Source organism: Urocampus carinirostris, chromosome 7 (assembly GCF_059441175.1).
Source record: "Urocampus carinirostris isolate Australia breed hairy pipefish chromosome 7, RoL_Ucar_1.0, whole genome shotgun sequence".
NCBI lineage: Eukaryota > Metazoa > Chordata > Actinopteri > Syngnathiformes > Syngnathidae > Urocampus > Urocampus carinirostris.
Genome location: NC_142355.1, coordinates 25973421 through 26257612, shown reverse-complemented (window position 1 = coordinate 26257612; position 284192 = coordinate 25973421). Strand labels below are relative to the sequence as shown.

At 39.2% G+C, this 284192-nt stretch overlaps 2 protein-coding genes, 1 long non-coding RNA gene and 1 pseudogene across 3 annotated transcripts; 3 read left to right on the top strand and 1 right to left on the bottom strand.

Moving 5' to 3' along the window:
• The first annotated feature begins 85384 nt into the window (after nt 1-85384).
• On the top strand, nt 85385-87783 carry LOC148362808 (uncharacterized). The gene has a single exon (XM_088339330.1). It carries the CDS (start codon nt 85455-85457, stop codon nt 86457-86459), a length of 1005 nt encoding a protein of 334 aa, XP_088195456.1. The 5' UTR covers nt 85385-85454; the 3' UTR covers nt 86460-87783.
• Nucleotides 87784-99126: 11343 nt separating this feature from the next.
• LOC148362807 (uncharacterized) lies at nt 99127-104284 on the top strand (annotated as a pseudogene).
• Nucleotides 104285-109608: 5324 nt separating this feature from the next.
• On the bottom strand, nt 109609-274249 carry LOC148362805 (A disintegrin and metalloproteinase with thrombospondin motifs 20). Its single transcript, XM_088340373.1, has 39 exons — nt 274144-274249; nt 272134-272504; nt 258421-258583; nt 234053-234294; nt 230819-230902; nt 229548-229672; nt 229432-229472; nt 229135-229240; nt 220932-221078; nt 213328-213469; nt 211568-211672; nt 192108-192253; nt 190593-190774; nt 188226-188362; nt 188035-188152; nt 185650-185745; nt 181460-181626; nt 179351-179480; nt 177406-177532; nt 176448-176658; nt 176207-176371; nt 174218-174388; nt 172359-172478; nt 172022-172129; nt 168529-168693; nt 165119-165388; nt 164039-164200; nt 161759-161935; nt 141696-141863; nt 137224-137397; nt 132993-133163; nt 132711-132914; nt 131183-131312; nt 114656-114750; nt 114491-114585; nt 112968-113101; nt 112260-112351; nt 111419-111523; nt 109609-110048 (listed from the first exon to the last, which is right to left on the bottom strand). Exons 1-39 carry the CDS (start codon nt 274232-274234, stop codon nt 109959-109961), a joined length of 5727 nt encoding a protein of 1908 aa, XP_088196499.1. The 5' UTR covers nt 274235-274249; the 3' UTR covers nt 109609-109958.
• LOC148362806 (uncharacterized) lies at nt 149916-156368 on the top strand. The gene is made up of 3 exons (XR_015850900.1): nt 149916-150238; nt 152526-152657; nt 153304-156368. It is a non-coding gene; the product is annotated as an uncharacterized LOC148362806 (long non-coding RNA).
• Nucleotides 274250-284192: the final 9943 nt, after the last annotated feature.

Genomic DNA, 284192 nt, shown 5'->3' with positions numbered 1-284192 from the left:
ATGGTGCAGACGACTACAAAATTATATCCACAGTAATAATGCCACACAAATACCCCCCCAAAAAATCTTCTTTGGAATACTTCAAACAACAGTAATACTTTAATACAGAAATACTACAACAGAAATACTACAGTGATACAACAAAAATAATTCAGAAGTATTACACAAATACTGCATAATCCTACAGACTACTGCAATGTAACTATTAAAATAACATTACAGAAATACTACAAAAATTCTGCATAAAACTACAAAATTATATCTACAGTAATAATTCCACAAAATACTCTCCGAAAAATCTTTTATTGAATTACTGCAAAATTACTTCTACAGTAATACTTTAGTACGGAACTACTACGACAGAAATGGTGCAGAAAACTACAAAATTGCATCTACAGTAATAATGCCACAGAAATACCTAAAAAAAATCTACTTTTGAAATACTACAAAAGTACTACTACAGTAATACTTTAATACAGAAATAACACTACAGAAATACTACAAAATGGGGCAGAAAACTACAAAATTACATCTATAGTAATAATGCCACATAAATATCCCAAGAAAATATTCTATTGAAATTTTAAAAAATACTACTACACTAATACTTTAATACAGAAATACAACCACAGAAATACTTCAGAAATACAGCAAAAATACTACAACAGAAATACTACAAAATACTACTATAGAAAGTAGAAATTAGACCGGGGATATGCAAACTACAACTTGAGGGCCACAAGCGGCCTGTAAATAAGCAAAAAGAAAGACACAAATTTGTAATATCACCCCAAAAAATTACAAGAGAAAAGGTCCACAAAAAAAGAAAAATAGATATACAGAAACAAAAGTATACAGAAAAAACAGTTTTGTTTCTTAACACTTTTTAAAAAATTAAAAAAAAATCTTTATACAGCATTCCTTTTCATTTTTAATATTACTTTTTTTCCTTCACTAAAATTGTTCAAAATATGCTGATATGTATTTAAAAGATTGAAGAAAAGTGTGCGCTAAAACATGTCGGTGGACGTCATTTAAATGTTGATCTTCTATTGGTTTGCATCACAGCATTATCAAAAATGCAGATATGCCTCTAGGCTGAACTATATCCCACAATGCCTTTCTTTTTATTTAGTTCAGAATCTTGTGTGTTGCGTTGTGTGCTGTGTGTTGTGTTTGCGAGTTTGCAATACGATACTGCATGTTTTTGTGCTGAATTTATTTGCTGTAAGTCGTGGTTTACGAAAGGGAGAAGCAAAAACATGCTAACCATGGAAACAAAGCTTGCGATGATCAAGAAATAGGAGAAAAAGCGGAATAATTGTCCTGAGTTGCATGGCTGTAACCAATCGATGATGGGGACTATTATTGAGAAGCTACAAAGTTCAATAAACATATGAAATTTGCCCAACAACATTGTCACTCCATGCTGAAGTACTTAAAACCTTTCAGCTTCTAAAAACTAGCAAATGGCGCCGGGCCTTCCCCCCCACATGACTGATGGTTGCCCCTTAAAAGGAGAATGTTGAACCGGCAGGACCTGAACGTTCCGAAATGTCATATTTATGATTCCGAGCATCCATTACACAATCTCGGCCCGTAAATATAAAAGCACGTCCAGGCTGCGTAATTTACTTCCCTACTTCAATCTGGTGATTTACGGCCGAATGCATTTCAGCAGATTAAGATCTTAAAAATCACAGTCACAGAATCTTCGGGACAGCTGCTTCTTAGCGCTCGATCAGGCAAGCGCGGTTAGAGAGACGGAGGGAATATTTGCCCGAGTGTTTGTCATGAAACGTAACGTTTGGCCGTGTGATATTTGCTCGGCTCTAGCGCGTGTTTGCGTTGGCCCCGCTCAATCTGCCCGACTCTCGGAGGCAACATAGCGGGATTTCACTTTTTAATAGGCTATGATTGGTTAGAGCAGTTGATTAGTTTTTTGTATTAAATAGCTTATCAGTACTTCCTGTTTTTTGAGACAGTATGTATATTTTGACCATCAGAGTTTGCTGTATAGTGTAAGGCAGTGTTCCTGAACTGGTGGTTTGGGACCGGAATGTGGGTTGGCGATTCATTTTCAGTGGGTCCTGGGCCATTCCTTTGAGAAAATAATGATTAGAAGAAGAAAACAACAGAGTGTGGTAGACCTTTTAAATAAACAAGCACATCTTGGATGTTTAAACTGAATGACTTGATTTTGGAGGGGTTGTCTCATCTCATCTCATCATCCGTACCGCTTATCCTCATTAGGGTCGCGGGGGGGCTGGAGCCCATCACAGCTATCTTCAGTGGGCAGGGGACACCCTGAACTCGTTGCCAGTCAGTCGCAGGGCACACAGAGACAGACAACTCACTCGCTCATTCACACCTAGGGACAATTTGGACCGGCCAATCCACCTGAAATGCATGTTTTTGGAATGTGGGAGGAAACCGGAGTGCCCGGAGGAAACCCACGCAAGCACGGGAGAACATACAAACTCCGCACAGGAAGTCTGGAGCTGGATTTGAACCCACGACAGGTTCCCATGACATGAACTATGCCGCACAAGCGCTAACCACTGCGCCGCCGTGCTGCCCTGGAGGGGTTGTGTTAAACAAAATGACCCCAAATTAGGTGGGATCCTTTTAAGGAAATACCCGAATTTTCTTGGAATTATTTTATCCATCCATCCATCCATCCATCCATCCATCCATTCATTGTGACGCCTATCCTCACTGGGGTCACGTGTGGAGTTATTTTTAAACAATTATTATTTCAACATGAACAACATGAACCCAATTGCTGGGGTTCTGTTTGTGCAAAACAACCCAAAAAGTTGGATCGAATTAACAAAACTACCTGATTGTTCAAATGGGTTATTTTGGACAAAACTGCTCTTGGAGTGTTTGCTGTTGCAAACCAAGTTTTCCTTTCTGAAGAGATCAGGTTTCTTTGAGTTTACGCGGGAAGTCTTCAGCGCAAACAAAGGCAGGAAAACAAACAAACAAAGTGAGGTTAATAGCTGGAGGCAAAGGCGGGGCCGAGGGGGCAAGGGGCTCGGCAGCTGGCCCTCTTGACCGGTCGCCCGGCTGCCATCCTACCCAAACACTGCTAACCAATTAGGCGCTTGAAGTGGCCCCACATCCCCCAAATAACCAAATGTTGCTCTAGACTCGATATGCTGGGCACAATTAGACAACTGAGATCATGTTACTCATCTAAGACAGGACATTCGAAGTCAGGGAAGTATATCATATGCCGGGCCACACCTACTTATAAACGAACACGCCCACTTATAAGAAAGACCTAATAATTGAAGCCACAGCATTCAGAGTTAGAACTGTCAATTTGAAAAAAAAATTCTGTTTTATAATCTAATATCAATTTTCAAAGCACTCTAAGTGGATTATTTTAATTTCTTTTCTTTTTAAAATGTATAACCCTAACCCTATGAACACTAATTCTAACCCTTACCCTACTCTAACTATAAAATCATCTGAAAAAGTACTTTTCTTCATAATTCAATATTGATAATAAAAAACTTTAAATTGATATTTTGATCTCCGTAAATTACAAAAAGCTAGAATTATCTATCTGTCTGTATGTCTGTCTGTCCGTCCGTCCGTGTATCTATCTGTGTCTCTGTCTATCTCTCGGTCTCTGTCTATCTCTCTGTCTATCTAACCATCAACGGAACGACCTACCTTGTTGGTTCGTTAGCTATTTTTGCAGTAAACTTAGCTATTCTCTTTAGTGGTGAGCAATCAAACATCACCTTCCAGAAATGTTCCCGTTTTTTATGACAGTCACATGTTTTCAAACCACAATTGCACTTTAGACCTGCATCAAAATATAACACCGATATCCACATTTTTTAGAGATGGTCCAATCCACTTTCGATCATGGTTAAACTATGCAGGGCGATGGCCATGTGGGCCGCAATAGCACAAAGCCATCAATGCCTGCCGTTAACTTGGCTTGAGTGTCAGGCATTGTGAGAATACCAGCCTGGTTCTATCGTTTTCTTGCTGCAGTGCTCCCAAAATAACTACAATCGGACGCTGAAATAAGAGCTGGCTTTATAGTGATTGCTACCGACTGTTCGTCGTGCTTATTAGCACGTTTTTCTTGTCTTTGTTTTGAGCTTACGGGTATACTCGTCAGTTGCTAATGGATCAATGGCTGCTTACAGCCTTACTTGAGTCTATGAGTAACTGAAATTCGATGAAAAGTTACATAAATAGTTACAATTAACAAACAACAACAGTTGGTATATAACATTATTCCATTCTGAGATAGGAATTGCAAGGTGCAACTGTCACATCGTGAGGGATAGAAACTTATGGCAATAAGCTATTTGCGTTCCAGACCCCTGTACAACAGGTAAAAACGTTAAAACTGTATAAAATATTAAATACAAGTAACGATAATAGTATATAGTAAGTATCATTTGCTAAGCATTTGTATGATTAAATAATAATATAAACAAATATACGCTACAGTTCAAAGGTTTGGGGTCACCCAGACAATATAGTGTTTTCTATGAAAATTCACCCTTTTTTATTAATCAAATAAGTTATAGAATGTTAGACATTGAGATTGTTAAAAATAATTATCTTTATTTGAAAAAAAAAAATCCATCAAACTTTGCTCTTGTCAATAAATAGAATTTTCCAAGCAACCCCAAACTTTTGAATGGATGTGTACATGTAAATGAAAAATAAAATTGTATTTACCTTTCGGGTGGTACAGTGGGGTTAGTGAGTGGATGCATATGGGTGTGGAGACACCAGATTAAAACATGTTATATCTGGGTGACCAAGAGCTAATAAGTCAAGTCAGTTCAAGTCACATTTATTTGTATAGCCCTTAATAACAAAACGTCTCAAAGGATTGCACAGGTTACAATGACAGCATCCCCTGATCTTATACCAACATGCGGGCAAGTAAAAACTCAAAACTTGAGCACGAGGAAAATAAGAAACCTTGAGAAGGGGCCTCACAAGTGACCAGGGTGCAACCGATTTATCATTGGGTAACAGTACGTGAAACATAGTGAACTTCAAGAAAATAAAACAATAGGTAATATGTTGAAAGCAACGACGCCTAAAGCCTGTAAAATAGTCCAAAAAGTATGAGGCATATAGTTTGGAACAGTCATATGTACAAACACCACAAAAAAAATGTGTTATTGAGTTTCAAGAGTTAGGCGACTTCCTCCTCCGTGGTAGAAAGTGGCCGAAAAAAATGGATCCAAACATTTTCTCAACCACATCAAGCTTTCATATTCCACTTTTATTCCAAATAAAATGACCCGTCTCTTATTTACACTTTACACCAAACATATTGAATGGATGCACGAGATTTTAAACAATAAAAATATCAAAGTTCTTAGCGCGCTGGAGATACAGTATAGAATGTTTACACACGAACTAGGAAAAGGAAGCAGATTTCTTTTTCGGGTGGATGCTGGGTAAGCTCTCGCAGCGCCACACGGCAGTAGCGGCGGAAAGAAGCACTACAGTACCGTCCTGTACTCGGAAAAAGGTGCACAATACAAAAATGAACAATTTTCAAGTATTTTTCGACATCCCGAAAAAAATGTTCGTACGTACGTTTTTTCGTAAGTCAAAAGGTCGTAAGTAGTGGAGCATCTGTAACATAAATACATTGTAACATAAAAACATCGTAACGTTGGAACGCCGTAACCTGGGAGGTCAAGTGTATAATTAGAATTATCTTTATTGTCATCGCTAACTCTGCTACCGGTACCAAAAATATAAACTTTTTGACTTAGCATGATTCATTTCTCCAAAATAAGTATATTATGGATTACTCTTAACATAAATAGACTGACTATTTATTAAAGCCACTCACCCATTGATACAAATAGCTATAACACACACAAGCATTTCCTTCAGAGGTCCTCTTATTCCAAATAAATGTCATTTCCAGCTCCAGCTGAAATAATAGCCTGCTACTTTCCCCCCAAATGACTTTTATCCGGAGAAAATACTCCCAGCCTTGGATTTTGGTGTTTACATATCGCCCTCCTCTGAGGTTTGATCCGGTTCTGTGCACATGCTGCTAAATATCGCTATTGTTACTCTTATTTAGCCAATGAGATTCCTCACTTAAAAAAGTCAAAACTGTATTTGGCGGCTGTGTTGATTTTGGTCCGATGTACAAACGGTAGCGGTCGCAGACGTCAGGCCCGAAGAGAACCAAGGAATTTCTGACAAATTCCTCTCCCGTGAACAGTTTTACTAGAAAATAGCAAATTTGGTTGAGGGGATCTAAAAAAAAAAGAAAAATAACAAAAAGGACCTAAACCTCAAATTTGTGGTGTGTATCAAGAAAAATAATGATTTTTTTTTAAAATACTTGATTAATATGGAAATTATATTTATGAAAAAAACAAACCCTCACCCCAAACCTCTAACCCTATCCCTAACTATTCTTGTCACCATTCTCATTGGAGATACTATTCCTTTTTGTCCATATTTTAATCATTTTCACTTATTTTTCCTGTAAAATATTAAAAACATACTTCAAATAAGCAAAATTGATTCATAGGATAGAAAGCATGTAAACGAGTACATGTAGAAAAACAAGAAATATATATACTTAAAACTTTCTGCCATGGGTAAAAAAGGTTTGCACTGTACAAAACAATTAGGATTAATCAAAAATAGTTATTAATTTGCGATGAACTGTCGATAATCATTGCCGCGTTTTTAATTTAAAAAAAAATTGAAAATTTAATATTCTGTCAGAACCCAAACAGACGGTAGACCCAGACGCGTGACGTTTTCACACGAGCTTTATTTTACGGGAACGGGGCAGTCATGCGCGGGAACACAAATGCCAGCGATTCGGCAATCGCTGGGCAGAAGAAAACGAAACCGGACAGGACAGATCGGATCAATACCAGATAAGTGAGCAGATACCGGACAGGGTGGGACAGACAGAATTGATACCGGATACTGGAGTAAGATACTGGACAGGACAGGTGGGATCGATACCGGAGACAGGAGCAAGATACCGGACAGGATGAGACGACGGGATCGATACCGGATGCTGGATACTGGAGCAAGATACCGGACAGGATGAGAGAGACGGGATCCATATCGGATACTGGAGACTGGAGCAAGAGACCGGACAGGACGATACAGGCGGGATCGATACCGGATACTTAAGACTGGAGCAAGATACTGGACAGGATGAGACAGACGGGATCGATACCGGATACTGGAGACTGGAGCAAGATACCGGACAGGACGAGACAGGCGGGATCGATACCGGACACTGGACAGGATACCGAAAAGAGTCAAAATGCAAGTCTTGCAAGTGCAGAGGTTTGTTGACGGACTGACAAGGATTGAATGAGAGCACTTAGTTCAAATAGGAGGGAAGCCAATCAGGCAACGGGCAGCAGCTGGCGCCAAACGGGCAGGCCCAAGTGAGGGCGATGGGCAACCGTGACATATTTACTTGATGTCAAGTTAGGATTAATTTTAAAAAAAGTGATGAATGTGTGACTAACCATCTAATGGTTGATTCATTACACCTAAATGAGAGGTCTTCTGTTTGTTACTATTGGACGAGTGCAAACGAGATCTCATGGGATTCCAGTTCCTTATTTGGACTCAGTGTTGTTTGTTTTGACTATTGCATCATTATTATGTATCTATTCTTTGATAACCACACCCTTTAGGGCTGATTTGTTTTTGTAACCTTGAGGATTTAACAAAAAACGGGAAGTCTCAGGGGAACGCTTTAGGAAGGGATGGAATTTTCTTATTTTATACTTCTTTCCCCCGGGCTTCCATTGAAGTTCAAAATCGATTAATGTCTTCTCACCTTATTTTAAGTGTCTACTAAAGTTTGAACTTTATACTTTTCCTCATGCCAAAAAACAATAAATAATATTAGTGATCAATTTTTTGATAATTAGTCGATCAATTTTTGTCCCACTTATTCATGCCCGACATCAACATTAAATCAATTTTCCTGATGGTAAATTAGGATTCATCAAAATTACTGTTAAAACATTTTAAAACGTGTAAAAACGTCTTAAAATTGATCCTGAAATGAACTGGGAGCCAATGGAGCAATTTTAAAACTGGTATAATGTACTTCCCTACCCCCGGGCTCCTGAAAGCACACAATTCTGCAGTAGCCGCAAGCTGGCAATTGTATTTTGGGGAAAACCAGCGAGCATGGCATTACAATAGTGCAAACAGAACATGCTGCTCTGATTTTTCTCATTGTATTTTACGACAATTGAATTTAAAATGTTTTCTTGGTGCAAAAAGGAAGAAATGTAAACTGTAATTCATTTAAATGCATTCATCGATTAATAGTTGACCTTCTAATTAGATTTTTACTTCAAGTAGATTTGATCTGTTTTTCTGGTGCAAATTGCGAGATGATTTCAGTTTTAGGTACATCGAAATTCCACAAGGCTAAAACTTTCGAAGCGTGAAAAGCTCAGTCCCATCCTAATTTAGACCCTTTCCAGCTATTTACGTAGTGCCGTTTTAAACCAGACAAAGGCAGGCCTGCTCCCGTAAGACAAGACTTTAAAGTTCACGCCAATTTACTGGTCTTGGCTTGAACTAATTTCATTAGGAAATGTCTAAATGCGAGCGGGAAAGCGTGAGGGCTCCACGGCGTACAATGCTCTCACAGTTCTGAGCTGCAGAGGGTTTGTCGGCTTCCTGGCAGGGGAACCAGGGGCGCCGAGGGAAAGACAAACATGGGGCCGTGCCACCGAGGGCCCCGGAGCCCGACCGGACAATCTAACCCTTCTCTCCGTCTTCAAACACCCGTGTGACCTAAATTCGACTGGCGGTAGCAAAACCAAATCGAGTAAATCGTCAAATCTCCGCATTTTTACGGTCTGCTGCTACTTAGGAACTTTATTTTGACGGATTTCTGGTTTCTGTCGGCTGTCGATCGAATAACTTTCGTGTTCAAAATGTTACTCTCACAGCCAACGACGAGGCACTCTAATGTTGCCATGCCAGGAAAAAAAATGATGCGTTTTATTGCCAACTCTTAGTTTGATAACACTATCGTGATGATTGAGACTGTTACGGTTAATTTGATCTTTTCATTGGATAACGTAAAAAGCAAACAAACAAAAAAACCTTGTGAAGGAAAAAAACAGTAACTCTTCTCAATTTGAACATTTTCACTTAGGGTTGTACTCACTTTTGTTATTAAATCATTACCTGTTAATTATATTTGAAGTAGTTATGCTGTAATTATTAGAAAAATCGTAATTAATTTGAAAATTAAAATAGAATTGTTATAATTGTTATATGTTATCAGTATTTATTATTATTACTATTACTTTTTAATACTATTATATAAATCCTTTTTATAAGATAATTAGAAAAACTATGAATTAATGAAACATTAAGGATGATTATCAATTTAAATTTAAGTATTTGCAGAATGTAACAACACAAATTTTATCGTGTATTATTATTTAAATTATAAAAATAAAAACATACTATTGTATTAATTATAACCATTTTCATCTGATATTAGATATCATATAAAGTATAGAATCTATACTTCTATACTATAGATGATTTAAAATCGTTATAATGACTTAACCTGGGCAGCACGGCGGCGCAGTGGTTAGCACGTGTGCGGCACAGTTCTGAGGTCATGGGTTCAAATCGAGCTACCAACCTTCCTGTGCAGAGTTTGCATGTTCTCCCCGTGTTTGCGTGGGTTTCCCACATTCCAAAAACATGCATGTCAGGTGAATTGGCCGGTCCACATTGTCCCTAGGTGTGAATGAGTGAGTGAATTGTCTGTCCCTGTGTGCCCTGCGACTGGCTAGCAAGCAGTTCAGGGTGTCCCCTGCCCACTGCCCGGGGATAGCGGGGATGGGCTCCAGCACCCCTGCAAACCTACTGAGGATAAGCGGTGCATATAATGGATGGATGGATGACTTAACTTTGTTGCATTTCCCATGTTGTATTATCCTTTATCAATAGTACTTTTTGTTATCACGATTACAATTATTTTAATAGTTATCATAAGATAATCATCCAAATTATACACAATTGAATCGTTTTAAATATATATATAATATGTTATCAAATCAAATGTAATCATCTGTGGAATGTTAGGACACCCATTGTATTATTTATAATTGTATAAATTATAAATAATTTCAAAATTATGATAAAAGTACGTTAAGATTTTAAGATTTTTTTTAGATATTATTTAAATGATAAATTATTTAAAATTATTAGAATGAGTTGACTTTATTGTAATTTTCATATTGTATTAATTATTATTATTTTATCAGAATTAATGATAATTTGTATGAATACTTTTCTCAAAATAATTTAAAAATACAAACGTTATTCAAATCTACATAAATACATTCAATTAAAGATTATTATCATATTTAAGAAAAGATTCCGTGACTCTGTATAGAGTGGGGGAAAAGCAACTATGCCATTTTAGCCATTCCTCTCCTTCCAAATTCAGGTTAAATAAAATTGTGTATTTGTAAATCTCCTCAATTGGTGACAAGATTATAGATTCATTAGTCTGTGTAAAGAAAGTAAAAACGTTTTTCCTTTTTTTTAAACGTCCCAAAATTGACATTTTTTTTTTTTATTTGATATGTGAACAATTATACATTCAATGTTGTTTTATTCATAAAATTATTATTACAGTTGTTATTATATCATTGGTATATTTGGTATGGAAGATGAAGGGGTATGCAATATAAGCATTTGCTTCTTACTACCCCTTTTCGAACATATTAAGTAACGTTATTTTGTCGTTGAGTTATTGTTTTTGTTTTGTTGTTGAGTTATTGTTTTTGTTTGTTTTTATTTTGATGTTCGAATAAAGTTTTCATTCATTTATTATTACTCTTAAATGACACTTTGATTGTCAGAATCTGGCTTGCCACCTTCCCCAGAGGCTACAATCTAGAGGGGAGTGGCAGAACTGCGCGCACCTGTGTCCAATCCCCTTCACCAGACTTTGATCGTCCCTCGCCTTTATAATACCTGTACCCGACAGCTATTGGTTTCCGTTCATATTGTCGTCGAGTCAGCTTTGGCTTTTCCATGGATGTTTTGCTAGTTGTTTTCTGACTACTTGTTAGTTTGTTACTTTATACCCTGTTTTGTCATTAAATGTCTTCTTTTTTAGCATGCTGACCTAATTTCCTGCTCTTCTGCATACAGATCCACACCAAATCATAACATTAATAAACCATCGAGGGACAACTTAAAAACTCAATATCAAGAATGAATTTTGGAAAACAATTTACCACCAACAGCATCAAATAAATTGAATCATTGGGCAGTACACGAAGGAAGTCAGTAGGAAACACGGCAGGGATTGCGAGATGTTGCAAGATCCTCGCCTGCAATATGGATAATCCTTTTTTTGTATTGCATGCTGCTTGGGAAGCACTTCCACCAAATGGATGGAATCCCCGATGGGGGAAGCGGTGCATTTCCTGCTGCTTTCAAAGCTAGCGAGCTGCAACGAAAGGCTATCAAAAGCCAAATTAATTCAAAACGAGGTCAGCCGCACTCCTGGGCCAGAATTGCATTTTAAAGACCCGTTAAAAGCTTAAAATATCCCCCATCAACACTTTTCCAAACTTTCTTTGGGGTCTCGGAAGTAGACGCCAGAATGGCGTGATTTTGGAATGCGTCCGAAGGTATTATGGATTATGTTTTACTTAGGATGTTTTGGCGAAGTCTCTCAGGTCTCATTCTGTAAATTCCAGCTTCTAAGGGTCCTTAGAAAAATGGAGGCTTTCATGCTTACTATGAATTCTGTTGCATTTGATGGAAATAGGAAAGTGGAGTCCTATGACTTATTACCAGGTTGTGATCATGATAATTTCATAATTTCACAATGCATGATTTTTTAAACAATTTATTGTGATACAGCCGCAAAGAAGTATTTGAACACCTGAAAAATGAATGTTAATATTTGTTACAGTAGCCTTTGTTTCCTATTACAGGGGCCAAACGTTTCCTGTATTCTTTCACCAAATTTGCACACACTGCAGAAGGGATCCTGCCTCACTCCTCCACACAGATCTTCTCTAGATCAGTCAGGTTTTTGGACTGTCGTTGAGAAAAGAAGCTAGAAGCTAGAAAGATTTTCAATTGGATTCTGGTCTGGGGACTGTCTGGGCGATGCTAGAACCTTGATACGCTTCGTACGGAGCGACTCCTTCGTTTTCCTGGCTGTGTTCTTTGGGTTGTTATCGTGTTGAAAGACCCAGCGTCGAACCACCTTCAATGCTCTGACTGAGGGAAGGAGGTTGTTCTCCAAAATCTCACAATACACAGGCCGAGTCATCCTCTCATTAATGCAGTGCACTCGTCCTGTCCCATGTGCAGAAAAAAACCCTCAAAGCATGATACTACCATCCCCATGGTTCACAATAGGGATGGTGTTCTTCGGATTGTACTCGTCATTCTTCTTTGTCAAAACACCCTTAGAGGAATTATGGCCAAATTTTGGTCTCATCTGACCACAAAATGTTCTCCCATGACTCCTCTGTATCATACAAATGGTCAGATATAAACTTTAGACGGCCTTGATATGGGCTGGTTTAAGCTGGGGAAACTTTCATGCCACGCATGATTTCAAATCATGACGTCGGTGGTCCCATCTCTTTACAGGTCAACTCCTGTCGTGTAGTTCTGGGCTGATTCCTCACCTTTCTTAGAATAATTGAGACCCCACGAGGTGATATCTTGCATGGGGCTCCACTCCGATTGAGATTGACCATTACATTTTGCTTCCTCCATTTTCTAATGATTGCTCCAACAGAGGACCTGTTTTCACTAAGCGGCTTGGCAATTGCTTTGTAGCCTTTTCCAGGCTTGTGGAGTTGTACAATTTTTTTTCTGGACAGCTCTTTGGTCAATGCCATTTTACAAGTTAAAATCGTACTGATTGTTTGTGTGGACAGGTGTCTTTATGCAGCTAACGACCTCAAACAGGTGCATCTGATTCAGGATGATACATGGGGTGCAAGTGGACTTCTAATGGGCCGACTAACAGGTCTTTCATGGTCAGAATTCTAGATGATACATAGGTGTTCAAATACTTATTTGCAGCTGTATCAAGTAAATCGATAAAAAGTCATTCATTGGGATTTCTGGATTTTTCTTTTTAGTTTATCCCTCTCACAGTGGACATGCACCTGCGATGAAAATTTTAGACCCTTCCATGATTTCTAAGTGGGAGAAATAGCAAAATAGCAGGGTGTTCAAATACTTATTTTCTTCACTGTACCTTCAATTTGACTCTTCCTAAAAATGACCCATAGATCCACTGACTTCCGGACTATAAATTGCTCGGGAGTATAAGTTGCACCAGCTTTAAAATGTATCATGAAAAAGGAATTATTATTTGTTTTAAGAATTCGCATTTATGGGGAAAATTAATGTTAAAAAATAACTCTCGCTACATGGGAGAGTGTGCTTATAGCATCCAACCTTCTTAGTTATTTTAACCGTCAATGTGAAACCATGAACACGAACCTAGAGCGCTCTCTTGCTGTTTAGTGTGAAAATAACATGGGAAATGATATACCAATAATAATATGTTAGTAATTTAACATTTAAGTTGCTCCAGAGTTTAAGGCGCACACACAGCCAGGCTGTGAAAAAAATGTGACCCATAATCTATAAAAAAAAAAAAAACGTTACAGTACTTTGATTTTGTTATTCAACATGTATTTTTTAAACAATATTGTTCTTATTTTTTTAATGAATCATTCTTTGGCTCTAGTAAGCGCTAAATAATTTACACTGGCTCTTTTGAACCAGAACAGGATCAGGACCCAATCGCATGACATTCTCACACAAGCCTTTATTTTACGGGAAATGGGGAGTCATGCACGTTAGGCAACCGGTCTGGCGTGTAAAGACAGGAAGCCAGTGACCAACGAGATCGATTCCAATTGCTTGAGTTGATACTAGACAGATGGGGTCGATACAGGACAGGACAGGATGGGACAGACAAGATGGTTAACGGATCAGGAAATTGAAAATAAACAGGAGAAACTAGACAGGAACAAAAACTGGAGAATATAACAAACAGGACAAACACAGACGGAAACAAAAGTGGAACCCGAATTTAAACAAGACAAAAAAAACTGGAACAATACGGGACAGGAAATATCAACAGGAGAACAGGACCGAGTCAGAACCCACGTCTTGTGGGTCACAGGTTCGTTTGACGGGCTGACAAAAGAAGCAAGAGAGCGCTGAGCTTAATATAGACAGAAAGCCAATCTCTCGAAGAGCCGCAGCTGGCGCCACACGGGTGGGGTCAATTGGGCACCATGGCAACAGTGACACAAACGGGCGTGGCCAATAGGGCGCCATGGCAACCATGACATCTTTAAGTGTAGCCCTAGTAGATTATGGATTAGTTACTAATTGATTGGTTTATTTTTATATTAATCCTTAACGCTTTATATTTTATTCAAAAGTCTTATTTATGTTGGGATTTTAAAAAACAATGTCACAGAAAAGTTTAATGTTTTTGTCAGAACTGTGTAAAAGCCTATATGGCCCCTTAGTAATCTGAGTTTGAGAACCCTGTTTTGGAGCAACACCAGCGCTGTCCTTTCTTGCATTGACAGCTAGTATTAGTGTCTTTCAAGCTCAAAACGAGTCATCTTCTTCTATGCAAAAACTATTCTCGTTTTTTTTTCCTCCTGCTTTCCTATCAGAGCTGTTCCTCTCGATCAAAAACATTTTTTTTTTGTATTCGGGGACGCAGTATAGCATACCTTTTCTCCCGAACCCCCGTGTCCTGTGGAAACGCTGCCACTGCCAGATGGTTATCAGCACGGCCAATACTCGCTGTTTGCTTTTGTTTTATTTCACCGACTAAGCCGGGATGAGGGCCTCGCATGTGCGACCCGCCTGTCGGGCCCTAATGCGAAACCGGTGTCATTTGCGGTCCATTTTCCACGCTTTGACTTCACAAACAAGAATCTGTGCCCAGAGCGGCAACGATGTCACAACAAGTCATTGTAAAAGTGAGATTTTAAACGTGAACGTTACAGACTGAAGAAGACAAGCGTGACAAAAGACGCAGTTAAACATGACGACTGGAAAGTATGTTTAATAAGGATATTAACCAGACATTTGGATCGGAGGAAAATGTTTTTTTCAGCTATTATGTCTCGCGACATTTATTAAAAACGACAACGCTAGCTTTCCAACACTTGTTTTTGGCAAAGACTAAGTAGAGAAGATGAGGCTGGAGTTTGACACTGAAAATGATGCTGGTTTTCCAAGCAAAAGAAGACAAGGTTGGTTTTTGGTGTTCCAGAACACATTGAGTGTTGTTTATGGAGAGGGGCGCATATCTAGGGCAAGACTAGTTTTGGGGGCACAAGAAGACAAAGCGAGTTTTCAGTGTAGAATCAGAACATAATGCTAGTTTTCCACACTAAAAATTACAACACGCCAATTTTCACGGAAAACGACCATACCTTTTTCTGCTCAGAAGAGGACAAGCTAGTTTTCACTACAGTATTTTTGGGTCCGCAGAAGAAGAATGCGCTAGATTTTAGCATGTAATAGGCTGAGTGTTTGATACAAAAGGAGATGAGACTAGAATTCCAATTATTATTAATTATTATTAATTTGATTCATTCGAACAAAACAAGGCTAGTTTTTTGTGAAGACAACACTTGTTTTTGAGGCACAAGAAGACAAAGATAATTTTCATCGTTTAAAAAGACTGCTAGTTCTCCACATGGAAAAAGACAATATGCTAGTTTTCAAGGAAGGATGACGATAGCTTTTTGCTCAGAAGAAGACAAGCTGGTTTTTGGCGCAGAAGAATGATAGTAAGTGATACCAAAGGAGATGACAATAGAAGTCCAAGCAGAAGAAGACAAAACCATATACTACTGTCAAAAAAGACAACGCTAGCTTTATTTTGGAGAAGAAGAACATGCTTCTATTTCTCAAGCAACAAAACAATGCTAGTTTTTCAGGACAATAAAGAAAATGCTTGTTTCTAGGGCAGAAGAAGACGGCGATAGTTTTCTCTTCAGAAGATCTAATTTTTGGGAATAGAAGAACAAAGGTAGTTTTCGGGACACAAGAAGACTACGCTAGTTTTCAGAGTAGAAAAAAATGAGTGTTTGATACAAAAATTAGTTTTACATTAAATGCATATATAGAAAGGTTTTTTTATTTTTTTTTACTGTGCCTTATGTGCAGTGGATATCAATTTAGCCTGACACACACACAGACTACGACGTTGCTTCAGTTACTCAGTATTTGAGTACTTTTTTCACCAAGTACTTTTTTTACTTTTATTCAAGTAAGTATTTGGATGACTACTTTTACTTGTACTTGAGTAATATAATTCTTAAGTAACTGTACTTTTACTTGAGTAGAACCTTTGGTTACTCGACCCACCTCTGCTTTCGGCACCGATTGTCATGAACCGTAACAGAATCAGGACCCAAATGCGTGATGTTCTCACACAAGCCTTTTATTTTACGGGAAATCGGGAGTCATGCACGTTAGGCAGCGGTCTGGCGTGGAAAGACAGGAAGCCAGAGATCGACGAGATCAATTCCAATTGCCCGAGCAGATATCGTACAGATGGGGTCGATACCGGACAGGACGGGACAGACAGTATTAATAATGAAACAGGATATTGAAATTAAACAGGACAAACTAGACGGAAACGAAAACTAAACAGAATAATAAACAGGACAAAAATAGACGGGAACAATACTGGACAGGAAATACCACAAAAAAAAACAGGACCAGGTCAGAACCCACGTCTTGCAAGGCAGAAGTTCGTTGATGGACTGACAAAAGAAATATGAGAGCACTGATCTTAAAAAGACGGAAAGCCAATCCGTCAATAAGTCGCAGCTGGCGCCACACAGGCGGGGCCAATTGGGCGCCATGGCAACCGTGACACAGAAGACCTTGCGCTAGTTTTTAGCACTAAAGGTAACATTGCTGATTTGCAAGCACAGAAGAATACGCTAGTTAATCTATGTCAGATTATCACGTATTTATTTCTGAAGTTTCCTGTAGGCTCTAAGAGTGCTAATGTTTTCATCAAGAAACGATGGGGGCTCCAAGTAGCTCTTTATGATTATTTTTCTTTGCTTTCTGTCATTAACTGCTGCCCAGACGAGCCACCACAAGAATGCAGCGTCCTACTTTTGCCAAGCTGTCATTTCTAGCTAAGTGCTAAAAGAGCAGACAAGGCCGCTACGTGAAAACCAATTGGCAAGATAAGAAGCTTTTTGCCTGTCAATCATCATCTTCTCTATGGAGACTCTTTCAAGGTGTGAATGTCATTTGGCTGCGTTTATGAATATTTAGTATTTATATGCCCACATAGAAAATACGCCGCCGCAAGCAGGGACTATGCTGAATGTTATTCCCTAGAAACTGTGTTGTTATAACTGTTAAAAGTGCTACAAGAACAAAGTAGCCTGCGCTGTAATATATATATACTGGTATATATATCTATATATATATATATATATATATATATATATATATATATATATATATATATATATATATATATATATATATATATATATATATATATATATTTTATTTAATTTTTTTTTTTTACCGTAAAGCAGGCATGTCCAATGTCCAGCCTAGGGGGCAGCTACGGCCCATGATCGAATTTGTCATATCGTCATAAAATGAATAATATGTGGCTCGCCAATAAAAGATAAAGTTGGACCCGGAAAACAAAAACATTTTACCAGACGGCAGTAGCCCCTTTGTCACGGTTGCCATGGCGCTCAATTGGCCCCACTTGTGTGGAGCCAGCTGTGGCTCGTTCACCGATTGGCTTCCGTTCTATTTAAGCTCAGTGCTCTTACTCTCCCTTTGTCAGTCCGTCAACAAACCTCTGCCCCGCAAGACGTGGGTTTTGACTCTGTCCGGTTTCCTGCCTGCCTTTCCTGTCTGGTATCGTTCCCGTCTATTTTTGTTCAGTTTATTATTCTCTCCAGTTTTCGTTCCTGTTTAGTTTGTCCTGTCTAATTTCGATTTCCTGTTTCGATATCAACTCTGTCTTTCCACCTCAGACTGCTGCCTAACGTGCATGACTCCCCATTTCCCGTATAATAAAAGGCTTGTGCGAGAAACGTCACGCATTTGGGTTCTCGTCCGGTTCCAGTTCATGACACCCTTAGCCATTTTGCCCTTGGCTGTCTGTGAGAATTTTAGCCCCAAAAATTTCGAGAAATTCTTGCTTCGCTGTTCGGTCAAAAAATCGGAGTTCGAACACCGGTAATGCGTGAGTGCGTACGTTAGGATGCGATGCTGAGCAGCGTACGGGTGTAGATTGCTCTTTTCTTGACCAACTGTTATCGCATGCGGATGTGCTTCGTTTTACTTTCGCTTTTAATATAGGTGTACGAAGTATTTTAGCCCCTAATTATGCCTCCGAAGAAAGTCAGTGCAAGCAGCAAAGTTGCTACAGGTGAAAAAAAGAAAAGTAGTGCGTACAACTATTGCATTTAAGAAAGAAATAATAGCAAAATATGAAGTGTCTGATCTTGCCTGCGCCTTCTGCTGACCACAAAGGTAAGAAATCCTATTCATAATTCTTTTCTTTATTCTTTTTTTTTATTTTTACACGTTCATGTTAGCGTAATCTTTCATACGGAGGATTACGATAACGCGAACGTACGATTAGCCTGGGTTAGCTTTAGGTTTACGTTAAACATTCAAGGTAAACATTCAGGGTGTTGGAACGGAGCCCAACATTGAGGGTGTTGGAACAGAGCCCCCTTTCCAATGAACCGCTCACCACCTGTTGTCGAGACCCGGGTGCTAAATGACTTGTAAACGACCTGATTTTTTTTATTTTTACACATTCACGTTAGCATAATCTTTCGTACGGAAGATTACGATAACGCGAACGTACGATTAGCCTGAGTTAGCTTCATTTTTACGTTAAACATTCAAGGTAAACATTTGGGTGTAGGAACGGATTAAAACGATTTACATTATTTTTAATGGGAAAAATGATTTCGGTGATTGAACAAATCGGTTTTCGAACAGGTTTCTGGAACGGATTATGGTCGAGAACCGAGGTTCAACTGTACTTGTAGGTCAGGATATTTGTATTTACTTTACATAACATGATGCTCGCCTATATAAGGTGGCATGTCCGCGGCAAAGTTCTGAAGTCATGGGTTCAAATCCAGCTACCGGCTGCATGTGCGGAGTTTGCATGTCTCCCTGTGTGTGTGTGTGTGTGTGTGTGTGAGTTTTTTCCGTGCTCCTTGGTTTCCTCCAACATTCCAAAAATATGCATTTCAGGTTAATTGGCCGGTCCAAATTGTCCCTGGGTGTGAATGAGCGGGCGAATTGTCTGTCCCTGTGTGCACTGCGACTGGCTGGCAACCAGTTCAGGGTGTCCCCTGCCCACTGCCCGAGGATAGCTGGGATGGGCTCCAGCATTCCCACGACCCTACTGAGGATAAGCGGTGCACATAATGGATGAATGGATAGGCTCACCTAAAGGGAGCTAACATAACCGCTATCTGTCTTCTATGAGAACCCCCCAAAACCAAAAACCTTATAAAAGGTTGGGCTCACCACTAGTGCACCGTGCTGCTCAGGCTCAGATATTGTGACACTGGGATCTAAAGAAACCTTGAAGTTGTCCTTGTGTCAATGCTCCGATAACACACACCTTCACACATTCTAACCTTGACCCCAAAATCCCTCGACTTTTGACCCCACTCCAAGGTCAAAAATGCCATTTAAGCCCAGAATGATATGATGCTATGCACACTCCAAGCTGTCAAGGGTCAAAGATGACAAACTATTACAATATTAATGAATCGTTTTCATATAAACACATAAAAAAGACCCGATGATTATTTACTATTTACTTTTGTAGACGGCTAAAGACTTTGAAGAGGAATTTTGACTTGGCTGGCAGAAAATAAGTTTATGACTTCATTTAACTTTAAATTATATCAGTACATTTACAAATAATAGTTTGGGGGCTTGCAGAGAAGGCTTTGATTACTATAATTATTAAAAAAAATATATTTTTATTTTTTATTTTCTTTACTGTAAGTCAGATAAATTAGAGAAGGAAATTCATTTAAAAGAGAAGAAAAACTGATTAGAAACTGGACAAAAACAAATAATAACCTTATATCATACATATTTTGTTCATTTTAAGTACAAAAATTCTTATTTCATGATATCTTTATGTTTTTTTCTAATGAAATAGGTAAAGTTGACAATAAATTGCAAAACTACTTCATACAGTGGATGGTAAACTGCAAAAAATAAATTCTTACAACTTTGCCGGAAAATGTTGCTTATTCTAAGTGTTTTATGTTTTTTTTCAGAATACATCAGGTTAGCTGATAAATTAAAGACAATACATTTTAAAATGAGTTTAATTATTCTAACAAATGAGTTATTCTTCTTGTTTTAAGTTATATTTTCTCCCAAAATTACGAGCTAAACGATTAATCATCTGGTAGATGACATCTTTTTTTGCGTTATTGTATTTCACAACCAAATTAAAATATCTTAAACTGGGAAAAAATAGATTTAAAACAAAACATTGCTAGTTTTTCATGAAGACATCGCTTGTTTTTTGGGCACAGATATACAAAGCATTTTGCCTCTGCTGCTATGGTAATATTCAAACAGTAGATAATAGGGTTCATTATAGAGATGTTAAAAGTGCCCTGACGCTATAGTCTAGATAAATAGGGCTTACACGACATTTTACTCGACTCAATCATCTTCAGCACAGTAGTAAAAGGAATACCAGTATGTGCTCTTCGTACACTAGCACATTGGTTATTGTTGGTTCACGTTGTGGTAAAAATAAATCACTTAAAAAAAGATCTAGAACTTCTATTTGTTCTCTCTCTCTCTCTCTTTCTCTCTCTCTCTCTCTCTCTCTCTTTCTCAGTGTCTCTCGCTCTCTCTTTTTCTCTCTCAGTCGCTTTAATGAAGGTGTTTCCCCTCAAACAAGCATCCAAAAATTCAAAATACTGTTTACTTTTAACTCAAAATGTTTTTTATTTGTTCTCTCTCTTTTTCTCTTGCTCTCTGTCATTTCTCTCTCTTTCTCAAACCTCTCTCATTTCTCTCACTCTCTCTCTCTCTCTCTCTCTCTCTCTCTCTCTCTCTCTCTCTCTCTCTCTCTCTCTCTCTCTCTTTCTCTCTCTCTCACTCTTTCACTCTTTCTTGCTCTCTATCGCTCTGTCTCTTTCTTTCTCTTTCCCTCTCCCTTTTTCTCTTTCTATCTGTAGGCAAGTCTGCTTTAATGAAGGCGCGCCCCCCCAAAACATCGACTAACTTAAAATACTGTTTACCTTTAAACTCAAACTGTTTTCTATTCGTTCTCCCTCTCTTTTTCTCTTTCTCTCTTTTATTCTCTCTCTCTCACTCACTCCCTCTCTTCTTCACTCTTTCATTCTTTCTTTCTCTTTCACTCTCTCTTTCTCTTACACTCTCTCTGTCGCTCTGTCTCTCTCTCTCTCTCTCTCTCTCTCTCTCTCTTTCTCACTCTCTTTGTCTCTTTGTTTCCCTCTGTCTCTCTCTCTCGCTCTCTTTTTCTCAGTTGGTCAGTCGGCATGTCTGCTCAAATGAAGGTCCCGAAAAAGTGTGACACTTCTTCATGGATTTTCGCGGGTGGATCTGGTCCCCCATTAACCACGAAAACCAAAGAACCTCTGTAGCCGCAATCTGACTCTGTGGTAGACGCCATTTTGACGCTATGATCCGATACCACGGATGGCGTCGATCGTCAAATTCCTCACGCAAATGGCGTCACTCGTGCGCGGAGCTTTAGCCGTCAACACGGCATCCTCGACATGGCACGGCAGCCCTGCAGATTTTGAGTCACGCAAATGAGGCCGAGGTCAATGGCAGAAGGCACTTAAGCAAAAGTCTTAAGGAGCTGACAGGGCAACAAAACGGTGCTGTCGAAGGCTTGTTCATCAGTCTGAAGCAACACTACTTCACTGTCTTCTGCACAATCAGTGCAGTGTGGAGTGATCCGGCCAACAGCCGCCAACAACCTTCCACTAAAACCCCCTTCCCCTCCACCCGGACTGCATTTTTGTGAGGGGTGGGCGATAGTGGGAATTTAAGTATCGAGCTGATCCAAGGAAATACAGATCCCAATCAATTGATACTGCTAAGATAGTTTTTGCTTGGAAATTTCATGAGCATTGTACAATTATACCCCTTTACACTTGACCTAGTTTATAATTACGGTAAAAACAGACTATACTTTTTTTGTTAAATGACTACAGCATAAGAAAATATCCAGATATTTTGATTACAACTGTTTCAGAATAAAACTCTAAAGAGTCAAATTAAAATAAAGCAGCTATGTAAAGAAAATACAAACATGACAGAAATTATGTCAGATATAACACCTTAAATTGCACAATATTTTGAAAAATAAATCAAAGTGCAAATAATGTAAACAACATGATATAAAACTCTTTAACAGTTTAAAAACTAAAGTACTTCAAAAACAACAACCCTTTCAGAACAAAATCAACAAAACAACTAAAATACATTTTTCCAGATTACCAGTGTTGGGCACGTTACTTTTAAAAATTAATTGAGTTAGTAACGTAGTTACTCTATCGTGAAAGTAACTAGTTACCAGAGAAAGTAACTATTTAAAAATAAGTTGAATGTCAGAGATCTTGAAAACAAGATTCAGGTCTATTGAATAAAGAAGAACAGACAGGTTGTTGTGTTATAGAACCTTGTAATATTTATTGCACCTCACCAGCAACAGATTTATCCTATACTTGAAGTGCAACAAAAATAAACAGTAAACAATCATCAGTAAACAATATAATGTGAGTTTTAAGAAATCAAATCTAACTCGAATGGTCCGTTGTTAGGCTCGGAATTCCGACTCTTTTTAGAAAACCGGCTTTTTTGGCTTGGCTCACTAAATAGAGCCCTGCTCTTTCGGCTCCTAGAGGTCTCTTCGTGTTGTTTATGTTTTTTTATTATTATAAAAGACTTAAAAGGGGGAAAATAAAGAAAATTAACACGTATTCATTAACACTAAAAAACCTGCTATAAAATGAAATATTCAGTTTTTTATTTTTATTTTTCATATTTCTAAATACACGCAGCGCAGTGGTTAGTACGTGTGCGGCACAGTTCATGTCTTGGGAACCTCCTGCGTGGGTTCAAATCCAGCTCCAGACTTCCTGTGCGGAGTTTGTATGTTCTCCCCGTGCTTGCATGGGATTCCTCCGGGCACTCCGGTTTCCTCCCACATTCCAAAAACATGCATTTCAGGTGAATTGGTCGGTCCAAATTGTCCCTAGGTGTAAATGAGCGAGTGAGTTGTCTGTCTCCGTGTGCCCTGTGATTGGCTGGCAACCAGTCCAGGGTGTCCCCTGCCCACTGCCCGATGATTGCTGGGATGGGCTCCAGCACCCCCGCAACCCTACTGAGGATAAGCGGTGTAGCTAATGAGATGAGATGAGATGTTTCTAAATACTCGTTTATACTGTTGATATCCTTAGATGTTGTTCATTATTCATTGTCTACTGCTGTAACAAAAGACATTTCTCCATTGTGGACAAATAAAAGATCTTATCTTATCTTAGCATAGAACGCATATATTTGAACATTCATAAATCTACAATGAAAACAATCATATACAAAACAATGTTTTCCTTATTTATACTCAACAAATTCAAAGTCAACAGCACAGAATACCTAAAAAAATGTATTTTGACCAATTACAAGAGAAAATAGCATCTCGAAGGAAACCGGCTCTCGATTAATGGGTAGCCGTCTCCCACTTCCAAGAGACGGCTCATAAAGCCGTTTCGTTCGCAAATAACATGAGTCACTTGCCGCACCAGCCGTCATTCACCTTTTCTTTCGGCCAATTAGTAAATACTATATATATACAATATATGTAATCGCTATCTTACGATATGGTAGTCACAATTTTAAATGGTGACATGATCCTAAAAGGCTGCAGGCGGCGCAGTGGTTAGCGCATTAGCAGCACAGTTCTTGTGTGGAGTTTGCATGTTCTCCCAGTGGTTGCGTCGGTTCCCTCCGGGCATTACGGCTTCCTCCCACATTCCAAAAACGTGAATGTCAGGTTAATTGGCCGGTCCAAATTGTCCCTAGGTGTGAATGAGCGAGGGAGTTGTCTGTCTCTCTGTGCACTGCAACTGGCTGGCAACCAGTTGAGGGTGACTCTGTCCAAAGCCCGAAAATGGCTGGGATGGGCTCAAGCACCCCCGCAACCCTACTGAGGATAAGCAGTGCAGATAAGGGATGGATGATCTCAAAAGACGTGACACAATGAACTTTGAGGAGGGCCGAAAACAGCTTTATTCAAAGTAACGAACCACTTTTGACCGTCAGTAACAATAGTAGTGTAGTAACGGCGGAAAAAGTAATAAGTTAGAATACCGTGTTACTAAAAAAATAACGTTGTTACGTTACGTGGCGTTATTTGTAACAGTGTTATTCCCAACACTGCCAGGAACACCCAAAACCCCTACATTTGATTGGAAACTATTATTTTTTATAAAGCCTGTAAATACATTGAGCAAAGCAAAATGATAACGGTTGGGCTAACCACTAGTGCACCGTGCTGCCCAGGCTCAGATATTGTGACACTGGGATCTAAAGAAACCTTGAAGTTGTCCATGTGTCAAAGCCTGAGCAGCACGGTGCACTAGTGCTTAGCCCGACCTTTTATAAGGCTTTTGGTTTTGGTGGGGTACTCATAGAAGACAGATAGCGGTTATGTTAGCTCCCTTTAGGTGAGCCTATTCATTCATCCATTATGTGCACCGCTTATCCTCAGTAGGGTCGTGGGATTGCTGGAGCCCATCCCAGCTTCTACATACGGTAACCGTTTATGAATGAATTAATTCATTTTAACTGTGAAACCAGATTTCCCAATATTTACGTTCCATGAAATTCGTTTTTGTTTTCTGTTTTAATCTCATGCGCTTTATAGTCAGGTGCCCTTTATAAGGGGGCATATTTGAAGGCGCATCTTATAACTAGATGCTCCTCATTGTCTGCCCTGAAAATAAGGTACCCTTCATTCGGAAAAAAAATCAGTAGTGCAAAAAAAGGGCAACTACAATGGGATCAAATTTGAAAATCACAATGTAAGTATATTCCCATGATGACGGCTCACAGCTCTTTAGCTAATTTTCACTACTGTTCTCTTGTCTATTTTGTTTTTTCTTCTGGACCTACTTTAATTATTTTATATTTTATTTTTAATTTAGTTAATGCAACATCCATTGCGGCCTGGTCCTCCTGGAAGGGGGGATTACCTCATGTGCAGTCCCTTCTCAAGGTTTCTTCATTTTCCCCATGCTGAGTCTTTTGACTGTTTCCTTGCCATCATGTAGGTTTTAGGTCAGGGGATAGTGTAAACAATGTCTGTACCCTGCAATAGTCTGTGCAGCCCTTTGAGAGTCTTTGTGATTAAGGACTATAGGGATAAACATGACTTGTCATGACACGCTAACAAACATTTTTTTGATAATTAAATGGGGAATACAGTATCAATCTTAATTCAATAGTTCCATCTGATTCAAATACTCTCTCAGTATCAATAATATCAATATTTGGATCGAGCCACACAGCCTTTATTTTCAAGGATTTTGGAGCCACTCAGAAGCAGATGATGCACACAAGGTAACAAGTGGAATGCAGAGGGCGGCTCTGTCATTGCGGATATGAGCTGTCACCAGCGTAAGATTCAAAAAGAAGCTCTCAGTGATTATGTTTAAGTGCTCTCAGTTTGCGCAGTCACGCTTGGTTTAAGACGAAGCCATGCCACTCGAGAATGAAACCGGAGGCGAAAACCAAAGATGAAATGAGTAAAAGGGGTCAGACAATTGTTGACCTTTTTGATGGAGAGACGCAACAAAAGACGTTTTCAAATTTCTGGGAAAATTACAATGACCGTGAGATGCTAACTCATACCATACCTGTCAACCTCCACGGCTCCGTATTTTCCCTTACAAAATACAAAATAATCTTACACCATATATTTTTCTTAAACATGTTTATTTATGTAGTTTAACATGTTATATTGTACATGTGTTTAGTTATATCATAAATATTGTTAATTAACATTTTGTTGTGAGATCGACATGAATGAGGTTTATTATAAAAAAAGTTCAAAAATGAAGTAGCTTGGACGTTCACTGTAGAAGAAAAAAAATACACGCAAATATAATTAAGTAGAATAGTACATTTTCTTATTCAAATTATAAATTCATTTTCTGCATTAAATTATTGTTGGTAATAGATAGATAGATAGATAGATAGATAGATAGATAGATACTTTATTCATCCCCGAAGGGAAATTCACTTTTCCAGCAGCATCCCTAAGCTGAGAACAATCGAAAATAACTGAGAACAATCGAAAATAACACGGGAGCTGCTGGAGTGGCTGCCATTCGTGACGGCGCCGGAGAAACGATTCAATTTGAATCATGTACAAACAAACAAACAATTGAATCATGTACAAGAAACGATTCAATCTGAATCATGTACAAACAAACAAACAATTGAATCATGTACAACAAACAAACAAAATATTTATGTTTCAATAAGTGGAGTGTTAATATACTGATTAAAGGGATAACCACAAACCTGTCTTTTTTCATTTTCTAATTTTATACTTCCTTGTTTTCTTAACTTCTTTATACAACAATAATGATTCGTAATATAATGCATCAAAGCAAGTGAGCCGTTTGAGAGCCGGCTCTCTTTGATAAGTTTAGCCGAAAAAGCCGGTTTTCTAAAAAGAGACGGACTTCCTTTCACTACATCAAACTGCTCGCTTCGTTTGCAACAAAAAAAATAAAACGATACCGAGATAGAGGCTTCCGCGGCGAACTCGTTTCACTTGATTGACTTGCCGTTTCGTGATATTCGGTGTATACCGGATGGTACCCATAATTGACAAATTTACGTCTTTCCGTACAGATTTTCTCGTACGTCGTACACGTCTTAAAATGCATAATAAACGTACTTTGTGCGGCAAAACCGTACAGGTTGACAGGTGTGCTAACTGTTCTGCTGGCTACTGTAGCATATTGGCGACCCCTGCTTTTGGGAATACATCCCTGCTGCAATAAAAAAAGTAAACAGAAAGATTATTCTACAGTATATTATTGTGGTTATTACAAATAATGAACACAGTGAACCCTCACTATAACGCGGTTCACTTTTCACATTCTCATTACTTCATTAATGGATTGTGCATTGTATTCTGCATTTTGATTGGATAAATAGTCTATCTGCTTTCAGTTCAGTGAAAAACATTTAAACAGTACTTTTATTCTTTTACTGTCTAAAATAGTTTGAGCCTGTATAAGGGTTTGTTCTTTGGCTTCAGTGTACAATAAATAGTATTTATTCTTGATAATTGTAAAAAGATGATGGCTTCTATTTCATGGATTTGTTATACTTTATTATTAGAACTCCACCCTCAGAATATGAATTGAGCATTAACTGTACTCATACACACATATGTGTACACATGGTTCATGGATCCCTTAAGTGCTCGTTGGTACACCAGTTCCTGTGTAGTGTCTTGGGCAAGTACAGCCTAGCGGCGCCCATCCCTCTCTAGGCCATTTTTGGGGTAGGTTTTTCCTCCCCCCACATGAATCAGATAGTGCTGTTTCTATGGTTACCAGTAGCAGGATAATCCTCCTGATCTAAATCAGATACAGCACCTTCTTCATCTGGTTGCTGTTGATTTGCAGTGTAAGGCGCCATTCCACACTCCAGAAACGAGCCGGACGTCAGCATTGACGGGCAGCAGTGTGTGACAATACTGATACTGAGGAAAAACCTTTTTACTCCAAAATAATGAGTATCATATTGTAAAATACGCATTGTTGAAAAACAAACTGCGTGGCATTGACGTTAGGTCCTTTGTGATACATTAAAGGATTTTTCTCCTATAAAGGACATTGCATTTCGTACATTTTTCTCTATCTTCAAATTATTCGTGCATTTAAACATTTGAATATCTAAATAGATAAAAATGAATTGGTTCCTTGAAAAATAGGTGAATGTTTTGAAATAAATTACATAAATACATAAATGAATGATTCAATAAAGTGGTTTCATTAGAAATACATAAAAAATAAACAATACATCTATAAATACCTCAATAAACAGATGTGAAATGTACTCATCGAGGCATTGTTATGATGCTATATTTTCTTTATTGCACTTTTATCATTACAATTTTATATATATATATATATATATATATATATATATATATATATATATATATATATATATATATATATATATATAACAACTCTGTTTTTCAATGTATCTAATTATTAATTTATTACAAAGCAAAATATGGTTAAATGTACTCATTTATTAATAATTTATTTATTACAATGGTTATATCAGATTAGGAAAAAAATGCCTAACCTGATTTGGAAGACAATTAATTTCATATTTTATTGAAAGAATATGTCTGACATTGTGTCGGATCAGACAGACGAGGGCCACAATTGCGTCACGTTAAGAAAGTTTATTTGGGGATGGGGGAAACGGGAGAGAGGGTCTTGGAGTGAAGAGAAATCTTGAAGTGGAGATTTGGGACTACCTTTAAGGAAGATGGCTTGAAAGATGGAACGAAGAGGAAACCGAGCCACAAGGTTGGTGTGGCAGGTCTTGGAGTAGGTAAAACACGAGTCTGAAAAACCGGGGCAGAAGAGAAGGCAGAAGGGTCGAACAGGTCCAGGTTCAGAGTCAGAAGTGAAGACAAACATATTCCGGGTGTAAGCTTTGCAGACAATCTGACAAAAGTAAGCTGTAGGGCAGGGCTTTAGATACAGAGTTTGATTGGCACGGGATTCAAAACAGCTGGTGTTAAACGAGAACAGACAGGTGGAACCGATCAGGGTGCAGCGACAGAGCAGGGAGATGATTGGTGCTGGTTACCGATATAGAGAGTATGCATGACAGAAATAACTTAAAATTAGCAAAAACATATCAAATAATATTTTTACTTCATTTTTTAAATGTAAACCTTTAAGCAAGATAAAATGTCACGACCAGAACGGAATCAGGACCAAGATGCGTAACGTTAATCACAAGTTTATTGAGGGAATGAGGAAGGGCAGCGCCCGCGATCCAGTGCTCACTGGACGCGGGAAGCAAGCCTCTCACAGAATCGGATCGTGTTCCGAATGCGGAAATGGATCTTCCGGAGCAGGTGATGGAGAGCAAAAATGTGGTCGGGATCAAAAACGTGTCGTAAGCCGGGATGGGAGAGCAAAAGTTGTCAGGATCAAAAAACAGGTCGTAGCCAGAGACAAACGGGGAAATCAGGAATGGATTGGTGGAAAAACAGGTGCAAAAGCTGGACAGATAGGAGTCAGAGTCAAAGTGCTTGCCTTGTAGAAACAGAGGTTTGCTGACGGACTGACAACAGACGAGTGAAAGGACTGAGCTTAAAAAGGACGGGAACCAATCAGGTAGCCCACAGCGGCTGGTGCCAAACGAGCGGGCACAGGTGATACTGATCAATCATCATGACATGAAATGAATATAATTCAAAATTAGCCAAATTACCTGATATGATAAAATGCAAATTATTCTTACCAGATAATGTGACAATCACCAAACAACACAGAAACAAATCTTCCATCACACCCCCTAATGAACACAATATTACTCGAATTCCTTTTTACAACATTTTACTATTTTTCCAATGGACTTTTTTTCAGTCCAAGAGCATTGTTCACTCCCAGCCTTTTTTGTATTTTATTTTTCCGTTTAAAGCTACTGTAAGCCAGAGTTCATTACAAAAAAAAACCCTTATTTTGGAATGAATCCAAATGTAAACAATTTTCTTATTTTTACCCTGACTTATCCCTTCAAAGAGTCTCAGATATCCCAAGGCTTTGTTCTGCTGGCTTTTTTTGCGCATCTGAAATCATCAACAGAGACATCTGGTGCCAAGGAACATAGCGTGGGTGCTAGCGACAAACCCAAACACAATCCACAGCTCATCTTGCCTCTTATTTTTCGCAGACCTCAAATCGTTTTGTTTTGCCTTTTTGGTTCTCGGCTATAGAAAAGGGACAACATTTTTAGGCTTCAAGGTGCAATATAATCTACCACAGAGCTATTTTTCGAAAAACTTTTGCCAGCTGGTGGTTTCCAAAAGCCTGCCAAACAGGATGACTTTTGGCCGAGTGATTTCGATTGTGAACACGATGATATTGTGCAATTTTGTCGAAGACATTAACACTTTTACATTGCAGTAAACTAATGCTAAGGTCTTCATCAATAATACTCTAGAATTGTAACTAAAGAACGAAAATGACGGGGAATAATTGCAGACACTTTCACTTTTCTTCCACTATACGACAGTAACTTTATCATGAACTTGTATAAAAACAAAACAGAGACAAGTGTTTCTTAACCTTTGTCAAATTTACCAATCAGAGTCTGAAGGGGCTCTCTCCAAATTCAACAAAGGGAGTGGCGAAGGTGGGCCAAACATGAGGCTGGAGAGACATTTTTGGTTCGGAGGGAGTCTAGGAGGAAGAGGAGAGGCAAGGGGTTAGCAGGAGAGTCGGGCAAAAATCAGGAGATGAAATCAAATACTAAAATTTGACAGGTCAAAACGTGGATCGACTTTGACTAACCAAAAATGGTTGTTGGCAGCTGCAGTTGGGCTGATTGAGATCTTCCCTACCTGTGTTGGTCAAGGATTGAGGACGTGGGACAGGGATCTTGGCATGAGCGTGGCTAAACAAATTGAGCTTTTCAACCAACCAACCAACCAACCAACCAACCAACCAACCAACCAACCAACCAACCAACCAACCAACCAACCAACCAACCAAACAAGCAAGCAAACAAAACAAAAAAACAACCAAACTCGACCCATCCATCCATCCGAACCAACCAACCAATCAACCATCAAACTGATAAATCGTCACTACTATTTCAAAAAGACTTATCTCCCACTTTAACGATTTTATTTTTTGTATGTTTTCACTTTTTATCAATAACAAGTATTATAATAACAGAGGTGACACACTTCTTGAAATTTGCAGATTTTGTAGTTAAATGTTGTAAGCTACCATTGAAAACGCCTTAAATCTTTGGATAGTTTCAGTTTTTTCCATACTATTCATATCATATTTCAAGTAACTTCTTGTTGAATAGATTATATATTTATATATTCAGTCAAGAAAAAAACGATTTGAGTGCAGATGTTTGCCAAATTCAAAAAACCCTACCCTGTTTTTCTTTTTCTAATGCTACCATTTTTTAAGTAATGCTTAGTTGGGGTGTTTGTGTTTTTTACCTAACCTAACAGTTTGAACCAGCAGTGGTGCGATAAGAAACAGCACTTTGTCTTCAGCCTTTACAACGGCGAAACCACAAGACAAGGACGAACGCGTTGACATTGCAGTTGAACGAGACAAGTGATGATGCGCGAGATAAAGTGTTGTCATGAGAGAAGTGAGTCACTTCCCCCGTCTGTCACATTCGCTGGCATCTGACCGGGTGGGAAAGGCAAGACATTTTGCCCCTGGCGTGGGAGGGGAAATAGGATTTACACCGGTGAAACCGCAGCTGTAACCCCGGAATACTCAGAAACCTCAAACAGTCGGTGCAATTTAGAAGTGAGTGCTTTGTATTGGACATCGCTCCAGTCAGTTAGGCATAAATCATAACAATTGTAATGTTCTTGAATTGAATGAAGGCTGGCGTGTTTGGTTTTATGTAGGAGGGATGGGAGTATGGGGCTTACTTCGGCTGGACGGGTCATGCTTGATCCATCAGTTCAGCAGCTGTGTCCACATCTTCCACCTTCACTTCGCTAGAGTAACTTCTGTGAAAGAACCACATAACTTTGACTAACTTCATCCAACACTCATCTCAAATTGTTCTAAGAGGTGTTACTTAAGATAATTAAAATTCTTAAGGCAACATCTGTGTATCTTTTGCTATGGTTCCTTATTTATTTTGTCTTTTTTTCTAGTTGGTTTTCTGTATCACCTATGAGTAGTTCATCTGTTCATCTTTGTATCGCCATCTAGCTACAAATTGATTAATGATTGAAGTACACACCAAATGTTTTATAAATAGAAGAACAACAAATGAGCAAAACATTAGCCTAACTAAATTACTGTAAATTCCTGCCCTTGGTTCAGCTATGCGCTTAACAAGCTTGCTGTCTGACTAGCTAGAAGGCTTTATATCTTTCTAACCAACTATCTTGCTACTGATAATTTTAGCCTGTCAGGTTTGTTTACGGACCCTGTGACCCAAGATTGATGCGCTCTCAAAATGATTTATGAATAGACTAACAATATATCAGCAAATGTTTCGTATTATTATCAATTAGCCTCACTAGATTGACTTCCTGCCTTGGTTCGGCTAAGAGCTTTATGAGTTGGCTCTGTGGCTAGCTCACATCCTTGCTTGCTAGCCAACTTGCTATCTTACTAATGCTTGTTTTTTTACTAAGCAATGAAGGAACCAAGCAGCCAACCAAGATACCAACCAGGAGACAAATAATCATTTGCCATGCAAAACGGTTCATGAATAGACTAAAAACATGTTAACAAAACATTTTCTGCAATTATTATTTAGCCAAAACTTGATTAATAATAATAATTATGATAATATTGATCATAATAATGATAATACTAATAATAATAATAATAACAATAATACATTGTTTTTCAAAGCGCCTTCCGGGACACTCAAGGTCGCTGTACATATAATTAGGACACAACAATAAACGAAGAGTAAAACAAGAGTAAAACAAGCAAGTACTAAATAGCCAACAAAACACATTATAGCAAAAAGGGGCGGTGTGTGAGGCATATGTTCAAGAATAGGCACGTCTGAAGAGGTGAGTTGACATTATTGTCATTGGTATCAACGTTGTCAAACGAGATTAGACATGGCCTTCTAGGGTAAACATGTAATAAAGACTTTACAGAGGAAACATAAGATAAGACTGTCAGTATAAAAATTAGAAAATATTGCCTATAGAGACTGTCTTGAGATCACAATTGTGCTCCTATCATGGATTCACCTAAAAACTTAACAAGCTTTCTATTTGACCAACTAGCAGGCGCTCTATTTTAACTTCCAGCCAACTAGCTATCTTGCTAATGTAACCTTATACAGTTAGGTTGGTTTTAAGAGTCAAGGGATGAAGGATTTATGCCTGTGCTAATTTATATGATATGCTAACATTAGCAAAACCTTGTGAATTATTTTTATGAATTGCCATAAGTAGATTAAATTCCTGCTCTGGCTGTAACCACAAACTTAACACGTTAACCTGCTACCTAGTAGGTCTTCCATTAGTCTAGCTAGCTATCCAGCGATTTTGTTCCATTATTTCGTCAGGGTCATTCACCAGCCAAGTGACCAATGATTAATGTACAAGCAAAAAGGTTTATGAGTCGATAAACTAGATATTAGCAAAATTTTGATTCCTATCATCACTATTTTTAAATTAAGTTCTTGTCATGGTTTTAGCATAAAATCTTGGTACAAATAGGCCTGCCATTTTGCTGCCAAACCAATTTTTTTTAATCAGATTTGGCTTTCCATGAAAATCATCAGTTCATTTTATTTATTTTTTTACTAGCGCATGGCATATGTTAGTTTTCCCTTCGATTCTAACATCAGATCACTGCCCCACATAGAATGTGTGTTGTATTACATCAAGAATTATAGTCCTCCAAGGCATTTCCCAGCATGTGCATGCCATTTCGCGTTGAACAAGATGCGTATTGTTATTGTGGTCGTAGTTGTTTAGAATGGCGCAGCATCCTGGTGGGGAGCGTAATATTAGAAACAGCTCTCAGTGTGACGCCGTTCGTCTTTGCACCGGGGCCAATTGAATGATAACACATTTGGACAGTTGAGAACATTATGTCCACATCTGAGGGGGCGTCGTGGTTTCAGCTGACAAAACAAGAAGGAACCTTCATCGAATTGGATGCTACAAATTGAGACAAATGTACTGTAAAGGATGGAATTTTCTGTTATTAGTTTTTTCAAAAGTTATGTGCCGCAAGTAGAAGTTAAACCTCATAAATTTGACAATAAGAGGAATGTATTCTAGTAGCACAAGGCAAAAAGTGAAATTAACATATTACAATGATTAACTAAACTTTTGTGATAATTTGAATAGCCTATTTAAAACCTGACAACCCTCCCTTGGATGAAGAAGTCCTATCGCTGTCAGGACCAGAACGGAAACAGGACCCAATTGCGTAGCGTTTACCACAAGTTTTTTTGAACGAAAGAGGAAGGGCTGCGCCCACGATCCGGTGTTCGCTGGACGTGGGATGCAAGTCGCTCTCGTACTTGGATTGTGATCCAAACACGGAAGTGGATCTTCCGTACGAGCGATGGCGGTGTCAGGGACGGAAAAACTCGTCGGTACCCGGGACTGGGAGAGCAAGGCGTGGTCGGGGTCGGAAACGAGTCGTAAGCCAGAACGGGAGAGTAGAGGTAGTCGGGAACAAAAGGGGGTTGTAAGCCGGGACGGGAGAACAGACGTGGTCAGGATCAAAACAGGTCGTAGCCGGAGACAGACGAGAGCAAAAATGGGACAGGTGAGAGTCAGGGTCAAAAAAGGCTTGCCTAATATACACTGAGGTTCGCAGATGGACTGACAACAGGGGACTGACGGGACTGGGTTCAAATTGTGACAGCGAGCCATTCAGAACCCGCGGCGGTTGGCGCCAAATGAGCAGGCACAGGTGAGTCACATCAGTAATCATGACAAAATCATTTTGACTATTTGTATCAATAATGTTTATATTTTAAACTACACAAAAACTGTGTGAACTCTGATTTTAAACATTACAGTGAAAACTGGAATTTGCACCAAAAATCAAAATTCTGTACTCGTACTAACTTACCCACCAAATACTCAGTTTAATGAGTTACTTCAAGCACTATTGCCCAAAGTATGTTTGAAACCAATAAGATAAATATCCATCCATCCATCCATTATCTGCACCGCTTATCTTCAGTAGGGTCACGGGGGTACGGGACCCCATCCCAGCTGTCCTCGGGCAGTGGGCAGGGGACACCCTGAACTGGGCAGGAAAATTAATATTCACTTTTAAATAGCGTGCACTAAAAAAGTAGTTTTTCTTGATTCTATACTGTATTTGCGACACTATATTAATAAAGAAGGTTCATTTGCACAACAAACTACCCACATAAAGATTTTCATGAATAGCCGACTGGTACCATTAATCTTGCGTCCTATACAAGTGAAGAACTAAAAACATTTACGTTTGGACTAATTTGAAAACAATTTTTGTTTAAATTAGTTTCGACATTGTAAATGCTAAGCTAAACTATATCTGGTGTAATGTCCTAGAACCATAGTTTTTTGCTAGCACTGCTATAGTTACTCAAAGCACCACTCCGGAAAACATGTTAAAATCCAGGAAAAGGAATTATCCACTTTTAAACAGAGAAACTTTAAAGCGATTATTTTAATTATAGATTATATTTGTGACACTATATTGACACTGCTTTTTGGTTAGCATTACATGTTACTCACATGAAAAAAGATTAACCATTTTCATTAACTACCAACTAGTAACATCCAGGATTTTGTGTTATATGCTACAAGGGACAACTGTTGCCCTAGTTTGTCTCAGGCCTAATGTCCTTGGTTGACCTTTTGTTTTTGTTGTTTGCTATCCCACTGATAGTTCGCTAAAAGCTGAGACGTTAGTTGTCAAAATAACTACTTCTGTCATCCCGTCGATTGTAGTGTGTACAAAGCTTTTATATGTCTTTCGCTAGCAAAAGTTTCTACACATGTCAACCAAGCAAATGCTGAACTAGTCTGTCTCAGGTCTAATGACATAAATTGAACTTTTGTTGCTAGTCCAGCGATTGCTCACCAAGGGCTCAGACAGTAGCAGTCCAAATAACTACTTTCAGTTGAATGTAGTGCGTACAAAGCTTTTACCCAATCAATTTCCTTTCCTTAATTGGGCACCTGACTTAGATTCAGTCTGCTTGTTGGTCAACAGTTAAAAACTGTGCAGTTATCACACCTTAGATGGCTCCTGGACTAAGTGGATTGGCAAGAATCATGGCTCCAACAACAGAGATTTCTCTTAAGACCAAAGACTGGATCACCAAACTTCTCAAACAACTAAGGGCCATGTGTCTTGAAACCCGGAAAATGCACAACAAGACAAATAGTGAAATGGTTAGAGTCAATGTATGTGATATAAATTTGCAAAATCGCCTGAAGGAAATGGGATTTTCATATAGGAAAGCTAAAAGGCAACAATCCTTGAAGCTTAAACACAAAATAACAAGACTGCAATGGGTTGAGGAGAGGCAATGATGGACTGTGGATGACTGGATGAAGGTTATCATCAATTATGATTCTAGAACTTTTTTTGGTGCTGTTCCGGTGAGAATTACAAAGCACACTGCCTAAAGAAAACAAAAAAATCCCCACAGTCCTCAATGATATGGGTCTGCATGTCAGGCAAAGGCCCTGGGGTGATGGCTGTGGTCAAATCTGCAATAAATGCACAAGTTCACATTGACATTCAGGACAGCTTTCCTTCAATTGAAAAATTGTTTGGGGATGATGAACTCATTTTCTAAGATGACAATGCATCGTGCCACAGAGCAAAAACTGTGAATCCATTCCTTGGAGAAAGACGCATCTAGTCAATGCCATGGGCTGCAAATAGCCCAGATCCCAACCCAATTTTAAATCTATGGTGGAAGTTGAAAAAAAATTGGCCACAGCAAGGGTCCAACCTGCGAAGATGATCTGGCAACTGCAATCAAAGAGAGTTGGCACCAGATTGATGAAGAATAGTCTTTGTCACTCATCAAATCCATGGCTCAGGACTGCAAAGTGTTATAATAGCCAAAGGTGGTGCAACTAAATACTAGTGATATGTTTTGAGAGTTATTTCTTTGTCTGTTTTTCATGATTCCATATTTTTTTTCTCGGAATGGATTGATTCATATATATTTACCTGCACTTGCTCTATAAAAGTAACATTTACTGACCATTGCAATGTTCTTTCTTAATTTATTTGAGTGTTTCTGAATGCTAAGGAGTTGCACTCTGAAATGACCTTACGAATGTTTCATATTTGTGATCTGAGTTTTTTTCTCGAGAATAAAATGTCAGAGTGAGTACTTGTCCAAGATTGGTGATTCTACACTTTTCGCTAAGGGTTGTATAAGGAGTTTAACTGAACAAGAATTGAATTTAAAATATTTACTATATCTCAGATGTTCATGGAACAGTGGCTCTAGCCCTCGCCATATTTGACATCAAAACTTCAACGTTTTAGTCTTGTATGTAAACAAAGTCTGTTTTTGAATGCTGCCTGAATCTTATCTGTCCTCGGGTCACTGATTTGAAAGGGGTTCACCTAACGATGAAGAAATCTGGCCCAAAGTGTGAAAAACACAAATAAACGTTGGGCTGTGCGCCGCTGTCACATTTCCTTCGGAGAGGCCAAGCAAACAGGGCCGGAGAAAAGCTTGGCCTCATATGGTTTCACTTTGAGGAATAGTCTTTCTCAGGTCCACTCTTGAAGAGCTCATGTTTCCGTCCGTGTAGGTGTGGTCTCCTATTTGGGTCACAACGAACAAGTCAGAAGACCGGAATTCCCAAAGTGAAAGGGAAGTTTTTTTCTTTTTTAATGAAGTGCTCCGTGATGAAAATGGGACAGTGTTATTTTTATACCAAAGGAAATACGCCGTCGATTTATTGTGGACAGCTGAAGTGCGTCCCCCTCAAGAATCTTAACGCTGAGAGTGAGACACACCCGTCGGGTAGGGACGATCCAATTATCGATACTTCATTCCACCACCAATTTTATTTGGATAGAGCAGCCCTTTTTTTCTCTCAGCTGGTGCCCTCTGCCACTTTCCATGTTTATGGCATAGCTGGTGACTGAAAGGCACACTTTAGCACCTCTCACCTGGCCTTGCGCTGCATCCTGCTTGCCAGGCAGAAAAGATGGCCTATTCTATGCGCCTACGCCAAAAGAGGCAAACAAGAAGCGCATCGAGGTGTGGACTTTTTTAATTTTCAACATAGGAAAAGGACAATGCCGATGTAATTTGTGTGGTAAAGTGGACCGCTACTGTGGCACATTTACAGAAATACATGAACAAAAAGTTCACCCTACAAAGGGCAATGAGATGCGACCAAAAATGTAAACATACTACTGTTCCTGAACAAAAACCTGGAAAATCTGTTGTCACTATTGTAGCAGAGCCAAAAGGGCTTCTTTGTAACAATATTTCTTTTGTTTCTTTCATTTTCTTGAATTTAGTTCTGAAACATTTGTTTCAGTAAAAGTATTTTTTTTTAGATTGTATTGTTTACACTATTTGTATTTCTCACTTTATTTTCAGTTTTGATGTGTTTTTTTATAACGACTAAGTTTTCCTTGTAGCTATTTAATAAAAAAAAAATGAAACACTAGATAGATAGATAGATAGATAGATACTTTATTCATCCCCGAAGGGAAATTCACATTTCCAGCAGCATACCTGAGCTGAGAACAGTACAATAATAAAGCCAAAAGAATACAATATACAAATAACCAGTGTGACGTGCAAATGCCCACTGTAGCGTGTTATATAGCGTAACTAAATAGTGCTACACAGAATACATATTGCAGTAAGATTCGGTAATATCCAATGTAGGTGGTGTGGTTTAATGTGGGCCTTTACTCTGCCGGGTGGAGTTAAAGAGCCTCATGGCTTAAGTGCCTTAAACATTTGTGCTGTGTTTATCGGAAATATAAACAAATCCAGGGGGTGTTCAATTATTCAATGATCATGACATTTTCAAGCAAAAAGTATCAGATCGGTATCGATCGTTACTACTATGCATTTACTACTAGAATTCCCAGTATCGCCCACCCCTACCATCGGGTTTATCAAACTAAATAGTGGATTCCAACGTGCTAGAGGACAGAGGTGAAGCGCTCAGATTTCTGCCAACTGAAATGACCCTCAAAAACGCGAGAGTAACCAAAAATCGGAAGCCCACAGGACGAAATACTATGATAAAGTACTGAAAAGCATGAAAAAGTTCTAGAAAAAAATGTAGAAGTACTGTTAAATAGCAAAGTAGATGTTACTCAAAAGTGTGCAAATGAAGAAAGCATGACTGAAAAACGACCAAAAACAAACGAAAAAGAAAAATACCAAAAAACGATAGAAAAATAATTAAAAAAAACGATTGACCAACGACCCCAAAAATTACCAAAATGATCCAAAAATGACTTAAGTACTGTAAAGTATGGAAAAAACACCAAAGCTAGGTAAAAGTCTGAAAGACTACTGAAACAGAACTGAATATTGTTAATAGTGAATTTGAACGTGCTAGAGGACAGAGGTGAAGCGCTCAGATTAATTTGTGACTTGAACCGACGGTTTTCAAGGGCCTTGATCCAGTCACAGAGAACTGAGCTTTATCCTAGTGGGTGCGAGTTCTTCAAATTTTCACAAAACTCTTTGTCTCCATTAGCTTAAGCCGTATCAAAAAAGAGCCCTGCAGCTATTTATTGCCGTTACCAGTTGAAGTTTACTGTCAAAAGTAAACATAAAACGAGACAATTACAGTAAATAGTCCCTCCATCACAGGGTTTACATTCCTGAGCCAAGTAAAATCTGCAATATAGAAGGCTGGATAGACCGCATTTAAAAACTCCTTGGGCAAGTTTTTAACAGTTATTGAACTTTTTTTTTTTTCGTAAAAGATGTCCAAACAAACAGTTAAAGCAATGTACGTAATCATTTGCTGACTTAGAGAAAGAAAGCAAAAAGGCCTACCTTCCTACCCATCAGAAACAGGTCGCTAAGATGCTAAAAATAGAATTTAACAACACTAATGTTACATCCAAAATTTGTATTTGGCTGAAAAGTGAGGCATGAAAAGAACAAGTACTTTTTAAAAACGTTAAAAACACAACTTTTGGAGGGCTGATTTTTAACAAGTGAACATGTCATACCTAATTGGTAAAATGGCGGCGCCCTCTGTTGGCTGCGGCTGCATCGGCTCGCTACAACGGGTCAGGTGTATCGACATTTCGTTCTGTGTACATTGTTACAAAGAATGACAATACAAAGGAAATTATTATTATTATTATTATGACAGCAGCTATTTCTGACAACATTATTTTGCTAATTGGATGGGCTGAACAGAATTACATTTTAGATATCCATTTTCAGACTTGATCTAAAACGTAGTGGACCAGATTTTTCTCAAAATCAAAAGTCCAAAAGACACTTATTTAAAATAATTAGGAGACTATAGCAAATATATCTAAATATATCAAAATATATCTAATATATCTAATATATCAAAATATATCTAATATATCAAATATATCTTATATCGTTATCCCAATATATCTACACTTTTTGCATGTGGGAGTTTCCAAATCTAATCTGAACCTATTTATCTAAATCTAAACTAGTTCATAAATCCCGATTTGTGTTCGTGTGTTTGTATGTGACTTATAGGCTCCGAAACAGCTGAACCGATTTTCGAGAAAATTTACACAGTTGCACTTTAGGAGTTCGCGAGTGTCAGTAGCTATGTTTTGTGTCAAGGCACCCGCAATAAATACCAACTAAATCTCCAAACATCTACTTTCGTAATGACTGCTTGGAAGCCAAATTAGGTACTGCAGCTTCCTACCATTGTACACTCCAAGCAGCCATATCTATTCTTTTATTGGCTCAGCACTGCCAGGCAATGAAGGTTTGTTAGTTTTAATTTCAAACGCCGTCTTCTCCCCCCTTTGCATCCACCCACTAACTCCACTCAACCAATTTAGGTCACATTACACCAAAGTTAAATAAAATTACCTTTTTTCTTGCTTATGTTTAATATACATATACAAATGTAAAGTTTTTTGCTAGCACACTAAAGGTTTGAAATACATAAGCGAATTACTATAGATTTCTATGCCCCATCATACGACAATTTAACCCTGTGATCTCCCACCTTAGAACAGATTAAAGCCATAATCCTAGGGTCTACTCCATATTATGAATAATATAAAACACATTCACTCTCAAAACCATATAGTTTACTGCCTCCTTACACCAGTGCAGGTTAAGTCTGGTCGCCGGTACACTGGACATGCCAGTGCATTCATTCTACAGTGTTTTCATTCTGCCCCACCTAAAAAAAGTTTTCTCAAGTGTCAGCATACCAGAAAAAAAAAAGTGAGCATTTGCCTATTCCACACACCTGGATTGTGGCTGCTAAGCATCAGCTGTTCTCTGGACAAGCAAACAGAGAGCATGTTAGGTGAAGTTTTGTTTATTTATTTATTTTCCTTCCACAGAGTCCTTATTACTCCGTTAGCACTGTAAAGCTCGGCGGGATAATATAAGAGTGTGTAATTACAGCCCGATGCAGAAGGTGAGGAAGTGACTGAAGATACCTGATCAGGCCTTCACGGTTCATCACTTCTCCGCGATGATAACGAAAAAAAAACTCCACACTTTGGGGCAGGGGTCTCAAACTCAATTTGCCTGAAGGCCTCTGGCAACCGGGTCTGGGTAACGCTCCGCCGCATCAGGTTTTTCGCAATAAAAGCTCCGATAAAGACATTTCGATGTTTCCTAATATCCTATTTTTTCCAACATGAAATCACTTGGATAAATCAATCGGGAATAAATAAATAAAATGATAATGATATGGGAAGTATAAACTACAGAAGAAACCACATGTAGTTGCTGACTAGATAAAAATGAATAATTTTATTCAGTTCAATTACCTTTATTAACAGTTCTTTAACTTTATAATCATGATGGAAACAATCACCATAAAATCTTCCAAATATCTTTCTCTTACCTACTCCTTGCTGCTAGAAAAACATCAAACTCCCCCCCCCAAATATACAACAATTAATAATTAATTAATAATAATAAAAATTGAACCTTAAAATGAAAATCAATCCAAATATATATATATATATATATATATATATATATATATATATATATTTTTTTTTTTTTTTTTTTTTTAGATTCTTTTTTTGGGAAGGGAGCCGCTGACTATCGTCCCGCGGGCCTCGTGTTTGAGAGCCCTGCTTTGGGGCATTCCGGGCAACCGCCAGCTTTCAAGCCCGGCACATCCCTGGCGTGCAGGTGGCGGGGCCCACTTACTGGAACGGCAACCCGACTCAACACCTGTCCACTATTACGCTTGTCAGTGCGCTGGCATCCTCCATACGTTTTCGAAAACTGCGTTGGGTTGTTTTTGGCAGGTTTATACGTGACACTTGTTAAGATGTCAGAATTGATAACCAGGCTAAATCGGGTCACACTGTATATATAATTATCAGCATGAATGACTACACAGTACCATGGTTGTTTATGGCAGGGGGGACCAGTGTGGTGTTTGCGGGCACCAAGTAGTCCTATCTAAGTTCTGTTTCATAAAGTAGATCATTGTGATTTTCCTGAAAATTTTGTTTTTAACTTGCATAATGTTGAGTGTTTTACATACACCTGGTAATAACACAATAATAACATAGTAACAGCATAGGGTACTTGGTAGTCCTCTAAGAAGAGTAGCTTGTGGACCAGTTCTGAAAATAGCGAGGGTGAGGGTGAAAACATAATAAAAACATTCACAACATAGTAATAACACGTTATCTTGTTATTTTAGAAATGTGTATCAAACAAGTAACACATATCGCTAATCTGTATCACAAAAAGGTTAATGACCTATGAATTGGTCACTGTAGCACAAACGTGGATCATTTATTACATCATTTTTAAACGTGATAATTTATTTTTCATAACAAATGTAATAAATGTTCATTATTTTTAATGTATCACATCATCTGATTGAACTGATTTTATTTTAAGCATATTCTATTATCAGCCTTCCTTGCCATCTTGTTTTCAACAAGATGGAATCTGTAAATTATTGAGAAGGAGTGTATGTTTTATGCTGAGCGCTCGATGTGCACTAACAGAGCCCCATTTTTGTGCAAATCATGTGGAATTTAAAAGGGGGTCATTGTGAGAAGGGACAAAGCTCACCAAATCCCGGTTTAGTACAAAAAGAACACCATTTGGGTCATGATTTGAGTCAACTTCCAGAGTCCTAAGAAACAAAAATCCTTTGCTACAATGTCGTTAAATTAAATTATTTCATTTTATTTAAAATAGTGCAAGAGGTAATTGGGTAAATCAGAATTAATTAACTCCCTTGCACTATCGATTTCTTTAATTTTAAATACTCAAAAACAAAATGTGGGTTACATACTTTAAATGACCCAAATATGTTCTTCTTTATAACAATATCAAAAACTGTGTTGAGCAGTTTTAGACCAGCCTGTTTTCAGATGGCAGCACGGCGGCTGGGCTGGAAGTTCAAGTTTCAAGTCCAGCTACAGCAGCCTCCCCGTGTGGAGTTTGCATGTCCTCCTCTTGTCTGCGTAGGTTTCCTCCGGGCACTCTGGTTTCCTCCCACATTCCAAAAAAACATTTATGTCAGGTTAATTGGCCAGTCCAAATTGTCCCTAGGTGTGAATGAGCGAGTGAGTTGTCCGGCTCTGCGTGCCCTGCGACTGGCTGGCAACCAGTTTCAGGGTGTCCCCTGCCCACTGCCCGAAGATGGCTTGGATGGGTTCTAGCCCCCCACAACCCTTCTGAGGAGAAGTGGTGCAGATAATAGATGGATATATGGATGGTTTCAGATGTCTATTTTAACTCCAAAGATTTTCATTCTCTTTCCAACGTATGAACAAAGCACAAAATTCAAGTGGACAGAGTTATTTCCTGACTCCTCTAATTAGCCTTGATGTAATCGACCAGCTATTTACGCCTCTTACCCGCCGACCACTTTCCGTTTGCTTGCTTTCGACTGGGTAAATCCCTGAAAAAGGACCCCAAAATACTTTTGCATAATGTCACCATTTATTTTGTTCTGCTTGTCAGCGGCGTCCTATGGACATCATGGCAGCTCCACATCGATTCGTAAAGGGTCGTCCTTTAGTTACATATTTTTAGCGAGAAAGTGCAAGCTTGAATTGTTTGGAGAAGAAAATTATAATATTGGCAAGGTGGAGGAATAACGTTTTTCACCTCAAGGAAAAACGCTGTCTCAGTCGGATGCGGAGATTACAATTCACGCGTTTGCTACCTCCCGTCTCGATTACTGTAATGCACTACTCTACGGTCTCCCAAAGTCCAAAATCAAGAGCCTTCAGCTGGTACAAAATGCTGCAGCGAGGTTTTTAACTAAGACAGGAAAGTTTGATTACATTACCCTGATTTTAGCTAACCTGCATTGGCTCCCTGTTAGCTTAAGATGTGATTTTAAGGTTCTGTTGGTAGTATACAGAATCATGCATGGACTTGCTCCCTCATATCTTTAAGGTTTAATTTCCCCCTATGTTCCGGTCCGGAGCCTTCGCTCTGAAAATGCTATCCTACTAGTGATCCCAAGAGCCAAGAAGAGACCCGCTGGTTAGAGAGCGTTCTCCATTCGGGCCCCGGTGCTGTGGAATACACTTCCCCCTGAAATTCGAGCTGCAACCTCAGTGGAACTGTTTAAATCTAGACTTAAAACACACTTCTATGTTCTAGCATATGAATAACCTATATTTTATGTTGACAATATCTGTGTATTATTTGCCCACATGTAAGTTTTAGATCAGGGGATGGTGACATAATAGTCTGTGGTTTGCAATAATCTGTGGTCTGTGCAGCCCTTTGAGACTCTTTGTGATTAAGGGCTATACAAATAAACATGACTTGACTTGACAAATATTCTGTTTTTTTGCCCAAAATTGCTTTCTTGTGCCCTCCAATACATATTTAAAAACAGGACTGTCTCGAAAGTACAAGAAAGATACATTTTAGACACTGTGGGAACATTAATTACTCTTGGGAGTACATGTAGAACAGCATTCACCAACCTTATTGAAGCTGAGATCTATTTGTTTTAATTACTGATTAGCTTAAAGGTCTACCAGTTTAATATACATTTCTTAAATATAACAAGTTTATTCAGTTCTTTATACTGTATACCTTCAAAGGAAATTGCATAAGATGCCAGTTTGTTATTTTGATTAATTTTGGGCTACTCGGGTGTTCTAAGAGGGCTATCTAGTCACAACGTTGTAACGGTAGAAGATGAAAACACGTAAAATGACTTTGTACAGATGTGCAAGCAGAACCTCACGGTTGATTGTAAGCTTCCCTCTTCACATATTGTTTTTGAAAGAGAGCTCTCGTCCAATGTTTGGAAGATTTTTTTCCCTCTGAGGGGATTTTTGAGATTACATCATTGGATTAAAAAAAGGGAAAACACTCCACATATCTCACTGGCAGGAGCATGCAAGCATGGTTGGAGTGGCTTCGATGGTGGGGGTTGCCCCTATGGCACCTCGGATAGCCCTGATGACCTCCTACCTCAGGCATACATGGTTCGAATTCCGGCACGGCACGGCCATGTTGTCATTGGCCGAGACGAGCCACTGACAGCATGTTACCGGATGCTTCCGCCTGAGAATGATTTACCTTTGTATCCGATCCAGTGTCTGTTTCTTGTTTGAAAAATAGTCTCTACTCCACTGACCATTGAAGAGCTTCAAACAGAGATGTAAAATGTGATTTGGATACTATTCACAAGTGCTGAAATGCCAAATCCAGGTTGTCCCGGGATGATGTCCTGCAAGATTTAGCTGTTCGATATCGCCAGATTGTCAGTGAGATCTGATGGAGTTGGGTAAACATCTCAATCGTTTGGATTGGGTGTGATGGGCTTATGGAGAATCCTAAACGCTGCAGGGCTCAGGAACTCCAGGATTCAGTCATCCTTATTTTAGAACATTGTTTTTGGCAGGGCCTAACTGTTTGGCCCCTGATATCTTAAGTTTAACTTGAATTTTTATTGCTTCAATCCATTGCGATGTGAAATAAAAACTGCTTCTTTTTTCAAATGTTTATGTTAAAATCATTTAAAATTTGTTATCATTTGCCGTAATTATTTCAGGACAATGTAAGTATTGTGCAATGAATGATTGTATGTATATATATATATATATATATATATATATATATATATATATATTATATTGGATGATTTTGCTCATTTAATGTTTTGTAAAAAAAAAATTAAAATATTTTTTTCAATTAAAATAGAAAATTAATATTTTACTTTTCTATTTTACTTTTTTCTTTATTTTATTTCACCAAAATGTAGAAAATATTCTATAAGGCGAGGAAAATTATTAGAGAAATAATTAAGATGTTAACAATTATTTATATATATATATATATATATATATATATATATATATATATATATATATATATATATATATATATATATATTATACCTATATTTCACTTTAATATGGAAAACAACATTTGCACTTAATGCTTATTTTTTATATAATGTTAATATTTACAAGAAAATAATTTTAAAAGATACATTTAAAAATACTGCCTAAATAAGAAAATGATACTTGAAAATATAGTAAGTAAACAAGAGAAAGTTCAAAGTCTTGTAAATTATTTAGAAAATAATTTTAAAAATGAGCAAAGTTATCTTAAATGTAGTTAAAAAATAAATTTATAAAATCTTCCCAAAATAAAAAACTAAACTTGACTTAACTTAACTGACCAAAACAGTAGGAAGAGTTTCAAATCTATTTAATTAATAAAAAACTCATTCTTCAAATGAGCAGAACTACATGTAAAGTAAAAATAAAAATTAATGTAGTCATCCAAAAACAAGAAACAATACACACAAGACTCACAAAGAATATTACATTTATTTAAAGAAATCCTAAAATGAGCAAAATGACCCATACAGTAATTGAAAGTTACGTTTATAAAGTCTTCTGAAAATAAGAAAAAAAATACATTTTAAATACACTGAACAAAACATTAGAAAAGTGATCAAAAATAATATTTTAAAAGAGCAAAATCCCTTATTCAAAAAGTCCTGAGGTTTTGTGACCATCAATTCCAAAAAGACGTCCACTATTTTTGGACAATTTCTCAGCTAATTACTCAAGCCTCGAAGGTTCTTGGTCATCATGGCTCGAATCTTACGTACCCCAGACATGGAGCTATACAGATAATGAGTGAGTGGAGCCGAACAGGGGACAATCAGGCTTCTGTGTGTGACTAAGAGTGTGCATTGTGTGTGTGGTGTCATATTTGGATGATTTATTCAGAAAAAGCCTAAAAATCTATTTTCTCATCTTAAAGAATCTCACTTTTTTAAGAAAGTGCTTTTACAAGCCCTTCATTAGTTTCATTTAACAGTGAAAAATCTTTCTGAAAATGCCTGTGTTATTTTTTTAGTTGTGTGCGCAAACTGTGTCTTTTTGCTAGTTTGAAAAAAATCTGCCGACAAGCCAGTTGGCTAGCCAAGCAGGGAGTGAGTCAGGCCCCGGGGCAGTCTGGGTAATTACTGAAGAGTCATGAAGGCCAAATGGAATGTTTACAGTCGCCCGGGGGGGTCAGCAAGCCCAATGAGAACGTTCTTCAAAAAGACCTCTGCAAGATTTGCAACGTGCCACTTTGCTGTTGCCCTAATTAGAAGAAAAAAAAAACAAACAGTCCCAAGATACGGATCCCGAGATCATCATAAAAAGTAAAACTTACTCAACCTCAAATATTGTGCATTTTTTATCACAATAGGCCGTAAAATATGTTTTTCCCAGAGGCGAGACGTAGTAGGAAAACACTGGGTCCGTAACCAGTTTTGTTTGACAATTCTGATGATGCCGCGTGTAAACCTCACAAATCAATTATCATTGAAATGTTGGCTGCCCTGGGCTAGAAACCTTTAATCCTGTCAGCGACACACTGAAGAGTGGTGATCCTTGTAGTCGGGACCAGAATAGAAAAGAAAGACTTTAGTTTATTCTGTTTTAGGCTATAAGAGGTCAAAATGTCTTTTCCTTGCAAGAGAGAATAACATTACCTACTTACCTATCTATCTACCTGCATACCTACCTGCATACATACCTGCATACCTGCATACCTGCATGCCTACCTACCTACCTACCTACCATTCTGTCTGTCTGTCTGTCCGTCTGTCCACCTGTCCGTCTGTCCGTCTCTCCGTCTCTCCGTCTCTCCGTCTGTCCGTCCATCCACCCATCCTTCCGTCCGTTTGTCCGTCCGTCCGTCCGTCCGTTTGTCCGTCCGTCTATCTGTCTATTCATATATGCATCCATGGTAACCCATGGTTCATCGGCGTGTTTCACCTTGGGTTAATGTGTTTTTTTTTTAAACTTCTCCAATGATAAGTCCAATTGCTTCTCCACTACACTAGGGGAGCAGTGGTGCTCTCATTGATCTGTGTTGTGTTTTGTTTAGATTCTGTCTATATGTAGTGCATAGTGCAGACACGAAGTGGAACAGACCTTTTAAAAAAATCTGCACTAATTATATAATACATTTTTGTTTTTCAGTTTTTTTTTATATTATGCTCCTGGTTTAATTTGGGTGATCAGTTTGAATGCATTTTTTTTGTGATTTTATGTTATTTTATTTTTCAGTATACTATGGTTTGACAAGGGGAGGCACAATGGTCATGACCACCGATGTGAATCACCTGTGCCCGCTCATTTGGCGCCAACTGCTGTGGGCTCTGACTGGCTTCCTGTCCCTACTTGAACCCATTCCTGTCAACCCCCTGTTGTCAGTCTGTCTGCAAACCTTTTGTGTATACAAGCAAGCCTTTTTCGACACTGACTCCCACCTATCCTGTTTTTGCTCCCGTTTGTCTCTGACTACGACCTGTTTTGATCCTGACCACGTCTGTTCTCCCGTCCCGGCTTACGACCCCTTTTTGTTCCCAACTACGTCTACTCTCCCGTTCTGGCTTACGACTTGTTTCCAACCCCAACCACGACTTGCTCTCCCATTCCCAGCTACCGACCACTTTTCCCGTCCCTGACACCACCATCACTCGCTCAAAAGATCCACTTCCGTGTTTGGATCACAATCCAAGTACGAGAGCGACTTGCTTCCCGCTTTCAGCGAACACCGGATCGTGGGCGCAGCCTTTCCTCTTTCCTTCAATAAAACTTGTGGTAAACGTTACGCAATTGAGGCCTGTTTCCATTCTGGTCCTGACAGCGATAGGACTTCTTCATCCAAGGGGGGGTTGTGGCATGACAAAAAGTAAGAATTAAGAAAATATATTATATAAAATATGATATCGAATATATTTTAAAATAGGAATCACCCGGTCAACCCAAATATGGGGTTGGTGCATTTTCAATATCAATAATGCAATTGACACCTTCAAAAAACCCATATGGACAAAAAGTATATAAAAAATAAAATAAACATGTAATGACAAAAAACGTGAAGAAAAAATCTCCTAGCATCCAAACCACACGGATTTTCTTTAACGCTTCACAGTAAAGCCAAGTTGCAGCCCTGAAAGCGAGTAAATGAAGGTGTTGTTGGCTTGATGGATGGAGGTTTCTTGAGCAGCAGCACTCCTGTTAACATTAAACCATAAATCAAAGATAATTAAGCTGCGGTTGGATGTTGAAAAGTCCAATTTGTGTTTAAGGGGCCGTTAACCTAAATTATATTAGTGATTTACTAATGAAATGTATGTTTGTAGATTATTCAATCAAATTCTACTCACATCCTCAATTATAGCAAAATCAATTAAACAATGCATGTACTTCTTTACTTTTTCACCAATATATATATGTTTTGTGGCAACCAATGACTTCTTTCCCAAGTTTTATCTTTAAAAAAAAAATAATGGATTACTCAAGCACTTCTTATATTGCTGAAGTGTATAAAAGGGACTGCACAAATGAACTGGTGTGGCAAGGGGGGAAGGCAGTGCTGTGAATGCAGTCAGTGTTCACACAAAAACCTCTCTGAATACGTGTTTATGCAGGAAGGCAAATGTTTTAATGTAGGTTGAAGAAAAAGTGCGATCACTGTCTTCTAGACAGATTAACACCCATATTTGGGTTAACAGCCATTATCCAGAATTCTGTCAGAAAGAGCCCATTCGGATAGGTTGAAATCAGTTTATGCAAGAACTAGTCCTTGAATAATAAGATAAAATTATTTGTTTTGTTCAGTGAGCTTTGTGATATTATTTGTAACTCATAATGGTTAGAGACTGCATTTTGCTCATTTTAAGTATTATTATATTATACTATAGTTTAAAATTAATTTCTCGAATTTTTGTCAAGTATTGTTTTCCTTGCAGTTGCTATTTTTAATTTTTTTTTATTTGGGCATAAAAATATACTCGAAATAAGGAAAAAAATATCAGTTATCTCATTTTGAGTATTATATTTAAATCATTTTTGTAACATTTTCTCATTTAGTTAATTAGCTAGAATTGTATTAAGTTGGAATAAAGTAGTTTTGGATTTATCTTGTTTTTTTTTGTCATTCAATGTTAGGTATTGTTTTCCTTTGTTGGAAAAATGTATTTATTTTGTTTATTTGAAAAAAAAAAACCTTGAAATAAGAAAAACAATATCAGTTTTTTCATTTTGAGAATTAGCCTATAATCATTTTTTGTAACATTTTCTCATTTATTTCATTAGGTATAATTTTATTATATTGGAATAAAGTCGTTTTGTATTTCTTTTATTTTAATTTTTTTCTAACATAAAAAACAATTATTTCAATGACATTTTTGTATTATCTATTATATTTGAAAGCTTGCTCATTTTGAGTAATATTTTTCCAATTTTTATATGTTTTAAACTTTCTGATTTGTATTTAATTCCACATATTTTTTCAAATTTTTCATTATTTTTTTTTAAAGATGATCAAATTATCAAAATGGCATACCAGATATATTGTATCATTGAGTATCATTTTACTATCCTTTAAACGTCTTGTTATGTTCATTTTTTCAACCATTTTATTTATTGTAGTAGTTCTTAGACTTTATAATGATTTTTCTTAACTAAGGAAAATAAATATCTGTCTTCTCTCATATCAAATAAATTTAATTTATGTTAAATTTATGATTGTTGTATTTTTTCTTTTATCGCTTAAATAATTGTATTTCTTATCGCAGTACTTTCTATTCTTGAAAATATTTTTTTTCCTATTCAATATAAAAAACAGAAAGAAATCGCTGCTGTATCAAAAATCTTTCTCATTATGAGTATTATTACTAATATTATTTTACAATATGTTCAATAAATTTTATTGTATTTCATTTATTTTATTTCTTGTAAGTGTACTCACATTTTTTTAATTATTTTTCTTAGTTGAGAGAAAATATATCTGCCATCTGCCTCATCAAACCATTTTGTTAATTTATGAATTATTGTTTTCCTATAAATACAGTGGTACCCCAGTCCTCAACTGCCTCAATGCTCAACCAAATCGGTACAACCATAAAATGTGCGCAAAAAATGTTTCGATGCTTGACACGGAACTCGGTGCTCAACTGAAAATAGCCGAGTCAAAATAGCCGAAAATAGTCAAATCGAGTCGAATAGTCGAATGAGTTATGCTAATACTAGTGCTAACCTAGAATTTATTAGACAGGATACCATGTTAAGTGCCACCAGTATAGGACATTATACTGACTTAATGGGTAACATTTTATATCTTACATTATTACAATTAGATGTACTAGTATTTTCCGTATTGTGAAGTAGAACTTTCAAACTTTTCTCAAGGTTTTGGCTCTTTCTCCTGAGGCCTTATAATGAATCTGCCTGATCAACCAAGTGGGACATATGATCCGCTGAGACAAATGGAGAGCACTTAGACTGGAATCAGCGGGCAGGCTAGCGGTCTGGTCCAGGGGGAGGGTTCTGGGTGGTTGTGAGGTTTTAGCTATCATGGTTAACCGTCCAGCAGATATCACTCACACGTCTCCGGGCTCTTTTCCAGTGAGTTAAATGTGTGGAAGCGTTCAAGACGGCTTTTTGTCACGCAGTGCCAATATTCGATGAAACTGAATCCCTGCTTATAGTGTGAGAATCCAGCACACATTCCTCCAAAGCTGGGAATAGTCTGGAATCTGACGTTTCGCATGGAAAACCAGCAGGTGTTACCCCTCTTTGCCGCAACACGTCACATCACAAAGTTAAATGCCACAAATATGCTCATTCCCCCAAAAGCTGTTGACAGAAGAAGTGACAACCCAGGTCAGAAAAACAGCTGGCCTTGGACTCTCCTTCGTCTGTCAGTCAAGGAACTGAGTCAACACCAAGGCTGTCCAGCATCAGTGGGGGGTAAGTATCCAAATAGTAGCTCCACTTAAACACTTTGCAAAGGGGCTTCAGAGAATTGACAGCAGGGATGTTTTGAACATGTTCCAAACGTTGATCAGGGAACCGTTGTCAATGACTACGTTTACATTTAAGGAATAATCCATCATGTATATGCTTAGAGACAAATAAATAACCCCGTATATGTGTTGTTTGAGAGTATTCCAAATACAAGGGGACGCGAAAGCAACGTCATTACACGAATAGATTTAATTTCCGCATTTAACTTTTGACATCAAATAATCATCAGACAAAGGATTCTTTCATTTGTGTAGCTCACCAAATTCAACTAACTTCCGTGTTTGTTTCCTTTGATCAAAAATGCAGAAAACCTGCAAACTGAAAGTTCAAAATGTTAGAGTCATCTCAACCAAAAAGACAGATCCATTCTAAATCGAGAGATAAGCAAGTAGTTCCTACTCTCCAAAGGAGAGGGAGAGAAGGTTTGTCATGCAGGCCATTCTACTGGAACTTTTGAAAGAACATTTTATCCACATTACAACTATGACTGAAAATCACACACAAAAAAAGAGTTAAAGGCAAAGTATCCACTACACATGGAAGAATTGTCCATTATATATCAACTGTATTGTTTTCACCTTGAGTGCAAAAAACAAAATGGAAATGTCCCTGAAAAATCAACCAATACACATGATGCTTTTTCAGCAGGTAAGTCACAGTTTGTGTGCATCATTCTTCCCTGTACCACAGACCTGGGCACTCCGGTCCTGGAGGGCCATACGTCCTGCCAGATTTTGAAGTTTGCTCTTCTTTACCTCAGGTGGTACAAATTATAACCTCGTTAGCAAGCTAGCAAGTGCTCGTTAACGATACTGGTGATTGGAATCATCTGTATTGGATCAGAGAAACCTCAAAAATCATGCAGAACATATGGCCCTCCAGGACCGGAGTGCCCAGGTCTGCTGTGCCAGAAGTCCATAGTGCTTTGCGGCCAGAAACATATACCAGATAGAGGAACTTCCCGATCGAATCACTCAGATGTGCATACATGTGAGACGAATTGGAAAATGAACTGACTAAACCAACTTTTGCAATCGTAATATTCACAGTTACACTAGGGTGTGAATCTGATAATTCAGTGGGCTTTAAACAAACGGAATACTAGCAATAGTCTGTTTCCAATCGAGTTATCGCCTCAATGTACAAATACCCAATGTCCAATGAGCACTCTTGTTACTCTTGGCGACCAAGAACAATTCTGATGAACTTACTGAGCATCATTGCAGACAGTCGACTTTCCACATCGAAGAGTTCTTTGAAGGGCATCATGTAATCATAAAGTATTTCTCCACCTCCTCTCCATGCTATTTTCTTGGCCCGCTGTTGAACCGGAGAGCTGCTTGCTCATGCCAAGTGTGGGAGTGGAGGTGAAGACGATTAAGGTTTCTAGCTCATCAGAGTGACCTCACGCTCTTATCAGCCAGCAGCTTTTGATCTCTCGCTTGGAAGCCCGCCACGGGTTTCGCATCACCTGAGCCTTAATCGCAAAGAAGAGAACGCGTTGGTGAGTGATTGATAGGGTTGTGCTGCAGCTGTTTGACTAGTGGGCAGGTTTACCAACCCTCACACTTGAGAGGCCACAATGAGCTTACTTTTTCATGATTGCAGGTTTAGAATGTAAATTTTCAGGCTAGTGTGAGGGGGTGACACAAATAACTAATATCGAAATTTGAGCAGAGATTCCTGCTTCTCACCACCAAGCTTTGTTCCGTTACTTTCTTTCCATTTCTTTTAACTAGCCAAGACAAACAATTGCCCCTCCAACTATGGAATCTGTACATGGCACTTGCCCAGAGAGAAAGTTTTTCTTTGCCTCTCGCTATTGTTTGGTGTGTGGTTGTTGAATGGTTCAATGGTTGTCTTAAAATCAGAGAGCCAATTTTCAGGCGTCAAAGGTTCGAATCCTAGTTTAGATACTTCTACCTATATATTATTTTACTTTTTCGATCTGGATTTCACATACTATTGGAATATTACGATCATGAACTGAATAGTTCTCCATTTTCTGAGTGTTCAGGAGAACACACCTAGAACAGAAGCGGCTGGTGTACTTTTACAGGGCCAGAGTGGAGAGCATATTGTCATAGGCATCACGGTGTGGCATAATGGGAGTACAGTAGCAGACACGAGAACCATACTCTAGGTCAAAAACACAGCCTAGAAAATTAGCGGGTGCTCGTGCAACCGGAGCAAAGCTCACTATATCGTTCTGCACTACTCTTAGCCCAGCTAACACCTCTTTAACTTGTTGCCTTTTGGCAGACACTGCACGGTTCATGGATCTCTTATTTTCCATGGTTGTAGGGGCACAACTTCCTGTGACTGTCTTGGGCAAGTACAGTGTGGCGGCGCCCATACCTCACCATCCTGTTTTTTTTGGGTTGGGGTTTGGGACATACTCAATATACTCTGTGACAGTTTCTTCCCAAGATCCATCACCACAACAAACAAGGACATATGTCCGTGACTGTGAGGACAGAAACGTATTGACTATTTAGAGATAATTGTATACTCTTATTTCTTTACTCTTATTTTCGCACAATGTTGCTGCTACAGGTCGTTGGTTTATTTTCATTGTGCCATTTTCTGACGACCAGCAATATCTTATGAATATTGCCTAGTTATTTGAATATTGTGTTTTAACTTTTTTTTTAGTTTCGTAGAAACTCAAATGAAAGAGAAAAGACATCAAAACATTTTCAGCTTGCAAGGAAAACAGAAGAAGACCAAACAAAACCATTAAGATATAAAAATTCATCCTGGCCGAAAGTTCCTCCTGTGAAGCCTTTTTTGAATTAGAATCTCTCAGGTTACAATAAGATGATCAACCCTTAAAGGTGTGGTAATGAAAGACCCAGGACATGATTGACAGACAGTGACAATAATACAAAACAGCACACAAGTGCTCAATAGCTGTCAAAATAACTCGACCCTGGCACCATAATCCATCTTCTTTGCAAGTGTTCAATGGTCAACATAGAACCACCCTTGCCTTAGAAGCACTTTTCATTGCAAGCAAGCAGAACAGGTACAGATGTAACAATAATTACAAATGAACATTAAATGATTTTCTTATCAAGTATTTAGTACATGTTCATCTTGGTGTGCTCCTTCTATTCTTCTCGTAAACAATGTACAATGTACGCTGTTATCAATATCCATCCATCCATTATCTGCACCGCTTATCCTCAGTGGGGTCGCGGGGGTGCTGGACCCCATCCCAGCTATATTCGGGCAGTGGGCAGGGGACACCCTGAACTGCCACTTGAACCTGCCAGTTGTTATCAATATCAATAGAGACAAGTCTGATTAAACCCCCCCCAAGACTGTAGCTTTTTGTTTGATATGTATTAATTTCCATGCATATGGATGCCAGCCTTTAGGAGGTTAATGTAAATGTAGTCACTTGTACTTCTCGTTTGCTATTTCCTTCCGTGCTGGTTCCTTGCAGTGTTCGGTGGCAAGGCACATCGGCTTACAGGGCACAGACGCTTGGCTGCCAGAGCCTCATCATTTTTGCCATCTCAAGGACATTGACAGCTGGCTTTGGTTGACGGGACAATGGCTGCGAAAATAGCTCCAGCAGAGAGAGATCCCCGGCCAAAAGCCTTTTATGCTCCAGGACCGGGTTAAAGTCTAAATCTCTATTCTCCAAAGCATACGGATTAGTAAAGCAAAGTTGATACTTACACCTTCATGTTAGGTCAACCAGAGGAAAGGCCTCAAAAGGGATTTCTTGATATATATTTTTTTTGTTTTGCTGTTTTCGTTTGCAGCTTGGCTGCTTCAAAATATTCAATTGAAGTTTCCCGGCTGGGACTGCTCCTAATCCTTCTCAAAGGTCCTTTGTCAAGCGGGGAGCATATTTGAGGGCAGCTTGGTAATAAATCCAAGAATTGACTTTTGTGTTGGTTGACAATGGTTGTAACGCGACTCGATTGACGGGACCGTGACCGCTGTATATTTGAATATGAATTCATTTTAAAATGCAAACATTGCTCACTAGAATAGGTTCAGCATCTAGGAAAATAATGATAGTACAGTGGTACCTCTTCATAAGAGCTTAATTTGTTCCAGGATCATGCTCGTCGCTCGAGTTGTTCATGTAACAAGCACATTTTCCCAATCTGAAATAATAAAAAAGCTAATTGGTTCGTTCCTGTTCTCCCTTAAGCATCCAAGTGAACGCTAAAAAGCTATAAAACACATCTTCCAAATCACTAAAAACAATAAATAGTAATCAAACATAAAATATATTGATAAGATAGATATAATGATAAAATGTGAGTTTTTTTCTTATACGCACGTACCATGAAGACAGTCGGCATAACACAGGTATTCTAGGACGTGGGGGGTGGGTTATTGTGAGGCGTGATGGAAATCACATACCTATCAATTTAACGTTTTCCCTGTATTTTATTGATCATTTTGAATTTTGTACGCTGATTTTTTTTTCTTTTTCACGGGAACCTTTTAAAAAAAAAACTTTCATCTGGCCCATTTCGGGTCTAATCCGGATCATTTTAGTCACTGGTAGCAGACCTCAATGTAATAGATAATATTGTCACGGTATTCCGCATAGTCTGTCTTTTTAAGGTTTATGATTGCTTAATAAGTGGAATAACAACCATTATTTAATTTTGGATGGAAAGAATTCAAGTGTGGACACATACGTCAGTCTAATGAGGACCAGGAAGGTAACAAAAGGTGCTCTGAGGAGGAAGGGAATACAAAAACTAGTAACAAAAACACAGTATATAGAAAGATGTACTTTATTTGTTATTCTTGTACACATGTATACAGAACAAAATGTCGATACATCTGACCCGCACAGTGTCCATAAATATAGAAATTGGCGATTATACCATGGAATATTTTGAAAATGGATACTGTGAAATAGTGCAAAAGCCTTGTACAGCAAATAATATACACAAAATAAATGAATGTGTAGTAGTTGGTAAATAATCATAGCAATGAGTAACGTGCAGTAGTGCAAGAATGCAAGAGGAGCAGATGAACAGATGTGCAAAATGGGCAGTCAGGTAAACATATTTACTAGACAGTAACCAGTAGTAGAATTTATCAAAGATCAAGCAATAGAAATTAAAAAGTGTTTTAAAAATACTTTTTTTAACTAAAATAATTTAAAAACAGATGTGCAAAAGCAGCTGGGTAAACTTGCTATTCGTGGGATTGACCATTTAACAGTCTAATGGCCAGTGGGACAAAGCTGTTGCAGAACCTGGTTGTCCTGCACCACACACTGCAGTAACTCTTCCCAGAGGCTAGCAGAGTAAACAGTCCATGATGGGGGTGAGGGGGATTACTTCTGGCCAATATCCTGAATGTAGGGGAGAGAAGACCCAATTATTTCTCCACCGTCCTCACCACCCTGCTTATACTGATCCAGTCAGAGGCACTGCAGACTCTGCACATACAGAAATACAGTTAGTCAAAATACTCTCTATGGTGCTTCTGTAGAATGTGGTGAGGGTGGGTGCGAGCAGGTGGGCTCACCTCATTCACCAAAGGAAGTACAGGCGCTGCTGCGCCCTATTCACCAGTGATGCAGTGTTCACAGACGAGGAGAGTTTGTCCACCATATCCCAAGCTTTGATGTTGATGAGAAGTTGGACATGGTTCGGCTGTTTGTTTCTGAAGTCAACAATGATCTTTTTAGTTTTGTAAAATTTAGGACCAGGCTGTTGTCTCTGCACCAGTCCACCACTGCTTCACATCCTCTTTGTAGGCCATTAAAAGGCAAGGCTGGAAGAATTACAATCATACAAAAGCAGGGAGGCGTAGAGGGCTTACTTGAGGGCAGTCTGGACAGGCGTGAACATCAGAAAATCCCATAAAGAAAGTTTGTCAAAGCTGTCCTTACATACACACACATACTAGAGTGTTAATGAGCACCACGTGTGCCCAATCAGTCAATCAGCTGCCATGGCACACAGGAACCTCACACATTAGGCTTGATATGGGGAGCATTTGGCCGAGGTTGATGATACATGAGCACTCAATGAGAAATTCAATTCAAAGTTACTGTAAGTCTAAATGAACATGCACACAAAATCATTTTACAGCACCATTTTTTTTCTTTTTTGCCTATAGTAGTTTGCATGCTCAATCTGCCAGTGAGCAGTCATGATCTGTGAGTGGTCTCTGATGATAGCCTCTGGGAATTCTCGCAACCAGGAGTTTCCTTCCATTAGCGATCAAGATTTTTGTTCCCCCAAAACCTTGTAAATGGACATTTTTCGTGTTTAGAGGAGCTTGTATAAATGTGTACAACGGTATTTGAGGGCAGCTTGGTAATACTTCCAAGAAATGACTTTTATGTTAGTTGACAAAGGTTTTGATGGGACTCGTGTGCATCTATGGATCGATTGTAAAACCAGATTGCTCACAAAAGGAGATTCAGTGTCTAGGAAAATAACGATAGTATTTCACTGCAGCCTGAAGCGTGCTAACGTCAACACCATATCTCATGGTAAAACAGCTTGATCCTCCCTTGAATCCATGGCAGTATTTCACTGGCAGGACTTTGATGTGCGGTGCGGCCGTCGACGGGTATCAGCGGAATGCGCGGAATGGCTGAGTGCTCTGTTGTGAGGGCGCGTAATCCCACCGAGGACAGACGAAGTCATTCCGTCTCTTTCTTAGGTCATGTAAAGAGCCATTCATTCTCGCCGCGGCCGAAGGATGAGTGTCAAGGTGTGGATGTGCTGAGGTACACCGCCCAGTCAAGCCAAGTTCATTTGAAATCCTGATATGGCTTTAATGCATGTTTTCATATCTCAAATCGGCACTTTTCCCTTGCCGTTTCCCATACTCTTAAAGGAGCACTAATTAATTATTGACCACCAGATGTCACTGTAATGTCTAGTGCAACAGGAAACAAGTGCTACATAGCAATGCATACAGTTGCCTTCCCTCTGCCAAACATTACTAAAATGTCTTAAAGCAACACCTTTGTGTCCATAAATATTCTATATTCTTGGAATTCCATATAACACCAGATTACTAGTCCTTTAAATATAGATTCCTGATTGGCCATTGGAAGGTTGCATACTCATATCTGTATGATACTTAATAAGAAAAATAAGAGTTCTGATATTATGGATATTACTTTCATTGCCTTTTTGTATTTTTTATTTGTTTAAAATTAATTGCAGTTATAATGTTCAAATTGAACGAGGTACAATTTTAGGCAATAAAATAAATGATGGAAAATCCTCGTGTGCAGACTGTGTATAATGTAACTCTGGTCCATAACCACTGACTTAAGTTTTATTCTTTGTAAACTCTACTATTGGAAAGTGAAGTATTTTTTCGAGTTGGCGTTAAAAAGTTTCAGAACCACATCAGAAAGCGATTGAAGTTCGTAAAAGGCGGATCCATGACATGCGTTTTCCAGAGTTCCCTTGATCATGTCGAATGACCTAATTATTGTGCTTAGTTTAAAGTAACAGTTACACGCACTGTGACTTTGCCAAAAAGGTCACAAGCATTTTTGAGCCTTGTTAGCGGGAAAAAATGCTTTTATTCAAGCCCTTGTAATCTAAACCACTGCATAAAATCAACAACCTAACCTTCGACCCCTCCCCGGTCCTTCACGGCCTCTCGACCCCAGTCGGGGTACCCCCGCCCAACGTCCTCGAGGTCAAATTGCGGCCGGCGTACGTGAAAAGGGGGTCATGCAAAGGATGGCGTCGTTTGTAGGCCTGATAGCATTTGTTTTTTATTAGCTTTCTCTGGGTCGCCGGAAACCCGGTCCCGGTCGCGGTGGCCGAGGCCGGCGTCGCTATCTGATCTGGTGTTTTGAGCGAGCGCTTTAGCGCTAGCAAAGTGGAGCCGACTGATGTTAAAGTGCCGCCAGCTGGCTCGCGTTGGAGACGTCGCGATGGTTTTGTACGCTAATCAGCTAGCGTGTGTGCGTCTCGTGCAAGTCTGTGTGGCACAGCAGTTTTCACTCACGGTCCGGCGACTGAGAGGAAACGCAGTATGTAAACAGATGCTATTATTAGCCGCTAATGCTGACTGTTTGAAAAACTGAAGCCAGGAACTCGCAGAATAGCTTTAATAAATCCTGTTAGTTGACGTGTCTAGGGAACGGGAAACACTGTTTTGCAAGAAAAGTGATTAAAGTTAATAAAAACATATTACAAAATGTGGCTAATAAAATCCTACAAAAACAAAAATACTAAAAGTAGCATGTTAGCCTATGTTTTTATTATGGCTCGGGGAGGCTGCAGTAGCGGGAATTAAACCCTGGACCTCGGAACATTAGACGTTAGAAAACATTGTAAGATAAAAAGAACCAGTTTAATTATTTGATAAGGCAATTAACCTTACCTTAAAAACATTTACCACAAAAAAAGGATTATGGAACTTTAAAATGAACAGAATTTAAAAAATATCTTAATACATTATAATCATATAAAAGAAATAAATTATAGCAAAGTATCAACTGACTTGACATGAGGGCAAAGATGTTTATTAAATTCTACATTGTTTTTAATTAAAAATAATTTAAGAGGATCTGAACTTTTTTCAATTGCATTCTATTTCAGCCCAACAACTAACAGCTAAATCACCATGTTTACTTAATAAACCTGAGTCGAAATCCAGAAAGTTAAACGCAGCGAGAAACCCGAAAAAAGGGGTACAAATATACTGACAATGCTAAGCTCTAACGTTAGCTAGGTGTGTTTATTTTGTTGACTCAAAAATAACAGACCTTTTTCAATCTGCAAGCAAAAATGGAATACTCAAAATCTTGTTTGATTGCCTCGCTTACACCGAGAAGCTGTAAGGATTTCCCAGCCTGGTCAAAAGAAAAACGATTTACTTTCACTGGCTTTAGGCTGAATTTGGAGCCGTGGTTGCTATTTGGTCAAGACTTTGGGGAATGTCAGTGCAAACACTGCGCACTGAGCGTTTATGAGAAGTTTGATATCCCCAGATTATCCCTGAACTCTGAGTTACCTAGGCACGCTAAACTACACTTGGCCGGCCGGGCTTGACACCGAGATCGGATCACATAACACATAGCGTCGTCCCATATTTTATATTTTTTTTCCTGATTAAACAGGGATTATTATTTTTTTCTTTTTTGTCGTTCTCCATTTTGACTATAAATGGCCTGTAAAGTTTCCATTCAGAATTTCATTTTGAGCCCTTGAAACCACATGTTTTGGCCATCAGAATACTGTAGCAGTACTCAATTAAATCCGTAAAGATTATCACGGTGAAGTCATTTATTGTCGCTGTCATGTGAAAAAAAATGGATCTCTGAAATTAGTTTTTGTTAGTTGTTTTTCTAAATGGTCACTCATGGGTTAACTAAAGAAGTATTTGGACAGTAATCATTTTATATTTCTGTTAATATTAAATCTATTGTGCCTTGCAGGTAAATTCCTTTTTTCGGGGTGGGGGTTATAGTGTCATTTTTTTTAAATACTCCTAAAAAACATATTTTGAAATACTTTTTTTCACATGACACCGACAATACTTTGTATGTGATGTATTGAACAAAAATATTTTACTTTATTTAAAAAACATACTGTCAGGAACCAGAGCCACGAGCAGGACCCAAACGCGTGACGTTCTCCCACAAGCCTTTTGTTTTACAGGAAATGGGGAGTCATGCACGTTAGTCAGTGGTCTGGCGTGGAAAGACAGGAAGCCAGAGACCGACGAGATCGATTCCAATTGCCCGAGTTGATATCGGACAGATGGGGTGGATACCGGACAGGACTTACAGACAGGATTGATAATGAAACAGGATATCGAAAATAAACAGGACAAACAAGATGGGAACGAAAACTGGAGAGAATAATGAACAGGACAAAAATAAACGGGAACAATACCGGACTGGAAATACCAACAGGAAAAGAGGACCGAGTCAAAACCCACGTATTGACGGGGCAGAGGTTCGGTGACGGACTGACAAAGTAAGAGAGATCGCACTGAGCTTAAAAAGAAGGAAAGCCAATCTGTTAATGAGCCGCAGCTGGAGCTACACGGGTGGGGACAATTGGGCGCCATGGCAACCGTGACAAATGCGTCCCCTTTTGAAACACACTCCTGCAAAATCATTGTTATTTAATTACTGGGTTTGTCTGTGAAATTTCAGAAAATTATAATAATTTTTCCAGATAAAAGATAAGTCTCAATTGAGTTCAAACACAATAAAGTGACTTTTAATTTTTTAGGTATTTTTTTATTTTTTACAATATGCAAATCAACCTAAAGAACAACTATAAGTCTATATATATTTATATATTTGAATAGCTCTTAATCACAAAATGTCTCAAAGGTCTGCACAGGATTACAATTACACCACCCCCTGATCCTGAACCAACATGCGGGAAAGGAAAAACTCAAAACTTCAGCACGGGGAAAATAAGAAACCTTGAGAAGGGGCCTCACAAGTGGTAATCCCCCTTCCAGGATGACCAGGGTACAATCGATTTAGCATTAGGTAAGACATAGTGAACATCAATTAAAGAAAACAATAAGAAGTGCATGGCAGCAATTACGCCTCAAGGCTGTAAAACATTCCAAAAAGTCCATAACAGCAATGACGCAGTTTCCCATCTCTGTCAGCTGGTCTATGTAGACGTTGACATGCTACGGGTCCAGTCGCTGGTCCGCTGACTCATCTCAAATAGTCCTTCTCCCTTGTATCACCACCAGCCGGGCAGTCGGAAAAAGAGGTGGGCATCAATCATAAGCTATTGAATAGAAGTCCAAATTTAAAACCTTCTGTGAGATTGCAGATCTTATCTCTGGAGCCAGAGCGTTCCACAGCACCGGGGCCCGGATGGAGAACGCTCTCGAGCCTGCAGACTCCTTCTCGGGTCTTGTAGTCACAAGTAGACCGGCATTTTCCGACCGGATGCTCCCTGCAGGAATATAGGGGGAAATCAAATCAGAGAGATTAGAGGGGGGAAAGTCCATGCAAACATTTGTATGTTAGTAAGATAACCTTAAAGTCTGGGAGCCAGTGCAAGTCAGCTAATATAGGAGTGATATGGTCAAACTTTCTTGTCTTAGTCAAAAGTCTCGCTGCCGCATTTTGAACCAGCTGCAAACTTGATGCTAGACATCGGGAGACCAGGAAGAAATACATTACAGTAATCAAGCTGAGAAGTAATAAACGCATGAAGTATAACCTCTGCATCTGATTGAGACAGAATCGGATGACCAGCTCGGTGGACTTGCGGGCAGGGCGCACGCCCCAAGACTGGGAGGTTGCTGGTTCAAGTCTCAGCCGGTTTGTCGCTCGGCATTAGGGGTTGGAAATGGAGGGTTTGGTCACCTCATGACTCCTAACACATTCGTTGGGTTCAAATGGACCTATGAGTATCTCATTGGAAGAATGTGGTTCTGAAACTGAATCTTCGCAATATTCCGGAGGTGGAAGAAAGCTATCCCAGTAATATTTTTCTCATGTATCAAATACAACACGTAGATTTTTTACCAAAATTGAAGCCGTATTTTAGGGTTACATCAATACACAGCTTTAAAAATGACCTTAGAAATTCCTTCTGTTTGAAAAGAGATCATTGATATTTCTCAAATTCACATTGTGTACAGTAGCAAATTATGTTTTGCAGTCTGGTGGTAAACTAAATTTGTCAAAATAGGGAAAAAAATGCTGTATTGTAACATCATTTTGTAACTATATGATGAGCAAAGTAAATGAAAGATATGAAAAAGAATATCAAAACTCTATATTGAAAACACTTTTCCACTATTATATGATTTCAGCTAACGTTGACAAAAAGTAACCAAACGCACTATGCATGACAATACCAATTAGCTTAGAAATTAGCATATTATTGCTCTTTTTTACATAATTCCTTTCTCGGATTGTAAATTGTTTAAGTTCTAGTGTGTTGATGATTACAACTTAATTACCGACTACAACACGTTAAGACACACAATTAGCTAGCTAAACCTTATAGCTAGCTTGCTAGCGAGCTAGAAGAACATCGTTAGCACAGAGCTTCGCTCAGCATGTTCATTTTGCACAACAAAAAAGTGGTGTAAAAGTGATCAATTTGAAAAGTTAGTTAAAAAAAAAAAAATTGTTTTCGGGCGAGTAAAATTGAAGGCGTACCTGAAGATCAGCAGAGGTTGAGAGGCCTCATTGGCATGCGCAAGCATTACAGCTTTATAACAACATCTCACCCTTATCGTTGACAACGCTGCATTCCCGACGTGGGCAGACTGGGTTTGATTTTTTTTTCTCTGTTCTCGAGATTTACAATTGCGCAGACAATCTGTCATGTGTAGGCGGACATTTTACCCGTTTGGAGAAGGCCAAACGTTGGCGTGAATCTTGGCAAAAGTGCAAAAAGTATTGTTCTGAAAGCAAAAACCTTGGGATCTGGACTCCAAGGCAGGCAACAACAAATGTTAAATTTACGCGGGGAGCAAATTGAAGATTAAGGAGCAGATCAACAAAAATAATTTTCAAAGGAAAACCTAATTTATCCGAAGTAGATTTTTGTTAGCTTTATTTTAGACATTTTCAAGGTGAAACTGAGTGCACAAGAAAATAGGGTGCTGCAACTAAGCGGAGACTGTGGCGCATGATCCTGCGAAACACACATCGTACGCATGTGTGAAGTATTGGTTTAGTTAAATACAACTAAGGCTAAAATCCAAAACATAGGGCACGGAAGCATTTGGGAGACCGTGGAGCCAAATCCAGCACTTTGTAGAAATGAGGCACAGCAACCATTGATGCTGTTATGTGTATTTAAATATGTTTTTTCTAGAGCTGTATATTAGGTCCAAGCCAAGATTGGGGGCGAAATAAAAAATATACGTTGCACACAAGTGGAGACTGATGAATACTTAACTACTAGTATATAAAGCATTGGGCAAATTTGTCCAACGAAATTAATGTTTTAAAGGCAACTGTCAGATCCCGAAGGGGCGGAGGACCCAGATGCGTAACGTTTTCACACAAGCTCTATTTTGCAGGAATGGGGCAGTCATGCGGGCAGCACGGCGGCGCAGTGGTTAGCGCGTGTGCGGCACAGTTCTAAGGTCTTGGGAACCTCCTGTGTGTGTTCAAATCCAGCTACTGGACTTACTGTGCGGAGTTTGTATGTCCTCCCCGTGCTTGCGTAGGTTTCCTCCGGGCACTCCGATTACCTCCCACATTCCAAAGACATGCATTTCAGGTGGATTGGCCGGTTCAAATTGTCCCTAGGTGTGAATGAGCGAGCGAGTTGTCTGTCCCTGCGTGCCGTGCGATTGGCTGGCAAAAAGTTCAGGCAGTCCCCTGCCCACTGCACGATGATTGCTGGGATGGGCTCCAGCACCCCTGCGACCCTACTGAGGATAAGCGGTGCAGCTAATGAGATGAGATGATGATGGGGCAGTCAAGCACGTTAACACAAATGCCAGTGATTCGGAATTCGCTGAGCAGAAGAAGAAAGACAGAAGTCCCGCATGGAAAAACGGGAAGCCAGAGGCCGACGAGATCGATACCAGATACACGAGCAGATACTGGACAGACGTGGTCGATACCAGACAGGACGGGACAGATTGGATCGATACCAGATACTGGAGACTGCAGTCAGATATTACACAGGACAAGACAGACGGGATCGATACCGGATACTAGAGGCTGGCGCATGATATCGGACAGGATGAGACAGGCGGGATTGATGAGGACTTGCTTTTTTTAACATGCCCAAAAATTTACGGCAGGCTGGATTAAATCCTTAAATTAACACGCCTGGATTACAATACAGTGTCTTCTTGACTTGTGTAATTTCCCTGTGCCATTTGTTTCCTCCATCTTCCTTTGTCCGAAATTGTCAAAAATGTCTTCTGATTAAGGTGACCCCGCTCTTGCTAGCAAGTGCGCCGCAAAATATTTAATAAGAGCGTCACGGACAAATGAAGAGGATGGAAGGTCTGCTCCGAACAGATTTGTGTTCCAGCAGAGATAAGACCTTCCCCACATGAGGCCACACGAAGGTCTTGGCGATAAAACATTTATGAGGCGCAGCTGTTTTTTTTCAAGCCAACTTTAATGAGAATTTTTGGGGGATAGGGCAGCCATTTTATTAGCTACACCTGCATGACCTAATGAGCTACATTACGGAATATGCAAACAAAAATGTTTCCTTTTGGGTCTTCTTTTTTTTATTTTCGTGGAATTCAGGGATGTTTATGTAGATAGAATCAGCTGACGCCGGCCCCGTGGGGCCGCCTCCTCCCAGACAGCAAATCATCACAAGCTTATCATCAGCGAACCTCAAACGTATCGCTTTCAGGCTCTCATCAGATCGGGAACGTTTGGGATGAGACTTTTGGTCAACATCAAACAAACGAAAGAAAAGAAGATGCATCCAACGAATGGAATTTATTTATTTAGCGCACACAAGTGTATAAACAAAGTGTAAATACATAAATGAGATAAACATATGTGATGTGATCTGAGTTTTGTTTGTTGATGTTAACACGTTGCTAACTCTTTCATAAAAGCAAAGCAGACATCAAGTCGCTTCAGGCTAGAGGCTAGGCCCGAACCAAACTCGAACCCAGGTTCGGGCTTAAAATGTCAATCATTAAGTCGGGCCGGTTGGGCTTCTATCTCGCTGTTTTCTTTTTTTTATTTTGTGGGGGATCTACACAGCATGAATTTACTTTTACTCAAGTAATTATTTAGATTAAGAAAATTCTTACCAAACTATTTTTTAATTTAAAATCACTACACGTAAATAAACGTTCATCTTCGGTGTTGAGGTAAAAGACGTGCCGCTTCCTCCATAACGTCAGACATAATTTCCACTTTACAATGTTTCTTTCAGCTTTTTGACCAAATCTTTCACTATTTGTAGCTTCGTGTTTACTTTGGCGGCAAATTAAAGATTCGGGTTTGTTTCGGGCTCGTTTATCAAATCAAGGTAATCCGTCGGGTTTGGCCGGGTTCGGTCGGGTTCGGGTTTATACACCCACTACTCGGGTGGGGTCGGGCTGAGTTCTCTAGGCCTGATCTTACCTCGACTTGAGGCCAAATATTAACACTTTTGTGCAGTGTATCAAGGGTGCAGTCATACACAACTACATTGCCAAGTGCTGTAAGCGCAGGGCAAAGTATCGAGATCTTATTCAATAATATTATATCTATCTTCTTCCGCCGAATTTTGACGGGCCTCTCCTCCCAGAGCTTTTGGAGTAGCCCAACGATTCATATACCGTATTTTCCGCACTATAAGGCGCACCTAAAAGTCTTAATTTTTTTCAAAAGCTGACCATGCGCCTTATAATACAGTGCACCTTACATATGGCTCAATATCAAAATTCGCAAGGTCTCGCAACTTACGCAACAGCCGCCGACTCGATTTTCCCACGAACGTGGAGTAGTCCGCGGTGTATGCTGGGATTTATATACCGCCGTTTCATTGGCTAACCAATGTGTCAATCATCATTTGAATAGATCGCTATTGGCTAAAGTTATTCGGAGCCTCGGATACGCTAGAGGGCCAAAACAAACCCTGCAATTGGCCGAAAAAGATGACTGCTAAACAACGCCATAAAGAAACATGTTTCATTAGTCTGTATCTGTAGATATTTTACTCTCCTGGATTTACTACACTCACGGTTGTAAGAAGACCATGATTGCCTATCATTATTGAACGAGAGAACTTAGGTGAGTTATGCGGCTTTATATTTTCCCGGTATCTTGTTTTAGAACGATCTTGATGTTGCTGTGATGAGTCGAGTGAATTAAACTCAATTCCAAGTGTTTATTGTCATATGCACAGTAAAGTTGCGAGCGAAAAAGAAAATAGAAACTAAGGAATGATTGCCATTTCTTGAATTCCAAGACTTTAACCTTCCGAATGATATTTGGAATGACGCATTTAAGTGACATTGTACGGACACCGCATCCGCACGTGTCTATGACACGTATTTGCTTCTTTGGGAATGTTAAGGGGGTAATCAGTTTGACTGAATCATCTGACTGTTTTGTCGACGTATCCATTGTAGTGCCTTATAATCCGGTGCGCCTTATTTATGGAAGATGTAGGACCAAAAACTATTTTTGGGGGGTGCGCCCTATAACCCGGTGCGCCGTATAGTGCGGAAAATACGGTACCAAAAATTCTGGCCGAATCAGGACTCTCCTACAACAATACAGATTCTCGATACGAGTCTCCGGGGCCCCGCAAGACCAAAAAAAGTCCCCATCCGGAACAGTGGGTTTTGAAAATCTCCCATCCGGAATACATGGGCCCATTCATTTCTATTGGTAGTCATGGTAATGAGGGCTTTTCCAGAGGGTAGTCATAGTAAGCAGGGACTGTCCAGGGTGGCTTGAGGGGGCCCGACACACATTACCTTTAACCATAGGTAAATGGAGAATTCCAAAGAGTGTATGCTAGGGAGAGGATGCTAACAGCTATGTGCGCCGCTAGCAAAGTGTTGGGCTGGCATAGCCAGCCCAAATATTAGCACAAGCTAGCTGTAAACACTGTTGGTGATTATTTGGCCAGCCCAAGTATTAGCGATGAAAGGTTGATGCTATGCTTACTTATGCTAGCTGTAAAAACTGTTGGTGACGAGTTGGGCTGGCGCAGCGCAAAATTTAGTTCCCCAAAAGGTTTTTACTACTTACTTGAACCAAACGAAGACGTCAATAGGACGTATGATTTCAGACTAAATACAGGCCGATCCGTTTTTGAAATGATTATTTCAAAAATAGACAACAATAAATGGTTGTGTTTAGCCAATCCCACTTGGAAAAAGTTCTATTGTGTTTACAGACGTAGCCCTGCCTTACGAACCAGCTACGTTCCGGACGATCATTCGTAAGTTGAATTTGTTCATAAGTCGCTTCAGTGCTATATTTGGTATATTTAAGGTTTATTTAAGTACGTTTAAGGCTTGTATAATTAACCTGTATTGTTCTGTACTAAAAAAAAACACATTTAATAAAATGATATGCTCTATAAAGTTAAATAAAGTTACGTTGAACTCAATTTTGCAAGATGAGCTTCAAGGGGTCCTCCCCTATGTTAGAGTGGCCGAAAAAAAGTGATCCAACCATTTTCTCAACCACATCAAGCTTTCTTATTCCACTTTAATTTCAAAAGCAACGGCTCGCCTCTTCTTTACACTTTACACCAACCATATACAATGGATGCACAAGATGCTAAACAATAAAAATTCTTAGCGTGCTGGAGATAGTATAGACATAGACAGTATAGAATGTTTACACACGAACTAGGAAGAGGAAGCGGAATTCTTCTTTGGGGTGGATGCTGGGTGAACTCTCACAGCAAATTTGGTATTTTAAATATTAGATCGCTTGCTCCTGAAGCTTTACTTGTTGATAACATTATTTATATTATAAACTTAACTGTATCGGTCTTTGTGAAACTTGGTTACGCCCGGATGAGTATTTAGCGCTAAATTATGCTTCTCCCCCAGACTACGAGAGTAGCCATGTAGCACGCACGTTGAAAAAGGGTGGCGATGTCGCGCTCATTTCTGAAAAAACGCTCAAGTTTAATCCTCGTACCTCTAATAATTACAAGGCGTTTGAGGCTCTTGTGATGCGGTCCTCTCTATTGTCAATTTATGTAATAACTATCAATCGCGCACCTGGGCCATACACAACTTTCTTAGACGAATTTGCTGAACTTTTGTCTGAACTAGTAACCTATGCAGACAAAACTATAATTATGGGGGACTTTAACATTCATATGAACTCCCCACTCAGTTCACTTACTGATGCGTTTCGGTCTCTAATTGATGCATTTGGTTTTAATCAACTGGTTGATTTGCCAACCCATAAAGATGGAAACACGCTAGACTTGGTTCTGACTCGAGGAGTTTTAACCTCAATCATTATGGTGTTACCGTGTACTACAGCTATCTCGGATCATTATTTAGTAACATTTGAGGTGCTAGCTAAATGTAGTGCTAAAAAAGCTGAAAGATTTAGCGGACGCAATATAAGCACTGGCACAGTTTCTGAGCTCTTTGAACTCCTTCCTGGAGCAGTTGCGTCCTTTCCTTCATACAATGGCTCGATTGAATCACTCATGAATGAGTTCAATACTACCCTGGCTAGTCTCCTGGATTCAATAGCGCCCATAAAGCATAAATCACGTCCTAAAAGACGCACGCCTTGGTTTACTGATGAAACTAGAACCCTTAAACAAGAATGCAGGAAATTTGAAAGAAAATGGCGCGCTACCAAGCTTGAGGTTTTCCATCAAACCTGGTGTGACAGCTTGTTAAAGTATAAAGCGGCCCTTGCCTCTGCAAAATTGGCCTACCTTTCGAAGGTGATTGCGTCTCAAAAGAACAATCCCAAAGTCCTTTTTGACACTGTAGTATCGCTTACAAGGCAACAGACTATCGCAGATAGTTCGACGCACTCTGCTCATGACTTAATGGTCTTCTTTACTAAGAAGATTCAATGCATACAGGAAGAAATTGCTAAAGACATTATTAATACCACACATATTAAAGGGCTGAAATCTACAGATGCACGACAGGGTGGCTGTCCAGGGAAATTGTCCAGTTTTAGTGAACTGTCACTTGATGATCTCAAACAGGTGGTGAATGCGGCCAAACCGACAACTTGCCAGTTCGACCCGTTCCCAGGTTCACTTATTAAAAGTCTTTTTGGTGTCTTTGGACCTTCAGTTCTAAATATTATAAACATATCACTCTCCTCAGGTGTAGTTCCAGCAGCTTTTAAGTCCGCCGTTATTAAACCCACACTGAAACGACCCAACCTTGATCCAGAAATCTTATGTAATTATAGACCTGTGTCAAACCTACCTTTCCTTTCTTTTTTGTGAATTTCCCTTCAGGGATGAATTGTGAATTTCCCTTCAGGGATGAATAAAGTATCTATCTATCTATCTATCTATCTATCTATCTATCTATCTATCTATCTATCTATCTATCTATCTATCTATCTATCTATCTATCTATCTATCTATCTATCTATCTATCTATCTATCTATCTATCTATCTATCTATCTATCTATCTATCTATCTATCTATCTATCTATCTATCTATCTATCTATCTATCTATCTATCTATCTATCTATCTATCTATCTATCTATCTATCTATCTATCTATCTATCTATCTATCTAAAGTACTTAAAAAAGTAGTGGCACAGCAGCTGAATGATTTTATATCCGAGAATAACCTTTTTGAATCTATGCAATCAGGATTCAGGGCTAACCACTCTACTGAGACAGCTCTGATCAAGGTAACAAATGATCTCCTACTGGCAATGGATTCTGGCGCTTCATCACTTTTGCTGCTGCTGGATCTTAGTGCTGCTTTTGACACAGTGCACCACAATTTCCTACTAAAACGGTTGGAAAAATGGATTGGTCTCTCAGGAACCGTCCTCTCGTGGTTCACATCCTACCTCTCAGATAGGACGCACTGTGTTAAATATGGCGAAATGACATCTGAGCCCTTTAATGTTACCTGCGGTGTTCCGCAGGGTTCAGTGCTTGGCCCCCTTCTTTTCAGCATTTGCATGCTTCCATTAGGTGATATTATTCGCAAGTACAATATCAGCTTCCACTGCTACGCAGACGGCACTCAACTATACTGGACTGTCTCAGAAAATTAGAATATTGTGATAAAGTTCTTTATTTTCTGTAATGCAATTAAAAAAACAAAAATGTCATACATTCTGGATTCATTACACATCAACTGAACTATTTCAAGCCTTTTATTATTTGAATATTGCTGATTTTGGCTTACAGCTGAAAAAAACTCAAAAATCCTATCTCAAAATATTAGAATACTTCCTTAGACCAAGTAAAAAAAATAATTTTATAACAGCAAAACTAAATCAAACATTTGAAAATGTCCATTGATGCACTCAGTACTTGGTTGGGAATCCTTTTGCACGGATTACTGCATCAATCCGGCGTGGCATGGAGGCAATCAGCCTGTGGCATTGCTGAGGTGTTATTGATGCCCAGGATGCTTCGATAGCAGCCTTCAGCTCATTTGCATTTGTAGGTCTGGTGTCTTTCATCTTCTTCTTAACTATACCCCACAAATTCTCGATGGGGTTCAGGTCAGGGGAATTAGCAGGCCAATCAAGGACAGTGATGCCATGGTCAGTGCACCAGTTACTGGTGGTTTTGGCACTGTGGGCAGGTGCCAGATCATGCTGGAAAATGAAATACTCATCTCCATAGAGCTTTTCAGCAGATGGAAGCATGTAGTGCTCTAAAATCTCTTGGTACACAGTTGCATTTACTCTGGACTTGATGAAACACAGTGGACCAACACCAGCAGCTGACATGGCTCCCCAAACCATTGCTGACTGTGGGAACTTCACACTGGATTTCAAGCAACTTGGATTTTGCTCCTCTCCAGCCTTTCTCCAGACTCCGGCGCCTTGACTTCCAAATGAAATGCAAAACTTGCTTTCGTCTGAAAAGAGGACTTTGGACCACTCTGCAACTGTCCAGTGCTTCTTCTCCATAGCCCAAGTCAGACGCTTCTTCCGTTGTCTTGAGTTCAGAAGTGGCTTGACCATGGGAATACGGCTATTGTAGCCCATTTCCCGGACACGTCTGTGAACTGCTTTTGATACCTGGACTCCAGCTTCAGCCCACTGTCTTTGAAGCTCCCCCAAATTCTGGAAGCGGCTCTTCTTCACAATTTTGTTAAGGCTGCGGTCATCTCTCTTGGTTGTGCAGCGTTTCCGGCCACATTTTTCCCTTCCAACAGACTTTTTGTGGATATGCTTTGAAACTGCACTCTGTGAACAGCCTGCTCTTTGAGAAATTTCTTTTTGTGTCCGGGAAATGGGCTACAATAGACAGTTGCAGAGTGGTCCAAAGTCCTCTTTTCAGACGAAAGCAAGTTTTGCATTTATTTGGAAGTCAAGGCGCCAGAGTCTGGAGAAAGGCTGGAGAAGAGCAAAATCCAAGTTGCTTGAAATCCAGTGTGAAGTTCCCACAGTCAGCAATGGTTTGGGGAGCCATGTCAGCTGCTGGTGTTGGTCCACTGTGTTTCATCAAGTCCAGAGTAAATGCAACTGTGTACCAAGAGATTTTAGAGCACTACATGCTTCCATCTGCTGAAAAGCTCTATGGAGATGAGGATTTCATTTTTCCAGCATGATCTGGCACCTGCCCACAGTGCCAAAACCACCAGTAACTGGTGCACTGACCATGGCATCACTGTCCTTGATTGGCCTGCTAATTCCCCTGACCTGAACCCCATTGAGAATTTGTGGGGTATAGTTAAGAAGAAGATTAAAGACACCAGACCTACAAATGCAAATGAGCTGAAGGCCGCTATCGAAGCATCCTGGGCATCAATAACACCTCAGCAATGCCACAGGCTGATTGCCTCCATGCCACGCCGGATTGATGCAGTAATCCGTGCAAAAGGATTCCCAACCAAGTACTGAGTGCATCAATGGACATTTTCAAATGTTTGATTTAGTTTTGCTGTTATAAAATTATTTTTTTACTTGGTCTGAGGAAGTATTCTAATATTTTGAGATAGGATTTTTGAGTTTTTTCAGCTGTAAGCCAAAATCAGCAATATTCAAATAATAAAAGGCTTGAAATAGTTCAGTTGATGTGTAATGAATCCAGAATGTATGACATTTTTGTTTTTTTAATTGCATTACAGAAAATAAAGAACTTTATCACAATATTCTAATTTTCTGAGACAGTCCAGTATCTTCCGTTGGAGGAATCTCCCACACTAAACTGTGGAAATTTGGAGGCCTGCCTCATTGTGATAAAAGAGTGGATGTCACTCAATTTCTTGCGTCTTAACTCTGAAAAGACCGAAATGTTAGTCATTGGTCCATCTAAATGCCGTGACTTATTCTCAAAAACTGCTGTGAACATTGACAAATGTCACATCACACAAAGTGACTCAGTTAAAAATTTAGGTGTCATATTTGACCCTGATCTATCCTTTGAGCGCATGTAAAGAAAATTACTGCTTTCTTCCATCTTCGTAACATTGCTAAAATCCGTTCAATACTGTCTCAGTCTGATGCGGAAATTATAATTCATGCGTTTGCTACCTCCCGTCTCGATTACTGTAATGCACTACTCTCTGGTCTCCCGAAGTCTAGAATCAAGTCTCTTCAGCTGGTACAAAATGCCGCAGCGAGGCTTTTAACTAGGACAAAAAAGTACGATCACATAACACCGATTTTGGCTAACCTGCATTGGCTCCCAGTTAGCCTTAGATGTGATTTCAAGGTTCTCTTAGTATTATACAAAATCATACATGGACTTGCTCCCTCCTATCTTTCAGATCTGATTTCTCCCTATGTCCCGGTCCAAAGCCTACGATCTGAGAGTGCCGGTCTTCTGGTGATCCCAAGAGCAAAGAAGTGTTCTGCTGGTTCGAGAGCGTTCTCCATCCGGGCACAGGTGCTATGGAATGCTCTTCCCCCTGAGATCCGATCTGCAACCTCAGTGGAAATGTTTAAATTTAAGCTTAAAACTCACTTCTACTCCATAGCATATGAATAACCTACTCTTCTCGTCAGCTGAAAAATATTCTGTGTAATATAGTGTAATAATCTGTGAAGCCCTTGACTTGACTTGACTTGACTTGACTTTAATGGTGTCTGAATGGAGCACCCCAAAAGGGGAAAAATACATTTTTCCTAGTTTCTTTTCAACCAAATAAAGACATTTTTTGAGTGGAACTAGTTTCAGTTTAGCTGAGTTAGGAGCTTCTGATTTTACAATTGTGACTTGATAATGACTATATTGTGACAATAATTAGAGATGTCATTCGGACAGAACCTTGGTGTCTCTTCAACATCTCTTCAGTGTCTAATCATTGTTTCTTTAAGTTCTTTTCAACATCTTTTCAATCTGTTTTTGACAAGTTTTTGCTAGGAGTGATATTTCCCCAAATATAATATTCATACAAATCCTTTGTTAAGACTAGTAGGGCCCACAAAACCTGAAAGGACATTTATTATATCTTTATAAAAAATGTTTTCAAGAGGTAAAAATGTATATGCCATATCGGATTTGGCTAGTTTTAAGTGTTAGTTTCACCATTTCATTGGGATAGCAAGTGAAATTACTGGCATAATATATCAAAAAAAGCTAAATCTGCCAATGGAGCAAGAATCTTTTTTTTGTGGTCTTTTATTACCAATCTGCTCCCAGCCTCCATCTTAAAAACTTGCTCAATCGTTCCATCTGCCAAAATATTGGTTGATATTTTACAATGACCATACTTGCAAAAGTAAAAGTCACGCCGAGGTCAGAAGATGACTTGAAACAGACTCCAGTTCTGCAACAATACTTTGATTAATTGTCCATTCTTTCACCGCAGACCGCTGAAAAAAATCGTCTTATGTGATGATGAGAACATTCTTGGCTGAAATTTCTGAAAGAGAACACTACGTAAGAGTCAATTCCCAGCATTCATAAAAGTGGCAAGTAAACAACAGCATTACGTCTCTTTTGTTTCAAACTCTGGCAAAGATGGAAGGGACCTATGGCCTGACCACCACGTTGGACATCAAAGATACCGTATTTTCCGCACTATAAGGCGCACCTAAAAGTCTTAATTTTTTTCAAAAGCTGACCATGCGCCTTATAACACAGTATTCAATATTAAATTCGCAAGGTCTCGCAACTTACTCAACGGCCGCCGACCCGATAGTCCGCGGTGTATGCTGGGATTTATATACCGGCGTTTCATTGGCTAACCAATGTGTCAATCATCATTTGAATCGATCACTATTGGTTGAAGTTATTCAGAGCCTCGTATTGGCTAGATGTCCAAAACAAACCCTGCAATCGGCCGAGTTTAGCAATGGCGTAGCAAGTCCGCGGTGTATGCTGGGATTTATATACCAGCGTTTCATTGGCTAACCAATGTGTCAATCATCATTTGAATCGATCACTATTGGCTGAAGTTATTCGGAGCCTCGGATTGGCTAGATGCCCAAAACAAACCCTGCAATCGGCCGAGTTTAGCAATGGCGTAGCAAGTCCGCGGTGTATGCTGGGATTTAAATACCGGCGTTTCATTGGCTAACCAATGTGTCAATCATCATTTGAATCGATCACTATTGGCTGAAGTTATTCGGAGCCTCGGATTGGCTAGATGCCCAAAACAAACCCTTCAATCGGCCGAGTTTAGCAATAGCGTAGCAAGCTTGCTACAGTACGCCATAAAGAAACATGTTTCATTAGTCTGTATTTGTAAATATTCTACTCTCCTGGATTTCCTTCACTCACGGTTGTAAGAAGACCATGATTGCGTATCATTATTGAACGTGAGAACTTAGGTGAGTTATGCGGCTTTATATTTTCCCGGTATCTTGTTTTAGAACGATCTTGATGTTGCTGTGATGAGTCGAGTGAATTAAACTCAATTCCAAGTGTTTATTGTCATATGCGCAGTAAAGTTGTGAGCGAAAAAGAAAATAGAAACACAGAAATGTTTGGCATTTCTTGAATCCCAAGACTTCAACCTTCCGAATGATGTTTAAAATGACGCATTTAAGTGACATCGTACGGACACCGCATCCGCACGTGTCTACGACACGTATTTGCTTCTTTGCAAGCTTTGGGAATGTTAAGGGGGTAATCAGTTTGACTGAATCATCTGACTGTTTTGTCGACGTTCCCATTGTAGCGCCTTATAATCCGGTGCGCCTTATCTATGGAAGATATAGGACCAAAAACTATTTTTTGGGGGTGCGCCCAATAACCCGGTGCGCCCTATAGTGCGGAAAATACGGTACTCGCCTTATTGACCAAAAGCAGCCGTTGACCAAGATGACAGCAGCGCTTTTTTTCTCGATAAGCCCCCTGCCCCAATTTTTACCTCCTTGTAACAGGGAAATATCAACGCTGATATATTTTACCCTATCCACAAAAAATACATAGATAAAACATACTAATGTCTGTTTTTTCTCTCTTCTGCCATTTTGGGGAAGTAGTGGGAGTGACCGCGCCTCGTTGGGGGGGGGGGCGATTAGGCACAATTTTTTTTCCATACTTGAGTGGGAGAGACTGTCATCTTAAAGCTTTGTAGTTTAGGTTCTTCTAAATCAGCGTTTCTCAACTGGTGGGTCGGTACCCAAAAGTGTGTCACAGACCTGTTCTCAGAGGGCCTTCGAAAAATAATGCTAAGAAGAGAAAGAAAAAAATGGAGGGTCAATTACAATCTTAAAAAAGTAGGTAATGATTCCATGCTTGATCTCTTGCTTCTGTTCCTTTTTCTTTCTTTAATACAGCGTGACAAAAACATTTATTCCTGGCGGAAGGAATGGTGAAAAACAGAGACAACAACGATCGAGTTGAAGAAGGAAAGGATTGCGAAATACGAAAATGGTGTACGAGTTTCTACCCCTGAATCAATGCTGGAAGATAGAGAAACACAATCTAATAATAGTATTTTTTTTACATTTTTATCAGTATATTTACAGTGGGACCTCGCTACTTCGCGCTTCGACGTTCGTGGATTCAGAGCTTCGCGGGCCTAAAAAATAATAATAATAAACTAAAATAATTTAGATTTTTTTTTTTTTTTAAGCATTTTTGAAGGGGCGTCGCTACTTCGCGGTTCCACATACGCGGGTTCAGAGCTTCGCAGGTCTAATAAATAATAGAATAACATAATTTAAAAAATAAAAATAAATAAATAAAAATAATTTAAGCATTTTTGAAAGGGCGTCGCTACTTCCTGGTTCCACGTTTGCGGGTTCAGAGCTTCGCAGGTCTAAAAAATGATAATAGAACAGAATAATAAAAAAAAAAAAAAAAAAAAAAAAAAAAAAAATAAGGTGCGCGAGGCTTTTAACAATGACAAGAGGGTTTGATCACATAACCCTGATTTTAACTAACCTGCATTGGCTCCCTGTTAGTTTAAGATGTGATTTTAAGGTTCTGCTGGTAGCATGCATGGATTTGCTCCCTCATATCTTTCAGATTTAATTTCACTCTATGTTCCGGTCCGGAGCCCTCGCTCTGAAAATGCTGGTCTACTAGTGATCCCAAGAGCCAAGAAGAGATCCGCATGTTCGGGAGCATTCTCCTTTCGGGCTCCGGTGTTGTGGAATGCTCTGCCCCCTGAGATTTGATCTGCAACCTCAGTGGAACTGTTTAAATCTAGGCTTAAAACACACTTATAATCTATAGTTTATGAATGACCTATATTTCCTGTTTACAATATCTGTGTATTATTTGTTATTGCAACATCCATTGCAGCTTGGTCATCCTAAGAGGGGGATTACCTCATGTGCAGTCCCTTCTCAAGGTTGCTTCATTTTCCTCATGAGGTTTTTGAAATTTCCCTTGCTCTTATTTAGGTTTTAGATCAGGGGATGGTGTGTTAATAATCTGTAGTTTACAATAATCTGTGCTGCGAGCAGCCCTTTGAGACTCCTTGTGATTAAGGGCTATACAAATAAACATGACTTGACTCGACTTGACTTGAAATAATAAAAAAGGGTAAAAATAACAATAAAAAAACATTAAGCATTAACCCTTCATTTTTTGTATTTTTAGGTGCCAATTAAATATATTAAAATATCAATTTGCAATTTTTACATTGATGGGGGAAAACCATTACTTAAGTAATAAAAATGCAAAGACACCTCGGTTATTGCAGTAAATGGGTACTAGAAGTCAAGTTTATTTGTATAGCCCTTAATCACAATAAGTCTGAAAGAGCTTCCGACCAATATCCCCTTGCAAAAAGTTGCGTCGCCCCTTCATTAAAACCTTGAGGGTTACATTTACCTCAAGATGATATTCTTAAACAATTGTAACAAACAACAACAGATCCACAAATAAAAGCACAGAACACAGAATTGCTGTTGAATAAATAGTCTTCATTGCGGTTATACAAAAGTACAATAAAATGCAAAAAAAGCAATTTAGGGAGCACCTGGATAGCTGCATGCTATCATTGGTTAACGTCAAGTTAAGCCAGGTCTCCCTAATGATTAAAATACAATGGTCCCGACTGTAGAGGTTTCCCAAGAGTTGTAGGTTCAGGTCATCCGGTTAATGGGTAATGGATGTGGCATTGGTGAGATACAGGACCGAGTTCTTAGCCTGGCCACAGCTGTAGTCTTGCTGCCTTTTCTCCCGATGCCACCTCAGTCGCTTCCCGAACCCGATGACAATCCATGGAGGGCCTGCTGGTGATCAACATTTCTTTGCGCTTTTTTGACTTTCATCAGTCCAATTTAATTGATAAATTTATTTTGAATGTTAAAATCTGCTAAAAGCTACCTGGCGCCGTTTTGTTTTTGCTGGACCGATTTACTTGTCTGCCCAACCCGCTCTCTGACTGACACACACCAGCCTATTACTGTCCCTCACACCAATGGTTACGCCCACCCAAAACACAAATCTTTTCTAACCATTCTCTGTGTGCTGTCTATCATAACACAATGCAGGATATTTTTATATCGATGACAATAAAGACAATTCAAAATCCGTGAAGCAGTGTAACTGCGATAACTAAAGTGTGAAGTAGAGAGCGGTCTCCGTTATTGCAACCTTGACTGACAGGAACAAAACTGACAGTCAAACAAGAGCTTTCAAAGAGCATATTTCTCCCCTATAAATAATGTTTAATTGGCACTTTAGGGAAAACCCTGAGTTTAAGCAGATCAACCCATAATTGCAGAACGGGGGCAGATGGGGAATTGGTAATGTGCTTTCTTCCCCTGCTAAGCAAATACATTTAAGCAGCGCTAGGATTAGCAGCTCTGGTACGACTGCTGCCTTAGCACCACATCTCAAAGCAGGGATGTGCCCAATTAATTGGCCACAGGTCCATCCCAGGGCATCCGTCTTCTTGGCTAAGATGGCATTAAAGGGCCGCAGATGGACGCGTAGGATGCTGACAGCAGGACGTTTGAGAGGCGCTTTGACCAGATGCGACCTTGACAATTCGGAAGGTCTTTAGGGATCACAACATGGTTACTTTCTACCAATTTGTATTATTCGGTGAGTTTCCAGAATATTTTCCAATAAATTTTTGTTTCAGTTTGATTTACAATTGTCTTTATTGTCATTGATAAGAACGTATCAGATTGGTATTGCAAATACAGACACTCCCCTACTTAAGAACATTCGAGTTACGAACAACGGTACATACGAATATTTTTTTCGGGATGACGAAAAAAATCCAGACATTGCTGTAAGTTAGATTATGTATTGTGCACCATTATCTGAGTGCAGTACAGTACTGTCGTGCTTCTTTTTGCCGCTACCAGCGTGTGGCTCTGTGAGAGGTCAAGAAATCTGCTTCCTTGTCCTAGTTTGTGTGTAAACATACTATACTGTGTCTCCAGCGCGCTAATAACTGACATTTTTATTGTTTAATATCTCGTGCATCCATTTAAAATGGTAGGTGTGAAGTGTAAAGAAGAGGCAAGGCGTTTCATTTAAAATGAAAGTGGAATGAGGAAGCTTGATGCAGTTGAGAAAACGGTTGGATCGCTCTTTTTCGCCAACTTTTTGCCATGGAAGAGGAAGTAGCCTCACTCTTGAAGCCCATCTTCCAAAAGTAAGTTAAACTTCACTTTATTTATATTTATAGAGCATATTATTTCATCAAATGTTGATTTTTCAGTACAAAACAATACCGGTTACTTATACAAGCCTTAAACATACTTATATAAACCTTAAACATACTTATATTGTGTTTTATATCATTGGGTCAATTTTTTTGCCCATTTTATTTTATTTTTCTAATATGGGTACAAAAAATTCTTGAAATGAGCATAAATTACCGTAAATTCCGGACTATAAGCCGCTACTTTTTCCCCAAATGTTCAGCCCTGCGGCTTATTTAGTGAAGCGGCCAATTTATGGAATTTATCTAACGGCCACCAGCGGCGCTGGAGTATAAGAGGTAAGATTAAGACCAGTAGAATATGTGCGCCAAGAAAGACTGCAACCTCTAAGTTTTAGCATACATTGACCGTTAAGTTAAGGTACATTTCCGATAATGTGGAAGACGCCCCTGAATGCGATATTTGTGAAGAGGAAGCTGAGGACGATCTACTGTGAATTTCACAATTAAGGGATGCTTTTTATAACAGGCACGTTTGGTACATTGCGAGCGTGATCCTAACTAGCGCCTTGGTACCTTTCAAAGGCACGGTTTGGGATGAAAGTTATATCATTATTATTAAAGCTTTGAAAACTCTCTCGGTGTACTGTCTTTCTTTGTAAATATGTGTAACCATGTATAATATGTATTTGCAATGTATATTTTTGTAATGTATTTATATTAGAGATTTATTCTGTTATGTGTTCTACGGACGAATCAAAAAGAAGGGGCAGAGCAAACGCGGGCTGATGGGAAATGGGGTAAAGCTGAGTTACCGGTTGATCTGTCTGTTGTCGCAGCGGACAATAGCGTATATATATTTTTCCCACCTTTAACTTTGGAAATATACATTTTGTTTCCTTGGATTACTAAAAACGGGACTCGGACTTCACAAGTCTGCATCATACGTTTATGACGGGTATCATTTTCCATTCATGATGCCAACTGTGATTCTAGAATTGTGTGGAATCTATGCAGTTACACTCGTGGAACTTACAGTCTGGCCTATGTTAAACTTCTGATTGTATCACGAGTCTGAATGCGGGCGCACGCGGCCTATACATGGGTGCGACTTGTGCAAGTACAAATGTGGCAAATCACCTAAAAAGTGGAGGGTGCGGTTTATAATCACGTGCACTCTATAGTCCGGAATTTACTGTAAGCTCTTTTCAGTTGTTTTTATAAATTACCGGCAATGTTGAAATGATCAACACAGGTCTAAAGCACCCTCTTGCAGTTTGGTGTGAAAATAATATATGAAATGATATAATAATGTGTTAACAATTTCTCACATGGGCAGCACGGCAGCGCAGTGGTTAGCGCGTGTGCGGCACAGTTCTGAGGTCATGAGATCGAACCTCCTGTGTGGAATTTGCATCTTCTCTCCGTGCTTGCGTGGGTTTCCTACGGGCACTCTGGTTTCCTCCCACATTCCAAAAACATGCATGTTAATTGTCCGGTCCATTTGTCCCTAATTAATAATAATAATAATAATAATTTCCTTTGTATTGTCATTCTTTGTAACAATGTACACAGAACGAAATGTCGATACACCTGACCCGTTGTAGCGAGTCGATGCAGCCGCAGCCAACAGAGGGCGCCGCCATTATACCAATTAGGTATGTCTCGGCCGAGGCGCGAACCAGCGACCTCCCAGTCTCAAAGCGGGCACACTACCATCTAGGCTACTAATTGTCAGTGAGCTCGTGAGTTCTCTGTCTCTGTGTGCCCTGCGATTGGCCGGCAACCGGTTCAGGGTGTCCCCTGCCTACCGCCCAAAAACACCTGGGATGGGCTCCAGCACCCTCGTGAAACTACTGAGGATACGCGGTGCAGATAATGAATGAATGAATGAATGAATAAATGAATTTCTCACATAAGTTTTATTGCAAAAAGCACACATTAATCTATATAAAAAATTGGTAATAATTTGACATATAATTCGCACCGGAGTATAAATTGCACCCCGGTGCAAAACTATGATAAAAACTATGACTTATAGTCCATGAAATATGGTAATTAACTTTTGTATTTTGCCAGAAACACAATTAAAAATATGTAAAAGTTTCTGTCTTTAAGTTCATTGATTTTATTTTCTTGGAAAGTAGATTACAATTCAAGGTCAGTGGTAATTTAATTTGCATTCAACATTTACAGAAAGTCCAAATTTATTGCAGCATTTAAAATATATGCTGACTCGTGGAATGTTTCGGTATAAGTGGAACGTATTTCCGTACTATGTCAGTTACATAACATAGAACAGTAGCACAAATTCTTTGCCAGTTGGCGCAGGAAACTGCACAATGTCATTTGTTACGACATTTGCTGCCCCCCGCGGATATAGCTGACATTTTACATGCATCTGCTCCCCCAAGGGATGGAAAAACCGTGGCAACAGCGAAGCGAGGAAAACCAGGTGTTCACGCTCCGGCCCCTCATCGACGCCACCGAGATTTACGGAACGGCATCGTGAATCACAGCTAATTGTCGGAAATTAGAGAAAGATGTCAGTCTGGGACATGAACAGTTGGGTCTGAGTCTACGTCATCAATTATGCACTCTCAAATGTATTTCTGAATGCTAATGGAACAGATGTGTAAAGATTTCTTGGGTTGGGTGCATATTTTTTATACTTTCCAAGTTTACAAGTTATGTTTTAAATTAATAATTTTCTCAAACACATTAAAATGGACAGATGCAAGTTGCTATATCAAAATACATTGAAAGAGGAAAGAATGATTTTTTTGATTTCCAGCATATAAAGAGCAGGTAGTTCAGTGGTTAGCATATACGCCTAACATGGTTAGGTGCCCGGTTCGAGACCGGGTGGAAACATACGTTGGCGAGGCGCCACATCGCTGTACTTTCCCAAGACACACCAAAGGAAATGGTGCTCCTATGACTCGTGGGAAGAGATCCACCCAACCAACTAACCAAAGAGCAGGAGACTTCTCCTACTACTGGTGACCATGGAATCCAGGACTATCTATTTCATGTAGGGGAGACAACCCCTACCCCAGGGCTTCTCAATTATTTTTTGTCTGATTTGGCTCTGTGCTGCCTGCTGCCAACATTTTTAAAATAGCAAGCACACCAGTATTTGCTCATCTCCCTTCAAGTTTGCAGTGAAATGCTACGATTATGAATCTAATGTGTTCACAGAAGTATTTTCGTCTAGTTTTTTGGTTACGAAATTTGAAGTAGAATTATTCATTTTTTAATATATGCAGTAATACCGATACTTATGAATGTCTCTAGATACAAACGTTTAAGGTAAGATGTACCTGAATGGGAAAATATTGCTTCTAGTTACAAGGCGTTTCAGGATACAAAGTCAAAAATACAGTTGAGTATGTGCTTTTATTAGGTGCTCCCAGAGGTTCCTGAACGTAAACAAACTGGCTAGCAATTGAAATCTGCCTGGCATTTCAGTGTACATATGTGCTTTTAGCATGCTCCTTGTGTCACTGTCACATTTCAGAGTTCAGGGACGAGGAGGAGAAGCCGTTCTGGCAAAATAGCGCTGAGGAGGATGCAGCCATCATTCAATCAGCCCAAATTAAAGACATTGTAGCAAAATTCAATGAAGTCCCAGAATTTGTTGAAACTAATCACCCAAAAAAGGTGTTGACAAGCCGGGCTATCGCTAGTCTGCCTTACACTTTTCCGACACTTTGGCAAAAGCTGGCAAAAGCAGACTTCAATGGATCAGTTTTTTAAAAAACGAGGGGAAAAAAGTAGATTTTAATTATTTTGATTATTCTTTGTTTTTCTACGTTATGTGCCACTCATTTTTATGTTTATAGTGCAGTAATTTAATGTTAACATGTTTTTGTTTCATGTTCTGCTGCTCTTTTATGATTTCTTAAAAAAATGTATTTTTGCGAGGCTTGGAGCGGATTAGCCCCTTTACATTCAAAATGCGTCTCTACTTACAAAATTATCAGGTTACAAAGCTTTCCCCAGAACGGATTAAATATGTATATATATATATATATATATATATATATATATATATATATATATATATATATATATATATATATATATATATATATATATATATATATATATATATATATATATATATATATATACTGATTTACTGATTTGCTTGTTTTTTTAATTATAAAACTATGAAGGACCACATTTTGGAACTGTAACGATAAAATACATTAATAGATTCATGACTTTACATGCGATGTTGCGACATGACAATACTTTAGTTGCCGTCTTCAGAGAACTGAAAGTAGACTTGACCAATGCAAGTTCCTTCCTCTAGAAGATTCACTTCTTTCTTACGCTTCAGAATGACAACATCATCACGGAAAGAGGATCAGCTTACACCGCTTCTTCAGTTTTGATCCGCATCTTTGCATTTGGGGAATCATGTTTGCCGTTACGCTCATTTCAACGGTTCTCCTCGGATGGTTTCCGATGTTTCCCGCCGATGAAGTCATGTGTGACGTGTACGCAGCGGTGGGCCAAACGATGGAACTCCCCTTTGTTTACAACCACCTGACTAACGCCGACATTCTGTGCTGGACCCACAACGGCACCGTGGTTTTCAACCGGGAGCAATCCAGAGTGTCGGTTGGCAAGCCAGAGGATGTTTCCAAGACCGGCTCTCTCAGGCTAAAGAACCTTAAGCTCTCTGGCGGAGGCTGGTACCAGGTGACCGTGCGCCACCCCAATCGTACCCTAGCGACTATGTGGACCGGGCGGCTTTGTGCCGTGGGCAAAGTGGCTCAACCGAGGCTCGGCTACATCTGCGACTATGAAACCGGGTTCGTCAACCTGAGCTGTCAGGTGGCCAGTCCTAAGGATGTGTCCTTTTCTTGGACCGTTGATGACGTCAACTTCCTAGGTGCGACCGAACGGACGTTGAACGTATCCCTGAACCGGGAAAAGAACTACGCTTGCCGGGTGAAGAACCGATTCAGCACGGAGAAGAGCGACACGGTTCGTCCGTTCTGTAAAAAGCAACCAGCGACACTACCAGAGCCACAATCAACTTGGCATTGTTTCAAATCCAAGACCGTCTTAGCAGTTCTGGTGGGAGAAGCTGCCATGTTTCTTTTCCTGCTTTTAATCATCGCCATCTTGATCCGCCAGTGTGAACGCAAAAAAACAAATACCCGCGTTTCCGAAAATGGGGACTTCCGGCTAGCTTTGGTCAGGCAGCCCAGATCCGAACTCAGCAGCCCCGAATATGAGACGATGAACCCAGGGGACGTTATGGTGTCTGATTTACCAGAGGCTTTAGCCAGAATCAATCATCAGAGTTCTTTGACGGATGGTGAAAACCTCCCACAGCTGCAACAAGCTGCCTCAAAAGACCCGTCCCCAGTACCGAAGCCGAGGACCAAGAACCCTCAGACACCAAATATATGAACCTTTTCACAATCACAGTTTTTGTTTCTCAATGCAAGAATCAGTCAAATCAATTTCTTTCCTGTTGTAGCAAGCTTGATCTTTTGTGATGGCGGCGTCCCTGTTCGGCTGCGGCTACATCGGCTCGCTACAGTTTTTTACACTTTGGCCATAAAGTTTTTTTAGCCACGGACTGCTACGTCAACAAGACCCAGCGGCCTACAAAGCAGCGAAGCAGAGTGGCAAGAGAGCGGTGTGACCGGAGGAGGAAGCGAGGTTGTCGGGCCGGGCTAACCGCTAGGCTAAAGGCTAAACCCTTCAAAACGCCTCTCCCATCCATTTTCCTCTCCAACGTTCGCTCTCTGGACAATAAACTGGACCATTTACAACAGGAAGTAACATCGAACCGTGAGATGACGAACTGCTGCGCTAAAATTCTGACGAAGACATGGTTCATCTTATCTATCCCGGCTGACGCTCAAGGAAACTGTGCGGGTCAGATGTATCGACATTTTGTTCTGTATACACGTATACATGAATGACAATAAAGTATATCTGAATCTGAATCTGAATAAGAACAAAGACAAAACCAGAACCAGAACAGTCCAGTTTGGATTGAATCAATGGCATACAAAATAACCAAAGTAAAAATTGTTGATTCCCTACTTCATGGGTCACCTTTGTGGTGTGGCCCCCACCCCCAAAACAGCTAAGTAGCTTGTGGACCAGTTACGAAAAACGCTCACCAATGATGGTTCATTGTGATTGTCAAGGAAATATTTTTTCAAACTGGTATGAGAGATCTTTAAAACATCTAGTGTCAATAAATAAAATATAGAGTTTTCCCCATTAAAAAAAGGTATTATTTACATGTGAAAATAACTCAATGGCCTTATACAAGTCCTAGTGGGTGACTGAATCTATTTCAAACTTACTATTTTTACTGAAAATCTGATAACAACATAACAGTAACATAGTAGAAAAACATATCAAACTGGTAGCCCTTTGCACCAATCATCAACCAAAAGTAGCTTTTAGCTTAAAAAAGGTTGGTGACCCCTGGTCTACTTTGTACTTCTCCCTGTTCTTGCAACGATTTGAAATCCGTTTTCAGGGCAAAAATAATCGATGCCCTTTGTCTATAAATTCATGGCGTACTTCTGATGTCAAGCTAAATGTACTTGTCCACATTGAAGTATTATGTTGTCTCAAAGGAAGAAACAAACCACAACAAGAGAGCTAGAAAATGTGGTTGTCATCATTTTGTCATCCACATTTAGATGCATCGCTTCTGAAACTTTGTATATTAATTGTAAACATACTTGAATAAATGTTTCCATATGTGTGTTGTAGTTTGGTGTTTTCTCTATAGTGTCTTCACAAAAACATCAAATCAGAATAATTAATTTGGGCTCTTCTCATAATTTATTTTCATATATTCTATATTGAACGTTTATTGTCAATATTGCTCATTCTAAAAAACTTTTCAATGAATATGATTGTCATTTTTATGACTATGAATATTTTCATTTTCAACATCAGTATTTTGGCCTATATTAAAAATGTATTGCCAACATTTATTCTAAAAAGCATTTTTTTATATAATGATCATAATTTTAATTATAATGATAATTAATATTATCATCATTTTCAGTGTGACTCGAATTATTTTTAATCCTTAACTTTTTTTATTCCCTGCATCCTGTATTGTATTTTTAAATTTCACAAATTTTGCTCATTTTCAGGGCCTCTTTATTAAACACTGAAAAAGCAAAGACTGAAGATTGACTTTGTTGTTTTAACAATACTGGTGTCTTGATTACTCATTGCACTCACCTGTGCCCGCTATTTTGGCGCCAGCTGCTGCTAGTTGCCTGATTGATTCCCCTCCTATTTATACCCAGTACTCCAGTCACTCCTTGTCAGTCTGTCAGTGAACCTCTGCATACGCAAGGCAAGCACTTTGACTCTGGCTCCCGTCCGTCCCGTTTTCATCCGTATACCAATTGTCTGTTCCTGATTCCCCGTTTGTCTCCGGCTATCGACCTGTTTTGTCCTCTTGACCATGCTCTCATCTCCAACTCCAGCCAACGACCCGTATTTGAGCACCAGGCTCTGATCTCCCGCTAAGGCTAACGACCCGTTTTTGACCACCGACCACGCTCTGGTCTCCCGCTCCGGCTATTGACCCGTTGACTATGAAATCCAATTCCGCATTCCGATCATGCTCCGATCCCGTGAGCGACTTGCTTCCCTCGTCCAGCGAGCACCGGATCGCTGGTGTTTGTTTCCTCAATATCCCAATAAACTTTTGACTAAAACGTCACGCGTTCGGGTCTACCATTTGTTCTGGCTCTGACAATTGGTCATATTTTTTTTAAGGTTTTATTTCAATAAAAAGAGCTTAGCTTAAATTCTTCATTTTGACAACAATGCATGACTTTAATTTCTTATCATGACCAATATTTGGTTGATCAAAAGCAAAACAAAAAAAATGTTGTGGAAGTTTAAGTATTTTAACATTGAAGCTGTTTTTCTCATGAAAGTTTCAGAAATGATTTAAAATTAAGTTGTTTGTCTTCTAATTAAAAGCATGAGATATTTTCCTTTGAAAATGTATTTAAATATCTTTCATTCATTTATTTATTATATTTTTGTTATTTATTGAGTTTTATTCTATTTTTTAACTCAGTTGGGCATTGTTAACACATGCGCGATAGAGATAGCATTTAATTTTAAAATTTCAAGAACACTTTAAACTATGCAGCCCACCTTTATTGTTGTCAAAAGCAATCATTTATTCCGGCTTCTTACATTCTCGTACTAAAAATGTGCTTGCTTGCAAGAAGTTATTAAAAGAATCAAAAACAACAGAAAAACAACAAAGGGACGGATTAGCTAAGGCTAACTATGTCTTATCTGCAACGGGCCAACCCTAATCCGCACATAAAAGCGTTTGCCGACCGGCCTAATGCCGTGTGACAGTCGCATAAAGGCATAATGGCAGCCCCCGGGAAGGCCGGCGGAAAAACGAACACGCAATGTCATCTTTTGTTGGCGGCATGGCGCACATATCCGTTCCGGATACCAAAACCTGACGGTGCTCCTCGAAGACGATTGACTTTATTTTTGATTTAATGAAACACATCTAATATGCGTTCTGAAGACGTGTTTAATCTGGCAGGGGGTGAAAGACAAATCAATTACCCGTGGAAAGTATTCGTGCCTACGTCAGACGTCTCGCCGGATGCCAAGTCCGCGGAATGTAGTTAGCCCATCAGAAAATCAACTTGCAGGCACTTTTAAATCAGATTTGTGGCCGGAAAACATTTACTTGATCTGGAATAATGACAACATCAAGTACCGACCACCGGGGGCAGTACAGTACGTCTAAACTTCTTAACGAGAGAGGATAAGAAATAGTAAATAATAGTTAAGTTCAAAGAGCCCTTAAGCTTGAGTTTTCATTTTCAGTTGCTTTTATTTTACTTTTACCAGGCCTGTTCAGGGCGGAACAAACCCCCAAAAAGATGAAAAAAGAAGTTTTTTCATGCGTGTTTAAAAAAAATGTGAAACATGTCTTACTCTGCTGCCACCTCCTAGCTCAAAGTCAAAGTCAAATGATGAGCCCCACCTTTAAACTGAATTGCCCGAACTAAAAGTTTGTTCTTTTACTCAACGCTTTACGTTTGAGTTAGTTCTTTTAGGGTTATTTTTCACTCCACCACAGGTATTGTTGTTTTTTTTTAATCAACATGTACAATCAGGGCAGCACGGCGGCGCAGTGGTTAGCGCGTGTGCGGCACAGTTCTGAGGTCGTGGGAACCTCCTGCATGGGCCTTACTGTGCGGAGTTTGTATGTTCTCCCCGTGCTTGCGTGGGTTTCCTCCGGGCACTCCGGTTTCCTCCCACATTCCAAAGACATGCATGTCAGGTGAATTGGCCGGTCCAAATGGTCCCTAGGTGTGACTGAGGGAGTGAGTTGTCTGTCCCCGTGTGCCCTGCGATTGGCTGGCAACCAGTTCAGGGTGTCCCCTGCCCACTGCCCGAAGGTGGCTGGGATGGGCTCCAGCCCCCCCGCGACCCTAATAAGGATACGCGGTACAGCTAATGAGATGAGATGAGATGAGAACATGTACAATCAATTAGAGAAAAGATAAGACGTATTATAATGAACAACACACTATTTAAAAAATAAAGTGAAAATTACTTAAAAAAATATGAATTGTTATACACAACCAGCTCGGTAGCCTAGATGGTAGGGCGCCCGCTCCGAGACTGGGAGGTCGCTGGTTCAAGCCTCGGCCGAGTCATACCTAAGACTCACAACATTGGTACCCATTGCCTCCCTGCTTGGCGTTCGGCATTAAGGGTTGGAATTGGGGGGTTTGCTCACCTAATGACTCCCAACACAGCAGTTGGGTCTAAAAAAAAACAGCGCCGATCGAAGGCGACGAGTCACGTCGATAGCTTCGCGTGACAAAATGATTTCCGGTAGATATCATGTTGATGGTTGGTACTGGCTGAATAATAATAAATAAACAATGTTTTTTTTCCATTTTTCCTAAAGTATTTTTCTTATTTCACGATACACATTTTTATATTGGTAAAATTAAAAAAAATAAAAAAGAGATAATATACAGTATGTCATATTGGACATAATGTTACTACCAATTTTAGGTATTCTTATTTTTTAAATTACATCTTAAATTGTGGTATTCATTATTGATTTCATTTTTTTAAGTAAAATCACATGATCTACTCATTTTAGGTATTTATAAAAATAGTCATTAAAATTGAGATAACCTGTTCATTTTAGGGGTTATTTATGTCTTATTTTCTATTTTTATGTAACAATTAAAACGTTATTAATAATATTTTCTTTTTTTTAATCTGACAATTTTGTTAATTTGGGGATTCTGGGGATTAAAAATATAAAAATATGATATTTTTGTTGCTAGAATAAAATAACTAAAATATTTTGGGTAAAGATACTAAATCAAATAAATTAAGAATTCATTAATTAGTATACAGTGGGTTGCCAAACTATTCGGCCCCCTCGAACTTTGTGACCTTTTGCCATTTCAGAATTCAAACATAAAGATGTAAAACTAATTTCTTGTGAAGCATCAACAATAAGTGGGAAACAATCATGAAGTGGAACACACTTTGCTGTGTCGCCCACTGCCGGGGGCGGCAGTGGCTCAGGAGGTCTTTGGATCAAGAGATCGCAGGTTCGATTCCCGGCTCCTCCGTGTTACATGTCGAAGTGTCCTTGGGTAAGACACTGAACCCCTAATACCCCCAATAAGCAGGTTAGCGCCTTACATGGCTGCACGGCCGCTATTGGGAAATGTGAAGCACACTGTAAAGCGCTTTGGGAAGTCTTGACTTGAAAAGCACTATATAAATGCAGTTTATTTCATTTATTGGATATTTTGAACTTTTTTAACAAATAAAAAAAAACGAAAAAGTGGGTGCAGCAAACTGTGTCCAGAAGTAGTTCTCTCTGAATGATTCAATGTTAATCTAAATGACGAACGATGATAAATGGAATCCACTGTGTTCCACTTTATGATTGTGCCCCACTTATTGTTAATGCTTCACAAGAAATTACAGTTTTATATCTTGATGTTTGAAGTCTGAAACGTGGCAAAATGTCACGAAGTTCAAGAGGGCCAAATAGTTTCGCAAGCCACTGTAGTTACAGTACTATAATGTAAAAATAATATCTCCAAAATACGTTTTTGGGTGTTGATTATCTTAAACATCCCTCATATTAAAATAAAAAGTTATTTAAGGCATAATCTTTTTCTAAATGGGTCGATATTAAATGTACAGTTCTATTGGTTTTTGTGGTTAATAGTGGATTTTTCCACATGACAGCGATAAACAGAACTTGAAATCCCCTTTTGAAAACCTGCATCCATTGTTGGGGGGGTTTCCACTTGACCAAAGATACAGTTTGGTTGTAAAAATGCATCAAAAGATCTACTCTTCTGATAACTTTTACAGTCTTTTAAAAGAAAGGTCTTGATGTTGCATGCTCTTTTATTTGTTACCAGGTGGAATTCGCCACTTGCCCTTTACTTGGGATGCATTTATGAATTCCAGGTGAAGTACCCCTCAAGAAAAAACAACAACACGCAAGATCTTCTGCAGACCTCCAAGTCCAATCGTGCTTAGTCTTTCTTTCCCCTTTGAAAGCAGCTCTATCATTTCCACCGGCTCTCTAATAAAAAGGCTTCTATGGGCCAAATTACCCGTCCACGCTCTTGCACCTGATGGAAATCAGATGGAGGAAAAATTCCATCTTGTGCTTTAATAAGCATCCTGCATGTACACACTCAACATTTATACACGAGGATCAAATGCGCTTACATTCTTGTGCTATTGTAAAACCAGAATTTTTCCTACCTTGCTATTAATCCACATGGCCAGTATTGTGGAGATCAGAAGTCACCAACGTAGTGGTAACCCCAAAAGAGCTCCTGAGTAACTTGCGGATTGGTACTGAAATATAAGTCCATTACTGGGTGATTGCAATTTTCTTGAAAATTTGATTTCTAACTGGCATGAAAAATCATCGATATAATCAGTGTATTTAAATACATGATCGATTCCATCCATCCATTATCCGCGTGGTGCTGGAGCCCATCCCATCTATCTTCAGGCAGTGAACCGGTTGCCAGCCAGTCACAGGACCCACAGGGACAGACAACTCACTCGCTCAGTCACACTTGGGGACAATTTGGACCGGACAATTAACCTGACATGAATGTTTTTGGAATGTGGGAGGAAACCACAGAGCCCAGGGAAAACCCACATAAGCACGGGGAGAACATGCAAACCCCGCACAGGAAAGCTGGTAAATGAATTTGATCCTATGACCTCAGAACTCCGCCACAGATGCGCTAACCACTCAACCACCATGCCGCCTCATGGTCAATTCTTACAAAATGATTTTTTTTATTAATTAACTTGTAATTTATACATATAATCAATCAGTACTTTTATACACAGCAGATGTTTTAGTGGTAGACAAAGCCTATTTGAACTTTTCTTCTAAAGTAAAAAAAAATTGAAAAATCAAAAACATTCAGTTATTACATTTTTAGAGACTTTTATTTTTTTTTATTTTTTTGCCTGTGACAATAAAAAAGAGAAAACAGGACTTGACACTGCGGCAATTTCACTCACATATGAGACCAAATTTACATCTTGATTTATTTTATCTAAGAATATATAGAGTATAATTTCACATTTTTTCTTTTTACACTTGTGACAAAAAACACGCAAAACAGGCTTTGACTGTTGCAAATGTACACGCATGTGCAACCAAATTTATTATTGAATCATTTAAAAAATATTTGCTCACAGTTTGTTCTTTTCAGTTTCAGTCATTTCTTGTTTTTCATTTTTACTCTTGTGACAATAAAAAAACTGCTTTCAATAATTTAAACCTGGTCATAAAATAGTAAAAGCATAATAACAACATAGTTATAACATGATAACCTGTAATTTTGGAATTGCATTATAATCTTGTAGCCTTTTGTGCCAATCAGTAACTAAAAAGAGCTCAAAGCTTCAAAAAGGTTGGTGTCCCTTGGTGTAGATAATCCTTGGTGCAAGAATCCTCATCGGTTTTGAGATGAGAGAGGCATATAGGTGTGACAAAGTGGAAGCTGACAACTTTGGGGATTTTGCTTTGGCTATGAGGCGTCTATCTCGGAAAGCATCACCGCAACATACCACTGTGTGGCCTGGCTGCCTCTCTTTGAACGCCACCGGGAAGAAAAATGCTTGAAAAGTACTTTTATCAGATAAATAGATAAGCTCTTTGAACAAAATAGTGTGTTTGTGTTTTGTTTCTGGCTACCATGGTGATAAGCTTGATGTTTTTATTACTCAAGCTAATCAAAAATCCTAAAATGCTAACATTTAAAATGCTAGCATGCACCAAGTTATATATAATTAGGTTCCTAAAAACTTGCTGGGCACAATTATTTAAGCCGTTATATTTAGGTCTTGCAGTGGATATTAGACGGAGAACTACAGTACTTCATAATCTTAAAGTGACTAAACATAAACCATCATAATATTTAACTGGTGGAAAGATAGCTCAGTCACAGAGAGATCACTTTAATAAGACAGAAAACCAAATGTCAGATGAACTATTTGTTAGATAGCTTCTGAAGACTCATTGTTAGCAATGTAGCCTGAAACCTAGCTTGTTGGCTTAGTGTAAACCTAGCCAGCTAGCTATTGACGTCTTGTTGTAAAGGTCACTAAACCTTTTGGGGCAGGTATCATGCACTATGTTCCTGTAGTGCAGTAGTGAGCACACGAGAGGGATGGGAGCCACCAGTCTGTACTTGCCCAAGACACACCGCAAGAAATAGACCCTGGTGGTTAAGGGATCCCACCAACTAACCAACCAACCAACCAACCAACCAACCAACCAACAGGCCAACCATCCAACCAACCAACCAATTAACCAACCAACCAACCAACCAACCAACCAACCAACCAACCAACCATAAAGTATTACTTACTTTGTTGGTGAGCATAAATTGACTGGCTTATGATAGCTAACACGAGCAGTCTCAAAAGGCTGCACAGACCAATGGCTATTAGAGACCACAGATTGTTATTACACCACCCCCTTATCTAAAACCTACATGAGGGCAAGGAAAAACTCAAAAACCTTGTATGAGGAAAATGAAGAAACCTTGAGAAGGAAACGCACATGAGGTCATCCCACTTCCAGAATGACCAGGCTGCAACAGATGTTCCAAATACAAACAATACACTTATATGGTCAACATGAAATGTAGGTCATTCATAAGAACATAAGTGTGTTTTAATTCTAAGTTTAAAAAGTTCCACTGAGGTTGCAGATCGAATCTCAGAGGGCAGAACATTCCACAGCACCGGGGCCCGAATATAGAACGCTCTCGAACCTGGGATCTCCTCTTGGCTCTTGGGATCACTAGTAGACCAGCCTTTAGCGCAGTAATAAGCAAGTCAGCACACTTGCTCGCTGGTAAATAGATAGTTGGCTAGCTCGTAAGCTCGAAGCCTCCTAGCAAGCCAGAAAGCATGCCTTTTAGGACATTGCTGAACCTGGGGCAGTAATTAACACTTGTCAGGCTAGTTGATACGTGTCAAAAAATACATTCTTTTTCTAATGTCTTGCTCGTTTAAACCCCCCTTTTTTCATAGTATCCGTCATTGATAACTCGGTAGCTCGATAGCTAGGTGGCTATTTAGTAAGCATTGCGATTAGTTATAGCTACTCACTTCTTTCAAAAAGTTAGTAACTGAATTACTCTTAAGTAAAAGTAAGGCTATCCGGGGACACTGGGTGGACATGTTTGGAGTTAATTAACTTGTATGGTACTTAAACTGATGTATTCAATAAGATTTTTGTTTTGTGTGGTATTCTTTTGAACCGTAGCACATATAATCGTGTCTAACACGTCTTTTGGGACAATAATTTTCAGTCAAATGGGCTCCTTATGGCGACCGACAGTCTTCTCATCGTCGCTTTTAGCCTCAGCAAGCGAAATGCTAGCCTGGGGTGACGTCCACGTTGTGACTAACAAATCTGTGAGAATCCTTTCTACTTTTATCTTAGACAAAGTAATGTGAAGTTCGCATGAATGGCCAATGATTTGCAGGCGTGTTTTTTGGCATTTCAGTCAAGTGTTTTAAAAACTTGAAGTTAGCGCCGGCAGGGGGCCTTTGATGTTTGTTAACAACTGTAAGCTCTCATTGTGAATTTTCGGGTGATCTTCTTTAAAAACCATAATGAACTAGATTTGTGGTTTTGGGGTCATTTATGGCATGTTTATAGACCAAAAAGTTAATATAAAGCATTTTTTTTGTTTTTGATTATTCTTAAGAGATGGTTGAGATGCATGGAATCTATTGTCGATGACTTTTTATCAAAGAAGCGGGGAAAATAGAAGAGTAATTTTTTGGTTTATGGCATAGCACTCAAAAATAGAAAAAGATAATCGAGATTAACAATAATTCGTCTTGAGTACATTAAAGGAGTAAGTAACATTGAAGAATTCAAACCAAACATGATAAATCAGTATTTAGCTGCTATGCACACACTTGGAACAAATTAGAAACCAGAACTAAGGACTGGGATTCATTTTATTTATTTATTTATTTTTAAATGTATTCATCTCATCTCATTAGCCGTACCGCTTAACCTCATTAGGATCACGGGGGGCTGGAGCCCATCCCAGCCATCTCCAGGCAGTGGGCAGGGGACACCCTGAACTGGTTGCCAGCCAATCGCAGGGCACACAGGGACAGACAACTCATTCGCTCATTCACACCTAGGGACAATTTGGACCGGCCAATTCACCTGAAATGCATGTTTTTGGAATGTGGGAGGAAACCGGAGTGCCCGGAGGAAACCCACGCAAGCACGGGGAGAACATACAAACTCCGCACAGGAAGTCTGGAGCTGGATTTGAACCCACGACAGGTTCCCATGACATGAACTGTGCCGCACAAGCGCTAACCACTGCGCTGCCGTGCTGCCTAATGTATTCATTAAGTTATTTATTTATTTATTCATCTTTTTTTATTTATTCATGTTTTAATGTATCTATTTGTTAATTTATCTATTTATCTATAATATTTATCAATTGTTTGTTTTCAATTGTGTGTCATATTGAATACTTCTTTTATTATATTTTTACATTATTTTCTTTATTTAATATATATTTTTAAAAATTATTCCGTGTTTTTTATTTTGGGGAATTTTTCATCATTAATATCATTATTATTTATTATTATTTTAGATTTAATATGTAAGATTTGAGGAAAATATATATATTTAAAAAGGGACGTATTTTTTGTTTTGTTTTGTTTTTCCAGTCATATTCCGTATTTCAACCTTAAAAACACTTAAATATGTATGTATTTTCTTTATCTATTTATTTATTTATTTGTTTATTTATTAATGTATTTATTCATTTGCTTATCCATGTATCTATTTATGTACATTAGTTATCAATCATTCGTTTTATTGTGTGTAATATTTTATCTTCCTTTTATTATATGTTTGAATTATTCTCTTTATTTAATATAAAAATGTATAAATATATATTTCTGTAATTTATTAGTTTTAGGATTTTTTTAGTTGTTTTATTATTTGTTATAACTTATAATATTGTATCATTATTATTATTGACATTATTATTTAGTAATATTTAGGATTCAATATGCAAAATTTGAGGAAAATGTATACATTAAAATTAGGAAAATCTTTTTTGTTTCATTTGTTTTTTCATTCATATTCTGTATTTCAACCTTAAAAAAACTTAAATACATATTTATTCATGTATTTATTTGTTTATTTATTTATTTTTATCCATTCATTTATCTATTTATCTATTTATCTATTTATTTATATTAGTTGTCAATCGTTCATTTTATTGTGTGTAATTTTTATCCTCCTTTTCTTATGTTTAAATTATTTTCTTTCTTTTTTTATTTTCAAAATTTTCAAGATTGTATTATGTTTTAGAATTTTTTTCTATTTATCTAGTTTTATGAATTGTAACAATTTATAAGATTGTATTATAATTATTATTGAGATTGTTATCTATTAATATTTTAGATTCAATATGCAAAATTTGAGGAAAATGTATACATTAAAAAAAGGAAAATATTTTTGTTTTGCTTGATATTTCAGTCACTCTCTGTATTTCAACCTTAAAAAAAACTAAATATGTATTTGTTTATTCATTTATCCATTTATTTATTTATTCATTCATTTATTGATTTATTTATCAATGCATTTTTTTATTTATATTAGTAATCATTCGGTCGATTTGTTGTCTGTATTATTTTATATTCCTTTTATTATATGTTTAAATTATTGTTTTATTTAATATATCCTTTTTTTAAATGTTCCATATTTTTTTAATTTTATCTGAATTTTTTCCATTTATTTTGTTTTGTTATTTGTCATCCTTTAAATGATTGTATCATTTATTCTATAATCATTATTATTTATTAATATTTTAGATTCACTATGCAAGATTTGCAAAAGAATCTAGACATTAAAATAAGGGAAATCATTATAAAATGTGTACAAATGTGGAAAACAATATAATAATAGCGGGATCAAATGTGTTTTTTCCTTTATATTTTTCAGGTTTTTACTTTTGTAGCTGCAAATGTGAAGAAAATATAACAACTTAAAAAAAGGAAAACTATTTTATATATTTTTTTTTAATAGGTGAAAATACAAAATTTATAGTAACAACAATATTAGTACTAAATATTAGAAAATACAGTGATGAAAATTGGTATTTGAACATACTGCTATTTTGCTATTTCTCCCACTTAGAAATCATGGAGGGGTCTGAAATCTTCATCGTAGTTGCATGTCTACTGAGATGAACTAAAAAGAAAAATGCAGAAATCACAATGCATGATTTTTTAACGATTTATTTGTGTGATGCACCTGCAAATAAGTATTTGAACACCTGTGTATCATCTAGAATTCTGACCCTGAAAAGACCTGTTAGTCTGCCCATTAGAAGTCCACTTGCACCCCATGTATCATCCTGAATCAGATGCATCTGTTTAAGGAGGTTAGCTGCATAAAGACACCAGTCCACCCCATACAATCAGTCAGAATTTAGCTTGTAACATGGCGAAAACCAAAGAGCTGTTCAAAGACACCAGAGACTAAATTGTACACCTCCACAAGGCTGGAAAGGGCTATGAAACGATTGCCAGGCAGCCTGGTGAAAAAACGTCCACTGTTGGAGCAATCATTAGAAAATGGAAGAAGCTAAACATGACGGTCTATCTCAATGGGAGTGGAGCCCCATGCAAGATATCACCTCGTGGGGTCTCAATTATTCTAAGAAAGGTGAGGAATCAGCCCGGAACTACAGGACAGGAGTTGGTCAATGACCTGAAAAGAGCTGGGACCACTGTTTCCAAGGTTACTGTAGATAATATACTAAGAGGTCATGGTCTGAAATAATGCATGGCCCAAAAGGTACCCCTGCTTAAACCAGCACATGTCAAGGGCCGTCCTAAATTTGTATATGAGCATTTGGATAAGCATTTGAAGTCATGAGAGGAAGCTTTGTGGTCACATGAGACCAAAATAGAACTTTTTGGTGATAATTCCACTAAACGTGTTTAGAGGAAGAAGAATGAAAAGTCAAATCTGAAGAACACAATCCCTACTGTGAAGTATCGAATGGTAGCATCATGCTTTGAGGGTGTTTTTCTGCAGATGGGACAGGACGAGTGCACTGCATTAAAGAGAGGATGACTGGGGCCGTATATTGTGAGATAATGGGGAACAACCCCCTTCCCTCAGTCAGAGCATTGAAGGTGGGTCGTGGCTGGGACTTCCAACACGACAACAACTCGAAGCACACAGCCAGGAAAACCAGGAACTTTTGGCCCCTGTAACAGCAAACAAAGGCTACTGTACCAAATATTAAAATTCCTTTTCTCAGGTGTTCAAATACTTTTTTGCAGCTATATCACACAAATAAAATGTTGAAATATCATGTGTTGCGATTTTTGCATTTTTCCTTTTAGTTTATCTCTCTCATATTGGACAAGCACATATGATGAAAATTTCAGACCCTCCATAATTTCTAAGAGGGAGAAATAGCAAAATAGCAGGTTGTTCTAATACTCATTTCCTGACTGTATATCAAATAAATAATAAATAAAACGAACGATATTACCTGCTAACATAAAATGATTCTTTCGTTATTGTGTTTCAACGTTTCCCCCCACTGTGTTCCCAGTTTTTCGGGATGGAATACATATTCTAAATCAACTTTCTTGCAGCCACTTGCATGCTATTCAGCGAGCAGCTGCAGAACAGTAACTTTACAGTTGCATGAACCACAACATTAAAAATCCCTCAGAGCGTAAAAGCTGTTAAAAATAATTAGCCCACCTTGCTAGACCCCCTACCTTAGGGTCCAATATTGGTTATGGTCCCGCCTGGTCCTACACTTTGAGAGACCTTTAGTTTGACATTTTACTGTGCCCTGACCAACATTGGGTTGTAACATGGGCTTAATGTCCTCCTCTTGTACCAGGACCGGCCCAAGCCTTCATGGGGCCCGAAGCAAAATTGTATTATTATTATTAGTATTAATTTGCATACCTACTAGAACTCATTCCATGTTCAACTCCAGGGGTGGGCTTGTTATACTTCTTTTGAAATAGATTAGTTTGATCAACTTAGTTTTGAAAAGACCACAATTAGAGCAAAATAGTATATTGGGACCCTATTTTAAGCAATTCATTTGTTATTTAGTTTTGAAGTATTATTGTAATTTTTTCTGAAGTCTTATTTTTATTAAAGTTCTGTAGTTTTTTTGAAGTATTAATGTGATTTTATTTTTGTACTATTTTTGTAGTATCTCTGAAGTAATTTTTATGTAGTATTTCCAGAGTGATATTTCTTTAGTATTTCTGTCGTACTTCTTTGTATTTCGAAACGTAGATTTTTTTTTCGTATATTTGTAGTATTTTTGTAGTATTATTGTATTATTACAGTAGTTTTATGATTATCGTATTTTTGTAATAATACTGTAGCTTTTTTTTCCGTTTTTTTTTTTTTTGTACTATCTGTGTTGTATTTTGGAGTATTTCCATATAAGAATGTTTGTTGTGTATCTGTAGTAATTCTGTAGTAATTTTGTAGCACAGTGTTACTGTAGTTTATTTTTTGTAGTATTTTAATGATATTTCCATAGATCAATTTTGTAGTATCGCTATGAGTGTAATTTGCAGTATTTTGGTTGTAAAACTCTTATAGTAGTATATTTGTTGTATAATTTCATTAGTGGTTTAGATTTGTAGTTGATGTGTTGTATTTTTGTTGTATTTCTGTGGAAGTATTTTTGTGTGGACACAAAGTGAGACTGGGGACAAGGTTGGCACCAAAATAGTTTACCACTCTTGGGAGCTCCCTAGTGGTTGCAGGGCCCTAAGCAGCCGCTTCGCTCGCCTATGCCTCTGGCCGGCTCTTTCCTGGACCCCCACCCAAAAAAAAAACCTAAAATCTTTCCTGGGTGTCACTCATATCCCTGCTAGCATGTGTGAAAAGCTTTTCACGGATTTTCGAGTAGACACGGGGGATAAAAAGATGAATTTGATACTGGGGAAGACCAACTGTTGCGTCAAGGGGACGCGAGAAAGTTTGTGGTTGGGGGGTCAATAGGGCCCTGGAGATTTGGGGGATCTGTACCATAGATTTGGGCCATAACTGTTGGGGATTAGAGTTCTAATTAAAGAACTAAGTGCTGTATCGGGGAACCCATGACCACACTCATTGTGCTATTAGCATAAATGCTAGTTTTGCGGATCAGACTTTCATATAATCTGTCGGACAGATTTTATTCACACACAGAACATTTTGTTAATAAACTTCAGACTTAGCCCGATAGCCAATAGGGAAAGTCAGCCCTGCAATTTTTATTCTGCTCTCGCTCCTTTCTGTTTGGGTGTCCAAACTTTTCAGAAGGCGAGCCACATCTGGTAAGCTAAAAATGTATGAGGGCCGACTATACCGACAGCCTTTCTTTGAACAGTGTTTGATAAATTACCGTCTTTGAAAGGTTTGTAGTACTTGTTGGTCAGCGACTTTGTAGCTCGCCTTTGTAGCATTTTCATTTGACTCGCAGGGTCTGGTGAAAAAGCACTGCTGCGCCGTTAAAACAGCTTCCAGTTGTTTTACCTTTTCACAGTGTTCACGTCCAGTTAGCTTTTTGTCGTCAGCATGTTTCGTCTGACAGTGCTTCTTGATATTATATTATTTGGCAAATTAGGCAGATGCAGATGTTTCCACTTGTCTTGGAATAGGGTGGGCTAAAATTCTTATAGAAAGCCAAAGTCCAGATTACCAACTGTAGGCTGCCCTCCTCTGGTGAAATTGTGATATTTTTTCTTTGTACAAATGTACTCTAGTCTCTGTACAACATTACTATAGTGCCACATATTATTAATTTTATTTTAGGCCAGTAAAATTTGTCGTAACTGGCCCCTGGACCGGACTTTGGACATGGCGGGCAGATAGCGGTAAAAAAGACATAATTCTGTTGAAAAAAGACCGAAGAGACCTGATTGTGGTTTTTGCTTTGAATTAATCAGAATTTTTGTAAAAATGTCTAGATTTTCCAAATGTTTAATGCTAGCTTGTCAGCTGCTGTGTGTATTGTTTGTTTACACGTATTATGGTCTGCTGTCTGAAAGACACGCCCTAAGTTGGCTACAGCAGGGCAGGAGGATCAAAAATAGAATACAAATTTCCACCAGTATGCGTTTAAATGATAAAGTGTGGACATTACTTTATCAGGATAGATATAGGGCAAACCTTTTTAAATCCGAGAGCGACTTTTTTGATACTAAATAGCACAAAGGGCTACCCGTTTGATATGCAGTTCTAAGATAGCAATTTATATCTTGATCAATATGTTATTATTATGTTTTTACGTGGTTGTACTTATTAGTAAGGTTAATTTAGTCTAAGTAGGAACATCATGGTAAATTGTATTTATATAAAAACATTTCATTTATTAAAGTACAAAATTAAATATCAATGTTTCTGTACATATGAGCATTTTTCAAATTTTATGTATGTATGTATGTATGTATGTATGTATTTATTTATTTATTTATATATTTTTCTTAAAATACCAAACTGTATTCTGCGGCACTTTACTTCCACCTGTTGGAAATAGTTGGCTATGACATGTATATAAACAAGGTATTCTAGTGTTACTTGTATAATGTATATTTTTAATACAATCATGTTGTGATTCGTAAAGGTTTTATTTTATTTTAAAATACTAACTTGAGTACCGTTTTCATTATCAGCAGATTTGTTTATTTGGTAAGTATTTGTCTTCTACGATTAGGTTTTCATTAAGTGTTACACTGTTGAATTTTCTGTGTTGATCATTATTTACCATACTTGTTATTACAGTATTGATTTATTTGAATCATATCATCGTGATAACGATAGTAGGTGACTATTAGTTGGATATGTCTTAACTATCATTGGTTTAATTTAACCTTCAAGTTGTCCTTAGGTCAAAATGACCTACTTCTATTTTTGACATTAAAAAAATCCCTTAAATTATATTTTATTGAACTTTAAATGTTATGAGCTTTGGCAGTAGAAAAAAAAATTCTATTCAAATTGTTTGTAAAATGAATAAATAAAAAAATAAAAAATAAATAAAAAAGCAAGGATGTTTTCTTAAAATGAAAACAACACAACGTTTAATTATGTATTGGTTTTGTTAAGTTTTTAAGAATAAACACCTAATTTATTTCATGAAACCTAGATTTGATTCTTTCGTAAACACTATGTATTAATAGCACTACTCACATATATACGCTAGAGGTCAGTGTTTGCCCGTGAAAACGCTCTTTCTTTTTGGGTCACTCGGTCCAAACCAACCATAAATATCAAAATAAATACTTCAACGAGTTAGCCAACTATCCTTGATTCGACACCGTATCATAAACGTTTTGAAACAGTTGAGTGAAATTGAAAAACTGTCTTTTCAATGCGTTAAAATTGGCGTTTACGTATTTGAGAAGCAAAAGTTAACATTCCTTCCAAGCTTGCAGCAGTTGCAGATCAGGAAGGAATGTGCAGAATGCATTTCATAGTAAAACATAAATCATCGTCTTAATGTCTTTTATGACAATTCTTTTGGCAGCTCACTCATCTTTTCCTCAGACTGTTGCCATGGCGCCAGAGGCCTCAGGCAGGGCCGGCCCGAGCCTTCACGGGCCCTAAGCAGAATTAGATTTGGGGCCCCTTATGACTTGATCATTTGCATCCATACTAGAACTTATTTCAAGTTCTAATCCAGGGAGGGGCAACTATTTGGAGTCGAGGGTCGCTTTGGGTCCAACATTTCTGGCCAAGATCCAATTTTTAAATTTGTGGAAAAATATACTTGCGGACATATACATGGTATAGTATTTTAAACTAGATCATTAGATTGGTTTTGAAAGGATCTGTCACGACCAAAACGGAATCAGGACCCAAATGCGTAGCATTAACCACACGTTTATTGATAGAAAGCGCCCACAATCCGGTGCTCGCTGGACGCAGGAAGCAAGCCGCGCATGCAATCGGATTGTGATCCAAACATGGAAGTGGATCTTCCGTAGCGGGAGATGGCGGTGTCAAGGACAGAAAAACAGGTTGAAAGCCAGTACAGGAGAGCAAAAACGTGGTCGGTATAAAAACCGGTCGTAAGCCGGAACCGGAGAGCAGACGTTGTCGGGATCAAAAAACGGGTCGGAGACAAACGGGGAGATCAGGAACCAACAGGTGGAAAAACGGGTGCAAAATGGGACAGGCTGGAGTCAGGGTCAAAAATGCTTGCCTTGTAACAACAAAGGTTCGCTGACGTACTGACAACCGGAGAGTGACAGGACGGGACTTAAAAAGGACAGGGAACCAATCAGATAGCCCGCAGCGGATGGCGCCAAACAAGCAGGCACAGATGATAGTAATCAGTAATCAAGACAGGTTCACAAATAAAGCAACATAATATATAAGGTCCCAATTTTAAGCAATTCATGTGATATTTAGTTTTCAAGCATTACAGTAGTTGTTTTGTGCTATTTCCGCAGTAGTTTTTTCAAAATAGTAAATTCTTAGTATTTCTGCAGTATTTTTGTTTTATTACGGTTGTAGATTTTTTGTTGTATGTCTGTAGTATTTTTATAGTATTACAGTACTTCAATGATTCCTGTGTTTTTGTCGGAATAGTCTATAATTATTATTTTCGTATTTTTGTACCATTTCTGTTGTATTTTTTAGTATTTCTAGAATTTTGATGTACATCTGTAGTATTTCTGCAGTTAAGTATTACAGTATTTTTATTTTTGACGTATTTTTGTCGTATTTCCATAGTAGAATTTTTTGAGTAACCCTCTAGTTGTATTTTTGCAGTATTTCTGTTGTAATACTTTTGGAGAAGTTTTTATGTAGTAATATTTTTCTGATAGTGTTTTGTATTATGAAGTAATATTTTTGTAGTATTTCTGTAGAAGTATTCTCTTTATCTCTCTTTCTCATGCTCACTCTTTTCCTCTCTCTTTCTCTCTTTCTGTTTTTCTTTTCTCGCATTCTTCTGATCTTTCCATCTCTTTCTAATTTTATTTCTCTTTTTCTTTCTTTGTCTTTCTTTTTCTGTCTCTTTCTCCCCATCTCTCTATTTCTCTCTTTCACTCTCCCTTTTTAAATCTTACATTCTCTCTCAGACTCTAGCCTACCTTGTGTTCTCTCTTTCTCTTAATCTTCTAGTCTGGCCCCAGTGAGTTTTGTTTTCATAACATGCGGCCCCCAGCTCAAATGAATTTGACACCCTTGCGCTAATGTATACGTACATTTGCCATTAGTTGGCAAACAAGGCTTGGTTGCAGGCTATATTATGAAGATCTCGATTTTCAGTTTTGTTTCTATACTGCAATGTTATGTGAATTTATGTGTGAGTTCGACTTAATATAAATGTACGTATTTATGAAATTTAAAAAAAAAAGGGAGAGAGAGGGAGACACAGACATACAGCTTACCTTCGACAGAAAAAAACCTTACAAACTCCGCACTGAAGTATAAGTCACATTTTGCTCCGGCTAAATAATAAAAAACAAATACTAAGCTGTTTGAGCCTATGCTTTCTGATGCAGAAAAGTGTGTATTGAGGTTCATGTTTGTCAGAACCCAAACAGACGGTGGACCCAGATGCGTAATGTTTTCACACAAGCTTTATTTTAAGGGAATGGGGCAGTCATGCGTGTTAACACAAACGGCAGTGATTGGGCGGTCGCTGGGCGGAAGAAGTGAGACAGAGAAGTCAGGCGCGGGAAAACAGGAAGCCAGGACAAGATAGACGGGATCGATACCAGCTACTGGAGCAAGATACCGGAAAGGATGGGACAAACGGGATCGATACCGGATACTGGATACACAAGCAGGATACAGGACAGAGTCCAAATACACATCTTGCAAGTGCAGAGGTTTGTTGACGGACTGACAAAGAGTGAATGAGAGCACTGAGTTTATATAGGAGGGGAACCAATCAGGCAACGAGTAACAGCTGGCGCCAAACGAGCGAGCCCAAGTGAGGGCAATGGGCAACCGTGACAATGTTATATAAATAGATCCAAATTTCTCAACCGGCGATTATTTTTTAAAATGTTAATGTATATGATAGTTTATGTATTTTTGCTCATGTTGTGAATCAACTTTGAGTTTTTTTTTTTACAAAAAAGAAGTTTTCCTAACCACTGAGAGGAGCCAAATAATAACAACTGTCCTTTTAACATACAAACATCGCACTGGAGTTTAAGTCGCATTGCGGCTAATTTGATAATTTTGTTTAAATATTTGAAAGATACTACACAACCTTTTGACATGGGAGATGCTAGTTTCTGGCATAGAAAAATGTTTGGGGTTTTTTTTGCATAAGAAGGAAAGAAGAAAATAGAAAAAACACAAAAGAAGAAATTAATATTCTTTATTTTCCAAAAGTGTTAGTAGTGGCACGACATACAATATCAGTTCAATTAGTAACATAGCACTACAATCAATTATTTTTATACAGGCTACATAATGTACTGTACATACTTTATAGGTAAAATTAGCATTCATCAAAAAAAAAATCTTTGGATAAAACGGCAGGCGGACGAGCGCAATGCCTATCTTTCATACTGAATTTATATAGCACACGGTTCAAGTATGAACATTACAAAAAAAACATATGTCATAAGTTATAATGCTTCACGGTTATCACAAAGAATGACATCACTACGAAAACATCAGGCACATAGTGCGTTAAGTATTTCTTTACATTTTCTGATACAGACCTCATAGCACAGTTCATCGACACCGATGAAGGTTGTCTAGCTGCTCAATTACTTTTTATATATTCATTTTCATTTTCTCTTATTCCAAAAATACATGAGAACAGTCAATATACAAATCCATCTCCCGTCTTACTTTGGTTAAAGCTTTTGAACGATTGACAACTGCAGGATAAGAGTAATGACAGTTTGTTGTGGCTCGGACAAAAGCAAAGAGAACGCACAGGTAGTCACAACAGAGAATTTTACTAATCGAATAGTCCAAAACGTCTTGTTTGTGTTCGAGGTAATCGTCCTAGTAGTCTTTGAAAAGCACCATTGGGGAGATTTGTGTATTTCGCGGGAATCGTTTGCGTCGACGACAGCCTCACAGATGTTTTTTGCAGGGACAATAAATAAGGTCGAACATAAATATGTAGAGGTAGGGGGATGAAGGTCATATGAAACATTAATCAATCAGAGAACTTGTTTAAAGACGATAAAAAAACAGTGTTTTTTGAAAGTCACAATTTGTTCCTATGTAATTTGTTAGCATGTCCCAAAAACACATTAGACAAAGATAAACAATAAACTGCTGTTCTCCTGACAACCTCCGGAGCATCATCGGCTAAAGATTTACGTATATGTTTTCGTGAAAAATATTTGTTTTAGCACCGTACCTAGATAAAATGACAACATGTAGTTCGTACAGGAAAATGACCACAAAAATGAGTGTAATCGATCATTTGGCCAACTTGATCCCAAATCAACTTGTTTTTTTCTATAATACAAAGCAAAGCCATGTTCGGTTAAGAAAAAGTACCTTCATTTAGCTTGTCCAAGCTATCACATGCTACAGTAAACCAAGCTAAAGCAACAATAGCTAAAGTAGCTATAATAATATGAGCTATACGAGCGGAAAATGAATGAGATAAACAAAAACAAAACCGAGGGAGCTCAATTTAACAAGGATCAACTAAGTTTTTTCAATTTAGGTTGTTTAGCCAAACATAAGAGATTTCCTGGACTAAGGCAAAAACTGCTGAGCTAAGAAAATTAAAACCCATTTAATAAAGCTGAAAAAGTCTGAGAAATTTAAATACTGTTCAGTAAAGCAACACGAAGCTAGCACAAGCTACGGTTTTATATCATTTTAGCTGGTCGCAACCAACACATACTAAAACAGAAAATATAGCGCTTAATATTTGATCCTTATTCAAGCTAGCTTGCAAGGAACTCTACTAAAGGGGGAAAAAAGCGATAGGACAAGCTAAAACAGGTAGGCTAAATCCACAAAGATTAGCAAAGTGAGAATAATTTCAACTGGCTTGATAAGTAAAATAAAAGTCAGATCTGTAAAAATGTTACCTTAGACAAGCTAAAAACATATATGAACCAACAAAAAGAGGCAAGGTTAAGCTCAGGTAAGACACGTAAAGAGAGGCTAAAGTGGGCATGCTAGTTTGTACCGTAACCAAAATGAAGAAAAATGTTGGTTGACTCGGAAAATCTGATTAGTTTAGACAAAGAACTGGGATCAGTGAACAAAAAGAGTGAAGGCTAGGCTAAGAGAATACAGGAAAAGAGAGGTTAAACTAGCTAGCATGTATCAGAATTTAAAGTAAAATCAAATTAAGGTCAGCTCAGTTACAGTAAGTTAATGTTAGCTCAAACAAGCAGGAAAACTGAGATAAAGCAAAAGAAAAGTAAAGTCTAGGCTAGGCTATGTAAAAAAAGACTTGTTGAATTGACCGACTGATAGCAGAATTGAAAGTGAAGGCCAATGAAGGTCCGCTGACTAAAGCTAAAGTTACTTGGACAACCTAAAACAGTTATGAACTAACAAAAAGGCTGAGCTACGCTAAGATAAGAGGGACGCAGTGGAACTAATTAGTGGGTAGCGGAAGTAAAAGTAAAGGAAATGTAGGTGGGCTATAAAAAGCTAAAACCTGAAATCAACCAGGTTAAGCTAGTATTAGCCATAAACTCAAATAAGAACAACTTTCAACCCCCCAAAAATTAACGAAGGGTACTTGGGATAGGCTAAAATTAAGGCACTTCTTCAAACTCAAGGAATCCATTTTTACGTTTAAGGTAGATGAGCTAAGTTAAAATATACGGATATACAGAGAAATTGATAGCATCGGCCTACATTAAAAACTTAGCTGAGTGTGGGGAGAAAAACAGACAAACTATCAAGGCTCTGTTAGCATACGTTTAGCTACAATAACTTGAAAAACTCATTGAGGCTACCTCACACTTGTGCCACTTGTGCCGCTTTTGTAGTAAACATGCATATTTGACAAGTTGAATTGTTTTTTTTCTTGAAGATAATTTTTTAGTTGTATTCACTCAAAAAAATACATTATTGAAAAAGAACAACAAAAAAATAGTTCCTAGTTGCAACCCAAACTTGTATAAAAACGATGAAAATGGTAGGATAGATTTGATAGCATTCCCAGTCCGTCAGGTGAAGCATCGTGGCCCTTTTTCGTAGTCTCGGACAACAGTTTGATTGTCATTTCCGATATCGAGAGGTAACCGTCACTGCGTTTTTGGGAACTGGTCCGTGGTGTCCCCCCAATTAATGCCAGTGTCAAGTTTTTGTCCATTCGGAGATCTTCAGTGGACTTGAAGTAGGAGCCCGTTGTGCATCTGTGGTATGCACTTACCGCAGAAACCACCACAGCGGCCATAAATTCTTGTCCCATCCTGCAGAAGTAGTTAAATATAATACAGGATATAAAAGTGTAGACATTGGGCATGTCAAAATGCAGGCAATAATCAGATTATATACTGACTATTGCCAATATTTTGATTAAGTAAAGACGCGCACTTCAATCCGATTCAGGTTTTAGTCTGCAAGTATTCCGATTGCACTGGTCGGTAAGTCCCTTCATTTTCCGATTATTGCGCATCTACTGGGTTAAAGTAATCTCAATGCTAGTGCACACAAACAGTTTAGCTCACCCTAGATATCTTCATGCCCCAAAGTACTGAGGGACTTGTAGTACAGACACAAAAGATACATGATAACTCAAGCTTACTCCTTTAAAAAAACGTATGTGTAATAGTTTAATCCCAGGGATAATTCCATTTTATTTTCTGTCCCGGCGGTGAAAATCTCACAGTGAAAATAGTGGATGCCTGTTGAATCCATCTATATATATTGTAAGTCTATGCTACAAGCTAGCCACATACGAGCACACCTTGTAAACACACAAGACGCACTAAAGGAGCTCACGTTGAATCCCTAAGAAAACAAGCTTCATATTTAGATGATAAGGTAAGGGACATGAATAAAATCGTTTCTTTAATGTCAAAAGCTAAATACGGTAACAGCATCTATTGGCGTAATAATTTCACCCTTGCTTTCCCCCTGATCAGATAACGTTCAGTAATGACGTTGCTTGTGGCCTACTCTGGTCATTGTAATACTCTAATGCCTTTTGAGCATTGTTAATGGGGACCGGAATCCCACGCGATGTGCAATAATCCACAATTTACACCCCACTAAAAGCAATAGTCAACCGGAGATAATGGAACCCGCCCGTACTGATCTTGTTCATTTTATACGGAAAGGAAAAAAAGGACCCCACGCATAACACAAATCTTCTCTTTCGGCCCTGGATCTCAGCAATAATCGACTGAAATAAGGGATCGCGACCAAAACAGTGCAGTAAGGTTCCCACAATTACGTGTTTCAAAAACCCCAAATGCGCTCTACTAGCCCTTGCTATCAGCAATAAAGGATTGCGGCCACAATCGTGTGTGTTTCATTTAGGGTGGGTCCAGACGTCACGCCTCTGGATAAAAGCGCCTTCTTCCAGTCCCGACTTGCAGCAAAAAGGGATTGGGGATAAATTATTGCGGTCACTCCAATGCAGTTAAAAAAAAGAGACAAACATGCACTCTGCCAGCCCCGCTTGCAGATATTTGCGATCGTGTGGCGGGGATAACAGTACAGAGTTATTTGTTTTTCTTTTAAAGATTCCTCCGGATTGTGCCGAAAATGCACTAATACGTTTCCTATCGGATTATTGCATGCGCGTAAACATAGTAATTGTCTAACATTAACTTACCTCCGACCTGTGAACCTTGATGGAAACATAATTTCCCTGAGATGTCCACTTGGTGGCCTCGGCCACTCTGAGCCCGGTGCCGATCAGATTGATGCTGAACTGACCCTGCGAGCAATTTGTTGCAAGTCAGTTAGAGGTAAGATCTTAGGCCCAGGCCCGAACCCCACCAAAATCCGTGGAGGATCTACACAGCATGCTATCACGATTACTCATGTAATTACTTAAATAAAGAAAATGGAAAATGCTGACCTAACTACTTAAAATCACTAAATCCAAAGAAATTATCGTCCTCGCTGATGGGGTAAAAGATGCCCGGCTTCCTCCTTCCATCTCACTTACATTAGATGTCATTTCTGCTTCTTGCCAATAGCTTACAAGCTTCACAGTTTCTTTCTGCCTTTTGGCCAAATCTTTCACGATTTGTAATTTGTAACCTGCAGATTTTTATTTTATTTTCGGTGCCATTTTGTTTGGTTTCACTTTTGTTTTCTGCACATCGCTGAAATGCGCACTTCGGCACCAAACCCTTCATTTAGGTGCTGCGGCTGTGGTGATCACTTGATTTGAGGGATTGGAAGTAAATACAAAGCTGCGTAGTAAGCCGAAGTGCACAGTTTGGCGCTGAAGTATGCAGGGCGGAAGTAAAGCTTTGTGTTCAATTAGGCAGCAAGTTAAAGCTTCGGGTTTATTTCGGGCTCGTTTATCAAACCAAGTTAATCCGTCGGGTGTGGGCTAGTTCGGGTTCATATACCCGCGACTCAGGTCCGGTCGGACTGGTCTTACCTCTAAAGTCAGTCGAGCTCAGCACTGTATCAGATATATTTTAATAGTTTCCACTGACCTGCGGACACTTGGCGGCGCTGTAACAGTCACCCGCTGTGGCGAAGGGTACAGGTCGTCCAACCGGGGTCTGGGAGAAGCGCAGGTCCGTGACTGGTGAACAGCAAAAATCAGAGGATTAAATTTTATTCTAAGCCTATAACCCTGACCAATTCACTCGCAAATGTGACAACATTTACAGTGTTTGCTGGCAAAAAAGATATTGTGTGTCTGTAATGCAAAAAAGAGTGCAACAAAATCCAGTGCTAGTTGTAGCTGTGCTACCAGTGGAAATGTTAGTACGGTAGAACCAAGGCATACGGCGACCCTGCCTTACACTGTACAGTGAAGACCAAAATGTTTTTAGGCCAGTTTTAACGACCTTTTTATCTAACACTGCAGTAAAATCCACTAGAACTGGGACTCTTTGCATGCAATACGCTAATTGGCTAATCACTAAGGGGAGGCGGAGCCGACTGGGATAATAATAAGCACCCTGACGTAGCCTCGGGATGCTACATGATGGGAATGTACGCTGTTATTATGATAATGATAGCAAGCCTACACGAGTGCACGTGTATCTCGATTGTGCCGTCATGTTTGCAATTAGCCGGTACTGCAAAGGCCATTTGTTGAATTTTGAGAACCTGAGGCACGGTGGCGTGGGCCCAGTTTTACGTGTGGTCTAGGATGCGGCGGGTGGGCACGAAAGTGGATGCTGATGACTCACTCAGTATCCTCAGGGTGACGAGGTCCAGGCGGACCTTGTGATAGAGCGTGTACCCCGCCGCCGTGTAGTCGTTCCTGCAGTCGCAGTCCTGTCTTCTGCTGCCGTTGTAGGGACATTCAAAGGGGTTCAGCAGCCTTTAGGGAACAGAGGGAGATTTAAAATGAGAAAACCAGAGTGATTGTTTATTCTCATGCAGTTACTATATCCCAAATAATGAAAATGCATGTTAATGTCTTACCTACTAGCTGTATACATTACATTTACATTATATCCTCGAGGATGATGAAGTAAATGATGTATTAGCGACTAGCTGTTTTTTGCTTCATAAAGTTACTATGTCTCTAATGGTAATATTGCATGATACCAATGCATCGATCCATGGGTGGAGAATATTGGTGCACAGGAGCCATAGTCCTGTCATGTCTCCGTCCTCAAACACAGCTGATTCCATAAACAGGATTGATATGAGAGTATGACAGGACTCGAGATTAATCTGCAACTGTGTTGCAAGAGGGAACCATGGAAAAAAGGTAGTCAAATGGCTTTTGAGGACCAGGGTTCCCTACCCCTTTATGAGTCACACTCCCACAGTTACTATATCAACACAGAAAAAAAACATTCAATTATTATTTATCTTAAAGGGCACTTACTATTTCCTGCATGATAACATCCAAATTATTTTATTAATCACTCAGTTACTATGTCACATATGTTAATGCATGCGTCAGTTTCTTTTCAGTTTCCATGTGCCACAATCGTGGCCCATATGGTGCCCTGTAACGTATGTTGAAGAATACTTTTTCACTTTTAATTTAGTCTTCTACAGTTACTATGTTACTATTTACATCTTCTATTACCTTGGCCCACTATAACATAGGATGGTGTTATGTATTAGTCACACTTAATTTATTTAGGTTCACTCAGTTACTATGTCACATACATTAATATTGTTTGTTGCCATGCAGTTTACTTTTATTATGCCCCATAACACTGGATATAATGCAATATTGACTGTTCATTTATTTACTATGTCAAAGAATGGTTATTAATCATGCAGTTCTTTTTAGTCTTCTACAGTTACTACGTTGAATAAAATAAAGAGTTCAGTTGTTGTCGGTATGTGAGTGTGTGTGTGAATGGGTAAGTGTGCAATACATTGTAAAGTTCTTTGGGAGGTTTTCAGTGACTTGAAAAGCACTAAATAGAGGCAGTCCATTTATCTATTTATTTACTATGTCACATACATTAAGTGTCAGTTGACCTTTATAATACCCCATAACACGGATACAGTAATGGGAACCGTTACTATGCATGTTCTATGTGCTGTTACTGTGACCCCATTATATATTTTGCTTTATTCACACTTGGTGTAGTTTTACAGTTGTTTTGTCACTTATGATAATGGAGATATCTATTTAATGATAAATAATTTTTATTCCAAAATTTTGATAAAATTCCTTCTTTTTAAACATAACCAGAGTTGTAGAAACAAATGTGCCAAAAGTCATTGGTCCACCACGCACCTGTAACCGTACACCTCCGAGTAGTTGTCCGTTTGTCCGCTGCGCAGCGTCACATATTCCTTAGGGGAATCGGTTTCCATTTCCGCGCAATAAATCTGTCGATCAAAGAATAGATTAGCAGGTGGAAGAAGTGACTCGCAAAGTATATGGAGACTGGAAAGGTACCTGAAGGATGCGGGACTTGACTTTGAGGTAATATTCCCCGTCCATCCTGACGCCCAGTCGCATTTGGACCTGCCGGCACGAGCTGAAGGACTGGCCTGGAAGGGAGAAACAACAACATTGAGCAATAATTCCGAAAATGTTCATATTTTGTTACTACAAATATAGTTCTTGTTATCTTTAAGAATAAGGTGTAATCATTTATTAACCCATGAGCAGAAATATTTGTTCATTTCAAGTACTACGGTTTCCTCCCACGTTCTAAAAACATGCATGGCAGGTCAAACTGGCCAGTCAAAATGTAGTGAATGTGCACAGTGATTGGCTGACAACCAGTTCAGGGTGTCCCTTGCCCACTTCCCAAAGTCAGCTAGGATGGGCTCCTGCACCTACACAACCCTAGTGAGGATATGTGGCCTGAAAATAAATGAATGGATATTTAGTTTTTTTAAAACAAATATATCCAAAAGTCCTTAAATTGGTAAAAAAAAATGTAATAAATATTACTATCCCATTAAGATTTACTCATTAGACTTTAACCGCCTGCTAATCCTTAAATTAAAAACATTAGTTAATCATAAGAATATACTTTATTGATTTACAAGACAAACAAACAAAGTTAAAATAGCGTGAAGTAGCGTGTGACGTCATCCACTCGCCGTGGCAAAACTACACACACAACACCCGGAGGCTGCAATGTTAATCTTTGGGGACTTCAACCACGTGACTCTTGATAAGACACTGCCCTCTTTCGTCCAGTATGTGGACTCCAAGACCAGGGGAAATAGGACTATTGACCTTCTGTATGCAAATATCAAAAATGCATACAGCGCAAAACCACTGCCTGCCCTTGGAAAAGGAGACCACGACCTCATTCTGCTTAAACCACAGTACAAACCAAAAGTGAGAAGGCTACCAACAACCACACGCTCTTTTAGAAAATGGTCCACCGAGGCAGAGCAGGCTCTGAGAGACTGCTTTGGACGTACGGACTGGGATGTCCTGCTAGGGTCCAGCAGTGGGGACATTGAGGAGATGGCAAACTGCACTACTGACTACATTAACTTCTGCATGGACAATGTTGTTCCTATAAAGACTGTACGCTGCTATGCCAACAACAAGCCCTGGATCACGAGCGACATCAAGTGCCTTTTGAACCAAAAGAAGAGGGCCTTTAAAAATGGTGATCAGCAGGAGCTAAAACGAGTACAGAAGGAGCTCAAAGTCCAGCTCCGGAAAGGGAAGGAGCAGTACAGGAGGAAGTTGGAGAAAAAGCTGCAGAACAACAACATGAAGGAGGTGTGGGAAGGGATGAAAACAATTACTGGCTGCAGCACCAAGCAGGGTGTGGCTGTGGATATAGATGTGGGGCGAGTCAACCAGTTGAACAACTTTTTCAACAGGTTTGACCACTCCCTGAGTACTGCAGCTGTCCTTCCCCCTCCCCCTCTGGACACTAGCATTGAAGACATCCCCCCACTAAAAATAACTGCAGCCCAGGTGTGTGGAGAGCTGAGAAGGCTGCGAACCAGCAAGGCAGCTGGTCCAGATGGAGTATCCCCCCGACTGCTGAAAGCCTGTGCGTCTGAGCTGGGAGACCCTCTACAGCGCATCTTCAACCTGAGCCTTGAACAGGGGAGGGTCCCTCAGCTGTGGAAAACATCCTGCATCATCCCAGTCCCAAAGAAATCAAGACCTGAGGAACTCAACGACTTCAGGCCGGTCGCCCTGACATCACATGTGATGAAAACCATGGAGCGGTTGCTGCTGCACCACCTGAGGCTACAGGTCCGTCACGCCATCGACCCACTGCAATTTGCTTACCAGGAGAAGGTGGGAGTGGAGGATGCTATAGTATACATGTTACACCGATCCCTCTCTCACCTGGATAGGGCTAAGGGGGCTGTGAGGATTACATTTTTGGACTTCTCCAGTGCCTTCAATACCATACAGCCTCTGCTACTGAGTAGGAAACTGACAGAGATGGGAGTTAGCTCACACCTTATAGAATAGATTACTGACTACCTGACAGGCAGACCCCAGTATGTGAAACAGGGGGGCTGTACATCGGACACTGTGGTTAGCAGCACAGGATTTCCGCAGGGGACCGTGCTCTCTCCGTTTCTATTCACTCGATATACATCGGACTTTAAGTACAACTCTGAGTCCTGCCATGTGCAAAAGTTTAAAGCTGCGGTCAATCATGGACAATCCATCGCATCCACTACACAGCATTATCTCCAGACAGAAGAGCAGTTTCAGCGACAGACTGCTGTCACTGTTTTGTACTACGGACAGAAGAGATCTTTTCTTCCTCATGCCATGAGGCTCTTTAACTCTACCCGGCAGAGTAAAAGCCCACAGTAAACCACACCACCTACATTGCATATTACCGAATCTTATTGCAATATGTATTCTGTGTAGCACTATTTAGTTATTCTATATAACACGCTACAGTGGGCATTTGCATGTCACACTGGGTATTTGTATATTGTATTCTTTTTGCTTTATTATTGTATTGTTCTCAGCTCAGGGATGCTGCTGGAAATGTGAATTTCCCTTCGGGGATGAATAAAGTATCTATCTATCTATCTGTCTGTCTGTATCTATCTATCTATCTATCTATCTAAAATGCCTATAAAGTAGACCAAAAAATACTTAATTATTGTGGATGTCGGCTAATGTAAAATTCTCAGTTGGAGACAACTTCGCTTGCCTGATTATGAGTAGCAGCAATTTTTATCAGAATCGTGTTTCACCACTGACACCACAATGTGGACCTGGTTTGATTCAGTTGATCTGGTTAGTTTATTTATACTGTAATGCCTTCAGTGCATCTCAGGTTGAGAAATATTACACGATCCATTATTCCTGATTGCAGGAGGGACTAGTAGAGTGCATTTTGGTTGGACCTGGCGGCTCTTTTTTTGTTGTCTGCCAAAAAGTAAACTGCACTGGTGTGGCTGCAATCCATTATACCCTATTGCATGGGCACCTAACTTCAGTGTCCATGAACACTATGTATTGTATGACTTCCATTGTGAAAATGCTCATTTTTTAAACATATCTTAAATATATTGTCTTGTTTTTATTTCATTATATATATATTTTTTATTTGATTTTTTTTTTTACTTGCAGTGAAAGAAAAAAATCCTCCAATGCTGTTATACTGTCATACATTGACAATAAAGGCCACTCGTTGATTCATTGATTCATTGGTTTATATTGCTGATTGGGGATTTGCACAATACACTTTTGTCAAGGGGAGCGCATTCTGGCCCGCCTTTGCTACATTGTAGATTTGCACGTATCAAGTGGGATTGTAGTCCCCAATAATCACGATAAACAAGTGATTTGATATGTACAAGCAGAATGGCACATTGTTGAAAAGGACCTGCCATGACTAACTTGTGAGCCGAACAACTCCTCCTGCCTGGCACTCATTTCACTATATATACATCTCATCTCATCTCATCAGCTGCACCGCTTATACTCAGTAGGGTCACGGGGGTGCTGGAGCCCATCCCAGCAATCATCGGGCAGTGGGCAGTGGGCAGGGGACACCCTGAACTGGTTGCCAGCCAGTCGCAGGGCACACAGGGACAGACAAATTGCTCGCTCATTCTCACCTAGAGACAATTTTGACCGGCCAATTAACCTGACATGCATCTTTTTGGAATGTGGGAGGAAACCGCAGTGCCCAGAGGAAACCCACGAAAGCACGGGGAGAACATGCAGACTCCGCACAGGAAGGTTGGTAGCTGGATTTGAACCTATGACCGAGAACTGTGCCACACACGCGCTAATATATATATATATATACATATATGTACACATATGTATATACATATATACATACATACATACATACATTATATATATATATATATATATTTATATATACATAAACACACACACACAAACACACGTATACACATACGCCTATACAGTGGGACTTCGCTATTTCGCTGTTCCACGTTCGCAGGTTCAGAGCTTCGCGGGTCTAAAAAATAATAATAATAAAATAAACTAAATTAAAACATTTTTAGGACTTCCGGTGGCGCAATGAGGTAGACGGCAGCAAGGAAAGTAGCTCTGACAAAAATCACTAAAGAGTAATGTAATACTTACTTGGAGAAAGACAGAAAAGGTATAAATTGTGACTCATATTAAAGACAAATTATTCAACAAAACATGGTCAAGAAGGGGAAACTTGTCGAGGAAAAGGGCGCTAAGGAGAAAAAGATCGAGGGAGCAGAAGGAATGGCGTCGATCGACGAGGGACGTGACTCGGCCATCCTCCACGAAATCCGTAAATTACGGCAAGAACACACTGAAGCAGCAAAGGAGAGCAAGAATGCGATGATAAGACTGGAAAAGAGCATCGAAGAACTTCTGGAGCGCACTGTGTTGCTGGAGCGGAGGGTGGAAAGCATGGAGGAGCTACATGCTAACACGGAAGAGCGAACGTCAAAACTAGAGCAATTAACGGTCTCCTTGCTCCAACAAACCACCAAACTAGCAACAAAGTGTGAGGACTTGGAGTCGAGATCACGACGGAACAACATTAGGATACATGGGATTCCCGAGGGTGCCGAGAGAAACGACACAATCGGCTTCATAACAAACTTTATTAAATCGAACATTCCGACAACCGAACATATGGATGTGCGCATTGAGAGGGCACACCGCTCACTGGGGAACAAGTTTCTAGGTAAAGCACTGCCACGGGCAATTATCGTACGTTTCACCGATTACATAGTGAAAGAATCCGTAATGAAAGAAGCATGGAAGCAGAAGACAACGTACGAAGGCAAGACCGTTTACTTCAACCAAGATTACACCACAGAAATCCAAAAAAAGAGGAAACAAGTAAGGGACGTTATCAAAAAGTTAAAGGAAAAGAACGTAAAGGCACAATCACCATATCCCGCCCAGCTGAAGATGTTTTTGGACTCAGGAATAAGAACATTCTGTACACTGATGGAGGCAGCAACATTGCTAAAAGAAATGGGGATCGAAGTGGAAGAGGACAACACGGAGACACTGCAAAAGATGTTGTCAAAGAACATTTGGACCACAGTGACCGGAATCGAGAGGAAGACAAGGGAACACCCCCATCATAGAAGGTGACTTACAAGCTCCTATGGAGCAAAACGAAGCCATATTCGGATTTGGGGAGAAAGAGTAAGGACCATATATGCCCTTTCTATTATAAATTCAATAAGTTAGAAGTAAGTAAAATACCAAGTAAAATTGTTATCTTTAAATTAAAACAATGTATGTATATATATTGGCATAGAGCTACTTTAAAATATTTAGTTAGTTATAATTATGGACGACGGTACAAAAGTTGTTCACGCACTGAGTGCATATTTCCAGGAGGGTAGCCACAACTCTCCAATTGGACTCTTGGAAGACATGGGTTTTTGTTTTTTGGGTGTGTTTTTTTTCTTTTTGGTGGGAAATTATGTGTGCTTGTCAATATGTTTGTTAGTAATTTGGTTTGTTTTGTCAATGGAGGTGTTAGTAATTAATGTAGTGTTTCTGTATGCTTCAAAAATCAGACTCAATACAAAGCATGAGCAATCTAAATATTGTTTCATATAATGTACATGGGCTAAACCACCCCATCAAGAGAAAAAAGATATTGAATCAACTCAAGACATTGCAGAGCTCAATAGCCTTATTACAAGAGACACATTTGACCGAGATTGAACATAAGAAGCTAAAAAGAGAATGGGTGAACCAGGTGTTCTACGCATCCTATGGTAAAAGGAGGGGAGTAGCAATTTTACTTGGAAAAGGGGTGGCGTTTAAAGTCGAAAAAGAAGTGAAGGACAATCTGGGGCGATATATAATGATTATAGGGTCAATGGCCGGTAGGGAAATATCAATAATGAATGTTTATGCACCAGTTGAGGAAAAGGGGACTTTTTTTCAAGTATTAGCTAAAGTAATAACCAACTGTGCGAAGGGAATGTTACTTATAGGAGGTGACTTTAACACTGTACAGAATTGCAAAGTGGACAAGTATCCTTCAGTACATGGAACAAATACAAAGACGTCGAGGATGTTAAATAACATAACTAAAGAATTGGGATTGATAGATCCATGGAGAGAGAAGAATCCCCAAACTAAAGACTATACTTTCTATTCAAACCCGCATGGCAGCTACTCGAGAATTGATTACTTTTACATTTCAAGACAACATATGCATACAGTAGTAGAGTGTGGTATAGAGAATATTACTATAAGTGACCATTCTCCAATTACTTTGAAATTAAGTTTAGACAATGAACCCCATTTTAGGTATTGGAGGATGAATGTATCTCTCCTCTCAGATAAAAACGTAGTACAGGAAATAAAACGGTGTATAAAAGAATATTTCCAAATCAATGACAACAATGAGGTTTCTCCAACAATACTATGGGAAGGAGGGAAAGCTGTAATAAGGGGGAAATTAATAGAAATATCGTCCCGGCTGAAACGAATACGCTTAAAGAATCAGAAGGAATTGGAGGATAAGATTAAGGAACTAGAAGAAGAACATAAAAAAACACCAAATGAATCCAGATTACAGGTATTAAAAACAACCAGAAGCAAATTAGATGAACTTTTGACAAATAAAGCAGAAGGGGCTCTGCGCTTTGTGAACCAGAGATACTATGAAATGGGCAATAGAGCCAGTCGACTGCTAGCCTTCCAACTTAAAAAGGCCCAAACAGATAGAATTATATCACAAATAAAACATCCTATCTCTAAACAATGTTTAGTAAAACCCAAAGGTATAGCAGAAGCATTTGCAGATTATTATAAAGAATTATACAAGGACTCAGAAAATGACTTAGATAACTACACGGCACAAAACTTTTTAGGAAAACTACATTTACCAACACTAACAGGGGGGGATACATTAGAAATTATTCGCCCCATTACAAAACAGGAAATACAAGATACAATAAATAACTTAAAAATAAATAAATCACCAGGAACGGATGGATTCCCAGGGGTGTTCTACAAAAGCTTTAAGGAAGAATTAACAACATGGCGGCGCGACTACACGCAGCGGCTGATGTCCCTCCAGTAAATCTTTTTACTTTAAGTGTTCTTTTTTCTCTCATCTTTTCTTTTATAAATACCTGTTCGGCAACTATCACCTTAAGTCGCCAGGAACTTATTAACCTGGGTCAAAGATTAGATTTCGACTCATTTCACGATTACAACACCAACAACAACATCCCAAAGGACATACGAAGACCACCGGGATCTCCCTGGGTTACCTGCCCGCCCATCAAGCGACGGAGACGGCGGAGGGAACGTAAACAAAAACGAGGCTCTCGGGGAGGCCTAGCGAAGAAGCTAAAAAGACGACCACACCGACAAGCGCTTCCGAGTATCTTCCTGACCAACGCCAGATCCATCGTACACAAAATCAGTGAGCTTGAGCTGCGGATAGCTACCAACAACTTCGTACGGAATAGCAACATTTTTGTGATTACGGAGTCATGGCTTGACCCGCGGATCCCCGACGCTGCAGTTCAGCTAGCAGGACGCACGCTACACCGATACGACCGCAACGAAGACTCCGGCAAAAAAAGAGGTGGGGGACTATGCATTTACGTACATAATGCGTGGTGCAATAACAGCAGAATTATTGATGCACACTGCTCGCCCGATCTAGAGTTTCTGGCGGTATCGTGTAGACCATTCTATATACCGCGAGAGATAACCGTGCTCATTGTGATAGCTGTTTACATTCCTCCGGATGCTAACGCTAGCACAGCGCTAAACCTTCTACTCGCCGCTATAAACATCCAACAGCTTGCACACCCCGACGGAGCTTTCATTATCGCTGGCGACTTTAATAAGGCATGTTTAAGGACTGTTCTTCCAAAATTCCATCAATATGTGAACTGTGCAACAAGGGGTGAAAAAACTTTGGACCGCGTTTACAGCAACCTCAGAAACGCATACAAAGCTTCCCCCCTCCCCCACCTAGTAAATTCGGATCACCTATGCCTATCCCTTACCCCCTCATACACCCCCATCCGAAGGAAAACAAAACCTGTAACGAGGACAATACAAACGTGGCCTGAGGGAGCCCTCTCCAAGCTGCAGGACTGTTTTGATCAAACTTGCTGGGAGGTATTTGAACACCATGACCTCCAGAAATTCACTGACACGGTTTTATCCTACATCCGTTACTGCACGGATGAAGTCACAGTATATAAAAAAATCAAAAACTACCCAAATCAAAAACCCTGGATGTCCAGCGAGGTGCGCACCCTCCTCAAACACCGCAACACCGCCTTCAGGTCTGGAGACAAGGCTCTTTACGGGATGGCCAGGGCTGACCTGAAGAGAGGCATCAAGGAAGCAAAAGCAGCCTACACAAGGAGGATCGAGCACCTCTTCGCTGGAAATGACCCGAGGAGGATGTGGCAGGGCCTCCAACACATCACCAACTTCAGAGGCCACAACCTGGCAGCTGTTGAGGCTGAGGCTTCACTAGCTGAGGACCTTAATCAGTTCTTCGCTCGCTTTGAAGCTGGTAGGCCACAAACAGCCACATCACACCTACCAACAACCAGCAGCAACTCTCTCACATTTCAGGAGCACGAAGTTAGGCGTGCGCTGAATACCATAAACCCCAGGAAGGCAACTGGCCCGGATGGAGTACCAGGGAGGGTACTCAGGGACTGTTCCAATCCGCTGGCTGGGGTCTTCACCACCATCTTCAACCGGTCCCTGTCACAGGCGACCGTCCCACCTTGCCTCAAAACCTCCACCATCATTCCCATCCCCAAAAAGTCAGCAGTGGAAAGCCTCAACGACTACAGGCCTGTAGCTCTTACGCCTGTGGTCATGAAGTGCTTCGAGAGGTTAGTGTCCCGGCACATCAAAAACTCCCTGCCACTCACACTGGACCCCCACCAGTTTGCCTACAGGGCAAACCGCTCCACTGACGACGCCATAAACACAGCACTTCACACCGTGCTGAAACACCTGGACCACCGGGGGAGCTACGTCAGAATGCTCTTTCTGGACTTCAGCTCAGCCTTCAACACCATTATCCCGGAGATCCTGGTGGAGAAACTTGCACACCTAGGACTCTCTCCCTCCATCTGCCACTGGATAATGGACTTCCTCTCCAACCGCCCACAGTCGGTGAAACTCGGTACCCACGTCTCTCCCACCCTAACACTGAACACTGGCTCCCCCCAAGGTTGTGCACTGAGCCCCCTGCTTTTCACCCTCTACAGCTCCGACTGCTCACCGACCCACCCCACAAACACTATAATTAAGTTCGCTGACGATACCACCTTGATCGGCCTCATCTCTGAAGGGGACGAGGCGGCATACAGGGATGAGGTGGAGTCACTTTCAACGTGGTGTTCGGAAAACCACCTCATATTGAACACCACAAAAACAAAAGAACTGATTCTGGATTTCAGAAGGAATGGCAGGAATCCAGCACCACTCACCATAAAAGGAGACTGTGTAGAGAGAGTCCACTCTTTCAAATTTCTGGGTGTGCACATATCCGACGACCTCTCCTGGTCTGCAAACACCAGAGCGGTGGTAGGGAAGGCCCAGCAGCGACTGCACTTCCTGAGATTGCTCAGGAAAAATAACCTAAAACAGCAGTTGCAGGTGTCCTTCTACAAAGCCACAGTGGAGAGCATCCTAACATACTGCATCACGGTGTGGTATGCTGGGTGCACAGCAGCAGACAGGAAAAAGCTCCAGAGGATCATCAAAACAGCCCAGAGAATCGTCGGCTGCTCTCTGCCCAGTCTGGAGGACATTGCCTGCTCTCGCTACCTCAGCAGAGCAGAAAACATCATCATGGACTTTTCTCACCCCGGCCACCACCTCTTCGACCTGCTGCCTTCCGGCAAGCGCTACAGGTCACACAAAGCAAAAACAAACAGACTCAGAGACAGCTTCTTCCCCACAGCCATTACCACCCTAAACAGACACCGCACAAAAAAACTGAAAACTGTTGCAAAAAACTACCTCACACGAATGTAAAATGGTACTCACGTACATGCTGTCTGCACTATGTTTGTTCACTGCTCAAAACAGACACAGCACAAAAACCTGAAAACTTGTGCCAACACTACCTCATACGAATATAATGGTACTAATGTCTATGTTCTTGCACATGTCGACTGCACTACGTTTACTGCTCACCTTGCACAATGTCTGACCATTTCCTTTTTTCTGCACTATGTTGTCTATGTTTGCACCAATGCATATGCTGACTATTTTTTGCACTATGATGACTTTGCACCAAATGCAATATTGCACAACCCTTACGATACCAACGGTATCACGACAACACTGTATGTAACATCCCACATGCCGACATTTCTTGTGTAAATACCATGTAAATTATAACTATAGCCTTATCCCCCTTGTTTTATAACCTTATCTTCTCCGTTCCTTTATCTTCTTGGCTCATACCTCATTGTGAATGTGTAAAACTGGAGTGTCATGCCCAATTTCGTTGTCACAATATGTTAACCCATTTTGTAACAATGACAATAAAGGTATATTCTATTCTTCTAACACCAGTACTGCAGAAAGTATTTAACTATGCTCTAACAAAAGGAGATCCCCCCAAATCATGGTCGGAAGCCATCATAACAGTCCTGCACAAAGAAGGAAAAGACCCAATATTGTGTGAAAGCTATAGACCAGTTAGTTTACTTTGTAATGATCTAAAAATTCTTACAAGCATACTGGCAAAAAGAATGCAGAAATTTATAGCGAAATTAATTAGAAATGATCAAACAGGGTTTATTCCGGGAAGGCAGGGTGCAAACAATATTAGGAGGATACTAAACATAATTACGAGCACAAAATCTAAGACCCAACCCTCGATGTTACTGAGCTTGGATGCACAAAAAGCTTTCGATAGGGTGAAATGGAGCTTCTTACATCAATCACTTATAGCTTTTGGCTTCCCTCCAATATTTGTTGAATGGGTGAAAATTATCTATAAAAATCCGAAATCTCGTCTTAGAGTAAATGGTCACTGTTCAGATTTCTTTGAAATCAAAAGAGGAGTCCGGCAAGGGGATTGCTTAAGCCCACTCTTGTTTGCAATAAGCATAGAACCACTCGCAGAATCAATTAGACAAAATGAGCAAATAAGGGGGATATTGGATGAAGGAGGAACAGAACATAAAATATCATTGTTTGCAGACGACCTGTTGGTAATGCTGAAGGAACCTTCGTTATCAATACCACCACTGTTGGAGAGCCTTAAAATATATGGAGAAGTAGCTGGGTATTCAAATAATGAGAGCAAATCAATAGCAATGATGATATCAGGAAAATGTCCAACAGATGTGATTGAAAGGTTTGATTTTAAATGGACAAATAAAGGGTTTAAATATTTGGGGGTGACCATTACACCACATTCCACACAGCTGTTTGATGCAAATTATGGAATGTTGATAAAAGAAATAAGGAAAGATTTGGAAAAATGGGAAATTTTGCCCTTAAGTCTTATCGGCAGGATAGAAACAATCAGAATGAACATATTACCAAGACTATTATTTCTGTTTCAATCCCTTCCAATTCTGATCCCGGCATCCACATTTAAAATGTTAAATAAGTTAATAGCAAAATTCCTTTGGCAAAACAAGAAACCTAGAATAAAATACAAAACCCTGTTAGCTCCTAAAGAAAAGGGGGGCCTAGACCTACCCAATATTAAATATTACTATTGGGCAGCTCAAATTAAAGCACTCATCTTGTGGATTACTACAGACAAAGATGCGATATGGGTGGACATGGAGCAACGATCTTGTCCAAATATGCTGGTGGAATCGTTACCATACATATCAGTCACGAGGTGGAAGAAATTAAAAATCCAGAATGAATGGATTAAGGGAACTATTAAAACTTGGTCAACAATACAAAAAAAATTAAAAATATCAAGATCTGTGAATAGGGCTACCAAAATAGCGAAAAATCCAGACTTTAAACCTGGGGGTATGGAGGTAGGGTTTCAAAAATGGGCCCAAAAAGGACTGATGTTGATTACCCAAGTATTGGAAGCACAGGCAATGAAATCATTCGAACAACTCCAACAAGAGTTTGACCTACCCAGAAATGATTTTTACAAATATTTGCAACTAAGGCATTACCTCCAGAAACACGAGGAATGGGGGAAAATATGTAAGGAGCCAACTAAGGTAGAGGAATTATTAATATCGTATACAAAAGGACAATCAATAAAGGGGGTTATATCAAAACTATATAAAGCCCTGAGAATGGATCTCAGTAATGAGGACATGGCAGTTAAGGAAAAATGGGAACAAAAAAACTAATGTAGCGATAAAAGACAACGAATGGGAAAAAACATTGAAAGAGGGACACAAAATAACCAACAGCCCGACATGGAGGGAGTTTGAATGGAAAGTAAAAATGCGATTCTTCTATACACCCTCTATCACTTCAAAATATAAAAATACCTCAAATCTATGCTGGCGTAACTGTGGGGGGGTCGGTGACTTTACGCATATTTTCTGGAATTGCCCTGTAATATTAAATTTTTGGAGAAGTATCCAGAGAGAAATAAAATTAATCACGGGCTGGGAGTTGCGGTTGGACCCAAAGGTTTACGTAATAGGAATTTTGCCAGGAGAATTACTATCTGGTCAACAGAAATATATACTAAGGGTAATGCTTCTGGTAGCAAAGAAAATGATCACAGTGTCCTGGCTGAAACCACAACCTCCTGACATAAAACAATGGAGAGACAAATTAAAGCAAATGTACATTATGGAAAAAATCACTGCAAAACTTCAACTGAAACTTGACCAATTTGAGAAAAGATGGAAGCCTATCACACAAATTTTACTTGATGTCTAAACACCTCCCCCTATTTATTATGTGTTTTTTTTTTTTTTTTTTTTTTTTTTTTTTGGGTGTATATTTTGATTTATTATTTTATATATATATATATATATATTTGTGTATATATATGTGTATATATATATATATATATATATATATATATAGATGTTTCTTTTTGTATGGATGTATTGTATGAACATTTATTCTTCCTTTCTATTAATAGTATTTTTTTTCTTTGTTGTTTCTTCTGTTATTTATGAGTGTGTCAAGTGTATATATTTTGTGTTGATGTATGATGGAGGAATCAAACCTCTGTCAAAATTGGTGTGAGAAATAAAAAGTTAAAAAAAAAAAAAAAAAAAAAAAAAAAAAAACATTTTTAGGCATTTTTTAAGGGGCGTCCCTACTTCGTGGTTCCACGTTCGCAGGTTCAGAGCTTCACAAGTCTAAAAAATAATAATAATAAAATTAAATAAAAAAAAAAATATATATATAAAAAATGCTTGAGTATAGCTATATATATATATTTTTTTTTAAGCATTTTTGAGGGGGCGCCGCTACTTCGCGGATTTGCTCTTTTCGCGGGTGGTTTTGGTCACCATTAACCGCGATAACCGAGGGATTACTGTATACACATACATACATATACATACATATATATATATATATATATATATATATATATATATATATATATATATACATATATATATATATATATACACATGTACACATTCATACATACAAATATACACATACATACATAGATACATACATACATACATACACGCAAGAAGAATACAGTACAGTTACATTTTCAGTGATTGCACTGCTATTGCACTGGCTTGAGAACAGGCCCCTTCAATAAACTATTTGGTCTATGTCAGAAGAGGTTGCCAGTCATATAAATAAAACCTTTAATGATGGAATAAAAACAGCAACATGATGAATGTATGTTTCCTTAAATGGCGAGTTGCTATTTTAAACGTTTCACCATGTGTGTCGACACGAGTCCCTCGGCGGCCATCCCGCGCTGATTAGCGTTAATTCTTGAGCGCCGTACTGGCTCCGATCCGAGCATATCGTTTTAATCCGGCCGCGGACTAGCTTGGCAGAGGCCGGACGGGCGAACGCGCAAAAACTGGCCGGCTGCCGATTGGCAAAAAGTTCAGGGTGAAGGAACCGTTAACCGTGTTATAGAAAAAAAGGATTTAGTTACAGTTACTAGTTACTTCATTTAACCTTAATGTGGTTTAAGGGTCTCCAGTGACTCGTTGAAGGTTAATAAAAATAATAATAAAAGATGTGTCTCAGGGACCATAAAATCAAATTACAATATGGATAGATGGTTATGCATATATATAATTTTTGTTAGGGTGTTGTATTAACTATATTGAGTGATAGTTCTTTCCATGTAAATGGTCTGCATTTATATAGCGTTTTTCAAGTCACTGAAGACAGACCACCAAAAGCACTTTCCCTTTTATACACATTAACTAACCGATAGCAGCAGCATCTAAGAAAGGCAACTACCTGTTCATCGGGGGCATTCAGTGTCTTGCCACACTTCGACATATAACACGGAGAGAGCCGGGAATCGAACCTGAGACATCTTGATCCCAAGACGACGAGCGCTTTACCTACTGCCACCCCAGATTTGTTCACCTTTTATGTGTCATGATTACTCATTGCCCTTACCTGTGCCCGCTCGTTTGGCGCCAGCTGTAGCTTGTTGCCTGATTAATTCCCCTCCTATTTATACCCAGTACGCCAGTCTCGCCCTGTCAATCCGTCAGCGAACCTCTGCATACGCAAGGCAATCACTTTGATTCTGGCTCTCGTCAGTCCCGTTTTTCATCGGGATACCACTCGTCTGTAACTGATTTCCATTTGTCTCTGGCTATCACCCGTTTTGTCCTTCTGACCACGCTCTGATCTTCCGCTCCGGCTATGACCCGTTTTTGACCACCGATCACGCTCTGATCTCCCGCTCCGGCCTGTTTTTGACCGCCGACCTCGCTCTGATCTCCCGCTCCGGCTAACGACCTGTTTTGGACCACCGACCATGCTCTGATCCCCCGCTCCGGCTATTGACACGTTTTGCACGTTTGACCACACTACGATCTCCTGCTCCGGGAGATCCACTTCCGTATTCCGATCACGCTTACTTCCCTTGTCCAGCGAGCAGCGGATCACTGGCGTTTGTTTTCCTCTATTTCTCAATAAACTTGTGAGTAAACGTTACGCATCTGGGTCCTTCTCCTGTCCTGGTCTTGACAACTTTGTACGAATTTCCTGTATCTGTGATTTACATATGCAATCTTTAATCTTACCTGTACATTTATCTAGACATATATTTGATTTACTCAAGATCTAAAAATCGTATTTATTTTTTAGACAAATCTCTCTCCATAATGGTTTTAGGTAAAAATCACAATAATATGCAGCTTCCATTTTCAGTTGCAGGAAGTTCCTTCCATTACAATTAACCTTTGGAAAACGCTACCTTAATTTTTTGCATGGCCCATAATAAATGTACATAGTCGATACGTAATCCTTCCAAAAATACACATTTTAAAGTGTCCTGTTTAGGTGAAGCATTCACCTGTCCTTTTGGGTGCGACACATAGGCGGATATGACACTTAATAATATAATGGAGTACAGACTAATGCCAGCTGCAGTTAGTCACAAGGGCAAAGCAAAATCACCAGAGACTAATGTCAGGCGTCATTTTCAAGCAGATTTGTTCAGAAATATGGCAATCATGTCAAGCATTTACAATCACTTTATCCAAAATGTAAGCACTTTTCAACCCTTGAAAACGCAAAATTGAAATTCAACCTTTTTCAAGGATTACAAGCACTCGTTTTGGTGGTCATGACTAAGTTAGACCTCTGGTCAAAATTGACCCACTAACAAGGGTTAGCGGCGCAAATTCCTAAAACAGCATAAGAGTTAAACAATAGTTCCGGTACGTCCTTCAAATTACTGACACCCAAAGGTAGCGTGTTACTCTGAAGCCAATTCCACTGAATTAATGATAAAAGAGTGCTGAATTTTGGTCTTTTTTAAGCCGTTTTAAGGAGTTGGCTCCAATGTGAGTACTTTCAGAATTACACGTTACTTTGGGTGTCAGTAATTTGAGGGAAGTACCGCAACTACTGTTTAACTCTCATTTGCGTTTTCAAGGACTGAAAAGCGCTTACATTTTGCATTTTGTATGGGAAAATACGACAGTTTGTAAGGGCATGGAGCCGTGGAGGTTGACAGGTTTGTGATTGTTAGTGTTGGGTAACAGGTTACTTTGTGAGGGAAGATCAAAGCACAGAAGACACCATAATTTGTCGTGTTTTTAAGTAGGGGAGTATCGCACCATGTTGTAACGACAGTTGAGTTAAATGTTATTTCAAACACATTACAGTACTCAATACTGAGTAAAGTAATTCCGTTGTAAGGCATTAGCCTAAACATGGCCGATAAGACCCACGGAGCGTTTGCACGAGCCTGAATCGACATTCTGGCTAATGTGTCAAAAGCGAGCGGGTTTCTATAAACACAATCAGATACGGTGTTGGCCAACGTACACAACACAGTCAATTTGATATCATTACTGCAAGGAAGGGTGGTGGGTGGGTGATTTTTCGACTTACATTCCTGCAGTTGACACGCAGCTTGAGTCTCGGGTCTTGGGGAGGCACGGCAGTGCTTGGACGCGGTTCCTTTGGAGGTCACGCACTCCACGATGCGCTCCATCACTCCCGCACCGCACGTTTGGGAGCACTGCCGTCCAAACAATCGGCGAACATTTGTTAGTATGCCGCAGCACAGAGTTGTAGAACTCAATCATGATATGTTTATCTAATTATCATTTGATATTTTACAATGCTATTAAAAAAAGAGGAGGGTAGGCATAACGTACATACAACCCCAAGCAAAGAGTTTCAGTCTTGGACAAGTACTCACTCCAATATTTTATTCCATAGAAAAATCTCAGATCACTAGCATGAAACAATCGTAAGTTCATTCCAAAGTTCAACATGTTGGTATTCAGGAACACTAAATTAAGAAAAAAGATTGAAATTGTCAGTAAATGTTACTTTTATAGAGCAAGTACAGGGAAATATGGAATCACTCCATTCTGAGGAAAAAAATATGGACTCATGAAAATCAGACAAATAAATGACAATCAAAACATATCGCTAGTATTTAGTTGCACTACCTTTGGCTTTTATGACAGCTTGCAGTCTCTGAGGCATGAACTTGATGAGTCAAAGCATAAACGATTGTTTCCTTTTAGCTTTCCCATATGAAAATTCAATTTCCTTTAGGCCATTTTGCACAGTTCTGTCACATACATTGACTCTAACCTCCTCCCATTTCCTCTTCATTTGTCTTGTTTCTGTTATCAAGACATAGGGCCTTTTGTTGCTTGTCTTGAAGCCTATGTGTCTTCCTTGGCCTACCAGAAGGCTTGATTTGAAACACCTGTCTTTGATACAGCTGACTGTGAACAGCCCACATCTTAGCTATATAAATGCAGATCATTTTCATTTAATTTCATCTTTGGCAACCATACGAGTAGAGTCACATTCTTAAAGAAGTTTAATCTTGACTTTTGTCTCAAGGGAAATCTCTCTTGTTGGAGCCATGATTCTTGCCAATCCACTTAGTCCAGGAGTCAACCAAGGTGTGATAACTGCACTGTTTTTAACTTCTCACTGACAAGCAGACTTAATCCAAGCCAAGTTCCCAATTAAGAAAAGCAAATTGACTGGGTGTGTCCTTATTATCTACTCAAAATGCACTGATTCCATATTTTTTTCCTCAGAATAGAGTGATTCCACATTTGTTTCTCTGCACTTGCTCTATAAAAGTAACATTTACCGACCATTGCAATGTTTTCTTTTTTTGTGTGTTTCTGAAGGCCAATATTTCGCACTTTAGAATGAACTAATTGTTTCATGTTTGTGATCTGAGTTTTTTCTACATAATGCAATGTCTGAGTGAAGGCTTGCCAAAGTTTGGTGATTCCATACTTTTTGCTAAAAGTTGTAGAACGTTAAAAAGTTAAGAAGCAAGAGGCGACAAAACAAGGAAGAAAAAAGGATGTTTAAAACTAATTATTTCAGTCCTTAAAATGCAACAAGGTGCAAAAGTCAACATTTTTCTCATGCTTACCTTGCTCCACGGCCCGACCTTCCAATAGGAAGCTTGCGGGCAGTCCTTAAGGAGACACGGCCTGGTACCAGGGAGGCGAGGCTCCGAGCATTCGGTTTGGGCGGCGTCCGGACGGGCGGCGTAGGAGTGCAAAGCCTGAGAGGAAGCTGTCCTAGTGCAAGACACCCGGCGCTGCTGGTAGCCGACGCCACAGCTAGCGGAACACTGGTGCAGGGTGAAACCGATTCAAAAATCGATTCCATGCTCAGGTAGACATTGCATCTTCTGGTTTAAAGTTCTTACCTGCGACCACTGCCCAGCGGTCCACAAATAGCGGCACAGCGCCCCCTTGCATGGCTGCCGGGACAGCGGGCGGGTTGATGGCTCGCAGTAATCGTCCGGAGCTGGCGTCATATGCGGGCCAACACAGCTCACCTCCCTGTTCCTCACACCGTCCCCACAGGTCGCGTTACACTGTAGTCCAAAACAGGACAACGTCAGAACTTAGCAGCCCGATGGGGGCGCTGTTGGCCTTGGGGCCCGTTTCCAGGCCCAAACAGCTGGGGCCGCTTAAGGACCCGACATGTGCGACTATAAAAACAGATCAGCTGATTTCCCTCAGCACCACTGATGATTTAGAGGAGCGTTTATGTGGCTGTAAATGAGAAGTGATGGAAAGCCTCGCTTTTTCTGATGCTTTTGAATGCTCAGGGCAAAGTCCTGGTGGGGCCTTCGTTACCACCCAGAAAAACTGGTCAAAAAGACGTTAATGCCAAGTTTTAGTCAAAAAGAAATTTATCTTCGAAAAAAAAGAGGTTGAAAAGACGTCTTGTTGAAGGTTAAATCAGGACCGTATTAGATGAGTTAAATACTTTTCAGACAAAATTTGTTTCAAATTAGACCTGATCCAATTGAGCCCAAAATCCAACATCCAAGACATGTCTACCACTGGGTGGGTTATCCTTACAATTTTCTTTTATTTTGGCGGCAAGTTCATTTTTTGGGGGGCTGGTTTTACATTAACTGATTTGAATCTTGATCTAGTTTTGTTGTTACCTGCAATAGAGTCGCAGAAATTAATCAAATAGTCGAAAACTAGTCGTTTAACAAATCAATCTGTATTTTTTTTAATAGAAATGTAAACGTCTTGATATTTTACAGATTCTCCAAAATTTAGAAATTCAACTTATGAAAGTGACTATGTGTCAATATATTATTGTTTTTAATGTTAAACAACCTTTACATTAAACAATAATAGAACAATAATTATTTTTAATAATATTTATAGGTTTAATTAATATGAATAAACTGTCTGATGTGAATAAAACAAAGCACACAATTCAGTAAATGTTTGTTTTTTTCCAAAATATAGGTCATAACCACACACATTTGTTTACTTATTTGTTTGTTCATTTATTAAATCATTTATGAATTTATGTATTATCTTTTTTATTTGTCCGTTCATTTATCAATAGATTGATTTATTCATTTATTTAGGTATTGATTTATTTTGTACCAACTCAAAATATAAATAATATCCATTTAAATTAGGTTTTTTTCACATTTATTTACTTCTTTACAGTATTTTTTAATTAATCTACATATTAGTTTATTCATATATTATTTATTCATTTATTCATTTGTTTTATTGTATTATTATTTACATATTGAAAATATGGATAATATTCATACCAATATTAGTATTTATTGAAAAAATGTATTTATGTGTGTTACCTGTATAATTTGGAGGCATAAAAGCAAAAGGTTATGGTTGAAAAAAATCTTGGATTTTGTTTTTAGTTTATCTAATCAACTGATAAAATAATCCACAAATTAATCAACTAACAATATTGGCTCGTAGCAGTTTTCAGTGTGTTTCTGATTCCTTTTTAGAGTCCTCTGCCATTTTGCGGCACGTTTTTTAGGGTCCCTAAATGTCATTAACATAGCAGGACATCACTATCTATTTATTGTCTGCTGAGTGAGCCCGCATACATTTTACTGTAGGGTTGAGGTAAAGTCTCCTAAGGATTTTTGTTTTTTATGTGACTGAATGATTGCAAAAACCGGACTGGTTCTCTAGGCAACGTATGTCGGCATCCTGGCATGGCAACAATACATTAAAAAGAAAGCTTGAAGGTGTGTGTAACAATTGTGGGGATTACCGTATTTTCCACTCTACAAGGCGCACCAGATTATAAGGTGCACTCCCCAAAATAGTCTTTTGACATTTAGTTTTCATATATAAGGCGCTATAAACTACAAGGTGCAAGGAATTAAAACTACAGTAAGAGCTACCATCTTTATCCTTATGGTATACAATAACGCAATGATTGATCAGTCAAAATATGCCGCTGACAAAAGTTGTAAATCACTGTATGCAATGGGATTTGAACCCAGGTTGCGGCAGTGAGCAGGGTTTGTACACCTTTTTCATGACCAAATGTAAGCACTTTTTCAAAACATTTAATGCCAGTTTTCCAATTTATCAAGTACCCGGCATGTTAGTCTTTTCACCTGTCCTCTCGGGCATGACGTACAGGGGGCAATGACGCTTCACATGACAGCGCCATACAGATGAATGCCATCTGGTATAATAAGTCTCAAGGGAAGAATAAAATGCAATGGCAAAGCAGAGCCACTAGAGCAAGCGTGTCGACATTGCTTTTTGAGCACACTTGATTTATTTTTCTTCATTTAATGTGTGGTCTTTCGAGTCAGACTGCCAAGGAACGTGGCAACAATTTTAAGCATTTGAAAGCACCTCACCCAAAATTCAAACACTTTTCAAATCCTAAAAACATTAAAATTGAAGCATTTTCAAGGATTTGGGCCTGATCTTACCTCAAGTCAGCATTCTCATCGCTGTGACTCGGTGAGGGTGGGGAGGATTACTTTAAAAACGTAATCCAATATAGTTACTAGTTACCTGTTAAAAAATGTAAATAGTAATAGAATCCAAATACTATACTATTGAAGTCATGTAACTTGATTATTGTAGATTACTTTTGAGTTACATCACTATCAAATCTGCTACTAAAAGACAAAAAAAACAATATGAATAAAATTATGAAATCGTAATCAAGATAAATGAACAATATAACCTTGAAAAGAAATGTAAGGAAAGCTAGGTTAGGTAGTTGCTTGAAGTCCTACACAAAAGCGATCAAATGTTCAATGACTAGACAAATGTATAAAAATATTGGCTACACGTGGGAGACCGGATTGACCCCTCAAAATAATATCAGTAAAGACAAATATTGACCTAATCTCTGCCGTGTAGGTATTATGGCATATTTCTTCACAACCAAACCTCTCACTGACAATCAGCACCGACCACATTTTGATCTACCGTCCCGGCTTACGACTCGTTTTTTGATCCCGACCGTGTTTTGCTCTCCTGTCCCGGCCATCGACCTGTTTTTCCGTCTACGACGCTATGATCTCCCGCTCCGGAATATCCACTGACAAAAACGTTCCAATTCTGAGAGCGGCTTGCTTCCCGCGTCCAGCGAGCACCGGATCGCGGGCGCTGCCTTTGCTCTTTATCTCAATGAACGTTACGCATGTGGGTTATAATTCCGTTCTGGTCGTGACAGTCTCGTGATCAAGTTTAAGATTTATGGACGCCAAACCTCTTGAAAATATTCAGAATTACTGGGCTAATTTAAACATGCTCAATCCATAACAATATGTACAGTGATCTAATATTGGATTTTGAATATAAATAACTGCTAGATTCAAAAAGAAGATAATTTATAAATTGACTAAATGTCCCTGAACACACCATTAAGGCACACATTTTAGAAATCTCGCAAAACTGTAGGCTCGTGCCGTTCAACAAAATGAGTGCCACATTGAAGGAGAAATAAAATACTGACAAAAAGAAAAAGTTCTTTTACCTGCAACACGTTCTGCCAAACAGGCAGTGGTTGATAAATTGCCCCTCTGTACTATCAAGACAACAGATGTGTGTAAATCAAAGGTGGGTAGAGTAGTCAAAAATGTTACTCAAGTAAAAGTACTGATACTTCAAAATTATATTACTCGTGTAGAAGTAAAAGTAGTCATCCAAATACATACCTGAGTAAAAGTAAAAAAGTACTTGGCGATAAAATTGAGTACTGAGTAACTGTAGCAACGTCGTATTTATCTACTTTTTTGAAACAACCAATCAGATCATTTAATTATCAAAGTCCATCCAATCAACAAAAAATTAATCTGTTTAGCATTTGAGAGCACCTTTTTAATCTGTTACTTTCTAACCCTGGACCAGGGTTCAATTCTCGTTGCATATAATACATTGCGATTATGGTCAGCAGCTTTCCGATTGATCAATCATTGCACAAATACAGTAGTATACTGTAACACCTTGTGTAGTAACACACAGGTATAAAACTGTATGGATTTTCCAATCTTATCAACCTTATTTTGCGGTACACTAGTTTATAAGGCGTACTTTCACATTTCTAGCCAATTTATAGCCCAGAGAATACGGTACTTCCAATTGTTTGGTCTACTGGTCCCTACTTACTTCCTTCCAGGGAGCGGACATCCAAGTGTACGGCGTGCATTCTTGTGCCTGGCATTGCTGGACGACGGGAGGCCGTGACGGAGCGTGGCATAGATCTTCCCTGACCTTTCCGCTTCCTTTCAGCCTGCAGTAGACGCTTCGGCTCTGGAGTCCTGCTCCACATGAGACCGAGCACTGGTGACGTCAACGGACACGTAGACAAAAGAATAAGAAAAAGAATGAAATGCTTGCATCTGATTAGGTTGAGTTGAACTGTGGGTGTAATACTGTGAAAAAAAATCTAAAAGGAACAGGGTGTGTTATTTGACCACCAGATGTCGCTGTATTGTGTAGTGTAGGTGTGAGCAGACTTATCATTTTATTTTTCTTATCCATCTGTATCTACAGCAGAGGCCTCAAACTCAACTAAGATGATGAGGTTGGGCGAAATCTGTTTATTCACAAAATAAGCTCTGAAGAAACCGTCCATCCATCCATCCAACCATCCATCCATTATTTGCACTGCTTATCCTCAGTAGTGTCACATAAAAATAATAATAATAATAATTTCCTTTGTATTGTCATTCTTTGTAACAATGTACACAGAACGAAATGTCGATACACCTGACCCGTTGTAGCGAGTCGATGCAGCCGCAGCCAGAGGGCGCCGCCATTATACCAATTAGGTATGTCTCGGCCGAGGCGCGAACGAGCGACCTCACATGGGTGCTGGAGCCCATCCCAGATATCTTCGGGCAGTGGACATAGACACTCACAACTCTCTCGCTCATTCACACATAGGGACAATTTGAACCGGCCAATTATCATGCATGTTTTTGGGAATGTGGGAGGAAACCAGAGTGCCTGGAGAAAACCCATACAAGCACGGGGAGAATATGCAAACTCCGCACAGGAAGGCTGGCAGCTGTATTTGATTACATGACCCCAGGGCAGTGCCGCGGACGCGCTAACCTCTCAGCCGCTGTGCAGCCCTAGAAACCATTCCAATGTTCTCAAATATCTTGTTTAAATTTTGCGACACATGATAAGATTTTTAAAATAAAAACATTGAAAATTATATTCCTAAAAAAAATCCATTAATAATAAATGAATCCATGCTCCATGCGTAGGATATATGAAAGGGACAGTGTGTATTATTTGACCACAAGATGTAGCTGTGTTGAGTAATGCAACCGAAAACAAGTGGTATAAAACACGAGGAAGAATAAAAACTACAGAGAGTGATCAAATCCCACCATTTTTTCTCTACATTTTTTGCTAGCCTTTCACAAGGTTATTGGTTTTTGAAAGTATCACAGCAGCAACATGGCAGACAATTATGTCAGCCCCTTCAAGGTGAACCAAATGTTATGTGGAAATCATTATTTAATCATTAGCTAAGATTCAGAAAAAAATACCATGTGGAAACATGCTAATCAATGGCTTACATTGGCTAATAAGCGCGATGATATGTTTTAACTTTTCAGTTCATGAATTCTGTTTGTGATTTCTGCATAGAGTGATTGTATACACTTTAGGTATTTTATCTTACTTTAATATATATTTTGTCCTTTCCCCTACTTTTTATATCTGTTCTTTTACTGTATTTTACGAATGGAAACATGCTAATCATTAGCTAACATTGTATTTTGTTTTTTAACTAACAAGGTTTTTGCAAAGTGTTCTTCAACCATAATAACCTTGCCTGCAACAGAGTGTTTTGCTTTCTGTAAACACATCAAGTCCCACGATTTATAAAAGGCACACTGTTAAACATTTGACTACTAAATGTGGCTGTATTGTCATCATTGACACTATCGAGATCGTTCCATTCGGGCCTCAGTGCTGTGGAATGCTCTGCCCCCTGAGATTCGATTTGCAACCTCAGTAGAACTGTTTAAATCTAGGCGTATATTTCATGTTGACAATATGTGTGTATTATTTGTTTTTGCAACATCCATTGCAGCCTGGTCATCCTGGAAGGGGGATGACCTCATGTCCGGTCCCTTCTAAAGGTTTCTTCATTTTCCTTATGTTGAGGTTTTTGAGTTTTTCCTTGCCCTCATGTAGGTTTTAGATCAGGGGATGGTGTCATAATAGTCTGTGGCTTGCTATAATATGTGGTCTTTGAAACCCTTTGAGACTCCTCATTATCAAGGGCTATACAAATAAACATGACTTGACTTAACTTCTATTTTTCCCCACACTATTTAGGACAAATCTGCCTTCGTAGCCTAGGTTATTTAGTAAAAGTAAAAGACTCAGGGGAGGGTTTTTAGAACAAGTTGGAATTTTGTTAACTAAGGTGTGGGTCCCTCACTATTCTCCTTGCAAGTTTAAAATCCATTGATGATTGATGTTTCTGTCCTTATTTTGAATGTCTACTAAACTATCAACTGAACAATAATATTAATGGATCAGGTTCAAAATGAGGTGGCACTGTGACTGACTGGTTAGCATGTCTACCTCACAGTTCAGAGGTCCTGGGTTCAATTCTCCCAGTGTGGAGTGCGGCGTTTCATTACTAAAAAAATGAAACTCAGCCTGTCACCTAAGGCAAACAAATCCAGTAAAAAGCCTGCAAGATCAGCAGGAGGACTAGTGTCACACGCATAGACAGGAAGAAGGATTTTCACGCTCGCCGGCGGTTCTGAGAGGACCCTGATTGCTTCCAGAAGAAGAGGAGGAGACCCACAAAAGAGATGGCGGAAATGGATCTCTGGGGATTTTAGTTATTCCAGTGCGAGGAGGGGGCTGGGTGGGCTATGAGGTCTGCATGTATTGTGCTTTAAGGCCATCACACTCTGTGCTTAGCACAAAACTCATGACGTGTCATTTCTTTTCGGGCTGCTACCTCCCTGACTTTTGATGTATTTGACGCGGCACATTCAGAAAGAACGTCAAAGGCGCTGATACAGAAATTCTTATACAAGTAGGGAATGATTTTGTCTTTTGAGGAGAATTCAGGAAAAAACGGCTTGCATTTGTTTAAGGATAAAAGAGACAAGAAGTGTTTAACAGTGCGCCAATTAGATAAGTTCAAAAAACAAATATTTCCATGTAAAATATTCCTGTTTTAATTTTGCTCATTGCCATTATTTATTTGTATTGTTTTACTAGAAATAATCTATAAATTCACTATAAATCATCGAGAACTTCAATATCTTAAAATTATTTTTCAAATTAAAATCAATATTAGAAATCAGCTAAATAGTCTTGAAAAAGGATTTTTCCCGCTTATTTTCAGTGTGTGATTTAATATTTTCTTATTTTTTCTCTAGGAATTTATTGAAATATTCTTGTAAAATTTAAGATAAAAAAACATTAAAATTAATTGAAACGATCTGCCAGCAAGAGTGAAACATTTTTGTTTTCTTTCTTACTTTGATCATTTTTTCTGACAAAGTGTAAATATCATTATTTGCTTTTTAAAAATATTTTTCAAATGCATTTTCTCATCTCATCTCATCTCATTAGCTACACCGCTTATCCTCAGTAGGGTCGCGGGGGTGCTGGAGCCCATCCCAGCAATCATCGGGCAGTGGGCAGTGGACACCCTGAACTGGTTGCCAGCCAATCGCAGGGCACCTGGGGACAGACAACTCACTCGCTCATTCACACCTAGGGACAATTTGGACCGGCCAATTAACCTGAAATGCATGTTTTTGGAATGTGGGAGGAAACCGGAGTGCCCGGAGGAAACCCACGCAAGCACGGGGAGAACATACAAACTCCGCACAGGAAGTCTGGAGCTGGATTTGAACCCACGCAGGAGGTTCCCAAGACATGAACTGTGCCGCATATGCGCTAACCACTGCGCCGCCGTGCTTCAAATGCATTTTATGAAATAAAAAAAATAATCCTTAAAATTAATGAATATATTTGCCAGAAAAAAAAGGAAAATTTAGCTTGGAATTATAATGTTTCATTATTCATCTATACTTTGGAATGCAGGGCGAGAACATTGAAATGGTTTCTGGGGCTGCACGGCGGGTGAGTGGTTAGCGCGTTTTTGGCGCTCTTCTGATGTCATGGGATCAAATCCAGCTACCAGCCTTACTGTGAGGAGTTTGCATGTTTTCCCCGTGCTTGCGTGTTCTTTTCCGGGCATTCCGGTTTCTTCCCACATTCTAAAAGGTAAATTGTAAGGTTAAGTGGTCGGTCTAAATTGTCCCTAGGTGTGAATAAGCGAGTGAGTTGTCTGTCTCTGTGTGCCCTGCGACCGGCTGGCAACCAGTTCAAGTTGTCCCCTGCCCACTACCCGAGGTGAGCTGGTATGGGCTTCGGCACCCCAACCACCCCACTGAGGATAAGTGGTGCATGATATCACTTAATTTTTTTCAGACAGGTACCAATAACAAGAGTAATCATCGATTCAATATACCGAATCAATAAGCAGCTAAATAAAATGTTGCAGTAGTGGTGAAAGTTGTCTGTGTTAAAATTTCAGGATAAAGCTACTGGAAAAAAATGTACTGGCCCATTTTGCATACCTTGCTCCACTTGTTGGTTTTCCATGCCGGGCACCCTCGGGCCCGACAGGTTGTCTCAGTCCTGGGCCGAGCAAGGGGACCGCAGTGTTCCTCTTGGATTTTGGTTCGATTCCCATCAACGCAGACGATCTCGCGTTGCTTGATGCCCCGCCCACAGCTCACCGAACACTACGAGGAAAGGAGACAATTTAATTTCTCCTTTAAGTAACATAGGGAAGGGTTAGCGCGCTAAGAGTCTAGGAGGTAAACAATACGCCTAATTATATATAAAACTTTAATTTTTTCGATATTTTCTTCACTATAAATGCGACTTACACTTCAGGTGCAATTTACATGTAAAATTATTAACACATTTTCATAGAGTTGAGTTTTACTTTTTTACTACCAGTATATCGTTTCACATGTTATTTTAACACTAAACCACAAGAGGGCACTCTAAGCCTGTGTTGACAATTTCAAATTTGCCCTGTTGTGGGGCGCCAGGGGGTTCATTTTTCGGCACAAAACCCGTACCTTATAAAAACAGCTGACCTCAACAAAAAAGGAATCGAAAAGAAAATCACAATTTGCAGAGTACAAGCTGCAAATAGTGAATTATTCAGTCAAAAATGGTAACGGGTCAGCAGAAAGAAAGTTTGGGGTTAGCGAGAAGTGGAGGTGAAAATGAGTGACGTAAGCAACTTAGAAGTGGAAGGAGGAAGCGGCGCATCGTCAACCACATGAGTTGGTGGAGTTGTTTAATATCGACACCGAGGATAAAGATTTCATTGGATTTAGTGGTTTGGAGTGAAACTGATTTGGTGAGCATATTATTAATGGTAAAGTTATCTGAATAATATGTTACGTTGTTACTGACGTTACCAGGCATGTCAGTCATGTAATGTTAGTATACCGTACACTTATTCAGCCTGTTGTTCTCTCTTCTATTTTTAATTGCCTTTGAAAATGACATTTATGTTTTTGGTATTGGATATTATTAAATTAATTTCCCCCCAAAATGCGACTTATACTCCGGAGCAACTTACAGTCCTTAAATTACGGGACATATTCCATCAAATGTGCTCGTTTAGTTTCTATCCTATATTCATTTGTTGGGCTTAATTGATGTCCTTATGGTTAGCTCATCTGCCTTTTGACTTTTGAGGTTTGGGAAATACCCTGCCTCTTGACCAAAAGCAGGAGGCATGGGCTCAAAGTCACCCGCGAGCAAAGCAGGATCCAAAAAAATAATAATTGCTTGGCCTGCATACCCAGCAATTGTGCACAACCGGGTCTGTCTTTCTAGGAGGTTTGCATGTAGCCAATTAGGGTTGGTTTTACGCAAGAACAGTTTGGACACATAAGGGAAAACTTTGCCTGTGCACACTGTCAGACTTAGGTAAAACACAAATAAAAAGTATTCTTCCAGTAAAATTTAGCAGATAATTAAGCTCATTTAAAGTATTTACTTTTTTATCATAAAGTTTTTCGAGCAAGGATTGTAAAATAAAAAGAATAGATTACAGTAAAATATTACAAATAGAATAATTTTTCAATGTAAAATGGTCATATTTTTTAATGAGCTTAGTTTGCTTAGTTTAAGTATTATTAAAGAATATGTTAAGATAGTAATTTAAGCTAACGCTTTAAGAAATGGACAATGAAAGTTAAATCGGGAAAAAAACATCTTTCTACGCAAAATGTTTTTGCTTTTTAAAGGTACTGTCCGTAACTTCCAAAATATTCTAGTTGCTGGTGTCCATCTTCTGTCTGAAATCATCATTACAGCCTCTGTCAAACTGCTTGTCGCACTCAAATAAACTCTTAATTTTTCATCTTTTTGGGGGTTTGCGTTGGTATTCGGACTGTATTTGAAGCAGTCATTTTCTTGTTTTCACCATTTTCATCCTCAAATAAATGAAAACAACAACAACGCGCCTAAAATCACTCTCCTCCCCCATTCACCCTGCCTACTTTCGTCAAGTCTAATGCGCTGAGTGGCCGGAACACAGATGATCAAAGTAAAATAAAAGCACATAGACGCAACGAAAAATAAAGCATAAAGGCTCTTTGAACTCAGCTGGGCAGTGTTAACACATACTTTTGGGGGGAATTTTTAACTTTCTTAAGACACCTCAATCGACTCACTCCGCCCTTAAATTATGTCTATTTATTTTATTAAATGAGATCAGTGTTCTTGGAGTCTTAAGTATTTTTTTGGCCAATTTTAATATATTTCCTTCTATAATGCTTACAGATGTACACAGCAAAAATAAGAAAATAATTACTAAAACTGTGAGCATATTTTTGCAGGGGCAAAGAAATCCAAACTTTGTATACCATAACAATGGTAAAAAAAAAATTGTGGGTTATACAGAATGGAGACATCAAAAGTATCCTTTACACAATAAATAGGAAAATAATTATGTCATTATTCCTTCTCAATCATGTTTTCCCTATTTTAGGTAATTGTCTTTTTTATACAACCATATATTTTCTTTTTTCCTACTTATAAAATTATATTTTTCAGGTATAATAAAACGTTTCTTAGATAAAAACCGAGGGGAAACATTCTTAACTGGGAAAAAAAAATGCAGCAAAATTATCTGCCTTCATTGTGGGTTATAATGGAGACATCAAACGTATCTAATTCACAATAAATAGGAATATTATTTGGTCAAATTCCTCCTCCACCATATTTTCCATATTTTAGGTAATTTTCTTTCTCATATAACTATTTCTTTTCCTTTTTTCCCACTTTTATGAATTATATTTGGCCGGGTATTTGAACATATTTATGAGATAAAAAACAGAAATAAGCATTCCAAACTGGGCGGGAAAAGCAAAATGATCTGCCTTTTTTGTGGGTTATAAAGGAGACATCAAAAGTATCTAATACAAATAAATAATTATTGTTCATAATGCCTCCCCCCCACACATCTGTTGTTGGATATCAGAGTAACATAAGCCATACTAGGCATTGTGCAACAAAACCGAGTCAATTTAAAAGAATGGATAATTGGGGACAGGATGGTTAGGAACAACTCTTTGAAGATGATCATCATTCACTAAATCACATGAAATATTAAATGTTGAAAAAAACCTGACGTGCTTGTTGTGGTCACTGGGTTTCCTGCCACATTTCATGGCCAAGTGAGCATGCTTCAAACACCTCAAGTCAGCTCAATAACCCACAGTGCGTCCTGCTATTTAACCCATAAACAAAATGAGGACTACGAGGAGCTCCTGTAAACCGACCAGGTCCAAACATGTCGAGACCATCATCTGGTACCAATAAGGAACCCTGAAGAACTTCAGGAAGGGGTTACAAAGCGGATGAGTCTTTCTAGGGCCAGACGGATATTTAGGCTATTTTTTGCTCGGAGGCCTCCCTTTGAGATCCGGCTTCACGAGACACGGCGTATTCTCTCGGCCTCGCCTTATTTTCCAGTCCAGGTCATTCGCATAATATGGCATTGTCCTCCTAATGATGATCTCAGAAAGTTGCATAACAACTGACACAAGACAAGGGCACTCATGGAAAACCTCCTACTCGTACGTTTCTGGATCGGTTGCTAGTCAATCGTGGGGCACTCAGAGAATTACAACTAATCGCTCAACCCTAACGGCGGGCATGATAATCAAGAGTAGATCGACACGGTCAGTACCTGCTTCAATAAAACGATTAATCGACAACACACTCATAATCAAAAGTGCTCATTATTTAGATGCCTTGTGTAAATCCGCAGAATTTCAGTTGCTTAAAAGTGAATAAAGATCTATTCTTGGTTTCTCCGATCAAGCGTCACAAATAACTAATGGATTAGGGTTTGCATGATTTTGGAAAATAACCTAATTGCGATTTTTCAGACCAGTATTCCAATTTCGATGCGATTTTTGATTGTAAAAGAAAAGTGCATTTTCTGAGCTAATTTTTGTTTTTTGTAAGTAGTTAACCATATTGACTGGCTTTAACCTTAAGAAACATTGCCCTCTTTTGGAGAGCTTTGTCCGGTTTGCAGTCTGCTCACACGTGGGTGTTTGGCATCGCGTACTGCTTCCAAACGGCCTTGCTTTTACTGGCTAGGGACGTTAAAACTTGCCTCTGACTGCCTGGCGCAATTAAAAACCAAATTTTGAGAATTACAACTGATAAAATTATCAATCTACTATGAATGTTATCCTTTGCAATTCTTTAAAACAAGGTACTTTTTAAATGCACAAAAAGCTAAACAATTCTGTCAAGTCACTGCTTGATGCTATGGTCAAGTGGCATTTTACTATTTTTAACCTATACTTTATATTTCACCATTTTTTAGGGTAATCATTTTTTGCAGTCTTTTTTCAAGACCAACACTGATACAGATTAATATAAGTCAAGGATGCTAATGACCAACATTTATTATGATAAATAAAAACAAAATAAACAAAACCATTCCTAAAATAAATGGATCTCATTCAAATAACAAAACACGTTGTATGATTTGTCTTTGAGGAATACTGTTTTATTTTTTTAACAGATATTCATCAAACAAAAAAGATTGGTGCAGATAATATTATATCTGGACCCCTTGTCACCTTTCCGCAGCTGACAGCTACTTTTTTACTGATGCTTAGCACGAAAGGCTAACGGTTTTGTTAACTTTTGGAAACCGTTATGAAATAACAATTAATCATGTTACCACTATTTTACTGTTACGTTATGTCAGAACCAGAACAGGGGGAGGACCCAGATGCGTAATGTTTTCCCACAAGCTTTATTTTACGGGAATGGGGCAGTCATGTGCGTGAACACAAATGCCAGTGATTCAGCGATTGCTGGGCGGAAGAAGTAAGACAGAAGTCGGCGTGGAAAAGCAGGAAGCCAGAGGCCGGCGAGATCGATACCAGATACACGAGCAGATACCGGACAGACGGGGTCGATACCGGACAGGACAGGACAGACAGGATCAATCCCAGATACATGAGCAGATACCGGACAGACGGGGTCGATACCGGACAGGACAGGACAGCCAGGATCGATACCAGATACACGAGCAGATGCCGGACAGACGGGATTTATACCGGACAGGACGGGACAGACAGGATCGATATCAGATACTGGAGTCAGATATCAGACAAGACGAGACAGACGGAATCGATACCGAATACAGGAGACTGTAGTCAGATATCAGACAGGACGAGACAGACAGGATCGATACCTGATACTGAAGACTGGTGCAGGATATCGCACAGGATGAGACAGACGGGATCGATACCGGACAAGATTTACAAGCAAGATAATGGACACAGTCAAAACACAGACTAGCGGGTGCAGAGCCGATATAGGATACCGGATACTGGAGACTCTAGCCAGATATCAGACAGGATAAGACACACGGGATCGATACCAGACAAGATTCACAAGCAGGATACCGGACAGAGTCAAAACACACGTCTTGCGGGTGCAGAGGTTCATTGATGGACTGACAAGGGGTGAGTGAGAGCAGTGAGCTTAAATAGGAGGGAAGCCAATCAGGCAACGAGCCGCAGCTTGCGCCAAACGGGCGGGGCCAAGCAAGGGCAATGGGCAACCGTGACATGTTGTTAGCTTTTATAACTTTAACATTTCTTATTAAAAGTTTAAGCTCTCCCCTGTTTTCCTTGCAGGATATATAATGGTAATGTCTCTTATTATTTTAGGAGACAGTTTACTAGTGTAGTAGACACTCAGAATAAAAACTAGTACTCTACTAGTTTTGTAGACCCTTAAAAAGGAGAATGAATCAACAAGTTTTGAACTTACAAGGAGTACATGGAGAGAAACCTGCAGGTATGAAATTCCAACCTGTTCTAAAGGCCATTCTTTTTATTACATCTCCCAGGTTACAAAAGAAGATCTAAAGGGTGTTCAAAGGAAAGAATAGCAACATGATAATGATGTAATAGTCAGAACAACAAATAACGGTGAGGTATACTAGTCAAAAAACGAACTGGCATCCTATGAAATCCATTTATGCAGGTAAAAAAAAACAACCAATCACTTAATTAAATAGTAAAACTCCCAATTAAAACACGCAGAATTTATCCGCAGACTTAAAATCATTCCTTTAAAAACACAAAGCCACCATAAACAACCAATCACCATAAACAACCAAACACACCGAATTAAACACCTCTAAAATATTGGACATCTGCAAAGAAAATTGCCAGATGATTATTATGAATGTACCTCACTATTCATCTTTGTTATTCCATGTTTACATTATTGTCACTACCGGCTAATCCAGTGGGTGTTCTTTGATTTTCACACCCTTTATTTTGTAATTTAGGACTGTGGTCTGGAACCTTCTCAGTACCATGCACTGGTTTAATGATTGACTATATTCTCACTGCCTGGCCCAATTATAACATTAGTAATAGTAACAATAACACTATTTATGGTAATAACAGTTATAATAATAATAAGCCCAATTACACTGTGTAATCACTATACCACTAAGTATTCCGGATCACATAAAAAAAGGCATCATATTTTATATCATCATTGCAATTTTCTTACACATGGTACCATGTTGTACAACAGTGTTTGGCTAAACTCTTTTCCATAATTCTGCATTATGACATTGTACAACGTGGCATCGTGACTAAAAATAGTGTGATGATGAGATCAAATGAAATGTTTTTCCCCAAACAACTGACTATTTAGGAGCCGAGTGGTTAGGATTCGGCGCTCTCACTGCAGCAATCCAAGGCTAAGCAAATGTGGTCAGCGAGATACTGTATGTCAATTTCTCAATTGCAGCGATATACTGCCGTAAAACCTTGGTATAATCTGCATACAAACTTTGTTCTTTGGGTTAATAAAATGTGTGTGTACACAAACAAATATGATATAAGCAAAAAGCAAGGATTTTTTTTTCTTTGTGTGCCACCCAATAATAAACCACCATTGGCCAGGCACTGGTCTGCAGCCTGGTGGTTGTCAACCAAAGACTGAGGAGATTTGATAAAAAATAAATGGTTGAAATTACTTATCGGAAATCAAGCTCTCCCCTGGTTTTCAAAATTCATTGATGTCTTCCCTCTTTATTTTGAGTGTCTATTACACTTCCCTCTTCCTCTACGCTTGCAAGACATGGACTCTTGCAGCAAAACTGAAAAAGAGAATCCAGCCCTTGGAGATGCGATGCTACAGGAATCTTATAGGCATCAGCTTCTTAACACAAGTGACAAACAAAACGGTACACAACACCATCAGTGGGCACATTGGACCCTACGAAGAACTGTTGTCAACTGTGCGCGGAGAGACCAAGATAATTCTCCAGGGCACAGTCCAAGGGGGCAGCAGGAAAGGAAGAGCAAAAAGGAATGGTGCCGACAACATTAAAGAATGGACTGGTGCCAACGTTGCCACGACCCAAGAACAGGCCAGAGACTGTCAACAGTGGAGAAGGCTGTCCAGAATTGGGTCCTCATTGGCGCCCCGACAAGCCGTGCGGTTAAAGGATCTGTGAACCCTTAACCGTGACTGAACTATAAACTCATCAGTAACACTACCAGAAATAGACAGACTTCCTTTTATCTTCACATTTAGCCACTAGTATATTTTGTTTTAAAGGATACGAACATAGGGCAGCATGGCTGCGCAGTGGTTAGCCCGTTCACGGCACAGTTCTGAGTTAATGGGATCAAACCTTCCTGTGTGGAGTTTGCCTGTTCTCCCCGTGCTTGCGTGGGTTTCTTCCTGGCACTCTGGTTTCCTCCCACATTCCAAAAACATGCATTTCAGATTAATTGCCTGGTTCAAATTGTCCCTAGATGTGAATGAGCAGGTGAGTATTCTGTCTCTGTGTGCCCTGTGACTGGCTGGCAACCAGTTCAGGGTGTCCCCTCCCACTGCCTGAGGACAGCTGAGATGGGCTCCAACACCCCTGCGACCCTACTGAGGATAAGCGGTGCAGATAATGGATGGAATAGATGGATACGAACATGTACTCATATTTCCACGAAAATCAGAACATTATTTTTTTTCTGCACTCGACACATGAGCGCGAGGGCTTTTGGCACTTCGACTCCACAGTATGCTTGTAAACAAAGCATTTGATGCCGCACACTCACAAAAACAGGCACGTTGTAATTACAGAGGCATTTTAAACACAGGGCAGCCTCAGCTGACGCACGGCATCAAAGCCGAAGCGTTCGCACAAAAAGATAACTCCCACCGGGGACTGAAACTGCATTTTGTCGAGAGAGAGAAGAGCAGGCCACTCCTCGGTGCTGTAAAAGAGGCTCAGAAGGAAGAAAATCGCAGCCATACGGGCCAAGCTCCCCTGGCTGAACTTTATCTGGATTTTAATGGCAGGAGGAGTGGGGAGGAGTGTTTGTAAAGGAGTTGGGGGGGGGGGCAATGTGCTCCTCCCTTTGCCTCATATGTCCACCATTAGTGCATCGCAGAGAGCTGGCACAGGACAGCGAAGTTCAGTGAAGTGTAGTAGACCGAGGGACGTTCGACCTCTCAGACAAAAATGAGGGAACAACGACAAATCAAGGCTGACCTTTGGAACCCCAAAGCACACACACAGGTAGGGCGTCTTTTCCCTTTTTCTAAAAAAATGCTATCATCAAGAATGCACCTTTTAAATACTGCTGAGATAATGTGTGTAAGGTTTGGAAAAACCGAATTTCATTTGGGAAACACTTTTGACACACATTATGCCCTCCCACGCTGTCACATTCATTTCACAGGATTAACCGCCTTAAATCTGTCGTAATCCAAAGGGTGGGGAGGGAGGATCCGCGCAAGGATTAAAATCGGAAACGCTATTTCGCCGATAGCGGCCAACTAAAACAGATCCCCCCCGTCACGATATGTTTGCTTTGAACGGCGCTCCAAGCTCAGAATTTTTTGATTAAAGCCGTTCTGCATTTGACAGTTGTCAGCCAAATAGCTTCATTTAGAGCTAAATATGACACACTTCATTTCAAATGGGCCAGGTGGAGTTTATCTCCAAAGTAAAATTGGAGTTTTGAAGTAGTTCATAGACAGAGTAAACAGGAGTTTTCACCAAGTAAATTGATATGTTTAATGGGAGTTGTTCCAGAGCTAATGGAGTTTCAAATAGATAATGAATGAGACAGCGTTAAATGAAAGATTTGAATGTGAAATGTTACGGAGTTAATCGACATATAAACAAGACTTGTCACAGAGTTTTTTGACAAAAGGAAATGGGAGTTGAATTTACTATGAGTTAAACAATAGTTATTACAAAGTAAATTGACATAGTTAAACAGGAGTTGCAAGAGAGTTAATGGAAAGAGTTAAAAAGGAGTTTTTATGGAGTTAATCAACAGAGTAAAATGTGAGTGGCCAGGCAGTTTTATTGAGAGAGTTAAATTGAAATTGTAACTGAGTTGATAAACAGTTTCACAGTAGCTGTTCAAAAAATTTAGCCAAGGTTTCAATTGGGAAATTTGATGTTATTGATGGGCAGCTCTGCGACGCAGTGGTTAGCGCGTGTGCGGCACAGTTCTGAGGTCAAGAGATCGGACCTCCTGTGTGGAGTTTGCATGTTCTCCCCCTGCTTGTGTGGGTTTCCTCCGGGCACTCCGGATTCCTCCCACATTCCAAAAACATGCATGTCAGGTTAATTGGCTGGTCCCAATTGTCCCTTGGTGTGAATGAGCGAGGGAATTGTCTGTCTCTGTGTGCCCTGCGACTGGCTGGCAACCAGTTTAGGGTGTGACCTGCCCACTGCCCGAAGATAGCTGGGATGGGCTCCAGCACCCCCGCGATCCTACTGAGGATAAGCGGTGCAGATAATGGATGGATGGATGGATGGATGTTATTGATCACAAAATTTGAATGGGAGTGGTTAAGCAGTCAATTGACAGATAAACAAGATTTGTCACAAAAGTAATTGGCAGAGTTATATGGAAGCTGTTCGGAGTTATTTGTCTGTTAAACAGGATATATTACAGGGTTGATTGACATAGTATAACAGCAGTTGTTCAACAGAGAATCAACAGAGAAAGCAGAGTTGTTACAGAGTATATCAACAGAATAAAATGTGAGTTGCTGGTGGGACAATAGTCAATGAAACAGTAAGTGTTACAGAGTAAATCAAGAATTTTAAATGGAAAATCTTTAGTTTACAGTTAATGTAAGTAATTGATAGTTAAATGGTAGTTGACATGGAGTTACTCATCTGTTGTACAGGAATTATTTTGGAGTTAATCGGATGAGTAAACAGGAGTTGTAATACATTGACTAAAATATGGGTTGTTACAGAAGTAATCAAATGAGTTAAATGGGAGTTGTAAAGGAAGTAACGTACAGAGTTAAACAAGTGTTGACACAGTGTTAATAGTCAGAATTAAAAGGGAATTGTTATAGAGTTATTTAGAAGAATTAAATGGGAGTTAGTACGTATTAATTGAGAGTGTCATATGGGAACGGACATGGAGTCACTGAACATTAATAGTATTTTTAACCAATTTGTTTAGTTTTTTTACATGAGAGATAAAATGGCAATTGAAAGATGATCCCGCCGACTCAGTTTTTGTAGGCTAATTAGAACCATCACAGACCACTGAAAGGATCAAATACAAAAGGTCACAAAGACACTTCCAAACCAATTATTGTATCAAACAGATATTAAAGTTTGTATCAATGTACTAATCTTTTAGATCTGCTATAAATCTGCAAATCCAAATTCTAAAAATATGACCACTTAAAAGATTAAAGAGTCAAGTACTGTTATAAAAGACTCAAGTACAGTATATCTGAGTAATATGCGTTGCTTGGCTTGTTTTCTTGATCCAGCAGGAGAGCAATTCAAACCACCCACGTCTGATTTTGTTTTCCACTAGCACCGGCAGACCCAAGCCCGATAAAGATGAAACGTGACCGAGACGCCGGAGAGGACAATAAAGCGTCCCGGAGCATCTCCACAACCACGTTAGCAGGTCAAAACAAAACCCCATGTGGGAGCAGCTGGTAAGGTATGTTGACGAGAAACAATAAAATCATAGCGTAAAATCCTGACACGGTCGGGCTTGGTACAGAGCAAAGCCCAGATGAAATGCGGATTTTCATGGACTACATTCGCGAACCTCTTGATAGGTTTCAGATGGTCACGTTTGCAGATCAAGGGCGGGAATTTTTTTTCTGTCTAGTGAAATTGGCGTCAAAGTCTCAAGGACGTCGGCATTGACACAGAATCTCCTTTGGCGGAGTTTCCTTTTTAAGTCAGCAGCACTCAGAAGAGCCGAAGCACTCGGCCATAAGTCAAAGAGAAACGCCAAAACAGACTATTTCCAGGCTAAACATTCCGCAGAGGGTTTCCCTACCCCTCCCATTCGAAGGCTATAGGACAGAAACATAAACAAAAAAAAACAAAAAAAACAGCATGTGTCTCGCATGTAGAAGGGAACGTCGCAGAATGGTTGACCTTTGACGTCGACAGAAAGCTCAACTTCCTTCTCATGCTAAACGTCGGCCAGATGAATTTCCACTCAGCCGGTTCTAAGAAAAGATTCGAGACACAAACAAACTGCCGCGAAAGGAATATGGCTTGTTTTTAGGCTCGCTTTACAGGGATGATGTTCAAATCCATGCTCTAACAACGGAAACTGTCTTCCTTTACAGAGCTCTGAAGCTTCCTACAGGATCGAAGACTTTAGTTTTGGATTAAGTATAACTCAACTCTGCATACATCCAAGCTCGTTGTGCTAGACTCTAGAGTCTCATTATTTTATTTAACTTAAATGTAAAGCCTAAAACCTGCAGCTGTAGTACATCATCATTATTTTGGAGTTAAAAGTTAAACTCTGCTGTAACACAAGTGTTGAAGCAGCTTTGAATGAGTTAAAGCGGTAACCCAAGAGTTAAAGCAGAATCGATGTTATAGAGTCAACTTTGATTGCACTATTTTATCTAACTCTTACTTGACTCATGAAACCTGCAATTTTGGTTGTTTTATTCCTCAAAGGTTAAACTTAGCTTTAAATCATGAGTTAAAACAGGTTTGAATGAGTTAAAGCAGCTTTAAAGCACTAACCTCAAGAGTTGAAACAAGCTTTAACTTAGATTGACTATTTCAGTTACTATAATTTGAAGCTTACTGTTTTAAAGATTTGAAGCAGCTTTGAACAAGTTAAAGCTTTAAAGCACCATCTCTAGATTTAGATCAAGGTTTATGTTTATTACTTTAAGACTTGGAGCATTGAAGCGTTAACTCTTAAAATCCGTTTTAGTGCAAACTTTCACTCAGAAATAAAGAAACAAGTGCTGCGCAAGTTAACACTTGATGGCTATCCTTTCCTTTTGGGTTAGAGTAGGTTTTATGTTTTAACTTAGAATTATATGAATAAGTACAGTCACTGTTAAGGGTTTTAAGATTTAAGTTGCTTTAACCCTTGACTTAAAGCTTTTAAGTTTTTTTTTAATTATTTCAAGCCTGCTTTAACTCTTGAGCTTTAAACCTGCTTTTTCTCACCTAAAGCTGTTTCAACTCTTGAGTTACAGCAGGTTTTCGACTTCAACTTCAACAGTTAAATAAAAAAGTCAATCCAAGTTAAAGCTTGAAAGCTTTAACATTAACCACAGTTGCAGACTATACTTAAAGTTAAACTTAATGTCAATACTATTCATATTTTAGGCACACCTGCGCTCAAGTTTCACATCTTTTTTTTTAAACAAATACGAAGCACTGAATTATGGCTAGTGCAACTCATTAATCACCGTCAGCGCATTTTAAACAGCACCATGCAAAAGTTAACAACCAGTGTTGGAAATATTATTCAGCTCATCTTTCTTTACTGGCATGTTTACTGTGTTAATTTGTTTCCTGACATCTGCTAAATCTCTAAATCTGCTATTGCTGACAGAGAACTTGTTCTGCAATCTCAAATGAAAAAAAAACAACCCCGCCCCCAAAAACAAGGTAGGTACCACACAATTAAAGGCAGGCCAGTTTTGGCCTAGCTTGCTATATCTAAGAATCACCGCGAGGGTTTAAACGTTTTTCGGAGGACAAGCTTGAGGAAAACCAGACCAAAGCAGCTCCTGCTCCATCAAGAAGATCCTAAACACTTCCCAGCTTGCCTGGCTGTTTGTCTTTGCCCTGATTATATCTGTGATTTGATTGTTAAATATAAAAAAAAAAACAAAAAAAAACAATAATCTCTATCAAGTAGGCCTTTATTATGTTTTGTGCATTACAATGAATTTTGTTCTTTTAAGGCCACCATACTGTTTTATCTACAACTGCATAACTTGTTGATTTGTTGTGGTAGTTAGTTTGATTTTGTTTGTTATTTCAAATGTATTTAAAATCACATATTTGCACAGTGCTAAAAACAAGGCTCTGTATTAAAAACGTTTTAACCAATAATACCATGACTGCTACGGGAGTGTGGCAGCTATAATCAATGCTAAACATAGCGAATTATTGAGTGTAAACTATTGAGAAGTAAGACTGCATAAGTTTTGGCCATTTTGGCGACAGAAAATTGAGTTAATTCAGTTTTTCAAGGAAACAACACCTATTTGTCGAAAGTATGTATTATTTGTAAGATGTATGTGATGTAAAATGTTTTGTAAAACATATGTCGTACGTGTGAGTGTGACAGGCTTGAGGCACACTCTACCTACCCTAAGACTAAAGTCAAATATGTCAACTTTACATGTGGATTTCATTTAGGATGAGTGCACAGATCCATGGGAACATAGCCCACCAGGAAACGCAATGTTTTTATAAGAAGCCAACAAGCCTCAAATGACCGAAATTGATCCTTTTCCTGAGCAATTGATCCCACGTGAAAGCTTGACACACACATACTGCTGATTGCTTCCAAGTCGATACACGTAATTCAAAATATTCTATGTGCAATAAATACGTCAGGTGTTTGGTGTCTTTTCTTTGGGGGAAATTTAATTCTATTAGTGATCAGCAAGGGATTAATAAGAGACCCTAAAGCAGTTGCATGGATTGGAGTGATGTGTAAGAGCTTTCAAATGAAGCACCATTTTATTTTATGGCTTTTTGACAAAGAAGAGCATTGAAGAAGAGTGGAACGAGTATAAAGAGGTGAGTCCGAAGGGAGAGGCCATGTGAGGAATCAATTAGCTTATACAAGAAACAAGTGGACTATATTGGACTATATAGATTTTTTTATAATAATAAGGTACCATATGGATTCAATAACATTTTGCATATGATCTGAAGATTTGATGTGTGTGTAATTGATTGATTCCCTCTTTTAAATTGTTATTGTACAGTAATGTACTCACTTATGTTATCAGAGAACATGTGTTTTTATCTAGATTAAATCCATCATTATACCCCCTATATTTAAAATACAAATTTGTATCCTGTTTATACTAATAGCTCTAGATTTGTAGAGTTTTATTGGCATTAACCCCAGAGTTAGCAGCACCAGAGTTAATAACTCATCTTGAAAAAGCTGCCATAACTCTTGAGGGGAATCAGGTTTTAAATAGGTTTAAAATATTAACTCAGAGTAGATGTTTTGTTATAAACTCTTGAGTAAAATCTCTCAACCTCAGTTGATGCTTAAAACCTGCTTTTACTTGAGAGTTGCTTTAACTCTAGAGTTAAAAATTGCAGAGTTAATAACTAAACCAGGAAATTTAGAACTCTTAATTTAAGGCAGGTTTAAGCTTTAACTCCGAGTAAACGCTTTGCTATTAGTTCTTCTATTAGTACAGGCTTCCAAATCTTATTTAGCTTCAAGTTTTAGGCTGCTTTAATGTTAGAGTTAAACCTTTAGCTCAGAATAAAAGCTTTGTTATAATTTCTGGATTACAAGCTTTCAATCTGCTTTAACTCCAGGTTTGAGGCTGTAACTTTAGAGTTAACGTTTTAAAACTGCTTTACCTCCACGTTAAAAACTGAGAAAAAAAACGCTAATATTTCATAGAGATTGATTTACTGTTAACTCAGAGTTGTTAATAACAATGGAATCAAAGTTTCTAAGCTGCTTTGAATACAGAATTAAAGCTTTGCTGGTGCTTTAACTACAGAGTTATTAACTCCATGGTTAAAGCTGCTATAACTTGATTTAAAGGAGGTTTTAGAATTTAACATAGTTAAAGCTTTGTTATAAACTCCGGAATCAAAGCTTTAAAGCTGCTTTAAATACTTTAAAGCTGCTTTAACTCCAGAGTTAATAACCGAAATAAATACATTTTGTATATTTGTTACGATATGTGAATTGATTGTATAGCATTAGTAATTATTATTTACATTGTATTCTTATTCTGTCTGCTAAGACAGAAAAAGATATGCAAGTACCGATTACATTAATGTGAAACTTAATTTGAATTATTTAATTGTCAGCAAAAATGTGTGACTTTTTGTATGGTTCCTGGATAATAAACTGTGTGTTTCGAATAATTGTTGTTATTTTTGACATAGTTTTTCTGCATACGTTCATGCAATATTTTGATTTCAGAGATAAACAACACTTGCGTCACTGGTCGGGTCCTTTAATAACCTTCACAAAGGGGAAGGAGCTGACTTTTGTTGAGCTTTTGTGCTCCTTTAGAAATAAATATCATCTTTGAACAATCGAGCAAACCATGCACGGATAGAAAGAAGGAATGCTGACGCGAGGAGATGCTGTAAAACAGCCTGTTTTTTCTTCAGGGTGGGACGCGAGTCACATTTGCAACAAGTCAATCTTAAGTAAGCCGACTTGTGGCCGTCTGTGGCCAAGGTTGGGATGGTACTTTATGAGCGTTCGCCATTTGTTTCCTGTAAAATTGCGCATGACGATGGTGGGCTCACGCTGCGCTTTTATGGCCGCGTAAACAAAAGCAGAGGAAAAATGACACAAGCCATAAAAGCACTTGCGGGTTTGATCACAAGTAGTTTCTTGTCTAACGTTTTTATTGTGGGGCTTCGTAGAATGATGTCGCATTGTTTAATTGGGAGCCAGCCTAATATTTGATATGTTAAAGAGAATATTGACTTCCTCAACAGTGATAGAACATACAGACTACACATTTCTCTCAGCTGTTGTGCAAAAGGAATAAAACAATTTTGGCTTCACATGTGTTTTCTAAACATGATGTCTATCCATCTATCTGCTGTATCTATCCATCTACCACAATTGTATCTATCAATCATCGTATGAATTTATGCTCCTGTTGTATCCATCCATATACGATAGACGTCACAGTGTCATAATTGCCCTATTTGGAACACCCGTGACAGCTTGTTTGGTGCCAACAGCCCGGGCAAGCTGATTGGTGGCCACAACCTTCCTAAGCCCCGACTTCAGTTGTCAGATCGTTGCGAGCTGTTGTGTTTCACTCAGTGAGCGTTACCGCCCGACTTCATCCCTGTTAAAACCTGTTTCCTGCCTGATTCCCGTTTTTCGACCCGTTTCCGAACTTGACTACGCCTGTTTTGCCTGCCGCCTGCCTACGACTACTATTACGAACTCGACATGGCCTCTGATCTCCAGCCCTGGTCAAACGACGTGCCATTCCCGCCTGCATTCTTCAGACACGGAAGTGTCATGCCCGCCTTGTTCGATTCCCGCTCTCTGCCAGTCTTCGTATCAAGCAATCAAGCAAGACTTACTCTCACCCTCTTTCAATAAAATCTGAGAAATGCATGCAATTGAGTCCTGTGTCCGTTCTGGTCTGTGACACAGTTGTGTCCATCCATATCTAGTGTAAGTCTATTCTTCCAAGCAAGTCTCGAAAACGATCGGATTTAGGAATAGATATCAGTTTTGGAGAAAGAGCAAAAAAAGCATTGTTGATTTGGTAGATTTTTTTTGTAATAACATATTTTTGTTTTCACTAGTCGATTCTTTTGAAGTGTGAGTGGACTGGTGCTTTTCAAGTATCGCCGAAATTCTGCTATGTACGCAGAAATCCAAAGAACTAATTAACGGAAAACATCTACGAACTACAGCGGGACGCGAAAGTTGAACCGCGATTATTCAAGTAAACATTGTGTGTATATATGTATATATACATTTTTAGGGGCCCCGCTGGACCCTGGACACAGCCACAGACAATGTGGAATAAAGAGCCTCTTTTGTATTCCCCTTCAGGCTAACCTTACATTATGTACCCATAAAGGTTAGCTTGCGGTCTCTTCATAAACATACGTGACATGCTTCAATTTTCTACCTATTTATAGAAAGTCAATTTTTGCTCCTGGAATGTCCATTGCCTGCTGAACTTCAAGAGGACCAGAGAAGTTGTGTTCATAAGCCGGCAAGCAACTTAACTGTGTTCACTCACAAAACTGAGCAAATAGAAACTTGAGGCAGACTCAAAAATATGTAATGTGTGTAAAAAAATGTCTTTTAAGGTGATTTTTAGAACAATAAGCTGCAATAATTATTATTAGCTATGGATAAATCTACACACTGAAATCCAAATATAACATTGAAAAGACACACACCCATCCATCCACCCATTCATGATCTGTTATCTTCAGTAGGGTCGCGGGGGTCCTGGAGCCCATCCCAGCTATCTTCATGCAGTGGGCAGGGGACACCTTCAACTGGTTGCCAGCCAGTCGCAGGGTACACAGAAACAGACAACTAGCTTGCTAGCACCAAGCGACAATTAGGACCGGCCAATTAACCTGACATGCATTTTTTTTTTTGAATGTGGGAGGAACCCGGAGTGCCTGGAGGAAACCCACGCAAGCACGGGCAGAACATGCATACTCCGCACAGGAAGCCTGGTAGCTCAAATTGATCTCATGATCTCAGAACTGTGCCACAGGCGTGCCAACCAATCAGCCGTTGTGCCGCCCACACATCCTTTTCCCGGTATTTGTGTTTAAAAAATAAGATCTGATTTAATCATTCAATCAAAATTAATTAATTTAATCAATAATTATAAAGAACAAAAGAAATATTGTGGTTGCAAAAGTGTGCACGCCCTCACTTCAAAACTGGGGAAAAGGCTATGATTGAAATACCTTATTTTCATGACTATAAGGTCAAATGTGTGCTGCCCATGTGTGAGCGTGTATGTGCGCGTGTAGTTGTAATTCAGACGTAGTAGAGGACACCATGAGAATGTTAAAGGGAGAAGTGTGAGCATTGATTGCATACGATAGAACAATTACATTGTGACTCCCTATATGCATCACCATCGCTGTCGAATTGTGACTCTATGCCAGACGCCTAAGCTCGTAAAAATATATCCTACATAGCCGATGTTGCAATCTAGAATGGACATGTGATCCCAAATATGTGATCACCACGACAAAAATCGTTTTATAAGGTGGTATAATTTCAAGTGCCTCAGATTCACTCCAAATAAAGTTGTGATGTTCCAGTCAGCTTTTTACTGAGTTTACACCATTCATATAAAAGGTAAAAAATAAAGAGCATCCAAAAATGTGTAAAAAGCATGTATTTTTCACCAAGTGGTATAAAAATTGCTTGTAAAAAGCACCAATTGTCTCAGATGGAAAAAAACGGTAACCCGTTTTCTAAACAAACAAAAATCAATGAAAATATTTCCACTGTACAACACTGTATTTACTTTCAAGGCATACATGAGCACCAGAAAACGTTTTTTTTTTAAATAATGAGCACCAAAAAATAAGCACCCTTGGGGGAAACAAAAATACTGTACAAGGATACATATACAAAATACAATAATTCAATAAAAGCCATATTTTGAACTCTTATACACAAATATACACTTGTGTACTCTGGATACATGGCAAAACGAGTGACAACAGCAGATTAAAAAAATGATTCCATGTGTTCGCAATAAACCCCTATGAGAAGCACCATTTTGTGTCTTTGTGTGTTTTAGCTCTTTTGTTTTCTCCCTTTTAATCAGCACCATGGCACCGCAGGGCCCAGACCGGGTGGGCCGGCCAAAGTTTGCAGACCTCCCTCCCTGCGTTAAGACTAAAGCAGTGGTCGGCAACCCCCAGGGCCACGGACCGGTACCAGGCTGTGGGCTTTCAGTACTGGGCCGCACAGAAAGAAAAAAAATGCTTTATGAACACATGCATAAAGTTTGGGTCTTAAACCTAGGTTTTACAGTAGTATATTGCCGAACTGAGCAATGAATGATCAGTCGACAAATACCGCTGACCTAATTTGGCCAGCATTGGATGCAAAGGGTATCGAACCTGGATTGCTTTGGTCAGAGTGTTGAATATGAATGACTAAGCTTCTAGGTCTGTAGATGACAAAAGAAAAGCCACTAGATTTTACTTAACCATCACGCTATGTTTACTCACCGTGCCACGTTTTGCAACGTTGTAATGGAGCATTATGGAAAATAATTCGGCCATAATCACGTTGTACATTGTGGTAATGGCTGATTTGCTCATCAGTAGATATAGCAGAATCAAACACGGAATGCGGTGGTGAGAGCGTTGAATTCTTAACACTAATCTATAAGATTAAGGATGACATTGCATTTTATCACGCCTTCACACTATTTTTGCTCTCAGTGCTACGTTGTACGATGTTCTAATGGAGCATTATGGTAAAGCGTGCAGGTTGTACAATGTTACTTTGGGGGTTCAATTAGTTAAATCAGTGTGGTGATGAGATAGATCAAATACCTTTTCTTATGTCCTCTAGATCCCTAGTGGTCACAGTACACAGTAGATATAGGCTTATTTTTATTGTATTTTTTTCCATATATCTTTTTTTCTGCACCGCTTGTCCTCACTAGGGTCGCGGGGTGCTGGAGCCCATCCCAACTGTCTTCAAGCAGTGGGTACGGGACGCCCTGAGATGGGCGCCAGCCAATTGCAGGGTAGACAAAGACAACTTGGTCGCTCATTCACACCTAGGAACAATTTTGGATCCGTGGATCATCAATCTGACATGCATGTTTGTGGAATGTGGGGGTAAAACCGGAGTGCCCGGAGGAAACCCAAGCAGGCACGGGGAGAAAATGCAAAATACACACAGGGAGGCTGGTATGAATACTATGATTATTTTTGTTATTGTTGTTGTTATGACTAATGTTATCACTGTGTTGGGCCGCGAGAATATAGACATTAAACCAGTCCGCGGTACAGAAAAGATTGCCGACCACTGGACTTAAGGGAACGCTATCGTACCGGCTTCCATGGTCGGCGTTGCCAGGAGGCCGATCCTGCGCAGGATTGCGGGTTGCATTGCTCCATGTCAAGCGGTTTCTCCAGGACGTCGCAGTTGTAGTCGTTGAGACGCTCGCCGCTGGGCCGCTGGCACACCACCAGCCGGGTTCGGCGGCCTCCTCCGCAGCTTGCCGTGCACTGCAAGAGCCGGCGAAATGCACTTGAGACGTCCCCTTGCTCAATACCTTTTGACATCATTTTGTTCTACACCAAAGTTGGGCAACCTGGTTCTCAAGGGCCACATTTCCTGCATATTTTAGGAGGTTTTCCTTTCTCCAACTCCCCAACAAGATTGTTAAAAAGCCAGCCTGCAAACAAGCTAATAATTTAGAGAACTTCCAAAAACATGCAGGACATGCGGCCCTTGAGGACCAGGTGGCCTACCTCTGTTCTATACAATAAATTGTAAACAATCCTTGTAAAACTATTGGAAATGTTCTCATGTATAAAACTGTGGCAGTATAGCGCCAACAGAGGAGAATTAAGAAAAATTGTCTTATCTTGCAAGTGGTGGATAATTTTACAAATGTTTTTATTTTGTGTTTTATCTTGCTTCTTATTTTATGATTTTTTTTCTCATTTTATTTGAGAAACAAAATAAAATATACTGAAAATAGGGAAAACTGTACTTAAAGTAATAAAAGCAAGTGGGGTAGATATTGTTTTAATTAATTGGTAATATTTATATTTATGGCAAATTTGTCATCTGCTATATCGTGTAACAGTGTTTTAACTATTATGTTGTTATTTCATGTGAAAATATCTATCCATCCATTATCTGCACCAATTATCCTCAGTAGGGCCGTGGGATTGCTGGAGCCCATCCCAGTCATCTTCTGGCAGGGGATACCCTGAACTGGTTACCAGCCAGTCACAGGGCATGTGATAAATATATTGAAATTTAAAAAAATACTGAGGGACATTCTCTGCCAAACATGTTTTAGTATTTTTCAAAAACAGTAGAAAAAGAATACTCGAAAATAGATTAATTGTCTATCACCAGACCGGACAATATAAAAACATTACCAGAAAATGCTCTAAATCAAAGTTTAAAATACCCAAAAATATATTTAGATATTTGGATTTTATATTTATATTTTGTATGCCAGTTGTGTACAAATTATATTTATTTTTACGTACACTTATCTATTTCTTTTTTATTCCATTAAAAAAAAATCTAAGTTATGGATTAATTTAATATAAGTTCATAATTGTTACCGACAATAACCTCTACATCAGTGATTTTTAAAACCTGTAATAGGCTGCATAGAAAGAAAAAAAATGTTTTATTGGATTCATTTAAGTATACACATCTTTATTTTTTCCTCACAATAACCTCAAAGTTTCTGAGGTTGGTGATAAATTATAGTATTTGGCCAATGGTTAGTCGGTCGATAACGCCGATCAAATTTGCTCAACAATGGATGCGATGGAATTAAACCCGTATTGTGGCAATGAGAGCACGTTTTAAAAACTAGGAGAGGCTAAACATTACACACTGCCCCTTTAATTCTCGATGTGTGGCCCTCTATAATATGATTGGAAACCCTTCCCAAGACAGGGGATTTAAATCACTTAAGAGCTGTCCATATCGGTGAGCGCGGTGGATTCGCCGGGAAAACCACTGTTCGACCTGGGAAAGCTGAGCTCCAGCAGTTGCTGGTCTTGGGTTCTTTTGGATGTCCTTAGAGACTTCAGGGGGACGCTTTCTATCAAAGACCTCAGGCCCCACAGGTTCTTAGGGAGAGCATAGTTCCCCTCGGGGCTGTGGGCTCCAGAAACAGTGGAGCTCAAAGCGGGAACTGTCAAGTCCCGAGGCAGGAAAACTACTTTTGGACAATCAGCTTTTGGACAATCAGTAGGTAATCAACTGATTACCTACTGAACTAAAGGAAGAGTCAAACTGGATCATTTTTGAACATAAACTTAAAGACTTTTTCATCAGAGGTCGGATATGTGACCACCTGTAGCCTCTGCAATTGTGTTGTTTATAATTTTGTGTATTTTATGTATGGTTTTTTTTTTACAGTTAAAGCCCTTCTGGGTGACATATGTTGAGAATTAGCTTCGGCTAAAATATGATGAGACATAAGTTTATGGAGGATACTAGTCCCTTTTCAAATAACCGAAACTAAAATCCAAGATTTGAAGAGACACAACAAAACGATGCAGGAAGTGTACTAAGGTTCAAGATGATTCAAAGAGAAACCGAGAGAAGAGAAAGCAAGATGATAAACTGACCTCCCCCCAGACTCCGTAGTTCCAGAGTGGGCAGGGCCCCGAGTTGCAGCTTTTGGTCTCGGCCGGCTTGACCCTCTCATCGCAGTAACTGTTGCTACGGCCGATGGCGTCCTGGCAGACCACCACCCTCCTCTGGAAGCCCCCCGCGCAGGTGCTGGAACACTGACAAACGCACAAAGCCCAAAAATGATTCATGGAAATGTATTCTGTTATGTTCCGCATGATTAATATCCATCTTTACTGCCAGTGAAGTGTTTATGGGATGCATAGAGTGAAATTCTTGGAATTTTGTGGCTTTCATGCATAAACATGTACTGTACATTGCTTTGGACTGCCTTTATCGGCAAACAATTCCAAATGTTTGATCACCCGCGAGGGGCTTTTCGTACAGGCAAAGTCGACTAACACTGCAGCCTTGACCTTGGCCCCCTGCGTTCAATTACTGGGACGCCACGCCCTCTTTCCCTCCTTTAAGGGAGGACAGCGGCGAATGAGCATGAACAGAGGTGTTTTCACTCAACGCCATTATAGGTGAGATTTCGCAGCGGAGCTCTCAGTCGGAGTAAAAGTTGGGAGAAAACAGAACACTGAAGGATTTTCTTGGGGCTCCTTCCCTCCTAATTAGGCATGGCTTATTTTACAGCTTCTAATACAGAAAAATAAATCTCCATTTTTGGGCGTTTTTTTTTTGCTTTTTGGCAATTTTGCACTATTTTCAATGTTTAGTTCGTCCATTGAAAAAATGAAAAAATTCAGAATAACAGCAATGAGATCAATTAGTCAATTCATTCAAATGCGAAAAATAAATGAGCATTGTCAGCAAAATGTAACTTGATTTGATCTCGAGTGTTTAGACATGTTCGATAATGATTTGATTGCCCTTCTTGGGATTGAGGTTTTCGTTGTTCCACTCCTTTTCAGTTATTCTGTTTTGATTTAGGTTATATTTACTGGTGTACACACAGAATATAACTGCCTGAAATGAATGAGTAAATGAATAAATGATCACTCTTGTGAACACACGTGGAAGATTAGAGGGAAACAGTGGCTACATTTCCCCAATTTTATGACTGTACATACTGCGCCCCAGGGTCCGGTCCTCCACTGGTTGTCGGCCGACGGTACGTTCCAGCTATTGTGGCCAGGGTGGTGTCCCGGATCTTTGGGGTAGCCGTACGGCTGGTCGTTGATGCGCTGGCGTTGGTAGACGGAGGAGCAAGGGACGGCCGAGCATTCTTGCTCCGAGGCCGGCCTCTCGTCCGGGTCGCAGAAGGATTGGTCCACCGCTTGGTGGTAGTTGGAGCACAGGACTTGTCGGGTGGACCGTCCTGTGTCGCACGTCGCTGAACACTGCAGATGGAATACATCCAATCAGTCATTATTTTACGTATAACTATATATTCAGTATTACGGATACTTAATACTTAATAATAGTAATCCAGGTAGAGATCTTAAGAATATACTCCTGGTGTCGTTTTTGTATTAATTGGTCAAATCAAGCAAAAAATATATTACTCACACAAAATGAATGTTCAAAAAAACATTAACCAGTAAATCACTTTTTTCTAAAGCTGTTTTTTTGTATAAAACAATGAAAATAATACTTTAAGTTGAGAAAAATATCGGATATAGCCGTATTTAGTCAGGCTTGGGTCATACGACATATTATTTACAATTTAAGAAACATTTTGTAAAATTAAAAAAATATATATAGTACAATGGAGGAGGTGCTGTAAATAGGAGTTTTAGTCAAGGAAGAAAATAAAACAATAGGCTAAATGGAATAACAGTTTCATATTTGGATACATAACTAAATGGACTATAACAACATTTTAAAACGTTTTGGCTCTCTGAAATAATTTTATTACATTGGCTCATCGTAGGTATTTTTACTATTATTATTAATATTATTATTTATTATTATTATCATTATTGTTGTTATTATTTTATTTCAGGAAAAAATGCAAAAAAGATAATAATTCTGTTGGTAGTATACAAAATCTTGCATGTACTTGCTCCCTCATATCTTTCAGATTTAATTTCCCCCTATGTTCCGGTCCGCAGCCTTCGCTCTGAAAATAGTGGTCTACTAGTGATTCCAAGAGCCAAGAAAAGATCCGCAGGTTCGAGAGCATTCGCCATTCGGGCCCCGGTGCTGTGGAATGCTCTTCCCCCTGAGATTCGATCTGCAACCTCAGTGGAACTGTTTGAATCTAAGCTTAAAACACACTTCTGGGGTTTACAATAATCTGTGGTCTGTGCAGCCCTTTGATACTCTTTGTGATTAAGGGCGTCACAAATAAAAATGACTTGACTTGACTTAAAGTGAACAAAATTATTTTTTATAGAGCAATGGTCAAGTCATGTTTATTTGTATAGCCCTTAATCTCAAGAAGTCTCAAAGGGCTGTACAGACGTAGATTATTGCAAACTCCAGACTACACCATCCCCTGATCTAAAACCTACATGAGGGCAAGAAAAAACTCAATAACCTCAGTACCAAAAAGTTGTAAACGTTTTAAAACGTATTGAAAACTGCTAAAAAGTAAAAATAAGTACTAAATACTATGAAAAACACTGCAAAATAAGGGTGGGCAGAACGATGCAGCTATCAATATCATCTATACCGAGCTAGTACTTGGATCAAATCAATACTATTGTCTTGGGATCAATACTGTGTTCCATTTACAATTGCACATTCGTTTTTGATAGATTTGTTTTAAAGAAATACATAAGGTCTCAGTTTAAGCACTACATTTGATACTTTGTTTTGTAGTAATTTTGTAGTATTTCTTTTGTATACATAAAAGGGACAAAGTAGGCACCCAAAAACGTTTTAAGTAGTATTTTATTTACTATTATATTTCTATCAACTTTTACCGTTTTTCTATTTTATTAATATATTTCACTAAACAATTCAGGAAAGCTGGAAAATGTGATATAATGATATGTGTAAAACAATTTTCTTCTGGGAAGCAACAAAAGAATAATATCCAAAATGAGAGTAATAGAGGTTTGTTTTTTTTCAAATGTACCTGCTTATTTTAGGTATTTTTTGTTATTGTTATTTTATTTCTGTTTCTAGTAAAAACAATATTACAGTTTGAATTCTGTCACGGTTGCCATGGCGCCCAATCGGTCAACCCCGTGTGGCGACCCCAGCCATCCGATATCTGCACCGATCTCGTCAGCCTCTGGCTTCCTGTCATTCCACGCCAGACTGCTGCCTAACGTGCATTCCCGTAAAATAAAGGCTTGTGTGAGAAACGTCACGCATTTGGGTCGTGATCCGGTTCCTGACAAAATTCTAGGCTAAAGAGTTAATATTAATCTCTTAATTTGAGTATTGTTTCCCCTAGTTTACTTAAACGATTCCTTAGAATAAAATCTAAAATTATTTTTTACAGGAATAAAATAGATACATACCCGGAACTACAGGATTTGACCATTAAAGAAAGTACTTTAAAATGGTTTGAATACTTAAAATGAAATCTGGTTCCATTGATTGACTCGTTTGAAATCACAGTTTTAAATTTTTCAAGAGAAATAATAGAAACATTGAAATATTGTTAAATACAACTTAAATTGAGCAAAATTATCTTCCATGGAAGATTATTCATCGCATATCCAGAGGTTATTTTCACATCAATTGTGAAAATAAATTATATATACTATTGTATATTGAATCCATTTTTAATGAAACCAAGTTATTTGCTATAGGAACAACTATTTTTATCGTGTATAGTACACAGTATTTCTGTATCTTGGGTATTTTATTCAATTTTTCAAAATTTTTCGGGAAAACACGAAATAAAATAGTTTTGGAAAAAGAATAACATCTCATCTCATCTCATCTCATCAGCTGCACCGCTTATCCTCAGTAGGGTCGCGGGGGTGCTGGAGCCCATCCCAGCAATCATCGGGCAGTGGGCAGGGAACACCCTGAACTGGTTGCCAGCCAATCGCAGGGCACAAAAGAATAACATGTTTTCTTTTATCTTTGATTTGACACTTGTTTACTCAGACGAATGGAAAATCCAAACACAAAACGGATTCAAAGACATCAACTCTGGCGAAGAAGCAGATGTGCTAACCGCTATTTCTAAAACCCTCAATCTCTGTTGAAAAATATGTATACTTTTTACATTTTTGATCCACTAATCGCAGAAGAAAATTTGTTTTTCTAAGCTCCAGGCAAAGCAATCATGTAAACCACTATATTATAAATGACAACAATAAGGGATAAATCATCACTGTGATTTCCATCTATCGTTCCCATGACTCAAACCGAAACTTTTGCATTTAGCGTTGACATCATCCCACATGAATTCTGACTGATTAAAAGAGCGTCCCCCAAAAGTCACCCCTTAAACAAATACACCATTGCCCCATCAAGTCCTCATGTGAACAATGGGAGCGATTACTGCAAATCTCCAAAAAACAAAAAACATCTGTACTGATTCGACACAGCGATCGGACAGATCACTCACCGGCGACCATTCGCCGGCGCGCCATTGGCCGCAAGGGCTAAAGCAGGAAGAGGTCTCGGGTGGGCGGGGCAAGTGGACACAGTAGGATTCGTCGGCCACGCCCCCCTGGGCATCTCGGCAGCTCACGTAGCGTGCACGCTTGCCTTTCCCGCAGGTTGCGGAGCACTGCGAAAAAACGATATTTTGATTAAAAGTCATTTCAAAGGGCAGATTTCTGGTTTTAAGGAACAAAAAAGACCAAGAAAAAAAAAATCCTCTAGGAGTGGGCGATACTGGAAATTTGGGTATCGATCGGATCCAAATATATGGTTGTTTCGATTGATACCAATCCGATATTGATACTTTTTTGCTTGCTTGGTTGATTACATAAGTGAACCCTCCTCCCTTGAGTTAGTTTATAATCACAATAAACACAGCACGAAAGTTTTATACACTATAAATTCTTTCTTTTTTACTAAATAACTAAATTGCAAAATTTTAGAGTACAAACAAAATACTTAGAAATACTTTAGCATGGTTGTTTCAGAACTGGATGCAAGAAAGTCAAACCAAAGAGCAGTAATTAAAAAAATACAAATACTGTGGAACTAAAGCCAACAATGCAAATAAAGTGTCAATCTGTTGTGTTTGTGACACCAGATTTACAAGTTTTTTTTTCATGTACAGTAACACGTTTACATTTTGGGTTTCAGCTCATTGCTCTTTTTCATGTGTTTATGTCAATTTGTGGTGTTACCATACTAGCAGACCCATTACCACACAAAATAACACGTGGTATCGTCCTTTTCTAGAGTTGAAAAGGAAGTCCACACTATTTGCCTTTTAAGAGTGAATAAACTACTATAAAAATACTGGGTGGGGACTTGAAATACTAATGCTAAAAACATTAACCTTAGCCTGATAGACGAATGCTTACAAAAAAAGTATTTTTGGGGACCTAAAAATGCTAAGGTTAAAAATGTTACCTGTAATCTTTGAAAGGCTGTTGCTTTAAGAAATACTATCTGGGAATTTTAAAAGTAAATGCAAAAAATTAAGTGAAATGTTTACCTAGCAAGTTTAGCTAGTTTGTGATTAAGTCATGACACAAAACAATATCTTTGCCACATATGAGTTTTTGTCTTTATTAATTTTGGTAGTAGTAGTAGTAGCAGATAATAAAGCCTGACAAAAGTATGATTTGGTTCATAAAGAACAGTAAGCATTTTTGTGGTTTTGCGTGTCTAACCAATCTGAATACTTGAGGCGATGTCACTCACGATATTCCCATTAACATCAACAAAATCCGATCTTTACGTGATTTCCCACCATTTTTCCTGGCATTAGGATAAAGATGAGCTTTTTTCTCAGCCCGAGAGGAATTAAGCGGTATCACGAACCGCTGTGTTTGATTAATTCAAAAAAGGCTATCTTATAAAACATGAGCAGTTTGGCTTTCCTATTTGTTTATTGGTCGGCTTCCCCGTGCTCTTCAAAACAACCCAACCCGGCGTTTATTAGCCAAGACCCGCTTTGGACTTCTCGCTGAAAGAACTCCAAAGTATTAGAAACAGCTTTTGGGTGCGTGGCGGGGGCAACGCTACGTGACACCGCCGCTAGTCGGTAGACGTTCGCTAGGTCACGCATAGCTAATGCAATCAAAAGCTCAAATGAGCGCAATTTAAATCCTAGCGTATATGCTAACGTGTGTGGCGTGACGGGAGACCACACACTGGATTTCGGTTGACGGATGGTGCAAGGGCTCGGGCATTGAAGACTGGCAGGGCATGTGCTTTTCATTAGCGCTTTCTAACGCTGAGATGCATCAAACTGTGCGAGACTGGAGAACAAAAAAACAACAAGTAAGCGGTGCAAAGTAAAGTCAAGACTTGAGAGTTTTCAAACTGTAAAATTAGCAAACTGTAATCTGTAAAAATTAAATAACCAGAATAATGTTATTTTCTTTCCACGCTCATTGAATGCTGTTGACGGAGATCAGGGTACCTACAGGGTTTTTTTCGTTGCCAAATTTAAGCCCTTTTTAAGGACCTTTAAAGCCAATTTTCCAATTTATCCAGTACCATTAAAACAAGAAATCTAGTGGGAATCATGTGTTTTGTAGAGCCATAAACATATCTGCGATTTTCATGTTTTAATATTGCGTCTACATTTATCAGGACATCTGATTTTCAGATCTTGAGTAAATCGGGATTATATTTGTTTTTTAAGACAAATCTCTTCGCATATGGGTAAAAATGACAGTAATACGTCATTATATATCAGTTCAGGAAGTTCTTCCCATGACAATTTGCCACTGGGAAACACCACTTAAATTTTTTGCATGGGTCATAACAATTATCTATGATTAAAACGTAATCTTTGCACAAGTAAACATTTTTAGGAAGACTTGTTGATAAATATGGCAACAATTTCAAGCAGTTACAAACGCGTCACCAACAATTCAAGCAATATGACAGTATGCTTGAGGTTGCTCTTCTGCCATCTAATGGTAAAACCTATCAAGTTCAAATTCAAAATTTGATTCAGCAAAATTAGAAAGAAAATGTACAGGTTATTGTTTATATCTGACGTATACATTTTGGTGAAGTATTATTGAAACTAAGCTAGGTGATATGGCCCAAAAATTAAATCTCTTTTTTTCCGGCGTTTCAAACAGTAATCCCTACCCAACACATGTGTTTATTCAAAGGAAGTTTAATTGTGTGAACAAAAATGCATTTTACGCAGATTTTTCAAAAAGACACATGGCGCATGCAAGAAAATAGCGCCTCACAGTTTGTAACTCAATGTCTGAATTAGTAAGTACTGTTTAACAATTACTTCCAGCTTTGACTAACTCAAATTAAAGTAGTAAATTCATACATAGATTTCGAGATCAAGCAAATTTTATAAATGTCGATTTTCAAAATCAATCAGGTTTGTTTGCTTTATTTACCAGCCCTAACTGAATTTCTGTAGTTAACATCAGTCAATGATTTCTAGAATAGATAAAGGGGGTATATTGTGGGGAAAACAGTCGAATTGGTATGAACTTTTACAGCAGACGTCTGGTATATTTTACTAGTGTTTTTTTTGGCGTGCTTTTTGTTAAAAGTTGGCCTAAGACTTAAAAAATGTAGTATTGTAAATGTGTTCATCTACAGTACTCTATGTACTGTTTATGTAAGTATTGCTCTGTTTTCTTTTGATGTATGGTATATCTTTGCAACTTTTGGAGTCTTTTAAATTTTGATCTATAGTAAATTGACGAAGCAACTAAAGAAAATTGGACGGGAACGATTTGATTTGGTCTTGAAAAGCTTACTATACTCTTAAACTTTATTGTCAAATTTGCTCTATGCACAACATACAGCACAAGTGCAATTGCTTTCTATTTTCTGCATGCCAACATGCAATAAAAGGCATAATACAAATAACCATTCCTCTGTAAAAATAAATCTGGAAATGCAAATCTTGATTCTTTGCAATAAACAATTGTAAATAGTGAGCATACCGCTGTCCAGGAGCCGTATCGCCACTGCGTCTGGTGCTGAGCAGAATTGTCGGGCGCAGGTGTATTTTGGACAGGAGAGGCCCAAGAGCACGCCTGCAGCTCACAGTCCTTCAAAAAAAAAAAAAGGAATACAAAATTGACAGTCTCAGACAACACAGTTCATGTATATTTGTTCATTGAGAAAACTTTTAATAGTATGATTGCATTTCAAGACTCATTAGGGAATAGATCTTAAGAGCAATTTGATTTAAGTTTTTTTTCAGGAAAAAGCAATATGAATAATGAGCAATGTGCCAAGTGTTCAGGATGTGTCTGGCTGAAATCAGCCAGATTTTACCTGACTGTCTGTAGGTCTGGCTGCAGCATTGCACTCTCTGTCGTCCACCGTGTTGCCGTAATTCCCTGAAACGCACCTCACTGCTCTCATCTGGTAGCCGTGGCCGCACGTGACTGAGCACTGTGGATAACAAGAGAGAGTGAGGGAACCCAGAAACAACAACGGAATTCAAAAATTGTCCTATAATGTCGAGGTGTGAGGATATACCTCAGATACGCCATTGGTTTAGGTCTAAGATTACAAATTACACATGCAAACAAACACAATTTCATATTCAGAACCCTGGCCTGGCATTGCCTTATTTTTCGCTTTTGGGGTGGGGCTAGTAGAGATATTTTGAGTAAAAGTATTGGTGGTATCAATAATTTGATATTGATAACAATGACACACTTGAGTATCCCACTTCTACTGGTATCAGTCTGAAAACATAATTCCTAGAGTATCTGATTTTCATTTCTGTTTTCATGTTTGTTACCCATCCATAAATGCATTTACAATGCATTTACAATGCATTTATGAATTCAACATCCCATCCATCAGACCCTATTTTCATTCCTTCTTCCATCTAATCCACCGATTCAATCCATCAATCCATCTGTCCGTCAACCCCCAGTCTTTCATATCATCCATCCATCCATCCATCTATCCATCCATCCATCCATCCATCTATCCATCCATCCATCCACCCATCTGACCCCCACTTAAATTCCTTAATAAATCCTCCCATCCAACCCTGATTTCTATTTTTTCATCCATCCATTGCTCAACCCACCATCTACCGTTGTTCCATCCACCCATCCATCCATCCACCCGTCCTGCCTTAATCCATCTTTCCAGCCATCCCTCTTTCCCTCAACACACCATCTGTCATCCATCCTTCCATCAACCCTAATGTCCATTCTTTCATCCATCCTTCAACCCATCACCTGCCATTTCTCCATCCACCCATCCATTAATCCATCCAACCCCCACTTACATTCCTTAATTAATCTTTCCAGCCATCCCTCTGTCCCTCAACACACCATATGTCATCCATCCTTTCATCCAACCATAATTTCCATTCTTTCATCCATTCTTCAACACATTGCCCCATCCATCCATCCATCCATCCATCCATCCATCCATCCATCCATCCATTAACCCATGCCTCCATTAACAAATGCTGTTATCAATTTATCAATCATCCAGTCATCACGCATAATCCATTCATTCATTCATCCCCGATGCATCCATTAACACATCCATTTTTTGACGTGGAAGTCCACGTTTCAATTCCTGCCTGGGTTTCCTCCCACATTCCAAAAACATGCATGTCAGGTCTATTGGCAGGTCTCTGTGTGCCCCCTGCCCAAAGCCAAAAGAAAACCCATGCCCCTAGTGAGGATAAGTGGTGCAGAAAATGGATGGATGAATCACCCAAAAATATTCCCTCATTCTTTTTATTTTTAGCATAACAATTACCTACTTTGGCCATTGACGTCACTGAACGTGTTTGAGTTAATTATGACATAATCTGTATTTTTATATTGTCATTTTATTTGGTTGTGTGAAGTTACGCCTTTCGGGAAGACACTGTGTGCCTCAGCTTAAAACCAGATTTCGCAACACTCATTTCATAGTGTAGAAAAAAAAATCAAACTAAAACCACATCTACTTGTCTGCACTTGATAATAAGTGAGATTTCATAAAGTGGGAGCCGTGTGTACGCATATGCGGTCGGCACGCAGACTTGGTTCCAAAGCATCTGGCCGCAGAACCGAAAGCACACGTGCAACCCATTTCCTCCGACAAGACGTGCACGTGTCCTCCCGCCGAGTGCGTCTCGCCGAGGATGTGCACGTACATGCGCGTGGACTCACCGCTCCCCACACGCCGACCTGCCAGGATGCGCATTCGGGCAGCTCGCAGCTTCCGACCGAGGCGGGCTTGATGGACGGGTCGCATAAGTGCTCCCTCAGCTTTTCTTGACGGGCGGCGCCGGTGCACGAAACCTGTCGGTGCCTTGTCCCTTTGCCGCATGTCACCATGCACTAAACTCCAACAAGTGAGGGGGGAGGAACCAAGAACTATGTGTCAATGACAACATACTGTATATTTTAATTTTTTCCATTAAAATAAAACGATACATTCTCATACATTTCTCTTGGCTTTAATATTTGTAGCATATGGATGATCATCCAATAAAAAATTCTGGAATAATTTCTGCTGGCTGATAGAACTCAACAACAATGATATCGCAATTTTTCTATCCTTAGATTGGCCGGTTTTAGCAAGCCAATTGCACAAGGATAACATTTTTAGAAAACTGCAACTAGTATAACTATCTCCAAGGAAAGAAAGAGAAATTCGCTGAATTATAACCAACATACTTATCTTTTTTAAAATAAAAAATTGGACGGTACGTAGGATAAGTTCTGAGGTCATGGGATTCAATACTCCTGTGTGGAGTTTGCATGTTCTCACCATGCTTCCTCGAGGAACTCCGGTTTCTTCCCACATTCCAAAAACATGCATTTCATGTTAATTGGCCGGTCCAAATTATCCCTAGGTGTGAATCAGTAAGTGAGTTGTATGTCCCTGAGTGCCTTGCGACTGGCTGGCAACCAGTTTAGCGTGTCCCCTGCCCACTGCCCCAGGCTAGCTGGGATAGGCTCCAGCACCCCCGCCACCCCACTGGGGATAAGCAGTGCAGATAATGGATGGAAAATAAAAATCTGTCTCTCCTCACTGCTTTGCACTTTGACTTAGTGGCCTCAGTGTATAGCAGGTTTAAAAATATTGTGATCCATTATCCACAATCAAAAATTGCTGCAACCAAATGCCTGTAGAGCAGAATGTTTTTTTATTTTTGTTTTTTACTATTCCGTCAGCACTCATGCAGCAACGATCAATAGTCCTTGATTGCATATTGCCGCGAGCAGGGACCTGCATAGAGCAGTTTTTGGGCCTAGCGGATTTTTTCTAATGCTGTTTTTCCACCTAAAATAAACTGCACTGTTTTGCCTTTGATGCTTTATCCCTAGTTGACTATTGCTGAGAGCAGTGGCCAAGAGATCACATTTTTGTCATGCGTGGAGTCTAGTTTTTTTTTCTTTTTTTTCTGCACAGTTTTCATTCTTTTCTGTGGCATCCATTATCCCCGATCGACGATTTCTGCAAGTGCGGGCCAGCAGAGCATATTTTCTAATTGGTGGATTCTGCTTCGCAGATTTTTGCACATTGGCATTGTAAGCATTCTTGTAATTTTTTTACATTTTACAATTATTAGTATTTACATTGTAAACATTTCAAAAATGCAAAATATACAACAAATGACAAAAAACATTTTGCTTTTCTAACCTGTTTTGCCTATTTATCCTGACAGTCTTTTATCTGATAATTCTCTTTAAAATCTTTATTACATGTTTACACTGAAGCACCATGGCCAATCTCGTTGCATGCAATGTATCACTACGTTTTTATCAATGACAATAAATATTTTAATTCAACATGCATTGGAAAAAGGGCTGAATATTACAAATCGAAATGGAAAATAGTTGCACAGTTGTTTGTAATGTATAGAGGTCAGCAACTTGGTCTCTGGGACTGGTTCTGGAAATAGCTCACCAGTGATGGGTCATTGTGATTTTCAAGGAAATTTGATTTCCAACTGGTATGTTTGAGTGGTGGACTGAGCCTATTTTAACCTTGCTTAGTGAATACAACCTGGTAAAAATATTATAATGTGTTATTTTGGAAATGCATATGGAAATGGTAGCCTTAAGCTCTCAGCTTCACAACGGTTGAGTTTTATGTAAGGGATGCTTAAGCTTCTTTGAAAACAGAAAACCGCAACGTGACCTCCCCACCTCGGTCCACTCGCTGGCCATCCACTTGGGACACGGCTGCTCGTTGCAGGCCTCCGTGACCACTCTCTTGTATTCGCCGCAATCCCCGTCCGCCAACCGCCGGCCAAGATTGTTCATGCAGTACGACTCTCGGCTGCGACTGCCTTGACCGCACGTCTTGGAACACTATTGAGAAGACGGTGAAAAATGTTTACTGAATATAAAAGAAAAACCTTAAACGTGAGTCTGAGTTTCACCGGACCTGAGACCAAGCACTGTACTGCCAGCTCTTGAGAAGGCAATCCCCGTGACAGCTTTCTCGAGTTGTCGGTTTGACTGAGTCGCTGCAGGAGCTAGCCTCTACACGCTCGCTTTGCCTCTTCAACAGGTTGTACTTCATGCATTGAACATCCAAGCTGCGGTAACCCGCTCCGCATTTCGCCGAGCATTCGCTTTTACCGGCCACATGCCACCTGGGGGAAAATATTACGAAGGATGTCGTCATAATTAGTATGAAGGTGGCAATCATGGCAACGTTATAGAAACAAAGATATTTCGAATGGCTACACAGCAATACTTCTTATATGTATTCCCAATTTTTTTTTACATTTAATTGATCATTTAAATTTGTGTATTCCGTATAACTGTGTGTTGTACAGAAAAAAAAAATCAAAAATGCGTTTTTTGTTATACTGATCTCGTGTTGCGCATTGTGGCTCAAATCCGGATCGTATTGGTCACTGGAAGACATCATCGTAGATTGCTATTATTGTTTTCTACATATTCTGTGTTGCTGTAAGTAAATAGGTGTAAGGTTTGTTATTGTTTATTATCACTTATCTCAATTATTAATAAGGGGGCAACTTGCTGTGGTTGACAAGTATAATACTAAAACTAAAGCTCCTTTACTCAGTCAGGTGCGGCTCTGTATGTACAAATGTTTTTTTCTTTTACAAATGTACTGGGTGCGGCTTATAATCAGGTGCGCTTTATAGTCCAAATTTTTCGGTAATTAATTCCTTTAAAATCTTAACTTTTTGTTATTTTTTTGATGTTCTAAATTCCAATTTTGATGATCTTAATTGTTGATTGGCCACCAAAATGTAGGCGTTATGTATAATTACTGAATGTAGACACATATGGGTGAAACTCAGGAAAGGTAATGGTCTTTTTTCTGTTTTTTGGGTTTTTTTTTGCATTGATTTTGCCGTGCATCATACCTGACTTCACAGTCTTCATTACAAGGCTCTGTGTTTGTGATAGGTCGAGGTAGATGCTCGCATCGTTGGTCCGACACCTGAAGGTGGTCGCTTTTCCGCATGCAGGCCGCATTCTGCCGCCGCTCACCTGAAATTAAACCCAGAACGCAATAATCAGTGGCTGAAATCTCACATTTCTTCAGCAAAAACGTATCGAGTAACCTTAGGGGTCCCAGTCAGCCTCACCTCATAATAATATCTCCTGATGAGACCCCCTGGGGGAACTTTGCCCTAAGGAAAGACTGACTGAGCGCTCCCAGAAGGAAACTTTGACGATCTTGGTTATGGCAAAGGTGAAGGGCAATGTGACGGGAATTGTGAGGGGCTTGGGTCGAAGGAAGGTCAACAGGAGGGAGCAAATGAGGGACGTTATTATTTTAAATGATTCCAGATATTTTTCTTTGTGATGATAATTTGAACTGGCACTCTAATCCGTGAACTAATTTTCAATGTAATACAAACCATTTCAATAGTTTGTACTCATTCCTGACAATATTTGTACATTTTCACATATAAGTGAGGGTTTTTTATTGATACAACATTCATTTATGTTAATTGGCCTACAGAACACAATACCTTTTATATTTTCTACTTATTTTTCTTTATACATTGTTTACAGACGTTTTGAAAATGCAAACATTTTGAATTAATTAAATTGAAATTATACACTAATTTTCATAACTATTTCACAGCAAAAGATGTCTAAAATCATCATAGGGAGTCAATGAATTAATGTGAATGACGGAAACAATGAGATAATAAAAGCAAGTTTTCGGAATATTTTTGATATGTGGAATGAAATTGAGCTCCGAATAAAAAATAAGGCCTAAAATTTTGCAATTAGACGGTCTAAAATATTGTATCTTGTTATGGTAAAAATCTCACCCTTTGGCTTTCAAGACTTTGTTTTGTCATGATTGGGCTGTTGGAAGTTATCCATGACCTAATATCTGAAATACATTTTAAAAGGGTAGCTATAGGATTTGTGTCATCAGGGGACACAGTACTATTCAGTTAGGTGTCGTCAGCGAAACTATAGAAATGTACTCCGTGTCTCCTGATGACATCCCCAAGGAGAAGCATATACAGATTAAAAAGTATTGGGCCTAAAATTAAACCTTGGGGAACCCCACATGTAACTTCACGGGTTCTGAAATAACAGGCATCCATACCTACTAAGAATTGTCTGTGAGATAGGAACAAAGCCATTTGAAAACAGTGAGAGATGTCTACCAGATTTTTTAGTCTATTAAATTAAATCTGGTTATCTACTGTGTCAAAGGAAACACTGAACTCCAGTAGCACCAGAATTGTAAGTTATTAAAATCCATATTGTTCCTGATATCATTTAAATTGTTTAAAATGGCAGTCTCTGTACTGTGGTCGATCCTAAATCCAGAGTGAAATTTCTCTAAAATGCTGAATTCGGCTGAATAAAAATACAAACTCACAAACTTTGCCTAAAAACGGGAGGTTAGGTAATTCTTAAAAATGCTTGAGTAACATTTTGTTCAGACAAAATACAACACAAAATACACGTCAAAAGAAACGACAAAATATCTAAAATGTATGACAAAATACATATCATATTACAAGACAAAATACATGACAAATTAAATACTGGAATAAATGACAAATTAAATGACAAAATGCTTCAATAAATAAATAAACTGCATGTATGTGATATATTAAGTTATTCCATAATGTATTCATTTACTTCTTTTGCATATATTTGTAGGTATTTTTGTATTTTTACATTTATTTCTATGCATGGCAGGATTGGTCCATTTAAAGGGTAATAGGAATGCATTGAATGTTTTTAACAATGCCACATTTCATTTTTGGCTCTCTTAACATTTAAAAGTGCAAAAGGTGAAGCGTCCCCCCCCCCTGTTTGAAGTCGTACCCTGACATATGCGGTTGCACTGGAGCCAAGGGCCCGAGGGATCCCACACAAACTGCTCGCTGTGCTCCTCGATGGGGATGTTGAAGGAGTAGCGCACGTCCGGGTTGTAAAGATTTCCCACACACAAGACCTGCCAACACAGGAAACCCGAGCCAAGGTCACAAAACCATCTCCTTGCCTCTTTTTATTTTGTCTACGCGGAAATGTAACCTTTAAAACAGATATCGGTTACAAAATGCTGATAAACCAGAGGCGAGGGATCGAGCTTCCACTGAGTTCGGTTAAATTCCAGCGCGACTTTTGGCAGTTAGGTAAACATGATTCCGATTGCTATTATTTCAGAAAAGTGTTGAATATATTTTTTTAAATGGAAACCGTAACAATCCTACCGAGGTGCAACCGATTGATTATTATGACTCCATGTAAATAGTTTAAATAGTCCAAAGATGTCCGAACGTTTTCTGCAGTGTGCCACATAAGAAAAAGAGAAATCAAATAAATAAATGGTAAGGTTGGTTAAGAACAGGGCACCTGGTAAGCACCCTTACAACTTCAAGCACTACATATTTTCCTATTCATCCGGAATTTCTTTTTTACATTTTTTTTCTCCTTTCAGTTTTTGTTACGCGCCAATCCTGGAATGCAATGTCTAATCGTGTTCACTATGTTGTCATCAATGACAACAAAGAGAATTCTATTATTATATATTCAGAACAGCAGCTCTGACAATAGCTCACCAGGGATTAGAAATCGTGATTTTTTTAGGAAACATCATTGCTAACTGGCACAAAACTGTTGAAATGATCAGTGCCTTTGAACCCTTCCAAAATTACCTTAAAATTGGCCAAAAATCTATTTACGTAAACCCTTATACAAGGTAGATGTATTTGAGGCAATTATAACCCCACTTCTAATAATTGCAACCGAATAATAACATAATAACACATTAACGACATAGTAATAACATAATATATTGTTATATTAGAAATGCATATAAAACTTGTAGCTCTTTGTGCTAATCAGTAACAAAGAAGTAAAGTAAAAGTATTTGTGAATAAAACATGTTTTTACTTTAAAAATCTAAAATCTTTCGACATTCAAAAAAAATTATAGCTTCTCACTGTAGAAAACATTTTCAGAGGAACATTAAATTATGGTTGTACGGCTTACAAATGCCCCTTGTTTCATATATTGCTAACCAATATTTCCCCCCTAATCTTTTTAGGTTTTCAATTATAATCATTCCAAATCTTATCTTTGTGTTCAAAACATCTGCCCAAAAAATGCACACTTTACAACATAGTGAATTATTATTTTTATATTAGGCCATAATATTTATCAGCCTACACATATGGGTGGTATTGTATTATTATTTATTTGTTTATTCATTTAATTGTTCATTCATTTATTATTTTATTACTTTGTTCATTCATTTATCTGTTTGTACATTTGTTTTTTTCACATACTTATTTTTGTTCATTCTTTTATCCATTTATTTCAAATAATTTACGAAATTAAAGTGTGCAAATGCAGTGTTAATGGATGAAGAAACAATTATTATTATGTTAACATTTTGGAAGTACCATGTTTCAGTTCTGATATATTCAGAGCCAACTAGTGACCTCAATTGAAATTAATTTGTACTGTACAATGTTGAATTAAAATAATTTTCTGTTTTAGGACAAAATAATCCCTCGCTATAGCACAGTTCACCTTTAACGGTCTTGCTCTTTCACATGAATTGTGTTCTGCATTTTGATTGGCTAATAGAGTAGGTGTTGGTAAACCATGTATAAATACATTTTTATAGGAATATTATTCAGTACTTCTGCTTGTAAATGTTTGGCCCTGTAAGATGATTTGTTCTTTGGATTTCAATGTATAACTGAGTATTTAAAATTAATTGTAAAAATTAAAATAAAGGTTTTTACTGCACGGATTTCACCTATTATGGGTTCTTATTAGAACGCAACCCCATAGATAAATGAGGGTTCACTAAACAGGAATTGAAAGGAAAACTTGCTTGTTATCAAATTCATTGAGGAAATATAGTTTCCGGCAATCCTGTGTTCATTTCTTATGGCACTTGTCCTGAAAGGTTTTGGCGACCTGCAAAACGAGCTCCTCTTCGATGCGCTCAGTGCAGTTGATGCGCTCCACTTTGGTATCGGAGCCGCTATACTCGATGACCGTTCCCTTGAAGGTGATTTCCCTTTTGAACATGGCCACCACAAAGTTCCCGTTCAGAAGGAAGTTGGACCGGCTGTCGGATAACGCTGGAAAAATGAAAACAAGGTACATTGGAGCAATGCAAACAGTTGCCAGCTTATTGTTAGAAATATATTGCAGTCCCAAAGACATAATCGCATTTTTTGGTCTTTGATGGACACTCCAGAAAAACAACACGAGAGCGCACGGTTCACCGTCCTAGGAAGTAAGCAGAACGTAGTCGTTTTTGGAGAACGTTTCCAAGAAGCGTGCATCTAATTGCTAGGTCTGCGTGCCAAAAGTTTGCGAGAGATGACCTCCCTTCCCTCCCTCTGTTTACATTTGACTTTGCACGTAGTTGGAACTCCAAGCCGGTCGTCTTGGAACTGAAGATAATTGCGGGTTGAGACTGCGCGCCGCAAAAAGACAAATGTGCCAAACATGACATGACAACAGATTATGGTTTGAGGTTTTTTTCTTGGCTCTGTGAGAGTTAAATTGAATTGGAATAAAACAAAATGCCAGTAATCTGAAAAAAAGCCAAGGTATTGTAACAGAATAACAATCACCCAAGACAGTACAGCTTGCCTTCTTTACAAATTTTGCAAAGGCAACGACAACAAAACAAATAAGGACTTGGCACCAAAAATGTATCAAAAAGGGCTACTTGTGCGAGTTTGGCACAAGCTGGACTGTGCAAAGTCATATTGAAAATTACAAAAAAAATATTAAATAGAACCAACAAATATGTTTACTTTTCTTTGTAAAAATAACCAATACAACTTATGACTTTCTACATAAAGTGTATTTAGTTTCATTAAGTGCCCTGCGACTAGTGTCCCCTGCTCATTGCCCGAAGATAGTTGGGATGGGCTCCAGCACCCCCGTGACCCTACTAAGGATAAGCGGTGCATAAAATCGATGGATGGATGGATGGATTGTTTCAATAAGATCGATGAAGAAGTTTCCAAATATGGGTACTAGGAATGTTGTCGACCATTTTGGAACATTCTTTTTTTTTATGTTAATATAAGTTAAGAAGGTAGTAAAGCTAGAGCATTTATTTTGTTATTATGCATAAAAAGTAAGCTCAATAAAATAATTGAATGGGGAATCAAATACCTTTTTCGTTATAATTACCTATGTGGAACAATTCAAATCATTAAAAAAGTGCCAGTAAACTGATAGCAAGGCATCATATTGTAAATAAAATGTGTGCAGGCCATGGCACCTTTCCTCAAGTGCCGTGAGAAACTTTCCGATTTAAATTAAAACCGTTTTATTTGTTTTACTAGTAAAACAATATAATGCAATATACTATATTACAATAGTATTGTAAAAACATATGAATAGTTTTGCTCATTATATGCATATTTTAGGGATTTTATTACGAGTTAAAAATATAGAAAACAATTCATTATATATCGTCACAGATACTTCAAAAATGCAAATCTTCATATTTTCTCATGTAAAAAATCCAATCATGTAAAAGTTGACAAACAATTTGGAATAAATCCTTCTGGAATACATTTGGAGTACCCATATATCATTTTATGTATAAAAAAAGACTACTGGTATAAGTAATTTAAAACAATGTTTAAAAAAAAGCACAGATATCATCTCATCTCATTAGCTGCACCGCTTATCCTCAGTAGGGTCGCGGGGGTGCTGGAGCCCATCCCAGCAATCATCGGGCAGTAGGCAGGGGACACCCTGAACTGGTTGCCAGCCACACGCAGGGCACACAGAGAAAGACAACTCCCTCGCTCATTCACACCTAGGGACAATTTGGACCGGCCAATCCACTTGAAATGCATGTCTTTGGAATGTGGGAGGAAACCGGAGTGCCCGGAGGAAACCCACGCAAGCACGAGGAGAACATACAAACTCTGCACAGGGAGTCCGGTAGCTGGATTTGAACCCACACAGGAGGTTCCTAAGACCTTAGAACTGTGCCTGCACACGCGCTAACCATTGCGCCCCCGTGCTGCCCCACAAGTATCATATTTTTTAAATAAAAAAAATATTACTAACAGTAAATTATGGTGTATCTCTACCAGGGGCACCAGGTAGCCTCTTAAGAATACCAGAGTAGCCAACGGAATGGCTCTGAAAGCAGCTCACAAGTGACGCGTTATTGCTATTTTCTAGGAAGTTTGATTTCTAACTGGCATGAGAAATCAGTGACATGACCCATGTCTTTCAATACACGATCAATTTGCCCGCATACATGGCTGATGTTTTAGTGGTCTGGCCTATTTTAATCCTACTTATAAGATTACAACATGGTAATAACATGATAACAACAAAACATACGTGTAAGACTGGCAGCCCATCTTGCTAATCAGTGGCAAAAAAATAGCTCTTAGCTTCAAAAAGGTTGGTGACTCCAGCTCTATCTTGACTATAATGTAAATCCCAAATTGTGTGCGTGTGTGAGTGTGGGTTCTCAAACTGCAAAACCAATTTTCGGGAAAATTGACACAGTAGTACTTTAGGAATTTGGGAGCTAAGTTTTGTGTCAGGCCTCCCAATAATTACCAACCAAATTGATATGCATCTCCTATCATGTGCAAGCGACCGGCGTGCTGTCATACTGTTCCTTAGCACTCCCTAGTGGTATTCTAGTACTTTTTCAATTGACCACAGCCCCAACAACCTCGCTCAAGTAGAATACCCAGCATTGCTTAGACCGACAACGCCAAACGCGGCAACATCGGGCCATTATGCTAGTAAAAGATAAAAACTCTAAAATCTTGTGATTTAAATTGATGTTACATTACTTTTTAAACATCTTAAGAAGTCATAGATACATACAGTATTAGCTCTCTGTTTTACAACTCCAGCTAAAGAGACAAACTTGACACGACATTGCAAACCGCCACAATGTTTTTTGTTTTATTTTCCCCAAGCACATGTGTCCTCTGACATAGCGACAAGAGAAAGTCTTGAACCTGGCTTGAACTGAAATGTCTTCATTTTCCCCGTGCCGACCTATCATCTTTCAGCCGCATGCGTTTAATTAGCACCTAGTGCCGCCTCATTTATCTTTCTGGAGGCCGCCTGACACTCCATTTACTTTCCAGATCCGCGGCCGGCCCCGGTTGCCTTGACCAACCGACCCCCAAAGGGCCCCGATGCCTTTAAGTACATTCAGACGTTTACATGTCACTCAACGTTGGCTGCACGGGTCACTGAAGTGGGAGATTTGTAAAGAGGGCCGGGAGTAATGGTATTGACCTAACTTACTGATCGGGTACTTACTGATCTAGTGTAAACAACGATGGCCACTAATTCAATAAGGACAAACCAAAAACTAAAACCGGACAAACGAGACAATTAAAGCGACGGGTTGAAGGTCTGAAATTAAACACAGTGCTGTGGGTTACGCTCCTGTTCTCCTTGCAAGTTTTAAATCTCTCCTTATTTTGAGGGTTTCTCTTTGGTTGGGTGGTTGCTTCGCTTGCTTGCTTGGTTGGTTGGTTGGTTCGTTTGGCTGGACCCCTTAACCACTAGGGTCATAGGGGCACCATTTCCTGTGGTGTGTCTTGGGCAAGTGCAACCTGGTAGTGCCCATTCCTCTCTAGGCCAACATATGTTTCCACCCAGTCTCTAACCGGGGACCTTTTGTGTGTTAGGTGAATGTGCTGGTCTACTAAATTAAAAACAATTCAAATAACATGACAATGGGTATAATAGAAATATATATCAAATAGTAGAGCTTCAAACCGTATTAAGGAGGAGCTTTCAGCTATAAAAATGTTGCTGACCCCTTAAATAAATAAAGCATTTGTAGAACATTATTCATAAATAACCACATATGTTTGCAAAACTCTGACTTTGTAATATTCAAAGCATCATTCTTCACGCCCTTACAATTCAAATCAGGTCCCTCGGGTCCTCATTCCCCTTCTTTTCCAAGACAACTGGATTTCATCATTGTCATAAAAGAGGATTTATTGTGAGTGTGACGTTCCAGAATGTTTTTATACTTATCCGGCTCTGCTCCTAATAAATCGTCAAGTGAAGCGCCATTACTTTTGAGAAAACTCGATATTACCTAAAAGAACGGCGTCCTCGCGCCAACTCACCGAGGTAGTTGTCATCTTCCGGCTTTCCGGAGTAGCTGACCTGTTTGATGTCAATGTTGGTAGCTCCGGCCGGGATGCGGACCACAGTGTTGTAACCTGATGAAGAAAAACAGAAAGAGCGGAGATCAGACGCATTTTGCAGTTTTTCTAATAGTTTCACCATGCTCAATGAAAGGGGATGTCCGCTTCCATCCGCTAGGAATCTGCACACTTGAAAAAACAGAAAAAAAAATCAAGTCGAGCTCAAATAACCTGCTTGCTAAAGTCTCAAGAGGCCCGCTTGTTGAAATGACAGGTAATTATTCCCTTAAACTACCATGTGGCCTGTAATTACCACACCGATCGTGTTGTCCCGCTGTAAAACAACACGGGGAACAAGCGGGCACGACAGGAAGAACAACTCAGAAAAGACGCTTTAGACAAAATATACACGCTAAAAACACTCGGGTCAAAAATAATCTGTATAATCTGTCTGTACATTTTTGTGAAGCAGACTTTTTTTGTTGGAGTTTTGTTTTAAAATAGAGCTTTGAGGAAAAGATGAGCTATTACACCAACAGCCACAGGGGTGCAGCACTTGGTTTGCCTAATATTCATCTAGAATATGCATTAGATTTTCACATAATCATCCCTCCAAAATAAATTTGGGTGTTATATACCAACACCAAATAATATACCAACACCAAATAATTAATTTAATGCCTTTTAGCAATTTTAGCAATTTATACTTTTGTTTTAAAATAAGAGGACAGTGTAAAAAAATTCATGTTAGACCTCCAGCCACAGGGGGGCAGCACTTGGTTTGCCTAACATTCATCTAGAACAGGGGTCGGCAACCTATGGTACAGGGGTTAACCAGTGGCACGCGAGCGTATGGCAAGAATGCCTTTTTTTTTGAATGTGCATTTTTACCTGAAATGTTGACATTTTTTAGCGGCTTTACGGTGAACGTGTGTCTGTGCGGTGCCTCGCAGAGAAGAGATCTGTGTTAACTCTCCCACAGAAACACCGGCGCGCGATAAATGAACGAATTTCGTTCTTTTCAGTCAGCGTGGACAGATGACTGGGGCTTTGTGCAAAAATTGACCGTGCTGTTTGTGCATTATGCCTCGAGAACGTTGTCCCTCCCACGTCAAGTGTTAAACCTCATTTCATGAACATGAATTCAAGGACGAGTCTGAAAAGGCGGATACATTAGAATGTGCTGTGTCCAGTAAATCCGAGTCCCCTGCAAAATCCTCCCCCCCTCGCGTAAACACGCATTCTGCTGCTCTTACGACGAAAGCGATCGCATTCTTTATAATAAGTTTATTAAAACAATAAAGCAAGCTAATTAAAACAATTAAGCAATCGTAGTCTATATAACGCAATTATTAAAGAAATAAAGGGCGATCGTATTCTACAAAATGCGTTTGTTAACGTGGAAGAAAAAGTCACCAACACCGGAGACGATGTACGCTATGATATCCACGATCACAACTAATTGTACACAAATAACCTTTATTTGATGTACGATAATAGCCATATGTAATGTATTTTTTTTGTGAATGAAACCCTGGTTGCATTGAATCCCGCGGTGTAAACAAATCGGGTTTTTTTTTTTTTTTCATTTAAAATCGGACTTTCCTGCCTATACTGTTTGCAAAGTAAGGCACACTTTAAACTTTTTATGTTTTTTTTTGGCTTGGATCCAACTACAGAGGAATACCTCCACTTTGTGATGTGTTACTGAATAGGCGTTTGACAAATCTAGATTGTTTTTATCATTACCATTATTACTAATAATTGTAATATTATGAGAAATGTCTGAAACTCTTCAAAATCACTTTGCTGACATATTTATGTCACAGAAGGTTGCCCTAGAAGTCACAAGTCTGTATCTCAAACAGGGTCCATTTTTGCAGGGGTGTCAGATTTTGGCAGGTAAAATGACTGCCAACCCCCCCAAACAAGATTCTTTGCCGATACGATAAGTAATGTGGAGTCGATGGCAACAATCATAAACGTTTGATTTCTCTTACTGTATATGAAATGTGCGCTGCAAACCAGACCATTTCTTATGAGTGTCTCTGTCCTGTCTTTCCACTTTAATGCATTTAACCACAACTCTTCTTTGACAAGTGTCTGCTGGGATCCTGTAAAACTCCAATTTAAGATCGTTGACATTTTTTTCCCCCGATTCTGGCACACAAACACTCAACATGACGACAACTAGAAGCTACGACATCGTTCTTTTCCTGTGTCTTCTAACCAGCGCAAGTATTATTTTGCCTAGGTTGTGACGTCACACGTTAAGTGGGCTATGATTTTTACGTTTTCTTTCCCCTGATTGCACAGTGTCAGCTTTTGACTCAAGTATTTTAGACTCAAATTGCGGTAACTTACCATACTGAGCATCGTTGAAGGTTCCTGCTTGTGTTTTACAGGACGAGTTGTCGCCGCCACAAACGCCACACTTATCGTTTCGAGCCTTTGAGTTGAGGACGTGATCGCAACCCGCTTGCTGTTGACCCAAATTGGGAATTTTATCAATATTGTCGTGTCGAGGACGGGTTACCGGGAGCTAAACGATGTACCCTGCAGAGTCCTTGAACGCAGATGTCGTAGGTGTCGGTGCCACATGGCGTGCCGTCGATGACGCGGTCCTTTAGCTGGTAATACGCCGTCGTCCCGGCAACCCGGCAGAAGAGCTTGCAGCGGTCATTTAGTTGGACTAATCGGGGAAAAAAACACAGGATTGAGTGTTGTAATGTTACAAGTTAAGTAGTTATATGTCCTAACTTAACAGCTAAGGTCTCAGATGTGCACATTTTGCACATATATTTAACTATTTAAACGGAATTGGGTTCGAAATGGAACGTTACACTATTTGGATCACTTTGAATCTGAAAAAAAAATTCTGAAAAAAAACATTTGTCTGGTTGCTTGAAATAAATTTCCTTTTTTTGGGGGGTTTTTTCAGATGGTTGTTTCAAGCCATACATTTGTATCTTTAAAATATAGTTTTGCTGGGCTGTTTAATAAGTGAGCAAAGTTTTTACTGTTCATTTTGTGGTTTCATTGATTAATAATTACTGTAAAATTTAGACTACCGACGCTGCCCTACTTATGAAAGAAATAGGTTCCGGACGATCGTTTGTAAGTTGAATTTGTTCGTAAGTTGCTTTAGTGCTATATTTTGTATGTTTAAAGTTGATATAAGTATGTTCAAGGCTTGCATTAGTAATCTGTATTGTTTTGTACTACAAAAAAAAAATCATAAAATAACATGCTCTAAAAAGATAAATAATGTTGAGTTTAACTTACTTTTGGAAGATGCGCTTCAAAATGTCCTCCTCCGTGGTAAAAAGTGGCAGAAAAAAAGCGTTCTGACCATTCTCTCAACCGCATCAATTTTTCTTATTCCACTCTTATTTCAAAAGAAACGGCTCGAATCATCTTTAAACTTTACACCAACCATATTGAATGCATGCACTAGATATTTAACAATAAAAACGTCAAAGTTCTTCAAACCGCGCTAAAGATACAGTCCACATTGTACTGTATGTTTACAAATGAACAAGGAAGTAGAAGTTGGATTTCTTCTTCAGGGTGGATGCTGGGTGACCATAGTTTTTGGGTATCTAGTTTCAGACTGATTAAAATGTTTCTCTCGTGAGTATATTTTGAAATGATAAGTGGCATGAGGTATTTTAGGGGTATATTATCAAGACTTACAATCTGGTGCGCTTTATAGTCTGAATTTTACGGTAACTCATTAATTAATTATTGATTAACTTATGAATTATTTAAAAAAATTAAAAACATTGAAAAAAGAAACTTGTTTTTGTGTAACGTATAGAATTAGAAAGCTTTAATTAATAGTAATAATAATGATTTAATTAATAGGTTAATTAAGTACATGTATTAAATCTAATTTGTAAATGAAATGTGTTTTTTGAATATATTTGTAATGATATTTATTTATATGTATTTTAATTTATGGTAGCACGGCAGCACAGTGGTCAGCGCTTGTGCAGCACGGTTCTGAGGTCATGAGATCGAACTTTCCAGTGTGGAGTTTGCATGTTCTCCCTGTGCTAGTCCTCCCACATTCCAAATTGTCCCTAGGTGTGAATGAGCCAGTGAGTTGCTGTCTCTGTGTGCCCTAAGATTGGTTGGCAACCGGTTCAGGGTCTCCACTGGCCACTGCACGAAATTAGCTGGGATGGGCTCCAGCACCCACTACTGAGGATGAGTGGTGCAGATAATGGATATATTTTTTCACTGCAAATGCTTTTAGTTTCATTTTATTTAATTTATTTTATTTCATTTCATTTATGCTATTTGTTGTAATTTATGTTAATTTATTTTATATTTTTTAATCTTATTTTTATTTATTTTTAAATGGAGCTTTTTAAAGAATGTTGTTTTACATAAATGAATCGATCCAAACGGTTTTGCACCCGAAAAAAAAAAAAACATCGGACAAGATGACTACATTTTGGGATTTTTGAACAAACCTCATTTTTTGGGGTAAAAGTAACCCAAACTAACCCAAGAAGTAAATCAGCTCACTCTTTACCCAAATTGGGTTATTTGTAACGCAACTTTTTTTTAAAGGCAATGTCATATGCCCTCCTTTTCACTCTTTTCACTTATAGTTGAAGTCATTTTTGTTCCAGGTTGCTAATTGACTAATAATTGTGCATTTGGGTCATTTAGAACGTATAGTTGCAGGTTGCACATTAAAGACTGTATGGGGAATTTTTGTTTTCCCAGTCTGGTCTAAAGACGAGAGAACCTCAATTCTGCAGTCTGAATGCAATACTGATCCTAGATGTAATAAGACAAGAAATCTCAAGGACCATTGCTCTCTACCTTTAATATTCAGCTTCATCCCCAAATTCAAATGACATCCGATCCGAATAGTTGTTGAATTGTTCAACACATTTGTGACTTACTGCCGCTGTATTTGGGAACCCAGCGGACGGTTGGAGGTAGACCGTTGATGTTGAAGTGCTTTCCGTCAAAATGGGAGCACTGGTCTTCGCGGAAGTCCTTACGACCCCGCGGACATGGTTCCGTATTGCAGGAACGGAATTTCATGCGTCTCCCAACGCAGAACTTTCCGCCGTTTCTTGGCCTATAAAGAGAAGAGTAGGTAATAGTACAGTATACCCTGGGGTTATGGCATCCCTACTTTTGTTTTCACATTATGTTAAAGAATGAGATGTATTTTTTCACCATTTTCCCCAGTATACATTAACAAAACAAGTCCACCAAAACTTACAAAATCCAAACTCGTTAGTGCGTATGACTGTGCGAGTCAAGAGCTTCATACGATCCTAATAGTCAACATAATACAAGATGCTGATCTGCTATTAGTTTGCGTCAAGGGATCATGAGCATCCTCATATGCTTGTAGCTGAACTCCTTCCCACAATGCTCCTTTTCTCTTGCTTTTTTTAGTTCAGAATCCTGTATAACAAACTTTAATTTGTTTATCTATGGTTGTAAGACTTGCAGTAATACTAAGGGGCAGAAGAAAAAATGTAACCATGGAAAAGAAAAATGCAATTATCAAGAAATAGGTAAAAGAAACATGGATTGTGTAATGAATTTGGCCATAACTGATATACGAATTATACTATCAAGAATAAAAAACAATTAAAGACACAAGGTCTTCTAAAGGAAGTTTTGAAATAAATATGACTTTTAATCTGTAGTTCTGATTGATTCCCTGTCACTATTTGAACCCTGTCCTGTCAATCCCCTGTTGTCAGTCCGTCTGCGAATCTCGGTGTATACCAGGCTAGCCTTTTTTGACCCTGACTCTCGCCTGTCCCGTTTTTGCATCCACCCACTAACTTGACTTTACCAGATCAAGTCAAGTCACACCATAAGTAAATAAAATTGTATTTTTCATTTTCATTTGTATATATTTATAATGTTATTTCATCATCCATCCATCCATTATCTGCACCGCTTATCCTCAGTAGGGTGGCTGGGGTGCTGGAGCCCATCCCAGCTATCTTTAGGCAGTGGGCAGGGGACACCCTGAACTGGTTGCCAGCCAATCGCAGGGCACACAGGGACAGACAATTCGCTCGCTCATTCACACCTAGGGACAATTTGGACCGGCCAATTAACCTGACATGCATGTTTTTGGAATGTGGGAGGAAACCGAAGTGCCCGGAGGAAATCACGCAAGCACGGGGAGAACATGCAAACTCCACACAGGAGGTTTGAGTTATTTTATCATATAATATAAAAACTACTTACTATATCATATTTTGTCAATATGTTTATTATACACGTTTTTACCAGGGGTACCCAAAGTTTGGAACGCATTAGCGTTTCTATCCCCCGCCGTAAGGCAAGTTCACTTTGTGAACCCCCACCCCAGAATGGATAAATATAATATCCCATGTGTAATAGATTTTCTCTATCATTGTCACATTGTTCCCAAGTCTTACTCTGGCTTGTTGCAGTCTCTGATGGTGCTCCTGGTTCCTCCGCCGCAGGACCTGGAGCAAGAGCTGTAGGGCCCCCAGGCGCCCCATTCCCCGTGAACCGGCTGCAGGTGCAGCTCCTTGTTGACACACATCCCATGCCGGCAATACTGCAAGTATAGAATCAGATCCTGTTCAAAAAACTAACATGCTCACACCTGGGTGAGGTGATCCCCTTTGACTTTCAAATCCTCTGTTTACATCAAGCTGGATTGGAAAAGAGACCCTAATTCCATGTTTACTTTGGGGTTAAAGTATCCAATTGCAAAAGAAGTTCAAAGGGAAGATGTGCATATGTTAGGACGTAAAAGGTACAGGATCTTTTAATGGAGTATCTGGATGGACTTAAAAATACATATAGAGCTAAAGATGGCTACAGACGTCAAAGCTATATTTTTTATTTAATCGACTAGAACATGACCACATCGGAGTTTGTCAACCATTAATGACATGCACGCACTCAAGTCATTTTTTAAATTTTATTTTTTCATTTAATTATTGGTCTGTTAGCCAATCAAATACATCAGAGTGAAGACTTGGGTGCTTGTAGAATTTCTTCATTTTTTTACAGTGCCATTATGTAATGGAGATTGGCGTAAGTTATATCAAAAATGCAGATGCAGATTAAAAAAAACAAAACAAATCCAGGCAGTGCTGATTTTTTGCGTGAAGATTGACTGATTTAAAACTGAAATTATCTATCTATCTGCCTACCTTGGTCATATCCCTCAAGAGGGGTAAACGACAGCAAGACAAACACATACAAAAACAAAAAAAAAGGGAAAAAGGAGCAAAAAGCACACACAATTTTTTGGGACTATGGCAAACGCAAATGCCCAAACACCCAAACAAGTTAAGCACCTCGGCACCCAAGTTGGTCATGCTTATGTCCCTCCAGATGAAACGGGACACAAGAAAGCGGCCGTGTTACTCGGGTCATGGTGACACAATACACTCTTCTGTTCAACATTAGGGCCCAACAGCTTTCACTGATTTACCCCTGCCGCATCATACAGGTGCCCTGCCCATCCCTTAGAACACGTCTAAACATCCCACTATCCTTTTACAACACCTCTCCACTCCTTCCTATGACCAACAAGAGCTCTAGCTTCCACTAGCTTTAGACCTCTTTCCTGCAGTGCACTCATAACACCATCCATCAACGTCAATCACAGCCTTGCTCTTGGTCTCCTTCCATTTACTTCTGCTCTGTAGATCCTCTTCAACATTCACTCCTCATCCATCCTCTCCATGTGTCCAAACCAACCGAGTACTCTCTTATCCACACGCTTGCTCAGTTCCACTACTACTCCAGGTCTGTCTTTCACAATTTCGTTTCTTAATCTATCTAATCTTGTCACTCCTAACATACTCCTCAAAGACTCCATCTCAAAAACATTTAATTTCCTTCTCAAATCTGCGTTCAGACTCCAAGTCTCTGCACCAGACAACACAGTCGGCATACAGTCCCCTCTTAAAATCCACACTCCTACTTTTGGTGCTCATCACTGTTTCAGTTTTCATAAAACAAAAATGAAAACTGAAACACTCAACAATATTATCATTAATATTATAAATGAATAATTATCACTTGATTTTTAGACAACAAAGTTTAAGATTGATGGATTTGAAAAAGATTTTGAATCTTTTACATTACATAATATTAAAACTAATAATATGCACTAAAATTATCACTCAAGTTTTAGACAATCAAATTTAAGATTTATGGATTTAAAACGGATTTCAAATCCATTCAATTATACGATATCATTACTAACATTATATTAATTTGATTTAAATATAGAATTTTATTTTTAATATCATATAGTCATTATAACTAATTTTTTAGACAGCACAATTTGAGATTGATGATTTTAAAACTGATTTTGAATCTATTTAATTATACAATCGACAAACTAATATTATGTATTAAAAATCATATTACGTGTTTTTAACAGATTAACAGATTTAAAACTGATACTACATAACTTCAACTATTTAATATGAATATTGTTGTTAAATATATGAATGATTGAAATGAAATGAAATGAAATGAAATGAAAAATGAATCACTACGGAAGATCCACTTATGTGTTCGGATCACAATCCGAGAACGAGAGCGACTTAATTCCCGCGCCCAGCGAACACTGGATCGTGGATGCAACCCTTCCTCTTTCTTTCAATAAAACTGGTGGTAAACGTCACGCAAGTGGGTCCTGTTTCCGTTCTGGTCCTTACAGTTTATGGTTCATGGTTTGTTTGACAGCTAGATATATAAACTAGCAAGTGTAATTGGAATTATTTTTTCTTGATTAGTCCTTCAACTATTAGTTCAATTTCGAGGAAAGACCTCAAATATTTTTGGAAAGATCCAAAGTTGCTGTTTTTGAGACGTGTCTTTCATGGATTAAGCCAGTTTGCAGTGAATGAGTTTATGATTTCCGGAATACCCAAAGCAGAGCCAACAAGGACATGGAGATCCTAAGTACAAGGAGTGATAAAAGCTCTTTGGAAGTAACTGAAACCTGTTCGTTCTCTCACTAAGCACAACATCAGACGGATTCAGTTCACTGCAAGAATGTAGGACAAACCGGGGACTGTCTGCATCGAAGCCCGCCGCCCAGCAACACCTTGATAAGAAAAGCAAAATGTTGAGATAAAACTAGAACCTCGAGTTCTAAGTTGTTAGTTACATCGGCAATCCCACCGACGTTCTTCCCATCACAGAGTATTGAAAATTGATAGTGGTTGGGAGTTGCTTCCATAGTCTAAGAGAGGATGTGATGTCATGGCTAATCTTTAATAAAAATCCCCACTTATCCAAGTGAACACCTGCACACAAATACAAACTGATCCTACTCCCCCTTGGCTTTTTTGTATGTTTTCCACATCCACAAAGATGATGCACAAGTGTGAACAACATCAAATAAACAAGCCGTAAACATGTTCTTGATCCAAAGTTTTTTTTCTGGTTTTGTTAAGCGTTTAAGTCGAGCCAGTGGAAAAATGGCTTCCGCTGCAAACATGTGTTGTGTTCATTTGACTTGTAAATATCAAACTTTTCCATCATTGTTTTACGTGGTTTTTTATAGGTGTATAAAAGATAACATGCACTTTATTGCAATGCAAAAAAATGATATGTGTATTAAAAATACAAGTTAAAAACATATATTGAAAACACCTCCCCGCTTCCCTAAAAAAACACTTCATGAAAATGGAATTAAATGTATAGATAATTGTTAAACATCATTTAATAAATAGATAATTATGAAAAGTAAAAAAATGAACACATTCTGGTAAAGAGATCAATGTTTGAACAATGTTTACAATGAGGTTTATATAAATTATAATGAATCCCCAATTTAGATTTTTTTAGTCCAAAATAACTCCCTCAAACCTGAGCTATTTTTTTAACATTGTGCATAAATGAAAAAAGATCAAACATAAACACAGAGGCTAAAATATTTAAAATAATATTAAAGTAATTAAATTGATCTGACCCCAAAAAAATTATTTTAGCACATCAAAATATATGCTCTTTTAATAATAAACAAATAAATACATGTTTTAATAATAATATTAAAATACTGGATATTTCATTAAAAACAACCCAACACATTTGAGTTAATACCAATCAGTGTCAACCCGAAAAGACAGTAGACCCAAACGCGTCACGTTTTCATACCAAGCCCGATTTACGGAAGTGGGGCAGTCATGCGCGGGAACACATCGATTCGGCGATCGCTTGGCAGAAAAAGCGGGGAAGAGAAATCAGGAGCGGGAAAACAGGAAGCCAGGGGCAGATGAGCAGGATACTGGACAGGAAGGGACAGACGGGATCGATACCAGATACAGGATACACGAGCAGGATGAGCCGGATACAGGTGAGGACGGGACAGATGGGATCAATACCGGTTACAGGATACACGAGCAGGATACCGGACAGGATGGGACAGACGGGATCGATTTTGGATACAGGATACACGAGCAAGATACAGCTGAGGACGGGACAGAAAGGATCGATACCAAATACAGGATACACGAGCAGAATACGGACAGGACGGGATCGATACCAGATACAGGTTATACAATACACGTGAGGACAGGACTGACGGGAACGATGCCGGATACAGGATACACGAGCAGGATACCGGACAGGACGGGACAGACGGAATCGGTACCGGATACAGGATGCAGGATGCATGAGCAATACACTGGACAGGACGGGAGAGATACTGGATGCGGGATACACAAGCGAGATACAGGTAAAGACGGGACTGACGGGAACGATGCCGGATACAGGATACACGAGCAGGATACCGGACAGGACGGGACAGACGGAATCGATACCGGATACAGGATACAGGATGCTTGAACAAGATACCGGACAGGACGGGACAGACGGGATCGATACCGGGTACACGAGCAGGATACCGGACAAGTCGGGACAGAGTCAAAATGCTTGCCTTGCAAGTACAGAGGTTCTTGACGGACTGACCAAGAGTGAATGAGAGCTCTGAGTTTAAATAAGAGGGGAGCCAATCAGGCAACGAGCAGCAGTTGGTGCCAAACGAGCGGGCACAGGTGAGGGCAATGGGTAATCGTGACAATCAGATTGTTTTGAACAAAAAAGAAATAAAAACATGGCGCACCAGAAAAGGACAACTGTCTAAAAAATATTTTAGAAAATGATGACATCTACCTTAACTGGATCGGAAATTAATTTCCCAAAATATTGCTAAATAATTGATAAAGTGGTGTAATTGTCCACAATAAAAGTGTAATTTTCTCAAAATGATTACATTAAAAAACAAAACAATATATACTACAGTGTCTCAATCCAATTTTGGCCCAATTTGGGCTAGCTTTGACCAAAGTGTTATAAGAATGTGCTCATGAGCATTAGACTATTATAGTTGCTGATTTTTTCCTAAGCCATTTCCAATTTTTGCATGTAAAGACTTCAGCATGTGCTCAGTAAAAATGATGGATCGGACCTCCGGTGGCTTCTCCTTGATAAGGACTTGGACCGACTCAATTCCAATTAGTCATTGGAACGCGGGGGTTAAAAGCTTGCGTTGAGTTGACTTTTCCTAGAAAGGTTGTCAAAACTCGGGAATGCGCCGAGACATTTGAAGGTCTCGCGCGATGTGCCTGTGACGACTCTCATGTTTCAAATTAGAGAACTGACGCACGTTGACAGTCTCAAAACATGTGCAAAACACGCACAACTAAGCCTGAAAGAAAGTACAGAACAATATCAAAATATCATAGCCGGGTTTTTTTCTAAACTGAGCAACCTCGTATATTGTGGGAGGTAAAGCACCAGCTAGCCCACTAAGAGCACCGAAGTAGCCTGTGGGTTTGTTCAGGTTATTGTGATTTTCTGAGAAATTAGATTACCCTACGTCTTATTATTATGACCTAGCAGTGGCATAATAATAATAATAACATAGTAATAAAATGATAACCTATTATTTTAGAAATACATATCAAACGGGTAGCTCTTTGCACTAATCGTTTCTCAATTCTCGATTAATGTAATGTACTACTCTCCGGTCTCCCAAAGTCCAAAATCAAGAGCCTGCAGCTGGTGCAAAAAGCTGCAGCGAGGCTTTTAAATAAGACAAGAAACTTTGATCACATTACCCCGATTTTAGCTACCCTGCATTGGCCCCCTGTTAGCTTAAGATGTGATTTTAATGTTCTGTTGGCATAATACAAAATCATGCATTGACTTGCTCCTTCATATCTTTCAAATTTATTTCCAACAAAGTTCTGGTCCGGAGCCTTCGCTCTGAAAACGCAGGTCGACTAGAACCAAGAACCAAGAAGAGATCTGCAGGTTCGAGAGCGTTCTCCATTCGGGCCCCGGTGTTGTGGAACGCTCTGCCCCTTGAGATTCGATCTGCAACCTCAGTGGAACTGTTTGAATCCAAACTTAAAACTCACTTAAATTCTATAGATTATGAATTACCTATTTTTGATGTTTGGTATTGTTTGTTGTTGCAACATCAGTTGCAGCCAGGTCATCCTGGAAGGGGGATTACCTCATGTGCGGTCCCTTCTAAAGCTTTTTTCATTTTCCTCATGTTAAGGTTTTTGAGTTCTTCCTTGCCCTCATGTAGGTTTCAGATCAAGAGATGGTGTCGTCTAAAGTTTGCAATAATCTATGGTCTATGCAGCCCTTTGAAACTCCTTGGGATTAAGGGCTATGGCTATACAAATAAACTTGACTTGATCAGTAAAAAAATGTAGAGACCAGTTTGTAAGATGTTACAAAGTGTCACAAGGGTCAGTGTATATTTAAGACCTTTCTTCAATATTTTTTTGGTTAGGGCCGTGCTTCTCAATGATGTTCTGTGACGCAGTGAAGCTCGGTGCTACGTATACCTTATTAAACAACATTGTATTAGCCTTATGTAAACTTTCATTTTCTTATTTATCCTCTTCTTTCTCTGCCTAGCTTGTCATTCGTGTTCAATATTTTTAATGGGATACCTGGAGAGTTTGGAACACTTTGTATCTACACTTCATACTCATTCTCTCAGTTATGTATGTGCAGATGCATGTGGGGATGCTCTACCACTGAGCACACACTCTGCAAATGAGAATGCTGCTGCCCCCTACTGTAGTGGAGGTGCAATACACTTCATACTGGGAAAGTAACAAAATATAGACAAACTATTTGAGAACCTCTAGGTAAGAATACTGAAAACAAGAATCTGTAGATTTTCAGTTGCATGTGTGAAAACAAAAAACAAAATTAGGAAAACAAACAAATTCTGACGTTCTATTGCGTGCTTATTTGACAAATAGAGAATAAAATACAATCAGAATCCTAGAAGTAGACACTAGGGGGCAGCAAACCACAATAGCAGCAGTAGTAGAAGAAGAAGGAAAAAATGGGTTTGTGAAAATCTGAAAGGTTCCCCAAAGAGTTGGTGTACCTTTAGGCCCCATGAAACAAGTCAGAATAATGAATACAAGAAATTATCATTTTACAGTTTCCATTTTAATGTACAGAAATCTGACTTGTTTCTCATTTTTGTTTTTGAGGTTTTTGTTAAAAAAACAAAAAAAATTAGTCCGATGTTCTTTTACTTGTATGTGTTTAGTCAACAAATATCGAGTCCGACAAAAAGTCGCCCAAAAAAGAGAACTGCACAAAGAAGACCAAATATCGAGACTAAAATACGCCCGAAATACTGGAAATAGACGCTAGGGGGAGGCAATCAATTGTAGAAGAAGTAGGAAAAGATTGGTGATTTCCGGTTTTACAAAAAACCATAAGGTTTGTTGTTTTTATTTTGAAAAAATGTACATTAAAAAAATAAAAAACAAATAACATCCTATGTTCTATATTGTGCTTACTCAAAAAATATCTGACAATTAAATAGGACAAGAATCCTGGCCGTAGACACTAGGGGGCAGACACTGCCAAGGCAGCTGTTGCAGAGGAAGTAGCAAAACAAGAACATCTTTCGGGTCAAGTTTCTTCATAAATGTTAACATTTATCCGAAAGGTGTTCATTTCACTTGGGAAGGAAAGCCAAATCATTGAAAACTACGCGGACACAAAATGGTGCCGAACTTGTAAATGCAGAGAAGAAGAAGCTAGGCTAACTTAAGGTAAATAGGTAAATTGATTGCTGTTGATATCTCATCAAGCTGGGTGTTAGCTATTGTAAATATGAACTCATTCACTGCTATTTACCTCTATAAATATCAAGGATACTCAAATACTAAATAATGTTCGGATTTATATGACAAACATGTGTCACTCATACAATGTCATTGGGAGCTTTACACATACATTTTCCTGAGGTACCATTAACAGAGGTAAAAAGATGAATATTGATGGTATCAATTTCAAAATAGAAGAGTTGGGACGAAGCCGAAAACAATTCAGACCGGCAGCATCTGCTCACGTCTGCGTTCGGACTCTAGCGCCCTGTCATTGACGGCAAATTCTTGCACAAAGCAGCTTGTTTGTATTCCCAAGCCATACATCAGCTCAGGAATGAGAAGGCCAGGAACCGATTGGAACAAAAACTTCCGCTCTTTCATTTGGACGTTTCAGTCACCTTTTCATCTAGTGGATTTTTTTTTCCTTCACCCTTTCGGTTCTGAGTTTAGAGTTTCGACTCTGATACCCCGAAACTAAACAGTGTTATATTCACTGCAGTGGGTGTTGACAAAACATCTTTGGTTGAGATCTGAAGACCAGGACCACCGCTGACTATTTTTAGTAAAATATTCTGCTTCTATCGGGTTCACTTTAAAGTATGACAGTATAGGTAAATAGTCACCTTGCACATTGAAAGATGTGGACACCAAACATGAGAAGGGGAGCTTGACTACAAAGAACCTTTTGGTGTTGGATATCAGGAAGTTCCTTTTGCAATAGTTATTTTAAAGACAAGATTTAAAGCCAGACTGATGCTGTAATAAGTTCACACTGATGGACAATTAGGTTAAAATTAAAGAAATGAAATCACCTTAAAACACAGGGCTCACCAACGTGGAACCCAGGAGGACCGGGTAGTCCCTAAAAATGCTTAGTTAGTCCGCCAAATTGGTTGTGAAAATAGCACAAGAAATTTGATTTCTAACTGGCATGATGAATCATTGACATGATTAGTATCTTTAAGTACATGACCGATTCTTCCAAAAATCGTTTTTAAAGTTAGCCTATATTTTTCATAAGTAAATTTGATGTTTTTTTGTGAGCTGATTATTACACTACTTTTTAGAATGACAACTAAGAAAAAAACCTAATAGTAACAGTAGTAACGTGATAAGTTATTATTTTAAAAATACATACCAGAATAATAGCCATTCATGCTAATCAGTGACAAAAAAGCTATCTATTAGCTTCAAAACCGTGCCCTAAATAACGATCAATAATAAGTATTGATAATTACTTGAAGATATCGCTACACAATTGGCTGAACTCTCCTCCACAATGCCTTTCTCTGTCTTTGCTCCAATTTTTTTTCCAATTCAGAACCGTGTGGGCTTTTTAAAGACTTTGAGAAATAGTGCGATACAATACCGTATTTGTGGTTTTGTATGCATTCCCTATGGGACACAAGGTGCTAAAAGGAGAAGCAAAAACATAAATAGAAACAAAGCTTTTGATAATCAGAAAATACACTTCTCACTCCTCTGAATCCACTCTAACTCCACTGTACCAGCTCAAGTCCCAGCATGTAAAAATAAATAAAATAGCAATTTTTCTTTAAGTGCACAGTTTTTTATAATGTTACTTGATCCCATGCATTTTTTTTTACATTATTACATTTAGGTAGTGTTGTGAAAGGATAGTGGGATTGTGGGCGCGTTCTAAAGGATGGGCTTTTTCAGACTTGGAGCCTGAACGCAGATTTAAGAATGAAATTAAATGCTTTTGAGATGAAGTGTTTAAGAAGTATGTTAGGAGTGACAAGATTGGATGGATTAAGAAATGAAATTGTGAGAGACACAACTGGAGTGGTAGTGGAACTGAGCAAGCGTGTGGATAAGAGAGTTGGTTTGAACACATGGAGAAGATGGATTGTCTACAGAGAAGTAAATGAAAGGAGACCAAGAGGAAGGCCGTGATTGACGGTGTTATGAATGCACTGCAGGAAAGAGGTCTAAAGCTAGTGGAAGCTAGAGCTCTTGTTGGTGATAGGGATGAGTAAAGAGGTGTTGTAAAAGGATAGTGGGATGTTTAGACACGTTCTAAGGGATGGGCAGGGCACCTCTATGATGCGGCAGGGGTAAACCAGTAAAAGCTGTCGGGGCCTGCTGTTGAACAGAAGAGTGTGTTGTGTCACCCTGACCCGATCGACACGGCCGCTTTCTTGTGTCCCGTTTCATTTGGAGGGACGAAAGCATGACCAACTTGGGTGCCGAGGTGCTTAACTTGTTTGGGTGTTTGGGCATTTGGGTTGGCCATGGTCCAAAAATGTTTGTGGGTGCTTTTTTGCTATTTATTTCCCTTTTATTTTGTTTATTTTTTTGTATATTTGTCTTTTTCTTTTTTAATGTTCTTATATGGGATACTGGAGGTTCAGAATTTGTTAGCTAATAAATAGATGTCTCTATTTCATACCATACAGCATTTATGTCTTACGACGAGAATGAATTGGTGCTGTACCCCAGAGGTTTACTGTACTTGGAATATTGATTACAAAAAACACAAAAAAACATATGCTGGATATGCAAGCAGGCCGCTCAAGAACAGTATGGCACATCTCCATACAGCCATTATCTGCACCACTTATCCTCAGTAGGGTCGCGGGGGTGCTGGAGCTCATCCCAGCTATCGTCGGTCAGTGGGCAGGGGACACCCTGAATTGGTTACCAGCCCGTCGCAGGGCACCCAGAGACAGACAACTCACTCGCTCATTCACACTTGGGGACAATTTGAACCGGCCAATTTACCTGACATGCATGTTTTTGGAATGTGGGATGAAACCAGAGTGCCCGAAAGAAAATCCATACAAGCACGGGGAGAACATGCAAACTCCACACAGGGAGATTCAATATCATGACCTTAGAACTGTGCCGCACACCCTCTAACCATTGCCCCGCTGTAGTAAGAATGGCAGATGTGTATTTACAAAATGATAAGAGAGAAGGATAGAGAAGGAGAGCAGTGCACCAGTTACAGTACACACATCACAAGTGTGTCATGCTGCCAGGAGGCTTGGGCCAAAAACGCTCGCCGCTACTTCTGGCTGTCTCACTCTAATTGGCTCAAACAAAAAAAGCTTGTGCTCCGTCCTCCCCATCTCCTGACGGAATCCTCTGGAAATGAATAACGACTCTCCATTTTATTCGCCACTCAATTGAGCACCCATCAAGAGGATCCGGGAGACAGTGGATCAATGGAAACATTCAAGCGCTCTTGTTTAAAGTATTCAGAAAGTGTTTTGGACTTGTTTATCAAGCGCCGGCTTGGTCCTCTGCCACCCACCGCGTGGCTACGTGGTGAGAAGCGGGACCTTCAAAAGGATGCAGGGGCTGAGCGGACCCCGGTTTTGGCTTGGCAGACCGCTATTGAGCATGCTTGCTGGCCCTTAAACTGCACACACTCTTACGTAAATAGGGCCACCGCAGGCACGTATACATAAAAACAAAAAGCATCCAAACAAGACACACAGAACGCATCCTTTTAAAGGAGGGCGGGCAAAAAAAAAGAGATAATAGAAGGAGGCTGTGGTGATGGAGGGGTGGTTAATAAGAGGAGGGAGGTGGAGGTATTTATAGGCAACAAGTGATGGGATGCCCTCATTAATTTGCGGCTCACTGAGCCGGATGACAGACATGCCGCCAGAAGGTCATGTGACCGCATTACTCACTCCAGCACCCTGTGCAGGGGTAGAGGGTGATGAGGGAACAAGACTGCCCCATTTCAACCCAACCGTGCACAGACAGTCCATTTCTCTGCACTGTCCATTGATACAGGACGTGCCGCAGTTTGGCAACCCCGATTACCCGACTCGAGTTATTTAAATCAAAATTACTGTTGAAATATTGAAAGATCTCGCTTACAATATTCAGTCATTATTAGGTCAATTTCTTCATACAGTAAATGCCTTAATTTCGTCTCAATTATGGAATTTTAGTTGTGCCTTATTTTATAGTCAGAAGTGGCTTTAAGTACAATTGTTAGGTCTTTGGGGTGGAATACACAATGAAAGACAGGAATCAATCATTTCAGCTCATGAACAGATGTAATTAGTTCAAAAATGAGCGGAATATTACATCGTGTTAAGTACAGTTGTTGTCCCTACAAACAAAATACTAAGTATTTCCTCAGGCAAAAGTTGAGCTGTTTGAGCATGACTTCACCAATGGCTATTGTCAGTAGGACAGTGCTCCATAAAAACAAACAGGTGAAATCCTTTGCTACTACCTATTTCACAGTATCAGTGCTTCGCGTGTCGAAACATATTCTGTGATCCATTATCCAAAATATATTCCATTTAACATTACCGGCAGAGCGCATTTTGGTCGGGCCTGACGTTTTTTTTAACCTTCAGTCCACCAAAATGTGAACTGCACAAGTGCGACCATTATCCCCGAACATACATGGCTGTGAGCGGGTACAAGTGGGGCACACTTTTGTCTTGCCTGGTTGCTGTTTTTTGCCCTTACTGTAGGAAACTTTTCCAAACGTTGTCCAAATTTTTCAGAAAGCAGACCAGAAGCAGTAAACATGACTAGCAGGCCACATATTTTTAATTTTACGACAGTGGCCCCCAGACCAGAATTAGGACATGCCTGCCTCACTGTATTTTCACCTACAATAAACTGTAATGTGTGGCTGTAATCCATTATCCCCTATCACATATTGCTGCAAGCAGGGACATGCATTAGGCATTTTTGTCAGGAAGCGTGCTTTTTTTGGCCCGTCTTGCTGTTATCCGTTATCCCTGGTCGACTATTGTTGAGAGCAGGGCTTGAGAAAGCAAATTTGCATCATATGGTTTTTTTCTGTTCTTTCCGACCAAAAACATAGGCACCTGTGCGGCCGCGATCCATTATCCCAGGTCAACTATTACAGATAGTGGGAGCAGAAGAATGCATGGGGGCTACTTCGTGGATTTTTGCATATCACAGGGCAATAATTGGTAATAATTGAGGGATTACAGTATACAGAAGACAATGCTCGTCTACAGCAAAAAAACTTGCAACCAAATTAAGGGTTAAATAAATAAGCTTGGTTTTGGCGTACAAAAACACACAGCTACTTTTTCAGGAAACCAAACTTCACTCCAGATAGAAGAAAATTACATGAGATTTTGGTGAAGACAATGATACTTGTTTTTAGAGTAAAATAAAATTCAATTTTTACTGGAGAAAAAAAACAGTTTAGGGGGGAAAAAAAAGTTCAGATTCATGGAATCCATCCATCCATCCATTATCTGTGCCGCTTATCCTCACTAGGGTCACAGGGGTGCCAGAGCCCATCCCAGCCATCTTCAAACAGTGGGGGCAGGGGACACCCTGAACTGGTTGCCAGCCAGCCGCAGGGTAGAAGAAGAAACATACAATTCACTTGCTCATTCACACCTAGGGATAATTTGGACCAGACAATTCACCTGACGTGCGTGTGTTTGGAATGTGGGAGGAAACTGGAGTGCCCGGGGGAACATGAAAACTCCGCACGTGTCGTGATTACTGATGCAAAGCACCTGTACCCGCTCATTTGGCGCCAACTGCCTCGGACTCTGATTGGCTCCCTGTCGCTATTTAAACCCACTCCTTTCTGTCACCCGTTGTCAGTCCGTCTGGGAACCTTAGTTTACACTAAGCAAGCTTTTCGACCCTGACTCACTCCTGTTTTGGCTCCTGTCTGTTTCCTGGCTTCGACCCGTTTTTTGATCTTGACCACGTCTACTCTCCTCTCCTGGCTTTCGACTCGTTGCTGATCTCGACCATGTTTTTTGCTCTCCTGTCCTGGCAACTGACCTGTTTTTTCCGCTCCCGACACCGCCATCGCTCATCACAGAAGTTCCACTTCCGCATTCAGAGCGACCTTTCTTCCGCGACCAGCGATCACCGAATAGTGAGTGCAATCCTTTCCCTTCTTCCCAATAAAACTGAGAGAAAAGTATGCAAGTGGGTTCTGTCTCCGTTCTGGTCCTGACAGCACAGGGAGGCTGTGGTAGCTAGAATTGAATCCTAGACCTTTCACTGTGGGGCTGTGCGCTAACCAAAATATAAAAGTGGAAAAAAAAAAAAAAGATGTTTCTCACGAAACACTGTTGATATTTGGCATGTAATCCACGTTTTTCATTACTGTACAATTCACAGGAACAGCCAAGGTATTAAAGAAAAGAGTGATTTACGGTATGTTAAATATGATACTTCCACATCCATACGTCAGGTTAAATATCAATCGTAGTATATCAGATCCAACCTGCCCACATGCAAACAGTGATTTATTACGGATTAAGTAAAGCAGGCCACGTATGTAATCCTCCAGGCCCTCTAGCCGCCTTCAAATCCAAGCACACACAAAAACACACCTTTTAGCCAAAAGCATGACCCGTATCCCTGCAGGACCTTAGACCTGAACCTTGTAGGAAAAAAAATCTTCGATTTAGCGGGCCAGAAGACTCAACCCCCTTTCGGTAACATCTTGTACATTCAAACTTTCAAAATGTCATCTCTCTATTGTTCCTCTTCTGTTTCTTTTTAGTCACAAGTGATAAGTTGTCATAATAAGCGTGTAGATTCTTGAATCCTTGCCAAAAAACCATGAGGTCGCGTTGACCTTTGACGGACGTATGATAATTAGCTCAGCCGTGCCACGTGTGGAAATTCTCCCAAGATGAATGAACAAAAGAGGAGAAGGACACAGCTGCCCCTTGTAGAGATATAAAGGAGAAGGCCGAATCGGAAACATGGGAAGGAATATACGCGGGTTACGAATCATCGTTAGTTTGGTAGTTATCGTTGATAAAATACATTTGAAGTTGCATTTTAGCTTGTGCCGTCCTCTCTTGTTTCCATACGTAAAGGTAGCATTGCTACACCTAAATTATGTTATTTTTGGGTTCATCTTGACTACTAGCCTCATTAGCATTAGCACCTAGAATTCTTGTGCATAATAATGCCCTCGAGCGATTGAGTTTGACATAGATGCATTAAAACCTAGCTAAAGCTGCTTGAATCTCTAACAGCAATCATCGTGGCCGCTATCCACATACATGGGTAACCTTGCCGATATGCCCCCTTGAGTTAGCGCCTAGCATTAAAATACGGTTCTCAAGGACCATTGCATTGAAGCTTGGTGATGAATTACAAGTGTATAAAAGGTTAAACCTCCGAAATTCTATATAATTCTGCCTTTGAGGGATTTATTTTAACATACAGTGGTACCTCTACTTACGAATGTCTCTACATACAGAGGTTTCAGGTAATTAAGTACCTGAACAGGAAAAAAGTGCCTGTAGTTACAAAGGCGTTTCAGGATACTAAGTCAAAAATACAGTACACTACGCGCTACACACAGTTTGCCGAATGTACAGAAACTGACGATTGCTTAAATAGTGCCTGACAACCCATTGTATATGTGTGCGCTCAGCAACCTCTTCGTGTCCTCGTCGCAGTTCACAGACAACAAGGTGGAGAGGTTCCAACAAAATTCAGCCCTGAATAAAATCTTGAAATTATGGAAAGGAATCACCTGAAAAACGTTTGAACAAGTTGGGCTATCGCTCCGTATGCTTTATGCATTTTCAACGGATATGTTAAAAGACAGCAGATCAGTATTACAAGAAAACACTTGAAAAAAAGGTAAATTAGTTATTATTATTTCCATTACTCTTTGTATTTTACATTATGTGCCTCTCGTGTTATGTTTATTGTGCAGTAATCTAATCACAACATGTATTTGTTTCATGTTCTAATGGTTTTTTTATGATTCAGGAAAAATATATCTTACTGTACTTTTGCGGGGCTGGGAACGGATTTAACATTTAAAATACGTCTCTACTTACAAAGTTTTTTAGATAACGAAGCTACTTCCAGAACTAATTAAATTCAGAGGAGGTACCACTGTATTTTTGGATAAAGTCAAGGAGGCTAGAAATTCTTTATAAATTCTCCGACATTGCTGCTAAAGGTAGTAACTAGCGTGGTAGCTTATCATCTAGCATTAGCACCTAGCACTATAGGGCGCACCGGGTTATAGGGCGCACCCCCAAAAAATATTTTTTGGTCCTATATCTTCCATAGACAAGGCGCACCGGACTATAAGGCGCTACAATGGGAACGTCGACAAAACAGTCAGATGGTTCAGTCAAACTGATTACCCCCTTAACATTCCCAAAGCTTGCAAAGAAGCAAATACGTGTCGTAGACACGTGTGGATGCGGTGTCCGTACGATGTCACTCAAATGCATTGTTCCAAATATCATTCGGAAGGTTAAAGTCTTGGGATTCAAGAAATGCCAACCATTCCTTAGTTTCTATTTCCTTTTTCGCTCGCAACTTTATTGTGCATATGACAATAAACACTTGGAATTGAGTTTAATTCACTCAACTCATCACAGCAACATCAAGATCGTTTTAAAACAACATACCGGGAAAATATAGTTAAATAAGTTCTCACGTTCAATAATGATACGCAACCATGGTCTTCTTACAACCATGAGTGTAGTAAATCCAGGAGAGTAAAATATTTACAAATACAGACTAATGAAACATGTTTCTTTATGGGGTACTTTAGCAAGCTTGCTATTCAGAGTCATCTTTTTCGGCCAAATGCAGGGTTTGTTTTGGCCCTCTAGCCTATCCGAGGCTCCGAATAACCTTAGCCAATAACGATCGATTTGACTGATGATTGAAACATCTTTTCGGCCAATGGCAGGGTTTGTTTTGGCCCTCTAGCCTATCCGAGGCACCGAATAACTTCAGCCAATAGCGATCGATTTAACGGATGATTGACACATCTTTTTCGGCCAATTGTAGGGTTTGTTTTGGCCCTCTAGCCTATCCGAGGCTCCGAATAACTTCAGCCAATAGCGATCGATTCAAATCATGATTGACACATCGGTTAGCCAATGAAACGCCGGTATATAGATCCCAGCATACACCGCGGACTACTCCACGTTCTGGGGAAAATCGAGTCGGCGGCTGTTGCGTAAGTTGCGAGACCTTGCGACTTAATATTGAGCCATATATAAGGCGCACTGTATTATAAGGCGCACGGTCAGCTTTTGAAAAAAGGTGCCCCTTGTAGTGCGGAAAATACGGTATATTTAATAATAATGTGATTTACATACTATAAAAAATGTCATTCATTCATGGTTTTATTTAAGGTAGCCTGGGTTTCGGAACACATGAGCTAAGTAACGTAGATTTCTATCTGCCCTGTTTGTCAGTTTCACTTTGCAATCCCCACTTCAGAATGGATTATTCTCGTATGCTGGGAATGTACTTTATTTGTCAAGTTACAAAGGTTTTATTCCCTTCCCTTCTATTCAGATCTGACAGTGTGAATGTTAATATTCTGTTCCTGGGCGACTACATCAAACGTCACAAAGTTCCAACCCAATCAATGTTTAGACAATCCCAATGAAGTTTACTCATCCATTAGACCGAGTCGGGTGCAAGTCGGTTCGGGGAGGTTTGATGATAGCCGACATTGTCGCGACGCCGGGCCATTACTTTCATGCTGTTGTTGTAGTTGGATTAAGATGTTAGCCATCAATGGTTAACGATCAAGCAAGAGATGCATTGAGGACAATCAAGAAGAAACAGGCCGACGTGATACGTAGACAGGGTAGAAAAAAACGCTAAGGCAGGGCAGGAGGTTCCTTTCCCTCGCCAGGGCACGTTTCTGAATACTAAACTCCCCATCGCGCCTCCTCCTGGCTTTCCGCCGGCGGAAACAAACTTTTTCAGCTCTGGTACTGGCCCTGAACCGCTGACCCACTGGGCGGTCTTCTTAAGAGGTTTTAGAGGGCCACGGGTTCACCGCAAGGTGAACGGCCCGCGTCATCTTTCAAAGAAGTCACCTATCTTTCTCGCCCAATCTTTCTCTCATTTTTTTTGCAATCTCGGCCCCCCTCAATCTTTTTTTTTTCTACGTAACCTCGGCAACTGACCCACCGTCTCAGCCCTAATTAGCATAGCGCCCCAGGGCGAGGAGAACATGAAGGCTAATGGGGGTTGGGGCCTCCTGACAACATGGAGGGGAAAAGAAAAGGGGTGGTCACCTGACTGGGTTATACGGACTCCTTCATGCAGAAACTTGATCACTTCTAACTTTTTTCCACTCAACACTAGAGATATATCCTGGAAAATATGTGTAATAAAAGCTAGTATATTATTTGACAATCAAATAAATGTAAAAATTAACAATTAATTAAGGTGAGCCACACAGTCTTTAAGTTTCCACCCCACTGTTATGTGACCCGACACTTCCCGTCCTCTCATCTAGAGAGGGTGAAGATCCAGAGACACTTTCAAATAAGCTCTGCGGGGATTGATGTTTAAATTAGACAATGGGGGCCATGAAACTCACTTTGTCTAGGCTTCTCTGACACACTGAATCCGAACATTGCAGTAACTTAGATTTTGTTTAGTGTGCACCTTTTTCCAAGTACAGGACATTACTGTAGTGCTTCTCTCCGCCGCTACCGGCGTGCGCTGTGAGAGGTCACCCAGCATCCACCCCGAAAAAGAAATTCACTTCCTCTTCCTAGTTCATTTGTAAACATTCTACAGTGTAGAATCTACACTGTTTCTCCTGTGCGCTAAGAACTTTGACATTTTTATTGTTTAGTTATCTCGTGCATCCATTCAATATGGTTGGTGTGCAGTGTAAAGAAGAGGCGAGCCGTTTCTTTTGAAATGAAAGTGGAATATGGAAGCTTGATGCGGTAGAGAAAATGGTTGGATTCCTTTTTTTTCGCACTTTCTACCTCGCCTAACTCTTGGAGCTCATCTTCCAAAAGTAAGTTAAACTTAACTTTATTTATCTTTAAAGAGCATTTTATTAAATGTTTCTATTTTAGTACAAAACAATACAGGTTATGTATACAAGCCTTAAACATACTTATATAAATCTTAAACATACATTCCATACAAAATATAGCACTGAAGCAACTTAGGAACTAATTCTACTTACGGACGATTGTCGTATGTAGGGCAGCGTCTGTACACAGACACATACACACATTATATATATATATACTTAAACATTTCCACCGGGAATGTTTTATAAAACTCAACCAATTTGCAAAACGATTTTTTTGCGTGTAAGGCAGAGTTTGCATGTATCCTCTATACCAGTGTTTTTCAAACCTTTTTGAACCAAGATACACTTTTATTTATAAAAAAACATTCCGAGGCACACCGTCCGTCGAAAACGTTTGAAAATAAAGGTATGTCAAATATTTCACTGTGCTAACTCATGAGCTGATAATTAGTTTATAAAAAGTATATAAAAATCTACTGCCACCAACTGATAATGGATGACTATTATAGTTCCTCGTCTGAAGATAGCAAAAATACTGAATAAAGGCCTGATTTTTTTGGAAAGACAAAATTGGGAAAATTCTAGCGGCACACTAGACAAGTAGACACAAGTGTGCCCCGGCACACTGGTTGAAAAACACTGCTCTATACTACATGTCCCACAGTGCTATGCAGCATAAAAGTCCCGAATGTTTTCTCAAGTATTATTTCAGCCTGATACCCGCAATTTGCTTTACTTTGGTAAATTATCATTGACAATTTTCCTGACTTTCTGCAATTGTACGGGTCAAAAAGAATCTATAGACAAGAATACTTTTGTCATTATTAAAGGTATTGAGTTCATGACTCTGACATGGGTGCAAAAATAGGGATCGTGGCCTCTCTACTCAAGTACAAAATAATCCTTCAAAGCACATTTTTTCTGGACCTACCATTCCATGTCCACATTCAGTCCCGTCAGCAAGCGGCATGTGTTGTGTGCGACATCCTTTATGGTCCCCCTCTGCACTCGTACACCACAGCCTCTTACATTGTTTCTGGGTCAGAGAAATGCAATAAAAACAAATTGTGTGTGTGTTGGGTTCTGAGATCATAAAAGCATTAATAATTTGCCAGGTTTCCAACACAACCAAAGAAGCATTCCAGTCATGAAATTAAAATTCACGGGCAGAAGAGTCAAACTGTGCTTATAAAATGTTTTCTTATTATGTTTTGGGATTAGCAGCTGCCCCTCGCAGCACTCTTATGAAATTCTCTTCAAAAACTTGACATTTAATTAGTGGAGGTGCCACAAATATTATGGGTACCGCCGTGTTATTTCATGGAATACAAGGTTAAAAAAATAAAAAGTTGTATTTTGAGAGTGTATAAAAGGCACAAATCAATTAAATACGTTATTGAGAAAACAAAGCATTTTTGAAATTTAAAAATGTATATTATTTCACCTGAAATTCAATCGTTGTTATTGATTAAATCATTTTACAAAAGATAAATATTATACACATATGACATTTTTAATTCAAAATATAACAAAAAGTTTTTAAAATAATTTTCCTCAAGGTAAATACACCATAACATAAAGTATATAAATACATATAAAACAGTAGTTTTAACATTGGAAACTTTAAAATAATCTTGAAATTTTGAAAAAGGTGAAATAATCATTTGTGATTAAATATTCAAAAAAATACACTTCAACTATTACACTTAAACAATTTATACATCTCTATTGTATATATTACATAGGTACTTTATTTTTTTCAAAATATCACATAATATTTTGAAAACAATATTCTTTAAAACAAAAATAAAGTAAATTCTAAAATAAACTAAAAACTAAGTAATGAACTAAAATAATGTTATTTTGAAAATCATTGTATTTGATTGACTACACCTCGAAAACATTTTTTTACCACTCTGCAATATTATGTATTTGAGTTTTGATGTTTTGATTTTTTTATCAAAAATAATAGCTACACTACTATATTCAAGTTAAAAAATACATACATAATATAGTCTTTTTTAAATTTAAAGCCTTAACTATCAGTTAAAACTCGAGAGTAAAGTCGGATTTTTTTTTCTAATTTAAACATTTTAACCTGCTTTTACTCAGAACAGCGTTTTGATTCAAGCTTTAACTAATGAATTAAACCTTTAAAACTTGACTGCAAGATAAATACAAATTAGTAGTTTCAAAGCTTTTATTGTCAATTAAAACTCAAAATTTAAATCACAATTATATTTTTAATTTAAGCATTTTAACCTCAGAACAGCTTTAAAACTATAGCTTTTGGATTCGGGCCTCAACTAATAAATTAAATTTTAAACTCAAACATGACCTCAGAATTAATACAAAACAGTAGTTTTACAACTTAGAGCCTTAATTATTAGTTAAAACTCGAGAGTTAAAGCAGAATTTCTATTTAATTTAGGCATTTTAACCTGTTTTTACTCAAGATTTAAAGCACCTTTAAAGCTGTATTTTTTTAGTTAAAGCTTTAACTCATGAGTTTAAGATTTAAAACTAACACTCCACACCAAAATAAATATGAAATAGTAATTTCAAAATTTAGAGCCTTTACTATCAGTTCAAACTCAAGCGTTAAAGCATATTTCATATTTCGCATTGAAAAAAAGAAATCCCCAAAAATGTTGCCTTTTTTTATTTACCTTAAATGACAATCCTTCTTACCATATATGGGCAAATCTGAGAACCGGGTCCAAACATCAGCTCACATTGTTTGTTAGCGTTGTAGATTTGACCTGGCAGGAGCGAGGGCAGCTCATACATCCTCCCAGCGGGCTCGTCCAAAAGGCACTCCCCGTAGCCTGTACTATTTTACAAATAAAACATAAAATCAAACAAAAAGATGAAAGTCAGTATCTGACTACTGTATTTTCCGCACTTTAAGGTGCACCGGATTATCAGGCACACCCCCCAAACATGGCCTTTTCGTCATATTTGTTTTTTCATATTTCAGGCGCCATGTACTGTAAAGAACATAGAATTACTACAGTAAGACGTACTGTATTTTTTCAGGTTTAACTGTTGCGCTTTTTATACACTTACATGATATATTAGCGTATCTGTCTCGTCCTGTCCGGTATGGACCCCGCCTGTCCGGTATCTGGTACCGATCTCGTCGGCCTCTAGTTTCCTGTTTTTCCATGCCGGACTTCTGTCTTACTTCTTCCGCCCAGCGATCGCCGAATCACTGGCGTTTGTGTTCACGCGCATGACTGCCTCATTCCCGTAAAATAAAGCTTGTGTGAAAACGTTACGCACACGGTCTGTAAAAGCTGCCCTGCCAAACAATAAATACAAGACAAAGCCATACGCCTCATCGAGATATTACAAAATGCACCTGTACTTTTGGGCATGACGCATAGGGGGCAATGACACTTCATAGGAGAGTGCCATACAAACTAATGCCAGCTTCCGTCAATCACAAGGAAGAAATACATTGACAGAGCGTTCCCACCGGACGCCATCCTTTTCAAGCAGATTTGTTGTGAAACATGGCTCCAATGATAAGCATTTACAAGCACTTCAAAATCCAAGCACTTTTCTATCCTTGAAAACACAACATTAAAATCATCTTCAAAGATTGCAAGCACCCATATAAAACCGGTGAAAGACATAAATGAATGCAAAAAGCCCAACGAGGGAAACAACTTTTTGGTGTATCTGATGATGAATCAGACTTTGCGTTTATTTATACCTTTCAGGATGAAATTGATATTTTTTCTCCATTCCCTAATTTTGAATTTGACTTATCAAACATTGCCCATTTACGGTAGTAAAACCGTAAAACCTCGTGTGGTAACGCACATGAATAAATACTGTATGTGTTTCCGTCCGTATCCAAAGTATTTTGTGGTATAAAGAGCGCAGCGGGTTACAAAGCGCACTTTCAAATTTCTGGGCAATTTGGGGTTTTTAGCTGCGCCTTAGTTGGAAAATACAGTAGATGAGTAGATCAACAGTATTTTCTATGCTGACAGCCAACAAGAGGACTCGGACTCGTAAATCACGTCAAAGAAGCTCCCTAAATCCTCAAGAGGTCTGGATTATCACGTAATGACAGACTGCTCCCTCAATGAACCCCGCCCAGAAACCACCAATGTACAAACACAGCTGGCGTGAATGTACATCGCAGCCGTCTCCGCCGCGTATAAAATCATCACTTGCCACTTCTCAAAAGGCCAAAGTCAAACACGTTGGGTTGAAGGGATTAACGCTTTTTGTGACGAAGCCTCAAAAACGGAAACGAGACGGATGAGGTGTGCGGTTACACAACAAGTCCGTCGCGACGAGAACTTCGTCCTGGATGGAGGAGATGGAACACCTGCCAGCACAAAGCCAGGATTGCTGTGGCAGGCAGACGATTATGCGGGATTATCCTCGGTTAACTTTACTTTGTGTCGGTCCCTTTCATTTGTGTACCCAGTTAATTCGGCTGACAAAGCTGGAAATTGATGGCAAACACCATAACAACACCTGGGGAAAAAATAACCCAAATTGGGTCCAAGATAGTCCGATAGACTTTTTGAATCTGGTGTGACTTCTAGGCCTGGGTTGTACCAAACAACCTCATATTTTGGTTATTGGCATACATATCATAAGGATTGGGGTTGTGTGAAAAATATTTCTATTTTAGTCGCTTGCAGTTGGAACCTTTTGTGTTGTCTGAAACAACCTCATCTGGTGGGTTATTCTAACAAATATTTTTAAAGGTTGGGTTGTGAAATAAAAACCAGGACATAGGGTTAAATCAACCCAAAAAATGAAAAGGTGCAAGTTTGAATAAAATTGTTTTATTTTCTTTTATGACGCCATCGCAAGCCGTATTACTCCTGGGTTGGGTTGTACTGAAGACCTAATATTTAAGGTTATTTGAAAATATTTTAGTGGTGTTTGAGTTGTGTGAAAAAAAACAAGGTTGTTTGGTTGAATTAACCCAAAATTGCTACGGTCTAAGTTTGACCCAAATTGGGTTATTTACAACTTGCCATGACAGGTTGGGTAGTACTAAATAACATCATCTTTTGGGTTTTAAAAAAAGAATTAGGGGGGTTAGAGTAGTGTAAAGAAAAATGTTCGCTTAAATTAACCCAGGAAATAAGTCTAAGGTTTCTATCGTATTTGTTTTAGTTGCTTGTAAAAGAACAGTGGAATTTTCTGGGTTGGGTTGTACTAAATTATCTAATCTTTTGGGTTATTAAAAAAACATTAGGAGGCTGGGGTTGTGTAAAAAAAAAAACAAGGACATTGGCTTAAAATAATTAATGAGGTGGATCTGTCTGAGTTTGATGCAAATTGGGTTGAATAAAAAAAATACTGTGGAAAGTTAAATAAGTTATCAACTAAATAATCTGTTTATTTATTCTTCCACACTTGAGTGTCACTCTTCTGTAGGGTTTGATGGAAATAATATCATGAAATTATTGTCACAGTTGTGTGAAAATAAGAAAAGTACTGCATCTATATCTATTTTTGACATTTTTAAAGTAAATCGGATCATGTTTTACAACACAATCTCCAGGAAATGGTTCATTTGAGGGAAGATACAAAATAAGCTTGTTCTATTAAAAAGCAAATTGTAAAAGAATTGTGAGGACAAACGCTCCTTTCTTTAACCATATCACTCTGCAGCTGTCAGACCTTTTACATTGAAAAAGTAATATTATGCAGTTCAAGGGAGATTCATTTTAATTTAAAATACAATCAGTCGTTCTGTTCTTAGACACCTGGCTGCCTTCGGGAGATATGAAAGAGATTCGGACAAAATCACATCACTTTTGTTTGAGCATTTTTACCATATTGCGTTATAAACAGGGGTGTACAATCAGGGTTCCCGCAACTTAAGACAAGTTAAATTCAAGGCTTTTAAAGACGTTTTATTGGCTTTTGAAATCAAATTGAAGACCAAGTCAACAAAAAAACCTACAATTAGAAAACATTTGTACACATTACATGGCACAGTTTGTAACTATGACGAAAAACGTTCGTTGGACAGCCATGTCTCATTAAATTGACACTTTCCAATGGTCAAAAATAAACTTGCTATGTGTATTGTGGGAAGACCCAAGACATGTGTCTAATCTGAAAGACCCGCCTGAAATCACATCACCGTTTTGATGTTTGACGTTATTGTGGTTAAGCGGAAGTATACAATGAATTATTAAAAAAGAAAATAAAAAAATGTTACGACAGACGCTCTCCCACTTACGACCGTATGATACGTAAAACGGTAGATACGAACATTTTTGGGGGTTGTCGAAAAATATCGGAACATTGCTGTAAGTTTGATTTTGTATTGTGTGTACCTTTTTCCGAGTAGAGGACAGTACTGTAGTGCTTATTTCCGCCGTTACTGGTGTGTGGTGCTTTTAGAGGTCACCCAGCATCCACCCCGAAGAAGAAATCCGCTTCCTCTTTCTAGTTTGTGTGTAAATTTACTGTACTGTATCTCCAAGAACTTTGACAATTTTATTGTTTAATATCTCATGCATCCATTCAATATGGTTGGTGTAAAGTGTAAAGAAGAGGCGAGCCGTTTCTTTTGAAATTAAAGTGGAATATGGAAGCTTGATGCGGTTGAGAAAATGGTCAGAACGCTTTTTTGGGCCACTTTTTACGCATCTTCCAAAAGTAAATTAAACTTAACTTCGTTTATAAACATTTTTCTAAACATACAAAATATAGCACTGAAGCAACTTACGAACAAATTCAACTTACAAACGATAGTCTCGTTTGTAAGTAGGGCAGCATCTGTAATATGATTACCTTTTCAAAAAACTGACAACTGGGATTTCGACAGTTTAATGCTAATCAAGGCTTTATTTTTACAATCGAGAATTCAATTGCTTTTGAGACTTATCAATGATCCGCGGGAACCCTGACAATACAATAAATGTGTATTTTTAATGATAACATGTCTTTACATTTTCCATTACTGCACGATTTGTCACTAACAACCTCTGTAATAGTTTTACATTCAAAATTGGATTCTAATCAATCGGCATGCAGCCAGAATCAGGATGAATGGTTTCTTTATGTCCACTTGGACTCCAAATGACATTGGCAGCATTGTTTTTTTTTTCCCCATCTCCAGCAACCGTGATGTCAAAAGAGGACGTTTGTGAGGTCTTTTGGGGGGTGCGGATTGAATTCGGGGTGAGATCCTGCAGTCAAAACACGGACGTACTCGAACCAGGTGGACCCACAGGAGAAGTCTGAATCAATACTCGTCATTGTGAGCTTGAGAGCGACTTCAAAAAGTGCTCTCGAGGGGATTTCTCTACAGTGAGCACTCGAGCTGTCGCCACACAAGTGCGAGTTAAAAGACGTATGGGAGCTTGTCAGATATCCTAAGAGATTCATGAAGACTCGTCTAATGCTGGAATGTTATTACTAAACCGCAACCGAATGGGATGCTCAACCAAATGAGAACACTTTGCCCAGAACACTTTACAAAGATTCATATTGCATAATGACTAGCAGTTTATTGCGTAAAATGACACTACTGTTTAATTTAAAACAATGTGTTTTTAATCATATCTTAAAATGATTATACACTGAGGCGATATAGATTAGTGCATTGCACCAAATGTCCTAGTTGGGTGAAATTCCCTTTTCTTTTCACACAAACAGTCAAATGTTGAAATGCTCTTGTTTTTGATTTACGTTTCTTGGGGTGGGAGTTTATTTGATTTCTACATATTAAAATTGTTAAAAACTCAAAAAATCAAAACTGCTAATTAAAAGAATAATGTACATGTCACGGTTGCCATGGCGCCCAATTGGCCCCGCCCCTGTGGCGCCAGCTGCAGCTTGTTGACAGATTGGCTCCCTGTCAGTATTTAAACTCTGTCCTGTCAGCCCCCTTTTGTCAGTCCGTCTGCGAATCTGTTTTTACACGGCAAGCCCTTTTTCGCCTGTCCTGTTTTTTTGCTCCCGTTGGTCTCCCGCTACGATCTGTTTTGATCTCGACCACGTCAGCTCTCCCTTCCCAAATTACGACCAGTTTTGATCTCGACCATGACTGTTCTCCCGTCCCGAATAACGATCTGTTTTTGATATCGACAATGTCTACTCTCCGACACCGCCATCGCTCGCAACGGAAGTCCCACTTCCCCGTTCGGAGCGACCTGCTTCCCGCGTACAGTAATCCCCGGATCGTGGGCGCAACCCCCTCCCTTTCTTCTAATAAAACTTGTGAGGAACGTTACGCCAGTGGGTCCTGTTTCCGTTCTGGTCTTGACAGTACATTAAACAAAATTTGCATCATCGCCAGAATACTTAATTTTTCATATTTTTACTTGTTTTCTTCCTGAAATAACTAAAATCATATTTGAAACTCGCTATATATGTAACATATAATATATAGGATTGTTTTTCCCTATTGGAAAAATAATCAAAAATGATATTCTAAACGATGAATATGGATTTTTAAAGACAATAACATAATTTCAAAGTAATGTTATTAGATTATTGCAATTACATTCGAAAATTAAATGAGATAGAACATGTTTGAAAAATACAAATACTTAAATGGGAAGAAGTATATGTCTTTTAGATTATTAGGAAAAATAATACTTTAAACGAGCAAAAATGATATCTGCTGTATCTGAAAATTCTGTAAATCTTGGGAACAATTTTTGCTACTATAACAAAAGTTTAAAATGTGGTCAAATGAGGAAACGTAATATTCATCTGGATTATTTTAGGATAATAAATTAATTTGAAATGGTTGTTGTTTGGTTTTAAATTTAGAAACATATTTAAAAAAAAATAGAAAAAGTTTTTTACTTTGTTGCATCCAGCAGTCCCTGTTAGCGAAGGATGCTATTATCTATAAGAAAACTGGACAAGTGATGAATATTAAAATATTAGCATTATTATTAGCTGATACTTTTGTGTCAGATTTGATCAAATTAGTGTCACGGTTGCCCATTGCCCTCACTTGGCCCCGCCCGTTTGGCGCCAGCTGTGGCTCGTTGCCTGATTGGCTTCCCTCGTTTTTAAGCTCGGTGCTCTCACTCACTCTTTGTCAGTCCATCAACGAACCTCTGCACACACAAGACATGAATTTTGACTCTGTCCGGTATCGATCCCGTCTATCCCATCCTGTTTGACATCTGACTCCAGTCTCCAGTGTCTGGTATCGATCCCGTCCATCTCGTCCTGTCTGATATCTGATTCCAGTCTCGAGTATTGGGTATCAATCCCGTCTTTCTCGTCCTCTGATAGCTTACTCCAGTCTCCAGTGTCTGGTATCGAACCCGTCTGTCTCCTCCTGTCTGATATCTTGCTACAATCTCCGGTATCCGGTATTGATCTCGCCTGTCTCATCCTGATAGGTTGCGCCAGTCTCCAGTTTCCGGTATCGATCCCGTCTGTCTCGTCCTGTCTGATATCTGACTCCAGTCTCCAATATCCGGTATCCATCCCGTCAGTCTTGTCCTGTCTGATATCTGACTCCATTCTCCAGTATCTGGTATCAATCCTGTCGGTCCCGCCTTGTCCGGTTATCGACCCCGTCTGTCCGGTATCTGCTCATGTATCTTGTATCGATCTTGTCAGCCTCTGGCTTCCCGTTTTTCCACGCCGGACTTCTGTCTTACTTCTTCCGGCCAGCGATCACCGAATCACTGGCGTTAGTGTTCACGCGAATGGCTGCCCCATTCCCGTAAAATAAAGCTTGTGTGAAAACGTTACGCATCTGGGTCCTCCTCCTGTTCGGGTTCTGACAATAAGTATTTTTTAGTTTATTTCAACTTCTAGGCAGAGAGTCAAATGTTTATGGCTAGGTACTACAGAAGGCCCTATTTCTTTTGAATTTACACCTTTTTATGCTGTCGAGTCACAATATGCGTGGTTTGTTTTCATAGTTGACCCCTCTTAGAGGTTATTGTATTATAGTCACGGTAGTGACTACATTTTAGAGTTAGAACTCCAAACTTTCAGATTGTACAAGCAAAAGACCAGGTAGTACCATTTTACGCCCACACCTTTCAGAATTAAGTGAAACTGAATGTGTCAGACGTTAGCATTAAGATAAGCTAGTTGCTCAAGACAAAACAAATTGTTTGCAAGTTAAATATGTGCCTTGGGTTGACAGATAGCATTAGTCTCTAAAGTCTTTGCAGTAAGATCATCCAATAGTCTTAGCCGTGGACTAGCTAGTTGCTGCTAATGAGTCGAGTTGTTTCTTACATTTTTTTATCAAATTAACTGTTAGCATATAGTCTAGGCAATGAGGTTGATTGGTAATTTAAAAGTGTACGTACTCGAGAAACTCGGTGATGTACTTGCGGCTGCATTTGGACCACGACCAAGGGTTGGTGTCATGATTGAGGGTGGGAGCCATGACATGATATTGGTGCTTCATGCCAGCCTCTCGACACTTAGGGTTATCGTCGTGGGGCATGTTGAACCTGTGAGAAAAACGGGAACAATATGCAGATTATACACATTATAATATATCAATATTAATAATTATCAGTTTTCTTTCCGTGGATCCACTTATCTGAGCTTATCTGGTATAACCTATAATGGTGCAAATATGAGCAAGGTTTTGACTCCGGGACCTTTGACACGTAAAATAAAACACATGCCTCTAATGACAGAGTGTAAAAGAAAGACAGGTCACGTTCCTGGCTGCTAATAAACACGAAGCCAGAGACAACGTGCATAAAACAAAGGGCGCCGCCGTGCGTCTGCACATTAATGAGTTTATCCTGCTATTGGCGAGATCACTATGTCTACTTTCTTGATGATTTGCAGAATCCTCAATGGACTGCACTTCTTTCTTGCATGCACATGTGAGTGTACTCGAGTTTATTACCTTCTCTAAGCCATTTTGGGGATATTTACTATCACCATAGGGACAAAAAGTCCAAAACAGGACATTTCGGTGGTCCTAATATGGTTTCGACTCCTTTTAAGGGTTTTAGAGTTAATATATGAGTTAGGGTTAGAGCTAAGTGTGAGGGTTAGGGGATAGAAAAATTAGGTCGTTAGAATATCTCAACTAGGATAAAAAAACAAAACAATGTGTGTGTACTCATATATATAACATTCTAAGAGACATTTTCAGGATTTTTTATACCTTGGCAGGGTCCCATGGTCTATACTAGGACGTTCCAATAGTCCTAATAAGGTTGGACACTTTAGAGTTAAAACATTTTAAATTGAAAATCTGTGGAAGACTTTTGTTGTGGTTAGGCTAATGTTGAGTTTTAGGCAATAAGTTTTGAGGGGTAAGGTTAGGGTAATGCATTATGTGAATGGAAGGTCTCAGCTAGGATTGAAAAACAAAACTATTTGTGTGTGTACTTCTATCTGTTACCTTGTAAGAGCCATTTTCAGGATTTTCACTATCATTGTGGGGACCAATGGTTAATACTGGGACATTCCAATGGCCGTACAATGGTTAGACTCTATTTTTAGGGTGAAACAATGGTTTTAGATTGAAGATTCGAGATACAGTTTGGCTTTGGTTGGACTAAGGGTGAAGGTATCGGTTTTGATGGGTAAAACGAGGGTAACGGGGTGGGAAAACCATTAAATGCATAGTAAAGAGAAATAGTCCATACTAATACATTTTGGGAATCTTAAGATGGATAGAATTGTTTTTTTAGGGTTAAAACTGGGTTTTCTAATTAAAATATGAGTTAGGGTTCGGGTTAAGGGTGGGTGAGGGTTAGGCCATCAGTTTTGATAGTTAATATTAGGGTAAGAGGCTAGGAAATGCATTATGTCAATGGAATGTCTTAACAAGGATATAAAAACAAATCTGTGTGTTGTAGTTCTGTGTGTATTTACACACAGCTGTACGATATCTAGAGATGTTTACAACAGGATGTGGGTCAGCGCTGGCTGCAATGTCAGTGAGCACACAGGCACTCGCACGAGTGCACAGACCTGATGCATGCTTTGGCAGGCCGCCTCTGGCCCTGAAAAGTTGGCCTAAAACTCTGCAAACAATTGGGTTTTTGCCACCGAATTATGTTGAGCACACAAAAATGATTCTTTTGGCAGATTCTGACAACGTTCACACCATCGCTGAATTATTCAAGTGCTAGCTGGATTATAGAGCATAGCTAGCTCCTTACTATAACCTAAACTTGCTCGAACGATTATCCTAATCAAAACAAAAGATTTGGGCACAACACCGGCTCGGGAGCTTTTATACCCGTGGTCCACACGAGAAAATGACGCGGAAATGACGCGATGAGGAAGCGGAACAGTCGCCGGCGTCTGTTTTGCGGGCATACCACCGATGAACAGTGGGTTGGCCAAACGCAAAATTTTAGCCGTGATTCAGCCGCAAACGGCTGTGTGACCGGCCCCTTACATACAGATATCAATACAGCCCATAAAATTATCGGTTGCTCATCGGTTTTCAAGTCTGGAGGACATTTGCGGCTCGTGCTAACACAGCAAAACCGACCAACTACCTCTTTGAACAGCTGCCCTCTGGCAGACGCTACAAAGACAGAATTTTTCCCCAGAGCAACCACATCCTTAAACAACTACAGAGGCCTCTGAAAAATATCTTCCCTGTGTATAAAAAAAAAGATATTTTTTATTCTTATTTTTGCGCTGTTATCGCACCATTTTTCATCGCAGTATTTCCGACACATTTACAACTTAGACCAAACCTTGTAAATATTGCCTATCAATCTTAACATTCTTTTAGATTTTAATTTTTGTCATTCCGTTTTTTATTACATGTTCATCCTGGAGTGCAACCCATCCATCCATCTATTATCTGCACCGCTTATTCTCAGTAGGGTCGCAGGGCCTGGAGTGGAACGTCTAACAAAATCAAAGATTATTCTATTCTATTCTATTCTATTCTGAGAAGCTAACAAAACCAGTCCACACACACAAACTTTTAACATGGTCACCCGATGTGTGTTGATTTACTTCGCATGGATTTACAGCTCGATTAAGCATGCAGAGTCTTGAAGGCCTCAAAGAGATAAGAGGCTGTTAGTGTAATGAGGCCGTAAATCAGTCAATTCCGTGCCCCCCTTGGGGGGGATGCACCAGTCGGAGGTATCACTGTGTCATTAGCGCAAGTATACGCCTGAAATGCCCACGAAAGTTAGCTGGAATGTCTGTAAGTTTATGAATGCCGGTATGACAATACTGAGAGTTTGAATTCAATGATATGTTAACATGTTTATACCTGTATCTAAGTTAAGGAATATTAAAAGCCTATTCAAAAAGACTCAATCCGGCTTGGAAGCACAGATTGCGACAGCGATGGCTGTTGACGGGTGGCGCAAACTTGATATCTTGATGTGATGGCAGTATCGTCATGTATTTATTCATTTATCTACCAAATCATGGTTTTGTATTACAGTGACAACGAATACTAGCAAAGCATCAAAAACCAAGCAAATCGCTGTGAAACTTGTGATTTATGCACATTAAAAGTAAATAATACCCGATTAGCAGTATATTATTACTACTTTAAGTGATTTTTTTACTAATTTACTATCGTTGTAAATTGCTTTCTTATTACAATCTAACAATATATATTCAAATATCTTGTTATATAGTTTTATTAATCTTGGTAGAATATAAATGAATTATATATACATAAAAATAGCACTAAGTAAACATGTATCAAAAATGTAAATGAGAAAGAATATTTTGAACTTGTTTTTCAAGAAGTTTATTAAAAAAATCCGAACTTACACGCCATGTTGTATAATGTTTTTTTAATCTTTGGAGAAAAATAGAAAATCAATAATAAATGAAAATAAATACATGCATAGAAAATAAGCAAAAAGGATACAAAGAAGCCTTTCAACTTGTTTTTTTTTTCGTAATATAAGATAAATCAGCCTTAAACGGGATGTTATGATTTTTTTCAATAATGATCAAAAAATAATTGCATCAAATAAAAACAAAGAAAATTATCTATATATAAATACTTTGACGGGATAGAATAAAAATTAAAGTGTTAACTTGTTTTTTTTAGTAAAATAAGTAAATCTTACATAGATGCCAGGATGTATACAATTTTATTTTATTTTTATAGAAGATAATTAAATCTAACAGAACTGTTTTCTAATGAATTCAATGAAAAGATAAAGATGGTTAAAAAGAGATAATTTATTCCTTGTTTTTCATCTTAGGTGCCAGGTTATTTAATAATTTTCAAAGTTGTTAGAAAAAAATAAAAAATAACGTAAAAAGATAACATTGAATAAGTAAATAAAGGAGAATGAATATCTATAAACTGCCCCATCTGCAATATTTTTTTGCAAAGATTAAAGATTATTTATTATTTTATACAAACATGTTAACAATATAAACATGTCCTGAAATAATCTAAATGGATAACAAAGGGGGATATATAAAATATAACTGATTTAAGAGAAACATCCATCCATCCATCCATCCATCCATTATCTGCTTCAAATAAATTCTTTATTGGTGGATGAATTTATTACAGTAGTGGCTATCATTTAGAGTAAATGTCATGGACCAGTTTAATGCAGAAATAATCTGATAAACAAGGATTGACAAAAACAAAAAACTAACCATTTCCCTAATTGTCTTTTTCCATCCATCCTAATCTTCTATTGATCCAACGTAGCCCAAAGCCATATATTCTATTTGATTGACTTGAGTCCATTTTGGGTATTTCCACTGCACGACGTTTGTTTAACCCCAAACGTGATTAAGATCGACTATCAGCCCCGGAGGTCCTCCGAGACATATGAGAATGGCTTCCAATCCATTAAGGCAAATTGGGTCCCTAATCCTATGCAATGCACTTGAGTGGCTCCCACTACCTGACACTGGCGTTCCCAAGCCCGGTAAAAGCCTCTTCTGTGAATACGCCGATTAAATGCACCGAGAAGACGGCGCCAACTGGCTCACGCTAACTGACCCAACAGCTGTCCCATCGTTAGGATAAACAGAAATGACTGCAGATTCTATAGAACTCCCTTTCTTAAAAAACGGGATTCTTGGATCTATGAGAGAATTGTTTTCGACCTAACCTTTTACATATTGACGATCAACACAAGCGTACAGTATTTTCCGCTTCACACATCTGGCAACACTTGGAAGAAAGAACATTCCTTACGAATAAGAATAATCACAAAGATAATTATATTGAAAAAAAATAGTTAGGCTGCACGTTTTTAAAAAGGACCAGTATTGCAACATTTTCTGTGCAAGTTTTGTCTTTTTGAGTACTCAGTCACAATGACTTGTTTTAACCTTGGGTAAACAGCGCCCTCTTCTAGGTTGCTGTCTGCTGACCATTGTTTACTTTTCGATTCCTCAATCGATGTTAAGTAACTAGCCGGTACAACGTTCAAACTGACTTCGAAATGACATAATTACCGACTAAGAATATACGACAGTAACCAAATAACAACTATAAATCGACAAATCAAAAAAATACGGAGTTCCAGTCAAATATGGGATCTTGATTGTCATTATACAAAAGCTATTTCGAGAGCGTCTATCTAGCTGCACGCTAGCATTGGGTAACTCTGACTTTCATTAAGGTCTCCGCAATGATTAAAATGCAAGTGTACTGATTATATCGGTTTTCCAAAAGTTGTCGCTCCATGTCATCCGTTCCATGGGTAATGGATCTAGCGCTGGTGGGATACAGACTCCGCAGGGGTACCTTATTATGGTAATTTAGCCGTAGCAGTAGGTTGGACCTGCAGCCACTTGATTGCTATTTATCACGATTCCACCTCAGTCCATTCCTGGATGCCATAACAATACACCAAGCACGGCTGGTGATCAGCATTTTTTTGTGGTCTTTGACTTTCTTCAGAGTCCGATTTAATTCATGAATTTATTTTTAATCTAACAAACCGCCAAAGCTTTTAGTTGTCGCGTTGTTTCGTAGATTGTTTTAATGGCCAGTAAGTTCACTGATAGCATACATCAGGCCACAGTGTGTGGTAGTGTGTGTGGCTGCCAAGCCTTTATTAGCAAGTGCCATTAAAACTTTCCTCTGATTGGCCGACACCGTTAAAATAGGAACTATGACAATTCTGTTTGGCCAAACACTCCATCAATCAAATAACTAAGGCGGCACAATCATTAAACTGTAAATCCTTGAAAAAAATGCAGTGTCTTGAGATTGCACAATCGCACTACGTCAAATCGCAATATCGGTTACATTTTAGTTAATCATGCAGCCTACTTTAAGGTTTCTGGCCTGGATTCAAAGCTAACTTTTGTTAGGTGAAGCCACACAGCTCTTCCGACAGTCAAATGCTAGCAGCATCAATCAGTCAATCAATCAATCAATCAATATAAATATCTCATCTCATCTCATTAGCTGCACCGCTTATCCTCAGTAGGCTCGCGGGGGTGCTGAAGCCCATCCCAGCAATCATTGGGCAGTGGGCAGGGACCACCCTGAACTGGTTGCCAGCCAATCGCAGGGCACAAAGGGACAGACAACTCGCTCGCTCAATCACACCTATCGACAATTTGGACCGGCCAATCCACCTGAAATGCATGTCGTTGGAATGTGGGAGGAAACCGTAGTGCCCGTAGGACAATATAAATATAACTCTTAAAATTTGTTTCCCGCCCTCAGTTAATCAAGAGTGTTGGAGATCATTTTGACCAACGTTTTTGTCCTAAATTATGGTTTCAAAACAAGGTCGAAGCTAAATTATTTTGTAAAAATTTCATAAAAGGATATCTCCATATATACCTCGGCGCAGATCGCACCGGGCGAGAGAGAAAGGAATTCCTTGCGCTGTATCAAGAGATCCGCCACCTCTACCACTCACCCAATCAAATTGCTCTGAGTGATTTGCTGGCGTTTCTATTTATTTACAGTTTGATCAGTGGGTTTTCATCAAAGATTATCTCAACGGTGAACATACAGTACATAGTTTAACGAGCTTCGAGTTTCTTAGCGACCTACTGCCAAAACGGGGTAGTTGGTGTGACACTGACAGTAAACTATAGTTGAGAATGTGCCCTATATATAGCTGAATTAATGGAATTTCAGCTTTACCTGTGCTTAAGTTGGCATGTAAGAACTCGACTTTGGAACGACACAGAGAAAGTCAAATTCTATCTCCGAAACAGCTTATCCCCGTTTTCATGATGCTGTGACACAAACCAAAAGCACACCAGCAGTGTGAATGATGTCGACCAATAGCATATTGGAGATGTAACACTACATACGAAGGAACAGTTAGAATTATGTAAGTTTGGAGCATGCAAAATAATTTGTTTTTGATGTTTTATAGAAAATATGCCATAACAAAGGTCAGAAAAAAAAACTTTACCTGTACACCATAATGCAAAAAGTAAGGCAGGGTTGCCGTATCCTGAGTGTGTACTCTAATGTCTACCCCCATCTCATCTCATCTCATTAGCCGCACCGCTTATCCTCAGTAGGGTCGTGGGGGTGCTGTAGCCCATCCCAGCAATCAGCGGGCAGTGGCCAGGGGACACCCTGAACTAGTTGCCAGCCAATCGCAGGGCACACGGGGACAGACAACTCACTCGCTCAGTCACACCTAGGGACAATTTTGACCGGCCAATTCACCTGAAATGCATGTCTTTGGAATGTGGAAGGAAACCGGAGTGCCCGGAGGAAACCCACGCAAGCACAGGGAGAACATAAAAACTCTGCACAGTAAGATTTGAACCCACGCAGGAGGTTCCCACGACCTCATAACTGTGCCGCACAAGCTCTAACCACTGCACCGCCGTGCTGAATGTCTACCCCCGATTTCCCAATTTAGCACATTTTCAATTTGATAATATTTAAAACGAAAAATGTGTCAAATCACATTTTTTGTACAGCTCTTTATCACTGACCAGACAACTATTACAACATCCCCTGATATGAAACCTAGATATGTCACGATTGCCATGGCGCCCAATTGGTCCCCGCCGTGTGGCGCCAGGTTCTGTCACGGTTGCCACGGCGCCCAATGGGTCCCGCCCATTGACACCAGCTGAAACGCGTTGACAGACTGCTGCTGGACTACTTAAATGTTGTCTTGTGAGTCCCCCGGTGTCAGAGTGTCTGCGAAACTCGTGCTGGACTCAGTTGTGATATGCCAAGTCCTGTGAATCTCCGTTTTTGCCTGTGTTTTGATCATGTTTTATTTTCGGCCCAATCTGTTTGATTTTGACCACTCCTTAGTTCCGATTTCAATCTACTTCTGCGACCATCGATCCCCCGATCGAGTGTGCACTCATTCCTCTTCTCCCCAATAAACTGTGAGTAACGTTACGTGATTGTGTTCTCATTCATGTTTCCTGTCCAGGTTTGTGACAACATAAGGACAAGGAAATTAAAAAAATATCACTCACATGAATTCAAATAATTGCCCACTACTATTTTGAACTTTTTATAGAGCTTTGGATAACTCAGAGAATTACCACCGTGAGCTGCCATCAGGTATTTAAGAGCCTAGCTTTGCACTAGCTTACTGCGTGTTAGCATTACCAACTTACACATGGCCCAGCTCGTGAGCGATGGTGAAGGAGGCGCTAATTCCGTTTTCCTCGCTGATGGAACAGCTGCGGTACTGGTCGCACATGGTCCCCAATTCCGCCAGTCCTGGAAGCACACAGACGCTGTATATGACATAAAACTATTACGTTTGCTCAACTATTAAAATGTTTAGAGAGATTAACCTCACTCGGGGTTAATGTTTATTAGCCATCTCACCATAAACGCATTACTGCACTGTTTATGAGGTCGGTCTGTAAAGTTAATTTGGGGAGAGAAGAAAATGGGAAAAGTCATACCTAGGGTGTCACACTTGTCTTTTGCACGGCAGATATCTTCCCTGGGGAAATAACCATTTTTTTTAAAAAACGTACAAATATTTCAAAGGTAAACAACATTTTTGAGTTAGGACTACCTGGTGATGAGGAGGGCGGTGTCGTGGTGGGACGGGTGGCTGTCGTCTTTGACGTTTTGCTTCTGCTGCCACGTGCAGAAGTTGTGCAAGGTGGTGGCAGCGTTGAAACTCACTGAAGGGCCCTCCTGTTTCAATGAAATCATTCGAATCTCCAGTACCGTTGTGACCAAGCTGTTGCTTACAGGGCATCAATGGGTTGGTATCCTATTTATGTTGTATTGTGTAATAAAACAACTTCTGCCAGTAATAAAGTTGATATAGTGTAAACCTTTAAATATCGCAAACAATGGGGACAAGAACCCCTCGTGATATGCAAAAATCTGCATAGTAGCCACATTTGTAACATGCGTTCTGCTAGCAATAGCCGTTAAAGGATCACAGCCAACCGGTAATGGTCATGTTAGGCAGAAAAGAACAGAAAAAAGACACAAATTCGCTCTCTAACCCCTTACTCTCAGCAATAATCAACTGGGGCTAACAGATCACAGCCAAAACAGTGCAGTTCATTTGAAGCAGGCCATATTGGCATGCTTAATAGGCCAAAACCAAAATAATAATACATGATCACAGAATATTTTTAATCATGGGTTACATTAGGGCCGTAAAATACAAAGTAGTGAGAGGTTACAATATTGTAGAACAAAAAAAAAAAAAAATGACTGACACACAGACAGAAAGACCGCTCGACGGACAGAGAGACAGACAGACTGCTCGATGCTTGACAGACAGACAGACAGACAGACAGAGAGACGGAGGGACGGACAGACAGACAGAAAGATAGATAGATAGATAGATAGATAGATAGATAGATAGATAGATAGATAGATAGATAGATAGATAGATAGATAGATAGATAGATAGATAGATAGATAGATAGATAGATAGATAGATAGATAGATAGATAGATAGATAGATAGATAGATAGATAGATAGATAGATAGATAGATAGATAGATAGATAGATAGATAGATAGATAGATAGATAGATAGATAGATAGATAGATAGATAGATAGATAGATAGATAGATAGATAGATAGATAGATAGATAGATAGATAGATAGATAGATAGATAGATAGATAGATAGATAGATAGATAGATAGATAGATAGATAGATAGATAGATAGATAGATAGATAGATAGATAGATAGAAAAAGATTGCATATTGATGGCTGTGGTCACACTAAACGGTCCTTTGACCCTGTCACAAGAAACTGGACGAAAGAAAACAAGCAGTGTCCCTGTGTCCACCCTCCTTTGCTCCATGTCCTACCTGTTCATTGTGGACGACGATCAGTTTGACAATCACGATGTTGATGAGGTTTCCCACGCTTGGGTCCTTGTACACCGCCGCTACCTGTAACAAAGACGAGGCACAGACAAAAAAATGCAAACTTCCAAAAACCTGAACCGCTCAGAATGCCAAAAAACACAAAGAACAGGTCAATGGAGGCCACTTTGGCATTTCATAATCGAGGTCTTAAAAGTCGATTTCTTTCCCTCCTGCAGATGAATGGAGCAGCCGACATGAAGCTCAACAGTTGGTCAGCCAAACATTCTCTCGCTCGTTTTCCCCTCCATTTCCCTCGCTCTATCGGTGCACCCCTGTCACGGTCGGCAAGCGGTCTCCTGAGGCCGAGTGCAGCCTCCTGACAGGAACTCATTAGTCCACTATAAACATTTAGCTCGTCTTAACCCTGAGGGGGGGACGTAAACAGAGACCAGGCCTGTCTTTGCTCGATCTTCCTATCACCGTAACACGGGACATTGGCCGTTTTCGATTTGGTCAGATTTGGGATTTCAAATCATGACTTACTTAAAAATATTTGACAAATGCATTCCGAAAACCGGAATTTTTGGCAGCTGGATTGGTGAATCATACGTCCGGCTCATCTCAGGAGAGGGGATGACGCTGTATATCGTAAAACAAAGGTTACCAGATGATGAAGGTGCTGAATCAGAGTTAGATCACGAGGCTTCTCCTGCTACTGGTAACCATGGAAACCAGAACTATCTGTTTCATGTGGGGGGGGGCAAACCTTTACCTCAAAAAAAGTCTGTACTTGCCAAAGACACACCACATGAAGTGGTGCCTCGATATCCCTGGCGGTTAAGGGGTCTTTGCAACCATTTGGCAAAAAAATGAATATTACGCTAATATTTAACTAAAAAGTCACTAGTTTTAGCCATAGAAAATTTTGAAATAAGTCAAGTCAAGTTTATTTGTATAGCCCTTAATCACAATGAGTTTCAAAGGGCTGCACATTGTTTGTGGGACAGCGACAAAATGTCATAATAAAGTTTTACGATAATAAGTCATTTCTATTCCACTTTATTAATTAAAATCATTTTACAGGTGTAATTGATTTAAGTTTTGTTATTACGTGTTTATTAGACTAATCCAAGTTTTGCTAACAAGAAACATTTTAAATCTCTATTTACTTAAAAAATGTGACGTTTGCGTTCCGAAAATCAAATTTTATGTGGCTTGTGTAACGAAGCAGCTGAATTACTGAAAAATACTACCGTTACCGTTTGACAAAAACAGAAAACTATGCTTGCATTTAGCGAAAAAGAAGAAAATGATAAATGTTTTCAATAACGTTATAGGTGTGTGTGTGTGTGTGTGTGTGTGTGTGTGTGTGTGTGTGTGTAGGTGTGTGTGTGTGTATGTGTGTGTGTTTGTGTGTGAATGGGTGAATGTGAAGCGCATTGTAAAGCAAGTTGGGATGTCTTCAGAGACTTGAAAAGCACAATATGAATGCAGATCATTTACCATTTAAGGATCTATGATGCCAGAATATTTTGGATCTATAACCAATTCATAAGTAGTCAGTGATACCAATACAAACTACCGATGCTGTTATTATAAAAGCTTCCCTTTCCACTGTAAAAAAGAATCAAAATGGCTGACATTTGAAAATAAAAACCTTTAAAATTTAAACTATTTTTCCTTTCCAGAAAAGAAGTCTGGATACTTGGGGCGTCGTTCAATAGCTGTTTAGTGAGGCCAGCGCAATATTATCTCATCTCATTAGCTGCACCGCTTATCCTCAGTAGGGTCGCGGGGGTGCTGGAGCCCATCCGAGCAATCATCGGGCAGTGGGCACGGGACACCCTGAACTGGTTGCCAGCCAATCGCAGGGCACACAGGGACAGACAACTCGCTCCCTCATTCATACCAAGGGACAATTTGGACCGGCCAATCCACCTGAAATGCATGTCTTTAAAATGTAGGAGGAAACCGGAGTGCCCGGAGGAAACCCACGCAAGCACGGGGAGAACATACAAACTCCGCACAGTAGCTGGATTTGAACCCAAACAAGAGGTTCCCAAGACCTTAGAACTGTGCCGCACATGCGCTAACCACTGCCCCTAGTGCTGCCCTCATTGGTGATTATATTAATTAATTTTGCCTTATAGTCCTGAGCGTCTTATATATGAAAAATATATCAAAAATTTCTATTTTTGGGGGGTGTACCTTACGATCTGGTGCGCCTAAAGGTGTGGAAATATGGTATATCGCGTAATGTTTAAGAGGGATCTAAAGTTTGAAATGAAATGATCTTCATTTATATAGCGCTTTTCAAGTCAAATACTTCCCAAAGCGCTTTTACAGTGTGCTTCACATTTACCAATAGCGGCCTTGTATTGCATCCATGTAAGACGCTAACCTGCTTATTGGGGGTATTAGGGGTACAGTGTCTTACCCACGGAAAACAAATAACACGGACAACCGGGATTCGAACTGGGATCCCTTGATCCCGCTCGTTTGGCGCCAATCGCTTTGGGCTATCTGATTGGTTCCCTGTCCTTTTTAAGCCCAGTCCTTTTACTCTCCTGTCAGTCCGTCAGCGAACCTCTGTTTCTACAAGGTAAGCATTTTGACTCTGACTCCCGTCGGTCCCGCTTTTTGCACCCATTTTCCACCCGTCCGTTCCTGATCTCCCCGTTTGTTTCCGGCTTTGACCCTTTTTTTGACCCCAACCACGTTTGCTCTCTCTCCCCGGCTTACGACCCATTTTTGATCCCGACCACATTTAGGCTCTCCTGTCCCGGCTATCGAACGTTTTTTTCCGTCCTTGACACCGCCATCTCCCTCTCCGGATGATCCACTTCCGTATTCGGAACACGATCCGATTGTGTTAGCAGCTTGATTCCCGTGTCCAGCGAGCACCGAATCGCGGGCGCTGCCCTTCCTCTTTCTATCAATAAACTTGTGGTTAACGCTATGCATTTAGGTCCTGATTCCATTCTTGCCGTGACATTAAGCACTTTATTTTCGCAAACTTATTGGCACATGTTGTCAATGTTCTTGATTATATTGTTGCAGTTTTCATCATCCGGAGAAATAAATGAAAGCTGTCCCATGTGGTCCAGGTAGCTACTTGGTGGTTTAACCCGGTGTCATATCGATAACGCTACAACCGGTAATAGAATTCGAACAATATATGATAATAATGAACAAAGACTGCTAAAAAATAATTTTTAGAAACATCTTACTTACTACTGACATGATTGTTAGGATGTAGTGCTCCAGGTTATGACCGTGGTGTCGCGCCATCTTGGCGTCGGCCGTCACCATCAGCTCCACGTAGCGAGGGTAAGACAGGAAGCGCTTGCGTCTACGCTTGGGCTCAGTTGCGTTCGAGGACCCGGCGGCCCGATCGTCTACTGCGGCTTGGAGGAGGTCAAGCTGGTCGCCCATGTGTCCTCGTTCCTCCCATGAAACCGTCTTCTCACTGTGGTCTGAAACATGAGGAATTACAAAGCATTTCTAAATGTGTCATTTTGAAGGAGATGAATCCAGTTCATCAATTTAACGGAACTTCCGGCAATTCTAGAATGCTAATTTCTCACTATTAACAATATGGACGTGGTGTTTCCTCCTACAAAACCAACTGTGAGAATCCCATCATATTATTTCGCTCCAACTGGCTTCCGTTTCATCTTGTGAAAAACCCTGGGAAATTTTTTTGTCTGTCCAATTGTAGGGTCCCTGTCACTGTTTTGTTCCTTGCCCATGCTCGTGATAATTATACACTTAGCGTTTATCAAGCTTAGCCCTTTTTAGTTATTATAAGACGTCAGACCTTTTTATTTCGATTTAGGAAATTCCGGCTGATCTTTAAATGCACCATAAGTGCAGTAAATAACACAGCTTTTTGCTTTTGCTTGTCACGGTTGCCCCCAGCTGCGGCTCGTTGCCTGATTGGCTTCCCTCCTATTTAAGCTCAGTGCTCTCACTCACCCCTTGTCACGCCGTCAACAAACCTCTGCACCCGCAAGACGTGTGTTTTGACACTGTCCGGTATCCTTTTTGTGAATCCTGTCCGATATCGATCCCGTGTATCTCGTCCTGTTTTATATCTGACTCCAGTCCCTAGTGTCTGGTATCGATTCCGTCTGTCTCGTCCTGTCTGATATCTGACTCCAGTCTCCTTTATCGGGTAGCGATCCTATCTATCTCATCCTGTTTGATATCTGACTCCAGTCTCCAGTGTCTGGTATCGATCCCGTCTGTCTCGTCCTGTCTGATTTCTTGCTACAGTCTCCGGTATCCGGTATCGATCCTGTCTGTCTTGTCCTGTCTGATATCTGACTCCAGTCTCCAGTATCCGGTATTGATCGATCCCGTCGGTCTTGTCCTGTCTGATATCTGACTCCAGTCTCCAGTATCTGGTATCGATCCTGTCTGTATGGTATCTGCTCGTGTAGCTGATATCGATCCTGTCTGTTCCGTCCTGTCTGGTATCGACCCCATCTGTCCGGTATCTGCACGTGTATCTGGTATTGATCTCGTCGGCCTCTGGCTTCCTGTTTTTCCACGGCAGACTTCTGTCTTACTTCTTCCGCCCAGCGATCACCGAATCACTGGCGTTTGTGTTAACGTGCATGACTGCCCCATTTCCCGTGAAATAAAGCTTGCGTGAAAACATTACGCATCTGGGTCCTCCTCCTGTTCAGCTTATGACATTGTCATGGGATATTTATATTTGCATTGGGTTTTTTTATAATTAAAATGTTCCTTTTTCAGTCTCAACCCTGACCTCTGGAGAGAAAACCGTAGTCAAATTAAGGTACACATGCACTTATTCAACTAATTTCCCACCCAAAGTTAATTCGTTATTATTAATTCTTTACATGAAAGCAGGGATATGTTATTTAATATTCATATATATATATATATATATATATATATATATATATATATATATATATATATATATATATATATATATATATATATGTTTGAATAATATTTCCAAATAAAAATAAAAATTACAGAAAAAAATTGTGCGGTTTGGTCACTTTGAGTCTCAGTTTGTATTCATTTTTGTGCTTTGTAGCACTCAGCATTCGTTTTCAGTTGCACTGCGCAATTCAGAGAAATCTAGTAGTCGAATAATACAATGAATGAATAAGTGAATGAATGAATTAAAACTTTATTTCGAACATTCGAAAATAAAATCAAGACAAAAACAATGACTCAACAACAAAAATAATGTTAACATAAAATGTTCGAAAAGGGGTAGTAAGAAGCAGACGCTTATTTTCCCTACCCCTTCATCTTCCTTATTCATCACATTTCACAGAAAACTCCTCTTTTGTGTCTAAATATAACAAAAGCTCACGGATATACATACTACATAGATCGGATATCAATAATTATAGTCATAACAATAGTCACATATGTTATATACTAATCATCGTAGAACCCATCTATTAACGTTATGATGCTACAAAATATCATTGAGACACCAATGAAAATAACAACAATAGCAATAATAACAGTTATGATATAATAATTGTAACAATAACAACAAGGTTAACTATAGTTGTAAACCATCCATCTGCTCCGCAATAATTCCAATATCTAGTATCGCTCATACCCCATTTTCTTCAGCTATGTATTCTGCCAGTAATTCTTCCTTGTATTCAAATTTTAACACGTGAATATTTGGACATTGTTTGATCTCATCTTGTAAATTGTTCCAAAGTTTGACTCCACACACAAACACTCACATACTTTTCCGTGTGGTTCTCACCAGTGGGATTTTGAATTTACTACAGCCCGTTAAGTTATAACTTCCTTCCTTCCGAGTGAATAATTTTTTTTAGTTTTCTGGTACTTTTTGTTGACCTTAAATAGCAGTTGCGAAGTGAAAAGATTTACTAAATCATCCAATTTTGATATTTTGGAGTGCAGGAATAAAATATTAGTCTGATCACGAGATCCTACCCTTCCCCTGTATCCTTAATACATGCTTTTCTTTAAATACAATCAAATCTGGCTGTCGTGTAAAAAAAAAAAAACTAATTTATTTTCATTTGGGAGGTGGAAAAAAACACTATTATTCACCAAAAATGAATTCTAGAGAACACTTCTTTCTATATTGCATCCTCAAAATGAATTTTATATTTGAGGGATTCTCAAACTTTAAATAGAATCTGGGTGGGAGCAGACCTCAAAGGCATCTCACCCATTTACTCACTTTGGAAATCTGCTGTACTTCTTCTCAACACCGTTGTCTATCATTTCAAGATGGGCGTGCTCCTTTTGGGCCATTGTGTAGCTCACTTTTATGGAGCGTGACTAACTGATGCTTCAGATTTTAGTGTCTTGATGGAGGGGTTTTCCAAAAATGTCACAAAAATTTATGGTGCTTCTTTTTGCAACAGCAGTCCACAGCTTGCCTCGGTTATGTCAGTGGAATTCCGGTCTCTTGGTTAATACGCTGCAGTTCTTGCATCTTTCTCACACACTAGTAGGCCAAAGAAAATTCTCGAATTTTATTGATTGGGTGACAACAAAATTATAAATACAGTAGACATCACCGCTGTTAGTGGAGATACTGTACTTTTAATAGTTGTTTTTTGATTTTCTCTTATGAAATTGCACGGATCAGATCTTAGTAAAGTAAAGAATATTGAGGAAAAAAACCTCTATAATCATTTTATAATCAAATATTACAACCCTGAATCATAATTTAATTGTGAACCCCCCAAAAGACCCCCAGCCCTGCATAGGGCACACCCTAATGCCATTAATTTACCATACTTTCCGCACTATAAGGTGCACCGGACTATAAGGTGCACCGGACTATTAGGCGCACACCCACAAAAACAGCCTTTTTTCATATATAGGGTGCACTTGACTATAAGGTACCGGTACATTGATTTCAAACTACAATAAGAGAAATTGTATATAATAGTAACAGTTCATGGTTACACTTACTGTTAAGGTCTGATATGCCCCCAACAACCAGATGGCCCCAACTGGGGTTTGAACTGGGCACAGGTGTGTCCATTCACCATCATATTTTGAACATCACCGTCATTTCAATATAATTCCCATCACCACACCAGGTTTGTTTCTTTTTGTCTCTGCACCATGTATTTTCAGTTTCCAGTTTAGTCTTTGGTTCTTATTTGGACATTGTCAGGTTTTGTTTTGTTTAGACATTTCATTATTTTGCGAACCCATTTTTGTTTGTCACTGAGCACTCATGTTCGGGCTCCTCCGGCTTGCGGGTCAAGCTCCAGCGCCAAGGATACCAAGCAAACGTTGGGCCTCCCTGAGCCACGTGGATACCCGGCTCAGAAAGAGCCGGGGCGGCTCAAATGATGAGAGTGACGATACCTCACTGATGAACCTCACTGATGAATAAAAGGGAACTCATTTTGTTATTAAATGCAATCCCTCTTTTTTGAGCACCACTCCCTCCAGAACTTAACACTTACGTTATGCATTAGTGCAACGACTGTTTAATCGAAACATTTCAACCAATATGACAACAGGAATCAAACCCGGGTCGCAACAGTTAGCACAGTGCGATCTAACCACTGGACCAGCATTGGTATAGGTTACCATTTATCTCTTTATGACACACGAACAAATGTTAGATAATGGAGACAAAGCGACGAATAAAACAACTCTTTAGTGTGTCAGACTTGATTTATATCTTTCAGGACAACTTTATGTTTTCTCTGTTCTGGTACCATGAGTAAAATAAGTGTGATAATGGGACAATATCTAATGCTTTTTATATGTTGTCTGGTGGTCGAGTCGAACTTTCATCCTAAAACAAAAGTCTGATTCGACATCTACTACACAAAAGAGTTGTTTCCCTTGTTGTGTGTTTTTATTTATATATATTTTAGGATGATTTTCTGTTTTCTGATAATGAGATAACATCTAATGCCTTTTCATATGTCACCTGCAACACTGGTAGTGTGCAGTGCTTAGGCTTTGGCGCTTTCAGCGCCACGACCGGGTTTAAGGTTCTTTTAGGTGCACTTTAAAATACGTACTACAGTATGTGTTTGTTTTACTATGGGCCCCCGAGCTAAATGAGTTTGACACCCCTCCTTTAATGTTAATTTAAAAGAAAACCTCTGAAATTTATTTTGGGGTGAATAAAAGCATATTTTCATCAATCTGAAAAAAAACAATTGAGATCACTTTTTTACATGTCTGCTACAAAATGTCGTTTTAATTTATTTTACCATAAAAAGTAATTCCACTAAGTATTCATTTCTATTGAATTTTTGTCAATGGAAAGGTTTAAGTAGTTGCAAAGTTGGGTTAGTTTTCCTTAGACCAGCCCATGTTTTTTGGGCGTCAAGCAACATTTTACGGTACCATTTTATAATCTCATAAAAAGAGGGGAGCCCCAAAGAATCCAAATGAAAAATAAATACACATTCAGAGAGCATTTTACGACTTTCAAAGCCCCCAGCATACTTTGGAGTCCATCAACCGCCTCGACTTTGACTGAAGTGTCCCTTTGTCTTGCCGCCGTCAATTTTTCCAGACAGTCAGACAGAGAGAGATTGTGTAAAACTGTTAGCTCACTGAAAAGACTGAAAAAAAAGAAAGAAAGAACTTGTTGAGATTATTCAAGCGATGCCCCCAGCGGGCACGGCAGGCAGAGCGTGACTCCCTGGCACAATAGCTGCCGTGAGGCCAAGCCCTGCACGAGTACCCTGTTCTGAACACGGCGCCAAACTCGCCTATGCCCGTGCGCACGGCCAGAATAGAGCGTTTCATTTCCCTGTTTAAAAAAAAAAAACCTCCAAAAGGCCAAAGCCCACATTAAAGCCCTTAAACAGACTCATCTCCGCAGATAGTCCGACTTCAAAGGGATTAGCTTGCAAGGAGAAGCTAGGCGAAATTGGCTGTAAGTCGAGATAAAAAAAAAATCTGAAGAGCAGGGGGTGAAAATATGGTCAGTGTTATAATAGCCTCGGAATCAGTGCAGATTAGCCGTACATAACCTCGGGGGAAGCGCATTAGGTTGAAATCCGCCTCTTGCCGGGTCCTGATCCGCTACTTACACCATGGCAGGACAGAGGTGACTGCCCTGACTCGCACCGAGACAGACGGTTTTAAATGTTAGTCCACATTTTAGCGCAATACGGTATGCAAACTGGCTAAGAAATAATATCTCATAAATGTAAATGGTCTGCGTTTATATAGCGCTCTTCATGTCAATGAAGACATCCCAAAGCGCTTTTACAATGTGCTTCACACTTTTCCCTTTTACACACTAACTAGCCGATAGCAGCATCAGCCATGCAGGGCAACTATCTACTACCGGGGAATTAGGGATTCAGTGTCTTGCCCAAGGACATTTCAACATATAACACGGAGGAGCCGGGAGAACCTGCAACCTTCTGATCCCAAGACGATCGCTTTACCTCCTGAGCTAATGCCGCCCCAGTCTGAATGCTGTAGGAACTAATGTCAAATGGTTCTCTCTCAAACTTTATTCAATATCTTCCTTGAGAGGATCATGATGGAAGCTCTGGACCAACATGAAGGTAGAGTCAGCGTTACTAACCTGTTTTGCTGATGGTATTGCCGCATTGGCAGGGGAAGAACGGGAACTCAGAAATGTGGTCAATTATCTGGACAAAGCATCAACCCAGCACAGGCAAAAACAAAAATAATGACCAAAAACCTCCAAGGTCTCCCCACAAATATCATCATCAATCACCAAGAGCTTGAACCTCTCACCAAATTTGATTTCAATATCTTGGAGCTGGCATATCAGAAGAGGGGTCAGAACCAGAAGTCATGGCCAGGATAGCTCAAACCTCAGCCACACTAGCCAGACACAAACCCATCTGGACGGATAAGAACATAGAAGGGGAATCAAAGGTTGGACGCATGCATGTGCTAATTACTTCAATCTTCCTCTATGCTTACGATATATGGACTCTCACAGCATAGCTGGAAAAGAAAATTCAGGCCATGGAGATGTGATGCAACAGAAAACTTCTTGGCATCAGCTTCAAAGCCTATGTGACAAAGTAAACAGTGCGCAACCCCATCAGAAGGTATATTGAACCCTAACATCCCTTGCAGCCTGGTCGTCCTGAAAGGGGGATTACCTCAATAATATTTACATTTGTCATTATGTCTTTTTTAAAATTATAATACAATATATCATAGGACTATTATAAAACATAATAAGGTAACAACAATTGAAAAAAATATATGTTTTATTTTTTTGTTTCACTGTATTTAACAAATATTTATTATAAAGTACCAAAAATAGTACTTAAAAATGGCATTATAATAATAATAATTATTATTATAATATTAATAATAATAATAATAATTTCCTTGTATTGTCATTCTGTGTAACAATGTACACAGAACGAAATGTCGATTGCACCTGACCCGTTGTAGCGAGCCGATGCAGCCGCAGCCAACAGAGGGCGCCGCCGACCACTTTTTAAGTCTTAGGAATGACTCGGCCGGGGCGCGAACCACCGACCTCCCAGTCTCAAAGCGGGCGCCTTACCATCTAGGCTACTGAGCTGGTAGTCGTACAAGTAGAAGTACTAACAAAAATGTTGGATTTTTTTTTTTTATTATTTTACCATAAGAAAATAATAATTAAAATAAGTAAATGTATCCTCCAAAAGAATTATTTTAGAAAATATACTTTTTAAGATATTTATATTTTAAATAATAAATGTAATGATGGTTCAAATTAGTATTTACCAAATTTTAGGGATATTTATATTTTGTAAAAAATATTTACAATTACAATTTTTTTAAATAAAATAAGAACAATCATACTTCAAATGCATAGAATAATGTAATAATGCATATAAGCAATAAGTATGTTTTTTTTGAAGTTAATTATATATTTTTTTGACCAACACGGTACTATTGTTTACTTTGCACAAATTCATAAATTGTTTTATATTTAATATAAAATAAAACAATTTGCTTTGTCAGTACTCTTTCTCTTGGATTGCAATATATACTAAAAACTATTTGGAATATACATTTTTTCATTTAAATTAAATTAAATAATAAAGATGGACAGTAGTTTTACTAGTAACACTTTTTATTCAAAAATTGTTCCAAAAATGATTTTAAAAACAAATACAAATGAGGTTTAGTTTTTTTTCATTTCATTTAGGTTTTTTTATCATTTCCAGTACTGTCAGGACCAGAGCGGAGACAGGACCCTCTTGCGTTGCATTTCTCACAAGTTTTAATAGAAGAAAGAGAAAGGGTTGCGCCCACGATCCGGTGATCGCTGGACGCGGGAGGCAGGTCGCTCTGAAAGCGGAAGTGGATCTTCCGTGGCGAGTGATGGCGGTGTCCGGAACGGAAAAACAGGTCAGTAGCCAGGACAGGAGAGCCAAAACGTATTCGGGGTCGGAAGTGAGTCGTAAGCCAGGGCGGGAGAGCAAACGTGGTCGAGATCAAAAAACGGTCGTAAGTTGGCACGGGAGAGCAGACGTGGTCAAGATCAAAACGGGTCGTAGCCGGAGACAGACGTGAGCAAAAACAGGACAGGTGGGAGTCGGGTTGTAAATTGCTTGCTTAGTATACACTGAGGTTCGCAGACGGACTGACAAAAGGCGACCGACAGGAGTGGGTTTGAATAGGGACAGGGAGCCAATCAGAGTCCGAGGCAGTTGGCTCCAAAGGAACAGGCACAGGTGAATCAAATCAGTAATCATGACAAGTACAGTATTAAAATCATGATCTTTTTTGTTATTAAAATAAACTGAGATAGAACAATTAATACAAATATCTGCCTTCCTATTTTTTTAAACTAGACAGTTTGCAGTATTTGCGGAATTTGTTTTTTTTTTCAATTTGGGAGTTTTTCTGCCTGCTTTGAATTTTTTTGTTATTAATCATGTCCTGCAATGTAAAATTTAAAGAAGGAGTGAAAATTCCATGTTTATGTATAATATTTTCAAGAAAGAACAAAAGAGCATCACCAACATGATGTTTGACGCTCCGGCGCTTTTGATCAGTTGAGAGAACGTAGATTCGAATTGGCGGCGACTGATAGGCCAGACAGAGCCGAGCAAGTCTCGGCGGCTGTATCGCCGTTTCAAGTCTATAACTTTAATAACTTCCACGTGTCAGCGCCTATTGGAGCCAACGTGTCATCACGGGAGTTGGCGTGACAGATTCCAGCTGCAGCTGTTTTCTGTCAACTGACTTTGGTGATTCTATCGTGCGTTCTATACAAAATATTTCATTTATGAATGTGAAAAAAAGTCGAATAATATCATTAAGTTGAGGATCCCTGGGAGACATCATCTCCACCTAACAATTTTTTCACTTTACGGTGTGGAATAACATGTTTTTACGGCAGTTTTCCGACTTTTTCTTGGCATATTTCTCTGGAGTTATAGAAAGTTTCGCATTTAATGCAGGAATTAAAATGTGTGGTTGGTGATGCTCCTTTCTGTTCTTCTGCTAATGGTTTCAGTCAGTTCGGTAAGATCTGTAGCATTACTTTACTTGCATAGATGATGTATTGATGTATTATAATGTGAATTTCCATTAACGTTGACTTTGACATTGAAATGCAACTACCGTTTTTTCAATTTTTTAATTCATTGCAGTTTGTTACCTCCCGTCTCGATTACTGTAATGCACTACTCTCCGGTCTCCCGAAGTCCAAAATCAAGAGCCTTTAGCTGGTACAAAATGCTGCAGAGAGGCTTTTAACTAAAACAAGAACATTTGATCACATGATAACCTGCATTGGCTCCCTGTTAGCTTAAGATGTGATTTTAAGGTTCTGTCAGTAGTATGCAAAATCATGCATGAACTTGCTCCCTCATATATTTAAGATTTAATTTCCCCCTATGTTCCGGTCCGGAGCCTTCGCTCTGAAAATACTGGTCTACTAGTGATCCCAAGAGCCAAGAAGAGATCCGCAGGATCGAGAGCGTTCTCCATTCAAGCCCCGGTGCTGTGGAATGCTCTTCCCCCTGTGATTCGATCTGCAACCTCAGTGGAAATGTAAAAATCTAAACGTAAAACACACTTCTATTCTATAGCATATGAATAACCTATATTTTATGTTAACAATATCTGTGTATTATTTTCCCTCAAGTAGGTTTTAGATCAGGGGATGGTGTCATAATAGTCTGTGGTTTGCAATAATCTGTGGTCTGTGCAGCCCTTTGAGACTTTTTGTGATTAAGGGGCTATACAAATAAAAATGACTTGACTTGGCTTGACTTGACCTAATAGCAGAAGGAGGAAGCCAGCGCATCTCCAATATAAAGGGAGTTGTTTACAGGTAAAAGTGACACCGAAGATGAAGATTTGATTGGATTTAGTGATTTGGAGTGAAGATGGTAATATGGTAGACATGTTCCTTATGCTAAAGTTATCTGAATAAATCTTAAAATTTTACGTCGTAGGTGGCACAGCAGCTGAGTGGATAGCACGTCTGCGGAACAGTGCTGAGGTCATGGGATCAAATCCAGCTACCAACCTTCCTCTGTGGAGTTTGCAAATACTCCCTGTGCTTGCATGGGTTTCCTCCAGGCACTCCGATTTCCTAGCTTATTCCAAAGACATGCATATCAGGTTAATTGGCCGGTCCAAATTGTCCCGAGGTGTCAATGAGTGAGTTGTCTGTTCCTGTACCCTTCAACTAGCTGGCAAACAGTTCAGGGTGTCCCCTGCCCACTGCTTGAGGACAGCTGAGATGGGCTCCAGCACCCTCGCGACACTACTGAGGATAAGCGGCGCAGATACTGGATGGATGGATGAATGTGACGTCATCAATGACGAAAGTGTCTTAGATATGTGCCTACATGTAATGTAAGTATACCGTGTTCTCTATTTTATTTTTATCTTAAATTGCCTTTTAAGATGACATGTATGTTTTTGGTGTTGGATTTTATAAGGTAAATTTCTCCTAAAAATGTGACTCCGAGTGCGTCTTATACATATATATATATATACAGTATATATATATATATATATATATATATATATATATATATATATATATATATATATATATATATATATATATATATATATATATATTTTTTTTTTTTCATTTTAAATTCTGCTTTTTTTTATGGCTGGTGGGATTAAGACCCCGGAGAGACATGTGGACCTGAAAATACTGTACTGTATTTATTCAATGCCTCCACGACTAATGGGGTCTCTGATGTCAGTTCGAATGAGTCTCTAAAATCTCCGTTGCTCCAAATGACACGAATGAAAGATTCTGTCTGCTTTGGTCACACGGATATGGTCCTCCAAAAACATTCTTTAAAAGACCACCGCCGGGCTGTTTTCAGCATGTCTCCGAAGCACTACTGTAGAGCACAAAAGCCTTCCAACGGGGGACAAAAGTTGTGTCGTTTAAGTTTTTTTACAGACTCCTTCGGCCGCCGACAATCGTCTAGCCTTTTGTCCGTCTAGCCACCACAATTGCGCTTAATCGTGCTCCGTCTGAGAGGTTTTGCTTTTAATGGACGGTAATCGGAGTATTTGGCCTAGCTTGGATGCAAAAGCCTACCTATGCTCAGTGTAAGGTACACTGTCTACCTAATTGGCACCCTGGGACGGGAGTGCTTCGACTCTCAGCGGGGCATTGTAAAAGAATGTTAATTAGTTCAACAATGAGATGTGTGTTTGCCATTGTCGGCCTCCCGGCATTGATACTCTTGACTCGGAACTGAGGAAGAGTCAAAGAGCAAAGCTTTGAAGTGGAGGACGTCCGCTCAGAGCCAATAATCCATTTTATGCTTTGCTATATTGGCTTCTTGAGCATATTTTGGGATGAGGTTTGTGGAAGAAGACAAGCGAGCGCTGGAGTGGAAAAGCGCGGGTCAGCCGGAGCCAAGCAAATGACAACTTTTATGAAAGGAGACACGCTGCGCGGGATTCTTGTTGTTGTTCTCGGTTCTGTGGAGAACCGCCGTGCTCAATGGACTGACTGCCTTGTTAAGAAGACAAACTGCGGTGCGTGGCGGGTTCAGTATTCTTGGTGATGTCCCGATAAAGATTATTTAATGTGATCAGAATTGTTTGAAGGGATTTTCTTTTATGCATATCAAATAATAATTGCAATTCAATCATACTATATGAAAAGAACAGAATTGTCTTTATTGTCAATGATGCATTGTTTCCAACGAGATTAGACGCAACTGTCAGGACCAGAACGGAAACAAGACCCACTCGCGTAATGATTCTCACAGTTTTATTGGGAAGAAGGGAAAGGATTGCACACACGATCCGGTGATCGCTGGTCGCGGGGAGCAGGTCACTCTGAACGATGCGAGCGATGGCGGCATAGGGAGCGGAAAAAACAGGTCAATAGCCGGGATGGCAGAGCAAAAACCCTGTCTGAGATCAGCCAGTCGAAAGCCAGGAGAGGAGAGTAGACGTGGTCGGGATAAAAAACGGATCGTTATTCGGGACGGGACAAGAGAGATGGTTGAGATCAAAACAGGTCGTAACTCAGGACGGGAGAGCAGACGTGGTCGGGATCAAAACAGATCGTGGCGGGAGACAAACAGGAGCAAAAAAAACAGAACAGGAGAAAAAGGGCTTGCCGTGTAAAAACAGAGATTTGCAGACAGACCGACAAAAGTGCACTGACAGGACAGAGTTTAAATACTGACAGGGAGCCAATCTGTCAACAGGCTGCGGCTGGCGCCACACGGGCGGAGCCAATTGGGCGCCGTGGCAATCGTGACACACACGGGCACGGCCAATTGGGCGCCATGGCAACCATGACAGCAACGTGTAATAAAAGACTTATGAATATTAAAGAATACTAGAATACCTTAATTTTTTTTTTCTACAACCCTGGTAGCTTAAAGTTTATCAAGTTGTGTTTTCAGATGTGAGACAAGCAGGCTTGGGGAGTAACGGAATACATGTATTGGCGTTACAAAATTACCGTACAAAATAAATTGTCATTGTATTCCTTTACAGTTACAGAAAAATATACATCATCAAATTACATGTATATTTAGTTAAATAAAGATTACAATTTTTTAAAGGATATTTACATATTCATAATGCGTTAATAGACAAATTGTATCATCATTTCAATAACTGACATCAGAGACAGAAATAGATAAAGTTTACACTCGTTCTGCGCGCATCGTAGTAAAGTCCGTATCTAATTTGCAGATCGTACAATTAATCCACTACCGCAAGTTTGTCACACTGTGTTGTAGGTAAAAACACTTTATTTATTTATTTCATTTCTCCTTCAATGTAGCACTTATTTTGTTGAATTAGCGTGAGCCTGCAGTTTACGTGTGCGCCTATTGGGCAAGGGCAGCACAGTTTTGGGCTAGTAATACTTTCAGCGACAGTTGGTAAATTTGATTGATTTTTTTGGGGTATTTTGCAGTTACCGGGTAATTGTTGTTCAAAATCCACTATATGATCACTGTGTTGACATGTGAGATTAAATAAGCAGACCTGCTTACTCCATGGACACAACAAAACAACACCAATCCATCTAAGGTGAACAGTAAATCTGAATCTTGTCAAGAAATTTGGCATCCCCAATTAAGTTTTAATTAAGTAAAACTTGAACTTGGACACAAGACTCCCCAGAGTTTGCTGGAAATTTAGAAAGTGTTTAAAACAATATTGGGTACTTAATGTGCTCTTAATGCGAACTAAAACAGAGGATATCTTGTCTGCCATGTGGAAGAGAAAGTTTTATTTTTGTTAAATAAACGATACTACGTGGGTAAAATTTGAGCACTTTTTATGTGGAACTACAAGTAAACTACCTGACCTTTGTTTCCTCAAATTATTTTTCAAGGTTACATTGTTGATCTATCTTAAACAAAATGTAGTAATCTTATTTATATTATCTGTATTTTGGATTTTATTAGCATATTACTTTTAATCCAAAAGTAATTGAAAGTAATCAAGTTGCATTACTGCAACATCATGGTGTTCAGATTACGCTACTGATTACACCTTTCAACAGGTAACTAGTGTACTCAATGTTTGGTCAGAATTCCGTTTTGCAATGTCAGAAAATGATCAAATTATGTCAAAACTTGAGTAGTAAATACCTGTACTGTGTTTTAGGTCAATCACATTGATATGTTATCTGACTTATTCTGATGAAATGTGAGGTTTAGGGGGACGTTATATTGCATTTGCGCATCAAAGGTTGCTGTGACCATTCCACCACAGGGAGTCTGCCCCTCCCAGGAGACCGGAAACCAGAGCTGGTACATGTCTCACCTCGCAAGGGCAGTCTGAATTTGGCCAGATACAAGGGAAGAGGGCATATCCCGACCATAAAAACTGGATCAAAATCCTGGCCAGTCCTGACCAAGTCTCAGCTCAACAAGGAGCCAGAGAAAAAGAAAATATATATAGTTTGAATAAAATAATCAAGAACTATCATATGAACGTATTTTTTTATAAATACTCGTTAAGACATTTTTATTTCATTTCTACCTACCATGAGGCTTGCCCAGAGGGAGCTAACAATACTGTCTGTCATCTTGCTGCAACAGGTAACCCACCAAAAAAACATTGCGAAAGGCTAGTGAAAAACAAAAGAGTTCAACCAGGGTATGGTCACTTTGAGTCTCCATGGTTTGTATTCTTCTTTGAGTTTTGAAGCACTTGATCACACGATACAGTGACATCTAGTGGTCAAATAATACACAATGTCTCTTTAAATAACATGATTTTGGTAAATGTGATTTCAAGAATACTTTGAAAGACTTTTACAATACGTATGAAAAGAAAGCAATGTTTTCAACCTAGATTTCAAACAAATTTCATGTTTTTCATATGATTCTGTCAACAGATTCTAATGTAAGGATCAGATTGGGAAACTGTAGAACAGACGCCACCCTACTTACGACCATTCGACTTACGAAAATGGTAGATACGAACATTTTTTCGGGATGTCGAAAAATATCCGGACATTGCTGTAAGTTAGATTTTGTATTGCGAGCACCTTTTCCCGAGTACAGGACAGTACTGTAGTGCTTCTTTTCGCGGCTACCCGCGTGTGGCGCTGTGTGAGGTCACCCAGCATCAACCCCGAAATCCGGCTTCCTCTTCGTAGTTCGTGTGTAACAATTCTATACTGTATCTCCAGCGTGAACTGGAACGTTGACATTTTTATTGTTTTATATTTCGTGCATACGTTCAATATGGTTGGTATAAAGTGTAAGGAGGAAATGAAAGTGAAATGAGAAAGCTTGATGCGGTTTAGAAAATGGTTGGATCGCTTTTTTTCGGCCACTTTCTACCACGGAGGAGGAAGTCGCCTAACTCTTGAAGCCCATCTTCCAACAGTAAGTTAAACTTAACTTTATTCGTCTTTATAGAGCATATTATCTAATGAAATGTTTATTTTTTATTTCAAAACAATACAGGTTACTTATACAAGCCTTAAACGTACTTATATAAACATTAAACATGCATTCCATAAAAGATAGAGCACTGAAGCAACATACAAACAAATACAACTTACGAATTATCTCGTTCGTAAGTAGGGCTGTACACATAATCACAGAGGAAAAAAAATTACGAGTGATTTTGAAGGGGAGAGTCAACCCATCCTTTTTATAACAAACAACACGGGAAATGAAGTTACTAACAAGTGGCTCCATTCACATACATAAAAGCGCAAAGAAAGCAGGGCAGCGATTCAAGTCGGCTTGTTCAAACCAACCCCGGGCGAGGGAGGGGCCCTTTTTTCCATGTAAATGAACCCATTGAGAAAAAAAAACTGATGCTGTCATCTGAACTAGCATGTATACATAGTGGGCACCGAGGGGGCAAAGCCACAGTGATTATGTTGAGGGTTAGGGGCCATGCGGTCCGAGTACTGCCCCATGAAAGGCTGTCATTTTGATCTTTCTTCGCCCCCAAACAACACAACAAAAAGAGCCCCACCGACAACATTGCGATGCCAGTGCTCAGCTATTGAGCTGCTAATGTTTGCTGTCAAACTGTCCATATTCAATTTACTGTTACTAATGCGTTCAATGTATGGCACAGACGTAAAGGTGCAGGGGGAGTTTTATAGCAAGAGATAAAAAGAGAGAAAGAGGCTCCCTTCCCGTCTTCAAATGAGTTTCAAGGAAAAAAAAGAATCCACCCTCATTGTAGAGACCCTCATCCTTGTGGCGATCTCTATCCACTCTTGCCGAGATTCACATGCAAGCTCACACGGAGATACAGAGACCCCTCGCTCGTTCACACTTGGGTTGTCGCTGGTTCAATCCTTCGCGGATTTTAAATTTAATTGATTTTTTTTCTTTATTGTCATTGATATCAACGTATCGTCCATCGTGTTCTGTATAGGGAGGGTGCTCTGTTTGGGTGGCTGTGACTGTGTGCGCAACTGTGATAGGCTGGTTTGACTGTGTGAATGACTGATTGGCTCACGTATGCTGGCAATCAAACAGTGGGCGTAGTTTCAATTAAAACAAACTGATAAGCGGCTGCAAGCTTTTAGTTGCTCGTTATATTAAGAAGAAATCCATCAATGAAATAGGAAAGTGCAAAGAAATGCTAGCGGTTGCTCAGTGGATTGTTTTCGCGTTTGACGAATCGACTGGGGCGGTGTCGGAAGGGAAAGCAATAGCCTTGCTGCAGGTCCAGCCTACTGCTTATGGCCAGGGTAACAACTGTACTAAGCCCCCGCTGTGGACCCTGTATCTTTCCAACGCCAGGTCTATTAGCCATGAAACGTGGGATACCACAACATTTCGCATGGTCAGCCAGCCAATCTCTAAATTGCTCTCTTGCACTGAAGGGAGAAGCCCTAGAATTTAGTTTTTCTTTAGTATAATGAAGATAAAAATATTCATTCAACTGCAATTATGTGTTGTGTGTTATTAAATGTCACAACTTTTATTCTGTTACAGTCGTATACTCTCAGTCTGTAATGACGTCATATCTAGGTAAGTATAACCGTTTGGGGGCTTTTATGAAGGTGCGATGCGACTTCGCAGCACGGCCGCACATTGGTTAGCGTGTGTGTGGCACAGTTCTGAGTTCATGAGATTGAACCTCCTGTGTGGAGTTTGCATCTTCTCCCAGTGCCTGCGTGGGTTTCCTCCGGGCACTCCGGTTTCCTCTCACATTCCAAAAACATGCATGTCAGGTTAATTGGTCAGTCCAAATTGTCCCTAGGTGTGAATGAGCGAGCGGATTGTCTGTCCCCGTGTGCCCTGCGACTGGCTGGCAACCAGTTCAGGGTGTCCCCTGCCCCTTGCCCGTAGATAGCTGGGATGGGCTCCAGCACCCCCGCGACCCTACTGATGATAAGCGGTGCAGATAATGGATGGATGGATGGATGGATGTTCTTGAAGTTTATTCTGTTTTTAATAATAGACACCTGTAAAGGAGATTGCAAAGGATGCCACTCCGTTTTTTTGACTATTTTACCTCACTGTCGTTCGTTGTTTTGACTTTTACACACTGCTCACATCATTGTCAATATCATCCAATCATGTTGAGAAGTCAAGTCATATTTATTTTTATAGCCATTAAACACAAAATGTCTCAAACGACTGCAAGGGTAACAATTACACTATCCTCTGATCTTAAACCAGTATATGTTCTTTGATTCCACACCCTCTAGAGCGGATCTGCTTTTGAAACTAAGGATATTTTATAAAAAAGTAAGGGATCAGGAGAGATGTTTTCAAACAGGTTGGAATTTCAAATCTGAGGTTTGGGCTCTCCCCTGTCCTCCTTGCAAGTTCAGATTCCATTGATGTATTATCTTCTTCTTTCTTATCGGTTATGTTAATACGTCCGTAGAATGTTTGTTCAATAGCCAAATACTGAATAGTGCCAAAAATCCTGTAAAGATAAGTGAACAACAGTATTTATTACCAAAATAACAATCAAACCAGGCAACACCTTGATCACTGAACCCTTTGACCTCATTGACTTCCTCAGATTTCAACACTTTTATTTCACTGTACTAGCTATTCTAGCTCGAATACACGCGAGCATCTTTGTTGTCTCCTCTTAAGCAGTCATATCTCAGTAAAAAAGTTTATCCACCCCCCCTGAGCCCCTCATGTAACTGTGCCGATAAAAACGTTGTTTGGCCTGATAAAAGACAGCCCATTTCATCTTTGTCCGATTAAAAAAGATGTTTCACTCTCAAGGACATAAAAAGAGGGTGAATGGGCGAGGGCAGAGGGAAAAGACGACCCCCTGCTTCCCATGTACCACGAAAAGACTATTGTCATCTATATACTAAATAGTAGCGCACTCAATAAAAGCCACTTCAAAGTCCATAGTCGGCGGAACATTCAACCTTCACACCAATTGTAATTTAAGACGAGGGTTCTCTTCATAGACGTGTAGAGTGGGAAGGCAAAACAAAGGGAGGCAGGCTAACCCCCCTACCCCCCTCCCCACAATGAGAGCTACAATTGCTTCTCCAAAAGAAGGAGATACTCGGAGAGGACTATGTACCAACAGCTGCCCTTTTAGAGCATCATTTATGCAATTCAATAAATAACAATTCCAATAACAAGGGTCTCTCATGGGGGGTTGGCGATGTGGTAAAACTATATGGAGTTTTTTAGAATGTAAGCATAAGTTTACATATGGAAAAAAAATTAGGATAAACATTTTATCATTGAAGGGTTACTTATCAGCTCAAAGGTCACACAGTATTATTCATGCAATTCTGAATCTAAAGTACTATAAAACTAAATTCACAAATAATAGTCATCTTTGTTTTCATATTTATATCTGGACTTTGATTGAATTAACCTACAATATAATGTAGAACAATTCGTATGGAATGCAATCTTAAAGCCATAATGATTTACCATGAATGGGAAAAAGAACTAAGGATATTGCACACGTTTTGTTAACTTATCATGTGGCTGTTTCTAAGGGGAAATTTCTCATCAGATAAAATAAATCACATTTATGACATTGCTGAAAACTTCGAAATGAAACTGCACACCATGATATATAGGTCCAGCGGCACGCCGGCGAGCCTATGTTTTCTCGTCCTCTGCTAGTGGCGGCTTGTAACGCACTCCATCACTTACAAAGACAACTGTGCGTGGCCTTCAAAGAGCTTATTTTAATCACCACATCTGGAAGAGGGGCCTCATCTGATAAGCCAGATGAGTCGCATCTCGGGACACAGTACAGTACTAGCCCAGTTCCACCAGCTCTTTAATCCTTTTATTTATTGTCTGCCTGCTTCCTTTGCATGAAGACCTACAGGTGTCTCATATGGATCTTCACCACAGGGAGTTCTCTTTACGGCTATGTGGTGACCAATGTCAACATTACACATAAAATAGGAAAAAAATGTAGTCACGAGAACTTTGAATTGTGAAGTAAAGCTCCAGTTAGAACCATTTTCAATCCAGCCCTATTGAATCAAACCAGATACATTTGAATTGGACATTCCTTTAACCATAGATAGGAACCATAAGTGCAGTCAATGCTGACGTAGCAGAGCGTGCCCCAAATGACCAGTTTACATCACCTGGTATTACCAGGTTGTCTCCGATTTCTAAGTACTATCCAGGACTGACCCTGCTTAGCTTCCCGAGAGCAGGCGTTCTCAGGGGTGTAGGGCCGTAAACAGTACCGGCGATTTTCCTGACAAAAATTGGCTAAAGTTAATTTTCAGTTTTGGACGAAAGAAAAGTAAAACTGAAAAAAGGCTTACTAAAAAAACGAGGTTGTGATCACCGCTCTGAAGTTTGTGTTCCTCTCTGCTTCCAGGTTTTTGTTAGCAACTAGACGGATTTTGGCTAATGTTTTAATGCTAACACTATGGAGTTAACCTAGTACTGTTTTTGTTCGTAAACATGTACTTTGTGTTTGAGATTCAATCCGTTGGCGAGCGACAAGCTATGTGTAGTGGGAGATTTTCATACATTATTTTCATTATTTCACTTTAGCTAAGTTGTTAGTTTGTTGCATCAAAGGGACAGTTTGTAATATTTAATGCCTCCTAGTGGACAAAATGTTTTGATTTGATTACAGACGCTCCCCTACTTATGACCATTCGACTTACGTAAAACGGTAGATTCAAAACATTTTGGGGGGATGTCAAAAAATATCTGGACATTGCTGTAAGTTAGATTTTGTATTTTGTATTGTGTGCACCTTTTTCCGAGTACAGGACATTACTGTAGTTTCTTTCCGCCGCTAGCGCTGTGTGGTGGCGAGGTGATAGGTCACCCAGCATCCACCCCGAAGAAGAAATCCAGCTTCTACTTCCTAGTTTGTGTGTAAACATACTATATGTACTGTATCTCTAGCGCTCTAAGAACTTTGACGTTTTTATTGTTTAATATCGTGCATCCATTCAATATGGTTAGTGTAAAGTGTAAAGAAGAGGTGAGCCTTTTATTTTGAATGAAATTAGAATAAGAAAGCTCGATGCGGTTGACAAAATGGTCGGAACACATGTTTTCGGCCACCTTCAAGGAGGACCTCTTGAAGCGCATCTTCCAGAAACAAGTTAAACTCAACTTTATTTATCTTTATAGAGCATATTATTTTATTAATTTTTTAGTACAAAACAAAGCAAGCCTTAAGCATACTTATATAAACCTTAAACAAACAAAATATAGCACTGAAGCAACTTACGAACTAATTCAATTTACGAACGATCGGCCGGAAGTTGGTCAGCGTCTGTACTAGCAAAAATACATGAACTATCATACCGTTGATATTAATTATAAAAGTCATAAGTCTATAAATTTGCATTTCTTTTACACAGCGGAATCCCCATTTAGGTCGCCGCCATGTGTGTCCAGCAGGATTCCGCCACACTGCTATGTGGCACTGGGCCTTGCTTGCACCAAAAAACACAGTGCCATCTAGTGGTCAAATATTACACATTGGTGCTTTCAACTGTGCCAACTCCTGCACTAAAATAATGATGATCAATTCCCTCCTACTTCTGTTGTACTGTCATTATTCACTCTTCTGTCGATTAAAAACAAAATAACAAAAAAATAAGTGCAGTGCAGCAGCTGCAGTTCAAGTCCAGTCATGTTTATTTGTATAGCCCTTAATCACAAGAAGTATCAAAGGGCTGCAAGCTATGCTTTTTCATTATTACCGTCCACTTTACTTAAAGTAGAATGAACTTGCTTGTGTTTCATTTTCAATCTCTCAACAGCTTTACTTCTTCTGTATCTGTTGTCTGACTTCATTCTTAAAATGCTAAAATGCCTTTTTTCTGGTTTTGACAAAATGTAATTAATGATACACTTAAAATTAGTATTGAGTGATATGCTTGCGAGTTATTCATTATTTGAGATTGTACCTTTTTTTAAACATTCAGCATTTAATCTCAGGTTTCGGTTTTCCGCCACACATTTTTATTTTGGTGCATCCCTGATTTTCAGACATAATGTATTCAAATTGAAACAGTTCAACAAGGCAGCAGAGCCAAGAACATTATAAAGACCTTCTCTCACCCCAGCCACTTCTTTGACCTGCTGCCCTCTGGTAGGTGCTACAGGTCTCTTAAAACAAGGACTGACAGGATCAGAGACAGTTTCTTCCCCAGGGTCATCACCACCCTAAACTAGCACACAAGACTAAAAACATATGTTTTTGACTGCACTTATGGTTGCGCCTCCTCTCCTGCCGATAGACGTATATCTTACATGTGTACGGAAAAATACGTATTCATATCTTATTTATCGACTTATTTTGGATTTATGTTGCTGCTAAAGGTCATTGCACTATTTTTATTGCACTATTGTTACGATGCGCTTACAACTTAGACCAGTCTCCAAGCATTATCTTGTAAATATTTTTGTTTGTTTACCCTGGCAATCCGTTATTTTTCTATTTTTAATCTTTGTTGTGTGTTTATCCAAGAGTTCCATGTCTATTCATAGTTATAAACCATGTCCACTAGGTTGTTTTTAACGGCAATAAAGACAACTCTAGTTCTAATCTACACACTCTGCCTGGCGTCTTCACTGTGGAGTACTATTGAGGATCTAACAGATAGCCTCCACATTTCTTGTCTCTATTTAGCACACATACACTCAGCCTATAAGGGAGGTCAGTCCAAGTTCTTTAAATTGTGGAGGCAGACAATAGCCGCCACTTGCGACAATAGCCCGACTCGAGACAACAAGCCACGAAGCAGCTTGCACACACATACAAGATTTATTTGTATCACTCCCACAATAGCGCGCCCACTGAGCCTCTTGCCAGGCTTGTATTGGCCACCGGACTTCATGCGTTCAAGGAAAAGGTCACAAAAGCAAGAATTTGGAAGTGACTACAATTATTTACATCACATTTCAAAAGTGCCAGTTGTAGCTTTAAATTATCATTAAAAAAAAGTTGTTAAAGATTATAATTGAAAGTGAGGTGATTGGAAAACTGTTGTAGACTTCAAAGTAAAAGGAACAAAGAAAAACATCACAGCGGCTGAGTGGTTAGCGCGTCTGCGGCACAGTTCTGAGGTCATGGGATCAAATCCAGCTCTTCTGTGAAGAGTTTACATGTTCTCCCTGTGCTTGCGAAAGTTTTCTCAGGGCACTCTGGTTTTCTCCCAAATTCCATGCATGTCAGGTTAATTGGCCGATCCAAATTGTCCCTAGGTGTGAATGAGCGAGTTATTTGTCTCTCTACTGGTATGTGTGTTCTGCGACTGGCTGGCAACCAGTTCAGGGTGTCCCCTGCCTACAGCCTGAAGATAGCTGGGATGGGCTCCAGCACCCCCGTGACCCTACTGAGGATAAGTGGTGCGGATAATGGATGGATGGATGGATAGAAGAAAAAAATTGGCTGAAAACCAGCAATACGTGTTGTTGTTTTTTTTAATAAACGTCAACTTTTTAATTGATGTCTTCTCTTGTAGTAAGACAAAAATTATACATACACTGCAAAATTAAAATATTATTCTATTTGCATCAGATTTTACTTAAGGATGTTTCTTGTTGTTTTAGGGTAGTTTATCATGTTTCCTCAAAAACAAAACAATTATTAAAAAAGGTAAATTGTCCTATCTAGCAGGTGTTAGATTTTGGTCATTTTTAGAAATATTGTCTAACAGGATTAGAAAAGAAATTGAAATATCTAATAGACATTTTTGAAAATTGTGTTCAACTAGAAAAACAAGTTGAACTATCTTAAAACTGGAACAATTACACTTAAGATAAGCTACATTTTCTGACAATGAAGTAGTTTTTGCAGTGCATTATTTTTCCAATAGCAGAAAAAAATATACCTAAAATAATATCTCATTAGCCGTACCGCTCATCCTCATTAGGGTCGCGGGGGGGCTGGAGCCCATCCCAGCCATCTCTGGGCAGTGGGCAGGGGACACCCTGAACTGGTTGCCAGCCAATCGCAGGGCACACGGGGACAGACAACTCACTCGCTCATTCACACCTAGGGACAATTTGGACCGGCCAATTCATCTGAAATGCATGTTTTTGGAAGGTGGGAGGAAACCGGAGTGCCCGGAGGAAACCCACACAAGCACGGGGAGAACATACAAACTCCGCACAGGAAGTCCGGAGCTGGATTTGAACCCACGACAGGTTCCCATGACATGAACTGTGCCGCACAAGCGCTAACCACTGCGCCGCCGTGCTGCCCCCTAAAATAATATATGTGGTCTTATTTTTTATATATTTTTACTTACTTTTCTACATTTTTTACATCATATCATTTTTGTCATTAAGTATTAATTTCTTATTTCACAAATAAATAGATGTTATCAGGAAATTTAGAAGAATAGTGATCATTTACCACTTTTAAATATGATTTTCCTTATTGTTTTAAAAACTTAAACAAGTTTTATGTGATAAAATATATTTAGGTAATTTCATATTTTTCTCTCTTTATAAATCTTAAAATCAAAATAGCCGATGTAATTCTTTTAAATATGTAGTCATACTAGTTTTAAGACTTAAAATATAAAAATAAACACTAAAAATAAAGAATAAGCAAATTAATTGTCATTTGAAAAATAACTTTTCCACTTGGAAATTTGAATATTTTACTTACGATACAACATTTTTTTAAACTGGATGTTTGCAGTGTAAAGAGCAATTAGAAATTATAAGCTAGCTAGCTAGTTGGCAAGAAAATCAGGAACCTGTCAGCTACTTTGGTCTTCAAAAAGTCACTTTTCCATAACAAAAGATTCATTAGAGAGTTAAATGGAATGCCCGAACTTCCACGGCAATGAGCCCAATTTGGTGGAAAAACTGGGAATCTGTCCAACCATTTCGTCCTTCAAATTAATCAACGTCCTGTGTGATTTATTTTCTCAACAGGCTCCGTAATTACCGTAAAAACATTCAAGCCATGAACAAATCGTGTCTGGTTATTCATCTCATTTAGTATCATTCCAAACGTCTGTGACTAAGCTTAGATAAAGATCTTTGGAAGAGGAACAGACTATGCTCAAGGACTATTCAGTGATTGGGTTTCTGAGGGAAAAACCCTTAATTAGAGTGAAATTGTGATTGGGTATAATTTACATTTCATGGTTAGGTCACAAAAGTGCTTCGACAGCCAGACGATCGTTACGGGAAAAGCAGTTAAGACAGTCTGCTGTCTGTTACCTGAGGCCGAACAGGGCTTGCCGTCGCTGGAGAGGTTGCGCCTCCTCTCCTGCCGATAGACCAGATGGGGTTTTTGGTGCTCGTCCTCGTACCTTTCCTCCCCCTCTGCGGTCAAGAGAGGCTCCAGGAAGTATTCGCCATCCGCTGTTGTGAACGTGCCCATCTGGAACATGACCAGAAAAGAAAGACATGGGTAGTTCGAGGTGGGTGTCGAATACATATGACATTAGAGATCAGGTTTCTTTCTCCTACAACAAGGGTCAGGAAGGTATGGCTCGTCAGCCAGGTATGGCTCTTTACATGAGTTCGACTGCCTTGGAGATAAGCTAAAGAATATGCTAATCTTTTCTGTATTGTTCCAATTGTAGTACATGCAAACCCCGCACAACTTATTCGGTGTGTGGTTCAATTCAGAATACATTGGGCAGAGTCCCAGCTACAATTTGCAGTCAAAGTGAGGGGTTTCCAAACTTTTAGAAAGCTGGCCAGATTTGGTGCGCTGAAAATGTGTGAGGCGCGACTATTCAGCTGTGCATTCTTTGAAGAGTCTTGATTAAATTTATATGATACTGCGCTCAACATAACCGGTGGGCCACATATTACGAATTGTATGACAGAGGCCGCGGGCCGTAACCGACCCCCAGTCCGCACGTTGGTCAGGCCTGGTCAAGGTGTTACACCAACAGACTGCTGTGCGTCTATATGGAATCCTGTATATGTAAACTTATTCAACAATGTATGCTCACTGTTGAGATACTTTATAATGAAAACCCACTGAACAAGCTGTAAACACCCGAAAACAAGCACCCAAGCAATTTGATTTGGTGAATAGAGATGGGTGGAGCTATGCACACAATACATCCCCCTCTCTGTCTTGCCCGTCCCTCTACGGCAAGGTAAATACATCTGTATCCTTGTTTGCAGGATTTGGTGACATTTAACAATAGAACTCCGCTTATACCTTATTTTAAATCTATTATTTACGACAAAAATGTCAAGATAAGCATCAATAACTGCAGATTTTATCGAATCATCAGAGTGAAATAAAATGCACTGAAGGATTAGATTTTGTTTGCAAGCCACTATGGATCGCTATATATATATATATATATATATATATATATATATATATATATATATATATATATATATATATATATATATATATATAGCGATCCATAGTGGCTTGTTCATGTTTGTTCATGAAAAAGGATATTGTTGCTGTAGGAGGACAAACATTCTTATTTCACAATGAATATAGAAATATACAGAACATATATACATAATATATATATATATATATATATATATATATATATATATATATATATATCTCATCTCATCTCATTAGCTGCACCGCTTATCCTCAGTAGGGTCGCGGGGGTGCTGGAGCCCATCCCAGCAATCATCGGGCAGTGGGCAGGGGACACCCTGAACTGGTTGCCAGCCAATCGCAGGGCACACAGGGACAGACAACTCATTCGCTCATTCACACCTAGGGACAATTTGGACCGGCCAACTCACCTGAAATGCATGTTTTTGGAATGTGGGAGGAAACCGGAGTACCCGGAGGAAACCCACGCAAGCACGGGGAGAACATACATATATATATATATATATATATATATATATATATATATATATATATATATATATATATAAATTCCAAACCCTGTTCTTCATGGTCAAGCCTACATAACAAGTGGATAGAGTACTTAAGTAGACCCCATGTTACTGCGTTCCCAGCATCCGAGGCTTTCACGTGACAATGTGGAATCCAATATTTTTTGGGATACCAGGATACCAGTGATGCCAAAGAAAGACGCAAGAGGATGATAAAAATGTAAACAAAGTTTGAAATAATAAAGAAATTTGAAAAAAGAGCAAATTAATTATTAAATTCAGTAAAAGATATGGCCTTAACAAATCTACTATTCCAGACAATTATCTTAAATTAAGTTAAAGAAGGCAAGTTGGATACACCCGCTCTAAACCATTGTGACGTCTTCAACTATAAAGATGAACTTATAATGACACGTAGGTTTCAAAATCCTCACTGTTTTAATCATTTCAATTCCCTATAATCTAAAATCATGGAAAACAAAAATATATTGCGCACTCCAGGTTCCACCATGCCTTCATATTTCCAATAGCTGTGGTCTAGGAACCTGCAGACACCCTGCAGCCATTGTTGTGGTCTGATTGACACATTAACTCAAAGTAGTCTTGTCAAAAAGTGTTTGTGTATATTATAAGTTGTACCATACACCAAGACAATGTCAACATACAGTTTCCTTGCCGGCAGGAGTTACATCATCATGATAGTGGTACGCGAACAGAGGAATGCTAATATTGATTCGGCAGCTCAGGCCCTGGCAAAGCTCCTTAACTCACTCAGCCACAAGGCACATCGCTGTTTGCGTGCTCATATCATGCGCACGCTTAAACAGGATCTCGCACGCTCGAATGTTTCTTTAGCTCCATTTTTCCAACGTTGTTCTTGAAAAGTGACACTTGACGGGGCGTGATTCCGATATGGAAAAGTGACTGTATTTTCCTTTTCACTCAAATGAACCGAGGATTAACACGCTGATGTCAGGGATCGCAATGAAGATCCTCGAAAGCGTGACGTGCCTCGAGTGCTACACTTGTCTTGTAAAAACAAGATGATGGATGCAAACGGACTGGAGATCAACGCTCGGCGGCTGCAATTTTATCCAAGTTGCTTGAATGTTGGGTCTTATGGTGGCGACAAAAATGGTATCGACTAAAACCGGATGTTATATTCTCAATTTCAGCGCTTATGTGAAGAGTAGTAAGTGCAAATGGTATGTATTTGAAGATACCATAACCCACTTCCTCTCAAACACCAACTGCAATTATGTTTTGTATTCTATTTTTGACCCCTCTTTTTTGCTGTAGTCTGTTAAGGGTGTGTCTTTCAGACATCAGGAAACAGTATAAAACCACATGGAAAACAAGCAATACTCACAGCAGCAGGCTCCAAGCTGAATTTCAACTTTGAACGCCAGGAAAATCTTAACCTTTTTACAAAAATTTCGATTTAATCCTTCACTGTAAAGGCATGAACTACACTCAAGTCCCTATGGCATTTTTTCAACAAGGACTTAATCATGTTTACGATTTGCTGAGCTACCCAGAAAGGAGCAAGAGCAGAATAGCTAGCATGAGATGCTAACCTGTACTAAATTCCACACTACACTGCAAAAAAGTAAATCTTACCCAATTAGAAGAGATTAATCTTAATTTTTTAATATTTCAAGTAATTTCTCAAAAGAAAATCCTTAAATTAAGGGAATTTTCTTATCTACAAGATGTTTGCTTATTCTAAGAAATATTATCTACTCAAGTTTAGAAAATACTTAAAATGAGCAAAAATAACCAACCTGCAGCTAAGTTAGCTTATTTCAACGATGCATGTGCTTATTTTACAAAAAAACAAGCTTAAATTACCTTTGCTAAGAAGATAATCGATTTTAAATGAGCAACATTTTCTCCTAATGGATTTTTTTTGCAGTGTACTTCGTCTCAAACGGATGGACTACAAAAAAAAATGTATTTGTCGCAGAAAATCTAGACAATCCTCTCCCTTCCCAAAATGTTTAAAGCAAGTAAAACACATAGTTGGGTGGACGGCAGCTAGCATCAGAGGCTAACATTTTCCTAATTCAAATATAGGATTTCCATCAGATGGGTTTTGTTGCAGAAATGTCATTAAATCCACATAAAAAACACTGGATCTGGATCTGTTTTAAAAAAGTGAAAAACATATTGTACTAGGCCGAATGACTGTTAGCACAAGAAGCTAACATACTTACGTTATCTCGGTATTGCATCCTTACAATTGGATGGACTGACTAAATGAGATTAAATGCTCAAACTAACATATATTCAACAATAACTTTTCTCAAATAGACGAAGTAAGACACTCGGCATGAAAATTCAGACAACCCAGACGAAAAACACTGGACCAATTTAAAGGAAATTAAAAGTTTAAAAAAAACTTAGATCAGAGCTGACGTAAAACTTAACTTCTTCTCAATCAGAGCGACAAAAACAAAACAAAACAGAGAATACAAAAAACCGAAGAGTTCGAAAAGATTCACTTGATTGGTGGTAGCATAAAAAGCTACTGTCTGTTATTTAACATTTTTCAGAGCAAAAAATTATACGTATTATGACCTTACTCACAGAATTTTTAGATAACAAGAGACTTACTCTTAAATGCCTGTGACCAGCAGACAGTAGCTAGCCAAACTAACTTTAGGCTAACATCTACATCTCAACATAGTTTTGCTCTTTTTTTAAACACACGGACTGAAAATTTTGGCAAAACATCCAAATCAAAGTACTTTACTACAGAAAGTAGTCAAGCTAACTGGAAGTTGAATCGAAAAACTGGAAACTGAATTTACTTTCTGTTTGTATTTTACTTACACAACAGTGTGGCACAGGCTTGGAAAATACAAAATATAATTCCAGAGGTAGTACTTTGTTGGTTGAAATTGAATTTAGTGGGTATAAAAAAAGAAGTTGGGTTATTCCATATTTTAAGTTAACCACAACAATTTTCTACCTCAAGTGGCAAATAGACCGATATATATATTTGAGTGTATTTGAAGTATGCCGACCTTCCTTGTTTACTGACAAATCTCCCTAGAGTCAGCAGAGTAGAACGAGTCCAAAAGCATTTACCGTTTTCAAGGCAGCAACCACAAGCATATTTGGCTGCAATCATTTTTGACCTTGTAAACACTTGTCAGGATCAGCATTTGCTTGAGGTTATTGAGGCTATTACGTTCATTTTCATTTTTCTTCAACGGAGTTTTTGAGACATACTTAAACAACAACGTTTTTCCCTTCCTCCAACAACTTATTCTGCACAATCCTAAAACAAAACCTGATTCTGACAGAAATATTTGTTTGCGCTTAAAATATGGGACTGCTTTGAATTAGTTTGATTGAATTGTTGCACTTTTCACTTTTTGTTTTGTTTGTGTTGAATCCTGTATTAAAATAGTTAATTCCGCAAAACTCAAGGCCCAAAAAATACCGTTTTAATTACAACAAGCCACAATAAAAGACCAACTGAGCTGTATAAACCTGGAGCGGCTGAAAAGAGAGAATAGCTGGAGTTGGTCAGAGGTGGTTTAGTGGCTAACCTTAACAGGTAGTGAGAGAAGCCTTTTTGTGGCTTTTTAATTTAGTAAAAAAATAAAAATGAAAAAAATCCATCAATCATTAAATGACAGAAGGAAACATACTATTTGCACACAAACAACTGTACAATACAAGAATACAATACTTAAACACGTGCTCAAAGGAAGTAGGCTGAAGCCAAAGCTACTTAAAACGCCAGTAAAAGATTGCAAGAAAAAAACCTAATCACAGAACTCAGCAAAGTTAAATGCATGACCATCTATGTACCAAGTTTTCTTTACAAAGATTAGCTAAAAAAAAAAACAATAACAGCTAGCAGCCAAGTGGCTAGAGAAAGGAGCGGAAAAAATGTGCCAGATGTCTGAATCTCAAGCCACACTGACTACCACATATGGGGCTTAGCTGTGTAAGATAAGTGGCTGTTAATTGCTGAAAACACCACTGGGACCAACTATCTTCGCAAAATGGTAATTCGGGATTCCGTAATCGTAAGATGGCGGCCAAACTTGTCAGATTCTCAAAGGGCTTCTCAGGTTATGTCATATACATAATTACAAATTTCTAAAAGTCTTTAAAAAAGGTCAGGTTTATCTTGACACCCCTAAGTGGTACTATGAAATACACAATGGGTCTTTGAATGAAAAGGGATCTTAAAACAATGATTTATATATAGTGAGTATTAGTAAATGTTTACCTATCTTGTAAATCACTATCTATGATCAGTTAACTTGGAGTGCTGGAACAGAAAACTGCTTTGTCAAGTGGATGTAAGGTGGTGGGGTGACAGTGTTTTCAACATTTCAGAGCCACAAAAAAGAGGTGGGAGGGACAAAAAGTTGCTGTTCAGAAGTGAGTGCTGAATTGGACTTTATTGCCTAAAGAAGTGGACTTAGGTGGTTTGGGTCTGGGGGTTTGAAGCAGGGGTCTTTTACCCCAAACAATTAAAAGGCGCTTTGATTTAGAAGTTTAATGACAACATTTGAAAAATGTATGCGCATTGTCCAAGAGAAGACATTGTGGGGGTAAGGATTATTTCAGGAGGATAAAGAATATATGCCTGCTACACTGCCAAAAATTATTACCTCATTGGCAGAAAATGTCCTTTTTATTAATTGTATTTTCTTAGTTTCATGACATTATAGCTTGTTTTTCGAGGTAAATGAGCAAATGTATACTTTACATAGGCAAAATTATTTTAACAAGCAGCCAGTAGACGGTTGCTTATTTAATGTAATTTTTCCTGATTTAGTTAGATGTATTTTTTCTTAAAATGATCAAAATAATCTACCAAATGCTAGATTAAGGGCAGCACGGCAGCGCAGTGGTTAGCGCTTGTGCGGCACAGTTCATGTCATGGGAACCTGTCGTGGGTTCAAATCCAGCTCCAGACTTCCTGTGCGGAGTTTGTATGTTCTCCCCGTGCTTGCGTGGGTTTCCTCCGGGCACTCCGGTTTCCTCCCACAGACCAAAAACATGCATTTCAGGTGAATTGGCCGGTCCAAATTGTCCCTAGGTTTGAATGAGCGAATGAGTTGTCTGTCCCTGTGTGCCCTGCGATTGGCTGGCAACCAGTTCAGGGTGTCCCCTGCCCACTGCCCGGAGATGGCTGGGATGGGCTCCAGCCCCCCCGCGACCCTAATGAGGAAAAGCGGTACGGCTGATGAGATGAGATGAGATGCTAGATTAAATTATTTTGCTTCCCATAAATGTAATTGTATTTTATTCGCCAATCAAAGAAAATCTCCTAGAATAAGGGGAAAAAAACTTAAAATGTTCAAAGTTTTCTGGCAATGGTGTAACAATTAGTTTTTTTTGCAGGGTAGCCTGGGTATATCATATGTCAATGTGTTACGCTACCGTTTTCGTTGAAATAGTAATAATGAAAGAGCGATATTAGACCAAAGAAATCCTCCCCAAAAAACCCTACATTTAGAGCCAGAAAAAATTCAAAGCTTTACATAAGCCTTACAAGGTAGTCAACATACTGTATACTGGGTATATTAGAGGTAAGATCGGGCCTAAACAAAATCCAGCACGACCCGAACCAGTGGGTGTAAAAGCCTGATCTAACATGACCCCGATCAATTAACTTGGTTTAAGGGAATATCTGCTTAGGTTACGTAAACCCCAAATTTTCCATCATTGAAAGATTTTGATGGAAATATTATATAATGTCCGTCATTTTTATGCTTCAATATTGGACCATAAACCACAACTGGAAAGCCACTATGGATCGCTGAAGAGCCGCATCCAAGCCCCGACGTGCTGGTTGCTTACCCCCGAGTTAGACAGTAACTACATACAGCAAAAATTGCTGACACTTAAAGTTCTTAAATCCGAAAAAATTCAGTGACAGTAAACCCGTCTGACAAAAGAGCTTGATCTTTGCAAAACGACAGTGTCCTCGTTTGTCACTTTTCCAACTTGCAACACACTTCTTTAATGCCAGGTAGTTAGCATCTCCCGGGAGCAAGCCTTTTTTCCCACGACGAGAAGGAGCCAAGACTTTTACTAGCAGGTCATGTCTTCTCTTTCGGGGCCCGATGTGGCTTGTCCTAAAAAAAGGCCATTACTCAGTGTCGAGTAACACCGGGTAAAAAAAGGGGGACCTACGTCTTTTGGGCCTTTTGTTTTAGGGTTTAATTATTCCTTAATGACCTCATCCTGACAAGAATGTAGCCAAACCATCAAGCTCCAGTGATCAGATACGGGGACACTTTTATGACCCAATAGCCTCTGGTGCCGTCTCCATTGTGCTGTCATTCTCAATGAGTGATGATGCGGATAAGCAACAAAGATTGCTGGAAAAGGATGCAAACATGTTTGGATAAGCGGATCATTCATCAAGTTGGGCAGAGAGGCAATTAAAGGCTGATTAGCCCGATCAATTTAGCATACCTCAGGTCTTAAATAGCATTGCAAACAAGGAAATCACTTTGTGGAGTGTCTCTTCTCTCCTGCTTTACAACCTCTTCATCTGGAGAGTTGAAGCGCAATCTTGACAGTTTGACAGGAATTCGAAATAACTTGGGCAAAAATAAGATACCTCAGAATGCACTGAAAATGTGTTTCCCATTGTTTTAATTTCTTATTTAGTCATTAATCTATGCAATTTGTTTGGATGGTTCTGTCATGGTTGCCATGGCGCCCAATTGACCGCACCTGTGTGTGTCATTGTTGCCATGGTGCCCAATTGACTCAGTTTAGTTTCCGTCTATTTTTGTTCTGTTTGTTATTTTCTCCAGTTTTTGTTCCCGTCTAGTTTCTCCTTTTTTTTTTCGATATCCTGATTCGTTATCTATCTTGTCTGTCCCGTCCTTTCCAGTATCGACCCCATCTGTCCGGTATCAACTCGGGCAATTACAATTGATCTCGTCGGTCTCTGGCTTCCTGTCTTTCAACGCCAGACCGGCTGCCTAACGTGCATGACTCCCCATTTCCCGTAAAATAAAGGCTTGTGTGAGAATGTCACGCGATTCGGTCCTGTTTCCTTTCTGGTTCTGACAGGTTCCAATTTTTTTCTGAATGTCTGACAGTGGAATAATCTATTGGGTATGATTTGCCCCCTCTTTAAGTATATTTTGGGACATTTTCAGGCAGAGATAGTCCCAATTTTCCCAAAGTTAAAAGTGTAAAATACGCATTCTGCTACAAAAGACTAGTATTTAATAAATATAAGGAATAATGTGGCGGATCCTTTTATCGTGTACGTCAAGGTAAAAACTTTTTTTTTTTAATTCGGTGGCTATATTAATATGTAAATGTATTCAAAATAAAAATGAAATCTTTTATTTTTTAAAACGATATATGCTTAGTAACAAAATTATAGAAAATGTCGTAATTCAGGTCAAATATTCACCTGTATAAGTAAAATGTTTTTGTCCCACTGGCAGATATTTTTTAATAAATGTTATTATTTTTCTTTCTTCATAAAAAAAAAAAAAAAAACGTTAACCCAAATTGCAAACTGTTATTTGCCACTTTATATGATTAACTTGTTTTTAGGATCATTATCCTATTTTTGTCCATAAAATCAAGTTTGAAATGCTGAAAAACAATTAAAATAAAGAAATTAAATACAATTCTCTGTTGTGCAAAACACGTATTTTGAACAAGAATTTAAATTACTATAATGTATTTTAAAAAACTGTTTGTGGAACACATATTTTGTTGGAAAAAGCTTACTCTGAATAATAATTTCAATGAATATTACGTGTACTTCTTTAACATTTCCGAGCAGAACCTGAAAATATATTATCTAAGGTCAAAAAAGTGTGTAAGTAAAAAAATAATGAATAGAGATTACCTGATGTGTAAAAAAACATAATGGCATGCCCAATAAAAAAATAGGTATTATTTATCACTTCCTCTGTATTTGCTTTAACTTTTTTTCAAAATTTCAATTATAAACTCCTTGAAAAAGGTAAAATACAAAACAAAAATATAATAAGGCGACTGCTACAGTGCCAAGAAATGTCTACTAGAAAAGCTAAACTTTGTCCTGTTTTCATTATTTTAACTGTCACTCAACAAAAGTTTGAATTTGAATTTAGCACACAGTCACACTCCCTGTAAAGAAGTGTAACACTTATGCAACCACATAACATCAGCTTTATATATTTACATAATACCCTAAAAGGTAACTTTTGGTCAGTAAGGTCACGGAATGCAAAACATTCAGAACTTACATAGTCTGATGTAGTTTCTATAATTCCCAACCACCTGGCATTTAAAAAAGGGGTGTGTAGACTTTTTATATCCACTGTAAACGCGACCCCGGTACAGTACAAGGTGTGGCGGTCTAAAATAAGGATCCTGTCACCAATAGGGATTCTGCCTGGGGTATCGCTGTCTGCATGACAGGGGGCGCGCCAAAAACTTTAGATCCGGTGGGAGTGGTAGGGGTCAAAGCTGCCATGCCCTCGGGCCTTATGTGACCCATGAAGTCATCTCCCTTCCTTGCTTATCAGATGCTGTGGAGAAGCATCCACTGCCACTAGAATTTCCCTCATAGTAAAGCCAATAAGAAATGTTCCCAATGTGAACAGTATCATACAGGCAAAAATGTGTTTTTCCACAGGACAGCGATGATATGATTGATTTCGTGTACTATCACAAAATACTTAGAACAACTTCAAAGTGAAGCTCCCAAATTAGCATATACAATCTCCTTACCTGACAATTGTAGTCATCAGCAATCTAGTGGGCAATATTACACAAAAGATTCCAAATGTTGTTCTGAGGTGACATTTTTCCCTGATCCGAGATATTTTGATGCCACAAATCAATCTGGATTTGTAGTACAGAAACAAAAGAAAACTCCAGCTAACTCGCTAAAAAAACCTTATGTGTATTGGCAGATTTTTTTCGAGATATTTCCATTTCATTTTCTGATCCCACAGCAAAAAAATGTTACAATTGTACACAACCATATGTAGTGTAAGGCCATTCTGGCGGCACAACTTGTCAACAGATGGAATGGCCATAAAGCCTACTTTTAGAGCGAGAGCAAACAAGCGTGGCAGTTTTTGGATTTTGGTGAAAGACATGAATGAAATCCTCCTTTAACTAAGATCGACATTTTATGAAGGAAACAAACTCTATTTCCCTAATGGCGTCACACGTGGTTGTCCCCCTGATGGGATTGCTTGCAAACTGTAGACAGTTCTCCAATTGGTTTGAGAGTAATGGCGCTATTAAAGGGTCACTGTGTAATATTTGACCCCTAGATATTGCGATATTGTGATTGTAAAACCAGAAATGATTGCTAAAAAGCAAAAGGATAAATATAAACTACCAAGACTCAGAATGACCAAAACGCACTATTTTTATTCTCATTGTTTTGCCCACCCTTTCACAAGGTTTTTGGGGCTACTCGTGGTACTAAGATGGCATTCAATCAGGTCAGCTCCCTCTAACCATGCCTCTTGTTATGAGAATAAATACAAACTTCTCAACCAATGAGTATTTGAAAAGAATGCACCATTATATTATAGTTTATGTATTTTTACCAATCATTCAAATCAACATTGTTTTTTTAATGAATTAATCATTTTACCACTAGGTTATACGCACTGTCCCTTTAAAGTGGTGCTCAAATACCGCAAAAATACGCAGAACTAATTCATTTCAAAAATCCTGTAAAGCACTCAATTGTCCTGAGGTGACCTTTTTCTAAAAGCGCTCCAAAGGCTATTCTATTCTATTCTATCACGACTAGAACGGAATCAAGACCCAATTGCGTAAGGTTTACCACAAGTTTTATTGAAAGAAAGCAGAAGGGCTGCGCCCATAATCCAGTGTTCGCTGGGCGCGGGAAGCAAGTCGCTCTTGCACTCGGATTGTGATCGGAATACGGAAGTGGATATTCCGTAGCGAGCGATGGCGGTGTCAGGGACAGAAAAACAGATCGGTAGCCGGGAAAGGGAGAGCAAAAAACGTGGACGGGGTCGGAAACGAGTCGTAAGCCAGGACAGGAGAGTAGACGTAGTCGGGATCAAAAATGGGTCGTAAGCCGGGACAGGGGAGCAGACGTGGTCGGGATCAAAACAGGTCGAAGCCGGAGACAACCGAGAGCAAAAACAGGACAGGCGGGAGTCAGAGTCAAAAAAAGGCTTGCCTTGTATCAACAGAGGTTTGCAGACGGGCTGACAACGGGACAGTGACAGGACTGGGTTTAAATAGGAACAGGGAGCCAATCAGAGAACGCAGCGGTTGGTGCCAAATGAGCGGGCACAGGTGATTCACATTGGTAATCATGACACTATTCTATTCTGTTGTACAGACATGAACTTTGGGTGTAACTAATTCAGTTTATTTGGTCAAAACTCTATTGGAGTATTGCTTGAAAATAAAATGTGAAAAAATGCTTGTTATTTGAATAATTATGATGATTTTAATCGCTGACTTTGCATAGCCGACAAAGCTCAATTGGGATGATCTATACTTCGGACAATATGTTTATTTTTGTAATCTGAACTGTACATTTTGATACGCTCGTGTAACAGAGCAAAGTAAGCTAAACGAAACCTGCATCCGCATCAGATTTAGGTGTGACACATTCTCCATACAACTGCTAAAATACATTTAGTGTTTCAATCAATAGGGGTGGAGTTTGGAATCTCGGCTTGATTGATTCCAGCTTAGGGTCACTGTTTTTTCTTTTGGTGGGGGTAGAAGATAACACAACATCAATGGACAGTTGCGTAAGGTTTTGCAAAGCCACACACTAAACAAGATAGACCATAAAAATGCATCTCAGATGCACCTTTGCTTACAAATCAGACTTGTGACCTCTTAACTGGGATACAGGTCCCATGAGCCTTCCACCAAAAGCACCCTAAACCCAAACTCTGCTCAAATTAACAGCACATTCAACACACTTATTTTTCTGTGTTTTTCAATAATGTCACGGGTGAGCTGACATATACCAGTATATCTAGCCCAGAGGAACAGGTGGTTTGGATACTGAAACCCAGGACTTGTCAGTTGTGAGACATACATGGGAACCGCTAAGACCCTTAGGGATAACTCTTCACTGCAGCCATTATGATGCTTTGTTTATCTTTGTACGGTACTCTGCAAAAAATATTGTTTACCCTATTGGGAGAAATCTCATTTTGAGTATCTGTTTTCTTCTTTTAAGACATTTTTTTGTTGTTTGTTGAATAAAATAAGAAGAAATATCATTACAATTTTTATTTAGCAATTTGAAAGATTTTTGTAATTAATTCATCCTATTTTTGCTCACATTATGAATATTTTTATGTCTTGTTTCTCTAATAAAATAATAAAATCATTGTGAAAATTCCCTTAATAAAGGGATTACAGTAGCTAATTTTGCCCATGTAACAAAATATGTAACCACTCTTATGCTGCTTGTTGGCGGTTGTGATCTTTCTCTACACCACCTGTGTCATTATTACATTTTTTTCACCAGCCACCCCCTGGCTGTCATTGAAAGAAATGCATACATTAGCCGCATCTCTGCCCAGGGGTTGAAATTGTGTGACAAAAGTTGTGGATTTTACTCCGGAAGTTACGATATTTAAGACGTAACTGTTTATCTTCTTTCTTGAATGAAATGAAAAAAAATCGAGATTGAAATTAGCATCGAAGCAATTCATAAGGCAAATAATTTGGTGCATGTTACAAAATGTATTCTAGAAGATTAAGACAATAAAAAAAACTGAAAATGATTGAACATCTCCAAGATAAAATAAATTGCTTAATTTAGGTACAAAAATCATATTAGTATAAAATAAAAGCAAAATAAAAAAATCTTTAGCAGTGAAAAATACACTTAAACAAATAGATGTTTTCTGCCAATGGGGTAAGATTTAGTTATTGCAATGCACGCCTCAAGTGCAGTGTTACTTTTCAATAAAACAGATACTAAACTGATGTGTGTGCAATGATGTAGGCAACCTGTTGCACTCCAACTACCTATCACACACTGCCGGTTTCTGAGCGTCACGCATGAGTGCAAATGGGTTTGCAACAAGGGGCGGGGGGTTGAAAGTGGGCACTCACCATGCCGGTGCACAGGCTGAACACCGCCGGCTGCTCCTCCTTGGAGTTGACGTGTCCTCGAAAGAAGCAGTGGCGCATGTCGGCCACTTCTTCGCCCCCAGACAGGCTGCCCTCGGCCGGGCTGCCCTCGGCCGCTCCCAAGTGAGTGACCTCGTAGGCGGGCGCGATGAAGTCCGAGCTTGCGCTCAAGTTGAGGTGGAAGCGTTGCCCGAACGCGTCAATCTGGTAATGCCGTTGCAACGGGGACGGTTCGTTGTGCAAACTTCTGCGTGTGCGCCGGAAGTGCGACGCTTGCGGGAAGGACTCTCCGAAATCATTGACCCGCACCGGGCTGGTGATTTCATATAATGACAGCTTCCTGACAAAGTGCTCTGCAAAGAGAGATCGCTGTCAGTGTTGGGAGTATCAGGCATTACAAAGGAACACGTTCCTGAAATGCAATAACTAAGTACTGTAATGCGTTATTAGAAAAATATTGTAATTCGACTGTCATTACAACATGGTGAGTTACTCCACTACATTTTAAAAGCAGACCATGAATTATGTCTTCTGTTCTTTGACAGTTCCTCCTTCGCTTATCACAGACTATACATCACAATGCTGAATACAACCCAGAAGAAAGGTGGGCATGTCTATATGTGGCTCCAAAATACAACTGAATACAGTTATGGGGGTGTCGTATCAAGCACAGAATAATTTCTCCCTACTGGTATTCTGATATTCTCCCTACCGCATATATTCACTTCCAAGCTGTATTTAAAACTATAACTTAAAATACTGAAATCAGTGTGACCCCATGTTTATATGCGCATACTTGGCGAATGGTAGGCGTGGGGACGGGGCGCAGCTTATACAGGAAAAACAAAATCTATGGGGCCATTGTGAGGACAGAATTTACCGTAAAAAGTTACTGAATTTTGGTCTTTTTGTTTTTAAAATTATTTCCGCAATACGGCATGCATGAAGAAAGAAAACGTCTTGAACATCCACAGAAATGGAGAAGGAAATTTCAAGTAGTTTGGAGACAAAAGACAAAATGGATATGGAGTGTCTTGGCTGTGCTAGTCAGCAAGCTCTCCAGATTGCACAAGCCAAGAAATATGAGGGATCGTTGCTTCCCCAGGTTGGTGTAGGACAGGGATTTTGAAATCAGTTTGGCTTTCAGGCAGGATGCGTAAAAGAATGTTCAGTTAAATGTTTAGCTCACTGTAGTTTTTCAGTGTTATACTTTTATCATTCGGCCTACTTTAGTAACCCACCTTATGACATTGGATCGTTTCCAAGAATAACACATTTCTTTACAAACAATGGGAAACAATATTTTATTTTTGACATGGTTTATCTTAACATTTGAGTGGATGAAATTCTACACCTGAAAACTCATCATCTTATACAAACTCAATTAGGAGCACTGAAAAAGATATAAATTTAACCTTAATTATCGTACTGGTTTGAAATTAATAAAAAAAGAAATACAAAACATTTTTTAGCAGTAATAGCATTAAAATTAGACTACATTAAATCAAAATAATAGGAGAAACCTACTATGGTGGAGAGGGGTTAACACAATTACTTTTTCAATGAAGTAACTAGTTACTGTAACTATTTACTTTTACTAATTAGATTTCAATAATGTGCCCAACACTGAATGCTGTCATACTCTCGGCTGCGTTTCAGCAGAATTGAACCTGCATACCTTGTTTTGGGTCCAACTGGTACTCTGTGATGCGACCCGAAAAAAGAAAGGGTCCTGGACATTACCCGGAAATGCAGTATGGACTCTTAGAGTGGTTTGAAGACGAAAGACAAAATTGATATAGAGTGTCTCGGTTGTGTTAGTGTGCCAGCTCTCAAGATTGCACAAGCCAAGGAACGTGCTTCTTTTGGGCGTCCGTAATACATGTGGTAACGGTGTTACATTTTAAATTAGATAGTAACTATAACTCATTTCTTTTTTTCAGCATGGAGCCCACCACTGATCGCTGTCATAGCGGAATCGAACGTGCATACCTTGTTTTGGGTGCAACCGGTACTGCGCGGCGAGCCGCACGAGCGCTGACAGATGACACGCGAGTCCCAGCAGCCAGATTGCAAACTGCATGGTTCCCACGGCGGTGCAATCCAGTCGGCCCCCTTTTCCTCGAGATCTCCCTCCCCCAGCTTCCCCCCAGCTCGCCTAGTCCCCCAGACCGGCCGTTCAGCAGCGGAGACTCGCCGGATCCTCGGAGACTCTTCGCTGCAGCGCAAGACCTGCGACTTGCGCGCGGCTCATTGCATTCCCCCCACTGGTCCCCCTACAAAGTAAGTAACAAGCCGGACTATGTATTTTATGACACACGCATCCCACCTCTCCAAATACACGCTCGCACACTTGTCTGTCCTCCCCTTGCAGGGAGTTAGCCGGCCGGTGCAAACTAGAGAGTGTACTGTGAAAGGAGGGAGCGGTGCCAAGTGTGCTTTCCCTCGGCCATCCCCTCCTCGACCACCCTGTGCAAGCCCAAGGAGAGCGTGCACGCACACACAGAACCAAAACCTATGAAGCAACGCCCCCTCTGGCCTCACAGAGCCAATGGTGAGAGGGCAAGAGAGAGAGAGATAGGAAGAGAGAGTGAGAGAAAGAGAGAGAAAGAGAGAGAGAGGCTATGTGATGCATTTTTGCAACAGCTCCATGTGTGGAATCATCCTTCTGATCAGCAGTGTTGGGCATGTTCCTTAAAGAAAGTAACTATTTCCATTACTTGAAAAGAAGATGTATGACAAAGAATTTGAAATTTTCTAAGCAGTATTTAAGTCAATTGAATATAAAAGAACAGATGGGTAAGAGTGTTATAGAACCTTGTAATATTCATTGCACCTCAACAGCAACAGAATTATCCTACACTTTAAATGCAACAAAAATAAACCTTAAAATATATCATAAAACATCATTCAGCAGTAAACAATGTAAAGTGGGTTTAATAATTTAAATCCAACCATTACAACCCGAGTCAACCGGTCAACATACCTGTCGACCTGTACGTTTTTGCCGAACAAAGTACGTTTATTATGCATTTTAAGACGTGTACGAAGTCCAATCAAATCTGTACGGAAAAACGCAAATTTGTCAATTATGGGTACCATCCGGTAAAGACCGACTATCACAAAACCGCAAATCAATCAGGCATGGAGCCGTGGAGGTCGACAGGTATGGGTCAAGTAAATATATCCCACTGTACTTCAAGTACTTTTTTTACGTAAAAAAATCAAATGAATAACAATATGAAATTGAGTTTCACTCTACAGAATTCATCTCAATCTCCAGTCAGACAACTGTTCGAGTAGACATATGCTACTGTATTTAGAATATTTACACACAACAAAAGTAAACAGATTAACAATATAAAGTGCGTTTAACACTGCTGTACAAAATATAATCAATCAAATGCTCACAACCAGCGACAATTGGTCAGGTAGAAATAAGCAACTGCACTTGAAATATTTTGATCACAAATCCCTATCTCTACTTCTCACCCAATCCCCTCTCCCTATGTCTCTATCCTCCCCTCTCTCTATCGGTCTCGTTCTCTCTCTGTCTATGATAGCAGACAAAACTTCTCTCTGTGAGGAGAGAACATTAGTTTTGGAACAATTAGTGTTTACAGATGCAGAAACCACAGAGAAGAAATCCTATACTAGTTTCCCCAAATTAAATGTTAAGTATTGTGAATTTAATAGCTTTCCTACTCGTGATATAATGGTGAAACGTTTTCCAAAGAGAGACGACATCACTCAAGCAGTTTTATTTTTTGTTATTGTAGATGGCTGCCGTGTTAGGTTGAATGAGAGCCGTGTTTCCGTGTTGTGTTAGCAAATGAATATGCCAGAAGGCTGATTTACCGCTTATCTTTCCTACTCACAAGAAGACTGCACACTCTGATATAGACTTGACATGAGACAATATGCTGATTTGTACTAGACAAAGGAATGCACCACTTTTCGCCGTCTGCAACGATAACAGCGTTTTGACGACAGGAAGAAAAATTAATTAAAGTACCACGTTACTGAAAAATAACACCGGTAAGTAACGGCGTTGTAACACTGCTGATCAGGGACATGCCGTGAGGTTTGTGTTTGGTGAGGTAGAGTCAGATTTACAAATAAATTATCCTACATCATATTTATCATTTGATTGACATAACAACAAAGCAATAAATAAACTGTATGTAGCACCTATGCTACTGGACCCTTAGTTCTATGTTTGATGATTGGTAAAATGTCTAGTATAAATACCAAGAAATACCCAAATGAATTTGAACAAAACCGCTGCTGATAAATCACCACTAGATGTCAGGAACAGCGTTGATCAGATCTTGGTCCACAAATGAAGGAGCCCCCGTTTCTTTGTGTTGCTTTGCTTCCTCTGTCCAGCGATTGAGAGTTTGTGGACTCCCCCCTAGTGACCAACATTGTGTGATCACATGGCCGTAAACATTGGGCGCTGAAAAGTTTTTGCGAAGTTTATGCATGATTCATGCATAAGTTCACTGTTCTTACAATAAAATGATACTTTTCAAGCAAAGTGCACTTCTGTTTATGGAAAGCGTTGTTTGGATTTTGGAGTTATGAGAAATGCAAAAAAAAAAGCATCAAGGTAAAGGTTTTGGTTGAAATGAAACTTTTAACAAAAAGCCAGAAGAAGTATTTTCAAAATTATTAACTGTTGTTTACTGAACCGTGATAGAAGCTAGAAACATCTTTTTTTTCTAATAAAAGATTACGGATACACTTTTTTTATATATATGTCCTATGCCTAGACAAATACTGGACCAAATTTTCCGTAGGCCTTCAAAAATGTGTCAAAATGGCAAAAAAAGGACTGGCACCCACAAGTCCCACTTGAGAGAACTGCATGCCAATGAATGGGTTATTAACACAAATTATACAGTACAACAAAACTCTTGTTTGTTTTAAGGTGTTGAATGTCAAGTTCTAAGTTTAGTTATTTTTTGTTTACAACCCTGCTTTACAGATGCTCCCCTACTTATGACCATTCGAGTTACGAAAAACGGTAGATACGAACATTTTTTAGGGATGTCGAAAAATATCCAGACATTGCTGCAAGTTAGATTTTGTATTGTGCACCTTTTTCCAAGTACAGGACAGTACTGTAGTGATTCTTTCCGCCGTCAACAGCGTGTGGCGCTGTGAGAGCTCACAAGGCATCTGCCTTCCTCTTTCTAGTTCATGAGTAAACATACTATACTGTAAGTACTTTGACATTTGTATTGTTTAATATCTCGTGCATGCATTCAATATGGTTGGTGTGAAGTCTAAAGATGAGGCGAGCCGTTTCTTTTGAAATGAAAGTGGAATAAGAAAGCTTGATGCGGTTGAGAAAATGGTTGGATCGCTTTTTGCTGCCACTTTTTACCACAGAGGAGAAAATCGCCTAACTCTTGAAGCTCATCTTTCAAAAGTAAGTTAAACTTAACTTTATTTATCTTTATGGAGCATATCATATTACTGAATGTTTATTTTTGTCGTACAAAACCATACAGGTTACTTATACAAGCCTGGAACATACTTGCATAAACCTTAAACATACAAATATAGCACTGATGCAACTTACATCCGGAACCTATCCCGTTCGTAAGTAGGGCAGTACTTCTATTTCAATTCAATGACCAGTCATTTACTCTCATTTCTGTTAATAACCTAATATTAGTCCCAACATGTACTTTGCGCACTGATAGGGTTTTAGAATTTTAAAAAAATCTGTTTTTGCATCAGAATTTAAAGTCACACAATCATACACTTAAAATTTCAGTGACAATTCAAACAGATGACGAGAAGGTTCATCAAATAGGCAAAGAAAACACGTTTTCTGTGTTATCCAATTCAGGGAAACCCAAATCTGTGGTTATGTGCTTTGAGGACGTGTTGATTTTCAAAGATCAACAGTCAGACTCAACACATTTTGTCTCACTATCACCCTCTGCCACGAGGCAAGATAATTGTGTGCCTCACTCTTCATCTGAAGACGCCAGGCACAGTTCTACATTACATTCTGCTCCGTTGGAATAAAAACATAAATGGGTAATCCTCCATGAAGAAAAAAGTCCATGCAACTCCCCAAAAAATACTGGACAGCTTGACTTGCTGTTAGCTTACCAATATCATCACTAATTTTATTGCTTGGGGCTGAGATGTGCAGCAAATCTGAATTCTTGGTCTCACTGTCACCCTCTGCCACTAAGCAAGTGAATTGTGTGCCTCACTTGGCATCTGCCTACTCTGTGTACATTAATGCTTTGCATACTTCACCTTTTGGATAAAATCATCAATAGAGAGGTAATCCTCTATGATGAAAAAAAGTCCATGCAACAAAAAAAAGTCCTTCCTGAATAGAAGACATCGTTTACTGTCGAATCAGTGTTTCTGCAACGTGCTTTTGCCTCACCCCGACTGGTTTCCTGAAACCCAATGTGCCACATTGTGTTTTCTACAACTTACCACATCGTTAACATCTATTTTCTGCTAATCTGGTGCATATAAAGCATCTGTCAAACCAGTGGGTTGATATCTTTAAATTAAATGTGGTTGATGTTCATGCACCAATATTTAGACCTGGTCACATCAAACTTGAAAACGAGTTTTTGAACTGAATTCTATATTACATTCAATATATTTTCAAGAACACACAAAATCTTGTGACAGGTATGTTCTAAATATTACTTGTGGGAAAATGGAGCAGAACGCATCACACAACCATCGCTCACTGCCGCCTGCCGCAGGAAGTTGACTGACTCGGCCACCGCAATCTTGCCTTTAATCATTTGGCCCGAGTTGAAGTCATCCCCAAAGTTGATGGACGTATGAAAAGAACTTTTGTTTTTCGCGCCCATTTGAAAAGCCACGTCTAAGCGTAGATGTGACTCACTTGGGTTTCTCTTGGCTCACCCGGAAAACATTTGTCCTTTTTGCGATGGGAAGCTTCCATTTTTTTCCCAAGCATGAAGAAAATTCACAGCTGACCCGACAAGCTTTAGTCAGCTAGAGATAGTTTGAAAATGAGATTTGTCAAGCTAATTCTTTTCATAATCTTGAATGCATTTCAGAGTTGCGATTGCTGCACAATAACATCTTTCTCATTCGATATTATCAGGATTTAGGTTGGAGCCAATCTGCATAAAAGCAGGAAACGGGGCAGGATGTCTGTTTAATCACAAAACCCAGGTACACATTGACAAACAATTAAGCGGTCTCAAAACAGCTAACAAAGTGTCCAAACAAGAAACAAATCAAACGGGACGTAACTGTGATGTGACCATGATGAAGACCTGATAACCTGAGTCAATATGAAGAACTACAACCTTGAAGTGCAGGTGTGGAGACCGATTTGGCACACATGGGTGCTCTCCAGCCTCCCCCCTCAGGTTGGCACCCTCTAGAGGGGAAATGTAATGACAGACTCTTCCAAACCCAATTACCATCTGAAGACTTAGCTTAGTTTGTGTGTATCATTTGTCTATGTACTACAAGCCCTACAGTGCTTTGCGGTATATGAAATGAAATGAAAATTAAATTATCTGCATTTATATAGCACTTTTCAAGTCAATGACTTCCCAAAGCGCTTTACAATGTGCTCCACATTTCCCAATATGTTTGATGTGTAAGGCGCTAACCTGCTTATTGGGGGTATCGGGGTTCAGTGTCTTACCCAAGGACACTTCGACATTTAACACGGACGAGCCAGGATTCGAACTGGAATCCCTTGATCCCAAGACGAGCGCTTTACCTCCTGAGCTACTGCCGCCCCCAAAAATATGGGTATAAAAATATCCTCAATAAGGAAAACTGCTCACTTAGATTCAGATTACCCAAGTGCGTATACATGCACGAGTATTGGCAAAATAAAATAACTAACCCTACCATTGCCATTGGAATACTTGCAATCGGACTAAGACCTTCATTGAACTTCTGTGCACGTTTACACAGCTTTACATGGCTGGTGGCAATATTCCGTTTTCAATCTGATTATTGCCTGCATGAAATTTTTTCCAATGATGAGTCGACTGAGATTGACAATGGGCTGAAAGAAGGTGGTATTGATCATCCCTAGTCATTTTACTGAGTAAAAGTGGCATAGTGTTGTTTTTATTTCTCGCAGCAGGATAACACACGTTTGCTTATCAAACCAGAAAGTTGGGGGCTGCATGTCAAGGAAGAACAAAAGCCCGTTTAAATTCTTGAGAAGATTCAGCACTTTTCAGTTACCCAGGCTGTTTTCTCCTTCTATAATAAAAGGCAGCGGTGGAAGGGCCATTCCAGATGTGCAGCATGTCAGGCAAAATAAGCACTGCAGGGATATTGACTCTCTGAATACAGTATGGCAAACAGGTGCCAAGCACTTGAACCATCATTTGGGTCTGATCCCTCATTTCATTACTAAGATTACATCCCCCTTGGCATACTTTAAAATAAACCATGTGAGCGTAGCCGTGCTTGTTGTTACTGTCAGTATGCTCATCTGTAACTGTTCTTCGGTATCCCCTCTCAAGGTACCTGACACAGGGTCTTGCGTATTTACAATAGAGTTTCTTGGAATCCAAATTCGGAGTGAGCCCCTGGAACAAAAGGTCTACGATGTTTTGTTCAAGCGGATTAAAGACTAATAGCTGGGAGTCTTGCAAATACCACTCAGTCCCCGTTGAGTTGGAAAATGCATCCATTTCTCTCGCAGATGGTGCAGGCACGTCCTTCGTCATCCTTGGACTGAGGTAATCACTAGAACGCTCAAATTACTGGACTACAAAATGACTGGACTATGTTTTAGGGGGATTTGGGGGTTTTCATGTGTTGTGAATCTCTGGCACTAATATGTTACCGTATTGTGAAGTCCTCTACACTGATAGCAGAGAGGCAAGGAGGTTAAAATATTATTAAAGGAAAATTAAATACGTTTCTCTTGGACTTTTGACAACTCTAAACAAATGCAGTTCTTGAAGATATCTTAGACCAAGCACGGTTTCCCAAAGCGTTTTAAATGCCCGGAAGGCCACCATGCTGATGTTGTTCCCTCACCAGGCTAACGTTGAAAAGTCATGTCCAACCGACCTCCAAACTCGGACCCCCCATCGGCAACCTCATATTATTGTTTAACCCAAAAATCGAGAGAGTTGTAAGCAATCCTCGAGAGTAACAAATAAAGCTAAATGTCTTTCATAGTCTGGCAACAACTCTCAGTTTACTTTTGCCCAATTTTACCCCAGGTTCAATTGTTACCCAAGTGTTTTACAACCCTAAACAATGGGTTCAGAACACCTGATGAAGTATGCTTCAATTTAAACGTTTGCAATTAATGGTGGTTCCATATTAGGGGCCAATAATACAAATTCTAGAAGGACTCAAATCTTACATCTTTCCCTCCTTCAACAAACCTAATTACTATTATTGATCAGTGACCATCACCAAATTGCTGATAAGCTGATCATTTGAATGAAGGTGACAAAAATATTAGCACAAAAAAACTATGGTCTTTAGGTTTTTCTGTCAGGATCTGGCACACAATTTCCCTCTGTGTAATGTGCCAACCTGGGGGCAGTGGTTGGAGAGCATCCACCTGCTTCTTATCACTCTCCACAACTGTACCTTATCATTCCAGCTCCATATATTGATGGCATGGGTTCTTGGATCGTTTGTTTCAACCTTTTCCTTGCCTTTCTTGTGCCAGAATCTTGCTGTCAACCGACCTTCGATGGGACTCTTTGACTCTGCCAGACATGAGTTTTCCGGACTGTGATTTTCTGTTTTTTTCCAGAGTTCCTTTTGTTACCCGTTTCGCATTAAAACCATTGTTTTTCAAACCCATATCCGCCATGTCTACGTTTGGGTTCGCCTCTGCGAACATCCTTATGTGCCAGAAGTGTGACTGTAAATGGATGTAAAAATCTGGATGTGAAGTCCCTCTCAAGCATTTATTTTTTGTTGTGAAAAGTCAGTTACAACCTTACACTCCTATCGCACCTGCTTCTGCCTCAAACCTTGGCAGGGCATTCAATGGATAAGTAGAAATACTCCAAACCCTCTTTCCCCCTCGCCATGAGCATGAACTGACGTACGTCAATAATCTTGCCTTCAACAGCCTCCTTCAGCGTTTTTGTAACCTCTTTACATGTTTGCATGTTTCACAGATGGCAACATGATCGTAGACAGTAGTGGGTTGATCCAAAAACACAGCCATTCCTCAAAGTCTTTTGTTTGACAACCATATCGTCTTAACGACTTACAGGGTTTGGGAAACTGTTCTGTTTTCTCACAGCTGCACTATTGGACTGCAACTTTCTGTACATGGTGTCAGAGGTCTGGATCACATGAGGATCGGCATGAATGGAAGTCACTGGGGTGAACACGGCGCCGTCACTCTAGAAGTTACCATAACAAACCTCCCACTCCACAATACCATCCTCCCTAACCCTTAGCTTAGTCCTTTTAGGTAGCTGTCATGGTGCAGTGATCAAGGAACTCGGCCAACCTGTGACTTCTTTGGCTTGCGTTGCAGAGTCATCTCACTTCCGCAGGTCCTCTTCCCAATATCGTCATAAAACTCCATATGCCGTAGAATTCCACAGTGTTTTTTACACACAGCAGTCAATCAAACTATGTTCCTGCTCCCAGACTCTGTCAGAACCCTGCATACAGTAATGTAACAAAGTCAATGTGACATGCCTGACATCAGCCTGACGAATCGACACATTATAGCAACAAAATGAAAAAGATTACTGGGTATGTTTCCATGCAGGCAATACTCAAATTGGAAACGAACGATTGTCAGTATTCAGAATATGCAAAGCCGTGTATATGGGAACAGAAATACGATGAAGGTCTTGAACTGACTTTTATTATTCCTATTTCAATAGTTGGGTTGATTCTTTTATTGTCAAATTACTCGTGCAGGTATCTGATTGATTGTGTGGATACACAGTTTCCCTCAACCTGGATATTTTTATGCCACACAGGATTATAGGACTTCTATTACAGAGACATATGATACAGGCAAACCATGGCTTACCCGCTAAAAAACCCACATGCGTATTGGTTGATTTGTCCAATTTTTTTTTGCCCCCACGAAAAAAATGCTAAAGTACATTTAGAGTAAGTGCCACACTTGTACCCAACCATATATAGAGTAACTCTATGCTTTTTCCCAGCCACATACGAGTGCAACTTGTAAACACACAAACGCCGCAACAGAGCTCACTTTTGGTGCGAAAGCAAACAAGTACTTTGTTGAATTCTGTGAGTGACATGAATTAAATGATTCTTTTTTATGTGAAAAGGGAAATGCCTAAAAACGCCTGGCGTCCCCCCACTTTTCCCTCTGATCAGAACACCAGCATAAGACATGTACAGGGAGTGCAGAATTATTAGGCAAGTTGTATTTTTGAGGATTAATTTTATTATTGAACAACAACCATGTTCTTAATGAACCCAAAAGTCTCATTAATATCAAAGCTGAATATTTTGGAAGTTGGAGTGGGGCTTTTTTAGTTTTAGCTATTTTAGGAGGATATCTGTGTGTGCAGGTGACTATTACTGTGCATAATTATTAGGCAACTTAACAAAAAACAAATGTATACCCATTTCAATTATTTATTTTCATCAGGGAAACCAATATAACAGCTCAACATTCACAAATATACATTTCTGACATTCAAAAACAAAACAAAAACAAATCAGTGACCAATATAGCCACCTTTCTTTGCAAGGACACTCAAAAGCCTGCCATCCATGGATTCTGTCAGTGCTTTGATCTGTTCACGATCAACATTGCGTGCAGAAGCAACCACAGCCTCCCAGACACTGTTCAGAGAGGTGTACTGTTTTCCCTCCTTGTAAATCTCACATTTGATGAGGGACCACAGGTTCTCTATGGGGTTCAGATCAGGTGAACGAGGAGGCCATGTCATTAGTTTTTCTTCTTTTAGACCCTTTCTTGCCAGCCACGCTGTGGAGTACTTGGATGCGTGTGATGGAGCGTTGTCCTGCATGAAAATCATGTTTTTCTTGAAGGATGCGGA

What these genes read in the sequence shown, in the direction of transcription:
- LOC148362808 (XM_088339330.1), top strand. Translation starts at nt 85,455, where the DNA reads ATGTTTGCCGTTACGCTCATTTCAACGGTTCTCCTCGGATGGTTTCCG.
- LOC148362805 (XM_088340373.1), bottom strand. Translation starts at nt 274,234, where the DNA reads ATGCAGTTTGCAATCTGGCTGCTGGGACTCGCGTGTCATCTGTCAGCG. An exon ending in CCGCTGGGCAGTGGTCGCAG is followed by an intron (nt 132,915 to 132,992) that starts GTAAGAACTTTA and finishes ACCCTGCACCAG; the next exon opens with TGTTCCGCTAGCTGTGGCGT. An exon ending in TCGGAGGTGTACGGTTACAG is followed by an intron (nt 113,102 to 114,490) that starts GTGCGTGGTGGA and finishes TGTTCCCTAAAG; the next exon opens with GCTGCTGAACCCCTTTGAAT.